We start from the raw sequence: 245454 nt of genomic DNA on the forward strand, positions 1-245454 counted from the left end.
GGTATAGTGCTGTACACCAACGTGTCCATCCCTGAGACTGATACTGCTGGAAAACATGACAAGCTGCCTGGCTTTGTGTCTGTGTAAAAGGCAAGATGAGATTGGAATACTCTGAGCCTGAAAGCTTTGAAAGAAGCAGCAAATTGCAACAGGAACGGGAAGGATACTGTCAGCGTTGAAGTCAGCGAAATGAGTGCGTATCAAGATAGCAAGTGAACAGCATTGAAGTGCAGGAGATGAGGCCCTGATAGCAGCATCACAATGCAGGCTCCAATTGACAGTCATCAAATAGTGAACTCTCTGATTAGTAAGTCTGTGGTGAGGTAGCACTGTGCCAATGTTGAACCCATGAGCAGTGAGAGTAGGTGGCATTGCCTATACAGTGTGCTCTGGGATGGTGGAGAAAACTGGTCAAAGTGCCTGCCCTGGGAAGACGCTGGTGATCTGCAGCCACTAGGTTACCTGCTCTGGCCTTTCAGTCAGGAATTGGCATCATCCAGTAGCTCCCTCCTGGGTACCCAGAACAAAGCAAGCTGCATGGGAATGAGGGGCAATGAGATAATAATGAGATGTCTATGCACACAAATAGGGCCCTCACTGCTCCATTGTGACTCAGTGAAACCTCTGAGACATTTTCATCGTCTTTCCCCAGGTAACTGTTCACGTTGTCCAGGCAAAATTTCGCCTACAGTTTCCTGTTGTAGCGAGGAGCAGAACTAAAGGCCGTTGACGTAAAATAATTGGCAAAAGATCCAACCAGGAATTCAGCAGAAATATCTTCATCTAGAGAGAGTGTGAGAATGTGGAACCTGCAGGCCCAGGGACTGGATGGAGTAAATAATATTTTAGCATTGAAGAGAAAGACAGATATCAAATGAGAGAAAGGGAGCGGAGGGTTACAATGGGATGAGAAAAGATGGAAGGTGGATGGAGTAGAGATAAACACCAACATTTAAAAGTTTGGTTGGGTATATGAAAAGGAAGTGATTAAGTTAGGATATCTAGTTGACATAGATGAGTTGGACCAAAGGATCAGTTTCCATTTTTTATATCTCTCTGACTCTATGACCAACGTAGAACTATTGGGCCAAATGACCAGTCTCTGGGCTGTAAATCTTCTGGTACTTGGTGATTTAAGGTGGCACATTGCAACATGGTACATTTCTCAAGCCGGCCTATGTATACAATTCTAAAATATAAAAACCTAATACACTGAGCACAAAGGAATTTTATATTTACTTCCAATGTAAACTAATTCTCTTAATCTATGATGAACAAACGATGCTGAAAACAAAAACGCTGGAAATCACAGCATATCAGGCATCAACTATGGATATAGAGTAGAGACAGCAATCTAATATTTCAGAGCTCTGAAGAGTCATCTTGAGTAGAAACATTAGCTTGCTCTCTGTCCTTGGTTGCTGCCTGATCCGTTGTAATCTCCAGCATTTTTTGTTTCAGTACGGATGCCAGCATGCGCAGTAATTTGTTCCTCTGTTGAATAAACAATGCCGTTTTCATTTTGTATGAGAGCAATTATTCTAAGTCATCCTTTCAATTCATTCCAGCCACCACATAATATTTTCAAAATCAGCCTATCTGCTGTTAAATTCCAATTTCCTCAAAGATGGAATGTTGGACATAATAAAATTGCGATGGAAATAATTCTCTCCAAAGTCTGGGGTATCATAAACAATTGCACAGATCCTGAGGCAATTTTAAAGGAGCTTGTTAAAGCTTCAATTGTAATATTTCCCACAAGATCTACTGCAAATCTTTCCTTCATCTCTTGAAGGAGAACATTTTCTGAAAAAAAATGTTTTTTAAATTGACATCTTATTCATGCTAGAGGTCACTCCTCTGCGAATGACTTTATAATGATCTTTGTTTCAGAAATACTGTTCCTTAACCATACTGAATGAAATTGTTGATGTGGTCCCTTACCATGTTTTACATTTTTAAAAAGGAATGCAATTATTGTGCAAGAGAATATTCCTGGCCATTTAGACTTTTGTGAAGGGACAGTGATTCTTAATCATAAAATAGCAGCATAACTTAGCAGCAGGGAAAAAAAAACTTTATGCAATTTGAAAAGAAATCAAACATCTTCCTCCTAATTGCACAAAGATAAAGATTTGATTATTTCCACGTGTGCTTCCAGTTTAAAACTCAGTAATTTCACGGCCATGAATCAAGAAAATAAAGAATTTTTGATGAGACAGACATCCTGAAGAAGATCTGAGAGTAGTGACAAATCAGAGAATACCTATCACTCCTCCATCTTGTATAATCAGACAATGCAGCTGTACAAGACACTGGTAAGGCCGCACCTGGAGTATTGCGTACAGTTCTGGCCACCATATTATAGGAAGGATGTGGAAGCTTTGGAAAGGGTTCAGAGGAGATTTACTAGGATGTTGCCTGGTATGGAAGGAAGGTCTTACAAGGAAAGGCTGAGGGAACTGAGGCTGGTTTTGTTGGAGAGAAGAAGGTTGAGAGGTGACTTAATCGAGACATATAAGGTATTCAGAGGATTATAGGGTGGACAGTGGGAACCTTTTTCCTTGGATGGTGAAGGCTAACATGAGGGGAGATACCTTTAAATTGAGGGGTGATAGATTTAGGACAGATATCGGGAGTAGTTTCTTTTCTCAGAGAGTAGTAGGGGCCTGCCTGCAACAGAAGTAGACTCACTCATGGTAAGGGAATTTAAGTGGGTATTGGACATAACATATGGATAATAATGGAATGGTGTAGGTTAGATGGGCAACAGACTAATTTCGCAGGTCTGCGCAACATCAAGGGACGAAGGGCCTGTACTGTGCTTAACGTTCTATGTTCTATCCAAATTCTGCTGTATTCTCTGACAGTCCCCTTCACTATCTGCTACTCCACCAATCTTAGTGTCATCTGAAACCTTGCTAATGAAGCAACCTACAACTTCCTCCAAATCATTTAAGTATATCACAAACAAAAGTAGCCCCCGCATGGGACACCAATGGTCACAGGTTTCCATTTCGAGAAGCTCCCTTCCACTACTACTCTGCCTCCTGTTGCTTAACCATTTATCTATCCATCTAGCTCATAAACCCTGAACCCCATGTGACTTTACCTTCTTCATCAGCCTACTATGGGGAACCTTATCAAATATCTTACTAAAGACCATGTGTATGTGGAATCAAGGGTTATGGGGATAAGGCAGGAACAGGATACTGATTCATTATGATCATGGCTGATCATCCTCAATGGTGGTGCTGGCTCGAAGGGCAGAATGGCCTACTCCTGCACCTATTGTCTATTGTCTATTGACATCCACACTTCTTCTCTCATCAATCAATTTTGTCAACTCTTCAGAGAATTCTATTACGTTTGTAAGACATAACCTTCCCTGCACAAAACCATGCTGTCTATCACTGATAAGCCCATTTCCTTCCAACTGGGTATATATCCTGTCCCTCAGTATCTTCTCCCGTAGCTTCCCTACCATTGACGTCAGGCTCACAGGTGTATAATTACCTGGATTATCCCTGCTACCCTTCTTAAACAAGGAGACAATATTAGCAATTCAAAGTGATCCCCTACCTCCTCACCTTCCTGGGAAACCTGTGCTCCCTGCAGCAAATCACGTGTGGTCTTACTCTCCGCTGAGTTGGCAGTACAGTCTGTTAATAGTGACATTAGTGTCATATCTCATCAATTGCAGATTGTGCCTTTATGTTATCAGTCTCCTCCAGTGCTCCCCAGCATCACAGATACCAGTCTTCAGCCAATTCAATTCACTCCATGTGATATCAAGAAACAGCTGGGGGTACTGGACATTGCAAAGGCTATGGGCCCTGACAAATTTCCAGCAATAGCACTGAAGACTTGTGCTCCAGGACTTGTGGCTCCTCGAGCCAAGCTGTTCCAGAACAGTTACAACACTAGCATCTACCCAGCAATGTGGAAAATTGCCCAGGGTATATCCTGTACAGAAAGGCAGGATACATCCAACCCAGCCAATTAGCAGCCCCTCAGTCTATTCTCAATCATCAGTAAAATGATGGACGGTGTCATCATCAGGCTATCAAGCAGCACCTGCTCACAATAACCTGTTCAGTGACCCCCAGTTTGGGTTCCGCCAGGACCATTCAGTGCCTGACCTCATTACAGCCTTGGTTCAAACATGGATGAAAGATTAGATTAGATTAGCTTTCCTACAGTGTGGAAACAGGCCCTTCGGCCCAACAAGTCCACACTGACCCTCCGAAGAGCAACCCACCCAGACCCATTTCCCTACATTTACCCTGACAAATACACAAAAGAGCTGAATTGCAGAGGGGAGGTGAGAGTGACAGTCCTTGCCATCAAGAGCTGCATTTGACCAAGTAGCCCTTGCAAAATTGGAAACAATGGGTTGCAGGCAGCAAATTCTTCAGTGGTTGGAGTCATGCCTGGCACATAAAACGATGGTTGGGTTGTTGTAGATCAGTCATCTCAGCTCCAGGACATCTCTGCAGGAGTTCTTCACAGTAGTGTCATAGGCCAAACCATATGCAGGTTAGGTTAATTTGCCATGCTAAATTGCCCCATAGTGATGAGGGATGTGTACGTTAGGTGCATTAGTCAGGGGTAAATATAGGGTAGGGGAATGGTTCCGGGTGGGTTACTCTTCGGAGGGTCAGTGTGGACTTGTTGGGCCAAAGGGGCTGTTTCCACACTGTAGGGATTCTATTTAGCTTCTTCATCAATAACCTTCCCTCTATCATGAGTTCAGAGGTTGGGATGTTTGCTGATGATTACACGATATTCAGCACCATTTGTGACTCCTCAGATACTGAAGCAGCCTACGTTTAAATATAGCAAGGTCCGGACAATGCCCAGGTATGGGCTGACAAATGGCAAATTTACACCACACAAATACCAGGCTATGACCATCACCAATAAGAGACAATCTAACCACTACCCCTTGAAGTTCAATGGTGTTCCCATCACTATCAACATTTTGGGGGTTATCGTAGACTGAACTCACCACATAAGCACAGTTTTTACGAGAGCAGATTACAGGTTAGGAAACCTGCAGTGAGTAACTCACCTCCTGACTCCCCAAAGTCTGTCCACCATCCCATTGACCTGTCCCACCTGCCAATTTTCCTTCCCACCTATCCGCTCCACCCTCCTTTCTGACTTATCACCTTCATCCCCACCCCCATCCATCCATTGTACTCTTTGCTACCTTCTCCCCAGCCCCACCCCCTCCCATTTATCTCTCTACCCTGGAGGCTCCCTGCCTTCATTCCTGATGAAGGACTTTTGCTCGAAACATCGATTCTCCTGCTCCTCTGGCTGCTCCCTGACCTGCTGTGCTTTCCCAGCACCACTCTAATCTAGACTCTGATTTCCAGCCAAAAGAGAAAATGCTGGAAAATCTCAGCAGGTCTGGCAGCATCTGTAAGGAGAGAAAAGAGCTGACGTTTCAAGTCTAACTGACCCTTGGTCAAAGCCCAAAGTCTGATTTCCAGCATCTGCAGTCCTCACTTTTGCCACCATCTACAAGGCAAAGGCAGCAGTGTGATGGAATACTCCCCACTTGCCTGGATGGGTGAAGCTCCAACAATACTCAAGGAGTTTGACAACATCCAAGACAAAGCAGCCCACCAACACCTATTCCCTCCACCATTGACGCTCAGTAGCAGTAGTGTGTGCTATCTACAAGATTCACTGTAGAAATTCATTAAAGATGCTTAGACAGCACTTTCCAAACCTTAAACCACTTCCATCTAGAAAGACAAGGGCAGCAGATACATGGGAACACCATCCCCTGCAAGTTCCCCTCCAAGCCACTCACCATCCTGACTTGGAAATATATCACCATTCCTTCAGTGTCATTGGGTCAGAATCCTGGAATTCCCTCCCTAATGGGATTGTGGGGTCAACCCACAGCAGATGGACTGCAGCGGTTCAAGAAGGGTGGCACGGTGGCACAGTGGTTAGCACTGCTGCCTCACAGCGCCAGAGACCCGGGTTCAATTCCCAACTCAGGCGACTGTGTGGAGTTTGCACATTCTCCCCGTGTCTGCGTGGATTTCCTCCGGGTGCTCCCACAATCCAAAAATGTGCGGGTCAGGTGAATTGACCACGCTAAATTGCCCGCAATGTTAGGTAAGGAGTAAATGTAGTGGTATGGGTGGGTTGCGCTTCGGCGGGTCGGTGTGGACTTGTTGGGCCGAAGGGCCTGTTTCCGCACTGTAAGTGATCTAATCTAATCTAATCTAATCTAATCAAAGGTTGCTCACCCCCACCTTCTCAAGGGGCAACTAGGGGCAGGAAATAAATGCTGCGCCAGTCAGTGACACCTACAACCCACAAATGAATAAATGAGTGAGCTTCCAAAAGTTCAATTATTCCTTTCTGGTCTTTCAAGGTTGGGTTTCTTATTGAATCAGTAATCTCCCTATTTACATGATGTTGATATTATTTAAGAGGAGCTCTAAATTATGTGGCAGGTTTAATTTGTACAAATGGCACAAACTCAGCGATTTCTAACACAGGGAGACTGACAATAATTTTATTTCTGTGAGATTATCAGCAGATTAATCATCTGGTAATTTGTAGTCAATCACAGCTCATGAGACAATTCTTTCTTGCCATAAACTGCTGGAATCTGTATCCAATGATGACATTGTGCTCCATTACTGCACTTTTACTATGCAGCAAATCCTGAACCCTTGACCTCTCACCTTTGCTGAGAGTCAAATGGATTGCTATTGGGTGCTGAGGCTCTTCAAAGGATCATCAATGTTCCCTGCCGCTCACAGGTTATCCTTTCCTCTTTGTCCTTCAGCACAAAGGAGACCAAAGAGGTCAACCATTTGTGTTGAGACCACTACAAGGTCTCCCCCCTACAAGGTAGGCTGCCGCTGCTCTGCTATTTATTTGGTTAGCAGCTGGAGCTTTGTTAGATCAGGATGAAAGGAGCTGACAGCCTGTCCACTGAGATTTACAAATAGATGAAACCAATCAGCCCAGCTAATTGTGAATGCTTGCCTGGACAGGACAGCAATCAGCTTTGAAGAGCTTGGGTTTTCCCACTGATAAAGACTGACAATCTGTCAAGGGACACCAGCCTGAGCACAATTAGAATCTGCAAGACACTAGCTCGGTTTCACTTTCATACCTTCAAAGTGATGCCACTGTGAATATATCAGAAAGTTCACTAAGACCATTTAATCTTCTAAATTAAAGCTACATCTCTTTTAGCTTTGTAGAAAACTGAAGATTTATTGAACAAATATTTTGAAGGGTCGAAATGAAAAAGCAAGGAAATCGATGTACTGTGCCTACTTTACAGGCATTAAGTAGATCTCTGTGTTACAACTGGAGTGTGTCACTGACTACACACAAAGACACTTACAGCAGAGGGAGAACATCCAGCAAACCAAGCACCACAATACGTACAATCACATTTCTCCAAAACACCTTTCCCATGAAAATAACTCATTTGCTATCATTTGTGGTTTCAACTGACACAAGGTACCCAATGTACATGATTGCAGAGAGTGTTATGAAAGCAGTGCACAGTCAGACTATGCTGGAGTGAGACAAGAAAAGTGAGGTGGAGGAAGAAGTACAGAAATTGCTCTGCAAGTCTGGCTGCATCTATGAAGAGAAACTAGAGTTAACGTTTCAGATCTGAGGAAGGGTCACCAGGCCTGAAATGTTAACTCTGATTTCTCTTTACAGATGCTGCCAGACATGCTGAGCTTTTCCAGCAATTTTTGTTTTTGTTTCTAATTTACAGCATTTACTGTTCTTTCAATTTTCATTGAGTACTTAAGGGATTTGAATCAAAGTGGGAACTTGGTGCATAGGGAGAAAGGAGTGCTTAAAGTTTGGTTTGTAGTAAGGAGTTAAACTTGCTGAGTGGAGAGTCAGTGAAGGAGGGCAGAGAGGATGTTCCATTATGAGCAGCTGTTTTTATGGACTGTGTCTTGATTTTGGGAAATTCCGAAAAATTTTGAAAATAAACCTAGCACAAGAAAAGTAAGTTTATAATAAATAGTATCAAAGTGAGGTTAAGGTATGGCAGGACAGCTCAGTCAAGTGGAAAGGCTATCCCATCTATCCCATGACATGTAGGGAGGTGTAACCACTTCATTTGACCTGGACAAGTATATGTGCAGGTTTCAGAGCTTGAGTCACTGTGGTGGATCCATGAGGCATTGGGCCAAGTGGACAGCCCTCTCAGAGTGGAGCTCACACTACAGGGTAGAGGTATGTGGGCAGATGGGGAATGGGTGACGACCAGGCAGAGAGAGCCTGTCAGGTAGTGCAGGAACCTGGAGTACGGTGTACAGCTTTGGTCTCCTTACTTGAGAAAGGATAAAAGTTAAAAATCACACAACACCAGGTTATAGTCCAACAGGTTTATTTGGAAGCATTAGCTTTCAGAGACTGTTCAGACTGTTCACTGCTCATGCTTCCAAATAAACCTGTTGGACTGTAACCTGGTGTTGTGTGATTTTTAACTCTGTCCACCCCAGTCCAACACCAGCTCCTCCACATCATGAGAAAGGATGTACTGGCACTGGAGTGGATACAGATGAGGTTCACTAGGTAGATTCCAGATTTGAGAGGGTTGGCTTATGTGAAGAAAGTAAGTAGACTGGACTATAGTCACCGGAATTTAGAAGAATAACGGGGGAATCGTACGGAAACATATAAAGTTATGAAGGAAATAGATAAGATAGAAGTTGTTTCCATTAGTGGATGAAACTAGAACTAGCCTCAAAATTAGGAGGAGCTGAAAATGTGTTGCTGGAAAAGTGCAGCAGGTCAGGCATCATTCAAGGAGCAGGGGAATCAACGTTTCAGGCATGAGCCATTCTTCATGCCCGAAACGTCGAATCTCCTGCTCCTTGGATGCTGCCTGACCTGCTGCACTTTTCCAGCAACACATTTTCAGCTCCAATCTCCAGCATCTGCAGTCCTCACTTACTCCTCAGAATTAGGAAGAGCAAACTTAGGACTAAGTTAAAACATAGAACATAGAACAGTACAACATAGTACATGGTGACCACTGATCCTCATGTATGCCCCCTCAAATTTCTGTCACCATATGTATGTCCAGGAGTCTCTTAAATGTCCCCAATGACCTCGCTTCCACAACTGCTGCTGGCAACGCATTCCACGCTCTCACAACTCTCTGTGTAAAGAACCCGCCTCTGACATCCCCTCTATACTTTCCCCCAAACAGCATAAAACTATGACCCCCTAGTGTTAGTCATTTCTGCCCTGGGAAATAGTCTCTGGCTATCGACTCTATCTATACCTCTCATTATCTTGTATACCTCAATTAGGTCCCCTCTCCTCCTCCTTTTCTCCAATGAAAAAGGTCCAAGCTCAGTTAATCTGTCTTCATAAGACAACCCTTTCATACCAGCATCTACTGAGTGAACTTTCTCTGGACTGCTTCCAATGCCAGGACAACTTTCCTTAAATAAAAGAACCAAAGCTGCTCACAGTGTTCCAGCTGGACTCTGACTAGTTTTAATTGCTGGTTAACTTTTGAATGATTTTTAAATTATTTGTTGTGTTCAATGGCTTAATTCTCACTTCAACTAACAACATTTTGTTGGCACTGTTTTGGAGGAACCTACGTCCAGGGCAGTTTTATTGTAGTCACGGTCTGATCAATGTGTCTTTGTGGTTAGAATAGGGGGGAGATGATAAAAATCTAGAGGCAGCTGCAACAAGGAAAGGGAGGGGTCCCACAGTGAGAGCTCGCAATGCAACTAAGCAGCAATCTGTCAGGATCCACAGTGAGACTGAGCAGCAATCTGTCAGGATCCACAGTGAGACTGAGCAGCAATTGGTGTTAGGGACTGGGAGAACAGAGACTGCATTTCCTCGGTAGGAACAGAAGTACTGGAGAGCTCCTTAAAGTGGCACTTCCACTCATTCACAGCAAATTAAAAACAACAACTTGCATTGATATAGCACCTTTACTGTGGAACCTCTATAATCACTGTAGGGGAAAGTTAACAATTAACTTTGGGGCCAAAACACAAAAGAAACATGAGGACAGCTGCTAAAAGCCTGGTCAAAGAGGGAAGGGTGTTTTAAAGGCAAAAGAGAGCCAGGTAGGCTTAAGGAGGGAAGGTTCAGGAGCAGCAGGTACAACACCTCATATTTGTAACTGGATTTTATTTTTGCTGCAGTTTGCTGAAATGAGATGGGAGACGGATGGAGCCTGGGAGGGAGTCAGGACAATACACACCAAGCATAGGATCCAGCATTTTTATGATGCAATAAACCCAAAATGAACATACAATTCAAAACAAGCTGTGGTTTAACATCACAAAGTCAAAAACAGCAAATAAAAGTCAAATATAATTTCATTAAAGAGTCAGTCAGGCATGTGCGAAATAATTTCTGTTTGTTGTGGATTTCCAAACATGGGCTTTACTAAAGGATGCAGCAACTGCCTACAGTGAAATTCTTAGACAGCACAAACCAGCCCAACATGTCCGAACTAAATACACCATGGAGCAGCAGAAATCCCCTGAATTCTCTGTGCAGGCCTGTCCAAAACTGAATCAGGAGAAAGTGAGGACTACAGATGTTGGAGATCAGAGTTAAGGGTGTGGTGCTGGAAAAGCTCATCCCGTCAAGCAGCATCCGAGGAGCAGGAGAATCGATGTTTCGAGCATAAGCACTTACACTTCCAAACACTAAAGCAATCTGACAACAATCCCGGTTTTCTGTTGTTCCTGCACTCAATGCCAACTCACACTATGAGAATTACAGGGCTATTATTTTGTATCCCTTTGTTATTAGCTAGATCTGTCAATTGGCTGCCATGCTGCTTTCTGCTTCAAAATGTGGCAAGTTTAGAAATTACAAGAGTGCTATTGAAGGGAGATAGGGAAATACCAGGGCTGAAAAATAAACGGTCCAGTTAATATTGCAATATTTTGGATGTATCTCAGTGCAGATAGAGTAATGGGAATCACAGATGCTTTATTACAAAGTAAGGAGAAAATGTGCACATAATTTATGAGTAAAATGTATCACAAGTGGAACATATAGTAGCCATATTATCACATTAAGCCAGAGAGCTGCCTGCACACAGCTGCCAGGTCAGACACTCTGTGCTGGAGGATTGGATAGAGATGTCTCCTCCCTCCACTGGATCCTGGAGGTTTAAAAAGATCACACACATTGATTGTGTTGACCATTGGCATGTGTTGCTCTCTCAATTCCTATTTCAACAATTTTAGCACAACTGTTAAAATTTCAGTGTGTAACACAAACGTAAGAGAACTGTGAAAACCAAAGTACCCAATTGCATCTATTTGGTCAATTAACTGAAACCAATTGCATTCCACATGCGACTGTACCATTACTTTGGAATTCGATCCCATCAAAAATGTATCATTGCTGATGGTTTAAGTTAATTGAATTCTTGGCACACAGTATATCAAATTCGATATAAATTCTTCTGGAGAGGTAGTTTTCAAAAAAACTGCCATTACCTTGTCACGAGTTAATGTAACAATTTGATGACATCTGCTCCGCTTCCCCTTCCAACTAAAAAATTAAACATTTTATCAACACCCGCAGGCACCAAAACAATCATTATGTTGAGAAATGTCACAGTCTCCATATCAGAAGCTCTAATGCTTACTACTACGTGGTTTTTTTTGTTGCTCAAGTAATTTCATACATAATTCACCTATGTGAATTCTTTAAATGGATTTGCACAGTTGTATGGAGCTTGGCTCATTGATAGGCTGTGGGGAGGTTCAGTCAACTCAGCTGAACTCTACTATTGCATTATAATGCCAGAAGTGTACAGATTCTTCTGCAAAATTGTTAAGTACCATTTATGTTACAGTGCTTCTAAGTTAAGGTTATATTGTATTCTGACAGTAATGAATGGTTTCATTAGCGCGTTGGTTAAAACATTCCATAGGGAAATATAAAACACTCTTTAATCAATGCCCATTTTTAAGCCATGGTAGCATAAAATCAATTTATTTTTTAAAAATCCTTTCATATCTTTTTCATTATTTCACTGTCAAACAAAAAATGCATTAAGGCTTTTAAATTATACTGGTCTAATTAACTACATTGGAACTGGAACATGGTCATTTCATTTGATCTGCAAAGCTTGTTGTTGAGCTTAATCAATATTTATTTATTTTTCTTTTAGACCAGAGTAAGGTTAAATTCTTTTAGCTTTTACTTTGCACTGATTCTCTGCCTTGAGCTAAAATGACTCTGTTCCAATATCCAACAACATTAATATTTTAAAGGTATGATGAATTGTGCACATTTCTCCTCATGTTGGGAATATTGCATGCGAATTTCAAATTTGCAGGAACACACTGTAAAATTTCTCTGAAAGGAGCCCATGTCTCAGCAGATGTATATATTGCTGCATATTAATATAAATACTGTCTACCACACAGACTGACCAGTGACATGTTAACGGGTGGATCAGACAGGATTGGAGCAGGTGAGATGTCAGACTTGGGGGAAGTTGACTGTGGCTCAGGAGAACAGCTTCAACCCTCAATTTCTGGATTTTAATCCAGTACATAATCACTTAAACCATTCAATAGCTTCCTGGTTACATGTCAAGAAAGACACCAGCAGTAAGGTACAGCTCTCAGGAAAGACCGTAACCCACAGTGAAGCAGGATCTAAAGTAGACTATTTCTGAAGCAGGGTCACTGGACTCAAAACCTCAACTCTGCTTCCCTTCACAAATGCAGCCAGACCTTCTGAGTTTCTGCAGCAATTTCAGTTTTTGTTTCAGATGTCCAGTATACACATTCCTCTGTTTTATTACACTAAAGTAGAGCCAACGTTTCCATGGCCTGTGTGAACAGCAAGAGGTGCAATGTCTCCAGTCAATATGGATCCATCTAACTGAAAGTAGCTTCCTGCTAGGCCTGGGTGACCATAGTTTCCCACCAATTGTCAGGCTCAACACCTCACTCAGTGTTTCTGCCTCCACATGCTTGCAGGGCTGTGTCACAGAAGTGAGGCACAGCTTAATGCAGCAGCCACCGACAGATCTTCACGCTCATGTGTAGAGAATTCCCAGGAAGCTGACATGATCCTGTAGTCCTTCAGCATTTTACATACTCCATCATCATTCTCCATCAGGGACATTGGAACTGTCTCAGATTCCCACCTTCTGCAGCAGTAGCACACCTACCCTGCACACTGCCATTTTTACCCTCTGGCATATTGTATTTAAAAAGTACATTTCTATTAAATTAATTCATAGCTAACTAGATAGTCACTAATGCTAGATTCTCATGACAGAATAGTAAACACACTCTTCTGTAAACAACTGTCTCTGTATTACTCTAAATCCCAGGACTGTACTGTTCTGCCAATCACATAAATCCTATTACTCTAAAGCTAATGTTAACTAAAAGTTATCTACAAGTTACAACAAATGTAAATTGAAGGTAAGGAAAGAAAGAATCACCTGACCACTACTTACTAATTGGGTAGTCAAAGGACTATTCCCTTTCACTGAATATGAGTGAACTTTATTAATAGTGTAGTTAAAAGACACGAGCCATGATTTGATATCTTACAACTGGAGCTGCAGCCAGCTGTCATTTCCTATCACAGCTCGTCCTGGCCGAACAGAGAAATATTCTTACTTTATTATCGCCCAGTGGAGAGCAACTTCATTTAGGCTGAAATGAAGGGATTTGGGAAATGCAATTGGGTTTTAATTTGTGAGGGGCAGAGAGGTTCTCTGTGAAGCATCTATCATGTTCATTATTGCACTGCCAAACAGCTGGCCCCTCTCATCGAATCAGGGCATGGCAGACAATGCTGTTTCCAATTCAACATCTCTCAAACCCGGGTCCTGTCGGGGGAATACACACAAATGTCTTGATGCTTCTTGCTGTATGTTTTATTGTGGAACAGCAGTCATTGCTGAGCTTGACAGAAGTGTATTGAAAATGAAATTACTGTTTCTAATTTTCAGACATGAAGTAACAAAAGGCCTAAGTTCACACCTCAGAAGTTTCTATTTCAAAAACACATTTAAATATATTTCATCTTCTCTTGCCTTTGAAATAAATAGAAAATTATTTGCTTAGAAATGATTTCATTTTATTGGGGACAAGCTAAATGGAATCGTGCTGGATCATTACTAATGGGTTTGGAAGTACAAAGGTGTTACGGGAGAGAAAGGTTCCCAATGTGTCCCTGCACCTTGCCGTGTCCCAGTAAAAGGATGGCAAAGAAACTAGCAGCTACATGGTCCAGGTCACTGACTTGAGCTCAGTTCAGAAGGTTGTCCTCCAGCGTTTTACTCCTGGGGCCCTTTCTTTCTGAGAATTTCATGGCCCATGTAAGACCATCCGACCCCCCCCGACAACAATGACCAATCGACCCAGCAACAGTGTCACCTCTCCTCAGGTTGGGTCTGACTTGCTGCTCCTTGCACCACCAGAGATCCTGTAGTCCTTCAGCATTTTACATACTCCATTATCATTCTCCATCAGGGACACTGGAACTGTCTCAGATTCCCACCTTCTGCAGCAGTAGCACACCTACCCTGCACACTGCCATTTTTACCCTCTGGCATATTGTATTTACACTTATCCTGTATTGAGGGAACAGGTCTGTCCATGACTGGCAGATAAGAATGGAAGTTCTCAGGGCCAGTTCACTGTCCTTAGCTAGAACAACAGCCACAATGACACCAGCAAGTTGTGGTCCCAGCTTCGTACACTCATCAAGTCAGGATTGTCTCCCCCTGCACTCCTCCCACCACCACCTTCAGCTCTATAACTAGGTACCTGCCACTTCTGACAAATTCTTTTTGGAATTTCAGCTCTTGTTTCCAACTCCCATGCAGAGATACTGGGTCAGTTAGGACTTGGTTCACTGGAGTTTAGAAGAATGGGGGTGGCGGGGTGGACACTCATAAACTTATAAAATTCTAACAGGTGAAGGCAGTGTAAACACAGAAAGGATGTTCCCAATGACCCGGGTGCCCACAATCAGGGGTCACAGTTCAGGAATACAGGGTAGGCCATCTAGGTCCAAGGTGAAGAGATATGTCTTCACCCAGAGTGTGCCATAGAAAGTGGCTGAGGACAAAACTTGAATGTTGTTCCAGAAGGAGTTAGATATTGGATTAAAGGGAGGAAATAGAATCAGGGGATGGAGTTGGATGATCAGCCCTGATCTGAGTAAATGGTAGAGCAGGCATGAAGGGCTGAATGGCTTACTGCTCCTAGTGTCTCTATTTAAATAATTTACCCATAGGTCAGCACCGTAACTTATAAATGTACATATTATGTATATATTAGAAATCAGATAAAATAGTTAAAAGAGCCATGATGCTATGCAATGATCGATGGGGACATAATGGCCTAATCATATTATTTCAGCAAATGTTCTGGGGACCCAGGTTCAAATCCCACCCAGCAGATGGTGGAATTTGATTTCAATAAAATAATCTAGAATTAAGAATCTACCAACGATCATGAAACAATTGTTGTTTGTTGGAAAAATCCATCTGGTTCATTAATGTCCTTTAGGGAAGGAAACTGTCATCCTTACCTGGTCTGGCCTACACGTGACTTCAGACCCATAGCAATGTGGTTGATTCTTAACTGCTCTCAATGGCCTAGCAAGCCACTCAGTTGTATCAATCACTATGAAGTCTTAAAGAAAAGAAAAGGATCACCTGGCATCAGAAAAGACAATGTCGATGCTGCAAAGTCCTCCTTACTGACAGCTGGAGGCTAGATCCAAAATTAGGAGAGCTGTCTCATAGACTAGTCAGGCAATAGACTGATATAGTAATACTCACAGAATCATCTCTTGCACACGATGTCCCAGACATCACCATCACCATGCCTGGATATGTCCTGTCCCACTGGTACAGCAGAGTGGAGTGGTGCAGTGGGATTCTGTTGGGAGGGAGTTGCTGTGGGAGTCCCTAACATTAACTCCAGACCTCATGAAGTCTCATGGCTCCAGGTTAAACATGGGGGGCAAGGAAACCTCCTGCTGATTACCACATACTGATCTCCCTCAGCAGATGAATCAGTACTCCTCCCTGTTATACAATATCTACAGGAAGCATTGAGGATGGCAAGGACACAAATGTACTCTGGGTGGGGGATTTCAATGTCCACCACCAAGAATGACTCAGCAGCAGAATGACTGATCGAGCTGGTCGGGTCCTAAAGGACATAGCTGCTAGACTGGGTCTGCGGCAGGTGGTGAGGGAACCAACAAGAGGCAAAACCATACCAGACCTCATCCTTACCAATCTGCCAGCTGCAGATGCATCTGTACATGACAGTATCAGTAAGAGTGACCACCAAACAGTCCTTGTGGAGACAAAGTCCCACCTTCACATTGAGAATACCCTTCATCATGTTGTGCGTCACTATCACCGTGCTAAATGGGACAGACTTCAAACAGATCTAGCAACTCCAGACTGGGCAACCAATAATAGGATGGTTATTAGATTAGATTCCCTCTGTTATGGTAGGGGATTTTAACTTTCCAAACATAGACTGGGACTACCACAGAGTTAAGAGTTTAGCTGGAGAGGAATTTGTTAAGTGTGCACAAGAAAATTTTCTGATTCAGTATGTGGATGTACCTGCAGGGCAGGTGACTGAGCTGTCAGTGAGTGAGCACTTTGGGGCCAGCATCCATAATGCTATTAGTTTTAAAATAGCGATGGAAAAGGATAGACCAGAAGTTGAAGTTCTAAATTGGAGAAAGACTAATTTTGACGGTATTCGGTAAGAACTTTCAAAAACTGATTGAGGGCAAATGTTCACAGGTAAAGGATATCTGGAAAATGGGAAGCCTTCAGAAATGAGGTAACAAAAGTACAGAGAAAGTATATTCCTGTTAGGGAAAAAGGAAAGGTTGGTAGGTGTAGAGAATGCTGGATGACTAAAGAAATTGATGGTTTGGATAAGAAAAAGAACAAAGCATATGTGAGGTATAGACAGGACCAATTGAGTAAATTCTTAGAAGAGTATAAAGGCAATAGGAGTAAACTTAATAGGGAAATCAGGAGCGCAAAAAGGGGACATGAGATAGATTTGGCAAATAGGGTTAAGGACAATCCAAAGGATTTTTACAAATACATTGAGGACAAAAGGATAACTGGGGAGATAATAGGGCCCATCAAAGATCAGCAAGGTGGCCTTTGTGTGGAGCTGCAGGAGATGGGGGAGATACTAAACGAGTATTTTTCATCATTGTTTACTGTGGAGCAGGACATGGAAGATATCGACTGTAGGGAAATAGACAGTGACAACTTGAAAAATGTGCATATTACAGAGGAAGAAGTGCTGGATGTCTTGAAACACATCAAAATGGATAAATCCCTAGGACCTGATCAGGTGTACCCTAGCACTCTATTGGAAGCTAAGGAAAGGATTTCTGGGCCCCTTGTTGAGATATTTACATAGAACATAGAAAAGTACAGCACAGAACAAGCCCTTAGGCCCACAATGTTGTGCCGAGACTTAATCCTAATGTAAAGTATAGTAACTTAACCTACGCATGCCTCAACTCACTGCTATCCATGTGCATGTCCAGCAGTTGCTTAAATGTCCCCAGTGACTTCGCTTCCACCACCAACACTGGCAACACATTCCATGCATTCACAACTCTCTGCATAAAGAACCTGCCTCTGATGTCTCCTTTATACCTTCCTCCTAATATCTTCAAACTATGATTTCTCGTACCAGTCAATCCTGCCCTGGGGAAAAGTCTCTGGCTATTGACTCTATCTATTCCTCTCATTACCTTATACACCTCGATCAGGTCTCCTCTCTTCCTCATTCTCTCCAGAGAGAAAAGTTCAAGCTTATTCAACCTTTCTTCATAAGGCAAGCCGTCCAGTCCAGGCAGCATCCTGGTAAACCTTCTTTGCACCCTCTCCAAAGCCTCTGTATCTTTCTTATATTAGGGCGACCAGAACTGGACACAATATTCCAAGTGTGATCTCACCAGGGACTTGTAGAGCTGCAGCAAAACCTCGCGGCTCTTAAACTCAATCCCTCTGTTAATGAAAGCCAAAACACCATATGCTTTCTTAACAACCCTATCTACTTGGGTGGCAACTTTGAGGGATCTATGTACTTGCACACCCAGATCCCTCTGTTCTTCCACACTGCCAAGAATCCTGTCTTTAATCCTATATTCAGCATTCGAGTTTGCACTTCCAAAATGCATCACTTCGCATTTTTTCCAGGTTGAACTCCATCTGCCATTTCTCAGCCCAGCTCTGCACCCTGTCTGTGTCAAGCTGCAGCCTGCAGTAGCCCTTTATACTATCGACAATACCTCCAATTTTGTGTCATCTGCAAATTTACTAACCCACCCCACAACACAACCTCCTCATCCAAGTCATTATAAAAACTACAAAGAGCAGAGACCCAAGAACAGAGCCCTGCGGGACCCCACTCAACACTGTCCTCCAGGCAGAATACTTTCCATCTACAACCACTCTCTGCCTCTGTCAGCCAGCCAATTCTGAATCCAGATAGCCAAATCTCCCTGTATCCCATACTTCCTGACTTTAGAAATGAGCCTACCATGGGGAACCTTATCAAATGCCTTGCTGAAATCCATATACACCACATCCACTGCTTGACCGTCATTGAACTGTCTTGTCACCTCCTCAAGGAACTCAATAAGATTTGTGAGGCAGGACCTGCCCCTCACAAAGCCATGCTGACTGCCTTTAATCACACTTTGCTTTGCCAAATAGTCATAAATCCTATCCCTCAGAATTCTTTCCAAAACTTTGCTGACCACAGACGTGAGACTGACTGGTCTGTAATTGCCAGGGATTTCCCTATTACCCTTCTTGAAAAGAGGAACAACATTCGCCTCCTTCCAATCTATCAGTACGACTCTCGTGGAGAGTGAGGAGACAGATATCCTCGCCAGTGGTCAGCCTGCAGTCAGAGTTTTGTACATGAACAGGTTTCCATGGAGGCATGGTGTACAGGGAATGAGGCAAGTTTGGCAAGGTAGTGTGAGAAAAACTGGTGAGAAAAAGCTAGGCCTCTGTAAAATTCACCAAATCTGATACATTACTGATTTAATAAAATGCAGCTCTCGTTCTACTCCCTTCTGTGGAGACAGATCTCAAGGTGGTATTTTTAATTTGTTCAGGAGATTTGGATGTCACTGGCTTGCCCAGTATTTGTTGTCCATCCCGAAATGCCATTGAACTGAGTGCCTTACTCAATCCTTTCAGAGGGCAGTTAAGAGTCAACCATATTGCTCTGGATCTGGAGTCACTTGTAGGCCAGACCAGGTGAAGTTAGTAGATTTCCTTCCTTAAGGACAATAGTGAACCAAGATTGGTGACCAATGCTATTTGGATACATGGTCACCATTAGACTAGCTTTTAATTCCAGATTTTCATTGAATTCAAATTCCACCATCTGCTATATTGGGATTCGCAGCCACGGTCCCAGGATTTTAAACCGGAACTCTGGATTACTATAACCACTCTGTCATTTTTTGTGTTTTCCAATATCAATTCTACTATTTCTGACAGTAACGCCAACATATGCAAATAAAAGCAAAACACTACAGATGCCGAAATTCTGAAACAAACACAGAACTGGACTCAAAATTCATTAACTCTGTTTCCCTATCTACAGATGCTGACAAACATGCTGAGTTTCTCCTGTATGCACAGTATAGAGACCTAATCTTATTCTTCTCATACCCTTATAGAAGCTCTTAAAGTCTGTATTTATGTTACACTGGTACTCTGCTAATCTCAACTTAATCAATTTCTTGATCCTCCCTTGCTGAATTGTAAATTGCTCTCAATTGCAGATTTGCTACATTTTTGAGCAACTCTATAGGATTCCCCTTTGGATCTAATACAATCGTTAATTGATTTTATTTGCCATACTCAGTCAACTTTTTCCACTATGTTTTTGCACTAAAAAGGGATTTCTAATGCTTGCAATGCATGTACTTGCAAAATTTCAGCCAAAGGTTATTCACAGTGAAGTTGAGAATGTGGAGATTCTACTGAACCTGAGAAAGAATTCACAGCCAGGACTGTCAGATGGTCAAGAGGTGATGGGGATGACATGTGTGTGAATATTGTGACAATATTGTACATGGTCTGCTTCACCATCTTGTCTTGGCTCTATCTGGGAGAAAGTGAGGACTACAGAATCTGGAGATCAGAGTCAAAAGGTGTGGTGCTAGAAAAGCAAAGTCGGTCAGGCAGTATCTGAGGAGCAGGAGAGTAAATATTTCAAGCATAAGCCCTTCATCAGAAATGTTAAAGAGCTTGTGCCTGAAACGTTAATTCTCCTGCTCCTCAGATGCTGCCTGACCGGCTGGGACTTTTCCAGCACTACATTTTTTGACCCAGTAGTAGGATGCGTCTGGACAGCTGAAGACAAAAAGGTGATGATATTCTCTGTCTTGCCATGTTCAACAACATGGTGCTGACCTGCTTCAAGAACATTGAACCTTAGATTAGCCCCATTTCCTCAATCTACAGGAAGTTCTGCTGTGGTGTATATTTATTAAATGTGATTTAGTTGTAACACAATTTGTGAATTGTGGACCTTCTTTTAGAGATTGAACCCCTGCTCTCTGTTACACAATTCCATCCTGGGTGCTAGCTGAAAAGGGCTCCTGAAGAAGGGCTCATGCCCAAAACGTCGATTCTCCTGCTCCTTGGATGCTGCCTGACCTGCTGCACTTTTCCAGCAACACATTGTCAGCTGCTGGCTGGAAAGCAGAACCCAGCCTCAGGAACCTCTGTCCACAAAATGTGTTCAGCTAAAACAGGAATTCAATCAGTTCTGCAAGCCTTGAACCTTAGCCCGAATCTGGGCATTGTAGTCTATATTTGGAAGGAACTTCATTTCAAACCGGAGTGGTGAGGGGAAGAATCTTGGGGAGAACTGGCATTCCGTGTCGGCATCATGTGGTCAGTCAGTTTGTGCACTTTCTGGAGAAGAGCTTGGTGAAAGGTACAGTGCTGTAGTCAGTGATTGTAGTGTTAAAGTACGACATTTACTATACTATTTAATTAAAATATATAATTTAAAGATTTACTTAGACTGTGCTATCGTTTATGTTAGGCTAACTCCTATTTTTGTTTCAATATTTACTGAAGGTTTTGGCCGTTTAGTCCAATCCTGTTTTTTCCATCGGCCCATTTATTTACATTGCATGATTTTCTATAACACGGTATTGCACAGGAACACAGCTACTGTGTGATAGGAGAACAGCCTGTGCTGAAACCAGTTCAATTTCAGACTCGACAAATCCCCGCCAACATTAGGAAACCAGACATCTCCCCTCACCAGGGTCACCTTGCTGTCTAGCAGTTTTTGGGGTATGGCTACCGTGCCATGCAGCAGATGGTGAGGACCAATAAGGGACAGTTTGCTGTATAGAGTGTAGTGAGCCTGCCCTTGAGAGTTACAAGACCGCCCACCCACCACCACTTAGGAACATAGGAACACGAATAGGCCATTCAGATTCTCAAGCCCGTTCCATCATTCAATGAGTTTATTTCTCATCTGTGGCTTAACTCCACACACCTACTTTTGGCCCATATCCCATATTATCTTTACTTAACAAAAATGTATCAATCTCAGATTCCAAATTAATTAATTCTGTATTCACTGCCGTTTGTGGAGGAGAGTTCCAAACCTCTCCCACCCTTTGTGTGTCAAGTGCTTTCTGACATCTCTCCTGAATGCTCTAACCCTAATTCCCAGACTGTGCCCCTAATTCTAGAATGCTAAACCAGTAGGAATAGTGTATTTTTATCTACCCTATCTTTTCCTGTTCCTATCTTGAAGATTTTGATCAGATCACCCCTTAACCTTTTAAATTCTAGAGGGAGCAGTTCTAACTGATATGACCTCTCCTCAGTTGGGATGGTACAGTGACTCAGGGATTAGCACTGCTGCCTCACAGCACCAGGGACATGGGTTCGATTCCACTCTTCAGTGACTGTCTGTGTGGCATTTGCACGTTCACCCTGTGTCTGTGTGGGTTTCCTCTGGGTGCTCCAGTTTCCTTCCACAGTTCAAGGTAGAGGTCAGGTGGGTTGGCCATGCTAAATTGGGCTGAATAGCTTGCACCGTTGTATCCCATCCATATAACACTGGATGAGACCTTCTGTTCTTTGGATAGTTGGAGAGTGGACACTTTTCAAAATGTATAGCTGGGATCCTTCACACACATATTTCTTTGGGTTTTAACCTAGGAAATATCAGACAGATACAAATTTTATGTAACCCCTGGGAAACTACACAGCTGAAGTAGAATGGAGAGTGCGGGAGGGCATGCCAGGAGCAGCATCAGGCATAACTAAGAAAACAATGAGGTGTCAACCTGGTGAAGTTACCAAACAGGACTACTTGTGTGTGAAGCAGCAAGTGATAGGCTGAGCTGAGCGAACCCACAACCAATGGATCAGATCTAAGCTCTGCAGTCCTGCCACATTGAATCATGAATGGCAGTGGACAGTTAAACAACTCACCGGAGGAGGAGACTCCACAAATACACCCATCCTCAATGATGGACAAAACCCAGCGTATCAGTGTGAGAGATAAGGCTGAAGTGCCAAGTGGATGATCCATCTTGGCTCCTCCAGTGCTCCTCAGCATTACATACACCAGTCTCCAGCCAATTCGATTCACTCCACGTGATATCAAGAAATGGTTGGACACTGGAAACTGCAAAGGCTATGGGCCCTGACAACATTCCAGTAATAATACTGAAGGCTTGTGCTCCAGAACTTGTCACTCCCCTAATCAAGCTGTTCCAGTACAGTTACAACACTGGCATCTACCTGACAATGTGGAAAATTGCCCAGGTATATCCTGTACATACAAAGCAGGCCAAATCCAACCCAGCCAATACTGCCCCAGGAGTCTACTCTCAGTCATCAGGAAAGTGATGGAAGGTGTCATCAACAGAGCTATCAAGCAGCTCCTGCTCAGCAATAACCTGCTCAGTGACGCCCATTTTGGGTTCCGCCAGAGTCACTCAGCTCCTGACCTCTTTACAGCCCTGGTTCAAACATGGACAAAAAAGCTGAATTCCAGAGGGGGCCCATTACCATTAAGTGTGGTGTGGTGAGTGAGTGTGGTGTCAAGGAGCCCTAGCAATGGGTATCGGGGGGGCAAATTCTCCATTGGTTAGAGTCATAGCTGACACATAGGTAGATAGTTGTGGTTGTTGCAGGGTCAGTCATCTCCGCTCCAGGACATCTCTGCAGAAGTCCCTCAGAATAGTGTCCTAGGCCCAAACAACTTCAGCTGCTTCATCAATGACCTTCCCTCCATCAGAAGGTCAGAAGTGGGAATGTCGCTGATGATTGCACAATGTTCAGCATCATTCGCGACCCCTCAGATACTGAATTATTCCATGTTCAAATTATTTTTAATCATTCATGGGGTGACAGTTTGACTGGCGAGGCAGCATTTGTTGCCCAGCCCTAATTACCCAGAGGGCAGTTAAGAGTCAACCACATTACTGTGGGTCTGGAGTCACTTGTAAGCCAGACCAGGTAAGAATAGCAGTTCATTTCCTAAAGGATACTTGTGGACCAGCTGGGTTTTTCTGACAATCAGCAATGGATTCATGGTCATGATTAGGCTCATAATTCCAGATTTTTATTGAAGTCAAATTCCACCATCTGAAATGGTGGGATTTGAACTTGAGTCCCCAGGATATAATGTAGATCTCTGGATTTATACTCGAGCGATAATACTCCTCAGCCATCGCTTCCCTCAAATGCAACAAATCTGGACAACATCCAGGCTTGGGCTAAAATAGGCAAGTAATATTTCTGCCACACAAATGGCAGGCTATGACCATTACCAATAAAAGATAATCTAATCATCACACTTTCACATTCAATGGTGTGACGATCACTGAATCTCCCCACTATCAACACCCTGGGAGTTATCACTGATCAGAAACTCAACTGGACTCGCCACACCACCACAGTGTCTGCAAGAGCAGGTCAAAGGCTAGGAGTATTGTGGCGAGTGACTCACCTCCTGACTCCCCAAAGCCTGTCCACCGTCTACAGGCACAAGTCAGGAGTGTGATGGAATACTCCCCACTTGCCTGGATGGGTGAAGCTCCAACAACACTCAAGAAGCTGGACACCATCCAGGACAAAGCAGCTGCTTGATAGGTGCCACACCCACAAACATCCACTCCCTCCACCAACGACGCTCAGTAGCAGCAGTGTGTACTATCTACAATATGCACTGCAGAAATTCACCAAAGATCCTCAGACAGCACCTTCCAAACCCACAATCACTTCCATCTGCAAGGACAAGGGCAGCAGATACATGGGAGCAGCATCACCTGCAAGTTCCTCTCCAATCCCCTCACCATCCTAACTTGGAAATATACTGCTGTTCCTTCACTGTCGCTGGATCAGAATCCTGGAATTCCCTCCCTCAGGGCATTGTGGGGTCAACCCACAGCACATGGACTGCAGCGGTTCAAGAAGGCAGCTCACCCCCACCTTCTCAAGGGGCAACTAGGCACGGGTAATAAATACTTGGTCCAGGCAGTGACACCATGTTCCATGGGTGAATTTTTAAGAAGTACTCACCCTCAGTGCATTTAACACCGTTCCACATTGCCCTGAGAACACTCCTGACCCAAATTAATCAAATTGGGCAGTGCAGTGTTTAATTGTAACCAGAGGAAGGAAAACTGTTTGTCAAACCAAACACTGTTTTAAATTGTTTGATTGACATATTCTATTGTTATTACACACAGTTTTTCAAATTGACACCCTCGAGCCTGAGATAATGTTGGATTTGGGTTATTTGTGGAGTTTGTGTCAATTGAGAGTTTCTGGTCAAGCCAGGATCGGGGGGAATGGGGGAAATGGGGGGAGTGCGCAATGCTCAGTGCAAAACGGTTAATCCAGTAACTAACCTGGAGCTGTATCAATGCAGAATCTGACTGAATTGTTCAGGTACGCTTTCTTCTATTTGACTTTAATAAAAATTGATGTGTGGATGGTAAGTGAAATGTCCATGTTTTATTGGTTTGGAGAATGCTATATTGTGGTCATTCTACCTGTATTTTATTACAATATCAGCTTTAAAGTCTGTGATCACTATAACTCATTGCCACAAAGAACTATGGAGACCAAGTCATTGCATGTATTTAAGACAGAGGTAGATAGCTTCTTGAGTAGTAAGGGGATCAAGGGTTACAGGGAAAATGGGAGTGAGAAATATATCAGCCATGATCGAATGGGGGAGCAGACTCGATGGGCTGAATGGTCTAATACTGCTCCTCTGTCTTATGGTTTTATGGAGATACAAAGGTACACTGTGCAATCCATGAGTAAAGTAAGTATATTACTTAAAAACCAATTCATGAAGAAAATGCAATACTGCAAAACTGGTTTAATTCTTGGTGTTAACATGTTAAACTTTCTCGTCAAAATTAATATCTCTTAGTGCTCTATCCTAATGTTATGGTGTGATCTTCAAACAATAAAATTGAGGACACTATCTTAGATGATAAATCAACAGAGCTTGGAGTCACCTTAGCAACATAATCTAGGCTGCACATTTCACACATTTTGTTTAATGACATAATGAATTTATTAAACTGGGGTAACTGGAGCACAGTGTACAACCCCTGCACATATTAATTTGTAATGGTGACATACTGCTGACATGTGTGCTTAACAACTTCTCTATTTTAAGTTAAAGACCCTGCTCTCTCTCTCTCTCTCCTCCCTCACCCACTCCTCATCATTCATTCAGTATAAAGCAATAATTACCATCTTCTAATGAAGTGTATATTCTTCAAATTTCACATGAAATGTACAAATCACAGATTCCATGTGACAATTAAACTGGAATCAATCATATTTCAAAAAGGAAAAGAGGAGCCTAACAAAAAGCACGGGCTGATTATTTTTTTTAAATTGCCTCTATTTGCTTGTGGACAGCCTGGACATAAAAGTGAAATTAATTTGCTGGAGAATACAGAATGTAATTCAATAGATTGGCAGGATAGCAACAATTACTAGAAATAGTTAATCCTTTGCCAGTATTTTGAAATGCTGACGAAACTGTGTGTAATTTATATAAGCCAAAAACACTAACCCTTTAAAATACTGCTACTTCCCTCATTAGTAAAGGTGGCATCTTAAAGAACTTTATAGAATAAACAGTAGCCTTAAGATAATTTCCTGACATCGTATCGGCGCAATATTTTTCTTAAATTAGAGATGGAATCACAGGATAATTACCTGAACATTGACACTAGCTGATGACACGTGAGCTACCAACTGCTGTAGGTCCCTTTTTATGTTTGTGCATGACCCTGGCAGTAAAAGCCAAGGTAAAGGACTGTTGTATTACTGAACCAAGAGGGTACTCTCAGAGACAGACACAGAGAGAGAGACCACAGATGGTGGTTTAACCCCTGAGGGTCAGCATAGCTCAAGGCCATCGGTAACTTGAAAAGGAGAGTCCTTCATGGTAACCGCAGTCAGCGCAGGAATTGAATCCATGCTGTTGGTGTCACTGCATCACAAACCAGTCGTCCAGCCAACTGAGCTAACTGACCACTTTTGTGGAGCCATTAGTGCTACATTTGTAGCTGCAATGAAGTGACAGATATTAATGCACATGAGGTACCTAATGGAGATGCCTGGAGCAGATGTGAATGGTCTGGTAAGATGGCAGCAGAGAAGGATCCTCCAGCCAGATCTCCTCTGCTCCACCTGTTCTTTTTCTTTTTGTCTTCCCTCGCTCCTCCCTTCTCCTCCTACTCTTGGCCTTGGACCCCCAGCCCCAGCCTCTGAAGTGGGGTTGACAGTTCAGCAGAGACACCAGGGCCAGCTACTCAGTGCAGAATGAGAGTGAGAGCCTGGTGTGAGAGCAGCGGCCAATGGTCCAGTGCACAGCGTGTCAGCAGCCAGTGGTCAAACCACATGGAGGCCCCTGCACTAATCTGCTGCAGGGACACCTTGGACAGAGACTGTTTTTCTGACCTACTGTCACACTGTGTGTATCACTGTCACACTGATTGCGCATTGCTGTCACACTGTGTATCGCTGTCACACTGTGTAATATTGTGTTATACTATATCGCTGTCATGCTGTGTGTATTGCTATCACACTGTGTATCGCTGTCATACTGTAATACTGTTGTACTGTTTATCACTGTAATGTAACTATAAGTAAGATTGTACCTAGGTACCTTTGTATCTAAGATGGCACTACAAGATGCAACTTACAAACTTTTCAGTTTCACCAAGTACATGTGACAACAAATTGTGAGGGGTAGGTCTTGCCTTACAAGTCTTATTGAATTCTTTGAGGAGGTGACCAAGCATGTGGATGAGGGTAGAGCAGTGGATGTGGTGTACATGGATTTTAGTAAGGCATTTGATAAGGTTCCCCATGGTAGGCTTATGCGGAAAGTCAGGAGGCATGGGATAGAGGGACATTTGGCCAATTGGATAGAAAACTGGCTAACCGGTCGAAGTCAGAGAGTGGTGGTAGATGGTAAATATTCAGCCTGGAGCCCAGTTACAAGTGGAGTTCCGCAGGGATCAGTTCTGGGTCCTCTGCTGTTTGTAATTTTTATTAATGACTTGGATGAGGGAGTCAAAGGGTGGGTCAGTAAATTTGCAGATGATACGAAGATTGGTGGAGTTGTGGACAGTGAGGAGGGCTGTTGTCGGCTGCAAAGGGACTTAGATATGATGCAGAGCTGGGCTGAGGAGTGGCAGATGGAGTTCAACCCTGCCAAGTGTGAGGTTGTCCATTTTGGAAGAACAAATAAGAATGCGGAATACAGGGTTAACGGTAGGGTTCTTAGTCAGGTGGAGGAACAGAGGGATCTTGGAGTCTATGTACATAGATCTTTGAAAGTTGCCACTCAGGTGGATAGAGCTTGTAAGAAGGCCTATGGTGTATTAGCGTTCATTAGCAGAGGGATTGAATTCAAGAGTCGTGAAGTGATGTTGCAGCTGTACAGGACTTTGGTTAGCCCACATTTGGAGTACTGTGTGCAGTTCTGGTCGCCTCACTTTAGGAAAGATGTGGAAGCTTTGGAGAGGGTGCAGAGAAGATTTACCAGGATGTTGCCTGGAATGGAGAATAGGTCGTACGAGGATAGGTTGAGAGTTCTTGGCCTTTTCTCGTTGGAACGGCGAAGATGATCAGAGGAATAGACAGAGTAGACAGTCAGAAACTTTTTCCCCGGGTACAACAGAGTATTACAAGGGGACATAAATTTAAGGTGAAGGGTGGAAGGTATGGGGAGATATCAGGGGTGGGTTCTTTACCCAGAGAGTGGTGGGGGCATGGAATGCGCTGCCCGTGGGAGTGGTAGAGTCAGAATCATTGGGGACCTTTAAGCGGCAATTGGATAGGTACATGGATGGGTGCTTAATCTAGGATAGATGTTCGGCACAACATCGTGGGCCGAAGGGCCTGTTCTGTGCTGTATTGTTCTATGTTCTATGTTTAATAAAACTAATTCAATTCAATCCAACCTCCTGTGGAACTGCCCCCTTCCTGTGGTAACCTTACAGTGCTGTTGCATACTGAGGGAGGCATGGTGCACTGAGCAGACTGTGGGACACACCCTGATAGAGCTCAGGAGATTATTTATTCTTTTGTGGCACAGGAGCCATGTTCTTTAAGTGCCCCATTGAGGCACTGACCCACTGCTGCCAGATCTGTCCAGGAGCACGTCAGGATAGCCTCTTGTCACCATTTTCCTACTAGTAAAAAGAGAGGTCTGCAGATGCTGGAGATCAGAGCTGAAAATGTGTTGTTGGTTAAAGCACAGCAGGTCAGGCAGCATCCAAGGAACAGGAAATTCGACGTTTCAGGCCAGAGCCCTTCATCAGGAATGAGGAGAGGGTGCCAGGCAGGCTAAGATAAAAGGTAGGGAGGAGGGACTTGGGGGACGGACGATGGAGATGTGATAGGTGGAAGGAGGTCAAGGTGAGGGTGATAGGCCGGAGTGGGGTGGGGGCGGAGAGGTCAGGAAGAGGATTACAGGTTAGGAGGGCGGTGCTGAACGTGGCTGAAGAGCTTCTGTGCAGCGGAGATGACCTGGGGGGTGCAGTGAGAGAGAGACTCACTGAAATCCTTGTAGAGGGAGGAAGAGAGCTTCTTCAAGGAAGGCATCCTTGCAAGAGGATTCGCAGTAGGTTAAAATCTTCTAGGAGAAAGTGAGGTCTGCAGATGCTAGAGATCAGAGCTGAAAATGTGTTGCTGGTTAAAGCGCAGCAGGTCAGGCAGCATCCAAGGAGCAGGAAATTCGACGTTTCGGGCCAGGATAGACTTCCGAAGTATGCCCGAGCAAAGCTCAGCTACAGCATAGCACTGCTCTTAGCCTGGTCTGACATATCTCCAGGGACAGTGTAGTGGCGAGAGGGGGGGGACAGTGTAGTGATGGGGGGCGGGGAACAGTGTAGTGACGAGGGGGGGACAGTGTAGTGACGGGGGAAAACAGTGTAGTGACGGGGGGGAACAGTGTAGTGATGGGGGGGAAACAGTGTACTGACGAGGGGGGGACAATGTAGTGATGGGGGGGTCAGTGTAGCGACAAGGGAGGGGGACAGTGTAGTGATGGGGGAGTACAATGTAGTGACAAGGAGGGGGTGACTGTGGTGGGGGGGTGAGTGTAGTGACGGGGGGAGACACTGTAGTGACAAGGGGGGGACAGTGAAGTGACGGGGGGGACAGTGTAGTGATGGGGGGGTACAGTGTAGTGACGGGGGGGACAGTGAGTGATGGGGGGGCAGTGTAGTGACAAGTGGGGACAGTGAAGTGACGGGGGGACAGTGAGTGATGGGGGGGGCAGTGTAGTGATGTGGGGGTACAGTGTAGTGACGGGGGGGACAGTGAGTGATGGGGGGGCAGTGTAGTGACGGGGGGACAGTGAAGTGACGGGGGACAGTGAGTGATGGGGGGGCAGTGTAGTGATGTGGGGGTACAATGTAGTGACGGGGGGACAGTGAGTGATGGGGGGGCAGTGTAGTGATGTGGGGGTACAATGTAGTGACGAGGAGGGGGTGACTGTGGTGAGGGGGGGTGAGTGTAGTGACAGGGGGGAGACACTGTAGTGACAAGGGGGGGACAGTGAAGTGATGGGGGGGACAGTGTAGTGATGGGGGGGTACAGTGTAGTGACGGGGGGGGACAGTGAGTGATGGGGGGGCAGTGTAGTGATGTGGGGGTACAATGTAGTGACGGGGGGACAGTGAGTGATGGGGGGGCAGTGTAGTGACAAGTGGGGACAGTGAAGTGACGGGGGGACAGTGAGTGATGGGGGGGCAGTGTAGTGATGTGGGGGTACAGTGTAGTGACGGGGGGGACAGTGTAGTGATGGGGGGGCAGTGTAGTGATGGGGGAGTACAATGTAGTGACGAGGAGGGGGTGACTGTGGTGAGGGGGGGTGAGTGTAGTGACAGGGGGGAGACACTGTAGTGACAAGGGGGGGACAGTGAAGTGATGGGGGGGACGGTGTAGTGATGGGGGGACAGTGAGTGATGGGGGGCAGTGTAGTGACGGGGGGGACAGTGTAGTGATGGGGGGGAGACAGTGAAGTGACGGGGGGAGACAGTGTAGTGACAAGGGGGGGCAGTTTAGTGACGGGGGGACAGTGTAGTGATGGGGGGGAGACAGTGAAGTGACGGGGGGGTGACAGTGTAGTGACGAGGAGCGGGGTGACTGTGGTGATGGGGGGATAGTGTAGTGACGAGGAGGGGGTACAGTGTAGCAACAAGGGGACTGAGTGTAGTGATAAGGAGGGGGTGAGTGTATTGATGAGGCGGTTGAGTGTAGTGACGAGGGGGGTGTGAGTTTAGTGATGGGGGGAACAGTGCAGTGAAGGGGGGCGGCTGAGTGTAGTGATGGGGTGGGGGTGAGTGTAGTGATGAGCAGGGAGTGAATGTTATTCTGGGAGTGAAGTGCATGAAGTGCTCTCACGGTACGTTTTAAAACCCCAATTCTGGATCTTGGAGCCCAGTAGGTCCCAGCATGGGACAGAACTTCCTGCCCCTAAGATTTGGCATCTGTCTACCCCCTCCCCCCTCCCGCTGCCCTTCCACAAACCTTCTCCAGCAGCAATATGCCCTGAGCTGAGAGTAACATAATTGCACAGGGAAATTTGACCAGCCCTCAATCAGAAGGCTGGAAGAACACAACAAGCCAGTCAGCAGGAAGTGGACAATTCGACATTTCAGGTACAATCCTTCACTCCTGACGAAGGGTTACACCCAAAATGTTGACTTCTCCAACTCCTGCTGCTGCCTGTCTTGCTGTGTTCTTTCAGTTTCCTGTTGATCTAGTTTGGATGGCAGCATCTGCAGTTATTCTTGTGTTTAAGTTTTTTCCACACTCATTTTTAAAAAACACAAAGTTCTGCCTCAACATCAGTAGTGCATTTATTAAGTGAGTCATTAGGAGATCTCTTTATGTATCAATTAACATGAGCTGCAGTCAATGACAAAAAATATAACATATTTAAAATCCATAGGGCCCACTCACCCCGACCATCATTAAACTCACTCACCTTTTCCTTAAATTTGAAAAGTGATACAATCAGTTTTGGAGCTAATCCAGGACTGGAGCCCATGGTGAGAATCAGATCTCATTGAAATCCTGCTACTATCTATTATTTCCAAAGCTTATGGCAACGCTACCTCTCCTAATAAATCTATTTATAGAACATCATCTCATCCTAATGAGATCTGTTACATCCATCAGCCCAGGTTGATTGCCAGCACTGGAGAAACTAAATGAGCTTCAAAACAGAATAAAGTAATTGAAATCAAAGCCTTGTGATTTCTCATATAGATAGTAATCATGTAAAAATGGGTTTATAAACAATTAGCTCGGTCTGTACTGTGGGAAATCCTGGAACAGAGACCTTCAGAACCCATACTAACTTCAAATATGTATCAAATCATTTGACTTCATTGTGCAAACAAGGATAAGAAAGCACAGCCACTCATTCGCCAGCAATGGATTCTATACTTTCTAAATGACAATAGGTGCTCATCTTTTTTTTTATATCTGCACAATTCAGAAATAGAGAGGTTGGAAGAATGAGTAAATAAAGTAACCTTAAAAATCACACAACAACAGGTTATATCCAAAAGGTTTAATTTGGAAATAAACCTGTTGGACTTGTGATTTTTTAACTTTGTCCACCCCAGTCCAACACCAGCACCTCCACATCATAAATAAAGTTATAACATTTTTACCAGTTTGGCTACAGTCTACAGATTTCACTCTATGCATCTTTGTTGCCTGTTAGAAATTTGAACTTCAGTGAAAAAGAGATACTTACTTCCAGACTATTAATCTTTTTCACTGTAATACATCTGGGCCAGCAGGCAGGAGTTCAAACCTGCTGGGCCAGCAGGCAGGAGTTCGAACCTGCTGGGCCAGCAGGCAGGAGTTCGAACCTGCTGGGCCAGCAGGCAGGAGTTCGAACCTGCTGGGCCAGCAGGCAGGAGTTCGAACCTGCTGGGCCAGCAGGCAGGAGTTCGAACCTGCTGGGCCAGCAGGCAGGAGTTCGAACCTGTTGGGTCAGCAGGCAGGAGTTCGAACCTGCTGGGTCAGCAGGCAGGAGTTCGAACCTGCTGAGCCAGCAGGCAGGAGTTCGAACCTGCTGGGCTGAATTCAGCAAAACAGAATTTCTACCAAAGTCACATCACTTTTCTTGTCTCGTGATAACTTTCCTGAACTCCATTTTCCTTTTGTGAAATCTCTTCTTTCTTCTCATGACCATTTTCCTTTTATTTTTATTTTCTCCTTCACATTTATCCTAAATCTTTTTGCCAACAGTTTACACTATTGAAGTGGAGTGCCACAGGGATCGGTGCTGGGTCCACTACTTTTCATCATTTACATAAATGATTTGTATGTGAGCATAAGAGGTACAGTTAGTAAGTTTGCAGATGACACCAAAACTGGAGGTATAGTGGAAAGTGAAGAAGGTTACCTCAGATTACAACAAGATCGTGATCAGATGGGCCAATGGGCTGAGAAGTGGCAGATGGAGTTTAATTCAGATAAATGGGAAAGCAAATCTTAATGGTAAGGTCCTAGGGAGAGTTGCTGAACAAAGAGTCCTTGGAGTGCAGGTTCATAGCTCCTGGAAGCGGAGTTGCAGGTAGATAGGATAGTGAAGAAGGTGTTTGGTATGCTGTCCTTTATTGGTCAGAGTATTGAATATAGGAGTTGGGAGGTTATGTTGCAGCTGTACAGGACATTGGTTAGGCCACTGTTGGAATATTGCATGTAATTCTGGTCTCCTTCCAATTGGAAAGATGTTGTGAAATTGAAAGGGTTCAGAAAAGATTTACAAGGATGTTGCCAGGGTTGGAGGGTTTGAGCTATGGGGAGAGATTGAACAGGCTGGGGCTGTTTTCCCTGGAGCATCGGAGGCTGAGGGGTGAGCTTATAGAGGTTTACAAATTCATGAGGGGCATGGATAGGATAAATAGACAAAGTCTTTTTCTGGGGTGGGGAGTCCAGAACTAGAGGGCATAGGTTTGGGGTGAGAGAGGAAAGATATAAAAGAGACCCAAGGGGCAACTTTTCACATAGAGGGTGTTGCGTGTATGGAATGAGCTGCCAGAGGAAATGGTGGAGGCTGGTACAATTGCAACATTTAAAAGGCATTTAGATGGGTATATGAATAGGAAGGGTTTGGAGGGATATAGGCCTGGGTGCTGGTAGGTGGGACTAGATTGGGCTGGGATATCTGTTCAGCATGGATGGGTGGACCGAAGGGTCTGTTTCCATGCTGTACATCTCTATGACTCTATTTCATAAATTTTGTACAGTTCATCTGCTACAGGCCTTTGCTCCAGTGGCACCATGTGCAAACACTGTATGACAAACATCTCCAATCTGTATTCTAGGCTGTTAAAAGGTACACAAATTAATGCATTTTAATGTAATAACGTAATCAACATTAGCTAGTTTGATTATATTTAAAATGTATAAAGCTAGAAAAGTAGTGGACTCTCCCTCTTTATGGGCATTTAAACGGGCATTGGAAAGGCATATGGAGGAAAGTGGGCTAGTGTAGGTTAGGTGGGCTTGGATCGGCGCAACATCGAGGGCCGAAGGGCCTGTAGTGCGCTGTATTTTTCTATGTTCTATGTTCTATGTAATGATTGATCAGATCGCCACAATGTAAATGCTGTACCATCAGCAGGTAGCTACAGTGAACATTTCAACTATTTGTAAATATGTGGTTGCCATTTATATTAAATATTTGAAGCAAATCCAGAACTTGAGAAACTGTTTAAAAGCAAAATTGTTTTGGAAAATTGCATTGGCTTAATTGAAAATATTACAAAAGCAAATTACTTTAAATTCCTTTAAATAATTTCTAAACATAATCTTTGTATTTTAAAGCATATTTAATGGCTGTTTGAAAAGTATTTAAGATGTCAGACACTTAAATGAAGAAATGTTATAAATTATTTCAGTGCCACCTATTCTTCAAAGAGTTTCACTTTTGCACCAAACTGTATGGAGTGTGTATGACACACAACAGTGTATGACACACAACAGTGTATGACACACAACAGTGTATGACACACAACAGTGCTGTTACACTGAGATACACAACAGTGTATGACACACAACAGTGCTGTTACACTGAGATACACAACAGTGTATGACACACAACAGTGTATGACACACAACAGTGTATGACACACAACAGTGCTGTTACACTGAGATACACAACAGTGTATGACACACAACAGTGTATGACACACAACAGTGCTGTTACACTGAGATACACAACAGTGTATGACACACAACAGTGCTGTTGCACTGAGATACACAACAGTGTATGACACACAACAGTGTATGACACACAACAGTGCTGTTACACTGAGATACACAACACTATATGACACACAACAGTGCTGTTACACTGAGATACACAACAGTGTATGACACACAACAGTGCTGTTACACTGAGATACACAACAGTGTATGACACACGACAGTGCTGTTACACTGAGATACACAACAGTGTATGACACACAACAGTGCTGTTACACTGAGATACACAACACTGTATGACACACGACAGTGCTGTTACACTGAGATACACAACAGTGTATGGCACACGACAGTGCTGTTACACTGAGATACACAACAGTGTATGACACACGACAGTGCTGTTACACTGAGATACACAACACTGTATGACACACGACAGTGCTGTTACACTGAGATACACAACAGTGTATGACACACGACAGTGCTGTTACACTGAGATACACAACAGTGTATGGCACACGACAGTGCTGTTACACTGAGATACACAACAGTGTATGACACACGACAGTGCTGTTACACTGAGATACACAACACTGTATGACACACGACAGTGCTGTTACACTGAGATACACAACAGTGTATGACACACAACTGTGCTGTTACACTGAGCTAATGAAATCGTTGTTATGAATGTGACATTTTGTGAGCTGTTTATATTTTAAGCTGTTGGTTAATTTGAGTTAAAATGGAGCAGTAAATGGGGGTGCAGGCACTGGGGGTTACCGGGTACAAGGATTGCCCTGATTTCTGCCCAGCAGCAAGTCTGAACTGCTTGTCAAGAGATTTTTTGGGCAAAGTGCCAAATTCTCACACCTGGAAACAAGGTAAGGGGAAGCTGTACTGACAACAAGTAGGCTTTCAGTCTACTCACTTCCAGGCAGAGTAAAGATAGTGTGGGGAAGTACTGTAGTCAATGTGGTCAGCAGACAGATGAATCTGCGAAGTCTCTGAGCTACCAAAGCAGGATGCAGGAGAGAGACAGTCTCCAGGTTGAAGAAGCATGTCTCATAACAATCAAAGAAATTGGGAAGACTCAATTATTCCATGACCAGGGATTAGGGGGTGTTTCAGAGCCATGGGCGACAGAAAAATCATTGAAATTGTCTACTGCTTGCAGTACATTTGAAAACTCTTCAAAAACCCTCAGGAATTGTGTTTTGATGTTAGCACTCGGGGAAGTATGAATGCTTTGGAACCTGTGAATGATTGTGGATTATTAACCCACAGCACTGAAATCTATGAAGATTAATGTATAAGAAAGGCACAGGATTATCAGGTCCATTAAAGCATGAACAAAAGTTAGATTTTTCTAAACTTTAAACTACAAGCTGTCTACAAAATATTTAATCAATGTTGCTTTTGTGTTTTTTTTTATTGCAGTGAAAGTCTTAAATTGAAATCATGGAATTCCTTGAAGTTAGTTACCAGGAAATAAAATATCTGATTTTCAAGTTATTCCTCTCTGTCAGGTTTGTAACATTTTAATTTAATAATCAGAAACATATTTCATATGAATATTAATTATCTTTGATGATGGTAATAGAGCCCATCTCCTTGAGATGACATTGCTGCCACAATCAGACTAGACTGGGAATCACAGGACTTTACTGACCAACAGTGAAGGAACAATGGTATACGTTTAGATCAGAGTAGTGCTGGAAAAGCACAGCAGGTCAGGAGATGAAGGGCTTTTGCCCTAAACGTCGATTTTCCTGCTCCTTGGATGCTGCCTGACCTGCTGTGCTTTTCCAGCACCACTCTGATCTAAACTCTAGTTTCCAGCATCTGCAGTCCTCATTTTGCCTAACAATGGTATATGTCCAACTTAGAATTGGAGGAGAATATGGAGGTAAAGGTGCTCAAACAACATTTGTTTTTTTTTTACCTTCTTGGTAACAAGGTCTTCAAAGAGTAAATAATAAATTCAGAAGATTGAGCTGTCACCAGAATACGTTTTTGTCACTGAGCTGCAGTTTTTAAAATTCTTTTAGGGAAAAGATTGCTTTTTAAAATTGAACTAGACTGGACCCATTGCTTCCTGCTTCAAAATGTGCAATATTTATTTGTAATAAGGCATAACAAAGTGAGCTTAATATGTAAACAATTTAGTTAATTTTATTTCATACACATGTGCAATCTTATCAAATATGTAAAAAAAAATTAACTCACCATCCCTGGAGAAGCGAGTCATGTTACCCTTAATAACTGCATTAAGGTAAATTCACTTTTATCTTCTGAGGTTTGTTGCTGCCTTTGAAAACCACTTTTACAAATCCGAGACATTCAGAACATAAGTGGTTAAAGTAAATGACTAATAGGATCATCTCATAGTTCTGCTCCATCAATTCTGATGCTGTGAGATTTTGATCTTAATGTTATCACTGTCCTATCTAATACTCAGCTGAACTTTGAAGCCCACATCAAAGCCAGCAGAAAAATTGAATGTTTATTCCACCACATCAGCACCACCTTCCTGCAATTTTCCTGAGGAGTGCAATTGAAACATTAATCCAAATCTTTACCATTTCAAGACTATCAATGACTCCAATGGTCTTATCTTTCTGGCCTCCATGTAATTCTGTTGTCAGGTCCTGCCTCACGCTAACCCTATTTCCCCAACAAGTCTTCTCTTCATCATCTTTCATTGACACTATCCCCAAAACATTGATCCAAATTCCATAATTTTAGAACTTAATCCCCGACCCTTCCCTTTGATATTATGTTGTTGTGTGCACTCCCTCTTCCTCAGCTTCAGTGGTCTGTGTACTTCACCATCTCTATCACCCACTACCCATCCTGCACACACTCATTCCCCCCTCCTCCATCATCCACATCCACCTCCCCTTGCTGTGCCTTTTGCTGTGATGTATAGTTTCTTCTGCGATATCATTGAGGTGTTACTGACAGCAGTGTGTAGTAACCACAGTTACTCTGCAAAAATTCACCAAGCCTCCTTAGGTATCAGAACTCCAAACTCACAACTACTCCCATCTAGAAGGATAAGGGCAGTAGTTACGTGGGAACACAACCCCCTGCAAGTTCCCCTCCAAAACACTCACTGACTTGGAAATATATCACTGTTCTTTCACTGTCACTGGGTCAAAATCCTAGAATTCTCTCCCTGAGGGCATCTACCTTCAGCGCATGGACTGCAGCAGTTCAAGAGGGCCGTTCACCCCACCTTCTCAAGGGGGCAATTATGGGTAGACAATAAATACTGGCCCAGCCAGTGACATCCACATCACCTGATTATTTCAAAAAAATATTTTTATGCATCACACTGCTAGTTACAGAAAAATGTTTTGTGCTTTTTTATTCTTTCATGGAACATGGGTGTCACTGGCAAGGTCTGCACTTGCTGGCTGTCCCTAATTGCTTTTAGAATGAGTGGTTTGCCAGTTACGATTCAAAGGGACTTAAGATTCAACCACTTTGCTGTAGGTCTGGAATCACATGTAGGTCAGACTAGGTTAGGATGGCAGATTTCCCAGAGTTAATTGGTTATAAGAATGCTCCAGGTTATGCTGAGGTCTTGATGTAGACACAGTGGGCTGAAGGGCCTCCTTTACACCATGCCACTTCTGTAGAAAGTCCCATAAATGCAAATCTTCCTTTCTTTCTCAAAAAAGGGTTCTCTCAATACCACAGTATACTGTCAGTATGCAACTTCCCTTCCTCCCATTTTCCAATAACCTTGTTGAATGGGGTAGCAGCCTTAATGGGCCAAATAGCCTGCTTCTGCTCCTACATCTCATGCACAGAATGTGTCAACCCTGAGTGAAGGTCAGCACATGAACAGACACCTCAGCTACCCTATCACCTCACCCTTACCATGGATCACTCTACAAATCTTTTACATCTTTCCTCATTCCCGAGAGTGAAGACTAGCTCAATGGTCATGACCGTGACTGGGTCACATCTTCAGCTGGAGACTGGTATTGTTTGAAAGCATTCCATGGGAAAAACTTTAATTGGGAGACCCTCAAGTGTTTCTATGGTTGAGGTAGCTCAAAGGTGTAGGTTTGGGGCTTCAAGGTGCTTGTGAAACTGGTATATTGGCAGCCCTAGGTCTCTTACAGGCAGAGACCCCTTCAGACAGACTGCAGTCCTGGGGCAACAAGAGGAGAAGTGGGGGGGACATTGTTGGATGGGCCGATGACCCTTGCAGAGCTGTGATGGTTCTGACAGGACTTTGATCACAGTGACATGGAGGTTGGTCACCAATCTGCAGGAGGTTTGGTGCCAATTAGGATCTGTTCTTGTCTCCTTTGAACTGTTGGATTTCCCAAAGCCTGGGAAACCTGATCTGAATTTGTTAAACATGAAGCATTGCAGTTTCATTATGATATTGAAGAGAAAATCTAGAAGTAAGAGTCTTATGATGACCAGGAATCCATTGCCGATTGTTAATGAAGCTGATGGGTTTTTCCAAGACCTTTTAGGGAAGAACATTGCCAGCATTACCTGGTCTGGCCTATATGTGACTCCAGACCCACAGCAATGTCCTCTAGGCAATTAGGGATGGATAATAAATGCTGATCCAACAACAGGGGGTATATCCTATGAACAAATAAAAACATGGCCAACCCTCCATCTGCATGTGGGTCACTTTGTCCAGTGCAGATCTAGAAATCAATCAGTGGAGGTTGGGTTTGGGACATATTTAAATGATAACATCCAACACAAACCTTATCCCACACTGCTTGTGTAATAAAGTGATTCCTTCCATTACCAAATTGAATGATTCTTCAATGACATAGAATGAAATTCCATTGGAGATTCAATCGCCATTGTTCCTTTTAAACTCTCTGCCCTCTCCTGAGCCCCACCTAGCTCCTGCCCCCTCAAAAACTTCTCAGGTTTAATCGTTAATAAAACACATGAAAATTAAATCAATCTATAACTAAATAACATTTCTTGGATCAAGTGAATGAATTAAAAAATGCAACAACGTTTAGAAAGGTAATAGGCATACAGGAAACAATTATGTCATTTCCAAGAATATAGAAAGCAAATTTAAAGCTTCAATTTTAAAAGATTTCTCCCAGCAAATTGCAATCTTTCTGCAATTGCCTGTTTGCAGGCACAGCCAATTGTGTTCGCTGGTCCTAGACAATATAATTAACATTCAAATGGAACAACACATACAATCAAGCATGTCAGCCTTGTTCAATCTGCAGTAATGAGCTTTCAGTTTCCATGGTTTTCAGAGATTTCAATATTAAACAGAGGCAGAACAATATAAGCAGGTAAGTGATGACATGCTCCTATTAGTGATACTTTCTTTCCAGTTCAACATTTCACAGCATCCTGGAAAGTTCAAACACTGCTATTGTGGCATTGCAATTGAAACCAGTTTCCAGGAGTATCCAGAGTTTATGCCAGCACTAGTGCCACAATAATTCCCAGGTTTCCGAACAGAGAATTATTCTATTAGTGCACAATCTACTTTTTGTTTTTAAAGCAATGACAAAGCAATAGTGATAGATACCTAAATTAAACTGGAAGGGAATATGGAGGTGATGAAGTACTCAAATCACTGACGCTCTCCTCCACCACAGACTGAGATGTGCGATCACAGGGAGTTTGACATTCTGCAAGACATGCTGTAAATCTAGTTCAACTAGAAAGGTGGCACGACTAGATTGAATTCTTAGAAATGAGGTGAGTGAATTGGATCAAGTGTTAGTGAAGGAACATTTGAAGAGGAGATAAGTGATCATTGAATCATAAGGTTTATAATCACAATAGTAAAGAACAGAGAACAATCCAAAACAAGACTTGTTACCAGGAGAGAGCCAACTTCAATCGGGCAAGAACTGAGCTGAGCTGAATGGACCGGAGTCAAAATGTTGGTGAAAGGTTTCTTCCGCTGCCTCCATCTCCGCGCTTACTTTGTCCATCAGGACTCCTACCCACCCTCCAAAGACCCCTTCTCCCAACTCCAACACACCCCATCCACCTGGACACCCCATTCCGGTCTATTACCCATCTTCGATCTCCTTATTTCCAACTGCCGGCGTGACACTGACTGCCTCAACCTGTCCACCCTCCTCCCCCAGTCCAACTTCTTACCCTCGCAATGCGCAGCCCACCACGCCTCTGCTCTAACCCCAAACTCACCATTAAATCAATGGACAAAGGTGGGGGGGGGTAGTTTGACACATCGACCTCTACTGCCCCCTCAACCATGACCTCACCTCCCATCACCAGACCCCCATAACCTCATCACCTCAGGGATCTCCCATTACAGCCTCCAACCTCATAGTCCAGGAACCCTGCACCACCCAATTCTACTTCCTACCCAAAATTCATAAATCTGACTGCCTGATCGACCCATTGTCTCAACTGCAAATGTGTTGCTGGTCAAAGCACAGCAGGCCATTGTCTCAGCCTGCTCCTGCCCCACTAAACTTATCTCCGCATACCTTGACACCTTCCTCTTCCTCCTTAGTCCAGGAACTGTCCATATTCAATCGGAATACTACCCACACCCTCCTCTCCTCCATAACTTTTGGTTCCCTGGCCTCCAAGTCCATTGTTTCATCCTCTCTCACCAACCTAACCAGTCCCTTCAACTGACACACTCATTCAATTGTTGAACTGGTTCTCACCCTCAACAATTTCTCAATCGAATCCTTCCACTTCCTTCAGACCAAAAGGGTAGCCATGGGCACCCGCATGGGACCCAGTTATGTCTGCCTCTTTGTCGAGTATGTGGAACAGTCCATCTTCCACAGCTACATCGACACCATTCCCCACCATTTCCTTTGTTACATCGATGACTGTATCAGTGCTACCTCATGCTCCCACAAGGAGGTTGAACAGTTCATCAACTTCACTAACACCTTCCACCTTGACCTCAAGTTCACCTGGACCATTTCAGACACTTTGTTCCCCTTCCTGGACCTCTCCATCTCCACTTCCAGCAACTGACTCAACATGGGCATCTATTTCAAACCCAACAAATCCCACAGCTACCTGGACTACACCTCCACTCCTATAAAAACATATTCCTTTCTCCCAATTCCTCCACCTCCACCGTATCTGCTCCCAGGAGGACCAATTCCACTCCAGAACATCCCCAATGGCCTGCTACTTCAAGGACCGCAATTTCCCTTTCCATGTGATCCACAATACCCTCCAGGCACATCTCTTCTACTTCCCATACCTCTGCCCTTGAACCCAAACCCTCCAACTGCAACAAGGACAGAACTCCCCTGGTCCTCACCTTCTACCCCACCAACCTCCAGATATAGCATATCATCCTGTGCCATTTCTGCCACCTACAGTCAGACCCCACCACCAGAGATATATTTCCCTCCCCACCCCTATCTGTGTTCTGCAGAGACCATTCTCTCTGCGATTCCGTTGTTAGGTCCATACACCCCACCAACCCACCCTCCAGTCCTGGCACCTTCCCCTTCCACTGCAAGACGTGCAAAACCTGTGCACACACCTCCCTGTTCACCTCTGTCCAAGGCCCCAAAGGATCCTTCCACATCCGTCAAAGATTTACCTGCACATCCACACACCTTATCTACAGTATTCGTTGCTCTCGACGTGGTCTCCTCTACATTGGGAAGTCAGGATGCCAACTTGCAGAATGTTTCAGAGAACATCTCTGGGACACATGCACTAAACAACCCCACACCCCTGTGGCCAAACACTTTAACTCCCCAACCATTCTGCCAAGGACATGCAAGTCTTTGGCCACTTCTTCTGCCAAACCTTATCTACCCAATGCCTGGAGGAAGAACGCCTCATCTTCTGCCTTGCGATCCTCCCAACAAGGGATCAATGTCAATTGCACCAGTTTCCTCATCTCCCCTCCTCCCACCTTATCCAAGCCTCCAACTCGGCACCACCATCTTGAACTGTTCTGCCTGTCCATCTTCCTTTCCACCTACATGCTCCTCCCTCCTCTCCAACCTATCAGCATCACCAAACCGCCCCCCTAACCTTCATCTACCTATCGCATTCCCAGCCACCCCAAACCCCTCCCATTTATCCCTCAGCCCCCTTGGGTCTCTCCCACATTCCTGTTGAAGAGCTTATGCTCGAAACGTCAACTCTCCTGCTCCTTGGATGCTGCCTGACTGGCTGTGCTGTTCCAGCAACACACTTTTTGACTCTGATCTCCAACATCTGCAGTCCTCACTTTCTCTGAAATAAACTGCAAATGAGCAATGAGCTACCTTCACAGAAGAAATGGATCAGGCACAGTCACAGTACAGTCCCTCAAAAGGGAAAGGTATGGTCAAACAAACACAGAGGCCCCTGGAAGAAAAAAGGTCAAAGAAATGAAGACAAGGAAGAAAAATATGATTATGGCATACCAGGTAGAAAATACAATTGAAAACCTGACCGAATACGAAAGATCCAGAAAATGATTTTAGAAGAAAATGAGAAGCAAAGACCGATAATGAAAAGAATGGGCTGCTGAAATAAACAGGAATGCCAAAGATTTCTCCAGGTGCAGGAACTGTAAAATAGGGATGAGGAGTAGGGTCAATTAGGGACCAAAAAGTGTCCTCACACATGGAGTCTGGCTGAGCTATTAAATGAATACTTTGCATCTGTCTTTACCAAAGAGAAGATACAGTCAAGTCTATGGAGACCAAGAAAGCAATTCAGGTATTAGACTGGTTCAAAACATGGTAAGGAGGAAGGTCTTCGATAAATTGCTGGTATTGAACATGGACTCGGCCCCAGACCCAGATGAGATATAAATGAGGATATTGAAGGAAGTGAGAATGGAAACTGCAGAGGCATTGACCAGAACCTTTCAGTGTTTTTTTTATTGCAAACATTACTCCTTTGTTCAAAAAAGATTACAAGGATATGTCCAGATTACAAACCAGTCAATTTAATCTTGATAGTGGGGAAATTTCTTGAAACAATAATTTGGGACAAAATATGCAGTCATGGACAAATTCAAAGCCAAATTAATTAAGGGAAAATTGTGTAGAATTAATTTGCTGGAATGTTTTAAGAAATAAGAGAGGGGTTTGTGGAGGGTAATCCAGGAGTTGTTTAATACATTGCTCCACAACAGACTTGGGGAAAACTATAGGTCATAGGGGAAAAAAAAAGAGACAGTAGCAACATGGATCCAAAATTAGCTGAATGATCAGAAATAGACAGCAATAGATAATTTTAGACTGGAAGATTTGTGGTGGAATTGCTGGGCTCAGTCTTGGGATCCTTACTATTCTGGATAGATATTAACAACCTGGATTCTGGTGCACAGGGATCAATTTCTAGGTTAATGAATGACACAAGACTCTGTAGCATTGCAAACTGTGAAGAGATCTGTGTAGAATTTCAAAAGACAGACAAATTAATGAAGTGGGTGGCTAGGTGACAGATGTGAGATAATACATTTTGGTACAAAGAGCAAGGACAGTGTGTGTGGCAACTGAGAGCCCAAGGTGGACAAGACAATAAAAAGGTGGCAGGACAGGTAATGAGATTTGTTAAGAAATCCGCAAAAGGATGAGGGGTGACCTGATTGAGATGTCTAAGGTTCTGAGGGGTACAGGCATGGGAGCTTGATAAGGAAAAATGATTCTATCAATGGGACTTTGGGACCAGTTCTGGGGGAGGTGGGACTATTACAAATTGGACAGTGTACACCTGGGCTGGACTGGAACCAATGCCCTTGGGGGTGCTTTTTGCTAATGCTGTTGGGAGCGTTTAAATTAAGGTTAGGGGTCAGTAATGAGGTTAATGAGGTTAGGGGTCAGGAAGGAAGCAGAAATTAAAGCCTGTAAGGAACTGGATAATGAAGTCAACATGATTAAGGGGAAGAGTAGGCAGGGAGCAGATGATGGATGCAAAGAGACAGGTGGTCTGAGGTGCATTTGTTTTAATGCAAGAACTATAATAGGTAAGGCAGATGAATTTAGGTCTTGGGTTGCCTGGGAGAATGATGTTATTGCTATTATGAGACTTGGTTGAGGGAAGGGCCTGATTAGCAATTGAATATCCCAGGATAATGATGCTTCAGGCAGGATAGAGAGGGAGGTAAAAAGGTTGGAAGAGTTGCATTACTGGTCAGAGAGAATATCACAGCGGTGCTGAAGGAGGGCAATATGGGCAAAGCTCAGAAATAGGAAGGGTGCGGTAACAATGTTGGGGCTGTACTACAGGACTCCCAACAGCGAGTGTGAGATAGAGGTACAAATAACGAGTTTTGAGAAGATTTGTAGCTCAGGTTGAGGTTCTGGATGTAGGTTTGCTCGCTGAGCTAGAAGGTTCATTTCCAGACATTTTATCCCCTACTAGGTTACATCTTCAGTCAGTCACTTCATCTGGGACAACATATCCATCCTGGATAAGCCAAACAGAGCCATGCAAGAAAATTCCTGGGAGCATGGCATTCCAACCAGAACTCTATCAACAAACACATCAAGTTAGACCCCATCTACCACCGCCTGAGAAAAAGTACAGGAAATGACATCACCAACCCAAATAAACCTAAACATAAAGATAGAAAACAGGAATCATCAGCAGTGCTTCACCTGGAGGCCCACTGAAAATGCTACCAAGTAGGGTGACGAAACGTCTGAAAATGAACCTTCCAGCTCAGAGAGCAAATTTATATCAAGAGGTACAAATATGTAGAGAGATCAAAGAAAGATGCAGGAACAAGGTGGTGGTGATAGGAGATTTTAATTTCCCCAAAATTGACTTGGATTCACTTAGTGTAGAAGGTCTAGATGGAGCAGAAATTATAAGGAGCATCCAGGAGGGTTTTTTTGAGCAGTATGTAAATAGTCCAACTCGGGAAGGGGCCACACTGGACTTGTGTTGGGGAGTGAGCCCGGCCAGGTGGGTGAAGTTTCAGTAGGGGATTACTTTGGGAATAGTGATCACAATTCCATAAGTTTTAGAACACTCATGGACAAAGACGAGAGTGGTCCTGAAGGAAGTGTGCTAAACTGGGGGAAGGCCAACTATAGCAAAATTTGGCAGGAGCTGGGGAATGTGGATTGGGAGCAGCTGTTCGAAGGGAAATCCACATTTGATATGTGGGTGGCTTTTAAAGAGAGGTTGATTAGAGTGCAAGACAGATATGTCCCTGTAAAAATGAGGGATTGAAATGGCAAGGTGAGGGGAGCGGCTGGAGAAGATACTGAGGGATAAGATTTATTCCCATTTGGAAGAAAATGAGCTTATCCATGATAGACAGCATGGTTTTGTGTGGGGAAGGTCATGTCTTACAAACTTAATGTTTGAGGAGATGACTAAGTTGATTGATGGGGGAAGGGCTATAGATGTCATATACATGAACTTTAGTAAGGCGTTTGATAAAGTTCCCAATGGTAGGCTGATGGCGAACGGGAAGTCGCATGGATAGCTAGCTAGCTGGATAGAGAACTGACTGGGCAACAGGATAGAAACATAGAAGGTATGACCAAGAGGAGGCCATTTGGCCCTTCAAGCCTGCTCCACCATTCATCACAATCATGGCTGATTGTCAAACTCAATAGCTAATCCTGCTCTCTCCCCATAACCTTTGATCCCATTCACCCCAAGTGCTATTTCTAGCCGTCTCTTGAATATACTCAATGCTTTGGCATCAACTACTTCCTATTCATGAATTCCTCTCTTTAGGTGAGAAAATGTCCCCTCATCTCCATCTTAAATGGTCCACTCTGAATGAGAAACTTCAAGGATGAAGATAGATTGGAGAAATTGGGACTGTTTCATGGACAGAAAAAGACTAAGAGGGGATTTAATTGAGATTTCAAAATCATGCAGAGTCTTGTGGGACAGGGAAGAGAATGAAGTGACACGGATTCAAAATAATTTGTAAAAGAAACAAATGCAACATGAAAAAAGAATTCCCCACAGAAGGTGATCAGGCCCTGGAATGTATTTCCTGGAAATGTGGTGGAGATAGGTTCAATTGAGGTGTTCACACGAGGCATTGGATGGTTATTAAATAGAAACTGTAGCCAGTGTTACAGAAAGCAGGTCGGAGATTGGCTCCAACTTAAATGCTGGGAGAGCCAGTTGGGCTACAATGGGGCAAATGGTCTCCGTGTGCACCATAAATATTCTGTGATCCTGTGATGTTGTACAGATGGTGCAGTCAATGTGAAGGGGGTGGGTATTGGGCTATGTGGCTACATCAGCAATTAATTCTTCAGAGAGGAGAGGGGAAGGAGAGGAGCCTGAGACAGTCAGTCTGTCAGAGACAGAGTTCATTCCAGTTGTTTGGAATTCTTTCTTGCTATACTCCAGAGCTCACGGTTTTGATGAGTCTCTAACAAGTAATTAAGGTATTAAAGCTCTATTCTTAACACTTTAAGATTGTTTACAATTTCATGGGAATACCCAAGTGGTTGGTGCACAGGAGGTCTCCATTCAATGGCAACAAACTGCAGGAGTTTGTCCCTGAGTATTGAACAGAACAGTTTCCTATCCGTAAATATCATTGATTTCCTCTCTGGTCCAAAAGAGTAAACTCAAGGCTGGGGGATCCCCACTCTGGGCAGTGTTATCCTGGAACTAACACTAAGAACCACCAGTACCGACCAATCAGAAAGTGTTGGCCAGTGTGATACCACGAAATGAGAAGGTATGACTTATTCCCAGAATTTTGTAACTTTTTATCCATGCTGATTAACACATTAGAGGGAAAAAACTTTACCTTTAAATGCCGCAAGGAACTAGTTGGCAGTATTCTGCTGTCATCCTGTCCTTTTTGATTGCAATGAAGATACTGCCCTCAAATGGTGACAAAGCTCACCTCCTCCTAAAACAGGTTAACCATCAAACACCATAAAACGACCAACTCAGCCCCTACCCCGAGCCCTGCACCAATGACAAATGGAAGGAGGATGGAGTGACGTGACAGAACTGTTAAAACAGTTTTAAACATGAACCACAGCCCAAACTGAAGGGGGTGTGCATCAGGTAGCAGACAGGCAATCTTAATGGGTCTGATTTTGGAACATTCACAGTGGGACATATTATTTACCCAATCTAACCGGGGCACAGCGCAATCAGAACCAGACTTGAATTTATCTACCAGAAAGACCAGGAGGAGGTATTCATCTGCCCCTCAAATGAAGCCTTCAGCCTCCCTTCTCCTGCTCATGAACTCCCTGAGGTCCAGGCTGTTCTCGATCACCTGCAGCTCTCTCAGACCTGACCTACCGCCTGTCATTAGTTTTCTCAACAGTGTCTGGCTAAGCCCATCATTTTGACCAGATTTTCCCTCCTTCTCTCAAAATCACTCCAACTTTCCCAAATTATCAGGATCTAATTTTCAATTGTTGAAAAACTTTGATGTGGTGATTTCTAAAAAATACAAAGTCCAAGCCATAGAGTCCTACAGCATGGAGAGGCCCTTTGGCCCAAACCAATCCATACCAACCAAAATGTCCATCCACACCAACCCCATTTCCCTGCACTTGACCCATATCTTTCTAATCCTTTCCTAATCATGTATTTTTTCCAAATGCCTTTTAAATGTTGTTAATGTAGCCGCCTCAACCACTTCTGTTGGCAGCTCATTCCATATGTGTACCACCCTCTGTGTAAAACAGTTGCCCCTCAGGTTCCCTTTTATTTTTTCCCCTCTAACCTTAAACTGGTTCCCTCTAGTCCTCGATTCCCCAACCCTGGGATAGGGCTGAGTGGATTCACCCAATCCATGCCTCTCATGATCATATACATCTCAATAAGGACCCCCCTCAGTCTCCTACTGTCTAAAGAAAAAGTCCTCTTTTGTCCAACCTCTCCCTATAACTCAGACCATTGAGTCCTAGCAACATCCTTGTAAATTTCTTCTGCATCTTTCCAGTTTAATAACATTTTTCCTATAACAAGGTGACCCAAATGGAACACAATACTCCAAGTGAGCCTCACCAACATCCTGTACAACTGCAATGTAACTTCCCAACTTGTATACACAGTGCACTGACTGATGAAGGTCAGTGTGCCCCAAAAGCCTTCTTCACTGCCCTCACTACCTGGGACTACACTTTCATAGAACATAGAACATAGAAAAATACAGCGCAGTACAGGCCCTTTGCCCCTCAATGTTGTGCCGACCCAAGCCCACCTAACCTACACTAACCCACTATCCTCCATATGCCTATCCAATGCCCGTTTAAATGCCCATAAAGAGGGAGAATCCACCACTGCTACTGGCAGGGCATTCCATGAACTCACGACTCGCTGAGTAAAGAATCTACCCCTAACATCTGTCCTATACCTACCACCCCTTAATTTAAAGCAATGCCCCCTCATAATAGCTGACTCCATATGTGGAAAAAAGGTTCTCATTGTCAACCCTATCTAAACCCCTAATCATCTTGTACACCTCTATCAAATCTCCCCTAAACCTCCTTTTCTCCAATGAGAACAGCCCCAAGTGCCTCAGCCTTTCCTCATACGATCTTCCTACCATACCAGGCAACATCCGGGTAAACCTCCTCTGCACCCGTTCCACTGCCTCCACATCCTTCCTATAGTATGGCGACCAAAACTGCACACAATACTCCAGATGCGGCCGCACCAGAGTCTTATACAACTGCAACATGACCTCAGGACTCCGGAACTCAATTCCTCTACCAATAAAAGTCAATATGCCATATGCCTTCTTCACAGCACTATTTACCTGGGTGGCAACTTTCAGAGATCTGTGTACATGGACACCAAGATCCCTCTGCTCATCCACACCACCAAGTATCCGACCATTAGCCCAGTGCTCCATCTTCTTGTTACTCTTACCAAAGTGAATCACTTCACACTTAGCTACATTGACCTCCATTTGCCACCTTTCTGCCCAGCTCTGCAGCTTATCTATATTCCACTGTAACCTGCCACATCCTTCCTCACTGTCAACAACTACACCGACTTTTGTATCATCCGCAAACTTGCTCACCCAACCTTTTAGCCCCTCCTCCAGGTCATTTATAAAAATGACAAACAGCAATGGTCCCAAAACAGATCCTTGCGGAACACCGCTAGTAACTGCACTCCAAGATGAATCTTTACCATCAACTACTACCCTCTGTCTCCTTCCAGCCAGCCAATTCCTAATCCAAACCTCCAACTCACCCCCAATGCCATACCTCCATATTTTTTGCAGTAGCCTACCATGGGGAACCTTATCAAATGCCTTACTAAAATCCATATACACCACATCTACCGCTTTACCCTCGTCCACCTCCTTAGTCACCTTCTCAAAGAATTCAATAAGGTTTGTGAGGCACGACCTGCCGTTCACAAAACCATGCTGACTATCCTTGATCACATTATTCCTATCCAGATGTTCATAAATCCTATCCCTTACAATTCTCTAAGACTTTGCTCACAACAGAGGTAAGACTCACCAGCCTATAGTTACTAAGGTTATCCCTACTCCCCTTCTTGAACAAGGAAACCACATTTGCTATCCTCCAGTCTTCTGGCACTAGTCCTGTAGACAACGAGGACATAAAAATCAAGGCCAATGGCTCTGCAATCTCCTCCCTTGTTTCCCAGAGAATCCTAGGATAAATGCCATCAGGCCCAGGGGACTTATCTATTTTCGCCCTTTCCAGAATTTCCAACACCTCTTCCCTACATACCTCAAAGCCATCCATTCTAATTAATTGTGACTCAATATTCACATTGGCAACAATGTCCTGTTCCTGAGTGAATACTGACAAAAAGTATTCATTCAGTGTCTCTCCAATCTCTTCAGCCTCCACGTACAACTTCCCACTACTATCCTTGACTGGATCTATTCCTACCCTAGTCATTCTTTTATTCCTGAGAACTTTCAGAGAACTGTGCACCTGAACTCCAAGGTTCCTCTGTTCTATTATACTCCTTAAGGCCCTACCATTCACCGTGAAACCTCTGCCTTGATTTGACTTTCCAATATGCAAGACCTCACACGTGTCTATATTAAACTCCATTTGCCATTTTTTGGCCTACTTCCCCAGCTAATCAAGGTCCTGATGCAATTTCCAAAACCTTCCTTACTGTCCACGATACTGCCTATTTTAGTGCCATCAGCAAACTTACTAATCATGTCTTGGACATTCTCATCCAAAACAGTAATGGGCCCAGCACCAACCCCTGAGGCGCTCCACTCGACACAGGCCTCCAGTCTGACAAGTATCCTTCCACTCTCGTCCTTTTCTTCTTACCATCAAATCAATTTTGTATCCAATTTGCCAGCTCGCCCTGGATTCCATGCGGCCTAACCTTCAGAGCTGCCTACCATGTGCAACCTTATCAAAGGCCTTACTGAAATCTATATAGATATGTCTATCACCCTGCCCTCATCAACCTTCTTGGTCACTTCATCAAAGAACGCTAACAAATTTGTGAGGCATGATCTTTCTCTCACAAAGCCATGTTTACTATTTCTAATCAAACCAGGTCTTTCCAAATGCATGTGTATCTTATCTCACTACCATCTCAAGTTATTTACCCACCACAGAATGTTAAATGTACTGGTCTATAGTTCCCAGGATTTTCTTTGCAGCCCTTCTTGAATAAGGTTACAACATTCACTACCATCCAGCCTTCCAAGACCTCACCCATGGCTAACCATGAAGCAAAAATATCAGCCAACAACCTTGCATATTCTTCTGTAGCCTCTTGCAGTTTTCTTGGATAGATCTGGTCATGACCAGGAGATTGATCCACCTTTATACATTCTAATGCATCCAACACCTCTTCTACTGTGATATGGACTGTCCCCAAGTATGACCACTAACTTTCCCCAAGTTTCCAGTATTTATGTGTCTCCCACAGTAAACACAGGAGAAATATTCATTGAGAACCTCACCCATCTCCTGCAGGTCTACGCACACATGTCCACTTTGATCCTTGAGAGGCCCTAAGTATATTAAAGGAAAAAGAATAACTAAAGAACCTCTTTGGATTCACCCTAATCTTCTCAGCCAAGGCTATCTCGTACCCCCTTTTTATCTCCCCTATTTCCTTCTTCAGTAAACTCCTGTATTCACTGTGTACCTCCAGGGATTACCTTGATCCCAGCTGCCTATACCTGAGCCATGTCTCTTTTTTTTCTGCTGAAAGCCTTAATATCTCTTGTCATCCAGGGTTCCCTTTTCCAGGCCAACCTTGCCCTTCACCCTCTGAGGAATATATAGACCCTGGACTCTAGCTATCTCACTTTTGAAGACTCATCAGATATCCCTTTGCCTGTGTCCTCACTATAACCAGGTTGTGAAGGTTGCTGGAGAGGATACTGGGAGATAGGATCTATTTATATTTGGAAAGGAATGAGCTTATCGGTGATGGGCAACATGGTTTTGTGTGGGGGAGATCGTGCCTTACCAACTTAATAGAGTTCTTTGAGGAAGTGACCAAGTTGATAGATGAAAGAAGGGCTGTTGAGGTCATATACATGGACCTTAGTAAGGCGTTTGATAAGATCCCCCATGGTAGACTAATGGAGAAAGTGAGGTCACATGGTGTGCAGGATGTTCCAGCACATTGGGTAAAGAACTGGTTGAGCAACAGGAGACAGAGAGTAGTAGTTGAAGGAAGTTTCTCGAAATGGAGAAAGGTGACCAGTGGTGTTCCATAGGGGTCAGTATTGGGGCCACTGTTGTTTGTAATATACATAAATGATCTGGAAGAGGGCACTGTTGGTATGATCAGCAAGTTTGCAGATGACACGAAGATTGGTGGAGTAGCAGAAAGCATAAGGGACTGTCAGAGAATACAGGAGGATATAGATAGGCTGGAGAGTTGGATGGAAAAGTGGCAGATGGCTTTCAATCCAGACAAATGTGAGGTGATGCATTTAGGCAAGTCTAATTCTAGAGCGAATTATACAATGAATAGAAGAGCCTTGGGAAAAATTGATGGACAGAGAGATCTGGGAGTGTAGGTCCATTGTATCCTGAAGGTTGCTGCACAGGTGGATAGAGTGGTCAAGAAGGCATATATACAGGGTATTGAGTATAAGAGCTGGCAGGTCATGTTAAAATTGTACAAGACATTGGTTCGGCCGCATTTAGAATACTGTGTACAGTTCTGGTCGCCACATTACCAAAAGGATGTGGATGCTTTGGAGAGGGTGCAGAGAAGGTTTACGAGGATGTTACCTGGTATGGAGGGTGCTAGCTATGAAGAGAGGTTGAGAAGATTAGATTTATTTTCATTAGAAAAAAGGAGATTATGGGGGACCTGATTGAGGTTTACAAAATCATGAAGGGTATAGACAGGGTGGATAGAGACAAGCTTTTTCCCAGGGTGAAGGATTCAATAACGAGAGGTCACGCTTTCAAGGTGAGAGGTGGAAAGTTTAAGGGGGATACACATGGTAAGTACTTCCCACAGAGGGTGATGGGCGTTTGGAACACGTTGCCAGCAGAGGTAGTAGAGGCAGGCACGGTAGATTCATTTAAGATTCATCAGGACAGATGCATGAGTAGGTGGGGAGCAGAGGGATACAGATGCTTAGGAATTGACCGACAGGTGTAGACAGTACATTTGGATCAGCTCAGGCTTGGAGGGCTGAAGGGCCTGTTCCTGGGCTGTAAATTTTCTTTGTTCTTTGACATAGCAGACTCTGTCCAGTACTGAAGGATGGTTCTCATCAGCTGTCATTCCGGAAGTCTATCGGCCCACGATGGAGATTACCTTCCAGGTCTGAAAATGTGTTGCTGGTTAAAGCGCAGCAGGTCAGGCAGCATCCAAGGAACAGGAAATTCAACGTTTCGGGCCAGAGCCCTTCATCAGGTGTAGAGTGTACAGCCCGAGTCGCCAAGTATCTACTTTAACAAAGTGGCCAAAATGTTGATGCAACAACAGACTGGTGCAGAGTAAATGCATCATTGCCCATAACCCTGGCAGAAGCTTTCACCAACATGACTGAAGATGGCCACACACCAACTGAACTGCAGGTTTTATAAGAGCAACTCAGAGACTAGGAATACTGCAGCAAGTAACCCACCTCCTGACTCCCCAAAGCCTGTCCACCATCTACAAGGCACAAGTCAGGAGTGTGATGGAATACTCCCCACTTGCCTGGATGGGTGCAGCTCTAACAACACTCAAGAAGCCTCACACCATATAGGATATAGCAACTGCTAGATTGCCATTACATCCATAAGCATCCACTCCCTCCACCACTGACACTCAGTAGCAGCCGTGTACACTATCTACAAGATGCACTGCAGAAATTCACCAAAATCCTCAGACAGCACCTTCCAAGCCCACGTCTACTTCCATCTAGAAGGATACAAGTAGAAGATACATGGGAATGCCACCCCCTGCATTCCTCCAAGTTACTCACCATTCTGACATGGAAATACATTGCCATTTCATCACTGTCTCTGGGTAACAATCCTGGGATTCCCTCCTTAAGGACATTGTAGGTCTAACCTACAGCACATGGACAGCAGTGGTTCAAAAAGACAGTTCACCCCCACCTTCTCAAGGACAGCAAGAACAGACAATAAATGCTGACCCAGCCAGTGATGTCCACATCCCCCGAGTGAATTGGAATAAAAAAGATTTTACCAAAACCAGAGAAGGTCCTTTGTCTGTGTTCAAATGCCGTGAGAGCAAGCCATAGCTATCTCTGTGGGGGTCGCACTATTCTGGCAGAATTATATAACTGTTACGTCTGCTTTGCCCATTCAGGAAGGGAGATTATAAAGGCCCTCTCCTTCCATAAAGTACCTCCATCACAACAAACTGGAGCTGCTTCAGGTAGAAACTTTCTGATTTGAGAATACATGTAATTCAGGGTCGCAGTCAGTTTCACAATCTTGTATGTTCTTCCAAAGAGCAGAAAGAATGGGATTTCCCAAGAGCCTTCGCGTTCCCCCCCCCCCCCCACCCCCCCACCCCCTTCTCTGCAGGCAGCTGGTCTCCCCCTTCATGCCTCTGTGCTATCTCCCTTGCAGTGTGCAGCCCTGTGCTGCTCCCAGGATCTGCCAACAACAACCAAGACCCTCCCAGATGCCGCCCCAGTTACTGCAGAGTTAATCAATTACAGACAGCTCCTCAAACCACTCAAATGTTTCCACAAACTCCAGTCAGGGAAATCCTGTGAGTTACTGATCACCTTTTTAAACAGAACTCGAACTCAGAGCTCATGTGCAGCGACATGAAGATAGAACATAGAACATTACAGCGCAGTACAGGCCCTTTGGTGCTCGATTTTACACCGACCTGTGGAACCAAACTGAAGCCAATCTATCCTACAGTATTCCATTTTCATCCATATGTCTATTAATGACCATTTAAATGTTCTTAAAGTTGACGAGTCTACTACTGTTACAGGCAGTGAATTCCAATGCCTTTACTACTTAGAGTAAAGCAGCTACCTCGGACGTTGTCCTATTTCTATTAGCCCCTAATTTAAAGCTATGTCCTCTCGTGCTAGCCATCCAAGGAAAAAGGCTCTCACTGTCCAACCAATCTAACCCTCTGATTATCTTATATGTCTCAATTTACTCACCTCTCAACCTTCTTCTTTCTAACGAAAACAGCGTCCAGTCCCTTAGCCTTTCCTCATAAGACCCTCCCTCCATACCAAGCAACATTTGAGTAAATCTCCTCGGAACCCTGTCCAAAGCTTTCACAAATTTCCCATATGCGGTGACCAGAACTGTACACAATAACCCAAGTGCGGCCACACCAGAGTTCTGGACAGCTGCAGCATGACCTCATGGCTCTGAAACTCAATTCCTCTACTAATAAAAGCTAACACAGTATGCCTTCTTAACAAACCTATCAACCTGGGTGGCAACTTTCAGGGATCTATGTACATGGACACCAAGATCCCTCTGCTCATCTACAATGCCAAAAACCTTACCATTAGCCCAGCCCTCTATTCCTGTTGCTCCTTCCAAAATGAATCACCTCACACTTTTCCACATTAACCTCCATTTTCCACCTCTCAGCCCAGATCTGCAGCTTATCTATCTCCCTCTATAACCTGCAACATCCTTCAGCACGATCCACAACTCCACCGACGGTAGTGTCATCCGCAAATTTACTAACCCATCTTTCTACACCCTAATCAAGATCATTTATAAAAATGACAAACAGCAGTGACTCCAAAACAGATCTTTGCAGTACACTACTCGTAACTGAACTCCAGGTTGAACATTTCCCATCAACCACCACTGTCTTCTTTCAACTCGTCAATTTCTGATCCAAACCGCTAAATCACCCTCAATCCCATGCCTCTGTATTTTGTGCAATAGCCTACCATGGGGAACTTTATCAAACACTTTACTGAAATCCACATACACCACATCAACCACTTTACCCTCATTAAAAAACCTCTCCTTGTGAATATCAATCCTGTCTAGTCTAGTAGCCTGTATCTCAGTATTCTCCTCGATAACATTGTCTTTTTTCAGTGTGAATACTGAAGAAAAATATTCATTTAGCACTTATCTCCTTGGACTCCACGCACAACTTCCGGCTTCTATCCTTGATTGGCCCTAAATCTTACTCTAGGAGAAAGTGAGGACTGCAGATGCTGGAGATCAGAGCTGAAAATGTGTTGCTGGAAAGGTGCAGCAGGTCAGGCAGCATCCAAGGAGCAGGAGAATCGACGTTTCGGGCATGAGCCCTTCTCCTGAAGAAGGGCTCATGCCCAAAACGTCGATTCTCCTGCTCTTTGGATGCTGCCTGACCTGCTGCACTTTTCCAGCAACACATTTTCAGCCCTAATCTTACTCTAGTCATTCTTTATTCCTGATATACCTATAGAAAGCTTTAGGGTTTTCCTTGATCCTATCTGCCAATGACTTTTCATGTTCCCTTCTGGCTCTTCTTAGCTCTCTCTTTGGGTCTTTCCTGGCTAACTTGTAACTCTCAAGCCTCCTAACTGAGCCAACACGTCTCATCCTAACATAAGCCTTCTTCTTACTCTTGACAAGAGATTCAACTTCCTTAGAAAGCCATGGCTTCCTCACTCGACCACTTCCTCCCTGCCTGACAGGTATGTACTTATCAAGGACACTCAGCAGCTGTTCCTTGAATGTGCTCCACATTTCATTTGTGCCCGTCCCCTCCAGTTTCCTTCCCCATCCTATGCATCCTAAACCCTGCCTAATCGCATCATGATTCTCTTTGCACCAATAATTCTTGCCCTGTGCCTACCCCTATATACCTACCCCTTTCCATCACTAAAATTAACAGAAGTTAGGGCAGGAATCATCATAAAACAATGCTTCAAACTGCAAATACTCAATCTCCAATTCTCACCCACTTCTGGTTTTAATGGAGGGACAAAGAGGGACTGAAGAAATCAGCAGGGGCCAGGTTAACAACTCATTATTATAATAAAGGAAGGGCCCGACCTGAAACAGTGACTCTCCTGCTCGACCTGTGTGTTTTTTCCAGCTCCACACTTTATTGCATCTGACTTTCCAACATCTGCAGTCCTCACTATCTCCAAAGAGCGTATTTGCCTCATGTTTCTCCATGTTCAGAATGTGACACTGTCTAGCTGGAAGCCCCTTGGCCTTGGGAAAGCTGATTCTGATGAATGGGGAGGACACTGCATTCAGAAAGTGACTATCCATCCTCTTCAATGGTTGATTGAGTGAGCACCTTCCAAGAGAACTTTAGGACTGTGCATCTGCACAGAGTGAGGGATGGCACACACACACACTGGTCACCAAGGAGGATTGCTCATCCAAAACATGGTCAAGAAATGCTGGTGCCATGGGCAACACTGCACAAGGGTAACACTCTCAGCTTTTACGTTTCAATCCATCGCTTTCCTGTTCCATTTCCTCTTCCAAGTTTCATCTTAAATGTGACCTCAAAGCAGCAACAATTTACTGTGCGATGTGCGAGAGGACAGGAAGAAAAGCAGTGCTAATCTTCCAGCCTCTTGGAACAGTACCCTCTGATACAATACCCAACATCCATCATTTGTTCTTAGTTGGAAAAACCATATGGACAAGATGTGACCATCTCATAGTACTGCCCACTCCCTACTCCTGTGTAGGAGCCCAGTCGACATTTTGTCTTGCTGCATTAACACAGATATTCAGAGTATTCATATCACGGTCAAATAGTGCAGCTGTGTGAAAAATGACCTCAGTTAAAATACCTGAAGGTATGCAATGTTATCATTAACATGCAAACAGACAGACATTATCCAAGTGCTCCTTCAACCCTTTGGGTCCACTGAAGAGACCAGTGTGGTTTCTGTAATTCAGTTACCGAGGCTATCCAGGGATTGAGAGGAAAAATGTTCACTCGACAGCTTTTCTGACCTGACCTCTCCGCCCCCACCCCACTCCGGCCTATCACCCTCACCTTGACCTCCTTCCACCTATCACATCTCCATCGCCCCTCCCCCAAGTCCCTCCTCCCTACCTTTTATCTTAGCCTGCCTGGCACCCTCTCCTCATTCCTGATGAAGGGCTCATGCCCGAAACGTCGAATTTCCTGTTCCTTGGATGCTGCCTGACCTGCTGTGCTTTAACCAGCAACACATTTTCAGCTTTTCTGACCCTCCCAGTATGGGACTGTTGTAATAACATGCTGCTGCCATGAGAGGACCTCACTCAACTGTGGAAAAGCAAAGTTGCTCCTTCCAGGAAAGGAACTAAACAGAACCCAGCGAGAAGGAGTCTGAAAGAATTGGAGTCTGATTGCAATAATGTCCAGACTGGAATTGTACATGAGATTCACAATTAGCTGTACACTCTCATTGCCTCACTATCGATGAGGAGAATGGGACACATTGGGAATCCCTGTCCAATCAGACTCCTTCCAACTCTGTCCTGTTATGCCTTTCTAATTCAATATCTGTCCTAATACCTCATTCTGAAGTGTCGATAACTTTATTCAGATTCTTTTCTTTCAATACTCTTTGAACATTTTGCTTAATTAAATATATTATTAAAATACAAGTAATTGTTTTGATAGATCTAAACAAATTATCTTTCTTGAAACCTTTCCAATGTATTTAATTTCCATGTTACTGGGAAATACATGTTTCTGGGATTTACACAAGACCGTTTCTCAAACTCAGGATCAATAACATGACTGAGGTACAAATTCCTGGTAGAGAATTTAACAAAAAAAACTTTCCACTTGATTCTAAAACGTTGGAATTCACAGGGTCATCCTTCTGGGATGTGATCTTTCCAACACTGAAACATACCCCTTTTGGTAAACCATTTTGGACTGAAACAAGAAATATCGTCACCCAGAGGAGGGGCAAGCCCCGTGCGATTCACTGCCACAGAACGGAGTCAAGGTCAAAAACAGTGCATGATTTCAACAGGGAGTTGGATATAGAACAAGGAACTACAGGGATCAAATGATCTGGGGAATAAACAGGGACAGGGTATTGAGTTGGATATCTATGGTGTTACCATTACTGAGCCCCACACTAACAATATCCTGGATGTTACCTTTGAACAGAAACTTAACTCGACATGCCACATAAACAAAGTGGATTCAAAAGCAGTTCAGAGGTTAGGAAGACTGCAACGAGTAACTCACCTCCCGAGTCCCCAAAGCCTGTCCACCATCTACAAGGCGCAAGTCAGGAGTGTGATGGAGTACTGCTAAATTGAATTGATAGACCAGCCCCAATACCACTCAAGAAGCTTGACACCATCCAGGACAAAGCAGCTCACTTAATTAGCACCATATCCACAAATCTCCACTCTCTGCATCACTGTACACTCTGCTACTGAGTGTCAATCTACAAGATGCACTGCAGAAACTCAAAGATCCTCACATAGTACCTTCCAAACCCACAACCACTTCTATCTAGGAGGACTAGGATAGCAGATACATAGGTACACCATCACCTGCAAGTTCCCGTCCAAGCCACTCACCATCCTGACTTGGAAATATATCACCGTTCCTTCAGTGTTGTTGGGTCAGAATCCTGGAATTCCCTCCCCCAGGGCATAGTGGGTCAACCCACAGCACATGAACTGCAGCGGTTCAAGAAGGCAGCTCACCCCCATCTTCTCAAGGGTAATTAGGGACAGGGAATAAATGCTGATTCAGCCAATGTCTATATCCCATGAGTGAATAAAAACAGCCCTGATCATACTGAATGATGGAACAGGCTCAAAGGGCTGAATAGCCTGCTCCTATTTTCAGCATTTCTGCGGGCAGTAGTTGCACAAACTGAAAATTGACTCCAAAATGGAGATGGGTGTCAGTGGGCAGGCAGCTTTTATTATAAATGCCATCTGCCTGGCAAAACCAACAGCGATGTCTATGTCAGCAATTTTCATCCACTTTGACAAAACTGGAATTAAATAGAAGGAGAGATTCACAAGTTATTTCAGCCAGCAGCAATGTTGACACAAACTGAATAGTTCACTGAAAGCAGTGAGTGATTCTCCGCAATGGTACTGGTGTATTCCCAGTCAACGTAAAACATGCACATTTAGACCGAGAAATTAACTGACCTGGTGTCACCAGTGGGGCTGTGTCTTGAAAGCAATTAAATCAGTTTGCTCTCAAAGCTATAAACCAGACTATAAACCACACCACAGGTCACTAACACATACCTCTAACTGTGTCCTAACTTGGTCAGAAGTCTCATGACACCGGATTATAGTCCAGATTTATTTGAAAATACAAGCTTTCAGAGCCTGCTGCTTTGTCAGGTAACAAGTGTAGCAGGATACATGGGGCACAGAACTTGCAAGAAAAAGATCAAACCACTGATGGGATGTATTAAACAAACCCAGATAGCTGTTAAGTCTGTAATCACCTAGAATGGTGATACAGGTTTTGATTGATTAATATGTAAATCCCAGAATTTACTGCCCCAAGATAATCAGGTATTATCAGTAAATGTTTTTTTTAAAAAAGGTGACATCTCAGCTCAGCCATTGCATTAAAGGTGTGACGTTAGAGACTGTCTTGTCCCAATCTGGAGTCAGATTGGTGGTACAGTATATCCAAAGTAGGAATTTTTAAAAATGTTACATTGGGGGTTGTATATCAGAGAGCATTTCTATGAATGTGCATGTGTGCGAGAGACAGAGTGACAGAGAGAGCATAGTGGGGTCACCTGTAGTGTGACATGAACCCAAAGTCCTGGTTGAGGCCACCCTCATGGGTACCAAACTTAGCTATCAGCATCTGCTTGACCACTTTGCGTTGTTGCATATCCCAAAGTCCACCTTGGAGAATGGTCACCCAAAGATCAGAGGCTGAATGTTTTAGACTGCTGAAGTGTTCCCCAACTGGGAGGGAACATTCCTGTCAGTTGATTGTTGCGTGGTACCCATTCATCTATTGTTGTAGCATCAGCTTGATCTCACCAATGTACCATGCCTCAGGCCATCCTTGCCTGCAGCGTAGAAGATCGATAACATTAACGAGTTTTAATAAGTTTTATAGCTCAGGCTGAGGTTCTGGATGTAGGTTTGCTCACTGAACTGGAAGGTTCATTTCCAGACATTTTGTCACCCTACTAGGTAAGATCTTCAGTGGGCCTCAGGTAAAGCACTGCTGATAATTCCTGCTGCTTTTTAGGTTTAGGTTTGCTTGGAAGTTTGTGAAAAGACTTGTAGCATGGGTGCTCGTTGTTGTGATTCTGTTCGCCGAGCTGGGAATTTGTATTTCAGACGTTTCGCCCCCTGTCTAGGTGACATCCTCAGTGCTTGGGAGCCTCCTGTGAAGCCCTTCTGTGATCTTTCCTCCAGCATTTATAGTGGTTTGAATCTGCCGCTTCCGGTTGTCAGTTCCAGCTGTCCGTTGCAGTGGTCAGTATATTGGGTCCAGGTCGATGTGCTTATTGATTGAGCTGGAAGTTTTTGTTGCAAACGTTTCGTCCCCTGGCTAGGCGACATCATCAGTGCTGTGGAGCCTCCTGCGAAGCGCTTCTTTGATGTTTCTTCCGGTATTTATAGTGGTCTGTCCTTGCCGCTTCCGGGTGTCAGTTTCAGCTGTCCGCTGTAGTGGTTGGTATATTGGGTCCAGGTCGATGTGTCTGTTGATGGAATTTGTGGATGAATGCCATGCCTCTAGGAATTCCCTGGCTGTTCTCTGTCTGGCTTGCCCTATGATAGTAGTGTTTTCCCAGTCGAATTCATGTTGCTTGTTGTCTGAGTGTGTGGCTACTAGGGATAGCTGGTCGTGTCGTTTCGTGGCTAGTTGGTGTTCATGTATGCGGATTGTTAGTTGTCTTCCTGTTTGTCCTATGTAGTGTTTTGTGCAGTCCTTGCATGGGATTTGTACACTACATTGGTTTTGCTCATGCTGGGTATCGGGTCCTTTGTCCTGGTGAGTTGTTGTCTGAGAGTGGCTGTTGGTTTGTGTGCTGTTATGAGTCCTAGTGGTCGCAGCAGTCTGGCTGTCAGTTTGGAAATGCTCCTGATGTATGGGAGTGTGGCCAGTCCTTTGGGTTGCAGCATGTCCTCGTTCCGTTGTCTTTCCCTTAGGCATCTGTTGACGAAATTGCATGGGTATCCGTTTTTGACGAATACATTGTATAGGTGTTCTTCTTCCTCTTTTTGCAGTTCTGGTGTACTTCAGTGTGTTGTGGCCCTTTTGAATAGTGTCTTGATGCAACTTCTTTTGTGTGTGTTGGGGTGGTTGCTTTCATAGTTCAGGACTTGGTCTGTGTGTGTGTGTGTGGCTTTCCTGTAAATCTTTGTGGTGAATTCTCCATTCGGTGTTCTCTGTGCCATCACGTCTAGGAATGGGAGTTGGTTGTCCTTTTCTTCCTCTCTAGTGAATCGGATTCCTGTGAGTGTGGCGTTGATGATCCGGTGTGTGTTCTCTATTTCTGTGTTTTTAATGATTACAAAGATGTCGTCCACATATCTGACCCAGAGTTTGGGTTGAACTTGCGGTAAGACTGTTTGTTCTAATCTTTGCATTACCGCTTCTGCTATGAGTCCAGAGATGGGTGAGCCCATGGGTGTGCCATTGATTTGTTCATATATTTGGTTGTTGAATGTGAAGTGTGTTGTGAGGCACAGGTCCAGTAGTTTGAGTATGTTGTCTTTGTTGATAGGTTCAAATGTCCTGTTGTCTGTTCTGTATGTCCAGCAGGTTGGATATTGTTTCTCTGGCTAGGGTTTTGTCGACAGAGGTGAACAGTGCCGTTACATCGAATGAGACCATAGTTTCTTCCTTGTCTATGTGTATATTTATGATGATGTCCAAGAATTCCTGTGTTGATTGTATAGAATGTCTGGATCCGCTGATCAGGTGTTTCAGTTTCTGTGTAGTTCTTTAGTCAGTTTGTGTGATGGTGTCCCTGGTAGTGATACTATGGGTCTGAGGGAGATGTCTGGTTTGTGCACTTTAGGTAGTCCATAGAATCTGGGGGTGGTGTTGCTTTCAAGTTTCATTCTTTGTAGGTCAAACTTGGTTATCTGTCCGTTTTTGTAGGTTCCTCAGTGTGTTGTTTATCCTATTGGTGAGCTGAGGGGTGGGGTCAAACTCCCTCTTGTTGGTATCGGCAAGTAGTTGTTGTTCTTTTTGAATGTAGTCTGCTTTGTCCAGGATGACCATCATTCTGCCTTTGTCTGCTGGTAGTATGATTATGTTCTTATCGTTTTAGTGATTTTAGTGCTTCCCTCTCCTTGGTGTTGAGGTTATGTGTTTGTCTTTTCCTTGTTATCAGGGATACAATACTTTGTCTCACTGTTTGTTGTGTCTCTTTGGTCAGTCCATTGTTCCTGAGTGTGCATTCTAGTGCTGCTGGGAAGTCTGCTGTCTTGGCGTCCCTGTGGTTGTAGTGGAGTCCCTTGGCCAGTATTGTTCCTTCCGTGTCTGTGAGCTGTCTGTGGGAGAGGTTTCTAACCCAGGTGTGTATTGAGGCGTCCTCTCAGTTTGTGTTAGTTCACCTGTCGCCAAAACCCTAGCCATATAAATGACATTATATACAAACACCAAGCAAAACTGATGTAATTTACAAAATACTGTGCAAGGACTGTAACAGACACTACATTGGACAAATAGGTAGAAAACTAGCCACCAGGATACATGAACACCAACTAGCCACAAAAAGACATGTCCCACTCTCACTAGCATCCTCACGCACAGATGAAGAAGGACACCACTTTGACTGGGGCAGCACATCCATCCTAGGACAGGCCAAACAAAGATGTGCACGAGAATTCCTAGAAGCATGGCATTCCAACCGGAACGCTATCAACAAACACATTGAGTTAGACCCCTTCTACAGCCCCTGAGAAAAAGAACAGAAAATGACTTCACCATAGGAAATGACATCACCAACCCAAAGAAACCCATACATAAATAGATAGCAGGAATCATCAGCAATGCTTCACCTGAGGCCCACTGAAGATGTTACCTAGTAGGGTGATGAAACGTCTGGGAATGAACCTTCCAGCTAAGTGAGTGAACCCACATCCATGGATAACATTGGCCAAGTCACATGTAAAGGTGGTATACATGTCAATACTCTGACACGTCTTGCAGTGGTTGCCATGATCGGGATACGACACTCGACTGATTGATCACCAATTCTGACATGCCACAGGAGAGACATGGGGTACAAGCAATAGAGCACCCTTTGTTGTCCTTCCCAGGAACAGAAATGATGCCATGTGTTTGCAGCCTGAGAAAGATTATCGATGGGATGAGCATCTCACCAAGACCTCCCTCACACCTCCACTTCTCGCCTTTAAACAACCACCAAACCTCAAACACACCATTGTTCACAGCAAACTGCCCAGCCTTCAGGACAATATGGACCCCAACACGTACTACTCTGTCATAGCAACTGCTGCAAAATAGGTCAGATCATAATAAGGAACATAGGAATAGAAGTAGGACATTCAGACCCTGAAGATATCTCCATAGAGCTCTGCTACTTTCTCCCCACCCCACCCTCCTCTCATTTATCTCTCCACCCTGCAGACACTCTTCCTCTATTCCTGATGAAGGGTTTTTGCCCGAAATGTTGATTTTCCTGCTCCTTGGATGCTGTCTGACCTGCTGTGCTTTTCCAACACCACTCTAATCCAGAACCTTAATTAAAAAAAATGCCTATCTCAAACTTAATGGGGAGAATGTGGGGAAGTGGAGTTGAAATGCCCATCAGCCACGATTGAATGGCAGAGTGGACTCGATGGGCCAAATGGCCTTACTTCCACTCCTATATCTTATGGTCTTAAATTTAACAACTAAATTAACACTGACCATTTGAGAGAAAGAGTTCCAAACCTCCACTACTCTCTGTGTGTAGCAGTGCTTCCTAATATCTCTCCTGAACGACCTAGCCCTAATTCTTAGACTATGCCCCTGGTGCGGATGGTTTATATTTATTTACCCTATCTTTCCCCATTAATATCTTGACATGCTCAATTAGATCACCCTTAACCTTCTGAATTGCAGAGAATAAAGGCCTAATATGTCTCATCTCTCCTCATAATTGAGTCCAGGTGTCGTCCTTAAGATCTCCCTCCAAGTGGGATCTGCCCAGGGTTTTGTATAACTGTTGTAAAATATCTGTATTCTTATACACCAATGCTCTAGATATGAAGGCTAGCATTCTGTTAGCCTTATCGACTATTCAATTAATGTCTATGATTTAAACCTGAACTTCTTTAAACATAGCCCCCAATCTCACACAGAGACAGATATCGTAAAGAGATAAATTATAACAAAAATATAAACAGATGGAACTGACCAGCTTACTTGAGCAGTTTCCATGAAGCATGCTATCACAAGCACATGGAATTTTATCTTGCTTGGTTTCTGAAGTCACCAGTCAATGCAAATAGCTTCCATTAGGCTGAGGAATATTCTCCTCATTCCTGATGAAGGGGTCCTGCCTGAAACATCAATTTTCCTGCTCCTTGGATGCTGCCTGACCTGGTGAGCATTTCCAGCACCACTCTAGTCTCAGCATCTACAGTCCTCACTCTCACCACCTGAGGAATATTGACTTAATCCTTATAATTGGTATTCTCTAAACTTTCAACAAGTCAAAATGGGAGGAGAACTGCAGGGAGTGGGTATAATTGAAATTTGGAGTTTACTCAAGGAACAGCTACTGCGTGTCCTTGAAAAGTGAGATTTGGAGGTGCTGGGGTTGGACTGGGGTGTACAAAGTTAAAAATCACACAACACCAGGTTATAGTCCAACAGGTTTAATTGGAAGCACTAGCTTTCGGAGCACTGCTCCTCCACAACCATCTGATGAAGGTGTGGTGCTCCAAAAGCTGGTGCTTCTAAATAAACCTGTTGGACTCTAACCTGGCGTTGTGTGATTTTTAACTTGATAAGTATGTACCTGTCAGACAGGGAGGAAGTGGTCGAGCGAGGGAGCTGTAGTTTACTAAAGAAGTTGAATCTCTTGTCAAGAGGAAAAAGAAGGCTTATGTGAGGATGAGACTTGAAGGCTCAGTTACGGGGCTTGAGAGTTACAGGTTAGCCAGGAAAGATCTAAAGAAAGAGCTAAGAAGAGCCAGGAGGGAACATGAGAAGTCATTGGCAGATAGGATCAAGGAAAACCCTAAAGCTATCAATGGTATATCAGGAATAAAAGAATGACTAGAGAAACATTAGGTCCAATCAAGGATTGTAGTGGGAAGTTGTGCATGGTGTCTGGGGAAAAAGGGGAAGAGCTAAATGAATATTTCTCTTCAGTATTCACACAGAAAAAAGACAATGTTGTCGAGGAGAATACTCGGATACAGGTTACTAGACGAGACAGGATTGATATTCACAAGGAGGTGTTAGCAATTCTGGAAATTGTGAAAATAGGGAAACCTCCTGGGCCTGATGGGATTTATCCTACGATTCTCTGGGAAGCCAGGGAGAAGACTGCAAAGCCTTTGGCTTTGATCTTTATGTCGTCATCGTCTACAGGAATAATGCCAGAAGTCTGGAGGATAGAAAAAATGTTGTTCCCTTGTTCAAGAAGAGGAGTAGAGACAACCCTGGAAATTAGAGACCAGTGAGCCTTACCTTGGTTGTGGGTAAAGTGGTGGAAAAGGTTATAAGAGACTAGGGATAGTCAATATGGTTTTGTGAAGGGTAGGTCGTGCCTCACAAACCTTATTGAGTTCTTTGAGAAGGTGACCAAAAGGGTGGATGAGGGTAATGCGGTTGATGTGGTGTATGTGGATTATCAGTAAAGTGTTTGATAAGGTTCCTTATGGAAGGCTATTGCACAAAATACAGAGGAATGAGATTGAGGGTGATTTGGTGATTGGATCAGAAATTGGGTAGCTAAAAGAAGACAGAGGGTGGTGGTTGATGGGAAATGTTCATCCTGGAGTTCAGTTACTCGTGGTGTTCTGCAAGAATCTGTTTTGGGGCCATTGCTATTTGTCATTTTTATGAATGACCTGGATGAGGGTGTAGAAGGATGGGTTAATACATTTGGGGATGACACTAAGGTCAGTGGAGTTGTGGAGAGTGCGGAAGGATGTTGCAGGTTACTGAGCGACATAAATAAGCTGCAGAGCTGGGCTGAGAGGTGGCAAATGGAGTTTAATGTGGAAAGTGTAAGGTGTGAGGTTGGAATGCAGAGTACTGGGTAATGGTAAGATTCTCGGTAGGTAGATGAGCAGAGAGATCACAGTGTCCATGGGCATAGGTCCCTGAAAGTTGCCACCCAGGTTGATAGGGTCATTAAAAAGGCATATGGTGTGTTAGATTTTATTGGTAGAAGGATTGAGTTTCGGAGCCATGAGGTCATGCTGCAGCTGTACAAAACTCTAGTGCGGCTGCACTTGGAGTATTGCATACAGTTCTGGTCACTGTATTATGGGGACAATGTGGAAGCTTTGGAAAGGACTCAGAGGAGATTTACAATGATGTTACCTGGTACGCAGGGATAGTCTTATGAGGAACGGATGAGGGACATGACGCTGTTTTCATTAGAGAGAAGAAAATTGTGAGGTGACTTAATTGAGATGTATAAGATAATCAGAAGGTTAAATATGGTAGACAGTGAGAGCCTTTTTCCTCAGATGGCGATGGTGAGCACGAGGGGACTTAGCTGTAAATTGAGGAGTGATAGATATAGGACAGATGTCAGAGGTAGTTTCTTTACTCAGAGAGTAATAGAGGTGTGGAATGCACTGCCTGCAACAGTAGTAGACTCACCAACTTTAAGGTCATTGGATAAACATATGGATGAAAATGGAATAGTGTAGGATAGATAGGCTTCTGAATGGTTCCACAGGTCGATGCAACATCGAGGGCCGAAGGGGCTGTACAGTGCTATAATGTTCTATGTTTTATGTTCTAACTGGAGAAACCTCTCCCAGCAGCTTTCACAGCCACAGCCTCTGTCTAAAAACACAGTTCAAACTTTGGGTTCTCTGTGTTTTTCCCCCCAACATTCTCTTTGTAGCAGCCTCCCTGTATTGCCCCTCTTAACATCCAAATAGCTGCCAGACTTTGAGCACAATGTATCTCTGGAGCCGAAAATTCTACAGTGTTCTTTGAACAAGTATCACCCTGCAAGTAATCCCCAGGCCAGATCCCAGTAACAAATATCAGATTAGATTAGATTACTTACAGTGTGGAAACAGGCCCTTCAGCCCAACAAGCCCACACCGACGGGCAACCCACCCAGACCCTACATCTGCTCCTTTTACGAACACTTCGGGCAATTTAGCATGGCCAATTCACCTGACCCGCACATCTTTGTGACTGTGGGAGGAAACCGGAGCACCTGGAGGAAACCCACGCAGACATGGGAAGAATGTGCAAACTCCACACAGACAGTTGCCCGAGACGGGAATTGAACCCGGGTCTCTGGCGCTGTGAGGCAGCAGTGCTAACCACTGTGCCACCGTGCCGCCCCCATTGTGCCACCGTGCTGCCCGGGTCAGTTTGGTTGTTTTTTTGTAAGAAGAAAAGCTGCTTCTCACAGGCCAAAGGTCACTTTAATGCACAGCTCATACACTGCCAATGCACAGCTCATACACTGCCAATCAAAAATGTGGAAGAAAAATGTGAGATAATGAAGGTCTCAATTGCACACATGCATAAGTCATTAAAGCTGGCAGCATAATTGGGGAGAATGTATTTAAAACATTGATTCAGCCTAAGGTGGAATCTTGCATCCAGTTGTGGGCTCCATACTTTCAGAAGGATGCAAAGGTTTACAAGAATAGTTCCAGGGATGAGAAATTTCTGTGATGATTATAGATCAGGATTGTTGACATTGGATGGGAGAAGTCAGAGATCAGACTGAAATATTCAAAATCATGAGGGATCTGAACAGACTAAGTTATAAGAAATGTTTTCAATTGTGTGAGGATCGAGTTCAGTACATCATAGATTTATAGTATTTCACAAAATAAGAAAAAGTGACATGAGTAGAAGCTTTTTTATGCAGCGAGTAGTTGGGATTGAGCCTGGGAATGGAGATTGGTTCAATTGAAGCATTCTAAAGGAAATGAGACATTTATTTAAAATGAATAGATGTGCAGGCTTACAGAGAGACAGCTGGGTTTTGGCACGATGTGAGGTGCTCATTTGGAGAGCTAGTCCACATATGATGGTCCAAATGACCTCTTTCTGGATATAACAATTCTATGATTCTGTGATGCCTAGGGATCCCCATCAATGATGTTGCCATAGTCCTCATAGACCATTGAGCCACTGTCACATTAAAGAGAGAGAACTGATGGGCATTTAACCCAAGGGTCATCATGCCTCAGATAAGGGGAGAGTTTGAGACAGGGAGTCCTTCATGGTAATTGGAGCCAGTGCAGGAATTGAATCCTCACTGTTGGCATTACTCTTCATCACAAACCAGCCATCCTGCCAACTGAGCTAACTGTTGCCATCCCCATCAAAACGCTGAGGCGAAATGGAGAAGTCTAATCCATCTCGTTTCACAACATTAACACGGTTCTTAATGAACCAGCCTTGTGGGAGCAGCACTCATTAAAATCAAACATGCAGTATCTATGGCAACTAAAATGTGGCTCTCTGTATTGGCTGAAAGTAAATATATTGTGACTCCCAATTTGGATTCAACTGCTTTAAATATTTTCTGTACTGCCAGGATGCAAATATCTAGAAGGAGAATTCTGACATAATTATTTTTGGCATCAAAATGGGTCAGAGGCCTTCACATTCAATTTTCTGGTTTGAAACATTCTTCCCAAGTGTACTCCTGTCCCTCTGGCCCTGATGACCTTATTTATATTCATTTATAGCTTGCTTCAGAGGGAGTTTAAAGCAATGTTTTCCCACTCATACACAAAGCTGCCCTTACACTGATGGTGACCACAATGCAGCCTTATTGGAATTGGTGGTTTATGATAATATTGTTGATTACAAGTCATACAAACCGAGTACAGCCCAGAACTGTTTTAAAAAACACCATTTATATCCCTTTTACTGTTTTCATAAAAATATTATCAAATTCATCCCAGGCTTCCTCGTGATTTTAATTTTTAAATTGTCTTCCTGAGTTTTGCTCTGCTCGTTCTCAGCCCAGTCTGAGCACTGCCCGCATTCTCGATGTGCAGACTCTGTGCTTCTTGTCTTATGGAAGTAATACCTACTCCCAGGACAGGAAGCTGGAGTTGACCATTCAACATCCTAGAGGATTCAGGTTAATATTTTGTGTGAGCATCATCACAAGGATGGCAGGAAACAGCATGATATTGAGAATGATATGAACATAATGGCCTGAATATGACATTTCATCCCAATAAAATGCACATGTCCAGCTGGTGCAGCAGGCACTGAAGGTAGCAAATGATATGTTGCCCTTCAAAGTAAGGGGATTTGAGAACAGGAGCAAGGATATCTTGATGCAATTGTACAGGGTTGAGAGTGTGGTGCTGGAAAAGCACAGCAGGTCAGGCAGCATCTGAGGAGCAGGAGAATCAATGTTTCGGGCATATGCCCTTCATCAGGACTGAAATGTCAACTCGCCTGCTCCTCAGATGCTGCCTGACCTGCTGACCTTTTCCAGCACCACACTCTCGACTCTGATCTCCAGCATCTGCAGTCCTCACTTTCTCTTTGCAATTGGACAGGGGCATGGTGAGACCACACCTGGAATATTGTGGGTAGGTTTGGTCTCCTTATATGAGGAAAGACATTCTTGCTATAGAGGGAATGCAACAAAGGTTTCGCAAATTGATTCTTGGGGGTGGCAGGACTGACCTTTGAGGAGAAGTTAAACCAGTTATGATTATATTTTGTGGAATTCAGAAGAATAAGGTGGGATCTCATAGAAACCTAAAATTCTACAGGACTAGATAGGGTAAATACAGGAGGCATGTTCCTGATCCATAACCAAGGATCAAAGTTTAAGGTTAGAGAATAAACCTTTTATGGCTGAGATAGGGAGAAATGTCTTGACTAGGTAAAAACAATGACTGCAGATGCTGGAAACCAGCTTCTAGATTAGTGTGATGCTGGAAAAGCACAGCAGGTCAGGCAGCATCCGAGGAGCAGGAAAATAAACATTTCGGGCAAAAGCCCTTCATCAGGAATAGAGGCAGGGTGCCTGCAGAGTGGAGAGATAAATGAGAGGAGGGTGGTGATGGAGTGGTGCCTGAAACATCGATTCTCCTGCTCCTCGGATGCTGCCTGACCTACTGTGCTTTTCCACCACCACTCTCAGCTAGACTCTGGTCTCCAGCATCGGCAGTCCTTGTTTTTATCTCATTGATTTTAACCCTACTGCGAATCCTCTTGAAGGATGCCTGCCTTGAAGAAGTTTTCCTCCTCTCTCTACAAAAATCTCAGTGAGTCTCTCTCTCACTGCAACTCCCAAGTCATCTCCTCTGCCCTGAAGCTCTTCAACCATGCCCTGAAACAGACTCGACTCTATGCTACTTTCTTCCCACCCCCACCCCCCTCTCACTTATCTCTCCACCCTGCAAGCACCCTGCCTCTATTCCTGATGAAGGGTTTTTGCCCGAAACGTCGACTCTACTGCTCCTCAGATGCTGCCTGACCTGCTGTACTTTTCCAACACCACTCTAATCTAGAAATGTCTTGACCCAGAGAGTGGTGAGCCAATGGAATTCAGTCGCACAGAAAGCCGTCGAGGCCAAAACATGGTATGATTTCTGGAAGGAGTGGATATACCACTTCAAGCTGAAGAAATCAATGGATTGGGTGGGTTGGGGGGGGTGGGGGGGAGCAGGGCAGGGAGGAGGGGAATGGTGGATGGGGGGAAGCAGGAACAGGTTTTTGAGTTAGATGATCCATGTCTTATGGTTTTTCTGAACTTGGATTTCCAGAATGCAGTTGATAATATCGCTGGGTCAAAAATCTTGAAATTCCCTCCCTAACAGTAATGTGGGTATCCCTGCAGCAGCTCACTACCACTTTCAAGGGCAATAAATGCTGGCCCAGCCAGTAACATCCACATCAAGAGTAAAGTAAAACAAAATCTGTTTGATAAAAGCTGAAGAATATTTGGAGGATTCAAAACTGAAGAAGTACAAAGAGTTTCCAACAACAGCAACAACATTCAGGTATCATCATTAACACTACTCCCAACGTTACTTACTTGAAAGGCACAGGGTCATGGGGTTAATGAGAAAAAGGGGAATAGATGTTGGGGAAGGGAAGAGAAAAGTGAGGGACAGAAGAAGTTGAGAAATTTAAGAAAGGGGAGAGGGAGATCATATAAAGGAGATTATATCCAATTTGTGGGCGGCACGGTGGCACAGTGTTTAGCACTGCTGTCTCACAAGCGCCAGAGACCCGGGTTCAATTCCCGACTCAGGCGACTGACTGTGTGGAGTTTGCACATTCTCCCCGTGTCTGCATGGATTTCCTCCGGGTGCTCCGGTTTCCTCCCCCAGTCCAAAGACGTGCGGGTCAGGTGAATTGACCATGCTAAATTGCCCGTAGTGTTAGGTAAAGGGGTAAATGTAGGGGTATGGGTGGGTTGCACTTCGGAGGGTCGGTGTGGACTTGTTGGGCCGAAGGGCCTGTTTCCACACTGTAAGTAATCTAATCTAATCTAATCAATTAGTTACAAATCTTTAAAATTGTATTGATTATCAAATTATTGATTACAATTAATGGGATCACATGACAATTAAATCATGTAATATATATTCTAAATGATAAATAATATTCCAATTAATCTTCTTACTAAGTTTACAATTTATAAAGATATCAAATGAACAAAGTGTCAAATCACAGCCCAAATTATTTAATCAGGAGATAATTGATAGTGAACCCAAACATTGAGGACTGAAAAAGGAGCCCAGGATTTCCACCTTCAAGTCAGAGCAGAATCACAACCCCACTCTAGGGTTTTTAAATAAATATTTAGATTGCCACCCACCGTTGTACTGAGGTAAGCTGTGCTGTCATTCAGGATGAGCTGCTAAAGCCTTTCATGTGAATGGAAAAGATCCCATTTCCACTGTTTTGAAGCCCAGGGGAGCTTTACAAACACAAAAACACAAGATTTTCTGTTAATTTATTGCATTTCTGTTTGTTGGACTTTGGTACGAATGTGTTTCTGACACTGCAACCTCATTGACTGTAAAGCACTGTGGGATGTCACAAGGAATTAAGGGCTACGGGGAGAATGCTGGTAAGTGGAGTTGAAATGCCCATCAGCCATGATTGAATGGCAGAGTGGACTCAATGGGCCGAATGGCCTTACTTCCACTCCTATGTCTTATGGTCTTATGTCCTGTGGTCTTAAAAGGCTCATTACAACTGAAAATCTTCCGTTTTATTACTCTATACGTGTATTTTTTCCAATTTTAGATTAGATTAGACTTACAGTGTGGAAACAGGCCCTTCGGCCCAACAAGTCCACACCGACCCGCCGAAGCGCAACCCACCCATACCCCCACATTTACCTCTACCTAACACTACGGGCAATTTAGCACGGCCAATTCACCTGGCCCGCACATCTTTGGACTGTGGGAGGAAACCGGAGCACCCAGAGGAAACCCACGCTGACACGGGGAGAACGTGCAAACTCCACACAGTCAGTCGCCTGAGTCGGGAACTGAACCCAGGTCTCTGGCGCTGTGAGACAGCAGTGCTAAACACTGTGCCACCGTGCCGCCCACGATCAATACCTGTCTTAAAGTTCCTCTCTAGAATTAAGATCAAGTCTGTGACATCAAGGCCACATTCAACCAAGTGTGGCATCAAGGGTATCTCATAAAACTGGGATCGATGAGTATTGGGAAACCTGTCCACTGGTTGCAGTCATACCCGGCACATGGGAAGATGGTCTTGGGTGCTGGAGGTCAGTCATCTCAGCTCCAGGACATCTCTGCAGGAGTTCCTCAGGGTACTATCCTTGGCCCAACCATCTTCAGCAACTTTCTCTCCACCATAAGATTAGAAACATCAACATCAATCACCACTCCTTAGTTGGTCACTTAAAAATAAAAGGAAAAGCAGGAATTCTTCACTTTGTCTTGAAAGAAGCCCCCCATCCATTTCCCACCACCACCAAATGCTCAACATAAACACAGTCGCAGAATAACAGAGATAATCAGGTGGCACCATGAAACCATCTCTGGATTCATTTTAATCTCAGAGTGATGAGATAAGAATCTGTCCTTAATGGGTAATTTGGAGATGCCAGTCTTGGACATGATGAAGGAGTGATGCTCCGAAAGCTAGTGCTTCCCAATAAACCTGTTGGACTATAACCTGGTGTTATGTGATTTTTCCTTAATGCGTGTAAGTATTTATCTGAAAATAAGACTCTGACATTTCCCGCTCTCCAGCAGCTCCTGAAAAGTGAGAGGAACATATGTTGTGCAGTAACATAGTGAGAGCTCTCACTCACAGTGTCCTTCACCAGGGGGCGGCTGTGCTGAACTGGAAACTCTCCCCCAGTTACTGTGTTACGATTTACAAGTAGATAATTAATGTGTTTGGCTGCACCACCAGCACACTTCACTGACTATCGACTCCTGCAGTGTAACTCAGATCAAAGCTCAGAGATAGGGACACTACCCACTGCACAACATGAACTCTTTCATTCTGAAGTTTAAAAGAATAAGGTGATCTCATTAAAACATTTACAACTCAGAGAGAACTTGACAGATTGGATATTGAGAGAGCGGTCTTCAGAATGGCCTTGGGTTTAAAGGGTTAATCATTTAGACCGGAGAAAGAAGATCTATCTCTTCACCTGAAGGTTAGGGACCTTGGGAATCCTCCAATAGATTTTGGACACTAAGGTAATGAAGGATTTGGTGATAGGTTGGGAACTGGGAACAGGGAAAGAGACAAAATCTGCCACAATCTTATTGGATGGTAGGACAGGCTTTGGGAGAGAGATAAAGACTGCAGATGCTGGAGTCGAAGGTAGACAGGCAGGAGGCTGGAAGAAAACAGAAAGCCAGGCAGCATCAGGAGGTGGAAAAACTAACGTTTTGAGCATAACCTTTCTTCAGGATTGGAGGGTTATAACCGAAACGGCGAATTCTCCACTTCCTGGCTAACTGTGTTCTTCCAGAACAGGCTTTAAGGGCAGAATGACCTCTTCCTGATGTTCGTCGGTCATTCCGGCTGCAAGTCCGAGTAGATAAGAACTGATAGTTTCAATTTCACTTTGATATTGGTCTCCAGGGGAAACACGTTGAAGAAAAACTCTACAGTTTCAAACAGACATCGTTCCCTGGATCTGTTCCCACGGGAGTCACCCAGTTAACCCCCACTACACTCCAACTACCACAAGTTCAAAACCATCAAAAGGCGAGATCTCTCTCTTTGCTATTACAGTCTCACATTTGGAGAGAGAGAGAGAGAGAGAGTGTGTGTGTGTGTGTGTGTGGAACAAATTGGTGTCTAGAACCAAGAGGAGTCTGATATTGGATTTAACTCCTGCAGGTATAACAGGAATTGCTGGAGGTTCTGGCCTTTCCATCCAAGCTGCTGAAACACGAACTGAAATGCTACATACTAAATGTCTAAAAATAAGAAACATTTCCAAAACATCAGAAAACGAGAGAAAAACAAATTGCTGGAAAAGCTCAGCAGGTCTGGCAGCATCTGTACAGAGAAATCACGAAACGTTAACTCTGATTTCTCTGCACAGATGCTATCAGACCCGCTGAGCTTTTCCAGCAATTTGTTTTTGATCTCCAGTATCTGCAGTTATTTCCGTTTTTGAGAGAAGATTTGTTGGAAGTTTCCCAGTTTAGAAAGCCTGTTGTGTGACACTGAGCAGGCTCTGGTTATCCAACAAACAAACTGCACGGAATTCGCTTCATTCGGCCTGATGCACATTGTCCAACCATCTCCTGAAAACCTCCCTCGTTCCTTACACCATCCCCGTGGGTTGTGCAGAGTTCCTGAGACCGGTCAAATCTGCAAGTTATACATCAGGCTCTAACCGATTTGTCTGATAAACTCCATCTTTCGAAGGCGTTGTGCATACTTTTTTTAAAGTTAAAAACAAACTTTAATTTTAATAAAAATTGCCCAGACTATCCGGTTGGAACTGGCATGTACCCACAGGACCAATACAAACCGAAATATTCCTCACGTTTTTATTTTAAATCAGTCTCTTAAATTTCTGGTATTCTCTTTATTTTGTTTTCTTTTCAAAGTTTTGCAAGGATTTCCTTCATCGTTAAAGAGTTGAAACATTAGAATTTAAACATTAAGCTCAGCAGATCCACATTGATTCTGGAAGTTGCATGAATTTATTGTCCTGGCTCTGATCATGTAAACCGTTCTCTACCATGTGTACCGTTACCAAGTCTCGTTAACGTTTTTTTAAGCAAAGGGCCGTGAATTATCTGAGTTCCTTTCCAATTCCCTGATTAAATGCATGTGAAGGTTGTGAACGTGATCAGAAAGTTGAGTGAATTCATTGAAACAATCTCAAGCTAACAGCTTTCATATGTAGCTTAGGAAAAACTCCCTTAAAATCAAAGTGCCGCTGTAAAAATAAAATATAGCAGCAATGTGGAAATGTTTAATTACGGTCATCTTCACATCTGCTCTGAGCAGTTGTTAAAATTAACTGATCCTACAGATGAAAGATCGGGCATTTACATAACATCATATTCCAAATCACTCTGAGAGATGAATTGTTTTTGCAGTGTGAACGTTTTGTTATTTTGTAAAAACCAAATCTCGGGAATATCACGTGAAAAATAGCGAGGGGAATGGGGGCCTGAACAACCTGCCTCCAGATTCGTTCAAGGGCTGGCCTTATCGGCTGGTGTAGCTCGGTGTGAGGTTTCTGACAGGGAGGGAGGGTGATTGCCTCCAGCCAAGCTGAGCTCGCAGTCAGAGTTTCCCCACATCACGGTCCCTGTGATTTATTTCATTAAATAAGAACCTTCTGGAAATCGAGCTTTAATTGTTGGAATGAAAGATACTCATTTAAGGAACAGCGGATGTTGTAAATCAGACACAAGTTGTTGAGAAAGCTCAGCGGGGCCGGCAGTGGCTGTGGGGAGAGTGTGACTGGATCCGCTTTCTCTCCCCAGACCTGCTGAGCTTTTTCAGCAAGGAATACACCGAGTTATATTCTCCAAGCCCAGCGATGTTGGGGTGACCTTCCAGAGGACAATGTTTAAAAGGCATTTGGATACGCGGGTGAATAGGAGAGGTTTGGAGGGATCTGGTTGAATTTGGGATTATGGTCGGTACAGGCTGGCTCCACCTCGGCGCTGCTGAAATGCAGTAACTTTTTGCCGCTGCGTGAGAATTAAAGGGACAGTTTCAGTCAAAGCGCGCTCACGGGTTGACTGCTGCGGTTTCAGTGAAAGTACAATCCGAGCCCCTTCAGCTCAGAAACAGGCCGGGGCGGAGGCAGCAGGAGATGTCCTCACACCGGCAACATGTAGGGACTGACAGGGATCAATGTCAGTGTGATACACCGCGGGACACGGGAGCGAGCTGTCCCGGTCAAACACTGCAATGGGGGATTGGTCTTATTTCTGTGCAGTAACTTGTCTTCCCCCCCCTCTCCCCCTCCTCTCTCCCCCCCTCTCCCCCTCCTCTCTCCCCCCCTCTCCCCCTCCTCTCTCCCCCTCCTCTCTCCCCCTCCTCTCTCCCCCCCTCTCCCCCTCCCCCTCCCCCTCCCCTCCTCTCTCCCCCCCTCTCCCCCTCCCCCTCCCCCCCTCTCCCCCTCCCCCTCCCCCCCTCTCCCCCTCCCCCTCCCCCTCCCCCTCCCCTCCTCTCTCCCCCTCCCCCTCCCCCTCCCCCCCCCTCTCCCCCCCCTCTCCCCCTCCCCCCCTCCCCCTCCCCCCCTCTCCCCCCTCCCCCTTCCCCCCCCTCTCCCCCCTCCCCCTCCCCCCCCTCCCCCTCCCCCCCCTCCCCCTCCCCCTCCCCCCCTCCCCCTCCCCCCCCTCCCCTGTCTGTGTCGGGGGCAGGAGGAAACTAATGGAATGAGTTGGATTTTGAAATTCAAATAAACATCTTCTGTCGGACGGTGCACCATCCCAAATGTAACCAGTTTGTAACATCAATGATCCGGGGGATGGGGGGGGGGGGTGCAGTGCTGTTGGTGCAGTGCGGGGTTTACACACAATCTCCCCTCCCCACTCGAAGGAGTTCGGCCTGTGGACCCCCTCCTTCAGAGAAACTTACCGCCGGTTTTCACCCGCCACTACACCCCTCCCCCCCCCCCCTCCCATCCCCTCCCTCCCCCATCCCTCCCCCCTTCCTCCCCGTCCCCCTCCCCCGTCCCCTCCCCCCCTCCCCCCCCCACCCCCACACCCCCTCCCCCCCCCCCCACACCCCCTCCCCCCACACCCCTCCCCCCCACCCCACACCCCCTTCCCCCCCACACCTCCTCCCTCCCACACCTCCTCCCTCCCACACTCCCCCTCCCACACACCCCCACCCCCCCACATCCCCACCCCCTCCCACCCCCATCCCACCCCCCCACCGCCCCATCCCACTCCCCCTCCCACAACCCCCTCCCCACCCACCCTCACCCCTCCCCACCCTCACCCCTCCCCACCCACTCTCCCTCCCGACCACCCCCCTCCCCCCTCTCCCCCACACCCCCCACACACACCCCCTCCCACACCCCCCTACCCCCTCCCACACCCCCTACCCCCTCCCACACCCCCCTACCCCCTCCCACACCCCCTTCTCCCACACACACCCTCCCACCCCCCCCTCCCACCCCCCCACACCCCCCTCCCACCCCCACACACCCCCCTCACACACCCCCTCCCACACCCCCCTACCCCCTCCCACACCCCCTTCTCCCACACACACCTCCTCCCACACCCTCACCCCTCCCACCCCCCCACACCCCTCCCCCCTCCCTCCCCCCCCCACACCCCTCACCCCTCCCACACCCCTCACCCCCTCCCACACCCCTCACCCCTCCCACACCCCTCACCCCTCCCTCTCCCCCCTCTCACCCCCTCCCCCCCACCCACACCCCACACCCCCCCACCCACTCCCCCCACCCCCTCCCCCGGCCCCGTCCCCTCCCCCTCCCCGTCTCCCCCCCTCCCCGTCTCCCCCCCTCCCCCTCCCCGTCTCCCCCCCTCCCCCTCCCCCGTCTCCCCCCCCCCCTCCCCCGTCTCCCCCCCCTCCCCCGTCTCCCCCCCTCCCCCCCCCTCCCCCGTCTCCCCCCCTCCCCCTCCCCCGTCTCCCCCCCTCCCCCTCCCCCCCGTCTCCCCCCCTCCCCCTCCCCCGTCTCCCCCCTCCCCGTCTCCCCCCTCCCCGTCTCCCCCCTCCCCCCCCCCCGCCTCCCCCCTCCACCTCCCCCCCTCCCCCTCCCCCGTCTCCCCCCTCCCCCTCCCCCCTCCCCCTCCCCCCCCCTCCCCCTCCCCCTCCCCCCCTCCCCCTCCCCCCCTCCCCCGTCTCCCCCCTCCCCCGTCTCCCCCCCTCCGTCTCCCCCCTCCCCGTCTCCCCCCTCCCCCTCCCCCGCCTCCCCCCTCCACCTCCCCCCCTCCCCCCTCCCCCGTCTCCCCCCTCCCCCTCCCCCCTCCCCCTCCCCCCCCCCCCCCCCCCTCCCCCTCCCCCCCCTCCCCCCTCCCCCCCTCCCCCTCCCCCCCTCCCCCGTCTCCCCCCTCCCCCGTCTCCCCCCTCCCCCTCCCCCGTCTCCCCCCTCCCCCGTCTCCCCCCCCCCGTCTCCCCTCCCCCTCCCCCGTCTCCCCTCCCCCTCCCCCGTCTCCCCCCCCCCCCCCCCCCGTCTCCCCCCTCCCCCGTCTCCCCCCGTCCCCCCCCCGTCCCCCCCCCGTCCCCTCCCCCGTCTCCCCCGTCCCCTCCCCCGTCTCCCCACGTCTCCCCCCGTCCCCTCCCCCTCCTCCCCACCCCCCCCCCTCCCCCCTCACCCCCTCCCCCCACCCCCTCCCCCCACCCCCCTTCCCCCCACCCCCCTTCCCCCCTTCCCCCCACCCCCCTTCCCCCCTCTCCCCCACCCCCCCCCCCCCCCCACCCCTTCCCCCCTCTCCCACACCCCCTCCCCCCTCCCCCACACCCCCCTCCCCCACACCCCCCCCTCCCCCACACCCCCCCTCCCCCCTCCCCCACACACCCCTCCCCAACACCCCCCTCCCCCTCCCCTCGCCCACCCTCCCCCCACCACCCCCTCCCTCCCCCCTCCCTCCCCCCCTCACTCCCCCCCCCCTCCCTCCCCCCACCCTCCCCCCCTCACTCCCCTCCCTCCCCCCCCTCCCCCCCTCCCCCCCCCTCCCTCCCCCCTCCCCCCCTCCCTCCCCCTCCCTCCCCCCCCCTCCCCCCCTCCCTCCCCCCCACCCACCCCCTCCCCCCCCACCCCCCTCCCCCCCCCACCCCCTCCCCCCCCCACCCCCTCCCCCCCCCTCCCCCCCCCCCCCCCTCCCTCCTCCCCCCCACCCTCCCCCCACTTCTTCCCCCCACTTCTTCCCCCCACTTCTTCCCCCCACTTCTTCCCCCCCCACTTCTTCCCCCCACTTCTTCCCCCCACTTCTTCCCCCCACTTTCTTCCCCCCCACCTCTTTCCTCCCCCCCACCTCTTTCCTCCCCCCCACTTCTTTCCTCCCCCCCACTTCTTTCTCCCCTCCCCACTTCTTTCTCCCCTCCCCACTTCTTTCTCCCCTCCCCACTTCTTTCTCCCCTCCCCACTTCTTTCTTTCTTCCCCCCGTCCCACCTGTCCCCCCCTCCACTCTGCCTCACCCTGTCCCCTCTCTCCTCCCCCCCCCCCCCCCCCCCAGTATCCACAGTATTTGCTTTGAGGCCCCTCGTGATTATAACTTGCTGATAAATGACTATACTCCAAAGAAAATTAGTGCTGCCTTTGAAAGTTAGAGACCACAAAGTGTACAGAACCAGTAAAGCTAGGGTTGGTTACAGGCTCAAACCGTTTAGTCCAGCCCTCCCCAAACTCGCTGCTGTAAAGTTGGATTTTGGAGGATGTTTTGGGGCACAGACATTCCTGACAGGTGAACAGATTCTGATTCTGCTTTTCTACAATACTGTGCATACTGTTAGCTGTAAAAGAACTTGAGGTTCCATGTCATCAACTGTTTCCTCATTGCTCAGCAAATAAAGCAGCTGTTATCCAGAATGACACAAACAAAACTGTGAACACAGCATTAGCTAAATGGTGACAGAAAATAACAATTCTATTCAATTGCAGAGTAAAGTGGAGGAACTGGGGGATGAAAGTGTAGTGGATCTGCTTTTCCGTCTACAGTGCTTTTAGTCAGATATAATAATCTATTCTGTTCAGTAGTCTTTGTGACTCAAGGTGCTCCCCGAGGTGAGACTTCAGATCCATTGGTACTATTGCCTTTAATAGCTTCTTGGCTATGACCTTCTCAGCCTCTGTTTGGGATAACTCTAAAATGTTTCCTAGATGGGAACATCAGTGCTTAGGCCAACATTTAGAGCTCACTCCTTGTTCTCCTTGAGACTGCGATGGCGAGTTACCGTCTCGAACAGTTGCTATCCATATGCAACAGCTCACTTGCACTCGAAGAGACACAAATAGTACAAAGAGTACATAACCTTTTGGCTGAGAGTTTGAACACACAGAGTACAGTATTCATCAGAATATGCTACATTTCATATTTGTCCTGGATATTAGCAGCTTGCATTTTATATCTTTAGTTCTGTTATAATGTCTCTCAGTGCTTTAATTACAGAATCAAAGACAATTGACACTGAGACAAAGAAAGTGACATTAAGGGCCTGGAGGCTGGAGAGGGATGGTCCAGATTTTAACCCAGTAACACTGAAGGAACAGGAATTTATGTCCAAATCAGGAAAGTGTCTGAATTAGATGATGCTGTCTATTTTAATCTGCTCTCCAGTAGCTAATGGAAGTTCACAGATAAGTGAACTGCTGTCATCCTTGTACCTATATCTCCAGTCTCTGTGAAGCCAGATATCTGCAGGAAAAAGGTTAGACATGGACTGCTGTGGTTCAAGAAGGCAGTTCATTTTCACCTTCCCCAGGCCATCCAGAGATTGGTAATAAATGATGCCCCAACCAGCAGTGCCTGTGGCCCATAAATAAATAAATTTTTTGGAAAGAAAAATACCCAATTTGCCCTATTTGTGTCATTCAATATGATCAGGGATGGTTTATGACTTGACTTCATATCTTCAATTTGCTCATGTCCCTTATTCCTACAGACACCAATCTGTCATTATCCGATCAACTGGTTGTAGTTTAAATCTAGAATCAATTACTATTTGTAGAATACAATTTCAAACTTCTGCTATCCTTCTGTGTGGAGAATTGTTCCAAATTTTACACCTGTCTGACTCTAATTTTAGACTGTGCTCTAATCTCTCCCCTTCCTTGGGAAATAAGTTCTGAGCTTAATATTTAAATTTCAAATCTCCCTTTACCATCAAAATTCCCAAGACATAAAAATTAATCATTCTTTTGAATTCCAGCCTTATTAAAAGAAGGACCAGCTTTTCATTTTATATTTTTTACATCTTTCTACATGCCACGTGACTTTTGTTAGCTGGATAGTTCCGTACTGCCCTCAATGTCAAGATAAAGGGGTTTAAAAACTTTTCTCAACACCAAAATGTTTCAAGTTCTTCTTTTTAAAGGGTTTCAATATAGCGCTAATTCTAGATTAGACCTTTTTATTGTGTATTAGGTTTTTTTCTTCAAAAGGCTATAAATATTCAGAGCATACCTAAATGCAGGTTTGGAAAACTGAATACCATGGTTTGGACAATATAGAATTATAGTACATTGAAAAATTGCATTGATGTTGGAACGGGAAATAAAGCTACAGACTGGATAAAATAACTCCAGTACAAATAGATCTGGTTTTGTGTGGATGCACAGATGTGTGCAGCCATCTAGTTACCTGTCCATGAAGTATACCGTTCACAATCAATTTCAAGTGTTGCATCATTCTATTTCCCTTACAAACATTTATAAATTTGGGCTGAAAATTACTAAGTAACAACACCACAACAGCACCAGGCAATGATCATTTCCGCTGAAAACGTGTTGCTGGAAAAGCGCAGCAGGTCAGGCAGCATCCAAGGAGCAGGAGAATCGACATTTCGGGCATTAGCCCTTCTTGCGGAATGAGGAAAGTGTGTCCAGCAGACTAAGATAAAAGGTAGGGAGGATGGGCGTTGGAAATGCGATAGGTGGAAGGAGGTCAATGTGAGGGTGATAGGTTGGAGATGTCAGGAAGAAGACCTGGTTAGGAGCAGAAGAAGAAGCAGGTTAGGAAAGTGGTGCTGAGTTCGAGGATTTGACTGAGACAAGGTGGGGGGAGGGGAAATGAGGAAGCTGGAGAAATCTGAGTTCATCCCTTGTGGTTGGAGGGTTTCTAGGCCGAAGATGAGGCGCTCCTCCTCCAGCTGTTGTGTTGCTATGGTCTGGCGATGGAGGAGGCCAAGGATCTGCCTAGATTTGGCATATATGATAGGCGCAAGACCAAGTCAGAGGCTGGGGACAAAAAACAGAAATTTCTGTAAAAGTTCAGCAGGTCTGGCAGCATCTGTGGAGAGAAATCAAAATGAATGCTTCAGGTCAGGTGATCCTTACTGTTCTGAGGTTCAAGAAGACACCTCAAAGGGGCAACTAGGGACGGACAACACATGCCAGTGGCGCCGAGTGAGTAAACAAACTCAAAGGTTAGAGATTTCATGAAGTGTTTATGATTGAATTACTCATCTTGGAACGGCGTTTGTGTGATGTTAATTATAGACTTCCAGCTTCAGTGTGACATTGCTGTCGGGGCTTTTGTAGTCACTGCATTTTCAAAACCAACCCCTTGGTAAGCCGGTTCTCGGCGGCTGTAGTTGTTTTTCAAATATAAGATCTCTTCTCCAGTGAAGTAATTTCATGTGAGCTATCCGGCTGTCACGTCCTGCTCTGTTAATGTCCTTTAAATCCCTGCCCTGCCTACAATCTGACGCAGAGAGTCAATCCGAGAGCAGTTTCTGTGTAAGTCCCTCCCTCTCCTCACATCATCCCGTGTTTCTCGGTTAAAGCATCTCCCGGTCACCGCGACTCACAGCTGCACCAAGACACTCCTTCAGCTCCAACAGATTTTTAAAAAACTATTTTCAAATAGTTAGAATTGACTTTATAAAGACTATTTTGTACAGTAAAACATTACAAGACTGACACATTTTGCAACTAAATAGCAACGTTATTATTAAATGTTTGATTTATTCTCCGTGTATTTTTAATGTAAGTATAATAAGTTGGTAATCACTGTTTGCTGGTTTAATTGATGGCCTTATCACTTTCTGATGAAGCTGCTCACTGTGAAGAATTGCACCGGCCGGTCCCGGCGCCTGTCGGAGTTTAGTTTCTGATTCTGGTTGCTGAATGTTTTTGGAATGTTGAGATAAATACTTTTCCGGTTGGAACTGTAGATATCAAAATGAAATGTGGTTCTGAATGTGGGGGAGATGTTTGTTCCTGTTGGGTTTGGAAGGATTGTTGAGGGGGAAATGTTGGGTAACCGGTTCTCACGTGGTGATAGGAGCTGACAGTGTGGAGTGAGTGGGAGTCTGGGTAGATTTCCGACTGGTCTATGAGACCCCCGCATCAAGGGCAAGTCTCCCTCGTTGAGAATTTGTTTTTCTTTTGATCAACTGGAAATAGCAACGACGACATCGTTTTGTGTGTGAGATCTAGGTTCTGTACTTTGGTAGAATGGTGATCAATTACAAACTTCTGCCTCGAATTGGGGGAAAAATTATCACCTTTTTGCTCCGATTCCTTTATTTTTAAAAATTGACTGTTGCAAAATGTGACTAGGAAATTAAAACAAAACTCTGCTCGTGCACGAGCAATCAGTGCAATTGTTTATTGCGTTCCTATGAAATGACCGAAGGAAGGTTGTGTTGTCCCTTCCTCTGAGGCAGGAGGTCTAGATTCAAGTCGCACCTGCTGCAGAGGGTTGTAATAAGATCTCTGAACAGGTTGGTTAGAAAATGAGAGATGAAGGAGGGTGAGAGCTGTTTATAGGAATCGGTTTGAATAACACTGGCAGCTCGGTCTCATTCAAACCTTAGTCTTTTGACAAAGTGAAGCTTCCAAAGCAGCGAGACCCTCCCAGCTGCTGCTTCGCCCTGTAATGCTGTACAGTGCAGTCATAACTGGAGCTAACGTGTACCTTTCTCATTTTCCCCCCCCCCCACGCAGCTTCTCTTCGGGCACCATGAGACCGTTTCCAGCTGCATCCTTGGTCCTTCTCTCGGTGATTAGTTACAGCTCCTCTGAAAACACCAGTAACCCGGTTCCACACCGAGGCTGTGGGTTACAGCTGCTGCCTCACTATGTGAACCTGTGCAGCCTGGATGTTATCTGGGGTATCGTTGTAGAGGCAGTGGCCGGCGCTGGAGTACTGACTGCATTCCTCCTGATGCTGATTCTGTTGGTGAAGCTGCCGTTCATTAAAGACAAGGAGAAGAAGAATCCTCTGGGAATCCAGTTCCTGTTCTTATTTGGCACGCTCGGCCTGTTTGGACTGTCGTTTGCATTTATTATCCCGGAGGATGGGAGAACGTGCCCCACCAGGAGGTTTTTGTGGGGAGTTCTGTTCGCCCTGTGCTTTTCCTGTCTCCTGGCCCAGGCCTGGAGGCTGCGCCAGTTGGTTTCCCATGGCCAGGGGCCATCAGGTTGGCTGTTGGCTGGGATTGCGGTCTGCCTGATGTTGGTCCAGGTGATCATTGCAGTGGAGTGGCTGATCCTGACTATAGTCCGGGACCGTCAGGCTGCCTGTCAATATCAGCAGATGGACTTTGTAATGGCATCGATTTACGTGATGTTCCTGATGGCTGTAACTCTGCTACTCTCCTCCTTTAGCTTGTGTGGAAAATACAAGAAATGGAAGAAGAATGGAGCCTGTGTGCTGGTCACTGTCAGCTTGTCCATCCTGATCTGGGTAGCGTGGATTGTCATGTATCTGTACGGTAACAAGGAACTGAAGAAGCAGCCCCTGTGGGATGACCCGTCCCTCTCCATCGCCCTGGTCTCTAATGGCTGGGTATTTCTCCTGTTCCACGCTATCCCCGAGCTCTATTGCTCCATTGTCCCAACCAAACAAGCCCCTCCTGACTACTTTGATGCAGTTCAGCCAAGAATCCGGGAGACTAACTTCGAAGAAGAATTGCAACTTCCTCGCAGTTACATGGAAAATAAAGCTTTCTCTTTGGATGAGTCTGGGGCAGGTAAAAAAAAACACTTCTGTTCTGCGTTGGTACTTTTGCCAAAGTTTTCATTCTTGATGAACATTTAACCTTTTGTTGTCCTTTTTTTTCCTCCAAAAAATAAACACATCTAACCCATAGACTCGCAATGGGAGGACACTATTCTTACCCAGGAATTAATTCATTCCATTTTTACTGTAAGCTGTTGGAGTGTCTGTCAGCTGTACTGAGGGAGGATGTATCAGAGGACTCGTGCAGTGAGGCAGTATGGGTGGAACTCAGGAATGGGAAGGATGAAATCACAATGCTGGGGTATAGTACAGGCCTCCCAACTACCACAGGGAGATAGAAGTGAGGATATGTAGACCGATTTTGGAAAGATGTAAAAACAGCAGAATTGTTTTGGTGGGTGACTTAACTTTCCCTATAATTGACCGAGACTCACTTTGTACTAGGAACTTTTGAGGCAGAATTTGTACAGGCCATTCAGGAGAGTTTCTTAACACGGTATGTAAAACATTAACCCCTCCCCTGGTTGGATACTGGACCTGGTTTTGGGGAATGTGCTCAGCCAGGTGAGTGAGGTGTCAGTGGGGGAGCATTTTGGGAGTAGTGACCATAATACAGTGAGTTTTAAGATACCCATGGATAGGGATAACAGGAGTCCATGGGTGAAGGTGTTTTAACTGGGGGGAAGGCACACTATGTAACAATATTAGGCAGGAACTGGAGAATGTTGATTGGAGGCAGCTGTTTGAGGGACATTTGGGAGTGTTTCAAACGGCAGTTAATACAAGTTCAGGAGTGGCACATTCCTGAGAGAATGAAGGATCGGGGAGGCAAGTTACGTGAACCTTGGATATCCAGGGATGTTAGGACATTGGTCAAAAATAAGGTAACATACATAAGGTCTAGGAGGATGGGAACTGATGAAGCCGCTGAAGTATATAAGGAAAGTAGGAAGGAGCTTAGACAAGGAATAAGAAGGGTTAAAAGGAGTCATGAGAGTCAATAGCAAACAGGATAAAGAATCCCAAGGCTTTTTCATAATATATAAAAAGCAAGAGGGTAGTCAGGGAAAGGATTGGCCCACACAAGGACAAAGGAGGGAATCTGTGTGGAGCCAGAAGATGTAGATGAAATCCTAAATGAATACTTTGTGTTGGCATTCACCAAAGAGAAGGAATTGGTGAAGGATGACCTCAGGGAAGGGAGGGTTGAATCTCTAAACCAAGTTGTTATTAAAAAAGGAAGAGGTGTTGTGTGTCTTTCAAAATATTAAAGTAGATAAGTCCCTGGACCTTGATGGGATCTATCCCAGAAAATCGAGGGCGACAAGAGAACAAATTGCTGGAGCATTGACGGACATCTTTGTCTCCTCTTTTGCCACAGATGGGGTCCCAGAGGATTGGAAAATAGCCAATGTAGTCCCATTATCACTGTTACCCTTCTTAAATAATCCAGGAAAGTACAGGCCTGCGAGTCTCTCATTGGTAGGGAAATTATTGGAATAGATTCTCAGGGACAAGATCTATACGCAATCAGAAGCAAATAGACTTATTAGCGATAGACAGTGCGGGGGGAGGTAGAGTTTTTTTGAGGAGGTAATGAAGATGATTGAGGGAAAAGTGGTTGATGTTGCCTACATTAACTTCAGTAAAGCCTTTGACAAGGTTCCTCATGGCAGACTGGTACAAAAGGTGAAGTCACATGGTATCGGGGTGAGCTGGCAAGATGAATACAGAGCTGGCTTAGTCATAGACCAAGGGTGGTAGTGGAATAATTTTTTTTGAAATGGAGGATTGTGATGAGTGGTGTTCCACAGGGATCAGTGCTGGGACCTCTGCTGTTCGTAGTCTATATAAATGATTTGGAGAAAAACAGTTAGTCTAACAAGTAAGTTTTTGTGGACGATACAAAGATTGGTGGATTTGTGGATATTGAGGATTGTCAGAGAATACAGCAGGATACAGATCAGTTGGATGCTCGGGCAGACAAATGGCAGATAGTTTATTCTAGACAAACGTGAGGTGATTCATTTTGAAAGGTCAAATACAGGTGGAAATTATACAGTGAATGGCAGAACCCTTAGGAATATTGATGTGCAGAGGGATCATGGTGTGCAGGTCCACAGATCACTGAAGGTGGCAGCACAGGTAGATAAAGAAGTTTTTTTAAAAAAAAAGGCCTATGGCATGCTTGGCTTCATGGCAAGTGGCATTGAGTATAGGGATAGATAAGTTATGTTGCAGCTTATAGAACTTTAGTTAGGCCACACTTGGAATATTAGCTGCAGTTCTGGTCACCACACTACCTGAAGGATGTGGATGCTTTGGAGAGAGTAGAGAAAAGGTTTACCAGGATGTTGCCTGGTATGGGGGATTTTAGATGTTGGAGTGAGGACAGGGAGAAGTGGGCAGGAAAATTTGAGAGATTTGCAAGGCAGGTCTTTCACACAAAGGGTGATATGTGACTGGAACATGCTGCTAGAGGAGGTGGTGGAGGCAGATACAATAGCAGCATTTGAGAAACACCTGGATGAATACATGAATAGGAAGGGAATAGAAGGATACAGATTCTGTAAGGGAAGACCGTTTTAGTATGAAAATATAAAATGTGGGCCAAAGGTTCTGTTCCTGAGCTGAACTTGTTTTTTGTTCTTTGATATTGCTGAATGTTTCTAAAAAATGATAGCCACTAGAAGGGCTACACAGACACATTAACCCGAAAATGTTTACTGTATTGTGTAGTTCAGATATTGTAAGCCATTATATTTGGTTTCTATTGATTATTGGAATTACTTTTTCACCATGTCAAGCAGTGAAGTAGTGGAATAAAGTATTAGATTTTTAAAAGTTTGAGGTTTTGTTGTATTGTTTTGGTTTTATACCACTATACAAATTTTTCTCTTATCCCATGACAGCTTTTAAATCAGGATTTCGCAATGGTAGTCTGGGTCATAGACCCAATATTCAACTTCGCAGTAATGTCTATCAACCCACTGAAATGGCAGTTGTTCTTAATGGTGGAAACGTAAGTTTTTTTTAAAAATCCATTATTGACCCATGAATTTAACTCCTGTTAGTAAACCTACATTTTAATTTTATCTGAAAGTGGAAAACTTATAAATTAGTACAAGCTGATCTTAAAATATCAACAAATCATGTTTGAAACTAAACAGCTTGGAATTATGAAAACATCTGCATTGTTGGATAATTATATAGTCAAGTATTAACTTAATTCCAATGTATTTCATCTAAAACATTTCAGCCCTCACACTCATAGATGGAGTTAAAATGAGCAACTATTTTACATGCTCACTATTTATATATAAAGTTGCTGACCTTAACAGTGCCATCTTCCCCAGCTGCCAACAGAAGCTGAATCAGCATGGGTAAAATCTCCAGCTTTTTGTTCCAATTTTGAGATCAGCTTCCCATCTCTTATCTATTTTTCTCAAAGAAAGTTGACTATTTAATTTTGTGTACTTTTAAATTTCTGAAGCACAGAATAAGTGTCTGATTTCTAAAACTTGTGGCTGCCTTACTCAATCAAGCTGAGCATCCCCACTATTTTAAAGAGGTTACCCTCTTTTTTAAAAAAGTTATTTTAATTAAACCTTAACAACATTTTTAGGCAGTATTAAGAAGTTTGTTTGTTTCTCTGAACTCACTTGCAAGTGGAGGTAGACTGTACAGGACACGCGGGAAGATCTTATACATTCCTCACACACCAGCTGAGCACCAAACTCTGGCTAAAAGTTCCATAGGAATGTTGAGGACAAGGTGGGTGTGCCCAATATCCCAAATGGCTGCCACACACCAATTTATGCTGGGTTCAATGGATTGTTGTGTTAAGGCATGACTTCTCCTTTTATCTGGAGGAGATTGGATTGGCTAACAGCTTTGTAGTGCCAGAAGTAGTACAGGCAATTTCCAAAGCTGAGGGACCCAACAAATCATGATGCCCAGAACTGGGAGTCTGATGAAGTGAGGAGAATTCACTGAGCTGCCGGGTTCAAGAGGTTGGGAGGGCGGGGATGCCTTTTAAAATTAATCTCAGGATGTGATCTTGGTCAGCTGGGGAAGTGGGCTGATAAATGGCAAATGGAGTTTTAATATAGATAGGTGTGAGGTGTTGCATTTTGGAAAGTTAAATCATAGGGTCTTAAGGAGCGTAGTGGAACAGAGGGCCTTGGAGTTCAAGTGCATGGTTTTCTGAAAATGGAGTCACAGGTAGACCGAACAAGGAAGAAAGCTTTTGGCACACTGGCTTTCATCAGTCAGGGCACTGAGAATAGAAGTTGGGAAGTTACATTACAGTTGTACAGGACATTGGTGAGGCTGCACTTGGAGTGTTATGTTCAGTTTTGCTCATCTTTTTAGTAGAAAGGAGGTTATTAAACTGGAAAGGGTGCAGAAATATTTGCAAGCATGTTGTCAGGACTCAAGGGTCTGAGTTCAGGGAGAGGTTGGACAAGTTAGGATTTTCTTCTTCATTGTGTGGGAGACTTGGGCGGGGGAGCAGGGGGACTCTTTATAGGAGTCTATAAGACCATGAGAGACATGGATAGGGTGAATGCACTCAGTTGTTTTCCCAGGGTTGGAAAATTAAGGGTTAGAGGGGAAAGAATAAAAGGGAACCTGAGGGGCAATTATTTTACACAAAGGGTGATACACATATAGAGGAGCTGGCAGCAGAAGTGGTTGAGGCAGGTACATTAACAATGTTTAAAAGGCATTTGGACATACATGGATAGGAAGGGTTTAGAAGGATATGGGCCGAGTGCAGTGAAATGGAGTTAGTGATGGACGCTTTGGTCGTCATGGACCAGTTTGGGCCAAAGGCCCTGTCTCCATGCTGTAGGATTCTGTGGGTGTTACTGACTCAGCAGTATTTCTTGTTCATTCCTAACTACCCATGAGGATCTTGGTGAGCCACTGCAGTCCACATTTTGTAGGTTGACCCGCAATGCCTTTACAGGGAGGGAGTTTTAGGATTTTTGACCCAGAGACATTGATGGAATGGTGATATATCTCCAATGTTGAATGGCTTAGAAGTGAACTTATGGATCATGACGTTGCTATGTATATGCAGCCCTTCCTTCTAGATGGAAGTGGCTGTGGTTTGGAAAGTGCTGTCATATAAACCTTGATGAAGTTCTGCAGTGTATCTTGTAGATTGTGCAGCAGGAATAGTGTGCACTTTGATGTGGAGAGTGAATGTTTAAGACTATGGATGAGTTGGCAATTAAGCAAGTGCTCTTGGAGCTGTATCCATCCAGGCAAGTGAAGAATAATCCATTAAACTCTGATTTGTGCATCTAGATGCTTTGGGGAGCCAGGTGAGTTACTTGCTACATAATTTTCAGCCTTTAACCTGCTCTCATAGTCACAGTATTTAAATTGCTGGTCCAGTTCAGTTTTTTTTTTAAATCAGTGACAGTGGGGGATTCAGCAAAGGAAATGTTATTGAATGTCAAGCAGACATGGTTGGATTCTCTTGTTAGAGACCATCATAACCCACAAGCTGTGTGGCACGAATGTTACTTGCCACTGAGGGAAGGTCATTCAAGCAGCTGAAGATGGTTGGGCTCAGGATAGTATCCTGGAGAATTCCTGCAGAGATGCTCCAGAGCTGAGGTACCAGGTATGACTGCAGTAAATGGAGATTATCCCATGGTTCCTATTGGTTCCAGTTTTGCAAGGGCTCCTTGATGCCATGCTCAGTCAACTGCTGTCTTGATGTCAAGGGCTTCCACTTGCCAACCATGTTATCAAAATTTAAAGTACGCTTCTGCATGTAATTATTTGCTTTCAACATATCCAGTAAGTTTAGCTCTTGCCTACTGTGAAAATATATCAACTTCATGACATTTTAATGCAGTAACTGGTGACAACAAAATGTAACTGTCACAAAGCTAAAAGAGTAATGGCACAAATTAAAGGTATTTTCACTTAATTGCATAGTTGTTCCTTGAAGTACATGAATTGCTCCTTTAAGAGGGCCAGCACAGACATGGAGCAAAACCCCCCTCCTATGCTGTAATAATTAAGCATAAAAATAAATTTTAACGTTTAAATTTCAGCTTTTGAACTACTTACTTTAAGGCTGAGGGAGACTGATTATAAATCAGTAAGGGAATCGCAGCGTTATAGAGAAAAGGCAGGAAAGTATGGTTGAGGATTATCAGATCAGCCATGATCTGGCTGAATGGCCTACTTCTCCTGTGTTCTGTTACTAAGGTATTGCACATTGTAGGTGAAAGTGAGGACTGCAGATGCTGGAGATCAGAGTCGAATGTGTGGTGCTGGAAAAGCACAGCAGGTCAGGCAGCATCAAAGGAGCAGGAAAATCGACGTATTGGACTAAAGCCATTAATCAGGAATGAGTCCATGTTGATTTTCTGCTCCTCAGATGCAGCCTGACCTGCTATGCTTTTCTAGCACCACACACTCAACTCTATTGCACATTGTAACCTATTTGGCTAAGGTACAACTTTTTAAAAATAGTTTTGGCAAAAGATATCAGTTTTAATTTCTAGCCAGTAACTATAAGTTTTCACTACTTTTTCAGATACCATCAGCCCCTCCAAGCTATGCAGGAAGACACCTTTGGTGAAAGCTAAACCATTTAAGTTATGAGCAAACTCCATCAATTCAGATGGTGAAGACGGTGGTAGCAACACAAGTAGGAGCAGATGGAAGCCCAGGCAATTGGGAATTTATTCTAATGTGATCTTTTATAGGATGTACAGCAAAGCTTATATCTTTACATGAAATCAGCCTCCAAATGAAGAGGAGAACCTTTGCAGCTCTGGAGTATTTTTGTGTTGATGTGTGTATATATATAGGGATTATATTACATTAATAAACTGGCTGTGTGTAACTTTCAATATTGCTTCATTTCTGCAAAACCAGTATCTACTAGATATTACATTGAAACACCCTGCAGGAGATGGGGATGATTTTTCTATCTTGTGATTTTATTGCAGCACTAGTAATGTATGTCATTAGTCGGACCGGTTAATTGAAGTTGAGCAGTAATTTTAATATAGTTGTTCAGCTATTTCATAATATCCTATAGAAAAGCTGTAATGTAAATTGTGGCAATTGACCATTCTTTCAAGTGTAGTTTATTCTAAACCTTCAGCAACGTTTTACTTTGGCAATAGAGATTCAGTCTGGTGGGTGTGTACTTTATACAGGAAGAGAGAGAGAGAGAGAGATGGAAGTTTTGATCATTAGTGTTTTAAATTTGCTTTGTATGCAATAAGTTTGTTTTGTTAATGGCATACTTATAGTAAAAATAGTGGAACAGAAGATTAGTCAAATACAGACTTTTAAAGCTTGTATATACCTCATTCTTAATTATCCACTTTTTAAAAATAATAGCTTCAATTTTAAAATGTCAACTCGCCAAACTTCTTGTAGCTACAGGAAGAAATTTCCATTTGGCTCATCAAAATATAAAGCCACTTCATTGACTTTTTTCAAAACGTAGAATACACTAAAGACAGAATTACAGACATTGGCAGAAAACAAGATTTTAAAAAAAAAATGCTGTTTCACCTACTACAAAGCCAAATATCTCGGTTCACAGCCTGTCTTTGGCACAACAGAATTTACAACCAAACTACTGCTCAAACAATTGACAAGTGTATTAAACGTTGTGCTTTTTATAACAGGATCGTGAAAGATTTGCACAGTTTTTACAAACTAATGAAGACTATCTAATGAAGACAATCAGTTTGTGCATACCTGTCTGTTCACATATGCGGGAGTGCATAAGTATAATTATAGATATGTCACATGTTGATAATATAAAGCATGTGCAAAAGTTTTATTTTCAAGATGCTACTAAAATAAATGAGATTATATTTACTTAGTGTCAAATGTCTTTGCTTTTGAAATGCAGAACAACATTCAATACAGTCAAATACAAATTGGAGAACAAAAAACAATTTGCATCAATTAATCACAAGCTTCTCTGATGCTCAGCATTATTTCATACTGGGTAGGTGAAGGTACTTTAACAGGCACTTCCTCAGAAGAGTGAGGAATAGACTCTTCAGGGTCCTCCATTTTCTGTCCAACTATATACAAAGTAAAACAATTCATCAGTCAAACTATGAAATATGAATTTTTAACAATGGTTTATAGAATCATTACTAACCAGTTAATAATATTTAATGTCTGCACTGAATATCTTTCATTAAGAACAGGAATAAAGCAAAGGAAATGTTCATTTCAGCTGTAAGCTTCAAATCCTGAAACTGGCCGTTACTGCACTTTTTTTGACTTCTGAACTACTTTTGTCCATCTCTTTCTTTGGAAAAGGCTATAGCAATGTTTTTGAACAAACTGAAACATCACTCAAAGATGCAAGGTGTAGGGCAGGCCTCTGCAAATGGTGAGAAAGAAGGGATGTGTTCTACCATGAGAGCTAGCTTTCAGCCTGAGAGCATTGTTTGAGCTGAAATCACTACATTGATGGTAATGTACTTTTTAAATGTTGAAAGCTCAAAAAAATGGACTTTGTATCTGTTTAGGTTCCATTGCTCAGACCTTTTTGAGGATAGAAATTGGGAAGCCATCTTGACATTGTACAGGTAATTGGTGACTGCGAGTGTGTTGCTGGAAAAGCACAGCAGGTCAGGCAGCATCTAAGGAGCAGGACAATCGATGTTTTGGGCAAAAGCCCTTCGTTAGGTCATTGGTGAGATCTCTTCTGGAGTACTGTGTCCATTTCTGGTTGTCCTGTTATAGAAAGGATATTACTAAAACTGGAGAAAGTTCAGAAAATATTTACCAGGAAGTTGCTGGGGATGGAGGGTTTGAGTTATAAGGAGAGGTTAGATAGGCTGGGAATTTTCACTGGAGTGTAGGAGGTTGAGGGTCACCTTTCTAGAGGTTTAAAAATCGTATGGATAAAGTAAAAAAAAAATGTGGGGGTGGCAACTTTGTTACAGAATGGTTTCTGTGGGATGAACTTCCAGAATTAGAGGCCATAGGGTGAGAGGGGAAAGTTAATAAAAGAGACCTATGGGGCAACTTTTTCACGCAGAGAGTGGTACATGTATGAAATGAGCTGCCAGAGGATGTGGTGGAGGCTGGTACAATTGCAACATTTAAGAGGCATTTGGATGGGTATATGAATAGGTAGGGTTTGGAGGGCTATGGACCGGGTGCTGGCCGGTGGGACTAGTTTGGGTTGGGATATCTGGTCGGCATAGATGGGTTGGACAAACGGTCTGTTTCTGTGCTGAACGTTGCTATGACTCTATAAGTGGTATGGGTACAGTTACAACTTTTAAAAGACACTTGGATAAGTACATGAATAAGAAATGTTTGGAGGGGTGTGGGCCAAGTGCAGGCAGGTGGGAGTAGTTTAGCTGGGATTAAGGATGGCATAAACTGGTTAGACCGAAGGGTTTTTTCCATGCTGTACGACCCTATGAGAAGGTAATTTTTTTGGAAGCACATAACTATTTTTAAACTTGGGGGTGAAGATATGAACAATGCCATTTATTAGCCAAAATATTTAGTTAAATATTTGAATATGCCAGATCCAGTTATATAGGTTTTACTTTAAATTTATGGGTTGTGGGTGTCACTGACTTGGCCACAATTATTGCTCATGGTAGTGAGATGCTGCAGTCCTTGGAGTGTGGGGACCCGCACACACGCACGTCACCTAATTGAGACCTGGTGACAGGGGAGTTAGGTCATTTGCTTTATTGTGGGGAAAACACATTTTTTGTTCATTCTTTTTGAATATCCGTATTGGTGGAATATGGCTGATATGCAGACTCAGCTGGTCCTCCCTTCCCTGCATTGCAAAGGATATTGTCTGAGATCACTCTCAGCAGGAACAAATACAATGTCTTATGAGTGAACCCAAAGTCCTGTTAGGACTTTTAGCCACCACTGAGAGATTGATTGATTGATTCATCTGAATGATACAGACCTTTGGGTCTGTCATTGTCTTAACTGCCCCCAGGATGCCTGGCTCTTCTGACTTCACTCCTCCGTATTCCTGACCTCATCCTGTTCTTCCCCAGATCCCTCACGCCCGAGCCCACTCCAAAACACTTCCATTGTCACTGACATACTATTGCCAGCCTTGAGTTTCCATGCCAGAATCCATTCTCCTGAACCTGCCATTATGTGGTAGGCTAACCGCTGACTTTGTACACAGTCACTCAAAGCCAATTGGCTTTGGCTTGAGATTCAAGTCTGTAGCTCCCTGATAGTGGCCATACATGTAGATCGGATGGTAAAGAAGGCATATGGCATGGTTGGCTTTATTGGTCAAGGCAGTGAGTGCAACATTCAGGATGTTATATTGCAGCTTTATAAGATTTTGGTTAGGTCACGCTTAGAGTACCATGTTCAATTTTGTCAGCTCATGTACAAGAAGGATGTGAAGGCTTTGGAGAGGGTGCAGAAGAGGTTTACCAGGATGCTGCCCAGATTAGAGGGCATGAGCTTTAAGGAGAGGCTAGAAAAGCTTAGGGTTGTTTTCTCTCGAATGGTAGAGGCTGAGGGGACACTCAATAGAAGTTTAGAAACATTATGAGATGCATAGATAGGGTTAACAGTCAGGATCTTTTTTCCCAGAGCTGAAATATCTAATACTGGGGCATACATTAAAAGTGAGAGGGGGAAAGTTCAAAGATGTGAGGGGCAAGTTTTTTACATAGAGTGGCAGGTTTCTGGAACACAGTGCCAAGGGTGGTGGTGAAGGCAGATATGATAGGGATGTTTAAGGGAGTTTTGGAAAAGCACATGAATGTGTAAGGAATGGAGCGATACAGACCAAGGGCAGGCAGAAGGGAATCAGTATAATTTGGTGTCATGTTCAGCACACCATTATGGGCTGAAGGGCCCATTCCTGTGCCATACTGTTCTATGTTCTACGATGTTGTACACAACCCTTGAATGATCGCATACACTCTCTCTCACACACACTCTCTCAGGGACTATGGTGACTTTTACATAAATGAGATCATTTGACTGGATTAAGCGTTACTCAGGGAACATTGTATCATGACGTTTTGGTTGTTTCTGTCAGTTACTTTTCTGAAGGTTTATCTTTTTAAAACCAGGTCAGTGATCATTCTGGAATAGTCACCTAATCCCGTATTGTGTTAGTGTAGGTGACTGTAAACTCCTGTGGTGTTAATAGAAATAATGTTTTGACGATATTTTGTGAAAGAGATGGTAAACAATGTAAGGCCAGTAGCTTTGATTTCAGTTCAGAAGAATCTTGCATGAGTAAGTTTTTCAATTCATTTCATATGAAATTGGCTGAGGTACAGGAAACAGTAATGGTTAATGGATGCTTCTCAGGCTGGAGGGAAGTTTGTCATGGAGTTTCCTGGGGTCACTGTTCAGATCCTTGTTTTTCCTGAAAAATAGTTAAGATCTAGACCTAGTGAACAAATGAAAGCATTATGAATTGTGAGGACTATAGTGTAGAACTGTATCACTCCTTCCATGGAAAGTATATATTTCCTTTGGATTCAGGGCAGGAATACATTATCTCAGTAAAAGGGTTAAGCTGGTGCAGTTTCAAAACCAGCAGAGTGTGATTAGAACTGAGAACGTTTCGGCTCTCATATTCGTGAAAAAGTTCATGTTGGCAGGTTTGGAAAGGCTCACTGAAAAAGGCTGTATCTGTAGTTAGATTGTTGGCAGCAGTTTATTAAACCGTATTGTAGGTGGATAATCCATGTCCCCTACTTTAATGTCAGTCCCAGCTCTTCCAATCTGCAATGGATTACACTTGCTAAGGACCAGCATAGATATTCATATCATGCCCTGACTCTACAGGAACATTCTGCACACACACATTTAAAACAGCTTCACTATTTTGCTGTTATTCTGCTCCTAAAATAGTATCACTTGAATGTGTGCCTGTTACACACTTTATTTACCCACGCTACCCGTGGTTTACTCTTCTAATGATTTCATCACAGGATGTGGAAGATTCCAGTTCAATTTCTGAGTAATGGTAATATCCAGAATGTTAATAATGGGAGATGCCATTGAATGTTAAGGGATTGGATTCACTTTTGTGGAGATGGTCATTTTGTGGCACTTGTGTGATTGCTAATTCTCAGTTGTTAGCCCAAGCCTGGAGATTGTCCAGGTCTTGCTGCTTTTGGACATGGTCTGCTTCAGTATCTGAAAAGTCATGAATGATGCTGAACATTGTGCAATCATCAACAAACAACCCCACTTCTGACCTTATAATGGAGGGAAGATCATTGAAGCAGTTCAAGATGATGGGGCCAGGGACAATGGTTTGAGGAATTCCTGCCGAGTGCAAAAATCTGAGAAACTCATCATTGAGCATATTCAATGACCCTTCTTTCTGGGAGAGAGAATTGCAAAGACTAATGACCATTTGAGAGAATAAATTCTTCCTCATCTTCAAAGGGGGAGCTGTTTACTTTGAAACTATGCCCTAGTTCTACATTTGTCCACAGTTGCTCAGAATCTATCCTGCACCCCACCCCATCGTCAGAATTTCATGTTTCAATCAGATCAACTCTTGTTCTTCAAAGCTCCCATGTGTACAGGGGCCCAACCTGTTCAACCTTTATTCATCGGCCCTCTTCATCCCAGGAATAAGCCTAATGAATCTTCTCTGAACTGCCTACAATGCAAGTATATTCAACCTTTAAAACCGAAACTGTACACAAATTCAGATACAGTCTCACCAACCTCTAGCAAGACATTTGCTCCATCCCTAACATTCTTATACCTTCCTAATTATTATTGTACCAGTGGTATCATTACAAAGATATCTAACAGACACTATACTTTTAAGTCAGCTAGTTGATATAACTATTGACACTCTAATATAAATGTTCCCTTTTTTTTCTCTGTACATTCATTTAGTTAGTTGGTCAGCAGCACAAGTTAGTCAGCCAGTCATCCATATATAGTATGTAATTTCAACATCAGTAAGCAAAGAACCCTGATTATATGGAAGGCTAATATGTCATCTTAGAGCATATTGTTAATTGTTAATAAACTTTCAGATACAGATAGCCCCTGCTATCTATAGTCTATAGTCTATCTTTAATTTTCCCACCCCGTCTCTCTGACTTGACTTGTCGATATTAATAGAGTCATACATCATGGAAATAGGCCCTTTGGCCCAACTTGTCCATGCTGGCCAGGTTTACTAACCTGAACTACTTGGATTTGTCTGCACTTGGCCTATATCCCTCTAAACATATTCTATCCATGTATCTTGATTAGATTACTTACAGGGTGGAAACAGGCCCTTTGGCCCAACAAGTCCACACCAACCTGCCGAAGCGCAACCCACCCATACCCCTATATTTACCCCTTACCTAACACTACGGGCAATTTAGCATGGCCAAATCACCTGACCCTCACATCTTTGGACTGTGGGAGGAAACCAGAGCACCCGGAGGAAACCCACGCAGACACAGGGAGAACGTGGAAAATTCCACACAGTCAGTCGCCTGCCTTTTAAATGTTGTAATTGTACTTGCCTCTACCACTTCCTCTGGTAATTCATTCCATATATGCACCACCCTCTGTGTTCAAATGTTGCCCCTTCATGTGCCTTTTAAATCTTTCCCTCTCACCTTAAAAATATAGTTTTGGACTCCTCTACCCTGAGGAAAAGATCTTTGCTATTAACTTAAAATTTTACAAACCTCTATAAGGTCACCCTTCAAGTCTCCTATGCTCCAGGGAAAATAGTCCCAGCCTATCCGACCTCCTCTTATAGCTCAAACCTTCCAGTCTCAGTAACATCCTTGTAAATATTTTTGCATCCTTTCCAGCTTAATAACATCCTTCCTATTGTAGGGTGACCAGAATTGTGCACAGCGTGTTGTATGTGAGGGACTGAGTGTGTTTGTGGGAACGTGTGGTTGTGTGAGAGTGTGTGTATGTGCAAGAGTCTGTGCATATTTGAAAGAGGGAGTGTGTGACTGTGTCAGAGAGAGAGTGTGTTTCAGAGAGAGAGAGAGAGAGATAGTTAGTGTGCCTTTGCAGATGCTTTGTAATTTAAAATTAACAGCTGTTAGCAGCTGTCATCAAATGGAATCTGAAGTGATCCACTCCATGATGGCAGGGCTGTGAATGCGAGATTTTATCCACTTGAAATGAGACAGCATAAAAGAACATACAATGCTAATATGACTTCACATGATGGCTGTAAGTTATTAATGTAAAGAATGAGCAAAGCTCCATTAGACACAAGGGCTGTCAGTAGGCTACCCTGCTGGGAAACTGCATTCTAGGTTTCCACTAAGCATGTATGGAAAAAATTGTTTCCTAAATAATCTAACTCTAAGTTTAAATTACTAGCTTTTACAAATAATCATTTAGTAATATACAACTCGAGTATCGCTGAGAAGTGACACATTTTGTGGAAAGTTTTTGTCTTGCTTTGACCAGAACAATTTATACAATACCAATTTCCGGGGAAAACCAACATTTATACTGCACTGACAGCAGAATATTCACTGGTTCGTAAGTGAAGTCTGATTGGTAGCCTGCACTGCCATGGCCAAGCAGCCAGTAATGATGAGTAACTGTTATGTCAAGCTTCATGGAAATTTTGAATCAGTTGGTTGATTTTGTTTAAGCCATTGCCCTAAGAAATGAACCAGAGAAAAGCTCTCACTTACTTTGTTGAATTGATACAGGCACAGTCGGTGTGCATGTTCTTTCTATCTGAAAGAACAGAGCCCTCTATATTAATATATGTAGCTGCCAGCAGCATTGCACTATGAACTCCAAACTGGGTTGTCAGTGTAATCTTTGGCTCACAGGATCATCCAGCAAATGTTGCCCAATTATGGAACTGTATCTCATGTTGGACACTATTGCGAGTTTTGTAAGTGCGGGCTGGCTGGGTACAATACCTTGCTGGTTGTGAACAGCTGAAGGGATCAATTTTGCATCTTCTTCAGTAATTCTATATCATTTTTATGACATACCTTTCAAGCCAGTTCATAGAACTCTAAATGTGTTCTGACCAAGACATTTTTGCTTTTCAATTCTATCCCTCAAGAAATAAATTCTAGTGATTATTTTTTGCATAGCTTTACTAACCTTATCACTACTCTCTGTAATTTGTATGCCTGTCCAGAATCCACTGCACTCAACCCCATTTTAATACTTATATTGAATACGTGATCAAATTGTTTCAAAACATATCATGTCACCCTTACCTACATGGAAGTTAATTTGCCAATTACATGCCCATTCTAAAATTTTATTAAGTTATTAATGCTCTACATTAACTGGATCCTTAACTTTGTGGCATCCACAAATATAGAAACTGTACTTTCAGTTCAAGTCCAAATCACTCCCATAATTCATTAACAATGGGGATCCCACAACTAATCCTTCCCATGTTTTGCCAGTCTGAAAAACCTTTGCTCTCTATTTCCCGTTTACCAACTTGTCTGACATTTCACTTCTGATTCCGAATGCTGACCTTTTCCATGAGACTAATGAGCAAAACCCCTTTGAGGATCCACCATATCTTTGAATTGTTACTTCTGTAAACATTGAAATAAGGTTTAAATAAATTCCATCGTGATCTTCTCTGAAATTCCTGTTGACTAAATGTATTATTGTTTTGGTTTCTATAAGTTTGTCTGACACATCTTCAAATGAAAATTCCATTGCCTGTCCTAGCGCCAAAGCTAAACTAATCGATTTATGTTTTTTTGGACTTTTTATATTAAATATCAAAACTCATTGACTTTTCCTATTTAATATGTGTACACCATATTTGTAATCAAGCCCTTATATCTCTGCCCTAATTTCTTTAATTATCTTTAATTCTTTGAGGAATGAGTGATGTCATTGCTAGACTATTAATTCGGTAACTTAGTGAATGTTCTGTTTGAATCCCACTACGTCAGATGGTTGAATTTGAGTTCAATATACAATATCCAGAATTAAGACTCTAAAGGTTACCATGAAACCATTGTTATTGTTGGAAAAACTCATCTGGATTCACTAATATCCCGCAGGGAAGGAAATCTGTAAACCTGACCTGGTCTGGCCTACATGTCACTCCAGAGCTACAGCAATGTCCTTTGAAATGGCCTAGTAAGCCATTCAGTTGTATCATTTATTACAACGTCTCAATGAAGAAATTAAAATGAATGCAATACCTCACATCAATGGCAGAAACAATCCTGTCGACCCTGCAAAGACCACCCTTCCAACGTCAGGAGGCTAGTGCCAAAATTTGGAGAGCTGTCTCACAGAGTAGTCATGCAACAACCTGACACAGTCATCCTCACAGAATCATACTTTTCAGACAATGTCCCAGACACAACCATCACCATCCCTGAATATGTTCTGTCCCACTAGCAGGACAGATGAAGGAGAGGTGGCAGCACAGTGTGATACTGTCAGGAGGGAGCTGCCTGGGAGTCCTCAACATTGACTCTGGACCCCATGAAGTCTCATGGTTCCAGGTTAAACATGGGGGGGCAAGGAAACCTCCTGCTGATACTGATCTCCCTCAGCAGATGAATCAGTACTCCTTCCTGTTGAATAATATCTACAGGAAGCATTGAGGATGGCAAGGACACAAATGTACTCTGGGTGGGGGATTTCAATGTCCACCACCAAGAATGACTCAGCAGCAGAATGACTGATCGAGCTGGTCGGGTCCTAAAGGACATAGCTGCTAGACTGGGTCTGCGGCAGGTGGTGAGGGAACCAACAAGAGGCAAAACCATACCAGACCTCATCCTTACCAATCTGCCAGCTGCAGATGCATCAGTACATGACAGTATCAGTATCACCAATAGAATAAACAACACACTAAGGAATCTACAAAAAAACGGACAGATAACCAAAGCGGACCAGCAAAGAATGAAACCTGAAAGCAACAACACCCCCAGATTCTATGGACTACCCAAAGTACACAAACCAGACATCCCACTCAGACCCATAGTATCACTACCAGGGACACCAGCATACAAACTGGCCAAAGAACTACAACAAAAACTGAAACACCTAGTCAGCGGATCCAAACACTCCATACAATCAACACAGGAATTCTTGGACGTCATCAGGAATACACACATAGACAAAGAAGAAACCATGGTATCATTCGACGTGACGGCACTGTTCACTTCAATTGACAAAACCCTAGCCAGAGAAACAATAGCCAACCTACTGGACATACATAACAGAACACAGGAGGCCGAACCTATCAACAAGGACGGCATACTTAAACTGCTGGACCTGTGCCTCACCACACACTTTACATTCAACAATCAGATATACGAACAAATCAACAGAACACCCATGGGATCACCAATCTCGGGACTCATAGCAGAGGCAGTTATGCAAAGGTTAGAACATACAGCCATACCACAAATCCAACCCAAACTCTGGATCAGATATGTTGATGACACCTTTGTAATCATCAAAAACACAGATATAGAAAAAACACACCGAATCATCAACGCCACACTCACAGGAATCCGATTCACACGAGAAGAGGAAAAGGATAGCCAACTCCCATTCCTAGACGTGTTAGTAGAGAGAACACCCAACGGAGAATTCACCACAAGGGTACACAGGAAACCAACACACACAGACCAAGTCTTAAACTATGAAAGTAACCACCCCAACACACACAAACGAAGCTGCATCAGGACACTATTCAAAAGGGCCACAACACACTGCAGTACACCAGAACTGCGAAAAGAGGAAGAGGAACATCTATACAAGGTATTCGCCAAAAACGGATACCCACGCAACTTTATCACCAGATGCCTAAGAGATAGACCGAGGAACGAGGACATGCCACAACCAAAAGGACTAGCCACTCTACCATACGTCAGGAGCGTCTCAGAACTGACAGCCAGACTACTGCGACCCTTAGGACTCATAACAGCACACAAGCCAACATCCACACTCAGACAACAACTCACTAGAACAAAGGACCCAATACCCAGCATGAGCCAAACTAACGTAGTTTACAAAATACCATTCAAGGACTGCACAAAACACTATATAGGACAAACAGGAAGACAGCTAACAATCCGCATCCATGAACATCAGCTAGCCACAAAACGACACGACCAGCTATCTCTAGTAGCCATACACTCAGACAACCAGCAACATGAATTTGACTGGGAAAACACCACTATCATAGGACAAGCCAGACAGAGAACAGCCAGAGAATTCCTAGAAGCATGGCATTCATCCCCAAACTCCATCAACAGACACATTGACCTGGACACCATATACAAACCACTACAGCTGAAACTGACACCCAGAAACGGCAAGAACATCCATCAACAGACACATCGACCTGGACCCCACATACAAATCACTGCAGCTGAAACTGACACCCGGAAGCGGCAAGAACAAACCACTATAAATACCGGAAGAAACATCAAAGCAGCGCTTCACACGAGGCTCCAACAGCACTGATGATGTTCCCTTGCCAGGGAACGAAACGTTTGCAGCAAAAACTTCCAGCTCGGCGAGCAGAACCACAACAACAGTATCAGTAAGAGTGACCACCGAACAAAGTCCCACCTTCACAATGTGAATACCCTTCATCGTTCTAGATGTAGATTGCTCACTGAGCTGGAAGGTTCATTTCCAGATGTTTCATCACCCTATTAGGTAACATCTTTGGTGGGCCTCAGGTGAAGCACTGTACATGATTCCTGCTTTCTAGTTATATATTTGGGTTTCTTTGGGCTGGTGATGTAATTTCCTCTGGTGATGTCATTTCCTGTTCTTTTTCTCAGAGGGTGGTAGATGGGGTCTAACTCAATGTGTTTATTGATAGAGTTCTGGTTGGAATGCCATGCTTCTAGGAATTCTCATGTGTGTCTCTGTTTGGTTTGTCCTAAGGTGGATGTGTTGTCCCAGTCGAAGTGGTGTCCTTCCTCATCAGTATGTAAGGATACTAGTGCGCGAGGGTCATGTCATTTTGTGGCTAGTTGGTGTTCATGGATCCTGGTGGCTAGTTTTCTGCCTGTTTGTCCAATGTAGTGTCTGTTACAGTTCTTGCAAGGTATTTTGTAAATGACATTGCTTTTGCGAGTTGTATGTCACCGTGCTAAATGGGACAGACTTCGAACAGATCTAGTAACTCAAGACTGGGCATCCATGAGGCACTGTGGATCATCAACAGCAGCAGAATTGTACTCCATCACAATCTGTAACGTCATGGCCAGGCAATGGTTTGGATGTGAGCATAAGAGGTACAGTTAGCAAGTTTGCAGATGACACCAAAATTGGAGGTGTAATGGATAGCGAAGATGGTTACCTCAGATTACAAGAGGATCTTGACCAGACAGGCCAATGGGCTGAGAAGTGGCAGATGGAGTTTAATTTAGATAAATGCGAGGTGCTGCATTTTGGGAAAGCAAATCTTAGCAGGACTTATACACTTAATGTAAGGTCCTAGGGAGTGTTGCTGAACAAAGTGACCTTGGCGTACAGGTTCATAGCTCCTTGAAAGTGGAATCGCTGGTAGATAGGATAGTCGAGAAGGTGTTTGGTATGCTTTCCTTTATTGGTCAGAGTATTGAGTACAGGAGTTGGGAGGTCATGTTGCGGCTATACAGGATATTGGTTAGGCCACTGTTGGAATATTGCCTGCAATTCTGGTCTCCTTCCTATCGGAAAGATGTTGTGAAACTTGAAAGGGTTCAGAAAAGATGTATAAGGATGTTGCCAGGGTTGGAGGATTTGAGCTGTAGGGAGAAGCTGAACAGGCTGGGGCTGTTTTCCCTGGCGCGTCAGAGGCTGAGGGGTGACCTTATAGAGGTTTACAAAATTATGAGAGGCATGGATAGGGTAAATAGGCAAAGTCTTTTCTCTGGGGTTAGGGAGTCCATAACTAGAGGGCATAGGTTTCGGCTGAGAGGGGAAAGATATAAAAGAGACCTAAGGGGCAACTTTTTCATGCAGAGGGTGGTACGTATATGGAATGAGCTGCCAGAGGAAATGGTGGAGGCTGGTACAATTGTAACATTTAAGAGGCATTTGGATGGGTATATGAATAGGAAGAGTTTGGAGGGATATGGGCCAGGCGCTGGCAGGTGGGACTAGATTGGGTTGGGATACCTGGTCAGCATGGACGGGTTGGACCGAAGGGTCTGTTTCCATGCTGTATATCTCTATGACTCTATATCCCCCTCTCAACCATTACCATCAAGCCAGGGATCAAAGGACAGTGCAGGAGGGTATGTCAGGAACAGCACCAGGTATATCTGAAAATGAGGTGCTAACCTGGTGAAGCTACCAAAGAGGGCTACTTGCATGCCAAACAGCATGCTAAGCGATCTCAACCAACAGATCACATCTAAGTTCTGTAGTCCTGCTAGTTGTAGTATCTGCGTGAGTTTCCTCCAGGTGCTCTGGTTTCCTCCCACAGTCCAAAGATGAGCAGGTTAGGTGAATTTGGCCATGCTAAACTGACCATAGTGTTAGATGTGTTAGTCAGGGGTTAAAATAAAACGTAGGATAGGGGAATGGGTCTGGGTGGGTTGCTCTTTGGAGGGTCGGTGTGGACTTGTTGGGCCGAAGGACCTGTTTCCACAGATGTTTTTATATCAATCTACAATAGCAGCACTAAAAGCTCAACTATCTTCACAGATACCCATTAATGATTAAAAACTCAACTGGACCAGTCACAAATATACCATGAGTACTTCCACTGCACAGACAAAGACACATCAAAATTATGTGAGAGACTGAGACACATCACACAATTTTTTCAAGGATACTCTAATCTATATGTGTCTCTTTTTAATTTCAATGTTGACCTGATTTCATTATTTATCTTGGTAGTTGTTCTTATTTACAAACATGAAGTCATTCTCTGGACTCTAGACAACATTTCCTAGATTGTTCACTGCAGTTTGTAATTCTTTATTAGTTTTTTTCCTATTTCTTTCCCTGGATCCATTATGGTCTTCTTAAATTCAGTGTTTTCCCCGATTTATCACTTTGGTCATTGTTTTATATATTCCTTTCAAATCTTTGTCTTAAACTTTATTATGCTGTGATTGCTATCACTCTCTGCTTAATATTCTTCCCTATTCTGTTCATTTCCTATTACTATATGCAGCAGTGCTCCATCTTATGTTAGCTTTTATTCATATTCAATAAGAAGCATCCTGGAAACGGTATAAATACTCCATTCTCTATCTCCTTTTCTTTACCACTTTTTTCCAGTCTTTGGAGAAGCTTGGGCATGACTATAAGTTATTTGATGTCTTTCACTCATGCCATAAATTTTGTTTCATATTTCTTCCCCCACCTTCTTTCAACTATTTGATTGTCTCCTGTAAAAGCTGTACAATCTGCTGTTTTGTTGTGCATATCCACTAGTCCCTTCAAGTACAAGGACAGATAGATAAAGTGGTTGTCCATAAAGCATGGAGCTGGAAAAAGCACAGCAAGTCAAGCAGCATCTGAGGAGCAGGGGAGTTGATGTCTCAACACATGGGATACTTGCCTTCATTAGCTAAGACATAAAGTTCAAGAGCAGGGAGGTTATATTGTAACAGTATAAAATGTTGCTTCAGCTACAGCTAAGTACTGTGTGCAGTTCTGGAATCCACATTATAGGAGGGTGCAGAGGAGATTTACCAGGATGATTCCTGGGCTAAGGAATTTTAGTTATGAAGAGCGATTGGGGTTGTTTTCCCTGGACTAATGGAGATTTAGCTGTGGGGGGAGGGAAGTGAAATGCATAAAATTATGACGGACATAGGGTAGTCTGGAAGAAACGTTGCCCCTTAGTGGAGTGACCAATGACCGTGGGACATAGATTTAAGGGGTAGGAGGTTTACAGGAAGTGTAAAGGATTTGGTATGAGTCAGGAACATGATGCCAATGAAAGTGTGTGTGTGTGTGTGTTTTTGGGGGGGGGGGGCAGAATTCCTTACACCATTTAAGCTGTACTTAGATGTGCACTTGTGATGATTTGATGAACCATTTTCTGTGCTGTATATCTCTTTGACTCTGTTAGCATGATCAATCCGTTCTCACAGAATCATCAAACCTCCACAGTGTGGGAAAAGGCCATTCAGCCCAACAAGTCCACACCGAATCTCCAAACAGCATCCCACTCAGACCCCCCCCCCCTCCTACCCTATCCCGGTAATCTTGCATTTCCTGTGGCTATTGCACCTAGCCTACACATCTCTGAACACTATGGGCAATTTAGCATAACCAATCCACCTAACTTGCATATCGTTGGACTGTGGGAGGAAACTGAAGCACCCGGAGGAAACCCCACAGACACAGGGGAATGTGCAAATTCCATACAGACGTATTTTATATCAATCCACAATAGTAGCACTGAAAGCTCAACTACCTTCACAGATGCCCTTTAATGATTAAAAACTCAACTGGACCAGTTACAAATATACCATAAGTACTTCCACTGCACAGACTAAGACACATCAAAAGTATGTGAGAGACTGAGACACACCACACCACTTTTTCAAGGATAACACAGAGAATAAGTAGGGGTCTAGAGAATCATGCCCAGATTCCAATACATATTTTTAAACAAACCTTATCAGGGCACTTCTGTAGCTTTAATAGTTAAATGAATGCAGCCATGGCAACTCAAACCCATGTTCTGTCCTTGAAGAATTATTTCTACATGGATTTGAATAGAGTCTGACTCAGTGAAATCTGAACTCTGACTTTCATTAGACATTTAACACAACAGCTGAAAATAGCAGCGTACACATTCCTCATTGACATTGCAGCAACGTCTTGCAGCTACACAACATACACACACTATTAAAATGTTACAAAGTCAAACAGTAGGTATTCCATTGTCAGAGTAAAGCACATTATAAAACATGAAAGCCATGGGAACTAGGTTTTATTCATCAGTCAAGATCAACACAGAAATATTTGAAATTCACTATATTGCTCAAACTGTATTTTATAATGAACAAATCACTACGCACGGGGAAAGATGTTTTATAAAAGCCAGCTAAAATGTGTTTGTGCCCATGTTTACTATTAAATCCATTATCATAAAATTTCTACATTTTTGAAGGGGTGAGATTTCCACTGTTCACGTGGTGGTATTATTAATACATTTTTTATTTTGTTTAATATTGCAAACTGAAAAGAGCAGAAATTTTCTCTCTAGGTCACTATATAATCAAATTAAGCCTGATTTCTGCCCATAGAGTAGTGAATAATTCACAAATGTCTAACCACTAATGGATTTGATAATTATCCCAAATTTTTATTTTTGCGTAGGTTCCAGTAGAAATAACAACAGTTAATGATGATGTACCTTCATGAAGAAGAATAAGAGAAAACAACGTAAAATTACATTTTTAAGATCTTCCTGAAAAACCAAAAAGCTGAAATAATGACCCTCTGTTCATACACTAGTTATTTATTGGTGCCAGATAAGTTGCTTGTCATTTGTTAACACATATCAAGTAAAAAAGATATTCTTGCTTGTAATGATTAAAGAACAGAGTAGCAGATAAAGATGAGATTTCAGTTTTGCAAATCAATGGCAGAGGACACTGCTCCAAAACAGAAGCAGTGTACTATATTTGCTTTGTCCATAAATAATGCCCATGTGACAAGAAAGTAACTCACATCAGGCCAAATCAGAGAAGTGACAGAGCCAGAAAAGCACATCAAGGAAACACCAGTTTGGGCTATCGATCATATGAGGAGAAAGTGAGGACTGCAGATGCTGGAGAGATCCGAGTCGAGAGTGTGGTGCTGGAAAAGCACAGCATGTCAGCAGCATCCAAGGAGCAGCAGAGTTAATGTTTCAGGCATAAGCCCTTCATCAGGAATACCTGATGAAGACATTGCTGATTAAGGGTTTATGCTCAAAATGCCAACTCCCCTGTTGCTTAGATGCTGTCTGACCTGCTGTGCTTTTCCAGTGCCACACTTTTCGACCACAGATCACATGAGTCTGTGCTATCACGAAAGAGAAACAACATGGTGCAAAACAGTGGTAATATGCATGCATAATCACATTTCATAGTTTAGGGAACAAAACTCGTAACAAGCTAGTCTGCTGTTCAGAGAATGATTTCACATGATTTTTGATGATATAATCAGTAGATGATAGTACAGGCACACATTCTTTTATCAGAAACGTTTGGGAACAGCTGGTTTTTGGAATTCAAAACTTTTCGAATTTTGGAATAAGTGACAGTTCAACAGTAAAATTTTTAAAAATCTTACCGAACAGCAAACTCACTATGACTACTACGGGCCCTGAGACAGAATTGAGGCCTGCCAGTGCTGGGCTGCATCCACCCATGTCACATCTGAGTGACATGCATCGGGTGGGTGTGAAATTGGGTTAACCGTTTGCACGCCAAACAACCTTCTTGATGAGAAAGAAAACTTCACGAGAAAACCTTCGGATTTCAGAGCTTTTCGGATTTTGGAATTTTGGATAAAGGGTTGTCTATCCGTATATTGGCTTTTTCATAGTATGTCAAGGCAACATCATAAAAGAATCCTTCTTGAAAGCATGAAGAAGATCTGAGAGAATGGTTTATGCAGTGGGTGGATGAGAGAAGCATTTATCAATGAGAGTCTCATTCGCTATACTAACAGCCTGAAAGTGTGCATCTTCAGCTTCTATAATCACCCCTTTATGAGTTCAGCTCATTGTTTCCTCCTCCCGATACTTCATATTGATACATTATAGAATATCACAGTTAGATTACATTCGGCAAATGATGAACAAGCCCCACTACAGAATAATCCCAAACTATTCAGGCCCTGTCAATTCTGCTTTAACTCAGCTCTGTTGTATTTATCACAACTGGTAGATGATTTATCTCATATGACTCTCAACAGCCATTATACATGTGGATTTATAACTGTGTGTTTCAGTTTTCTTAATCAAATGATGGCCTGAATTTTGCAGTCAGTGGTAGAGCAAGGAGTTCAGAAGAAATCATACTGGACTTGAAACATTAACTCTGGCTCTTTCTCCACAGATGCTGTAAGTCCTGTTGAGTTTCTTCATCATTTTCTGTTTTTGTATTTCAAACCTCCAGCGTCCATGGTATTGCTTTTAGTTGGCAAAGCAATAATACTTACCGCTGACCCTGAATAAAACTGTGCTGAGAGTTCTGTGGCAAGGAAGTTTCCTCTCAATGTGCAACTGTCTGTAGATGGTGTTTGAAGAACTGGCAATGATCTCATTTTAAACGTATCGAATTTTGAATGGCCTCAAGAGGGTTGAGACTAGGTAATCTAAAACATGGAGCAACAGTCTCAGGACAAGGGGACAATCAAGACGAGGAAACATTACTCAATTCAAGGGTTGTGAATGCTTGGAATTCTCAATACTGGAGGGATATGGATGCTCCATTGTTGAATATTTAAAGCTGGGAAATTTGGTTTATCAGGGAATTAAGGAGTGGACAGGAAAGTGGAGTTAATGCAGGCCTAATGGTGTGTAGAATTTACTCCGGCTCCTATTCCCTTTCCTTTTTATTAGATTAGATTAGATTCCCTACAGTGTGGAAACAAGTCCACACCGACCCTCCGAAGCGTAACCCACCCAGACACATTTCCCTCAGACTAATGCACCTAATGCTATGGACAATTTAGCATGGCCAATTCACCTAACCTGCACATCTTTGGACTGTGGGAGGAAACCGGAGCATCCGGAGGAAACCCACGCACACACAGGGAGAATGTACAAACTCCAAACAGACAGTTGCCCGAGGCTGTAATCCCACCTGGGACCCTGGCACTGTGAGGCAGCAGTGCTAATCACTGAGCCACTGTGCCACCCCAAATTATTGTTTAATTCTTTATTGGGAATTCCCAAAGATGAACTGTAATGATGTTACAGAATGTCCAAGCAGCTAATCATATTCAATAATTCTCATAGAACCAGGAAATGAAATGCACTAACAATAAAATCACTTTTTAAACATTTCATAGTGTGCAAGACAAAGACTGGGACATGCACAAGATTTTATTGTAAGAGCTGAAATATCATGAACAAATACTAAAACTTTTAAAACTACTTAAAAACCTACTTTAAAAATCTAGGAACTAATTATTAGGAAAACATTTCGCAACATTTCACAAAGATGAAACTAAATTAAACATTTAGGGTTTAGATCAGTTGCTCAGCAATAGTTATCACTCAGACCATCATTAAAGACCACTTACATGAGGTTTAATAGCTTCTGGGGTTTCTAACAATTATGTGAGAATGTCCTGAGTGGGACATTTGCTAGAGCACTTTGGGAGTTTTTAAACTAGTTTGGTAGGGGGATGGGAATCAGAGCTACAGATGAGAGGAGAAGGTAGTTGTCGAAAGGGCAGAAATGGAATGCAGAAAGTCTGTCAGGAAAGATACACAGTTGATAGGGCAAAGTGATGGGTTAAAGTGTGTCAGTTTCAATGCAAGGAGTGTTAGGAATAAGAGTGATGAACTTAGGGCATGGATCAGAGCTTGGAACTATGATATTGTGGCCATAACGGAGACATGGATTTCACAGGGGCAGGAATGGTTGCTGGATGCTCCAGGGTTTAGATCTTTTACAAAGAACAGTGAGGGTAGTAAAAGAGGAGGGGGAGTCGCATTGTTAATTAAAGAATGCATCACAGCTACAGGAAAGAAGGTTGTTGAGGAGGGTTTGTCTACTGAGTCAGTATGGGCGGAAGTCAGTCACAGGAAAGGTGCAGTCACTTTATTGGGTGTTTTCTCTCGACCTCTTGATAGCAGCAGAGAGATGGAAGAACAGATTGCACAGCAAATCTTGGAAAGGTGCAGATGCAACAGAGTTGTTGTTAAGGGTGACTTCAACTTCCCCAATATTGATTGGAACCTCCTTAGTGCAGATGGTCTAGATGGAGCCAATTTTGTTAGGTGTGTCCAGGAAGGATTCCTGGCTCAATATGTAGATAGGCCAACTAGGGGGAGGAGGCCATATTGGATTTGGTGCTCAGAAACTAGCCAGGCCAGGAGACAGATTGGTGACAATGACCACAACCGCCTCACCTTTACCATTGCCATGGAGAGGGATAGGAACAGACAGTATGGGAAGGTATTTAATTGGGGGAGGGGAAATTATACGCTATAACAGAGGAACTGTGGAGTATAAATTGGGAACAAGTGTTCTATAAGAAATGTGCAACAGAAAGTGGAGGCTGTTTAAGGAGCACTTGTTGCGAGTGTTGGATAACTTTGTACCACTGAGACAGGCAAGAAATGGGAAGGTGAAGGAGCCTTGGATGACAAGAGAAGAGGAGCTTCTTGTCAAGACCAAGAAAGAAGCTTACTTAAGGTTGAGGAAGGAAGGATCTGGCACAGCTTCAGAGGATTATAGAGTAACTAGGAAATAATTCAAAAATGGACTGAGGACAGCTAGGAGGGGGCACGAAAAAGCTTTGATGGGAAGGATCAGGGAAAACCCAAAGGCGTTCTACACTTATGTGAGGAATAAAAGAATGATCAGAGAGAGGATAGGGCTGATCAGGGATAGTAGAGGGAACTTGTGCCTGGAGTCTGAAGAGATGCAGGAGGCTCTAAATGACTTTTTTGCTTTGGTATTCACTAGGGAGAGGGATCTTGTTGATAGTGAGAACACTGTGGACCAAGTTAATAGGTTTGAACAGATTGATATTAAGAAAGTGGATGTGTTGGAAATTGTGGGAAGCATCAAGAAAGGTCTGGACCATATATATCCAAGGTTACTATGGGAAGCAAGGAATGAGATTGCTGCGCCTCTGGCGATGATCTTTGCATCTTCACTCTCCACGGGAGTAGTACTGGATGATTGGAGGGAGTCGAATGTTGTTCCTCTGTTCAAGAAATAGGGAAATCCCTGGGAATTACAGACCAGTCAGTCTTGCATCTTTGGTAAGCAAGGTCCTGGAAAGGATTCTAAGGGATAGGATTTATGACAATTTGGAAAATCATAGTTTGATTAAAGATAGTCAGCATGACTTTGAGAGGGGCAGGTCATGTCTCACAAGCCTTATTCAGGTCTTTCAGGATGTGACAAGACGTTTTGATGAAGGTTGAGCAGTGGATGTGGTGTATATGGATTTCAGCAAGGCATTTGATAAGGTTCCCTATGGTAGGCTCATTCAGAAAGTTAGGAGGTATGGGATACAGGGACATTTGGCTGTCTGGACACAGTATTGTCTGGCTGAAAGAAGACAGTGGGTGGTAGTGGATGTAAAGTATCCTGCCTGGAGGTCAGTGACCAGTGGTGTCCCACAGGGATCTGTTCTCGGGCCTCTACTCTTTGTAGTTTTTACAAATGACTGGGATGAAGAAGTGGAAGGGTGGGTTTGTAAGTTTGCCAATGACACAAAGGTCGGTGGTGTTGTAAATAGTGTCGAGGGCTGTTGCAGGCTACAACCAGACATTGACAGGATACAGAGCTGGCTGAAAAGTGATAGATAGAGTTCAACCTCGATAAATGCGAGGTGATTCATTTTGGAAGGTCGAATTTGAATGCTGAATTTGGGGTTAAAGACAGGATTCTTGGCAGTGTGAAGGAACAGCAGGATCTTGGGGTCCATGTACATAGACCACTCAAAGTTGCCATCCATGTTGATAGGGTTGTTAAGAAGGCGTATGGTGTTCTGGCTTTCATTGACTTTAAGAGCTGTGAGGTTTTGCTGCAGCTCTATAAATCCCTGGTTAGATCACACTTGGAATATTGTGTCCAGTTCTGGGTTGCCTCATTATAAGAAGGATGTAAATGCTTTAGAGAGGGTGCTAAGGAGGTTTACCAGAATTCTGCCTGGATTGGAGGGCTTGTCTTATGAGGGTTGAGTGAGCTTGGGCTTTTCACAGTGGAGAGAGGAAGGAAGAGAGGTGACTTGATAGAGGTGTACAAGGTAATGACAGGCATACGTAGAGTAGATAGCCAGAGGCATTTCCCCAGGGCAGAAATGGCTGTCACAAGGGGGCATAATTTTAAGGTGACTGGAGAAAGGTACAGAGGATATGTCAGAGGAAGGTTCTTTTACGCAGAGAGTGGTGGGTGCGTGGAATGCACTGCCAGTGGTAGTAGTAGAGTCAGAGACAATAGGGACATTGAAGTGACTGCTGGACAAGCACGTGGATAGCAGTAAGTTGAGGAATGTGTAGGTTATGTAGATCTTAGATTAAGACAAATGCTCGGCACAGCATTGTGGGCCAAAGGGCTGTACTGTGCAGTACTGCTCAATGTTCTATGAAAAGGGAAAGTTTACAACAGATGAATTGGTTTTGCTGATTGCTACCTGTGAGGGAGCAATGAACCACAGTTGAAGGAAGGAAGGAAGGTACTGAAGAAGGACAGACATTCCTGCTGCCTGATCTTTTTAAAGAGGTGGCTGCAGAGATTGAGGATGCATGAGACTGCATCGCTTGGAATTCTCTAAATCCTCTAGTAGATTATTGTTATGGATTGGATTGTAATAAATGAAAACTGCTATTTGAGAAAGGATGAAGAAAGCAGGGAGCACCATACAGACCTACAGACCATATAGCCTGACATCAATAGTAAGGAAAATATGACAATATTAGGAATGAGCTAATAGGGCATTTAGAAAGTCATACTCTGTTTTGGCAGAATCAACGTAGACTTGTGAAATGGAATTCCTGTTCTCATCCTTACTCCTGGTTTCAAAGCAGGAACCAAGATTCTCTCATCGTTTGTGCTCCTGGTATTTGTTTCACTGCAGCATAATCTCAAGGGTTAATTTGGGTAGAGTCATTGTCTGTCCATTTTGAAAGCTGCCATATTTTCAGACCATTTTTTTCTTTATAATTTATTTTTGAAACATGAGCAGTATACTAATAGCCATTCCTTACATGCTCTCGAACAGGTGATACCATTCTGAACCACTGCAGTCCTAGTGGTATAAGTACACTCACAAAGGGTGATCAGTCTGATTTAATTCTTATTCAATCCCCCTTTATTAGATGTTTAATACAACTGAATGACCTTTTAGACCACTTGAGATGGTAGTTATGAGCTTATCACATTTCTTTGAGTATGGAGTCACATGTAGGCCAGACCTGGTAAAGGTTGCAGATTTTCTCCACTGAAGGACATTCATTAAACAGATGGGTATTTACCAAATAAATGTAATTTCATGATCACTATTATGAAGATTAGCTCTTTATTCCAGTTTTATTTAGAATAATGCTCAGCCACTGATGTGGAGAATTTCAAATATATCTGGATTAGGGCAGGTCTGGATTACAATGCGAGTTATTTTCAATTGAAAGGAACTATGCGACAGTGACTAAATGATCTTGCTGGACTGGAACAAATTAGTGCTGACAGAAAAAGGAGAAATGGTAACTTAATGTCACATTTACCTTAGAATATTATTACTCTCTAGAAATCTGTTGAATTATCTTATACAATACACTGAAGTTCAAGTTTTGATACAAACTTATCTTACCTTTAGATTCCTGATCAGCCCAAAATTTAATTATTTTTTCCTTAAAACCTCTGTTCTCTTCCCTTAGTTCTTTCTGCCATTGCCGCAGTTCTTGTATTTCTGAATCACAGCGAACCTGTGAGAGCACAATCAGACACATTCAAAAACATGAAAAATTTGTTCAAGTTTTTAAAAAATTTTGGTAACCTGTCTTGTTTGGGCCACTTTGAAAGGAATTGATTTAAACAGTTCTGATGTTTTGTTGCTCTGTTTTCTTCTGCTATTTCAATTTAGAACTCATGCTTCAATAGCATAACTTCAAGCATATTACATGAACAGGAGTTGGGCAACTCCTGAAGCCTCTTTCAGCATTTACAGCAGACTCACAACTTAACTCCACGTAACTCTGAAGAAGAATCAAATCAGACTCGAAATTTTAGTTCAGTTTCTCTTTCTAAAGATGCTTCCAGACTTGCTGAGTTTCTCCAACATATGTGTTTGATTCAGATTTGCAGAAGAAAGTTCTAAACCTATATTGCCTTTTGCATGTGAAGATACTGGCGAACCTCACTCCTGAAAAGTCTGTCTCTAATTTGTGGATTCTTCATAATCATAGATGTTCCAACTAGTTGAACTAGCTTCTCTGTAACTCTCCCATTTGTATAGTCTCTCTTAATCTAGAAGACTGGAGTATAAGGATGCAGTTGCTTTGCTGCAGTTACACAAACCCTGGTTACAGCCCACTCAAAGTACTGTGAGCAGGTCTGGTACCACACCTTAGACAGGATACAGGCCTTGAAGAGTGTACATCGTAGGTTACTAGAATAATAAACTGGAATTAAGGGGTTATGTTATGAGGAAAGCCTGTATAAAAAAGGTCTGTATTCTCTAGAAATCGAAAGGTTAACAACAATCTGAAATCTTAGGATACATAAAGATAACCTATTTCCAATGATTCTAGAATCGGGGGCACAGTCTGAGAATTAGGGCCAAACCATTCAGGAGAGATCTTCGAGTAAAAAATGAGGTCTGCAGATGCTGGAGATCACAGCTGCAAATGTGTTGCTGGTCAAAGCACAGCAGGTTAGGCAGCATCTCAGGAATAGAGAATTCGACGTTTCGAGCATAAGCCCTTCATCAGGATGTTAGGAAGCATTTCCACACACAAAGAGTGGTTGATATTTGGAACACTCTTCTACAAATGACAGTGAATGCAGGATCAGTCGCTAAATTTAAATCTAAAATAAATACATTTTGGTTAAGCAAAGCTATTATAGGATATGGACCAAAGGCAGGTATGTGGCTTTAGGCCACACATCAGCCATGATCTCATTGAGAGATGGAATAGCTGAATGGCCTATTTGTTCCTATGTTCCTGTTTTCCCATGTAGATTGCAGAAGCATTGACCAGTGGGACATGGAGTGTAAAGCATGAAGTTTTTTCTGTTCAGGAATCTTGGTGATCATGTAAGTACACAGATAATTTCCTTCGTGGAAGTCATACTCATTAGTGAGTGATTACAGATGGGGGAAGGGTGGGGAGTCATGTTGGCGGTGATGACACAGAAAAATCCTTTCAAATGAGTGAATTTATTAATGGGGAGGTCTGTGTCTGCACTGGCACATCCAATTTCTGATGCACAAGTGATGCCAATAGCCATTAGAGAGGAATGTCGAGAGGTGGACCCTGTTACAAGGCAGTCCTAACGGAGTGATAAATCACAGACTGATAAACCTAATGAGGTCCTTTGGAGGAAGCATTCTGGAAGGTGTTTGAGATAGTTTGTAGGAGCAATATGTTGAACACCTAACATTATTCTAGATAGAGTATAGTAATATACAATGAGGAAGAGCTAACTTATAATCTTGTTGTAAATTAACCTTTCAGTAATAATGACCATAGTATGACAGAATTTTTCATTAAGTCTGGAAAAGATACAGTTCAACCTGAAATGAAGGTTTTTAATTTTGCTTGCGCCGAGCCTCACTGGAGCACTACAACAGCCTGATCAGACATGTTGGTGGTATGTTGAAGTGGCAGGTAAATGGAAGCTCGGGGTCATTTTTATGGACAGGTTCAATGCAAACTGGAAGAAAAGCACCTCACTTCCTGTTTGGAGGCTCTGCAGTCTTCAGTCCTCAACATCAAGTTCAATAATTTTAAAACCTGAACACCTCCTTCCATGTTCTTTACCCACCTCCACACCCCAGGCCCTGTCATGACATGGGCTGTATTCAGCTCAGTCAACCCATTTTCACCTACTCATGGTCCCCATTGTCAGCTTTTCTCCTTCCCCGGCTTATTTCTATTTGTCTGCCTAATTTTCTTTCTCTCCCTCTGGATTTTGTCTCCATCCATCCACTCAGCCCTTCCTCTATCCCCATCCGCAGTCATCAGCATATACTGTACACTGCCTTTTCCTAACTCCTGTCAGTTCTGAAGAAGGATAACTGGACCCAAATGTTAAATCTGTTTTCTCTCCACAGATGATGTTAAACTTGCTGAATTTCTCCAGCAACTTCTGTTTTCATTTCAGATCTTCAGCATCCACAGTTCTTTGTTTTATTTGAAGATTTGATAGCAGATAGGCAATGGCTACTTTTAAAGAATTAATGATTGTTTTCAAATCTATATATATTCCTTTAATGCAAAAATACCCAACAAACAAAAAAGAGACAGCCAAGGCTAACAAGGGAAATTATAGATAGTATTAGATAAAATGAGGAGGCTTATAAAGTTGCCAAAAACATTAGCTTTCGGAGCACTGCTCCTTCAATCACCTGATGAAGGGGTGTCGCTCTGAAAGCTACTGCTTCCAATTAAACCTGTTGGACTATAACCTGATGTTGTGTAATTTTTAACTTTGTACACCCCAGTCCAACACCGGCATCTCCAAATCATGGCCAAAAACATTGTAGGCCTGAGGATTGGTGAATATTAGGATTCGGAAAAATTTGACCAAGAAATTATAAAGAAAAAAAAGAGAAAGAATGTAAAATAGTAAGAAATATTAAAAAACAGATTGTGGCAACTTCTCTAGGTATGTAAAAAGGACAAGATTAACAAAGACAAATGTAGGTTCAAACAGATCAGAGATAATAGGAAATAGAAAATTGACAGAGAAGTTAAGTAGTACTTTGTGACTATCATCACAGAGGAAAACAAAATCTCCCTGAAATAATTAAGATCCAGGGGTCAAGTGTAATTGTGGAATGAAAGAGATTAGTATTAATAGCATTGCAGCACTGGAGAAATTAATGGGACTGAAAGTGTACAAATACTTAGAATCCATTGATTTTCACAAGTGAGAGTTGAAAGAGAAGGATATAGAGATATTGGATGCTGTGGTAATCACTTTCAAAACCTGATTAATTCTGCAATGATGCAAACACATTGGAAGGTTGCAGAAGTATCCTCATTGTTTAAGAATAGAGGAGGGAGAATCAGGGACCTAAAGACATCAATAGTCGGGAAAAATACAATAATTGGTTATAAAGGACATGATTACTGGATGTTTAGAAAATGCTTGTCTGATTGGATAGTCAACTTGAATGTTTGAAGGAGAAATCATGTTTGACAAATTTAAAAAGAATTTTTGATGATTCCATCTGCATATTTGAGAAGGAGGAACTAGTGGGTGCTGCGTGTTTGGATCTTTAGAAGATTTTTGATAAAGTCCCACTTTTTCAAATTAAATTAAATTGCTTGGGGTTGGGGGTAACATACTATCATAGACTGAGGATTGGTGAACAGACAGAAAGCCGAAAGGAATAATAAATGATCATTTGCAGTTGGCAAGTTGTGACCAGTGAATAATCAAAGAAGAGTGTTTGGGCCCAGTTGTTCACAATATATATCAATAACTTGGATGTGCAAGCCAATTGTAATTTTTCCAAGGTTGCAGATAATATGAAACTTGATGGGAATCAGACCATTGCAGGTGAAATGTAATGTTTGAGTAGTGTCAGCTTATTCACGCTGGTAGGAGGAACAAGGGTGCAGAATACTTCTTAAGTAATAAGGAAATTGTTGATGTCCAAGGTCACCTTGTTCCTAAGTCACTAAAGCAAGTGCAGCAAGCAATTCAAAAGGTAGCCTTTTAAAGGTTAACCTTTTTCTCAGGGAAATTTGAGTAGCAGAGAAATTTGTTTCAACTGAATAGAGCACTGATGTGACCATGCCATGAGTATGTGTGCAGTTCTGGTCCCCTTGTCTACGGAAGGATATACCTGGCCCACAGATGAAGTACTGCAGAGGTTCACCGGACTGATTCCTGGGATGGAAGGATTGTCCTATGAGGTCAGATTGAGGAGACTGTGTTCTAAAAAATTTAGAAGAATGAGATGTGATCTTGTAAAAACTCACAAAATTCTTAAAGATATAAACAGGGCAGATGCACTCAGGATATGTCCCTGGCTGTGAGGTTCAGAACGAGGGGATGCAATCTCAAAATGAAACATAAACCATTAGGATTGAGATGAGGGTGAACTTCACCAGTAGGGTTGTGGACCCAGAGAATTTTCTACCCAGAGGGCTGTGGAAACTCAGTTACTGAATACGTTCAAGACAGATATTAATATATTTCTCATTACTAATGACATCAATAGATATGAGGCAGTGCTAGAATATAGCATTAAAGTAGAAGATCTGCCATGATTTAGAATGGCATTGGAGGCTAGAGGTGCTGAATGTCCTCCTTTTGTTCCTATGTTCTTATGATACTCCCAGGAACACTACCATTAACTCAATGGGAGTATAGCACAAAAACAGACCCTTCAATCCAATTCATCCATGCCAGCCAAATATCCTAATTTAATCTAATCTCATTTGTCAGCACTTGGCCCATAGCCCTCTAACCCCTTCCTATTCATATACCCATCCAGATGCCCTTTAAATGCTGTAATTGTACCAGCCTCCACCACTCCTTCTGGCATCTTGTTCCATCTACTATACGCACTACCCTCTGTGAAAAAGTTGCCCCCGAGGTCCCTTTTATATCTTTCCCCTCTCACCCTAAATCTACGGTGCCACAGTGGTTAGCACTGCTGCCTCACAGCGCTTGAGACCTGGGTTCAATTCCCGACTCAGGCAACTGACTGTGTGGAGTTTGCACGTTCTCCCCGTGTCTGCGTGGGTTTCCTCTGGGTGCTCCGGTTTCCTCCCACAGTCCAAAGATGTGCGGGTCAGGTGAATTGGCCATGCTAAATTGCCCGTAGTGTTAGGTAAGGGGTAAATGTAGGGGTATGGGTGGGTTGCGCTTCGGCGGGTCGTTGTGGACTTGTTGGGCCGAAGCGCCTGTTTCCACACTGTAAGTAATCTAATCTAATCTAGTTCTGGACTACCTTACCCCAGGGAAAATACCTCGTCTATTTATTTTATCCATGCCCCTCACGATTTTACAGATCTCTATCAGGTCACCCTCCAGCCTCCGACGCTCGAGGGAAAACAGCCCCAGCCTGGTCAGCCTCTCCCTATAGCTCAAATCCTCCAACCTTGGCAACAACCTTGTAAATCTTTTCTGAATCCTTTCAACTTACATGACATTCTTTCGATAGGAAGGAGACCAGAACTGCATGCAATATTCTAAAAGTGGGCTAACCAATGTCCTATGTAGCTGAACATGACCCACCAACTCCTCTACTCAATGCTCTGAACAATAAAGGAAAGCATATCAAGCACCTTCTTCACTATTCTGTCTACCTGCGACTCTACTTTCAAGGAATTATGAACCTGCACTCCAAGGTCTCTTTGTTCAGCAACACTCCCCAGGACCTTACCATTAAGTGTATAAGTTCTACTCTGATTTGATTTTTCAAAGTGCAGCATCTCGCATTTATCTGAATTAAACTCCATCTGCCACTTCTCAGCCCATTGTCCCAACTGATCAAGATCCCGTTGTACTTTGAGGTAACCTTATTCGCTGTCTTTCAGCACTATTATGGCAACTCTGTGACTGGTTGAGCAGTTGAGTAGAAGCCTCCAGTTCTCATATAATATTACCAAATGCATCCATTAGCTATTAGTGTTCAAAACAACTGCAGCCTGGTGTATCTAGACACTGAGTTCTCCCTGCCTTCTGACTGAGGATCTCACTAGGTGAAAGTGAGGACTGCAGATGCTGGAGATCAAGCATAAGTCCTTCATCAGGAATTAGCTCATTCCTGCTCCTCAGATGCTGCCTGACCGGCTGTGCTTTTCCAGCACCACATTCTTCAGTTGAGAATCTCAAGCTGTTGCTTAAAATCCTGGTCAATGAGCTGAATAAGTGTATATAGAACATAGAACATTACAGCGCAGTACAGGCCCTTTGACCCTCGATATTGCACTGACCTGTGGAACCAATTTGAAGCCCATCTAACTTATACTATTCTATTCTCGTCCATATGCCTATCCAATGACCATTTAAATACCCTTAAAGTTGACGAGTCTACTACTGTTGCAAGCAGTGCGTTCCACACCCGTACTAATCTCTGAGTAAAGAAACTAACTCTGACATCTGTTGTCTACCTATCACCCCTCAGTTTAAAGCTATGTCCCCTTGTGCTAGCCATCGCTATCCAAGGAAAAAGGCTCTCACTGTCCAACCTGTCTAACCTTCTAGTTATATTATATGTCTTAATTAAGTCACCTCACAGCCTTCTTCTCTCTAACAAAAATAGCCTCAAGTCCCTAGGCCTTTCCTCGTAAGACCTTCCCTCCATACCAGGCAACATCCTAGTAAATCTCCTCTGAACCCTTTCCAAAGTTTCCACATCCTTCCTGTAATGCAATACTCCAAACGTGGCTGCACCAGAGTTTTGTACAGCTGCAGCATGATCTCATGGTTCCAAAACTCAATCTCTCTACCAATAAAAGTTAACAACCCTATCAAACTGGGTGGCAACTTTCAAGGATTATGTACCTGGAAACCGAGATCTCTCTGCTCATCTACACTACCAAGAGTCTTACCATTAGCACAGTACTCTTTATTCCTGTTGCACCTTCCAAAGTGAATCAACTCACACTTTTCAGCATTAAACTCCATTTGCCCCCTCTCAGCCCAGCTTTACAGATTATCTATGTCCCTCTGTAACCTACAATATCCTTCATCACTATCCACAACTCCACAGACCTTAGTTTCATCCACAAATTTACTAACCCATCCTTCTCTGCCCTCATCTAGGTCATTTATAAAAATGACAAACAACAGTGGGCCAACAGTTCCCGTGGTACCCCATTAATAGGAGAAAGTGAGGACGGCAGATGCTGGAGATCAGAGCTGAAAATGTGTTGCTGGAAAAGCGTAGCAGGTCAGGCAGCATCCAAGGAGCAGGAGAATCGACGTTTTGGGCATGAGCCATTCTTCAGGAACTTCCTGAAGAATGGCTCATGCCCAAAACGTCGATTCTCCTGCTCCTTGGATGCTGCCTGACCTGCTGCACCTTTGGACTCCATTAATAACTGAACTCCAGGATGAACATTTCGCATCAACCACGCCCTCTGTCTTCTTTCAGCTCGCCAATTCTGATCCAAACCGCTAAATCATCCTCAATCCTATGTTTCCGTATTCTGTGCAATAGCCTACCGTGGGAACCGTATCAAATGCTTTACTGAATCCACCTACACCGTATTAACCACTTTCTCCTTATCCACCTGTATGGTCACCTTCTCAAAGAACTCAATAAGGTTTGTGAAACACTACCTCCCCTTCACAAAACTGTGTTGACTATCCCTAATTAACTTATTCCTTTCTAAATGATTATAAATCCTCTTTCTCATAACCATTCCTAACCCTTTACCCATAACTGAGGTACGGCTCACTAGTCTGGTGACACAGTGGTTAGCACTACTGCCTCACAGTGCCGGAGACCCAGGTTCAATTCCTGCCGCAGGTAACTGTGTGTGAAGTTTGCACATTCTTCCCGTGTCTGTGTGGGTTTCCTCCGGGTGCTCCGGTTTCCTCCCACAGTCCAAAAATGTGCAGGTTGGGTGAATTGGCCATGCTAAATTTCCCGTAGCATTAGATGAAGGAGTAAATGTAGGGGAATGGGTCTGGGTGGGTTGCTCTTCGGAGGGTCGGTGTGGACTTGTTGGGCCGAAGGGCCTGTTTCCACACTGTAAGTAATCTAATCTAATCTATAATCACCACGGTTGTCTCTACTCCCCTTCTTGAACAAAGGAACAACATTTGCTATACTCCAGTCTTCTAGCACTATTCCTGTACTCAAGGTTTGTGCGAAGATTTGTAGCTCGGGTGCTCATTGTTGTGGTTCTGTTTGCCGAGCTGGAAGTTTTTGTTGCAAACGTTTCATCAAAAACACGGAAATAGAAAAAACACACCGGATCATCAACACCACACTCACAGGAATCCGATTCACAAGAGAAGTAGAAAAGGATAGCCAACTCCCATTCCTAGACGTGATAGTACAGAGAACACCGAACGGAGAATTCACCACAAGGGTACACAGGAAAACAACACACACAGACCAAGTCCTAAACCATGAAAGTAACCACCCCAATACACACAAACGAAGCTGCATCAGGACACTATTCAAAAGAGCCACAACGCACTGCAGTACACCAGAACTGCAAAAAGAGGAAGAGGAACACCTATACAAGGTATTCGCCAAAAACGGATACCCGCGCAACTTTATCAACAGATGCCTAAGAGATAGACCACGGTACGAGGACATGCCACAACCAAAAGGACTAGCCACACTACCATACATCAGGAGCGTTTCAGAACTGACAGCCAGACTACTGCGATCCTTAGGACTCATAACGGCACACAAACCAACAGCCACGCTCAGACAACAACTTACTAGAACAAAGGAGCCAATACCCAACATGAGCAAAACTAATGTAGTTTACAAAATACCATGCAAGGACTGCACAAAACACTATATAGGACAAACAGGAAGACAGCTAACAATCTGCATACATGAAATCAACTAGCCACGAAACGGCACGACCAGCTATCCCTAGTAGCCACACACTCAGACAACAAGCAACATGAATTCGACTGGGAAAACACTACTATCATAGGGCAAGCCAGACAGAGAACAGCCAGGGAATTCCTAGAGGCATGGCATTCATCCACAAACTCCATCAACAAACACATCGAGCTGGACCCAATATACCAACCACTACAGCGGACAGCTGAAACTGACACCCGGAAGCGGCAAGGACAGACCACTATAAATACCGGAAGAAACATCAAAGAAGCGCTTCGCAGGAGGCTCCAGAGCACTGATGATGTCTCCTAGCCAGGGGACGAAACGTTTGCAACAAAAACTTCCAGCTCGGCGAACAGAACCACAACAACTATTCCTGTACACAGTGATGACATAAAGATCAAAGCAAAAGGCTCTGCTATCTCCTCCTTGGCTCCCCAGAGAATCTAGGATAAATCCCATCCAGCCCAGGTTACTTATCTATTTTTACATTTTCCAGAATTGCTAACACCTCAATCCCATCTAGTCTAGTAGCCTGTATCTCAGAATTCTCCTTGATTACATTGTCTTTTTCTTGTGTGAATGCTGACAAAAAATATTCATTTAGCGCTTCCCTTAACTCCTCTGATTCCACACACAACTTCCCGCTACTATGCTTGATTGGCCCTAATCTTACTCTAGTCATTCTTTTATTCCTGATATATTTGAAAGCCTTAGGGTTTTCCTTGATCCTACCTGCCAATGACTTCTCCTGTCCCCTCCTGACTCTTCTTAGCCCTCTCTTTGGATCTTTTCTGGCTAACTTATAACTCTCAAGCCCTTTAACTAAGCCATCACATCTCATCCTAACATAAGCCACCTTCTTCCTCTTGACAAGAGATTCAACTTCCTTAGTAAACCACGGCTCTCGCGCTGGACAACTACCTCTCTGCCTGACCAGTACATGCTTATCAAGGACTCACAAAAGTTGTTCCTTTCAATTGTCCCCATCCCCTGCAATTTCCTTCCCCATCCCGTGCATCCTAAGTCTTGCCTAATTGCATTGTAATTGCCTTTCCCTCAGCTATAACTTTTGCCCTGCGTTATATGCCTATCCCTTTCCATCACTAAAGTAAACATAATCGAATTGTGGTCACGATCACCAAAGTGCTCACCTACCTCCAATTCTAACATGTGACTGGGTTCATTACCCAGTACCAAATCTAATGTGGCCTCGCCCCCTGTTGGCCTGTCTACACACTGTGTCAGTAAAACCTCTTGCATGCATTGGACAAAAACTGACCCATCTAAAGTACTTGAGCTATAGTATTCCCAGTCAATATTTGGAAAGTTAAAGCCCCCATAACAACTACCCTGTCACTCTTGCTCCTATTGAGTATCGTCGTTGCTATCCTTTCCTCGACATCTCTGGAACTATTTGGAGACCTATAGAAAACTCCCAACAGTGTAACCTCTCCTTTCCTGTTTCCAATCTCAGCCCATACTACCTCAGTAGATAAGTCCTCAAATGGCCTTTCTGCAGCCGTAATACGATCCTTGACTAACAGTGCCATACCATCCCCTCTTTTACCATTTTCTCTATTCTTACTGAAACATCTAATCCCAGAAGCTGCAATAACTATTCCTGTCCCTGCTCTACCCATGTCTCTGAAATGGCCACAACATCAAAATCCCAGGTATCAACCCACGCTGCAAGTTCACCCACCTTATTCCAGATGTTCCTGGCGTTGAAGTACACACATTTCAAACCAACATCCTGATTGCCGGTGCCTTCTTGTGATCTTGAAAGCTTAGTTCTGACTTCACTCCTGTCAACCTCCCGTATACTCAGACTACAGTTTTGGTTCCCATCCCAATGTACATTAGAGACTGCACCCTCACCCACTCTTCCTTTTAAATTTGCACTGAGAGGCAGCAATGCCATCAAAGGCCACAAATTTCAATGTGCAACCACACCTGAACTCGTCCTCACAGACAACTGGAACTCTTGCTCACAACACATATCCTGGCTATTTCAGGACCTTCACAATAACCTGCTGGCTCTGTCTGTTCAGATGCAAATTTTCAAGCTGTTTAGTCACCCTCTGCATGATTCTGCACTTGTAGCAATTTTCCAAAAACAAATGTTAGACTAACTGTTCTTTCATTCTTTAGTTTCCTTCTCTCACCTTCATTGAGCATATTGGAGGCTGAGGGGTGACCTTACAGAAGTTTATAAAATCATGAGGCAAATGCATAGGGTGAATAGCCAAGGTCTTCTTCCCAGGGTAGGGGAGTCCAAAACTAGAGGGCATAGGTTTAAGGAGAGAGGGGTAAGATTTAAAAAGACCTGAGGGGTAACTTTCTCACAATGAGCTGTCCAGAGGAAGTGGGTTCAATTGTAACATTTAAAAGTCATCTGAATGGATACATAAATAGGAAAGATTTAGAGGAATATGGGCCAAATACTGGCAATTGGGACTAGGTCAGATTGGGATATCTAGTTGATGTGGAAGAATTGGACTGGCTTGTCTGTTTCTGTGCAGTGTGACTCTATGATGTTCAATTTTCCAATCTAAATGAACAATTCCCATTCTGTGGAAGATTATAGTTCAAGAATTCACACTGATGTTAACTATTTCGTTCAAATCACTGGGAAGGAAACTATCTGATCCTGGTGACTTGCCACCTTTTATAGCCATAATTTTCCTCAGTACCTTTTTTTGTTATTACGTGACAGAATCCCAGATATCATGGAATGTTGGACTGTATGGTGGTGATGGACGAGACGAAACACATTGAACAATATATTGTAATAATAGACAAATGTTCTGGCAGTCAGTTAGCTTAATTGACTGTACAGCTAGTTTGTGATGCAGAGTATTGCAAAGAGTGTGGGTTCAATTCCCACACCAGCTTAAGTTACTGCCAAGGCCCTTCCTTTCAATCTCTCCGCTCATCCGAGGTGTGGTAATCCTCAGGTTAAACCACTCCTGTGCATCGCTCTCTGAGAGAGCAGCTCTATGTCCTCTGGGACTATGCAACTTTACCTAAATAGTTTTCCAAATATAATGTTCACCAAAAGCTTTTAAAGGTTATAAAAACTAAAAATAAGGTTAGAGGAATGTTGGGCTTTTTTCTCAAGAGGGCGAGAATAAAAAGGGGTGCAAGCTTTAGTCCAATTACATAGAACTCTAGTTAAGCTCATAAAGCTGTGTTCAGTTCTGAACAGCACACCCAGAAACATGATATTGGCTTTGAATAGAGGACAGCACAGGGTCAAAAGAATGAGATAATAATTAAAACGATTAAAATAAAAGAATAGATTAGGTAAGCTAGACTTGCACTCCCTTAAATAAAGGTTAAGTATCAATCTAAATGAGGTGTTGAAGCTATGGTAGATAACTGTAAACTAATTCCTCTGTATTATAGCAAAGTATATCGGGATAATTTCAGCAAGCACTTCTTAATTGAAAAGGTAGTCAAATTGTTTGGCATTACAAAATGCGAGCATTGCTAAAAACTACACAGTTTGTTGGAGCTTTTTGCCTTGCCCTCAGCAGGACAAGTCAACAGGAAAGCCAATATTCATACTGCACGAGAGGAGAGTGCTGAATGATTAGCAAGTGAACTCTGATTGGAATGAAAATCAGACTCAACCTGCCTGGTATAAAACTTAAACAAAGTTTGGTGTTAACTATCAATCAGAATTAATGGGTACATTCTCTATACCAATTACAACTCACTGCCAAACCCCAATCACTGCGATCCTCTCATGCAGTGTAAGCTTTGTTTTTACCCTTGAAGCGGTATTCTTATAAAATGTCCTGATGACAGCCAGATAAACACTTGGGCAAAATATGTCATTTTCAACAATCCTGAAGAATGGTTCAGGACTCTCTGCCCATTAAGCCATTGAAGTGATATTAGTTGAACGATCCAAAACTGAGGTTAATAAGTATTTTGTCCAATAAAGGCATAAGTAGTTACAGAACTAAGGCACGTGGATGGACTTAGGAAATAGGCCAGCTTGTGGTTCCGCAGGTCAGCGCAACATCGAGGGCAAAAGAGTCTGTTCTACACTGTAATGTTCTATGTTCTAGCTTTGACCGAATCTAAACTCAAGGGGCTGAATGTCTCACTCAAGGCGCCTACTCCTGTTTCTGTGCTATTATATTCCCAGTGTGAAAAATTAACTCTGTTGAACATTTAGACTTCTGGTGTAAGAAAAAGATCAACTACCCAAATAATGGCCTAATACTGCAGTAGACAAAAATCAATACTGTTGTCCTGAACCAATCATCTAGTATTCAACCCTTGATCTAATGTGCAAAATTATTTTCAATTACAAAACATGAGGCATTACAATTGTCTGGTGTTCTATGTGAACTCTTTCACAGACTGGCAAAATAATCATGAGGTGTTGAACAGAGAGCAGAGCTTGAGTGCTTCCTCTGAGGAGGGAAATATCATAATTAATCACCCTGGGTCACTTACACATAAACTAGGCCTAAGAATACCCGAGCATCTTCAACTTTTCATGACACTTCCCTTTTCTGAGGATAGCTGGCAAACTGAAGCACAGTAACATTTTGCATAAAATCCCATACAAAGGAAATAAAACTATCTGTGTCAGTTTTCCATTCCTTAGGGACAGTGTGATATGGTAATTTTCCAGGCATGGGACCAAGTATGTGAGAATGTTGCTAGAACATAGATCTTGCAGATCTCTGCCCATGCTTCCATAGACATTTCTGGATCCCTTGAAGTAAGGAAAACTACCCAAATGTTTATTTTTTAACAAAATGTGAATGCTGTACAGCAAATTTTAATGTAAAATAGTTCATGATTTTTAAAACCTTATATTATAAATCCAACCTCTGGCAATTCAAACAGGATAAATCATAAAGACCCTCAGGTGAAGTTCAAATAGAAACCTCAATGGAGAAAGGACATTCAGTACATGACAATTAATCAAAGTCACAGTCCAGTTATGTAATATTCTGAATGGGGAGACTGCCAGCCTTAGGATTGCTTCAAGTTTCCCCAGAGACACAGCCTTGCATTCGGTGTCATACGATTATTCTCTACAGAGCTGAAAATGTGTTGCTGGAAAAGCGCAGCAGGTCAGGCAGCATCCAAGAACCGTCGATTTTCCTGCTCCTTGGATGCTGCTTGACCTGCTGTGCTTTTCCAGCAACACATTTTCAGCTCTGATCTCCAGCATCTGCAGTCCTCACTTTCTCCTATTATTCTCTACATCACATGATTTTCATTCTAAGCTTCTAATGTTTAACTCCTTACATTCCATGACATCTGTATTGCTCAATTTAGTTGTAAAATGCCTAATTACTCTGAGTACATTTCATTTATAATTTCAGCATGTCACATCTCATTTTCTCTATTTTTGTGACAGTCAAGAAGGCAAAGCAACAACTCTTCCTCAGATAACTCATGAAATTTGGCATGTCCATAAGGATGCTCACCAACTTTCACAGGTGCACCACTGAAAGCATATTGTCCACGTGCACAACAACCTGGTATGATAACTGCTCTGCTCAGTAAAAAAAGTACAGAAAGTTGTGTGTGTGCACAGTCCAGACCATTACAGAAGCCAGCTTTCCATCCATGGACTCCATTTACATGGCTTGCTGCCATGGAAAGACTGCCAACACTATCAAAGATCCATCGCACCCCGGTAATGATAGAACATAAAACATTACAGTACAGTCCAGGCCCTTCGGCGCTCAATGTTGCACCGACCTGTGGAACCAATCTGAAACCCATTTATCCTACACTATTCCATTTTCATCCATATGTCTATCCAATGACTATTTAAATGCCCTTAAAGTTGGTGTTGCAGGCAATGCATTCCACTCCCCTACTACTATCTGAATAAAGAAACTACCTCTGATTTCTATCCTATACCTACCTCCCCTCAGTTTAAAGCTATGTCCCCTCGTGCTAGCTATCACCATCTGAAGAAAAAGGCTCTCGCGATCCACCCTATCCAACCCTCTGATTATCTGATATGTCTCAATTAAGTCACCTCACAACCTTCTTCTCTCAAATGAAAATAGCCTCAAGTCCTTCAGCCTTTCCTCGTAAGACCTTCCCTCCATACCAGGCAATATCCTAGTAAATCTCCTCTGAACCCTCTCCAAAGCTTCGACATCCTTCCTATAATATGGTAACCAGAACTGTACGCAATACTCCAAGTGCGGCTGCACCAGAGTTTTGTACAGCTGTAGCATGACATCATGGATTCAAAACTCAATCCCTCTACCAATAAAAGCTAACACACCGTATGCCTTCTTAACAATCCTATCAACCTGGGTGACTACTTTCAGGGATCTATGTACATGGACATCAAGATCTCTCTGCTCATCTACACTAGCAAGAATCTTACCATTAACCCAGTGTTCTTTATTCCCATTGCTCCTTCCAAAGTGAACTGCCTCACACTTTTCCACACTAAACTCCATTTGCCACCTCCCAGCCCAGCTCTGCAGCTTATCTATGTCCCTCTGTAACCTGCAACATTCTTCAGCACTATCCACAACTCCACCAACCTTAGTGTCTTATGCAAATTCACTAACCCATCCTTCTATGCTCTCATCCAGGTCATTTATAAAAATGACAAACAGCAGTGGACCCAAAACAGATCCTTGCGGCACACTACTAATAACTTAGCTCCAGGATGAATATTTCCCATCAACTACCATCAGCTAGCCAAATTCTGATCCAAACACTAAACTACCCGTAATCCCAAGCCTCCGTATTTTGTGCAATAACCTACTGTTGGGGCCCTCATCAAACGCCTTACTGAAATTCATATACACCACATCAACCGCTTTACTCTCATCCACCTGTTTGGTCACCTTCTCGAAGAACTCAATAAGGTAGTGAGGCACGACCTACCCTTCCCAAAACTGTGTTGACTATCCCTGATCAACTTAATTTTTTAAATTATAAATTTGATTATAAATTCTATCTCTTATAACATTTTCCAACATTTTACCCACAACTGATGTAAGGCTTACTGGTCTATAATTACCAGGGTTGTCTCCCCTTCTTGAACAATGATCTCCTAAAACACCTTCTGTCCTGCAGAAGATACTGAAGCCTGAACACACGCACCAGCAGGTTCAGGAACAGCTTCTCCCTGGCCATTACTAGACTGATGAATGGATTCTTTAGCTTCTAATAATGCTGATCTTGCTAAAGTTGATCTTATCTGGCGCACGTCCTGTGCAGTGTTACCCGTATGCCTCTGTCTAAGCTTTTTTGATCTTACATCCTTGCTAACTGTGATCTGCCTGTACTGCTCGTACACAAAGCTTTCCCTTTGGTACTTCGGTACACATGACAATAAATTAATCAATCAATCACTTTTCCTGATACATATATTAATAGGAGTTACTAACATTTCTTTCCTAGTATGATAATTAATTGTATTTATGTATTCCATTTAAAAATTAGTATGTTTTCCATAGATTGTTATTCCGGGAACAGTTTCATAGTTTGTCAGCTTAGGCTATACCTTGATGGGTGCTATTCATCATCAAACATGGCTGACTAGGGGTCTCTCCTGATCCTTCTGCCTGTTATTGTTGCATCGGAAGGGTTTGCAGGTTAGACACATTATGAACACAATGATGACCATCAAGGCCATGGAGTGCAACCCAAACTCACAGTTTTGGGCTGAGAGGAAGGAGCACTACCCACTGTATCACATGACCATGCTACAGAACAATGTTACTATTATGTTAGCATCCACGGTGAGAAAGCAAGCTAACATTTTGAGTCTAGCTGACTCTTCATCTGAGCTGATGACTCAAAATGTTAGCTTGCTTTCTGTCCATGGATGCTGCCTGATCCGCTGCGATCTCCAGCACTTTTCATTTTCAATAGACAATAGACAATAGGTGCAGGAGTAGGCCATTCAGCCCTTCGAGCCTGCACCGCCATTCAATATGATCAAGGCTGATCATTCCTAATTAGTATCCGCTTCCTGCCTTATCTCCATAACCCTTGATTCCACTATCTTTGAGAGCTCTATCCAACTCTTTCTTAAATGAATCCAAAGACTGGGCCTCCACTGCCCTCTGGGGCAGAGCATTCCACACAGCCACCACTCTCTGGGTGAAGAAGTTTCTCCTCATCTCTGTCCTAAATGGTCTATCCCGTATTTTTAAGCTGTGTCCTCTGGTTCGGCACTCACCAATCAGCGGAAACATGTTTCCTGCTGCCAGAGTGTCCAATCCTTTCATAATCTTATATGTCTCAATCAGATCCCCTCTCAGTCTTCTAAACTCAAGGGTATACAAGCCCAGTCGCTTCAGTCTTTCAGTGTAAGGTAATCCCACCATTCCAGGAATTGACCTCGTGAACCTACGCTGCACTCCCTCAATAGCCTGAATGTCTTTCCTCAAATTTGGAGACCAGAACTGCACACAGTACTCCAGGTGTGGTCTCACCAGGGCCCTGTACAGCTGCAGAAGCACCTCTTTGCTTCTATACTCAATCCCTCTTGTTATGAAGGCCAGCATGCTATTAGCCTTCTTCACTACCTGCTGTACCTGCATGCTTGCCTTCATTGACTGGTGTACAAGAACACCCAAATCTCTCTGTACTGCCCCTTTACCTTAATTAATTCCATTGAAGTAGTAATCTGCCTTCCTGTTCTTGCCACCAAAGTGGATAACCATACATTTATCCACATTAAACTGTATCTGCCATGCATCTGCCCACTCACCTAGCTTGCCCAGGTCACTCTGTAATCTCCTAACATCCTCATCACATTTCACCCTGCCACTCAGCTTTGTATCATCAGCAAATTTGCTAATGTTATTGATGATACCATCTTCTATATCATTAACATATATTGTAAAAAGCTGCGGTCCCAGCACGGATCCCTGCGGTACCCCACTGGTCACTGCCTGCCATTCCGAAATGGAGCCGTTTATCACTACCCTTTGTTTCCTATCAGCCAACCAATTTTCAATCCAATCTAGTACTTTGCCCCCAATACCATGCGCCCTAAGTTTACTCACTAACCTCCTGTGTGGGACTTTATCAAAAGCTTTCTGAAAGTCCAGGTACACTACATCTACTGAATCTCCCTCGTCCATCTTCAGAGTTACATCCTCAAAAAATTCAAGAAGATTAGTCAAGCATGATTTCCCCTTCATAAATCCATGCTGACTCTGTCCTATCCTGTTACTACTATCCAGATGTGCCGTAATTTCATCCTTTATAATAGACTCCAACATCTTTCCCACCACTGAGATCTGACTAACTGGTCTATAATTTCCTGCTTTCTCTCTCCCACCTTTCTTAAAAAGTGGTATAACATTAGCCACCCTCCAATCCTCAGGAACCGACCCTGAATCTATCGAACTTTGGAAAATAGTCACCAACGCATCCACGATTTCCCGAGCCATCTCCTTCAGTACCCTGGGATGTAGACCATCAGGCCCTGGAGACTTACCAACCTTCAGACCTAACAGTCTCTCCAACACCAAATCCTGGCAAATATAGATTCCCTTAAGTTCAGGTCCTTCAGCCACTGTTACCTCAGGGAGATTGCTTGGGTCTTCCCCAGTGAATACAGATCTGAAGTACGCATTTAATTCTTCCGTCATTTCTTTGTTCCCCGTAATATATTCCCCTGTTTCTGTCTTCAAGGGCCCAATTTTAGTCCTAACTATTTTTTTGCCTTGCACATACTTAAAAAAGCTTTTACTATCCTCCTTTATATTATTGGCCAGTTTACCTTCGTACCTCATTTTTTTCTCTGCGTATTTCCTTCTTAGTAATCCTCTGTTGTTCTTTAAAAGCTTCCCAGTCCTCTGTTTTCCCACTTATCTTTGCTGTTATACTTTTTCTCTTTTAACTTTATATGTTTCTTAACTTCCCTCGTCAGCCACGGCCGCCCATGCCTCCTCCTGGGATCTTTCTTCCTTTTAGGAATGAACTGATCCTGCAACTTCTGCATTATACACAAAAATATCTGCCACTGTTCCTCCACGGTCATCCCTGCTAAGGTATTGCACCATTAAACTTTGGCCAGCTCCTCCCTCATAGCTCCATAGTTCCCTTTATTCAACAGAAGTACTGTCACTTCCATCTGTACCCTCTCCCTCTCAAATTGCAGATTGAAGCTTAATGTATTATGGTCACTACTTCCCAATGGCTCCTTCACTTCGAGGTCACTGACCAATTCTGGTTTGTTACACAATACTAGATCCACAATTCAGATTCGAGCATCTGCAATAATTTGCTCTTACGATTATTTAGTTCTTTTTTGCAATTAGTGGTTATGTATATTTGAATTTCCCCAGTAAAATAATTTTATTTCATAGTTTGAACTGTATTCATATAATTTCTCTTGACTACCTTCAACAAAATGACTATAGTTGCAGAAAAGTCAAGAAATAACCAATAATAGCAGTGAAAATAACTCAATAAAACAAGCAATGACCATCTAAAATTGATGTGGAGGAGTCGGTATTGGACTGAGGTGGATAAAGTTAAAAATCTTAGATGGCGGTGACCCAGTAGGACTGCCCTGCTGAGCTCTGCACCAAAACCCAGACAAAGTGGTGCACTCACCCTCCCTTTAATACCCAATGTGGTAGAAATAGTTACGTTTTGATCCCTAGAATTGTTCAGTGTTAGTTTAGAACAGTTTGGAAAATGACCAAAGGGAAGGGGCTGCGAGGATCGCAGTAAGCAGGCCACGCCCCCCTGCAACAACTGACACGCTATTGGCCGCAGTGTCGGCCTCCATGATCGCTCTAGGGGACTTATCTATGGAGCAGAGCCTGATGTCAGAGTTTGTGAAACTCTGAGAGAAGAGTGATTTGTTGATGGAGGAAACCTAGACAGGCTTGAACCGGTCATGCTGCAGAAGCATGACCAGAAGATCCAGTGTCTCGGGTAGCACATCGGGGAGGTGGAGCAACGGACCGCAACCTCCAAAACCACAACAGAAACCTCGGCGGGTCTGGTCCAGGCTCTGGAACAGCAGGTATGGGCCCTAGTAGAGCAGGTCAATGATCTCGAACAGCGAGGCTGTCGGAAGTATATCCGCCTGGTCGGGCTGCTGGAGCGGGAGGAGAAAGGCCAGCTCGTCAGCTACTTGGAGCAATGGCTCCCGCAGTTTTTGAAGCTGGAAGTTGGGTTGGGCCGGATGCGAGTCAAGCGGGCCCACCAGGTCGCAGTACGCAGGCCCAGATCGGACCAGCGCCCCCACTCGGTCCTAGTGCGACTCCAGCATTACAGAGATAAGCAAATGACGCTGGAAGCCTCTAGAGCACTGGGGAAGGATCCACAGGCACTGATAGACAAAGGATGACAAATTATGCTTTTCCAAGACTCTTCTGCAATTGTGATTATAAGAGGAAGGCCAATGATGAGGTAAAAAGACGGCTGAGGGACTTGAAGACCCAGGAGAAAGTGAGGACTGCAGATGCTGGAGATCAGAGCTGAAAAATGTGTTGCTGGAAAAGCGCAGCAGGTCAGCACTTGAATATTTAGTATTCCATAAGATATCTGGCAATATTATGTTTCAGCCATGGAGGGTCCATGTTCATTTTGACTCGCCGGAAAAGGCAAGGGACTTCTTGGATGCTTTAAAATAGATTAACTGGCTTGAATTATATGGACGATAATGTTTATTTTGTTTTTATCTGTAATTTACTTCGTTTACCTGGTTATCGGGGGCTATTTTTAAATATATGTGGGGGTCATAATTGTTTTTTATCTTCTTCTCTTTCCCCTCCCGTCATCCTTTGTTCTTTTTTTCTTATCATTTCCTTTTGTTTTTTTCTTCTGGTATGGAATGGGTGGGGGTGGGGAATGGGTGGTTGAGAGGGCCGGGGGGGAGGTCATATATTTCTGTTCTACCAGGAGTGCCTAGGGTTACAGTATGGATGGGTCAGATTGAGTGCCTACTTTAACTTTCTTGTTATAAGATGTTTGTATTTTTTCTTTACTTTGTGTTGTCTGGGGCTGGGGCATGGCTTCAGCTAGATGGAGCTGGAGGGGTTATTGGGTAGTATGAACGCTCCCTGTGGGCAAGGGAAAAAGTCTCCTTTCATTTGTGTTATATGTTGGTTCATTGTAGAAGTAGCTGATAGAAGTTTTGATTTGGTATTTTTGGAAGTTGTATTTTTAAATTTAGACAAACTGCTTATTGTTTTTAACTCGGTCCACTATAAGGGGCGTTCTTCCTCCCGGGGATGTCACAGACTGTTTTGGACAGCTATGGCTAGCCATTCGGTTAAATGGTGCACCTGGAATGTTAAGGGGAGTCATTCATTGATTAAGAGAAAAAAGATACTTTCAAGTCTTAGAAAAGAGGGTCGATGTAGCCTTGCTGCAAGAAACACATGTAACTGATAAGGAGCACTTAAAGTTACAGCAGGGAGGGTTCAGACAGGTGTTTATCTCATCCTCTAATTCGAAAAGTAGAGGAGTTACTATACTCATCCAGAAGAATCTCCCACTTCAGCTATTAGACCAAATTAAGGATGAATATGGGTGGTTTATAATACATAAAGCTTTAATTCATGGAGAAGAATATAGGATTCTGAATGTATAATGTCCCCCCGGTGCAGCCCTTTAAATTTTTAATGGATGTGCTTTCCAGGTTGATGGCCCTTGGAGTGTATCATACAATTTTAGGGGGAGACTTCAACCCACTTATGGATCCCGAGATGGACAGGATGCCTAGGGGTCTTGCGGGTATATCCCTGCAATCCAGGCAGCTGGTGGACCTGAACTGGGAGCTGGGGTTGGTGGATGTGTGGCGATGTCTTCACCCCAAAGGTAGGGATTTCATCTTTTTCTCTATTTCACAAAAGTGCTATATCAGAATTGACATTTTTTTTGTCCCATTGACTTTTTTGAATTCGATGTTATCTTGCAGAATAGGGAACATAGCCATTTCCGATCATGCAGCAGTGCACATGGAGGTCAAGGTCAGTGGTATCGGGATAGGCTCCCGGCACTGGCACATAGACCCTTTCCTATGTTTTATTTTCCTATAAAAATACGTTTATAGAGTATTTTTCATGGGAATTTAAAATATTTTGGGACATTAATTAGGGTACGGCCAGTAATCCATTGGTGCTCTGGGAGACTGCCAAGGCCTGTGCACGGGGTTTGAATATGTCTTACTAAGTGACTCGGAAGCGGCAGAGGGGAGAGCAGCAGCATTTGCTCGAGGCTCACCTCAGGTAGCTGAGTTAACATACTTTGACAGACTGTCTGTAACCAAGTTGCAGCGGATTACAGCCCTCAGGCTCTAAATACTATGCTCACCCAGACAGCAAAGAGGGAAATCTCTTTTGCAAAACAGAGGTTATTTGAGTATGGTGATAAACCAGGTAGATCTAGCGTATCTGGCCAGAAAGAAGAATGCCCCTCAATCTATCACATCCACTAGAGAGTGCTGGTACTCTCACTTGTGATTCCAAAAAGATTAATACAGGATTTAGGAAATTCTACTCTGGAGCTGTACCAGCCGAAGGGCTGTGAGGACAGATTGATGAAGATAGAGCCATTTTTTAAGACCCTGGACCTTCAGGGTGTAAATTCAGAGCAGGCATCCTTACTGAATGCCCCCCTGACAATTCAGGAAATACAGCAGGCGGTGAGGCAGCTCCAGAGTGGTAAAACACCCAGTCCAGATGGATTTCAAAGTGGGTTTTATAAGGAGTGGGTTTTATAAGACATGCTGGCTGGGCCACTCTTGGATATGTACAACTATTCATACAGTCAGGACTGCCTCCCATCCTCTCTGAGAGAAGCAAATATTTTTCTTATTCTTAAGAAAGGGAAAACCCCAAAGGATTGTACTTCGTACAAGCCCATATCGTTACTGAACGTGGATTTTAAAATTCTGTCGAAAATGCTGGCGATAAGGTTGGAGAGGTTTTTGCCCTTCATTGTAAAGGAGGACCAGACATGTTTTATCAAGAGTAGTAGATCTACTAATAATATTAGAAGAGTATTAAACATGGTCCGTGTATGCCAGTAAGGGTCAATTCCGGGCTTGGTAGTCTCCCTGGATGCAGAGAAAGCATTTGAGCGGGTGGAGTGGCTGTACCTCTTTTATGTCCTGGAGTGGTTTGGTCTTGGAGGGTTTTTTCCAGGTGGGTGGCAATTTTATATAGTGACCCGAAAGCAGCAGTCTCACTAATGACATAAGTTTGGATAATTTTAGTATCAGCAGAGGCTGCCGACAAGAGTGCCCTCTCTCACCACTATTATTTACATTGGTGATTGAGCCGCTGGCCGAAGCCATCAGGAGGGATCTCAACATAATTACGCCCCGGAGGTAGGATCAGGCAGGCATAAGATCATCCTTTATGCGGATGATGTTCTTCTCTTTTTAACTGATCTGATGGCATCTGTGCCCCTATTAATCTATTTGGTTTGTTCTCAGGGTATAAAATAAATGTTATGAAGTTGGAGGCCATGCCTGTGGGGGGGCCTTACTAGAATATCTGATTTTGGGGATGGAACCCCTTTCCCTTTCAGGTGGTCACAGGGAGGTTTCCTGTATTTAGTCATTTTTATCACCTCGGTCTTTAATCAATTATATAATTTTGTGCAGTTGCTAGAAAAGATAGGGCAGGACCTTCGGCGTTGGGAGGATCTTCCGATATCGTGGTTGGGTAGTAGGCTCTGGTCAAAATGAATGTTCTTCCTTACTGATTATAGCCCATGTGAATGCTCCCCTTGATGCTGCCTAGGCAAGCACTTCAGAGGCTTTACAGTTGGCTTGGATCTTTCATCTGGCATCATAGGTGGCCTCTTATTAAGCTGGACAAATTGCAGCTTCCACAGGGGATAGGAGGTGTGGATTTCCCGGACTTTAAGAACGATCAGTTGAGTTCCTTATGATCCTCTGTGGCTGACTGGGCCAGCCAGGACCCATGGTCAATCTGGTGGGACATCAAGGCCACCCAGGCACAATGCCCCCTCATCAATTTGTTGTTTATGGACAAGGTGAGGACTGTTATGGACCACTGCAGAAACCCTGATTGTCCTTAACACAGTTAAAGCAGCAAAATGAGGGCAACTTACAAAAACCTTCCCCTTTCACAGCCATGGTGGGAATGTTAGGATTCAGGCTGAGGTCAATGGACACTGGCTTTGCGGTCTGGGAGTCTAGAGGAGCCTCCTGTTTGGGAGATTTATTTGACGGGGAGGTCATGATGTCTTTCGAGCAGCTGAGTCAGAAATATGAGCTATCCAGGAGGGACCTCTTTTATGACTTTCAGATTAGGAACTTTATCCAGAAAAAGACTACATTGATGGTTAGTATATGGAGAGGAGAGTGCTCCGGTCTATGGGCACTCTCTTGGTTAGTACCCGCTATCACTTGTTAGGAAGTAATGTTTCGAAGGACATTGAGCAGCTATGTGGAATCTGGACTCGGGAATTGGGGGTGGAAATCTCGTCAGAGGTGTGGGAGGATATTTGGGAGAGCGTAAGGAAGATTTTGATTTGTAACAGGATGCAGGCTATGCAACTGAAGGTACTCCACAGGGCTCTTTGGCACCGCAGCAGCTTGTGAAATTTAAGACAGGAGTGTCCTCAAAGGGCCCCAAATGTAAAACAGATGTTGGTACACTTACTCATTGCCTGTGGTCATGCCACAGGTTTTGTAGGTACTGGGGCACCATAGCGAGTGTTCTGGAAGGGGTCTTGGGAACTGAGGTTAAGTTGAATGTGGTGTCCTTCCTCTTTAGTTTACCAAATCTCCCCTCTTTGGATGTGCATGGGAAGGAACTGTTTAATATTCTTTCATTCTATACGAGAAAGAATATTCTAATGAGCTGGATGTTGGAGAATCCCCTGGGACTTTCAGGCTGGCATAGATTATGATTAGATTAGATTTACAGTGTGGAAACAGGCCCTTCGGCCCAACAAGTCCACACCGACCCGCCGAAGCGCAACCCACCCATACCCCTACACTTTACCACTTACCTAACACTACGAGCAATTTAGCATGGCCAATTCACCTGACCCGCACATCTTTGGACTGTGGGAGGAAACCGGAGCACCCGGAGGAAACCCACGCAGACACGGGGAGAACGTGCAAACTCCACACAGTCAGTCGCCTGAGTTGGGAATTGAACCCGGGTCTCAGGCGCTGTGAGGCAGCAGTGCTAACCACTGTGCCACCGTGCCACCCACGGAGCACGGAGTTTGGAGCACATCCCCCTGGACTTGCTTACAAGTATGGTGCACCAGAAAACGGAACTGTTTTATAGAACATGGTGGCCCTTTCTGAATTATATAGACACAGACTTGTCAGCTGTAATGATCATGGCCTTTGTGTAGCCATGAGGGCTGTGTGTCCGGTGGGGATTCCTGGGGGGAAGAATCCTGAGCAAATATGGGTTTGCTTACTAATGCTCCTGGTGGTGGGGAGCTTTGGTGGATTGCGCTGACTGTAGTAACTTAACTGAATATAACTTAATTTACCTTAGTTTAACTTTTCTTAGTTATTCATTGAATTGTAGTTTTGTAGATTTTTTTCTTCCTCGGTGGTTTATGGGGTAGAGTAGGAGTTTGTTTTCTGTTATCGACATTATATTATGAGGTTGTTACACTATTTTATAGTGATTTTGTAATTTTGTAAAAAATTTAAAATCGTTTTTTTCAATAAAAATATTTACAAAACAAAATCACACAACACCAGGTTATAGTCCAACAGATATATTTGGAAGCATTTCAGTTGCATGACACTAGTCTTTTGCTATAAATTCTGTATCTTATGATCCTGGTCCACAACCACCTGATGAAGGAGCAACGCTCCTAAAGCTAGTGCTTCCAAATAAACCTGTTGTACTATAACCTGGTGTTGTGTGATCTTTAACTTCACCTAAAATTGTATTGTTTTGTCGAATTGCTAAACATTTGCAGCATTCATGATAATAGGATACATCAGACATTGAAATATAAAAACAAGAATGGACAGATGCTAAGTTAACTGTTAAATCTAGACATTGCTACAAATAGTCACTTAGTGAAACAGAATTTGTGTATTGCTGAAAAGAGAGACATGCTGTCAAAGCTTTCCATCTTGCAGTATCCAGCACTGAATCACAAAAACACAAAATCTATCCTTTCTTTTGTTTACTCATTCAAGGGAGGAAGGCTTCACTGGCTGAGGCAGCATTTATTGTTTATGTCTCCTTGCCCTTGACAAGGTGATGGTGAGCTGCCTTCTTGAACCACTGCAGCCCATCTAGTATGGGTAGACCCACAATGCCTTTAGGTAGGGACTTCCATGATTTTGATGCAGCAACACTGAAGGAACTGAGATATATTTTCCTGTCAGGATGGTGTGTGGTTTGGAGGGGTAGTGCCTCGGTGTCCTGTTGTCTTTGTCCATCTAGATGGAAGTGATCATGAGTTTGAAAGGTACTATCTAAGGACCTTTGGTGAATTTCTGCAGTGCACTGCTGCTACTGAGCTTCAATAGTAGAGGAAACAGATGTTTGTGGATGTGTTGACAATTAAAGGGGCTGCTTTGTCCTTGCTGGTGTCAAAATTCTTGGATGTTTCTGGAGCTGCACTCATCCAGGCAAGTGGGCAATATTCCATCACATCCCATAAAGTATGGAACCAGTTCCCTGAGTATTCTATGGATAGTATTGAAACTGATATTCAGAATGAACGATGTAAGAACTTGTATTTAAAGATTCCCATTTGTGACTTTAGATATTCTAAAGGGCTTTACAGCTAACCACACACTGTTTGAAGTATAGTTGCTATTGGGACATAGGGAATGAGGCAGTCAACATGCACACTGCAAGGTTCCAAATAATTGTGAGATAATGGCCAGATAATAGCGTTTGAATGACGTCAATCAAAAGATGAATATCAGCCAGGAGATGAACATTTCAAACTACAAATATGAACAATATGTCTGTGCATAATGTTAAATTACCCAAAAGGTGAAAACAAATACAAATACCTGTAACTAATTTTTTTAGTTGGATGTAACTAGCTAGGTCAGCAATTGTTGCCCATCCCAACTTACTCAGATGGCAATTAGGAGTCAATCACATTGCTGTGGGTCTGGAGTCACATGTAGGGCCAGACCAGATCAGTAGGCGAGGTTTTGACTCCAGATACTTACTGCATTCAATTTTCACCAAATGTCATGAAGGAATTTGAATCCATGTCCAAAACATTAGTCTGGGGTTTTGGAATTTTCATCCAGTGACATTTCTTTGATGAGGTGGCGGTGGCAATGGTTATCAAATACACGTTTCTTAATCTCAAGATTGAACTAAACAATGATAAGGATATTACCTGGTAACCTCTCCAGAAAGACTGAATTATAAGTGCAGCTTCATCTTCTGACAATAAGAGAGACAGAGGGATTGGCGGTCTAGGACTGAAAGAAAATTAAGATGATTGTTGGTATATGTCTTATGCTTAACTGTTATGTAATTTTTCCCTGACATGGTGGTAACAATTCAGGCAGAACAGATTGAAGAGAACTAGACAGAAACAAAATACTGATACAGACTAATTTAAGAGTTGGCTGCATCAGGACTAATTAAAGAGGAATCACTGATAACAGAAATAAATTATTGTCAAGAATCTAGGAAACCTGCTATTAATTCAATTTTTCCGTGTAACCTAACATTTATGAATTTTTGAAGTAAAGCCATTGAGACATGACGACAGACCAACATAATCTTTTACAATAAAACAAAACAAACAAAGATCACGTGATGGAAGTGTTTGACGGGTCCATTAACTGACACACTTGATTTTCCTCATTATAACAAAAAAATGAAATTATTAAGCAGAGATATATTATCAGGTAAGCAGTAGCATTTTTGGGAGCAGTTCCAAATAAAAAAAACCTCACTCTTCCCTTCATTTAATATCAATTCAGTTTATAAAGGCAGAAATTAAAAACAACTGTTCAACATAATGAGGCCCATGAAACTTTAGTGGTGCAGTGATATATCATAAGAATATAAGAAATAGGAGCAGGAGTAGGCCATCTGGCCTGTTGAGCCTGCTCTGCTACTCAATAAGATCATGGTTGATCTTTTTGTAGACTTAGGTCCATTTATCCGTCCACGCACCATAATCCTTAATTCCCTTACTGTTCAAAAATTAATGTTTGCCTTAAAAGCATTTAACAAGGTAGCCTCAACTACTTCACTGGGGGAAGAAATTCCTCTTCAACTCAGCCCTAAATCTGCTTTCTCTTATTTTGAGGCTATGCCCCCCAGTTCTAGATTTTCTTGCAAGTGGAACCAACCTCCCTGATTCTATCTTGTTTATTTCCTTCATAACTTTATATATTTCTATAAGATTCCGCACTCCACCTCCCCCCCGCCCCATTTCTTCTAAATTCCAATTCGTATAGTCCCTGTCTACTCAATCTCTACCTCACAAGCTACCCCTCTCAATTCTGGAATCAACCCAGCGAACCTCCTCTGCACCTGCTACATTGCTAATATATCCTTTCTCAAATGAGACCAAACTGTACAGAGGACTCCAGGTATGGCCTCACCAGTGCGCTATACAGCTGTAGTATACATCCCTGTTTTTAAACTCCATCACTCTAGCGATGAAGGATAATATTCCATTTGTTTTCATAATTACCTGTTGCATTTGCAAACCAATTTTTTATGTTTCATGCACAAGGACACCCAGGACCCTCTGCACAGGAGTATGCTACAGTTTTTCAGTATTTAAATAATACACCATTTTGCTTGTCATTCCTCATAAAGTGGATAACTTCACATTTACATACATTGTACTCCATCTGCCAGACTCTTGCCCATTCACTTATCTATATCCCTCTATAGACTTTCAGTGCCCTCTGCACACTTTGCTTTACCATTCATCTTAGTGTCATCTGTGAACTTTGATACATTACGCGTGATTTCCAACTCTAGATCATCTATGTAAATTGTAAACAATTGCAGTCCCAACTCTGTCCCTGAGGCACACACACTAGCCACTGATCGCCAACCAGGAAAACACCCATTTATCCCCATTCTTTGTTTTCTGTTAGTCAACCAATCTTCTTTCCATGCTAATACATCACCAGTAACTCCATGCACCTTTATCTTATGCTGAAGCCATTTGTGCGGGATCTTGTCGAATGCCTTCTGGAAATCCAAATTCACCGTATCGGAATTGGTACTGGGTAACAAACTTGGCCAGATATTAGATATGAAGGTAGGTGAGCACTTTGGTGATAGTGACCACTAATCGGTTACGTTTAGTTTAGTGATGGAAAGGGATAGGTATATACCACAGGGCAAGAGTTATAGCTAGGAAAAAGGCAATTGTGATGTGATTAGGCAAGGTTTAGGATGCATAGGCTGGGGAAGGAAACTACAGGTTATGGGCATAATTGAAATGTGGAGCTTATTCAAGGACCAGCGACTGCATTTCCTTGATAAGTATGTACCTATCAGGCAGGGAGGAAATTATCGAATGAGGGTGCCATGGTTTACTAAGGAAGTTGAATTTTTTGTCAAGCAGAAGAAGGAGGATTACATAAGGTTGAGATGAGAAGGCTCAGTTAGGGTGCTTAAGTGTTACAAGGTAGGACCTAAAGAGAGAGCTAAGAAGAGCCGCCAAGAGGGAAGATGAGAAGTCGTTGGCAGGTAGGATCAAGAAAAACCTTAAAGTTTTCTACAGGTTGTCAGGAATAAAAGAATGACAAGATCAAGATTAGGGCCTATCAAGGACAGTAGTGGGAAGTTGTATGTGGAGCCCGGAGAGATAGGAAAGGCGCTAAATGAATATTTTTTGACAGTATTCAGACAGGAAAAAGACAATGTTGTCGAGGAGAATACTGAGATACAGGATATTAGACTAGAGTACAGTAGATTCCCTACAGTGTGGAAACAGGCCCATCAGCCCAAAAGTCCAGACTGACCTTCACTGATGGTACCACACAGGTACAGAAGGCCATGGGATTTAGCTCCATTTTTATCCCTCAGGTGCGGGAATTTTCAACTGCAGCCACCTGGTCATCAAGGCAGTAACTAAGCAACCAGCAGCATTCATAAAAAGGAAGGGATTCCACCCCTTCAATGTTCAGCTAATATATGACTCTAAAAATGCCTCTCACAGTTGCGTGCATGCTATTCTGGGATGTGCCATAACATTTTTATCATCACCAAATAGTAACCTGTTTCTGGCACTGGTGAGAATGCGCAGATGGCTGTTTGGGTACATCGGATCTCCACCACTTCCTCCAGCAGCCATTCCACACATGCACCACCTTCTGTGTGAAAACATTGCCCCTTAGGTCTCTTTTATATCTTTCCCCTCTCACCCTAAACACGTGGCTCAGTGGTTAGCACTGCTGCCTCACAGACCAGGGTCCCAGATTCAATTCCAGCCTCGGGCGACTGTCTGTGTGGAGTTTGTACATTCTCTCCATGTCTGCATGGGTTTCCTTCCACAGACCAAAGGTGTGCAAGTGAGGTGAATTGACCATGATAAATTGCCCATAGTGTTAAGTGCATTAGTCAGAGGGGAAATGGGTCTGGGTGGGTTACTCTTCGGAGGGTCGATGTGGACTGGTTGGGCCGATGGGCCTGTTTCCACACTGTAGAGAATCTAATCTAATCGATGCCGTCTAGTTCTGGACTTCCCCATCCCAGGGAAAAGACCTTGCCTATTTACCCTATGCATGGTCCTCAGGATTTTATAAATCTCTACAAGGTCACCCCTCAGCCTCCAACGCTCCAGGGAAAACAGTCCCAGACTGTTCAACCTCTCCCTATAGCTCAAATCGTCTAACCCTGGCAACATCCTCGTAAGTAAAAAGTGAGGTCTGCGGATGCTGGCGATCAGAGCTGAAAATGTGTTGCTGGTTAAAGCGCAGCAGGTCAGGCAGCATCCAAGGAACAGGAAATTCGACGTTTTGGGCCAGAGCCCTTCATCAGGAATCAGGCTTGTGCCCGAAACGTCGAATTTCCTGTTCCTTGGATGCTGCCTGACCTGCTGCGCTTTAACCAGCAACACATTTTCAGCCAACATCTTTGTAAATCTTTTTTGAACTCTTTCAAGTTTCACAATATCCTTCTGATAGCAAGGATACCTGAATTGCACACAATATTCCAAAAGTGGCCTAACCAATGTTCTGTACAGCCGCAACATGACCTCACGACTCCTGTACTTAATACTCTGACCAATAATGGAAAGCATACTGAATGCCTTCTTCACTATCCTATCTACCTGCGACTCTACTTTCAAGGAGCTATGAACCGCACTCCAAGGTCTTTTTGTTCAGCAACTCTCCGTAGGACCTTACCATTAAGTGTATAAGTCCTACTAAGATTTGCTTTCCCAAAATACAGCACCTTGTATTTATCTAAATTAAACTCTATTTGCCACTTGGTAAATACAAGGATTGCAGCTGCTGAAAACCAAATTCTAGATTAGAGTAGTGCTGGAAAAGCACAGCAGTTCAGGCAGCATCCGAGGAGCAGGAAAATCGACATTTCGGGCAAAAAGCCCTTCATCAGGAATAGAGGCAGAGTGCCTGAAAGGTGGAGAGATAAATGAGAGGAGGGTGGGGGTGGGGAGAAAGTAGCATAGAGTACAATAGCTGAATGCGGGTGGGGATGGAGGTGATAGGTCAGAGAGGAGGGTGGGGGAAGATAGCAAAGAGTACAATGGGTGAATGGGGGTGGGGATGAAGGTGATAGGTCAGAGAGGAGGGTGGAGTGGATAGGTGGAAAGGAATAGAGGCAGGTAGGGACAAGTCATGGGGACAGTGCTGAGCTGGAAGTTTGGAACTCGGGTGAGGTGGGGGAAGGGGAAATGAGGAAACCAGTGAGGGGCTTTGCCCGAAATGTCGATTTTCCTGCTCCTCGGGTGCTGCCTGAACTGCTGTGCTTTTCCAGCACCACTCTAATCCAGAATCTATTTGCCACTTCTCAGCCCATTGGCCCATCTGATCAAGATCCCAATGGAATCTGAGGTAACCTTTATCGCTGTCCACTACACCTCCAATTTTGGTGTCATTTGCAAACTTACTAACTGTACCGCTTATGGTGACATCCAAATCATTTATATAAATGACAAAAAATAATGGACGCAGCACCGATCTTTGTGGCACTCCGCTGGTCACAGGCCTTCAGTCTGAAAAACAACCCTCCACCACCACCCTCTGTCTTCTACCTTTGAGCCAGTTCTGTATCCAACAGCTAGTTCTTCCTGTATTCTATGAGATCTAACCTTGCTAACTAGTCTCTCATGGGGAAACTTGTTGAACGCCTTGCTGAAGTCCATATAGATCACGTCTACTGCTCTGCCCTCATAAATCCTCTTTGTTACTTCTTCAAAAACTCCATCAAGTTTGTGAGACATGATTTCCCACACAGAAAGCCATGTTGACTATCCCTAATTAGTCTTTGCTTTTCCAAATACATGTATATCCTGTCCCTCAGGATTCCTTCCAACAACTTGCCCACCACTGAGGTCAGGCTCACTGGTCTCTTGTTCCCTGGCTTGTCCTTACCACCTTTCTTAAATAGTGGCATCACGTTAGCCAACCTCCAGTCTTGAGGCATCTCACCTATGACTATCGATGATACAAATCAGCAAGAGGCCCAGTAATCACCATTTAGACTCAAAACATTAGCTTGCTATTTATCCATTTAGTTTGTATTGAGCTTCCCTAAATTATTGAAAATGTTTCTCAAAAATCAGATGATGTAAAGAAATAAATAGAATACGTCTATTTATTTTAAAGCACTATTGACCATTAATTCAGAACAAGCAACTTCCAAATCAGAAGAAAGTTAGAATTATACTTGCCAATATTTTAGTTATAAGCTATCTTTCAACGTCTTTCTCGTCATTACGTGACATTTGGACTCATTGAATAAATAAGGCCATGGCATAGCAAATAACCTCAGTGGTCACCTCGTTTCTAAAACAATTAACTAATTAGAGCATTCTGTCTCATTTTGTCTTGAAAATTCATCAATCACATACCCAGCCACTTGTTTGAAAAAAGGCATTCATAGATTTTGATTTGTTTGTAAAGAAGTAAATGTACAATCTATATTCTTCAAGTTTTATTTGTATCACAGCAAATGTTTTGATGTAGCCCTTCTGACAGAACTATCTGTTCGCTTTGAAAGAGTCTGTCATTTACAAATGGAAAGATACCTATTTTTATCAGATTAAGTACTTACTGATCCTTAAGCCATCCTTTAACAAAGGGAATTTCACTGAAGGCAACAAACTTCTTGCCAACCCTCTTTGGATTCTTGCTATGAAATTAACAGACCAAAATTATAATTAGCTTTCTGTCATTTATTGCAAGAATATGCATTCTTTGAAACATGACTTGGGCAAACAAAAGGAGGTAATTTTAAACTCCTGCTCACGTATTAGTGTATAAAATATAGATGACTAGTATATCAAAGCCATTTCCTATCAGTAAAACTAAATAAATTGAAAACTAGTAAAATAGAGAAACTTACTTGTACAACCATTCTGCCAAAAAGTCACAAGCATTGAATTTAGTCTTTTTTCTCTGAAGAGAAAAGCAAATGCAATATTGGAAAATTGATTTGTTACAAAGAAACACATGTTAATTGACACAAAACAGAAATTTCTGGAGAAACTCAGCAGGTCTGGTGGAGAGAAAGCAGAGTTAACATTTCCAGTACCCTTCTTCAGAACATGTTAAATGACTATGGGCATTCAATTCAGTTTAGAAACTATAACTATCTTTGTGAAGGGAAAGTATGTACCATCCATCTGTCTCTTTTAATAAAACCAATTGGTCTTATGCTAACTGCATTTCAGAAGACAGTGAGTTTAGAGCTGAACTAGAAATCGGTGGTATACGTGTGTATATATAATGAAAAGCAATAAAAAACAAAAAAAAACAATCTGAAGGAACACAAAGAGATCTAAGGTTGCTATATTGGTGCAGTTATGCAAAATTCTCTTGAAAGTTACAACTTACAATTATCTGTATACAATGAACAAACTTAGTGATTGTTGTAAATTTTATAAAGAACAGAACCATAACAACGAGCACCCGAGCTACAAATTTTCTCACAAACTTTGAATTTTATAAAGATTTTGGAAACGGTGTAACACCTCTTTCATGATATATGAAATTAATAAACTTGAATATTATAGGACATTTAGGTTTAGTTTGGTTATGTGTAAATTTTAAGCAGTGTATATGTACAGTGTACAATAAAAGACATTGACTGGTAAAGGATCGGAATTGGTAGCATTGTAGTAACAGGACTGGGGCTGTAATCCAGGGGCCTCAACTAGTACTCCAGAGACATGAGTTCAAATCCTGCTATGACAGTTGGTGGTACTTAAATTCAGCTAATTAATTAATCTGGAATAAAATAGTGATTTGATTAAAAATGAATTTATTGGCTTGTCGTATAGACCTGGGGGAAAGTGAGGACTGCAGATGCTGGAGATCAGAGCTGAAAATGTGTTGCTGGAAAAGTGCAGCAGGTCAGGCAGCATCCAAGGAGCAGGAAAGTCAACGTTTCGGGCATGAGCCCTTCTTCAGGAATGTCGTATAGACCTACCTGTTTTTTACCGTCTTTAAGATTAAGAAATCTACTATCCTTGCATTATCTAGCCTAATTGTTGTTTCTTACTGTCCTCTGAAAAAGCATAGCAAGCCACTCAGGTGTCCACAAAAGCACTTTATGAAGACAGCACATCAAGTCATGGCAAGATTTAATTGGATAGAACTTCCCAGAGTTTTTCTTCCATTAATCTGTTTGGAAGTTAATTCTTGAAATTAGTTCTAAATTTCTCTTTTATCAGTTTAAAATATGTGTTTTTTTTAGATTCGATTCCCTACAGTGTGGAAACAGACCCTTTGGCCCATAAGTCCACACCGATCCTCCAAAGAGTAACCCACCCAGACACATTTCCCTCTGACTAATGAACCTAACAACAATGGACAATTTAGCACAGCCAACTCACCTGACCTGCACATCTTTGGACTGTGGGAGGAAACCAGAGCACCCAGAGGAAATCCACACAGAGCTGAAAATGTGTTGCTGGAAAGGCGCAGCAGGTCAGGCAGCATCCAAGGAACAGGAGATTCGACATTTCGGGCATTCCTGAAAAAGGGCTTATGCCCGAATCTCTTGGATGCTGCCTGACCTGCTGCGCTTTTCCAGCAACTCATTTTCAGCTCTGATCTCCAGCATCTGCAGACCTCACTTTCTCCTTGAAGAAATCGACACAGACACAGGGAGAATGTGCAAACTCCACACAGACAGTTGCCCAAGGCTGGAACCGAACCTGGGACCCTGGCGTTGTGAGGCAGCAGTGCTAACCACTGAGCCAGTGTTCTTTAGTCCTATTCTTAAAATTAAGTTGCAAGTAAATTTATGGAGTTATCTTTTTCATATGCTTTACTATTATATATCGTAGAATCACGTCAGATATTACACTCAAGTTGAAAAGCCATGTTTCTCCAGTCTATTCTCAACTAGAACTCTTGGGGACACTGAATACAGAAAAGTGCTAAAGAAAATGTGCTCAACAGCCAAGGGATTGAGGTAATGCTGTGACAAAGCAATGTTGCAGAAATGGAACTAAACATTCCAAATAATAGACAGGATGGGAGATCCACTAATCAGTTCCAGGCCAGATGGATCATGGAGGCTTTGCTTGATTTAATTCAGCAAGATAAAGTGGAGAGGAAGTAGCAGTAGAATCAGTGACAAGGAAGTGAAGTTTACGGGCTGCAAAATTTGCCATTTCCCTTACCAATGTGCAATGCGGATGGAAGGTATACAATGCAGAATAATGATGACTAATAAGTGACTGATATATGTTACCTTTTAGAAATTGTACTTTTTTCTAATAACTGACATTTAGACCTTGAGTTCAGACCAGAGAGTTACATTTGACTTTTGACATAACCGGAAAAGAATGTCAAGAAAGTGCTCCAATAGCACTGATGATGTTCCCTAGCCAGGGAACGAAACGTTTGCAGCAAAAACTTCCAGCTCAGCGAACAGAACCACAACAACGGATACCCAAGCTACAAATCTTCAACCAGACTTTAAATGTCAAGAAAGACGCCAATTCACTGTCATCCCTTATTTGGTCGACAATACAAGTTAAAATTACACACATGTTGAGAGAAAAAAACAACAAAAGGGATTGAACACGAATCCATGAGTTGGAAACTTTTTGGTTCATCTGGGAAAACAAATGGCAATGAAATAATGGTACAGGAAAAACAGGAAATATCTGTTCAATGTGCATTGTTGCTTTCTGATGTCTTACTTAGATTACAGTGATATGGAAATAGTTGCATAAGCATTCAAAGTTTAGAAATGTGACATAACTGCTAGAAATACCATGTAGTTTTTAAATACAATGGTCAATGGGTATGAATATGAAAAATTGCAATTTTTGTAGGTTAGTCATTGTAAAATTTGATTCTATTGGAATTTGTAAAGATTATGGGCGGCACGGTGGCACAGTGGTTAGCACTGCTGCCTCACAGCGCCTGTAGACCCGGGTTCAATTCCCGACTCAGGCGACTGACTGTGTGGAGTTTGCACGTTCTCCCCGTGTCTGCGTGGGTTTCCTCCGGGTGCTCCGGTTTCCTCCCACAGTCCAAAGATGTGCGGGTCAGGTGAATTGGCCAAGCTAAATTGCCCGTAGTGTTAGGTAAAGGGTAATGTAGGGGTATGGGTGGGTTACGCTTCGGCGGGTCGGTGTGGACTTGTTGGGCCGAAGGGCCTGTTTCCACACTGTAAATCTAATCTAATTAACAATTAAATAGTTATCCTTGATACAAAGTTTATTGGAAATACTAATTTCAAATAACTCAATAAATTTGTGCATCCAGGGTGCCCATCACTCTGATGATTTGGAGACACCGGTGTTGGACTGAGGTGTACAAAGTTAACAATCACATAACACCAGGTTATAGTCCAACTGGTTTAAGTGGAAGCACTAGCTTTCAGAGCTCTGCTCCTTTATCAGATTGTTGTGGAGTACACAATTGTAAGACACAGAATTTATAGCAAAAGTTTACAGTGTGATATAACTGAAATTGTACTTTGAAAAATACCTTGATTGTTTGTTGAGTCTCTCATCTGTTAGAATGACCATGTTAGTTTCACTTCTTTCATATGTAATTCACAAAACATTTTTTAAAAGTTACATTCTCAGGTTAACTGTAACAATTGGTGTCAGCCCAGATAAAATGTTGAAGGTGTTAGCCCCCTGTGTTCTGTTGTCTGTGCCATAATGTTTAGACTGATTCTAATCTAAAAAACGAGTTAACAGTCTTACATGAATTCATGCAGTGTTTGAGCAAAGTACAATGCAACTCTGCAAGTACAAATTCACCCCACTAAAGTATATTAGTGCATGTGGGTTTTTGTGTGTGTGTGTGTGTGTGTGTGTGTGTCTGTCTGTCTGGGATGGGAGGTTGTGAGTGTCTATGAGAGAGAGTGTATATGTGTATGTGTGAGTGTAAAGGGGTCTAAGTCTGTGAGAAGGCGCATGTGTGAGTGTAGGAGTGTGTGTGTCTGTAGGATTGTGTGTATGTGTGTGTGTTTTGAGTGGGGGGGTTGTGAGTGTCTGTGAGAGTGTGTGTGTGTGTGTGTGTGTGTGTGTGTGTGTGTGTGTGTGTGTGTGTGTAAAGGGGTCTAAGTCTGTGAGAGAGTGCTTGTGTGAGTTTGGGTGCCTGCATTTCTGTTGAAACTTGATGTCGATATGTGCGATCTTCTTGGAGATCCTCTCCACTATACACACATTGAGACTCCTACACACACACACACACACACACACAAACACACACACACACAAACACACACACACACACACAGGCTCCCTCAGACACACACATTCCCACACTCTCACATGCACCCTCTCACAGACTTAGACCCTTTACACTCGCACACACACATATACTCTCTCTTACAGATACTTACAGCTCCCCACCCCAGACAGACACACACACACACTCCACACTCACACATGTATCCTCTCACAGACTTAGACCACTTTACACTCACACACACATATATACACTCTCTCACAGACACTCTCAAACCCCCACCCCAGACACACACGCACACTCCTAGACACACACACACACACACACACTCACCCTCTTACAAACACACACACATACACTTCCTCATCACACATGCACTATCTCACAGACTTAGAACCCTTTACACTCACACACACATTCTGGATCAGTGGTGCTGGAAGAGCACAGCAGTTCAGGCAGCATCCAAGGAGCAGCGAAATCGATGTTTCGGGCAAAAGCCCTTCATCAGGAATAAAGGCAGTGAGCTGGAAGCATGGAGAGATAAGCTAGAGGAAGGTGGAGGTGGGGAGAGAGTAGCATAGAGTACAGTGGGTGAGGGGGGAGGAGATGAAGGTGATAGGTCAGGGAGGAGAGGGTGGAGTGGATAGGTGGAAAAGGAGCTAGGCAGGTCGGACAAATCCGGACAAGTCATGGGGACAGTGCTGAACTAGAAGTTTGAAACTAGGGTGATGTGGGGGAAGGGGAAATGAGGAAGCTGTTGAAGTCCACATTGATGCCCTGGGGTTTAAGTGTTCTGAGGCAGAAGATGAAGCGTTCTTCCTCCAGGCGTCTGGTGGTGAGGGAGCGGCGGTGAAGGAGGCCCAGGACCTCCATGTCCTCGGCAGAGTGGAAGGGGGAGTTGAAATGTTGGGCCACGGGGTGGTGTGGTTGATTGATGCGGGTGTCTCGGAGATGTTCCCTTAAGTGCTCTGCTAGGAGGCGCCCAGTCTCCCCAATGTAGAGGAGACCACATCGGGAGCAACGGATACAATAAATGATATTAGTGCAGGTAAAACTTTGATTGATGTGGAAGGCTCCTTTAGGGCCTTGGATAGAGGTGAGGGAGGAGGTGTGGGCACAGGTTTTACAGTTCCTGCAGTGGCAGGGGAAAGTGCCAGGGTGGGAGGGTGGGTCGTAGGGGGGGGGTTGTGGACCTGACCAGGTAGTCACGGAGGGAACGGTCTTTGCAGAAGGTGGATAGGGGTGGGGAGGGAAATATATCCTGGTGGTGGGGCCTTTTTGGAGGTGGTGGAAATGTCGGCGGATGATTTGGTTTATGCGAAGGTTGGTAGGGTGGAAGGTGAGCACCGGGGCGTTCTGTCCTTGTTACGGTTGGAGGGGTGGGGTCTGAGGGCACATCCATCAATGTTTTGCCTGCACATCCACTAATATTATTTATTGTATCCGTTGCTCCCAATGTGGTCTCCTCTACATTGGGGAGACTGGGCGCCTCCTAGCAGAGCGCTTTAGGGAACATCTCTGAGACACCCGCATCAATCAACCACACCGCCTCGTGGCCCAACATTTCAACTCCCCCTCCCACTCTGCCGATGACATGGAGGTCCTGGGCCTCCTTCACTGCTGCTCCCTCACCACCAGACGCCTGGAGGAAGAACGCCTCATCTTCCACCTCGGAACACTTCAACCCCAGGGCATCAATGTGGCCTTCAACAGCTTCCTCATTTCCCTTTCCCCCACCTCACTCTAGTTCCAAACTTCCAGCTCAGCACTGTCCCCATGACTTGTCCGGACTTGTCCGACCTGTCTAGCTCCTTTTCCACCTATCCACTCCACCCTCTCCTCCCTGACCTATCACCTTCATCTCCTCCCCCACTCACCCATTGTACTCTGTGCTACTCTCTCCCCACCCCCACCCTCCTCTAGCTTATCTCTCCACGCTTCCAGCTCACTGCCTTTATTCCTGATGAAGGGCTTTTGCCCAAAACATCGACTTCACTGCACTTTGGATGCTGCCTGAACTGCTGTGCTCTTCCAGCACCACAAATCCAGAATCTGGTTTCCAGCATCTGCAGTCATTGTTTTTACCTCACACATACATATACACTCTCTCACACAGACACTCACAACCTCCCATCCCAGACAGACAGACACACACAAAAAAACACATGCACATATATGCTTGTGGGTAAATTTGTACTTGCAGAGTTACATTGTACTTTGCTCAAAAACTGCATGAATCCACGTAAGACTCTGTTAACTCATTTTTTAGATTAGAATCAGTCTAAATATTATGGCACAGACAAAGAATACAGGGGCTAACACTTTCAACATCTTTTATGGGCTGACGCCAATTGTTACAGTTAATCTGAGAATGTAACTTTTAAAAAAAAGTTTTGTGATTTACATATGAAAGAAGTGAAACTATCATGGTCATTCTAAGGGATAAGAGACTTAAACAATCAAGGTATTTTTCAATGCATAATTTCAGTTACAGCACATTGTAAACTTTTGCTATAAATTCTGTGTCTTACAATTGTGTACACCACAATATCCTGATGAAGGAGCAGCACTCCAATAGCTAGTGCTTCCAATTAAACCAGTCGGACTATAACCTGGTGTTGTGCGATTTTTTTTACTTTGTACGTCACTCATGAACATTAACGTACTGTTAATGTTCATGAGTTCTAATTTGGGCCATTGGTGAAATGCGAATAGACATGGTTGAAAAACTTCATGTTTGGAAGCAAGTACCACTTAATCACTTTAATTGTGTCTAAATTGTACTTTAAAAAGGAATTGTTAGGAGTTGAGAATGCTAACTGAACCAACAACAGCATTGGAAAATTAACAAAATGTACTGGAAAGCTGGGAGGTAAGTTGCTGACCCAAAGTTTGGCTATCAGTAAGGAATAATTACAGTGACAAAAATGAAGAAGGTTTATGACAACCATCTGGGATCCTTTCTGGGACCTCTGCTCTCTGACCTCATTTTTATAAATGACTTGGATAAGGAAATTGAAGGGTGAGTTAGTAAGTTTGCTGATGACATGAAGGTTGGTGGAGTTGTGAATAGTGTGAAGAGCTATTGTAGGTTACACTGGGATATTGACAGGTAGCAGAGTTGGGCTGAGAAGTGGCAGATGGAGTTCAACCTAGAAAAGTGTGATGTGATTCATTTTGGAAGGTCAAATTTGTTTGAAGATTACAGGGTTAAAGGCAGGATTCTTGCCAGAGTGTAGGAACAGAGGGATCTTGAGGTCCACATCCATAGATTCTCAAAGTTGCCACCCCGAGTTGATAGGGTTGTTAAGAAGGTGATGGTGTGTTAACTTTCATTAGCAGAGGGATTGAGTTTAAGAGCCACAAGGTTAGGCTGCAGCTCTATAAAGTCCTGGTTAGACCACATTTGGAATACTGTGTTCAGTCCTGGTTGCCTCATTATAGGAAGGATGTGGAAGATTTAGAGAGGGTGCAGAGGAGATTACCAGGATGCTGCCTGGACTGGATGACATGTCTTATGAAGAAAAATTAATGGAGCTAGGGCTTTATTTATTGGAGTGAAGAAGGATGACAGAGATGTACAAGATGATGCAAGGCATAGATAAGGTGGATAGCCAGAGACTTTTTTCCCCGGCTGTGAATGGCTATCATGAGGGTCATGATTTTAAGGTGGTTGAAGGAACGTTTGGGAGAGGTGTCAGAGATTCAAAAGTATTTCATTAACTGTAAAGTACTTTGGGATGTTCTATAGTTGTGAAAGGCTTTTCTTTATAAATACACAGAGAATGGTGGGTTCGTGGAATGCACTGCCAGCAGTAGTAGTAGACAGTAGGGACATTTAAGCAATTCTTGGATAGACACATGGATGATAGTAAAATGTAGGGTACGTAGGTTAGTCTGATCGTGGAGTAGGATAAAAGGTCAGCACAGCATGGAGGGCTGAAGGGACTGTACTGTACTGTTCTATGGTCTATGTTCTAACCATTAGACATAAGAACAGGTGAAGGCCATTCAGCCTCTTGAGTCTGCTTTGCCATTGAACAAAATCACAGCTGATCTGATAAACCTCAATTCCACACTCGTGCTTTTTCTCCAAAGCCATTGATTCCCTTACAGATCTGATTATCTCAGCATTAAACATACTTCATGACGCAGCCTTGATAGTCATCCAGGGTAAAGAATTCTGCAAACTCACTACATTTAAGACAAGATATTCCTCCTAATCTCTGTTTTAAAAGAGCAACCCTTATTCTTTGATTATGCCCTCTGGTCATAGACTGTCATAAGAAGAAACAATCTTCTGTATCTAATCTGTTCAAGTCCACTAAGTGTCTTGTATGTTTCAATAAGGTTCACCTTTCAATCTAAATGTCAATGAGTATAAGATTTGAAGATGCCGGTGTTGGACTGGGGTTTACTCCACAACCACCTGATGAAGGAGCAGCAGTCTAAAAGCTAGTGCTTCCAATTAAACCTGTTGGACTATAACCTGGTGTTGTGTGATTTTTAACTTAAATGAGTACAGGCCTGGCCTACTCAATTCTTCTCATGAAACAGTGCCTCCAAACCCAAGATCAGCCCAGTGAATCTTCTCTGGACTGCCTCCAATGCAATCAATCAGTGAATCAAAGTAGAAACAGAGAAGCAGAGAGCTAGAACGTAAGCTGATAAATGTAAACTGATGTTAGTATCTGAATATTAACGGATGATATTGTCATGTTTTTCTTTTAATTTTTTCATGAAATTTGGGCGTTGCTGGCTTGCTTGCAAGGGCATTTCAGACTACATTAACAAAGGTCTGGACAAATGGAGACCAGAGCAGGTAAGGCTGGTGAGTAATAAAAACAGAAATTGCTGGAAAAGCTCAGCAGGTCTGGCAACACTGTGGAAAGAAGTCAGAGTTAATGTTTTGGGCCCAGTGACCCTTCCTCAGAATTGAAAAGAGGTAGAAGTGACCTGTGTGGGGTTGGGCGACTCTGAACTTGGAGGCAGTGAGGTGGATGGGGGGGTGGGGAGCAGGAATCACCAGATGAAGTTTCTAGAAACATAGAAACATAGAAAAATACAGCGCAGTACAGGCCCTTTGGCCCTCGATGTTGCGCCGACCCAAGCCCACCTAACCTACACTAGCTCACTATCCTCCATATGCCTATCCAATGCCCGTTTAAATGCCCATAAAGAGGGAGAGTCCACCACTGTTACTGGCAGGGCATTCCATGAACTCACGAATCGCTGTAAAGAATCTACCCCTAACATCTGTCCTATACCTACCTCCCCTTAATTTAAAGCTATGCCCCCTTGTAATAGCTGACTCCATACGTGGAAAAAGGTTCTCATTGTCAACCCTATCTAAACCCCTAATCATCTTGTACACCTCTATCAAGTCACCCCTAAACCTTCTTTTCTCCAATGAAAACAGCCCCAAGTGCCTCAGCCTTTCCTCATACTATCTTCCTACCATAGATTAGATTAGACTTACAGTGTGGAAACAGGCCCTTCAGCCCAACAAGTCCACACCGACCCGCCGAAGCGCAACCCACCCATACCCCTACATTTACCCCTTACCTAACACTACGGGCAATTTAGCATGGCCAATTCACCTGACCCGCACATCTTTGGACTGTGGGAGGAAACCGGAGCACCCGGAGGAAACCCACGCAGACACGGGGAGAACGTGCAAACTCCACACAGTCAGTCGCCTGAGTCGGGAACTGAACCCGGGTCTCAGGCGCTGTGAGGCAGCAGTGCTAACCACTGTGCCACCGTGCCGCCCGACCATACCAGGCAACATCCTGGTAAACCTCCTCTGCACCCGTTCCAGTGCCTCCACCTCCTTCCTATAGTATGGCGACCAAAACTGCACACAATACTCCAGATGCGGGCGCACCAGAGTCTTATACAACTGCAACATGACCTCAGGACTCCTGAATTCAATTCCTCTACGCCATATGCCTTCTTCACAGCACTATTTACCTGGGTGGCAACTTTCAGAGATCTGTGTACATGGACACCAAGATCTCTCTGCTCATCCACACTACCAAGTGACCATTAGCCCAGTACTCCATCTTCTTGTTACTCTTACCAAAGTGAATCACTCACACTTACCTACATGGAACTCCATTTGCCACCTTTCTGCCCAACTCTGCAGCTTATCTATATCCCGCTGTAAGCTGCCACATCCTTCCTCACTGTTAACAACAACACCGACTTTCGTATCATCCGCAAACTTGCTCACCCAGCCTTCTAGCCTCTCCTCCAGGTCATTTATAAAAATGACAAACAGCAATGGTCCCAAAACAGATCCTTGCGGAACACCGCTAGTAACTGCACTCCAAGATGAACCTTTACCATCAACTACTACCCTCTGTCTTCTTCCAGCCAGCCAATTCCTAATCCAAACCTCTAATGCACCCCCAATGCCATACCTCCGTATTTTTTGCAGTAGCCTACCATGGGGAACCTTATCAAACACCTTACTAAAATCCATATACACCACATCTACTGCTTTACCCTCGTCCACCTCCTTAGTCACCTTCTCAAAGAATTCAATAAGGTTTGTGAGGCAAGACCTGCCCTTCACAAAACCATGCTGACTATCCTTGATCACATTATTCCTATACAGATGTTCATAAATCCTATCCCTTACAATTCTCTCTAAGACTTTGCCCACAACAGAAGTGAGACTCACCGGCCTATAGTTACTAGGGTTATCCCTACTCCTCTGCTTGAACAAGGGAACCACATTTGCTATCCTCCAGTCATCTGGCACTATTCCTGTAGACAACGAGGACATAAAAATCAAGGCCAATGGCTCTGCAATCTCCTCCCTATCTTCCCAGAGAATTATAGGATAAAAGCCATCAGGCCCAGGGGACTTATCTATTTTCATCTTTTCCAGAATTTCCAACACCTCTTCCCTACATACCTCAAAGCCATCCATTCTAATTAATTGTGACTCAATATTCACATCGGCAACAATGTCCTGTTCCTGAGTGAGTACTGACAAAAAGTATTCATTCAGTGTCTCTCTAATCTCTTCAGCCTCCACGCACAACTCCCCACTACTATCCTTGACGGGACCTATTCCTACCCTAGTCATTCTTTTATTCCTGACATACCTATAGAAAGCCTTTGGGTTTTCCCTAATCCTACCAACCAAGGACTTTTCATGTCCCCTCCTTGCTGTTCTTAGCTCTCTCTTTAGATCCTCCCTGGCTACCTTATAACTCTCAATCGCCCCAATTGAACCTTCACACCTCACCTTTACATAGGCCGCCCTCTTCCCTTTAACAAGGGATTCCAATTCCTTATTAAACCACGGCTCCCTCACACGACCCTTTCCTCCCTGCCTGACCAGTACATACTTATCAAGGACACTCAATAGCTGCTCCTTGAACAAGCTCCACATATCGATTGTGCCCTTCCCTTGAAGCCTACTTTTCCAAGCTATGCATCCTAAGTCATGCCTCACTGCATCATAATTTCCCTGCCCCCAGCCATAATTCTTGCCCTGCAGTGCACACTTATCCCTCTCCATCACGAGCGTAAAAGTCACCGAACTGTGGTCACTGTCCCCAAAGTGCTCACCTACCTCCAATTCTAACACCTGGCCTGGTTCGTTACCCAGAACCAAATCCAGTATGGCCTCACCTCTTGTTGGCCTGTCTACATATTGTGTCAGGAAACCCTCCTGCACACATTGGACAAACACCGACCCATGTAACGTACTCGAGCTATAGCTTTCCCAGTCAATATCTGGAAAGTTAAAGTCCCCCATAACAACCACCCTATTACTTTCACTCTTCTCCTGAATCATCCTCGCAATCCTTTCTTCTACATCTCTAGGACTATTAGGAGGCCTGTAGAAAACTCCTAACAGAGTGACCTCACCTTTCCTATTTCTAACCTCAGCCCAAACTACCTCAGATGGTGAGTCTTCATCATCGTCCTTTCCACTGCTGTAATATTATTTATGACAAGCAATGCCACACCTCTCCCTCTTTTACCCCCACCTCTGACCCTATTAAAACATTTAAACCCTGGAACCTGCAACAGCCAATCCTGTCCCTGTTCTACCCATGTCTCCGTAATAGCCACAACATCGAAATCCCAGGTACCAACCCACGCTTTCCTATTGGACATTAGGGAAGAAGATCATTCAATCATAGTTTCGTGGTCACCAAAGCTGGAACTAATTTTAATTTTATATTCCAGATTTAATGAATTGAATTTGAATTCCACCAGCTGCCATGAACCCAGACCATATGCCTGGTTCTCTGAATTACTAGTCTAGTAATGTTAACACTGCGTCAACTCTCCCATGATGTCCCACACTAACATGTTTCAAAGGAAGATAAAATTGAAATAAGTGTTAGAGACAAGTAATAGTCAGCAAGGACAGCCTGACTTCTTGTGCCATAGTTACAATTTTAATCAGGAGAAAGCGAGGACTGCAGATGCTGGAGATCAGAGTTGAGAGTGTGGTTCTGGAAAAGCACAGCAGGTCAGGCAGCATCGAGGAGCAGAAGAATCTAAATTTTGGGCATAAGCTCTTCAATAGGAATGAGGCTTGAGGGACAGGGGGCTGAGAGATAAATGGGAGGGAGGTGGAGTTGGGGGGGGGGGAAGATAGCTGAGAATGCAATAAATAGATGAACCTGGGGGAGAAGGTGATAAGTTGGAGAGGAGGGTGGAGTGGATACGTGGAAAAGACGATGGACGGTGGTGCTGAGTTGGAGGCTTGGGACTGGGATAAGGTGGGGGGAGAGGAAATGAGAAAACTGGTGAAATCTACATTAATCCGGTGTGATTTCAGGGTCCCAAGGCGGAAAATGAGGCATTCTTTCTCCAGGTGTCGGGTGGTTAGGGTTTGGTGATGGAGGGGGCACAGAACCTGCATGCTCTCGGTGGAGTTGAAGGGGGAGTTGAAGTGTTCAGCCACGAGTTGGTGGGGTTGGTTGGTGCGGGTGTCCCAGAGATGTGCTCTGAAAAGATCCACAAGTCAGCGTCCTGTCTCCCTGATGTAGAGGAGACCACATTGGGTGCAACGGATGCAGTAGGTGACATTTCTGGAAGTACAGGTGAATTTTTGTTGGATGTGAAGGATCCTTTGGGGCCTTGGACAGAGGTGAGGGGGGAGGTGTGGGCATACGTTTTGCATTTCTTGCAGTGGTGGGGGAAGATGCTGGGGGGCTAGTGGAGAGGTGTGGATCTGACAAGGGTGTTCCAGAGGGAATGATCTCTCCGAAACGGTGATAGGGGTGGGGAGAGAATTATATCCCTAGTGATGGGGTCTGTTTGTAGGTGGCGGAAGTGGGGGAGGATGGTGCGATGTTTACCGAGGTTGGTGGGTAGAACATGAGGATCAGGGGCGTTCTGTCCTTGTTGCTTCGGGAGGGGTGAGGTTGAAGGGCGGAGGTGCGGGAAGTGGAGGAAATGTGCTGGAGGGCATCATTGACCATGTGGGATGGGAAATTGCAGTATTTGAAGAAGGAGGCCATCTGGGATTTTCTATGGTGGAATTGGTCATCGTGGAAACAGGTGCAGTGGAGGTGGAGGAATTGAGAATAAGGGATGGCATTTTTACAGGAGGCCAGGTGGGACGAGGTGTAGTCCAATTAGCTGCGGGAATCAGTGGGTTTGTAGTAGATGTCTGTGATTAGTTGGTCGCTGGGTGCTCCAGTTTCCTCCCACAATCCAAAGATATGCAGGTCAGATGAATTGGCCATGCTAAATGGCCCATAGTGTTAGGTGCATTAGTCAGGGGTAAGAATAGGGTAGGGGAACAGGTCTGGGTGGGTTACTCACCAGAGGGTCAATGTGGACTTGTTGGGCCAAATGGCCTGTTTCCATACTGTAGAGAATCTAATCTAATCTGTTCCCAGGATGTCCAATTCCACCATAGAAAATCCCAGTGGGCCCCCTTCTCCAAAGACTGCTATTTCCCCTCCCACGAGGTTGATGATGCCCTCCAGCGTATCTCCTCCACTTCCTGCATCTCCGCCCTTGAACCCCACCACTCCTGAAGCAACAAGGACAGAATCCCGCTGGTCCTTATTTTTCACCCCACCAACCTTGGTATACACTGCAACATCCTCCCCCACTTCTGCCACCTACAAACAGGATATATTTCTCTCCACATCTCTATCATGTTCCAGAGAGACCATTCCCTCTGCATCACCCTTGTCAGATCCACGCACCCCACCCCTGGCACCTTCTGCCACCGCAAGAAGTGCAAAGCTTGCGCCCACTCCTCCCCCCTCACTTTCATCCAAGGCCCCAAAGGGTCCTTTCACATCCAAATTCACCTGTACTTCCAAAAATGATATCTACTGTGATCTCCTCAACATTGGGGAGACGGGACGCCTACTTGCAGATCATTTCAGAGAATATCTCTGGGACATCTGCAAAATGGCTGAACACTTCTACTCCCCCTCCCCCTCCACCAAGGACATGCAGGCCCTGGGCCTCCTCCATTGCCAAACCCTAATCACCCAACGCTTGGAGGAAGAACGCCTCGTCTTCCACCTTGGGACCCTGCAACCACACAGGATTAATGAGGGTTTCACCAGTTTCATCATTTCCTCTCCCCTCACCTTATCCCAGTCCTAAGCCTTCAACTCGGCACTACCCTCTTGACCTGTCCGTCGACTTTCCCAAATATCCGCTCCACCCTCCTCTCTGACCTATCACCTTCCCCCCCACCCCTTCATCTACTTATTGCATTCTCAGCTTTTCCTGGCCCCATCCCCCTCCCATTTATTTCTCAGCCCCCTGGTCCACAAGCCTCAATCCTGATGAAGGGCTTAAACCCCAAAACGTCGATTCTCCTGCTCCTCAGATGCTGCCTGACCTGCTGTACTTTTTCAGCACGACACTCTCAACTTCGGATTTTAACCAGAAATTCAGTATTTGTTGATGTCTGTTACAAAGAGATATTAATTATTGACAAAGAACTTCTATTGTGGAAAAATGACCTGCATTGCTCATACATTCCAATCATTAACAGTACAATTTTAGAAACATATCATTGGCCCCTGTGGTGGAACTGAGAAAATATATGAAAAACAAGACGAAAAAATACTAAAATATTTATCTTAAAAATGAAATTATGTGAAAATATTAAGTAGATAAATGGTACTGACCTCAAAGCATTTCTCAATTTTAGCTTCTTTGAGTGTTTCATACAGGCCTGGGAGAAGTACGGGAAAAATGTGGTGTTCCAAATACTGTCTTGGAGTAGCTTCACAAGTAGAGCAGAAACAGAACAAAAATCACAAGGAGGTACATGATATTAGAATACTGTTAAGAGATTGTGTTGTTAAAAAGGACAGCTAAATATGGACTTTAGCACTTTAGGTGAAAGTGTTAAGAAGTTGTGAGTGTACTGTACCTTTAAGGGAGATGCAATTTCTGGCTAGCACAGTGTTCTGAACAAGGTAACAATGTAACATTTGGTCAAACAACTAGCTAAGAGCTGTGTTGCCTGGATACAAAAACAAATTCAAATTCTGCCAATCTGTTTAAATTATGCCCCAAGATACCAAACGCTAATCAAGTCTGAACTTAGTATTTGGGCAATACTGTATTAAAACCAATGAAACGATCCAATACTTAGAGGTATAAAAATTAGACATTTTGAACAGTTACCCAGATTGGCAAAGAGCACCAACAAAACCAGAACAATACAAACTGCCCGCAGAACTGCCCTCTTAAAGGTACTTTCATCTATCAAAGACCAGTGAAGCAGAATCCCTAACAAGAAGAGAAGAAGACAGAGGAAAACCCACAGAGGACACTTGGCTAAGCTACCTGATTTTGAAACATGATTTTCTTTTGTAAATCGTAAGCTGCATTTTTTATTGTAGAAGTGAAGGCAAAAGATAGGTTTAGGGAAAGGAGTTGTAAATAGTTGTTAGTTAATTATTCTCTGTTAGACTTTTAAAAAAAGTTGTTAATTTTTACTTTATATAGTGACTTTTGGGATAGTTCTTTGCCTCTTGAATTGGAACAGATTACAGCACGGGGTGAATCTTTTCTGTGTTGCTGGTTTAAATTAGCGGAAGGGTTTACCCCATGTCGTAACAAAAGGGTCACAGAAATGGAAGATGTATAGTGGCATTCGGTAATATAAAAGTCACAATATCATTTGAACAATCCAAAGCAAACTAATTTCTCTTGCTGAGTAAAATTTGCATCAGTCCAATTTTAAACAAGTTTGAGGAAGGGTGCAGAGTGGGGAGGAGGAGAAACCACAAAATCCTTTTTCCTCACCACAATTCCGTAACTGTTGCAAGAACATGGTCATGAGTGAACTTTAGATGATGAGGTTGGTTCCATAATGGTGTCTTCAAAGAATGTGCTGTCACTCGCTGTCAGGCCTTTTCCATAGACAATGTATTTGAGATTTTTGGTATCCCAGCAGATGTCAATGTCACAAGGAACACAGAACATAGAAAAGTACAGCACAGAACAGGCCTTTGGCCCATGATGTTGTGCCGAGACTTAATCTTAATATAAAATATAGTAACTTAACCTATGCACCCCTCAACTCACTGCTATCCATGTGCATGTCCAGCAGTCACTTAAATGTCCCCAATGACTTCGCTTCCACCACCACAGCTGGCAACGCATTCCATGCATTCACAACTCTCTGCATAAAGAACCTACCTCTGATGTCTCCTTTATACATTCTTCCTAATATCTTCAAACTATGACTTCTATGACAGGTCAATCCTGCCCTGAGGAAACGTCTCTGCGATTGACTTTATCTATTCCTCTCGTTATTTTGTACACCTTGATCAGGTCTCCTCTCTTCCTCCTTCTCTCAAGAGAGAAAAGTTCGAGCTTATTCAACCGTTCTTCATAAGACAAGCCCTCCAGTCCAGGCAGCATCCTAGTAAACCTTCTTTGCACCCTCTCCAAAGCCTCTGTATCTTTCCTATAGTAGGGGGACCAGAACTGGACACAATATTCCAAGTGTGGTCTCACCAGGGACTTGTAGAGCTGTAGCAAAACCTCGCGGCTCTTAAACTCGATCCTCCTGTTAATGAAAGCCAAAACACCATATGCTTTCTTAACAACTCTATCCACTTCGGTGGCAACTTTAAGGGATCTATGTACTTGCACACCCAGATCCCTCTGTTCCTCCAGACTGCCAAGAATCCTCTCTTTAATCCTATATCCAGCATTCAAGTTTGCATTTCCAAAATGCATCACTTCGCATTTATCCAGGTTAAACTCCATCTGCCATTTCTCAGCCCAGCTCTGCACCCTGTCTGTGTCATGCTGCAGCCTGCAGTAGCCCTCTATACTATCACCAACACCGCTAATCTTTGTGTCATCTGCAAATTTGCTAACTCACCCTAAACCTCCTCATCCGAGTCATTTATAAAAATTACAAAGAGCAGAGGCCCAAGAGCAGAACCCTGTGGGACCCTACTCAACACTGTCTTCCAGGCAGAATACTTTCCATCTACAACCACTCTCTGCCTTCTGTCACAGCCAATTCTAAATCCAGATAGCCAAATCTCCCTGTATCCCATACTTCCTAACTTTATGAATGAGCCTACTGTGGGGAACCCTATCAAATGCCTTGCTGAAATCCATATGCAGCACATCCACTGCTCCTCTGTCATTGACCTGTCTTGACATCTCCTCAAAGAATTCAATAAGATTTGTGAGGCCCCTCACAAAGCCATGCTGACTGCCTTTAATCACACTATGCTTTGTCAAATAGTCATAAATCCTATTCCTCGGAATTCTTTCCACAAATTTGCTGACCACAGACGTGAGACTGACTGGTCTGTAATTGCCAGGGATTTCCCTATTCCCCAACTTGAAAAGTGGAACTGCATTTGCCTCCTTCCAATCCTCCGGTACGACTCTCGTGGAGAGTGAGGAGGTGAATATCCTCGCCAGCGGCTTAGCAAACACCTTTCTCGCTTCCCAGAGCAGCCTAGGATAAATCTGGTCTGGCCTGGGGACTTATCAATCTTAATGTTTTCCAAACTTTCTAGCACATCATCTTCATCAATCCTGATCTGGTCAAGATTGTATCCCAGCTCCTCAAAGTTTTCATTTACAAGCTCCCTTTCCTTGGTGAAAACCGAAGCAAAAAACTCATTTAGGGCTTCCCCTATTTGCTCAGACTCAAATGCACATGTTCCCTCTGCTATGCCTGTTCGGCCCTACCTTTTCCTTGATCATTCTCTTATTCCTCATGTATGAGTAAAAAGCCTTTGGGTTCTCCCAATTCCTTCTTGCCAAGCCTTTTTCGTGCCCCCTCTGGCTCTCCTCAGTCCATTTCTGAGCTCCTTTCTAGCAAGCCTGTAATCCTCTAAAGCTGTGCTAGATCCTTGCTTCCTCTACCTTATGTAAGATGCCTTCTTCCTTTTGACGAGAAACTCCTCTGTTCTCGTCATCCAAGGTTCCTTAATCTTACCCCTTCTCATCTGTCTCAGAGGAACAAATTTGTGCATCACTCGCAACAACTGCTCCTTAATCCATCCACAACTGAGGATGGATTAAGTATTCTTTGGATTAAAGGATTATGGAGCTCATTTCAGTCATATTAGGAATGTCAAATCATGTCTAATTGGAGGAGGAGGAGGAATCTTGATCATTTATGGAGGCAATGATTTGACTTCAAGTGCTATTGTCAAACAGTTAAGTGGTGAATTACATGTACAGTCCAACTCAATTACTAGATTCACATGGAAATGAAGGTGTCAATGAAAGTAAGTACTGCATCAGTAGATTTTGTGCTAACTGACATGCATGTGTAGTAATGCTATCAGGGCTTGAATTGATATCCACTAGTCCAACATCTTCTTTAATGTACATTCTAAATAAACTAAGCAGTATCTATGGACATACTTTAGTGTAGTTAAGTATGCTGAATGTAAGGAGGGGAAACAACTTGGAAATATGAAACAGGAAATGCCTACTAGTTTTGGCTTTATAGCATTCCTCACCTATAGTGGAGCATCGGAAGCTGAGGGATGATCTTGTAGAGGTTTATAAATTCATGAGGGCCATGGATAGGGTAAATAGACAACGTCTTTTCCCTGGTTGGCACTGGGTTCAATTCTCGCCTTGGGCCACTGTCTGTGTAGAGTTTGCACATTTTCCCCATGTCTGCATGGGTTTCCTCTGGGTGCTCTGGTTTCCTCCCACAATCCAAAGATGTGCAGGTCAGGTGAATTGGCCATGCTAAATTATCCATAGAGTTCAGGGTAAATGTAGGGGAATGGGTCTGGGTGGGTTACTCTTTGGAGGGTCAGTGTGGACTTGTTGGACTGAAGGGTTTGTTTCCATACTGTAGGTAATCTAATCTAATCTAATCTAAAAGGCATAGTTAGGGTGAGAGGGGTAAGATATAAAAGAGACCTATCATTTTCATGCAGATAACGGTGCATGTGTGGAATGGGTTGCCAGAGGAAGTGATGGAGGCTAGTACAATTACAACATTTAAAAGGCATCTGGATAGGTATATGAATAGGTAGGGTTTAGAGGGATATGGGCCGGGGTGCTGGCAGGTGGGACAAGATTGGGTTGGGATATCTGGTTGGCATGGATTAGTTAGACCGAAGGGTCTGTTTCTGTGCTGAACATCTCTATGACTCTATAAAATAGTTGACTGTACTTTAGTTTTTGAGTTATACCACAGTCAGCATGGGAAGACGTGTCCTGTGAAAGCACAGAAGGCACAAGTAGGGTAAGGTGGTAACATTCTCATCTCTGAGCTTGAAGTCTGTGGATTCAAGGGTCACTTCAGGAATTAAGCATGCAATTTGGGCTGATATTTCAATTGAGTATTGAGAGAACAATGTATTGTTTAAAGGTGCCTTAAACATAACCATGTTCTGTCTGTCTGTGCAAAAAAAAATCCCATTGCAACACTGAATGAGAATTCAAAGAATGAAGAGCAAAGAACAGGGCTCTCGGCCCATGAAGACTGCACCAACACATGATGTCTTTCTAAACTAAAAAGCTTTTGGCTCTCTGCAGTCCATACCTCTCTATTCCCTGCCTATTCATAAACATATCAAGATGCCTCTTTAATGTAGCTATCGTACCAGCCTCCACCACTTTCTCTAGAGTCACCATGTCCTTCTCCTTTGTGAATACTGAAGCAAAGGATTTGTTAAGTACCTTGCCCACTTCATCCAGTTCCATGCAATTCCCTCTTTTGTCCTTGAGTGGGCCTACTTTTTCCCTAGCTTCTCTCTTGCTCCCTACATATGCATAAATCACTTTAGGATTTTTCCTTAATACTGTTTGCCAAAGACAGTTTATGGCCATTTTTTTCACCCTCCTGATCCTTGTTTAAGTTCTTTCTTGCTATCTTCCTATTCTTCGAGGGCCTGACCAGCAACACATTTGCAGCTGTGATCTCCAGCATCTGCAGACCTCATTTTTTACTCGAAGATTTTAACCTACTGCGAATCCTCTTACAAGGATGCCTTCCTTGAAGAAGCTCTCTTCCTCCCTCTACAAGGATTTCAGTGAGTCCCTCTCTCACTGCCACCTATCCCACCTCCATCGCCCCTCCCCCTAGTCCCTCCTCCCTACCTTTTATCTCAGCCTGCTTGGCTCTCTCTCTTATTCCTGATGAAGGGCTTATGCTCGAAACGTCGAATTCTCTATTCCTGAGATGCTGCCTAACCTGCTGTGCTTTGACCAGCAACACATTTGCAGCTGTGATCTCCAGCATCTGCAGACCTCATTTTTTACTCGAAGATTTTAACCTACTGCGAATCCTCTTACAAGGATGCCTTCCTTGAAGAAGCTCTCTTCCTCCCTCTACAAGGATTTCAGTGAGTCCCTCTCTCACTGCCACCTATCCCACCTCCATCGCCCCTCCCCCTAGTCCCTCCTCCCTACCTTTTATCTCAGCCTGCTTGGCTCTCTCTCTTATTCCTGATGAAGGGCTTATGCTCGAAACGTCGAATTCTCTATTCCTGAGATGCTGCCTAACCTGCTGTGCTTTGACCAGCAACACATTTGCAGCTGTGATCTCCAGCATCTGCAGACCTCATTTTTTACTCGAAGATTTTAACCTACTGCGAATCCTCTTACAAGGATGCCTTCCTTGAAGAAGCTCTCTTCCTCCCTCTACAAGGATTTCAGTGAGTCCCTCTCTCACTGCCACCTATCCCACCTCCATCGCCCCTCCCCCTAGTCCCTCCTCCCTACCTTTTATCTCAGCCTGCTTGGCTCTCTCTCTTATTCCTGATGAAGGGCTTATGCTCGAAACGTCGAATTCTCTATTCCTGAGATGCTGCCTAACCTGCTGTGCTTTGACCAGCAACACATTTGCAGCTGTGATCTCCAGCATCTGCAGACCTCATTTTTTACTCGAAGATTTTAACCTACTGCGAATCCTCTTACAAGGATGCCTTCCTTGAAGAAGCTCTCTTCCTCCCTCTACAAGGATTTCAGTGAGTCCCTCTCTCACTGCCACCTATCCCACCTCCATCGCCCCTCCCCCTAGTCCCTCCTCCCTACCTTTTATCTCAGCCTGCTTGGCTCTCTCTCTTATTCCTGATGAAGGGCTTATGCTCGAAATGTCGAATTCTCTATTCCTGAGATGCTGCCTAACCTGCTGTGCTTTGACCAGCAACACATTTGCAGCTGTGATCTCCAGCATCTGCAGACCTCATTTTTTACTCGAAGATTTTAACCTACTGCGAATCCTCTTACAAGGATGCCTTCCTTGAAGAAGCTCTCTTCCTCCCTCTACAAGGATTTCAGTGAGTCCCTCTCTCACTGCCACCTATCCCACCTCCATCGCCCCTCCCCCTAGTCCCTCCTCCCTACCTTTTATCTCAGCCTGCTTGGCTCTCTCTCTTATTCCTGATGAAGGGCTTATGCTCGAAACGTCGAATTCTCTATTCCTGAGATGCTGCCTAACCTGCTGTGCTTTGACCAGCAACACATTTGCACCTGACTGTCTTCAGCTTCCTAAACCTTACGTATGTCTCGTTTTTCATTTTGACTAAACTTTCAATTTCGTTTGTTGTCCAAGCTTCTGAATCTGGGCATGCTTATCCTTCATTTTCAGAGGTACATGCTGATCCTGAGCTCTAATCAACTAACATGGCAGATGTGGATTTACCCTCAAATAGCTGCCACTTACCTACATCCTCCCAATTTCTGTGAGAGTGAGTCTTCCCCCAATTCAGTATTTTCACCTGAGGACTACTTTTATCCATAAGAAAATTAAAATTTAACAAAATTTTGGTCACTGTTTCCAAAATGCTCCCCAATGATACGTTGATCATCTGGCTGGCGTTTCTATTGTTTCAAAAATTCTTCCTGGACATACCTAACAAATTCCACTCTATCCAAGCCCCTGGCACTAAGCAAGTCCCAGTCATATTACTGATTTGAGGAACTATACTGAGTGAACATTGGTCACCCTGTTCATTGACATAACCATACTTAAAACTTCAAAAGTAATTAAAACAAAGAACTGCGGATCCTAGATGTCTGAAACAAAAACAGAAGTTGCTGGAGAAACTCAGCAGGTCTGGCAGCATGTGTGAAGCATCTGGCCGTTCTGAAGAAGAATCACTGAACCTGAATGTTAACTCTGCTTTTTCTCTACAGTCACTGGCAGATATGCTGTTTTTCAGAAATTTCTGTTTTCACTTCAGAAGTAATTATTTGACTGGGACATGCAGTGAAATGTCCTAATAATGTAAAAGAAGCTACAAATGAAAAAGGACTAAATCAAGTTGGCAATGCATTTTTGCTTGCCACCCAATTTTCTTTTTCACTGCTTTGCATCAATGCCAAAGATTAGCCTTCCACCCACTTGTACTTTATTTCAACCTGGTTTACGTTCCAGTTGTTTCCCAGCATTCAGCTGAATGATAAATGACTGCTTCCATAATAAACAACTAATTTAAGACATACTCCATTTTAGGTGCACATTCAGTGCACTTTTTCAGCTGCTCCTGAAAGTGCCTTTTAAAGCAATTTACACACTGTTCCTACATCATCTGTGATTTTCGCTCCAGTGGTGGGAAGATCTTTATACAACATTCTACCAATAATATGGTCTCTGTTCCATTTTACCTATTACCTTCTGAGTAGAAGTACTAATGTATCCATTGTGTTTACAACTAATGTCATTGACCCACAATCATTACCTATCCCCAATCCCTAATAATATCCAGGTATTCCCCATCACTTCTGAAGGCAATGGTTTAAAATGAAGTATAGTACAGGGGCAAAAGAGTCCTTTGTACTTTTACAGATATGTGAAGGTTATATGCCTAGGTCATTACACTGCATTATGAGAGAAACAGTCACTCGGTAATTTCTTTTCCAGGATTAGCCAATTTGTGCCTGAATGTGGCAGCTGAGGGCAGAAGTACTCCCACTGGCCCATTGGGGTAGGCAGGTGGGTGAAAAGGTGGTACGTAGATGGTGAGTGGGCTTTCGAACATATAACTATACACATTAGGAGCAAAAATAGGCCATTCAGCCACTTGAAAGGAAACAACCTTTCATCACTCTTTCTGTCACAATCTTACAGCTCTCATTTTTATTCCTGAGTCAAATGTAAATTCAGGAAGATTTCATTGTTCTGCAAACTCACTTTTAAAAATTGGCCATTTTCTTTCCACTTTCAATTGGTGACATTTTTGGGCTAAACTGGAAATCAGGACAGAAAACTCTGGAAGAAATGAGGTAGCTGCTGGGTTCCAAGAACACTCGTCTCCAAAATTAAAATAAAAAAAAAACAATATTCTTCCAACTTCACCCTTCCCAACTCTCCCTCACCACGACTATCTATGACAACTTATGCCATCTAAGGCCCTCTGCACATCCTCATGGCCCCTCTTATCCTCTATGCCAACTTAGTGCCTTCTTAAACCTATAACCCTTTCCCCTTTCACTTACTATGCCAACACACCTCATACCCACCAGTACCTACCCATACACACAAATAAATGAGTACCCACCCAAAAGTAAGGTTCTACAACTTAAAATTCTACTTTGCATACTAGACATTATTGAGACCAACACACAGGAAGGCAGAGGTGTGATGGTAATGTCATCAGATAAGGAATGCAGATACATTGACTAATGCTCTGGATTTTGATTTCCTGGATTGGAATCACAACATGGAAAATGATGAAATTAGAATTCAATAAAGATCTGGAATTTAAAGATGGCCTAATGGCACCATGTAGCCTCTGTCAATTGTTGTAAAAACCAATCTGATTTAATAATGTCACTTAGGGAAGGTGATCTGCCCTCCAGCCCTGGTCCAGCCTACTTGTGGCTCCAGACTCACAGCAATTTGTTTGACAGTTTATGGCCAACCATTCAGTTCAAGCAGTAATTTGGGATGTGCAGCAATAATGACTCAGCCATCAATGCCTACATTCCTAGAATAAATAAAAGTAACCTTCAATCCATAAAATCAAATTTTGACAGGTCTTTGACAGTTTTGATATTTCTTGACAGGTTTGACATTCCCTCGATCAGTCTTGACAGTCCTTTACAGATTTTAAGATATTTTACAGGCTTGACCATAATGTACATTTTATAGATAATCTCCTGTACAGGTAAGAATTGCAGTGTATCTGATATCCCACAAAAGTATACTTAACTCCATCAGTGTCCTGCCTGGGACTACATACACAGGAGTGCCTCAGTTCTCTAAAGGGGTATCTCGGTTATCCAAAACAAATTCACTAAGAATAAACCTGGTGTAATCTCTGCACACTGAGTTCCTGACATCACAAATTCCAAAATCTGATTTGAATGCAGCCAGTTAATTATTTAAATGGACAGTTGTCTCCAAAAACTGCATACGAACGAGGCACAGCCTACACTCCCCTCCCTTCTCTCCTATCCCACCTGGCAATAATAGGAAATGTCAGGTTTGAGAGGGGACTTAGTATTTCAAATGTCTTTCACTGTGATGTGCTGACTGCCCATAGTGGTGAAAATCTCCACACGTTACATCTTGCTAAACCTTAAATGATCTATTTATCACTTCTACTTGTTTCCTGTTAGCTAACCAATCTTTTATCCTTTCTAATATGATACCTTCAACACCATGGGTTCTTATTCTGATGTGGCAACTTCTGAACTGCCATTAAACTTCATAGAATTGAATCGATTTTGCCTCCTTATCCTTAATCATGGGAATGCATCTTTGCTGAGTGTTATCCAGTATCACCTTAAGTGTCTGCCCTTGTATTACTACTGACCTATTCCTTCACCTCCCCTCTCAAAGCTGGGTTTTAATAGAAGGTCCTTGAATCGAGAGGGAGTGGGAGACTGTTTTTCAACAGGAAACATCTACCCTGAGGTGCCTATTCTGCAACTTACAAACATTTTCAATTAAAAGATGGAATTCATAGTTGAGCTATCAGTGTGAAGACAAACCACTCTGGCAGTCAACACTACAGCTGAGCAAGTAAAGAAGGCCTCAAAGTAAAGAAGGCCTGGAGCACTGATTCTCTAGCCTACTGCCTTCATTACAGGTGGATAGCCTAGATGCTAATGCCTTGTACAGACTTGAAAATTCCAGTAAGCCTCTGATAATAGGCATTAACTCAGTTAATTGGCTACCCACCACTTATAAATGATCCTGATCCTACCTCTGGACAATTTGTTGATGCTGACAAACTAGTATCCCAGCTAGTGACCCTCACTGGGAGAAAATCCTGCCAATGATTTTCCAATTCTGAAATGTTAACCAGTTTATACTATATTTTCCCCTGTTAATAAGACCGATGGAGGGAGTTTTGAATGTTGATCATAAAAATAGTGTTACAGAGAAGATTAGTACAAACGACAACTACAGGTCATATACAAGACTTTAAATGTACAGATTGATAGATATGGTAATCAAAATTTCAGAATCATGTCTTGTAAATTCTTTATTCTTTCATGGGATGTTGAGGTCACTGGCAAAGCTAGCATTTGTTCTCCCTATCTGATTGCGCCTGGCCTGGGTAGCTTGCTATGCCACTGCAATTGGCACTTAACAGTCAACCTTATTGCTGTGGATTTGGAGTTACATGTAGGTCAGACTAGGCAAGCTCAACAGATTTCCTTCCCCAAAGGACATTTATGAATCAGTTTTTAATTATAGTAATATTTATAAACAGTCTAACTACTGCCCCTTGACATTCAATGGTGTTACTGTCACTGAATCCATCACAATCAACATCCTTGGCGTTATTATTGACCAGAAATTCAACTGAGCTCACCATATAAACACAGTGGCTACAACAGCAGGGCAAAGGCTAGGAATACTGTGGCAAGTAAGTCACCTTCTGACTTCCTAAAACCTGTCCACAAGGCCTGAGTCAGGAGTGGGATGAAATATTCTCCACTCGTCTGGAACAACATTCAAGAAACTTGACACCATCCAGGACAAAGCAGCCTACTTAACTGGCACCACATTCAAAAACATCCACTCCCTCCACCACAGTTGCTCAGTAGCAGCAGAGTGTACTATCTACAAGATGCACTGCAAAAATTCACCAAAGATGCTCAGCTAGCACTTTCCAAACCCACGACCACTCTCACTTAGAAGGATAAGGACAGCAATAGATGAGAACATCTTCCTGGACCTCTGCATCACCCTCTCCGGCGACTGACTAACCACAGACATCTTCTACAAGCCCACCGACTCCCACAGCTACCTAGACTACACCTCCTCCCACCCTACCCCCTGTAAAACACCACCCCTTATTCCCAATTCCTCTGCCTCTGCCACATCTGTTCCCAGGATGACCAACTCCACCTCAGAAAGTCCTAGATGGCCTTCATCCTCCATGATTGCAATTCCCTTCCCACGTGGTTGATGATGCCCACCAGCGCACCTCCTCCACTTCACGCGCCATCGCCCTTGAACCCCACTCCTCGCAATGCAACAAGGACAGAACTCCCCTGGGTCCTCACCTTCCAACCAACCAACATCTGTATACATTGCATCATTCTCCACCACTTCTGCCACAACCAAACAGACCCCACCAGCAAAGATATATTTTCCTCCCTAACCCTATCAGCGTTCCAGAGAGACTATTCCCTTCGCAACTCCCTTGTCAGGTCCACACCCCCCACCAGCCCACACCCCACTCCTGGCACCTTCCCCTGCCACCGCAGGAAGTGCAAAACCTGCGCCCACACCACTCCCCTCACCTCTATTCAAGGAATCCTTCCACATCTGTCAGAAATTTATTTGTTCCTCTACCAATGTTATTTACTGCATCTGTTACACCCGATGTGGTCTCTTCTACAATGGGGAGACAGGATGCCTTCTTGCAGATTGTTTCAGAGAACATCACTGGGACACCCGCACTCACCAACCCCATTGCCTCGTGGTTGAATAATTCAACTCTCCCTCCCATTCAGTCAAGGACATGCAGGTCCTGGGCCTCTTCCACCGCCAAACCATTATCACCCAATGCTTGGAGGAAGAACGCCTCATCTTCCACTATGGAACTCTGCAACCACACAGGATAAATGTGGATTTCAACAGTTTCCTCATTTCCCCTCCCTCCACATTATCCCAGTCCCAAGCTTCCAACATGGCATCACTCACCCTTCTGTCCTACCACCTTCTCCCTCACCTTCATCCACCTATCGCTTTCGCAGCTACCTTCTCCCCAACCCTATCTGCCTCCCATTTATCTCTCAGCCCCAGTCCACAAGCCTCATTCCTGATGAAGGGCTTATGCCCGAAATGTCGATTCTCCTGCTCCTCGGATGCCTCTTGACCTGCTGTGCTTTCCCAGCAACACACTCTCGACTCTGATCTCCAGCATCTGCAGTCCTCAATTTCTCCCATGAGAACACCACCACCTCCAAGCCATCCACCATCCTGGCATGGAATGTATTGCAATTCCTTCACTGTTGCTGGGTCGTAATCCAAGAATTCCTTCCCAAATGGCATTGTGGGTCAACCTACAGCAGGTATACTGCAACGGTTCAAGAAAGCAGCTCACCGGCACTCTCTTAAAGGCAATAAGGGACATGCAATAAATGCTGACTCAGCTAGCGACACACATATCGCACAAATGAATAAAAAAAGTTTAATGTTATTATCGCAATGTCAATGTCTCCCAAATGCTTCAGTGAAAAAATTTTAAATGAAGCATAAGATATTCATTACAGCATTATTAGTTACAATACTTTCCTCAAAACCTTGAAAAAGCAATATTTCTGAACAGTTAAACAAGAAAATCAAAATAAAACTTGTTACTTTTTTTGGATATTGACCAAAGTACAAAGTCCTGTACGTAGCTTATTTATTCTTCCCATTAAGGGAAATGAGTGTAGCTTAAAAATATCTATTATGCACTTATGCTCAATAAGGCTTCTTTAAGGATCAGTTAAAGAGGAACAATACTTCCTTGAAATAACTGCATGAAAGACTCAGATCATGATTAATAATTTGAACTAAGTATTTTAAACAACATCTTCCCCTGATTAAAGAACTCTCTAAGTTAGAGATAAATATTATCCTACATGTTATACTTACATTTATTTTGATCAGGTGGTGGGACAGGTGGAGTAGGTGGCGGACTTGGTGGAGGAGGAGGTTTCTGAACGATTGCATGACCTAAAAATGCCGGATGTGAATATTCAGCACTGAAGTTTTCTAACACTGATGTATCCACTGAAACCTGGAGGAAACAAAGCAGTTACTTAGCATCTTGTCATTAATGTTTACTTTATGGAGTCCATAAACACCAGAAGGCAAAGGACAGGGAAGGCAATAAAAAAGAGATGAGAAGGATATATGCAAAAGGGACCATGGAGAGATACAAAGGATAAAACACTACACACAAGAGAGATAGAAATTGTTTAGAAGAAAAAGCTGTAAAGATCTTTCACACTATAAATAGAGGCAGAAAGTATTACAGCAAGGAAATTATAATAAATCTTTTTAAAATCACTGCTTGGGTCTCAGCTGAAGTATTGTGTCTACTTCTGGGCACTGCAATTTGGGAAAATGGTCATGATCTTAAGAGTGGAGGTTCAGAGAAGACCCACCAGGAAGTTATAATAAACTTCAGTTTTGACAAGAGACTAGAGAGTCTGTGTTCCTCCATGGAACAGCGACTGCTAAAGTGAGCTTATGAAGTGCCCTCATAACAGCACTATTTTATTTCCTTCAAGATGCTCCTCAAACACTGCATTCTGACTGAACAAAAAAAAAGCCTAAGAACTGCAGATGCTGGAAATCTGTATCAAAAAACTGTAACTGCTGCAGAAACTCATTTGGTCTGGCAGGATCTATAGACAGAAAGCAGAGTTATCATTTCAGGTCTAGTGAATTGCCAATCTATACCATTGCTAATACTTGCTAAGCATTTCTTTTCACACATCAACCAAAGCTTTTAGAATGAAAAGCCAAAGAACTGTGGATGCTGAAAATCAGAAAGAGACAAACAAAAATCGCTTGAAAAACTCAGTGAACCTGGCAACATCTGCGGAAAGAAAGCAGAGTTAACGTTTTCAGAACTGATTGTAGCTGGGAAATGGGACCTAAGGGACAACTTTTTCACACAGAGAGTGGTGTGTGTATGGAGTGAGCTGCCAGAGGAAGTGGTGAAGGCTGGTACAATTACAATATTTAAAAGGCATCTAGAAAGTGAGGACTGCAGATATGAATAGGAAGGGTTTAGAAGGATATGGGTCAAATGAGACTAGATTAATTTAGGATACCTGGTCAACGTGGATGAGTTGATCGAAGGGTCTGTTTCTGTGCTGTATATCCCTATGGCACTATTTCCTTCCCTGATGGACATTCATATGATCCACATGGGTTTTTGAACAATTCATGGTCAGCAGTAATTCTTAATTCCAGAATTTTCTTCCTAATTGAATTCAGGATTTGAACCTTGGCTCCCAGAACATTAGCTGAATTTCAGGATTAATGGTCCAATGATGATCCCATTAGGCAGTCGCCTCTCCTTGCTTGCATTCATCTTCACTTTTCCCTTTCTTTATCAGTTTCTAGTTCCTCTTTTCCTGAGTCCTAATAATCCCAATACTTAGGCTTACCACTTTTTTGGGATTCTTAAAATCTACTTCCTTTGATCCACTGCAATCTTTAATTTATTTTGCTAACCTCTTTCATGACTATTATTGATTTACCCTTCCCTTTGGGTATTTGTGCTTTAGAGGAAGATGACTGCAAGATGTAAAGCTTTTACAAAATATGTTTTTTTCAATCATATACAATTTTTAACATTTGTACATTGCCTCTACCAATCAGGATTCACTTTCCAACCATTCAGTACATTCCTCTTATGCAGTACTAACATGTGATTTCCCTCTGAATTGATATTCTTGTGATATATCTTCATCCCTGCCTTTTTTCAGCAATACTCAAATGCCGTACTACCAAATGACTACTTATAAATACACAAATATTAAAAGTTGTACTTTTGCAAAACTTCAGAAGACCAACTCATTTATTTTAAGTTCAAAACCAGTATATAGATCAGGCAACAAATACTGAGAAAAATAATACTTGTGAACATCATGTATTATTGTCTTAATAATTTCATTAATTTTAGTGAAGGCTTTGAAAAATATCCCAATTCTACATGTTGCGGAGAAAAGCCGTAAGAATAAATAACATTACAAGAAACATGCAGTTCATTTTGGTTTTGATGAATAAGTTGAATTCCTACTACATAATGTTCATTGCAATTTTATTTTAGATATTCAAATGTTCCTTCATTATTTCTGCAATGAAATAATTATGACCAAGGAAATTGGTCTCAAGCAATTTGAGACCAATAATAAACAAGCTTTCAATGTACAATTAGATTGTACAGATAAATAAAACAGACATTACCTTTGCTACCATATGACCATAAAAAACTGGGGAATGTTTGCTGGGGTCATACTGAGATATTTCAGTAGACACAGATGCTGTATCTGGAGTTGAATCCTCTAAAAAATGAGAACTGATTGCTTCAAATTCTGTAAAAGCACAGGAAGGGAGCATTTATTAAACATTCTGCATTTCCTGAATGCTTTGACTTTATTTACAAAAATAATTCTGAAGCATATTTCAAGAATTTAATAATTGCATTCTATTTGAAATAGTTAGGTTTTCTTACGTCAGTTCATGGTAACATAATCACATTAGTTGCAATAATTATGATCATAAAGAGTAATCAAAAATTTAAAATAGAAAAAGCAAATAACACAGACAATAGACAATAGGTGCAGGAGTAGGCCATTTGGCCCTTATGATCACGGCTGATCATCCACAATCAGTATCCTGTTCCTGTCTTATCCCCATAATCCTTGATTCCACTTTAAGAGCTTTATCCATCTCTTTCTTGAAAGTATCTAGAGACTTGGCCTCCACTGTCTTCTGGGGCAGAGCATTCCATATATCCACCACTCTCTGGGTGAAGAAGTGTCTCCCCAACTCTCCTCAACAGAACAGCTACAAAGATATATTCGTCTTAACATTTTGCTTGAACTAAAAGAATTCAGCAGCCTGCAACATCCGACTGGAAAAGCTGTAGTTCCTTCTCTCTTTTGTTTTCATAACTTCATCGAACTCGTCTTGCAAATTTCCATTTGAGGATAAGTTACACCAGTTAACATGAGCCGTCTTTTCACTGACGACCAGAGAATATATTGCTATCATTTTCTAATTTTACTCTAACCATCCAGATTTTAAAAATGTTATAAAATCATGAGTTTAGGTTTTACAACCAGCACTTTATATTGCATTTATATATAGTGATGATTTACAATTTCAGGAATAGTACACATATTAAGTTTATTGTAAATGTGGCTCAGCCCTCTCACATGCAGAAGGAGTTTAATTTAGGTAAATGTGAGGTGCTGCATTTTGGAAAGGCAAATCAAAGCAGGACTTATACACTTAATGGTAAGGTCTTAGGGAATGTTGCTGAACAAAGAGACCTTGGAGTGCAGGTTCATAGCTCCTTGAAAGTGGAATCTCAGGTAGATAGGATAGGGAAGACGGCATTTGGTATGCTTTCCTTGATTGGTCAGACCATTGAGGAGAGGAGTTGGAGGTCATGTTGTTGTAGGCCCTTTTGGAATATTGTTTGCAATTCTGGTCTCCCTCCTATTGGAAGGCTGTTGTGAAACTTAAAAGGGTTCAGAAAAGATTTACAAGGATGTTGCCTGGGTTGGAGGATTGGAGTTACAGTGAGAGGCTGAATAGGCTGGGGCTGTTTTCCTTGGAGCATCAGAGGCTAAGGGGTAACCTTATAAGAGGTTTATAAAATCATGAGACAAGGTCTTTTCCCAGGAGTGGAGAAGTCCAGAATTAGAGGGCATAGGTTTAAGGTGAGAGGGAAAGCATTTAAAAGAGACCCAAACGGTGATGCATGTATGGAATGAGCTGCCAGAGGAAGTAGTGGAGGCTGGTACAATTACAGCATTTAATAGGCATCTGGATGGGTATATGAATAGGAAGGGTTTGGACTGATATGAGCCAAATGCTGACAAATGGGACTAGATTAGTTTAGACTGAAAGGTCTGTTTCCATGCTGTACATCTCTATGACTGTAAGACTAAGTCTTTTCTGCTGCCTGTAAGGCACAAACAGAAATGCGATGGAACACACTCCAATTGTCTGGATGAGTGCAGCTGCAACTGCACTTAAGGAACTCAACGTCATTCGGGACAAAACAGTAGCAAAAAATTCAGCCTCCGCCACTATGGGCATGTAATGATAACGTATATAATATCAACAGGAGGTACTTCCGAAATGTGCAAGACTTCTATTATACTATGAATGCCTAAAAAGACCAAAAGCAGCCAGATGCATAAGAACTTCCCAAAACCAACCAATATCTTGACTTGGACATAAATCAGCATCCTTTTGTTGTTGCTCACTCAAAAGATTTTGATTTAGAGGTAGGTGAGCACTTTGGTGACAGTGACCAAAATTAGGTTTTGTTTACAATAGCAATGGGCAGGGAGAGGTATATACTACAGAGAAAGAGGTATAATTGGGGGAAAGGCAACCATGATGCAATTAGGTGAGATTTAGGATGCACAGCATGGGGAAGGAAACTGCAGGGGATGGACATACTTGAAATGTGGAGCTTATTCAAGGAACAGCTGCTGCGGGTCCTTAAAAAGTATATATCTATCAGGCAGGGAGGTAGTTGTCGAGAGAGGGAGCCATGGTTTACTAAAGAAGTTGAAGCACTTGTCAAGAAGAAGAAGGTTTATGTGAGGATGAGGTGTGAGGGCTCAGTTAGGGGGCCTGAGTTATAAGTTAGCCAGAAAAGATCTAAAGAGAGGGCTCAGAAGAGCCAGGAGGGGACATGAGAAGTTGTTGATGGATAGGATCAAGGAAAAACCTTCTATAGGTATATCAGGAATAAAAGATTGATTAGAATAAGATTAGAGCCAATCAAAGAAGGTAGTGGGAAGTTGTGTGTGGAATCTGAGGACATGGGGAAGTGCTTGAAGAATACTTTTCGTCTGTATTCACACTGGAAAAGGGCAATGTTAGTGAGAATACGGAAATACAGACTACAAATTTAGATGATGTTGAGGTTGACAAAGAGGAGGTTTTAGCAATTTTGGAAGATCTGAAAGTAGATGAGATCTGGTGGGCTGGTTGGGATTTATCCTCTGATTCTTTGGGAAGCCAGGGAGAAGATTACAAAACCTTTGGCTTCGATTTTCATGTCATCATTGTTGACAGAAGCAGTGCAAGAAGATTGAAGGATAGTAAATGTTGTTCCATAGTTTAAGAAGGGGAGTCGGGACAACTCCGATAATTATAGGCCATGGAGCCTTCCTTCGGTTGTGGGTAAGGTATTGGAAAAGGTTATGAGATAGGATTTATAATTATCTGGAAAGGAATAATTTGATTAGGGATAGTCAACACGGTTTTGTGAAGGGTAGGTAATGCCTCATTAACCTTATTAAATTCTTTGAAAAGGTGACAAAACAGGTGGATGAAGGTAAAGCAGTTAATGTGGTGTATATGGACCTCAGTAAGGTGTTTGATAAGGTTCCATGTGGTAGGCTATTGCACAAAATACAGAGTTTCAGGATTGAGGGTGATTTAGCGATTTGGATCAGAAATTGGCGAGCTGAAAGAAAACAGAGGTTGATGGTTGATGGGAAATGTTCATCCTGGAGCTCAGTTACCAGTGGTGTGCTGCAAGGATTTGTATTGGGTCACTGCTGTTTGTAATTTTTTTAAATGGTCTGGGTTTGGGCGTAGAAGGATGGGTTACTAAATTTGCAGATGACACTAATGTAGGCAAAGTTGTGGATAATGTTGAAGGATGTTATGGGTTACAGAGGGACATAGATAAGATGTAGAGCTGGGCTGAGAAGTGGCAAATGCAGTTTAATGCGTAAAGGTACGAGGTAGTTCACTTCAGAACAAGTAACAGGAATGCAAAGCACTGAGCTAAAGGTAAAATTCTTGGCAGTGTAAATGAACAGAGATGTCGGTGATTAGGTGCATAAATCCCTGAAAGTTTTCATTCAGTTTGATAGGGCGGTTAAGAAGCCATACGGTGTGTTGACATTTATTGGTTGGGGAATTGAGTTTTGGAGTCACGAAGTCATGCTTCAGCTGTACAAGACACTGGTAAGGCCGCACCCGGAGTATGCATGCAGTTTTGGTCACCACATGATAGGAAGGATGTGGAAGCTTTGGAAAGGGTTCAGGGGAGATTTACTAGGTTGTTGCCTGGAATGGAAGGATTAGATTAGATTACTTAGATTAGATTAGATTACTTACAGTGTGGAAACAGGCCCTTCGGCCCAACAAGTCCACACTGACCCGCCAAAGCGCAACCCACCCATACCCCTACATTTACCCCTTACCTAACACTACGGGCAATTTTAGCATGGCCAATTCACCTGACCCGCACATCTTTGGACTGTGGGAGGAAACCGGAGCACCCGGAGGAAACCCACGCAGACACGGGGAGAATGTGCAAACTCCACACAGTCAGTCGCCTGAGTCGGGAACTGAACCCGGGTCTCAGGTGCTGTGAGGCAGCAGTGCTAACCACTGTGCCACCGTGCCGCCAAGGAAGGATTTACAAGGAAAGGCTGAGGGAACTGAGACTGTTTTCATTGGAGAGAAAGTTGAGAGGTGACTTAATTGAGACGTATAAGATAATTAGAGGGTTAGACAGAGTGAACAGTGACAGCTTTTTTCCTCAGATGGTGAAGGCTAGCACACAGGGACATAGCTTTAAATAGAGGGGTGATAGATTTAGGACAGATATCAGGGGAGTTTCTTTACTCGGAGAGTAGTAGGGCTGTGGAGTGGCCTGCCTGGAACAGTAGAAGACTCGTTGACGTTAAGGGCATTTAAATGGGCACTGGACATACATATGGATTATAATGGAACTGTGTAGGTTAGATGGGTATCGGATTAATTTCACAGGTCGGTATAACATCGAGATAAGGGCCTATACTGGACTTTAATGTTCTATGTTCAAAGTCCTGGAACTCAGGCTCAAGCAGCATTCTGGGAATAGTATCAGAGGTCTCACTACTTATGTGCATTTTGTTTCTATTCATTCACAGCATGAGGGTGTTGTTGGCTGGGCAGCATTTATTGCCCATCCCTAATTGTCCAGAGGGCAGTTTAAGAGTCAACCACATTAGATGAGATTCCCTATAGTATGGGAACAGGCTCTTCGGCTCAACAAGTCCACTCCGACCCTCCAGTTAGTAACCCATACAGTCCCATTCCCCTACCCTATATTTACCTCTGACTAATGCACCTAACACTATAGGCAATTTAGCATGGCTAATTCACCTGGCCTGCACATCTTTGGATTGTGGGAGGAAACCCACGCAGACATAGGGAGAATGTGCAAGCTCCACATAGCCAGCCGCTCGAGGGGGAATCAAATCCAGGTCCTTGGCACTGTGAGGCAGCAGTGCTAACCACTGAGCCACCGTTCCACCCCAAGTGCTATGGGTCTGGAGTCATGTGGAGGTCAGTCCAGATAAAGATGGTAGTTTCCTTCCCTCAATGATGTTAATGAACAAGATGGGTTTTTTTCTGACAATCCACAATGAATTCATTGCCATCATTAGATCCATAATTCCAGATTTTTACTGAATTCAAATTCCACCATGTGTTGTGGTCAGGTCACCCGGGTCTCTGGATTAACAGTCCAGTGCAAATACCACTTGGCTGTTACCTCCCCACATCTAATGTATTAAAATATACATGGATTTTTTTCTTAGTTTTAGGAATGAAACTTAACTGTTCAGTTGAAAATGGGATAAATGCATTTGTCGCACCTTGAAATCTAAAGCACTTAAAAGTTAAACAATATACCTGATAAAAGACAAGATTCAGCTGTTATCCACTATAGCTAAAGAATGTTGGCTCAACAGTTTGTTTCAAATTTCACATTATCAAAATCATGGTGGGGTTTATCATTACCTTTCCTGCGCCAGTGACCAACTCACGGTTTGTAATCTTCTGGCTTCCAACCCACTTTGGAGACTTGATTTTTTTACCTGTTCAGTAACATCATTGCACACCTCTGAAGCAGATGGGGCCTGAACCCAGGCCTCCTGGTCCAGAGGTAAGGACATTTCTACTGCACCATAAGAGAACACCCCCACTCCATGTTGGAGTCTTGATTTTCAAAAAATATTTACAATGGTGGCATTTGAACCTATTTCCCCAGAATGTCAGCTTTATGTTCTAGTTTAGTGACTTAGCCACTATGCTACCACCTCCCCCTGCTGATGTTTTCCAAATGACCTGGTCAGAGATGTTATTGCACACTCTGGAGCAGGTACAGCTTGAACCCAGGTGCCCTGGGCCAGAGGTGGGGACATTATCACTGCGCTAAAAGAGTTCAACACCTTCAGAACATTGATTAGAACAAAGAACACAGAAAATTACAGCACAAGAACAGGTCTTTTGGTCCTCCAAGCCTCCGCCGATCCAGATCCTCTATCTTCAACCGTCACCTATTTTCTAAGGACCTGTATCCCTCTGTTCCCTGTCCCATTCAAGTATCTGTCTCAATACATCTTAAATGACATGATCGTGCCTGCCTCTATCACCTCCGCTGACAACATGTTCCAGGCCCCACCACCCTCTGAGTAAAGAGCGTTCCACGCATGTCTCTCTTAAACATTTTCCCTCTCACCTTCATTACCTGCTACTCCACCAATCTTAGTGTCACCTGCAAATTTGCTAATCAGACCACATATACCTTTCTCCAAATCATTTATGCATGTCACAAACAACAGTGGTCCCAGCATGGATCCCTGTGGAGCACTACTAGTCACAGGTCTCCATTTTGAGAAACTCCCTTCCACTACTACTCTTTGTCTCCTACTGTACAGCCAGTTCTCTATCCATCTAGCTCGTACACCCTGCATGCCATGCAACTTCACTCCTTCCATCAGCCTACTATGGGGAACCTCATTAAACATCATACTGAAGTCCATGTGTTTGATGTCAACAGCCCTTCCCTCATCAATCAGCTTTGTCACTTCCTGAAAGGGTTCCATTAAGTTGGTAAGGCTTGATCTTCCCTGCACAAAACCATGGTGCCTATCACTGATAAGCCTATTTTCTTCCAAATGTAAACAGATCCTATCCCTCAGTATCTTTTCCAGCAGCTTCCCTACCACTGATGTCAAGCTTACCGGTCTATAATTACCTGGATTATCCCTGCTACCCTTCTTAAACAAGGGGACAACATTAACAATTAACCACTCCTTGGGACCTCACCCGTGTTCAAGGATCCTGCAAAGATATCTGTTAATTCCTAGCTATTTCCTCTCTCGCCTCCCTCAAAACCTGGGATAGATCCCATCCGGACCTGGGGACTTGTCCACCTTAATGCCTTTTAGAATATCCAACACTTCCTCCCTCCTTATGCCGACTTGATCTAGAGTAATCAACGTCTATCCCTAACCTCAACATTGATCATGTCCCTCTCCTCGGTGAATACTGATACAAAGTATTCATTAAGAATCTCACCCATTTTCTCTGACTGCATGCATAACTTTCTTCCTTTGCTCCTGAGTGGGCTAAACCTTCCTTTAATTACCCTCTTGCTACTTATATACAAATAAAAGGCTTTGGGATTTGCCTTAACCCTGTTTGCTAAAGGTATTTCATGACCCCTTTTAGCCCTCTTAATTCCTCGTTTCAGACTGGTCTGACTTTCCCGATATTCTTCCAAAGTGTCGCCTGTTTTCAGTTGTCTGGACCTTATGTATGCTTCTTTTTTCCTCTTCGCTAGTCTCATAATTTCACCTGTCATCCATGGTTCCCTAATCTTGTCATTTCTATCCCTTATTTTCACAGACAGTCTGTCCCATACCGTAATCAACCTCTCTTTAAAAGCCTCCCACATTTCAAATGTGGATTTACCCTCAAACAGCTGCTCCCAATCCACATTCTCCAGCTCCTGCCAAATTTTGCTATAGTTGGTCTTCCCCCAGTTTAGCACACTTCCCTTAGGACCACTCTTGTCTTTGTCCATGTGTATTCTAAAATTATGGAATTGTGATCACTATTCCCAAAGTAATCCCCTACTGAAACTTCACCCACCTGGCCGGGCTCACTCCCCAACACCAGGCCCAGTGTGGCCCCTTCCCAAGTTGGACTATTTACATGCTGCTCAAAAAAACCCTCCTGGATGCTCCGTTCAAATTCTGCTCCATCTAAACCTCTGACACTAAGTGAATCCCAGTTAATGTTGGGAAAGTTAAAATCTCCTATCACCACCCTGTTGCTCCAACATCTCTCCATAATCTGTTTACATATTTGTACCTCTGTCTCACGCTCCCTGTTGGGAGGCCTGTAGTACAGCCCCAACATTGTTACCACACCCTTCCTATTTCTGAGCCCTGCCCATATTGCCTCACCGTTCAAGCCCTCCTTAGTGCCCTCCTTCAGCACAGCTGGGATATCCTCTCTGACCAGTATTGCAACTCCTCCACCCCTTTTACCTCCCTCTCCATCCTGCCTGAAGCATGTATATCCTGGGATATTCAGTTGCCAATCAGGCCCTTCAACCAAATCTCAGTAATAGCAATAACATCATACTCCCAGGTACTAATCCAAGCCCTAAGTTCATCAGCCTTACACTTCTCATATTAAAATAAATGCACCTGAAACCACCTGTCCCTTTGCGTTCCATCATCTGCTCCTTGCTTAATCTTACCCTTAGTCACACTGACTTGGAACATAGATAGAGAACATAGAAACATACAGCACTGAACAGGCCCTTTGGCCCATGATGTTGCACCGAGATTTAATCCTCATGTAAAATTTAGTATCTTAACCTATGCACCCCTCAACTCACTGCTATCCATGTGCATGTCCAGCAGTCACTTAAATGTCCCCAGAGACACTGCTTCCACCACCACCGCTGGCAATGCATTCCAAGCATTCACAACTCTCTGTGTAAAGAACCTACCCCTGACGTCTCCTTTTACATTCCTCCTAATATCTTCAAACTATGATTTCTCGTACCATTCAATCCTGCCCTGGGGAAAAGTCTCTGGCTATTGACTCTACCTATTCCTCTCATTATTTTGTACACCTCAATCAGGTCTCCTCTCTTTCTCCTTCTCTCCAGAGAGAAAAGTCTGAGCTTATTCAACCTTTCTTCATAAGGCAAGCCCTCCAATCTAGGCAACATCTTGGTAAACCTTCTTTGCACCCTCTCCAAAGCCTCTGTATATTTCTTATAGTAGGGCGACCAGAACTGGACACAATACTCCAAGTGTGATCTCACCAGGGACTTGTAGAGCTGCAGCAAAACCTCGCGGCTCTTAAACTCGATCCCCCGTTAATGAAAGCCAAAGCGCCATATGCTTTCTTAACAACCCTATCCACTTCGATGGCAACTTTGAAGGATCCATGTACTTGCGCACACAGATCCCTCTGTTCCTCCACACTGCCAAGAATCCTGTCTTTAATCCTATATTCAGCATTCAAGTTCGACCTTCCAAAATGCATCACTTTGCATTTATCCAGGTTAAACTCTATCTGCCATTTCTTAGCCCAGCTCTGCATCCTGTCTGTGTCACACTGAAGCCTGCAGTAGCCCTCCACACTATTGACGACACCTCCAACCTTTGTGTCATCTGCAAATTTACGAACCACCCCTCAACCTCCTTATCCAAGTCATTATAAAAACTACAAAGAGCAGAGGTCCAAGAGCAGAGCCCTGTGGTATCCCACTCAACACTGTCCTCCAGGCAGAATACTTTCCATCTACAACCACTCTTTGCCTTCTGTCAGCCAGCCAATTCTGAATCCAGATAGCCAAATCTCCCTGTATCCCATACTTCCTGACTTTATCAATGAGCCTACTGTGGGACACCCTATCAAATGCCTCATTGAAGTCCATATACACCACATCCACTGCTTGACCGTCATTGAACTGTCTTGACACCTCCTCGAAGAACTCAATAAGATTTGTGAGGCATGACCTGCCCCTCACAAGGCCATGCTGACTGCCTTTAATCATACTATGCTTTGCCAAATAGTCATAAATCCTATCCCTCAGAATTCTTTCCAAAACTTTGCTGACCACAGATGTGAGACTGACTGGTCTGTAATTGCCAGGGATTTCCCTATTACCCTTCTTGAAAAGAGGAACAACATTCACCTCCTTCCAATCCTTCATTATCCAGTCCCTACAGACTTTAGTTACTACCTCCTTACTGTCCACTAACCTCCTCATTTGGTTCCCATCCCCCTGCCACATTAGATTAAACTCTCCCAACAGTGTTAGCAAAAGCACCCCATAGGACATTTGTTCTAGTCCAGCCCAGGTGTAGACCATCCAATTTGTAATAGTCCCACCTCCCCCAGAACTGGTTCCAATGTCCCAAAATTCTGAACCCCTCCCTCCTGCACCATCTCTCAAGACACACATTCACCCTGCCTACCCTTTCATTTCTACTCTGACTAGCACATGGCACTGGGAGCAATCCTGAGATGACTAATTCGGAGGTCCTACTTTTTAACTTGGTTCCTAACTTCCCAAATTCTGCTTGTAGGACCTGTTGGGGAGAATCTGCTATCGGGGTACCTACATTGGGGCTAGGGAGGGGAGCACCATTATTAAAGCAGACACTGTCAGATACCAGCTAAAACACAGCCATGTAAACCCAGCCACTGCAGGACTGTCTGCCTGGGGCCACATTCCTGGGGGATTAGAACATGTCCGTCAGTTTCAGATCATCCTATTACACTCTCATTGTTAATAAAGGAAACCGGTAACTATCGGATAGTGTAAATCGCACCGATACCACACTTGATTGATAAAGTACTTGCTAATGCCTCCGCTGACGTCAAACTCATTCGGGTCCTATGTTAAATGATAATATCTGTATATTCAACTATGGAGAACTATTGTGAACGCCCAGACAGCCAGACGCATGGCAATGAGGAAACCCTTCCAACAATAAACTTTTAATTTACAAGATCGGAAACTGCCGAACCCAGGATGTCTACCCATTGTTCGGCACAGCAGGAGTGGGACAGGTATCTCGGGGCAGCCAATAGAGACACTAATCCCTTCACAGACAGGTGAACCGACCAATGAAAGAGCCGAACAAGGGGAACCTGACCGGGAACTCGAGGAAGCGCGAAGTATAACTGCACCAGATCCGAAGGGAGAGACAGAACGCCTTCTCCAACGAATTTGCATGCTTTTGAATTCGTTGTATAGTGTACCAGTTTTGATTCTGTAATAAACGGTGTTTTTGCTCCAAACTCTAGCCGGTTTGATCTCTCCTTCCAACGAACACGTAGAGACGAGACCATTCGGTTTCCGTCTCAACAGATGGTGAGCCTGAACGTGGGAAGGGTAAGAGACGACCGCAAGTTGGCCACGTTGGCGGACCGGAGGGCAGACAAACTTTCGGCCGAACTTTTAAAAGGTGAGGAAGCGCCTGTTAAAGCAAAGACTTCCAGTAGGTAAATTTTTTCAGTTAGTCAGTCTTTGTCTGCTCCCTGATCCTCACCAACACAAACAGTACTTTTAAATCAGTTTGGCAGCAACGTTGCAGAGTCCATACTGGTAAGCTATTTTCTCACTTCTTCACTAATACCTGCCTGTTATCGCGGTACTGAAGTGACTAATTGATCCATGGCTAGCCTTAAGTTAATGCGCGCTTTTTGAGTTGAGTTAATGCGTGGATTTCGGATCCTGGACGCAGCTTTTTGAGTTTGAGTTTTACGCGTGGATTTCGGATCCTGGACGCGGTTTTTGAGTTAAGTTAATGCGTGGATTTCGGATCCTGGACGCAGCTTTTTGAGTTTGAGTTTTACGCGTGGATTTCGGATCCTGGACGCGGTTTTTGAGTTAAGTTAATGCGTGGATTTCGGATCCTGGACGCAGCTTTTTGAGTTTGAGTTTTACGCGTGGATTTCGGATCCTGGACGCAGTTTTTGAGTTAAGTTAATGCGTGGATTTCGGATCCTGGACGCAGTTTTTGAGTTGAGTTAAAGTGTGTTCTTCCCGGAGGTCACAAGTGGTTCCGGCAGCCCAATTTTCAGAGGTGACAAAGTGCTCTGACGGCCAATTTTCGAAGGTAACAAGGTGCCCTGATGGACTGTCTTCAGAGGTAACGAAGGCTCTGACACGCGAGACGTCCAGTACTGCCCAATTTTCAGAGGTGACGAGGTGCTCTGACGGACAATTTTCGAAGGTAACAAGGTGCCCTGATGGACTGTCTTCAGAGGTAACGAAGGCTCTGACACGCGAGACGTCCAGTGCTGCAGTAATTTTCTTCTGAATGGGGGATTTTGTCGGGCCCGACGCGCTAGTGGGGAAAAAAAAACTCTGGGTCTGAGTTAAGGTACAGCGTGGCTTACGGAGCCTGGACGCTTTTTGAAATTAATTAATACAGCGCTGACCGCACTTCACTGATTGGATCCTTTCTCTTTTTAATAAGCACTTTAACTCTGACAACTATCGATAGACACACTTGCTGCTAGCATCCTAAGGGGACAGAGGACGGATCTCATCTCCTGGTTAGGGTTTACCTGCACAGGCGTTTGCCTTAGACCGGTTGTTAAGAGCAGAAATCTGCCACGCGAAGGTCAGGCTTTTGAAAAACGCACTGGGTTTAAAGCAGTACCCACCAGGTGAGATCCGTCATGGGGGACTTGAACTTTGGACCACCAAAAATGACCCACTTTCGACCATTACGCCCCGGAGTGCCCTGGTGGCACCTCACGGTTGGCACAGACGTAACTTGGCATGCCCATTTATTACTGGACAGTGTAACAGTGCACAAGACAGCACTGGATCAAGTGTTTAACCAAGCGCCCGCCCAAAAAGACCTGATATTGACGAGACTAAAAGAGACCTTCACAGATACGGCGCTAATGACCAAAATTTTAAACGGTCTCCTACTCTTGCCGCAGTATTCAGTGCAGCAAACAATAGCCCTAGGGAAACCCCCTACTGATTGGGCACCACCGACCGCCGATAAATCCCTGGGGTGGAAGACGAAACTGTTAGTCACATTCAACCCGCAGTGGCAAGGGGGCCACTGTACCTCCACCACAGCCCCAGTCATTTCGGACGCCCCTGCCAAACATGTCACTAAAACTGGGGACAAGGGACTGCGACAGGCTGAGACGAGAGTACGGACACACCGACAGTATGCGTGGATTGGCATGTATGTGGATGAAAACCAGTGTGGGGCCGGCCCAGTGAGAGAGGGAGTGAGTGAGTGCAGTGATTTTAACAGACGTGGCGAACGGAGGTGTCGCAGCAAATGTTTCATCCCAGGTCTCGGTGTACAGTGAACCGGCGCCGACAGCCTGACTGACGGAGACGGCCCGTGGGAAGCCGCCCGGCAGCCGAAAACAGTTTTACTGCTGTCGGAGTGCGTGAGTGTTGTTCTCTACACTTAGCGGTTTGGGATTGATCACTTAACGGTCTGGGATTTTTCTCCATAGTCGCGTCTTGATTTTTAGGATTAAATACCGCTTGCCCCCACTATCACTTTTAATTACTCTTATACTTGGGAAGGAATACCTAGATGTAGGGAGGGGGCGCAGGAAGGGATGGTGGAGCTTTTTATTTTAATAACACTACGGTTGTGGAATCCTAAGACGGTAAATCCCGGGGTGTCCCGTGCTCACCCTAGTTTTAGCGGGTCACCCTTCTCTGGGCGGGTCACCTTAGTTCTTGGCGGGCTTTCTTGCTTTTGGCGCGAAGGCTCAGGTTGGGCGGGGCCAGCTGACTTTTGGCGCGAATGCTCAGTTGGGGCGGAGCCCGTTCGCTTTTGGCGCGAATGCTCACTCTTGGCAGGATTGCACAGTCTAGAAGGGGCTGCTCGCCTGCGGACGTTCCGCGACCCTATTAGCTCAACTACCGCGCCACCACTACACCGATGGGTCTCTCAAGCGTCATTGCCCTACTCCATGGGATTGCTCGATGAACAGGTCCTCTTCAGTTACTGGGATGTCGATATGAATCATGCCTCTAACCACATTTTGTTTGACAGGTTGTACCTTTCACTATTAACTATAACGTCCCGACCAACAACATGCGCATTGCCGTATCGCCATACTGTGCGTTTTCATTTACAATGTTTTATAGGTCCAGTGTTTGGCCGTCCCACTGCCCAAATATCCCCCAACCCACTTATTTTTGTCTCTCTCTCTCTTTTTCCCCCGCTGGTCACAGGCCTCAGGCCTCCAACTAGGACGTGCTACTCAGCACACAGCAGGGTGCTTGGCCCATCTCTCTTCCTCGCGGCTGCTCACTCATCTTTTTGTCCGCCGACATGGGTGTTTAGGCCATCCCTTTCCCCTCGTGTTCACAAAGTGCCAAGAACGAGGGGGGGCCCACCTACTCCTTCTTCCGTCTATGCCCTCCAAATTTTTCTGCCCCCTCTCACGAACCCATTTTTATCTTTTCTCCCAAGTCCACACATTTTTTCTTTCGCTAAAGCATTATGGACGCTCATTTAAAGCAATTTCCTCCTGCTACTTGCCCCCCCCCTCCTCAACTTTGCGGCTAGGGAGGGTTGAGCTACTGCTGCCACAGACACTGCCATTTCCAGTCCCTAAAGCGGGTATTGGCAACCATGCGGGGTGAAGATGCCAGCCAGTCTACCTGTCTGAGGCTACACTCTCCAATGCTTTGAACATGCAACCTGTAACTGCCAGTCAGTGCCAAACCTTCCCATTGAAATCTCGTACAGACTCCTCTTGCCGATTGTACTGCCTTATCCTACAACCCCGCTCCCCATTCCCCACGCCATAGTCACGCCCCTTCATCGTTTTCTCCCAAACCCACACACTTTATGTTCACCGCCGGATCTGAGGTCGTCTTAGTTCTGTCTTTCATTCAGCTTGCATGAATTCAACTGGGTCTTGCTGAATAGAAGATCCGCGGATCCTTACCCTCCATCTCTTTTAAGGTTTTCAGCTCCCTGAGGTTTTCTACCAGGACACAGTAACTCATCTTCTGGCCTCATCTCTCCATTAGGGCATTTCACTCACTATGCTTCCACTGCCGTGCTCTGCGCCCCATCTTCTTTCCAAAGTCTTATGCTCCCTGAGGTTTCCTACCAGGGTTCGTCACGTCGTCTCCAAAACCTAAATAGCTTCTTTCCCCAATCTCACGCTCCCTGAGGTTTTGCTACCAGGACTTTCCCCACTCTCATGCTCCCTGAGGTTTGCTACCAGGATTCGTCACGTCATCTCCAATTAATAAATGGTGCCACCGCCACTGCAAACTTAAAGGTTCCCGACCCCTCTGTTGCACTGTGGGCGCTCACGCCTGCCTTTCATTTTTCTCTGTTACACTCCTGGCCAACGCTCTCTTTTGTCCTCCACCGCACCTACAGTATCGGCAGCACTTTGTCATCGCCTTTTGCTTGAAGGCATTATACATACAATCGCCTCCCACAGGGATCAATACTCAGCTCCTGCCCAAATCCTTCAGTCTCTTCAACTGCGAGTAGTCCTCTCCAACTCATCTGTTTGTATCTTTTGCAAGGCGCTGGTTCGCGCTGAGAACAGCAGGGTCACCAGGTTCCTTTATGATTCTTTTCCCGGGGTATCTTTTAAAGGCTGTTACTTCCCTCAAACTGATCAAATCCTCAAGTGTCAAACGGAGGAAAGTGCTACACAGACAATTTCTGTCCAGACCTGTCTGACCATCCTTTTATGATTCTCTCTCTCTCCCTCTCCTTTACACAGGGATGAAGTCCGATATGCCTGCAGCACCTGCGCATTCTCTTTTGTCTATGCCACACGGCCCTTCACACACACAGATTCTTGCATACACAAGGATTATACTTGCACCTCTCGTTCTGTATCTCGTTTGGGGGGGCAAGTCCCCTCAGGCAAACAGTCCAATTTCGTCCCACCACAAATCTCCTACTTGCCCAGAGTTTTACATTGTCCCCCCTCTCCATAATCATCATCATCATATCTTATACTGAGCTGGCTGGAAACACATAGGCCACCGCACGCACCACTTCTCTCATTGCTCCAGGTCAGCAGAACCTAATCCCTCAATGGCTTTGTTTCGAATTCGTCTGATCCTGTTGTACTCATGACTAACTTTTCATCTTCATGTACGCTAAATGAAGCCTGGTTGTCCAAAGAGCCCCCACTTATTTATTTTGCCCATTTAAATTGGGGATATGTGAATTGATCCTTCCATAACAGCGGGTGGGTGAGATGTACTGTGTGCCTTAGCAATTGAGACACTGCTGTTCTCGCAAGCGGCCCTTGCGGACTGTCCAGTATTCCTGACTGGCCTCAGCCACCCTCGGAGGCCACTGACCATGCTACTGAGCTGCCCATGCCTGTCCTTGGGGTGGTGAAACGGATGTCGGCGTCGATTACTCAATGCAGCACGACTGGTTAGCCAATGACGGGTAAGATCCCTCGGGCGAGGGACAACCTAAGACAGGCACAGTCGCGCATTGACATCGGAACGCGTCGCCTCCGTTCGTCTCCATTTGATGAGATTTCTGCCTGCTTGCATCCGTGTCGGACGGTTGAACAGCACTGCTGCTCTCTGGAGCATACTGATCTATGGGACCACCGGGGCACAGTACAGTTTCACACTGGGTTTCACATCTCTAGCGGGTACCTAGCTGCTGGTACCAGGCTGTTCCTACTCCCTTTCCAAACTTACAACACCTACTTACAATTGCCGGCTCTTTGGACTACAGACTTGCGTTCACTAAATGGCTTACTCATTCTAACCCACTCGCGTACATTTCGCCAGCTCTGAATGACTTATTGCAATGCTTGTCTAATCCTGTGCTTTTCGTTATTTCTGCAGACACTGCCTCAATTACTTCAACTATTAGTTTAGCTTAGCATGCAGCTGTGACTATCTATTGCTTAATTGTGTAGCGGCGCGTTTTTCAGGGCACCCTTCATCCCCATATGACTGTCTCCCTAGAACCGGTGAGTCTGGTCGATACAACACCGGACACCGGTCGCCTCGTGGGGTTGCGTTCCTTACGAGATAAGGGGGTGTGGCCTCTTTCGAGGCCAAGGGAGGGAATGTTGGGGAGAATCTGCTATCGGGGTACCTACATTGGGGCTAGGGAGGGGAGCACCATTATTAAAGCAGACACTGTCAGATACCAGCTAAAACACAGCCATGTAAAGTAAACCCAGCCACTGCAGGACTGTCTGCCTGGGGCCACATTCCTGGGGGATTAGAACATGTCCGTCAGTTTCAGATCATCCTATTACACTCTCATTGTTAATAAAGGAAACCGGTAACTATCGGATAGTGTAAATCGCACCGATACCACACTTGATTGATAAAGTACTTGCTAATGCCTCCGCTGACGTCAAACTCATTCGGGTCCTATGTTAAATGATAATATCTGTATATTCAACTATGGAGAACTATTGTGAACGCCCAGACAGCCAGACGCATGGCAATGAGGAAACCCTTCCAACAATAAACTTTTAATTTACAAGATCGGAAACTGCCGAACCCAGGATGTCTACCCATTGTTCGGCACAGCAGGAGTGGGACAGGTATCTCGGGGCAGCCAATAGAGACACTAATCCCTTCACAGACAGGTGAACCGACCAATGAAAGAGCCGAACAAGGGGAACCTGACCGGGAACTCGAGGAAGCGCGAAGTATAACTGCACCAGATCCGAAGGGAGAGACAGAACACCTTCTCCAACGAATTTGCATGCTTTTGAATTCGTTGTATAGTGTACCAGTTTTGATTCTGTAATAAACGGTGTTTTTGCTCCAAACTCTAGCCGGTTTGATCTCTCTTTCCAACGAACACGTAGAGACGAGACCATTCGGTTTCCGTCTCAACAGACCTCATCATTTTTTTCACCCACCACATTCAGAATGTCCTGCAGCCGATCTGAGACATCCCTAACTTGTGCATCTGGGAGGCAATATACCATTCAGGAGTCTTGTTTGCGATAACAGAAATGCCTATCTACTCCCTTTAAGTTTGAAACCCCATGACTATAGCCCTTCGGCTCTTTTTCCTGCCTTCTATACAGCAGAGCCAGCCACGGTGCCATGAATCTGCTATTGCTGCCTTCCCCTGGTGAGCTATCTCCCCCAACAGTATCCAAAATGGTGTGCCTGTTTTGGAGGGAGATGACCACAGGAAACACCTGCACTACCTTCCTGCTCTTACTCTGCCATTTGGTCACTCATTCCCTTTCAGCAATCCTAATCTGCGGTGTGACCAATTCACTAAACATGCTATCCACGACCTCCTCAGCATCGCTGATGCTCCAAAGTGAATCCACCCGCAGCTCCAGAGGCGTCATGCGGTCTAACAAGAGCTCCAGCTGGACACACTTCCTGCACACGAAGGAACATCAGCTGGATCCGGAGCTCCCACATTGAGCAAGAGGAGCATAACATGGGTCTGAGATCTCCGGCCATTTTTAACCTTAAGCTTAACTTAGTCCACCTATAATATCAAATGATAAATTAAAAAAAGAATTTGTTTTTTGCCAATCACACAATAAAAAAGAAATGAAAATCCTTACTTTATCAACACACCAAAGACTTTTTCTTTGGTTGGAGGAGGAGGGTGGATGGGAGCCACCACAAGTGTAGTGTCTCGGGTTCAGACGCTGAATATATCAGTTCACTCACCTTCCCAGAGCGCATCTCGACCACTCCCACTCAGCTCCTCACTCTCATAGCTGCCGTTGTTACTGAAAATGGAGGCCACTGACTCTTGAGGCAAGTCCTCTTTGTGGGATATTTACCTTCCCAGCAGCCCCCTGTTCCTCACTTTCACTGCTCCCGCTGCTGCTGCGAATGGAGGCCGCTGCCTTTTGAGATAAGTTCTTGTAGAGACAAATCTACCTTCCCACCAGCCTCCCTGCACAAGATTAGACTCAGTGCATGATAATCCACAATTTCTTAAAGTGTTTGAAACAGTAACCAATGCTAGAAAGCTTTAACAATTTCCCCAAATGTTCTGATGCTGTGAAAATATGCAAAGACTGTTTGATTAGATATAAAAGAAGTACAAATAGGTCTGTAATTTAATGCATGACTTTTTTCAGACAGACGCTGTAACATTTCTGGAGACTATTCCAATACCTGAGGATATTTTGCATGTCATTTTCATCAGACACTCTAGTTTGATTAAAAATGGATAGAATGATTAAAACACAGAACTTATAAATAACTGCATCATACGAGCATTTTAACTCAAATTGTTGCTAACAATTACCGATCAGGGATGCTGCTGCACACTTTCCAATGTTGCTTGCTTTATTCAAAAAGGATAGGATTAATTATAGCATAGGTCATACTACTTTCTATTCTAATAAAACCAGGACCATATAATTCCAATATGACTAGAACACATGTCAATGGAATGATTCATGACAAAGGGAGGCTTGTAATGAAAGGGTCCACTGAGGGACGTGGTGGGGCAGTATTAATTAATCTGAAAACTTAATATCAAAAATTAAGACCTTTCTGAAATAAGAGAAGCCTTATTAGTTTTATACAGCTTAGGAAGGGTGGGGGGATTGAGTAGTAACGTAAACACTCCCTATATGCAATTAAGCTTGTCTGAGAATTTCTCTGATAGAACCAACTTTAGAATAATCTAACATCTGTATGGTGGGAATCGTTTTCAAAAACTGTTTCCACTGATTGAAAAAAATTAAACTTCTTTCTTATCCAATCTTCTCCCTTAAGATCTCCTAAAACTATAAGATCTTCTCTCAGACCACTAACAAAAAGCTCACCATAATTTCTCAGATTATGCCTGTTGCCTTCTTAAATAAAGGAACAACATTGACTACTTTCCAGGCCTCAAGACCTCTCCTGTGGCTAAAGAGAATATAGAGGTTTTGTACAAGGCCCCAGCAATTTCCTCATCTACCTCCCTCAGTATCCTGGGATAGATCCCATCAGGTCTTGGGAACTTGCCTACCCTAATAGTATTGAAAATACCCAACACCGCTTCCTTTTTCACATCGACGATCCTAGAATACCTTTTGTAGACTTACTGTCCATCATGTCCTTCCCCGTTGTGAATGCCAACACAAAGTATTCATTAACCACCTCACCCATTTCCTCCAGCTCCACACATAAATTCCCTCCTTTGTCCTTGAGTGGACCTATCCTTTCCCTAGCTACCCTCGAGCTCCTTATATATGATTAAAACACCTTGGGATTTTCCTTAATCCTGTTTGCCAAGGGCATTACGTGGCCCCTTTTAGCTTTCCCAACTCCTTATTTAAGTTGTTTCCTGCTTACTTTATATTCTTCAAGGGATATGATTCTTTAACCTTATGTATGCCTCCTTTTTCTTTTTGACAAAGCTCAAAATTTCATTTGTCATCCAAGGTTATTGAATTTTGTCATCTTTATTCTTAATTTCCACAGGCACACGCTGGTCCTGACCTCAATCAATTGCCATTTAAAAGATTCCCATATGACAGATAAGGATTTATCCTCAAACAACCACCTTGATCTACATTCTCCAAATCTATTGTCGTTCGCTTTGCTCAATTTCATACTTTCACCCGAAGACTACTGTTGTCCTTAGCCATAAGTCACTTAAAACTTACTGAATTATGGTCAATGTTCCTAAAATGCTCCCCCACTGAATCTTCGATCACCTGGTCGGGCTCATTCCTCAATATCAGGTTGACTATGGCCCCTTCCTTCACACTCTAGTTTGTAGGTTATCAGGGCCTGGGGTCTCATTGTCTCATAATCCCTTCAATTTCCCCCAACATCATTTCCCTACAAATATTGATTTTCTTCTGTGGAACCTAATTTGTTCAACAAAATTTGATATTTGACAGAAAAGTTCAGTTTTTGAGAAACAAGCATCTGCTGAGTTGAACAAATGAGCGTATGTAAATATACTGAAGATTACAGAATACAGAAGTACCTTTTACTGTGTAGTATTTTGTCTTTCATAGAGTTTGATGACTTTACTCTTATAATTCTACTCTTCATTCACGTGTATGTATATATTTATTATACATAAGAAATCAAATATTAGGCATTGGCATATATTTACAAAGTGCAAGTTATATAAGTTACTTGTCTAGGTTTCTGCCTTATAGCAAATCTGCATCTGTTGAACAGCATTCTTTACAATTAACCAGTCATGTTATCAGCTTGAAGAAACATTGTACTGACATGTATAATAAATCTTGAGTCTGTCTGCAAAAAAAACTGTGTTCCCCAATATTTCTGGCATGTTACTTATGTCCTCCTTTGTGAACACTGACCAAAGTATGAATTTAGTCCCTGCAAGCTTGCTCTCATACTCTACTTTCCCTTTCATAATCAATCCTTTTGTCCTCCTTTGCTGAATTCTAAACTGCTCCCACTCCTCTGATGTTACTTTTTTCATACCATTCTTCCTTGGTCCCAATGATATCTCTAATTTTCTTTGTAAGCCATGGTTTGGCTACCTTTCCTGTTTTAATTTTGTGCCAAATAGGAATGAACAAATATTGCAGTTCACCCAGGAGCTCTTTGAATGTTTGCTATTGTCATTTCTTTAAGTAACATTCCAGAATCTATTACAGCCAACGCACATCTCATATTTCCTCTATTTATATTCAGAACTCAGTCGCAGAATCAACTGTCATTCTTCATCTTGATGAGGAAGTCTATCACATTATGATCGCTCATCCCCAAAGGGTCTTGCACAACTAGAATGCCCAGTTTTCCTTTCTCATTACACAATTCCCAGACTAGGATGACTCTTGTTCTCTGAAATACAACAAAAAAGTCCAGATGCTGCAGATCTGAAACAAAAACAGAAAATTTCTGGAGAAACTGAGCAGGTCTGGCACTGTCTGTGGAGAGAAAGCAAAATTAATGTTCCAAGCACAATGACCTTTCTTCAGAACTCAGTGTGATCCAGTTATTTCTGCTTTTTCTCCACGGATGCTCCCTGGCCTGTTCTCTAGTTAGTTTCTCAATGTATAGATATAGAAAACCATTCCATATACACTTCAAGAGTTCCTCCTCCATGTTGTTGCTATTCATTTGATTTTCCCAATTTAGATGCAGAATTCAATCACCCATAATTTCAGAGTTTAAAAAAATCACACACTGCTGACGAAGCAGCAGTGCTCCGAAAGCTAGTGCTTTCAATTAAACCTGGTCTTGTGTGATTTTTAACTTTATACACCCAGTCCAATACTGGCACCTCCAAATCATAATTTCAGATGTTCCTTTATTGTTTGTATCTCAAATTTCCTATTTAATGCCATTGCCAACATTATCCCTATAGGTTGGAGGTCTATTGCCTCTCGGTGTTTTTCAGTGCAACCCAATATAGATTTCACATCATCAGAGCTAATATTCTTTCTGAATGTTGCGTTAATTTTATTCTTTCACAAGCAATGTAACTCTATTGCCATTTCCTTTTTGTCTGTCATTCCTGAATAATGAAGAAAACCCAGAATAGACTGAAATCACTCTGAGGCATCCTTGACCTTAACACCAAGGAGGCAACGTACTGTCCTAGAGTCTTGCTTGTGGCTACAGAAATGTCTGTCTAATCCCCTTACAATTGATGTGGATGTCACTGGCTAGGCCAGCATTTATTTTCATCCCTATTTGCCCAGAGGGCAGTTAAGAGTCAACCACCTTGCTCTGGATCTGAAATTACATGTAGGCCAGACCAGATAAGGGTGGCAGATTTTCTTCCCTGAAGGACATTCGTGAGCCAGGTGGTATTTTTCCTGACAATTGGCAGTGGTTTCACACAACAAACAAATAAGAACAAAGAACAATACAGCTCAAGAACAGGCCCTTCGGCCCTCAAAGCCTGCACCAACACATTTTGTCCTTCCATATTAAAACTGTTTTTACTTGCAGGATGTGAAACCCACTATTCCGTTTCTATACATTTGGTCTTACACCTAATCTTCCCTCCCTCAAACCTGAAGTAAAATTCAGTTACGTTATGGTTGCTGATACCTGGGAGTACATTCACTATGAGATCATTAATTAACAATATTTCATTGTACATTACCGGATCTAGAATAGATGCTCTCTGGCTGGCACTGGACTTCTAATCTATAAATCTAGACTAATGCTCCAGGTACATAAGTTGAAATCCCTCAGCAACATGTGGAATTTCAATTCAATGAATAAATCTGGAATATAAAGTTGGTCTCAATAACAGTGTCCAGACAACTATCATCAATCGATGTAAAAACCCATCTTGTTCACTAATGTCCTCCAGGGAAGGAAATCTGCCCACATGTGTCTCCAGACCTCCAATAATGTGGTTGACTCTTAACTGCTCCCTGTAACAGTCAAGCAAGTCACTCACTTCAAATGCAATTAGGAATGGGCAACAAATGCTGGTCTTACCAGTGAAAGAATAAAGAAAACAATTAGCCATGTTTTTCTACTTTATAAGTGAAGAAGTAGAGGAAACATTTTTTCCATTCTTATGCATGAGGAGAACGATTATGATGAATTAATCACTCACAATTCGCTTCACAGTAGAGTGCCTCTTACATTTGTTGGTTAAGTCAAGAGAGGAGGGGATGGTGGTGCAGAATTTATGTTAAGGACATTATAAGAATTAGAGTTATGAAACTGCATAACCACCCAAAAACATTATAGATTTTGTTTTTCTTAACAGCATCAGTGGAGAAAAGAGGGTAAAGTTGTGTCTTATCAATGCAGCCATTTTATGTCAAATATTATACTTAGTGGACACTAGTTGATTGAAAAAGCGCAGCAGGTCAGGCAGCGTCCAAGGAGCAGGAGAATCGACGTTTCGGGCATGAGCCCTTCTTCAGGAAGAAGCCCTGAAGAAGGGCTCATGCCCGAAACGTCGATTCTCCTGCTCCTTGGATGCTGCCTGACCGGCTGTGCTTCTCCAGCAACACATTTTCAGCTCTGATCTCCAGCATCTGCAGTCCTCACTTTCTCCTCGCCACTAGTTGATTGCCAAGTTCGTTTTTTTATCTCCATTAAAACTTTCTTCCTTTGAAAATTCTGAGTAGTGGGAAACAGGTCAGAACCCTAGATAGCTGAAATGGTTAAGTGAAAAAAAAGCTATTTCAAATTTTGAGTTTGAGAAGTCTGACAGAAGAAAAAAAACTGGGAGATTTAAAATAAATTGTTTTGATATGCTGGGAGAGAATGAATCAGAGTAGGAGACAGTCTAATGTACCTGCATTTGAACATGATGCAAGTATAAGGAGACAGACATCCCATCGATCATATTTGGACACTCTAATAACAACAATGCTGATTCTTCGTTTTGACATCCTTCAGGGCAATTACTTTTCTCAAAGCTATAATCTATTGTCAACAGCTCACAAGGGTTTATGTAAGACAAACCATTCTTTCACTGAGCCAAATTAAATGGCATAATTCCTTCCATTCCACCCTCTCACACCATCAAAAAATTAAAACTATTGATTTGATTTGATTGATTTGATTGATTGTACCGTGTATTTATTACAAATGCAGTGAAAAATATTGATTAGTGCCACCACTCTCTGATCAGATTCCCTACAGTGTGGAAACAGGCCCTTCGGCCCAACATACCACACCAACCCTCCAAAGAGCATCCCACCCAGACCCATTCCCCTACATTTACCCCGACTAATTCACCTAACACTACGGGCAATTTAGCTTGGCCTATTCACTTAACCTGCACATCTTTGGACTGTGGGAGGAAACCGGAGCATCCAGAGGAAACCCACACAGACACGGGGAGAATGTGCAGCAGTGCCAACCACTGAGTCAGCGTGCTACCCCACCTGGTGCCATCTTAAAACACAGAAAATAAACGAAAATACAGAATATAAAGCTAGAAAAATAAAACAGTAAAGTTCATCTCAATAAAGTTAGGTGGTCTTTGGAACAGCTCTTGCTTCTAGCTCAGCTACAGGCTAGGATCGGGCTCCTCCACCCTAATGCCTCAAGTCCCTGTAGCTAAACCAACTACACTAGTGCAACCGCGCTTTGCCACATTGCTTCTGCCACTGGAACTTCCAGTGCTGCAGGGTCCTACACTGGGACCAAACTTGCCTCCTTTGTTGTCTCCACTGATAGGTGTCCAGCTAGCCATGGACCTGGAGTTTTAGCTCAGCCTGCAAGTCTAGACCAGGGGATTAAGCCGTTGCTCGTTGGGAGACCTTGTGCTGACGTAAAACTGTATCCACCTCATTTGGGCATTGCTGCCACTGTTACCGGGCACTTTCATTTTTGTAATTTACTTGGGCTCACCACTTCGCAGGCCTGTGCTTCCATCTTCATCCGCCATTCCATTTGGGGCTCATTCTCGCCAATGCTGCTGCAACCGAGGCAGAAAGGTATAAAACTTTGGAACATCTGTTGGTGAGGCACATGATCCATTTTATGTCAGATGGTTAAACGTGGATGTGGTGATCTTGTCCAAGTTTAAGACAAGTGTGCTCATCATACAGTCCCATCTTTTGTCCTGAAGATGAAGTTTCAGCCAATAGTGTGAAACTGGCAGCAAAGCATGTTGAAAAATCCAGCAGCGCAACCAGCCACATTTATTTAATGAATACGTTTAAATGACCAAAAGTTGAAAACTTACATGACCATGTAATAACTTTGTGTATTTTAATTTCCCATCACGGCAGCACTATACTTGGTAAAGGAAATCTTCAGAATTGCTGCTTTTGTTTCAAGAACAGTAAAAATATCAATTATTTTGACAAGAAGTTACAGAGTCATATGGTTGTGTGGCACGGAAACAGACCCTTTGAACCAACTCATGCAAGCCGACCAGATATCGTTACTTAATCTAGTATCATCTGTCAGCATTTGGCCCATACCCCTCTAAACCCTTCCTGTTCATGTACCCATCCAGATGCCTTTTAAATGTTGTAATTGTTCCAGACTCCAACACTTCCTCTGGCAGCTCACTCCATACAGGTACCACTTTCTGTGTGAAAGAGTTGCCTCTAAGGTCCCTTTTAAATCTTTCCCCTCTCATCTTAAACATATTTCCTCTAGTTTTGGACTCCCCTACCCTGGGGAAAATACCTTGGTTATTTACCCGGTCTATGCCCCTCATGATTTTGTAACCTCAACCTCTGACATTATAGGGAAAATATCCCTAGCCTATTCAGCTTCTCCCTATAACTTAAACTCTCCAACCTCAGTGACATCCTTGCAAATCTCTTCTGAACCCTTCAATTTTTCACATCTTTCCTATAGCAGAGAGACCAGAACTGAATGCAGTATTCCAAAAGTGGCCTAACCAATGTCCTGTACAGCACGCAATATGACCTTCCAAATCCTATACTCAATGCACTGACCAATAAAAGCAAGCATACCAAACACCTTCTTCACTACCCTGTCTATCTGCAGCTCCACTTTCAAGTAAGGTCTCTTGGCATGGCAACACTCCCCCATACTCTACCACTAAGTGTATTAGCCCTGCCTGATTTGCCTTCCCAAAATGCAGCATCTCGCATTTACTGAATTAAACTCCATCTGCCACTCCTCGGCCCATTGGCCCATCTGATCAAGATCCTATTGTATTCCGAGGAAACCTTCTTCGCTGTCTACTAAACCTCTAATTTTGGTGCCATCTGCCATACTTACTTACTGTACTTCCTAATATTCACACCTAAATCCTTTACATAATGAAAAAAGCAGTGGACTCAGCACTGATCTTTGTGGCCCACTGCTGGTCATAGGTCCCCAATCTGAAAAACAATCCTCTACCACCACCCTCTGTCTCCAATCTTCAAGCCAATTTTGAAACCAGTTGGCTAGCTCTCCCTGGATTCTATGTGATCTAAACTTGGTAACCAGTCTACCATGCAAAAACTTGTTGGATGTCTTACTGGAGTCCATATAGACAACGTTCACTGTCTTCATCAATCTTCTTTGTCATTTCTTCATCTTGGTGAGACACGATTTCCGATGTTGACTATCTCTAATCAGTCTTGCCTTTCCAAATACATGTTAATCCTGTCCCTCATGATTCCCTCCAACAACTTACCCACTACTGACATCAGGCTCACCAGTCTATAGTGCCCTAACTGTTCTTTATCACTTTTCTTAAATAGTGGCCCCATATTAGCCACCCTCTGGCCTTCCAGCACTTCACCACTGATGATACAAATATCTGAGCAAGGGGCCCAGCAATCACTTCCTTAGGTTCCCACAAGGTTCTGGGATACACCTAATCAGGTCCTGGGGATTTATCCATTTTATGTGTTTTAAGACCTTCATCACCTCCTCCTCTGTAATATGGACACTTTTCAATTTTTAACTAATTATTTCTCCAAGCTCCATATCGTTCTCCACAGTAAATGCTGAAGCAAAATATTTATTTAGTATCTTACTCATCTCCTGCGATTCCACACATAGATGACCTTGTTGATTTTTATGGGGCTTTATTCTTTCCCTGGTTAATGTTTTGTATTTCATGTATTTATAGAATCTCTTTGGAGTCTCCTTAATCCTATTTGTCAAAACTATCTCATAACCCCTTTTTGTACTCCTGGTTTCCCTTGAGTATTCTCCTACTGCCTTTATACTCTTCTAAGGATCACTCGATCTCTGCTGTCTATTCTTGACATGTGCCCTCTTCTTTTTCTTGACCAGAACCTCAAAGTTCTCCAGTCATCCAGCATTCCCTACACCTATTAGACTTGTTCTTCACACTAACAGAAATATACTACCTCTGGACCCCCGTTATCTTATTTTTTGTAAGCCTCCCACTTTCCAACTGTCCTTTTACCTAATAGATTAAAGGTAAATGAATCCCCTCAATATTCTACATCCCAGAATACTATAAGAAATGCCCCAAAAAATTGCTGGAAAAGCTTAGCAGATCTGTGGATGGTCATCTTTCAAGATTCTATAGACTCTGGAGCAGTTCCAATGCATTAGAAGGTAGTTAATGTAACCCCACTATTTTTAATTCACTCATGGGAAGTGAGGGTTGCTGGCTTTCCAGCATCTTTTAATCAGCATTTATCTATTCTCAAGATGCCCTTGACAAGATGGTGGTGAGTTGCCTTCTTGAACTGCTGCAGTCCATGTACTGTAGGTAGACCTCAGGCAAGCAATTCCAGGAATTTGACCCAGTGACGTGATACTCAACCACGTTCAACAGGTCACCAGCAGAAGATGCTGGTGGAGGCTGGGTAGGAAAACTCACTGGAAGATTTATTCATTAATCTCAACCACCCACATGAGATTGTGAGACTTTATTTTTGCGGCATTCCTATAAGGTCATTGGTCCAGGTTTGGAAAGTCGACTTCCATGGCCACTGCTCCAATTCCTTTCTGAGGGTAATCCTTAAGGATCTCCTGTCCTCATCTGCATGATCATCAGGCTCTCCTCTTGCTCAGCTGTAGAACCAATGCCTCCAGTGTCATGATCATTAACTTGCATCGTTCTTATGCTTACTTTTACAAGAGCCTTCCACTGTAGTAACAATTTGGTTTTGTACTTTCCCTTTGAGAGGCAGTCTGCTGTTCAGAAGAAGTAGATTATCTTCAGTTTGTGTTCAGCGAACAAATGTTGCTGATGCCCCCTGTTATAGGCAATGCTTGCTAGTAGCAGTGAGAGATGATTCTGCTCGCCGAGCTGGAAGTTTTTGCTGCAAACGTTTCGTTCCCTGGCTAGGGAACATCATCAGTGCTGTTGGAGCCTCCTGTGAAGCGCTGCTTTGATGTTTCTTCCGGTATTTATATTGGCTTGTTCTTGCCGCTTCCGGGTGTCAGTTTCAGCTGTAGTGGTTTGTATATGGTGTCCAGGTCAATGTGTCTGTTGATGGAGTTTGGGGATGAATGCCATGCTTCTAAGAATTCTCTGGCTGTTCTCTGTCTGGCTTGTCCTATGATAGTGGTGTTTTCCCAGTCAAATTCATGTTGCTGGTTGTCTGAGTGTATGGCTACTAGAGATAGCTGGTCGTGTCGTTTTGTGGCTAGCTGATGTTCATGGATGCGGATTGTTAGCTGTCTTCCTGTTTGTCCTATATAGTGTTTTGTGCAGTCCTTGCATGGTATTTTGTAAACTACGTTAGTTTGGCTCATGCTGGGTATTGGGTCCTTTGTTCTAGTGAGTTGTTGTCTGAGCGTGGATGTTGGCTTGTGTGCTGTTATGAGTCCTAAGGGTCGCAGTAGTCTGGCTGTCAGTTCTGAGACGCTCCTGACGTATGGTAGAGTGGCTAGTCCTTTTGGTTGTGGCATGTCCTCGTTCCTCGGTCTAAGAGATAGACCGAGGAACGAGGACATGCCACAACCAAAAGGACTAGTCACTCTACCATACGTCAGGAGCGTCTCAGAACTGACAGCCAGACTACTGCGACCCTTAGGACTCATAACAGCACACAAGCCAACATCCACGCTCAGACAACAACTCACTAGAACAAAGGACCCAATACCCAGCATGAGCCAAACTAACGTAGTTTACAAAATACCATGCAAGGACTGCACAAAACACTATATAGGACAAACAGGAAGAAAGCTAACAATCCGCATCCATGAACATCAGCTAGCCACAAAACGACACGACCAGCTATCTCTAGTAGCCATACACTCAGACAACCAACAACATGAATTTGACTGGGAAAACACCACTATCATAGGACAAGCCAGACAGAGAACAGCCAGAGAATTCCTAGAAGCATGGCATTCATCCCCAAACTCCATCAACAGACACATTGACCTGGACACCATATACAAACCACTACAGCTGAAACTGACACCCAGAAACGGCAAGAACATCCATCAACAGACACATCGACCTGGACCCCACATACAAATCACTGCAGCTGAAACTGACACCCGGAAGCGGCAAGAACAAACCAATATAAATACCGGAAGAAACATCAAAGCAGCGCTTCACACGAGGCTCCAACAGCACTGATGATGTTCCCTAGCCAGGGAACGAAATGTTTGCAGCAAAAACTTCCAGCTCGGCGAGCAGAACCACAACAACGGATACCCGAGCTACAAATCTTCAATCAGATTTTAAAGTGAGAGATGAGGCTCTTCTTTCATATTCTTTTCCTGAAAACGTGTCAATGATGTGGCCATTCCTTACCAAACTTGATCTGACAGGAATGGGCAAGTAACAACTCTCTGTCTAAGAGTCAGGACACTCAAATTTCATACTCACAAGGTGTATTGTACGTTCTGTCCCATCCCACCCACCACTGGATGTATTTTCATTGGACTTTTAAAAATACAACATATTATAAACCAGTTAGCCTGACATCAGTTGGACAAAATGCTACACACCATTATAAAAGATTTAATTGCAGAGCATTTGGAAAACAGTGACATGATTGGTCAAAACCAACATGCATTTACAAAATCAAAACCATTCTTGATAAATCTACTGCAATATTTTGAGGATACAGCTGGTAGAGTTGATAGGTGAGCCAGTGATTTACTTGGATTTTCAGAAGGCTTTTGATAAAGTCCCAATTAACAGTCAAGTTAAAGTACATGAGATTGGAGCAATGTGCTTACATGATAGAGAACTGTCTAGTTGACAGGAAAGAAAGAATAGCAATAAATGTCTCATTTTCTGACAGCCAGTGATTAGTGGCGCATCACAAGGAATAATGTTAGGATCCCACCATTCACAATATAGACTAATGATTTAAACAATGAACTAAAAGTAATATCTTGAGGTTTGCAGATGACACAAAGCTGGATGGGAGGGTGAACAATGAAGAGGATGCAAAGATGCTTCAGAGCGATTTCGACAAGCTGAATGGGTGAGAAAATGGCAGATGCAGTAATATGTGGATAAATATTCACTTTGGTAGCAAAAACAGAATACAGATTTTTATCTGAATGGTAATTGATTGGGAAAGGGAAAGGTGCAATGAAACCAGGGTACCCTGATCACCATTTGCTGAAAGTAAGCATGTAGATGGAGCTGCTCTTGAAGAAGGCAAATAGTATGTTGGCCTTCAGAGCAAGAAGACTTGAGTACAGGAGTAGAGATGGCTTGCTACAATTGTATAGGACCTTTATTACACCGTGCCTTAAGTGTTATGTGCAGTTTTGGTCTCCTGTACAGAGGCAGGATGTTCTGTGGAGGGAATGCAACAAAGGTTTATCATATTGATTCCTGGGATGGCTGGTCTGATGTATGAAGAAATACTGGATTGGTTAGGACAATATTCACTGGAGTTTAGAAGGATGAGGGGGGATCTTATTGAAGTCTATAAAATTTTAACAGGACTAGACAGGGTAAATGCAGGAAGGATGTTCCAGATGCTTAGGGAGTCCAATACTGTGAGCAAAATTTAATGGTACTAGCTAAGACTAAGAAGAGGAGAAACTCCTACATCCAGAGTTCTGAGCCTGTGGAATTTTCTGCCAAAACATTTAGTACCCATTATTGACCATCACTGACCACCAGTGTCCAAAGCTGACCACTGCTGACTGCCAGTGACCACCACTGATTATCACTGACTATTACTGACCCTCATGGACCCTCACTGACCATTACAGATCCTCACTGACCTTCACTAACCATTACTGACCCCCACTGACAATTACAGACACTCTGACAATTACTGACCCTTACTAACCATTACAGACCCTTACTGAACAGCACTGATCATTACAGACCCTTACTGACCATTACAGACCGTCACTGACCATCACAGACCTTCATTGACCATCACTCCTCTCACTGACCATTACAGACCCTCACTGAACAGCACTGACTATTACAGACCCTTACTGACCATTACAAACCATCACTCCTCTCGCTGACCATCACAGACCTTCACTGACCACCACAGACCATCAATCAATCTCACTGACCATTACTGACCATCACTGACTCTCACTCTCACTGACCATTACAGACTCAGTGACCATTACTGACTCCCACCCTCACTGACCATTTCAGACCCTCACTGACCATTTCAGACCCTCACTGACCATTACAGACTCTCACTGACCATTACTGACCATCACTGACTCTCACTCTCACTGACCATTACAGACTCTCACTGACCATTACTGACCATCAGTGACCATTACCTGCACAGATCTCCTCCCAAAGGTTTCCCTGCACTCGCTGGCCGATCAGCTTGGCCATTGTTACTAGGAGACAGGCAGGAAGTGAGGGGTGAAGGGTGAAAGGGTGATTCCGGAGTCGGGGTCAGAAGGCCCAGGCTCCGAGCGGGAAGCGGGAGTTTTCCTCACGCTGTGGCGGCTCGCTCAGAGATAGGGGCTCGGAGAGAGTGAGGTGAGAGGCCCGGGGAAAGGCCGCTGGCGGCTCCCCCTGAGCTCGGGGTTTATTGTGAGAAGCAGGAGGCCGCGTGTGACGGAAGGGGAAGGCCCGGAGAGCGGGAGCGCTGTCTCGGTGTGTGCTCTACTCACTGTCACCCTGGCTCCCACAGCGGGGATGGGCAGGCTCACCTGCATTTACAAAGCACCTGTCCCAGCCATTGGAGGGCTCTGTTAATGAACCAGGAGGTTTATTCTAGGGCATGCAGATATGAAGAAGGAGGTGGTGCTAGGTGTCTTGATAAACATTGAGGCGGATTAGTCCGTGGGGCCTGATCTAAGGTCCAGCTGCATGTGGAGAGATTCCAGTTTGTTGTAGAAATTTCTGTTCTTGTTCCTGATGGGACCCATCCTGGGATACAGACTGCGGGGGGAGGTTGCTGGGGCCTCGGCACAGATCTTTAATACCAAATTTAAAGTTTCGTTGAAGATTTCATAGATTAATAGAAAGCAACAATATCTTTCATTCTTGGACTGGTTGTTCGTCATTATGAAGATAATTATCAGATCCACTCACCCCCCCATCCCTGACCAATCCAACAGTTTAAATTAATCATTTCTGTTTTGAACTTGATTTCATGTGAAACAAAAGACCTGTACACTAACATAATAGTTATGTTCTTATATGTAATAGTTTGTGACCTCTTGTACAAACTGCCAAGGCTCATTTTATTTTTATATGTAACTTTATTCTTTGTGATGCAAAACCACTCTGATGTGAAATTGAGGGTGTGGAAATTATTCTGAGTTGGTGTTTTACATGGTGGCAGAATTCAGGTTTATCTGTAAAATGTATTTGTAAACTATGCAAAGATGGGTTAAATTATTTTGTTACCTCTATCATTTGCATATCATGATGACTTTTTAATATTGTCACTAAACGAATAATCCTGACACCCAGTTAATAAGGAGAAAGTAAGGACTGCAGATGCTGGAGATCAGAGCTGAAAATGTGTTGCTGGAAAAGTGCAGCAGGTCAGGCAGCATCCAAGGAACAGGAGATTTGACGTTTCGGGCATGAGCCCTTCTTCAGGAATGAGGAGAGTGTGCCAAGCAGGCTAAGATAAAAGGTAGAGAGGAGGGATTTGGGGGAGGGGCATTGGAAATGCGATAGGTGGAAGGAGGTTAAGGTAAGGGTGATACGCCGGAGTGGGGTGGGGAGGAGAGGTCAGGAAGAAGATTGCAGGTTAGGAAGGTGGTGCTGAGTTCGAGGGTTGGGACTGAGACAAGGTGGGGAGAGGGGAAATGAAGAAACTGGAGAAATCTGAGTTCATCCCTTGTGGTTGGAGGGTTCCTTGGTGGAAGATGAGGCGCTCTTCCTTCAGCCGTCGTGTTGCTATGGTCTGGCGATGGAGGAGTCCAAGGACCTGCATGTCCTTGGTGGAGTGGGAGGGGGAGTTGAAGTGTTGAGCCACGGGGTAGTTGGGTTGGTTGGTCCGGGTATCCCAGAGGTGTTCTCTGAAATGTTCCGCAAGTAGGCAGCTTGTCTCCCCAATATAGAGGAGGCCCCAGATGTGATTGACGATGCTCTCCACCGCATCTCCTCCACTTCCCGCTCCTCCGCCCTTGAGCCCCGCCCCTCCAATCGCCACCAGGACAGAACCCCACTGGTCCTCACCTACCATCCCACCAACCTCCATATACATCACATCATCCGTCGTCATTTCCGCCACCTCCAAACGGACCCCACCACCAGGGATATATTTTCCTCCCCTCCCTATCAGCGTTTCGAAAAGACCACTCCCTCCGTGACTCCCTTGTCAGGCCCACACCCCCCAACAACCCAACCTCCACTCCCGGCACCTTCCCCTGCAACCGCAAGAAATGCAAAACTTGCGCCCACACCTCCCCCCTTACTTCCCTCCAAGGCCCCAAGGGATCCTTCCACATCCGCCACAAATTCACCTGCACCTCCACACACACCATTTACTGCATCCGCTACACCCGATGTGGCCTCCTCTATATTGGGGAGACAGGCCGCCTACTTGTGGAATGTTTCAGAGAACACCTCTGGGACACCCGGACCAATCACCCCAACCATCCCGTGGTTCAACACTTCAACTCCCCCCTCTCACTCCACCAAGGACATGCAGGTCCTTGGACTCCTCCATCGCCAGACCATAGCAACACGACAGCTGGAGGAAGAGCGCCTCATCTTCCGCCTGGGGACCCTCCAACCACAAGGGATGAACTCAGATTTCTCCAGTTTCCTCATTTCCCCTTCCCACCGCCCCCCCCACCTTGTCTCAGTCCCAACCCTCGAACTCAACACCAGCTTCCTAATCTGCAATCTTCTTCCTGACTTCTTCGCCCCTACCTCCACTCGGCCTATCACCCTCACCTTAACCTCCTTCCACCTATCGCATTCCCAACGCCCCTCCCCCAAATCCCTCCTCCCTACCTTTTATCTTAGCCTGCTTGGCACACTCTCCTCATTCCTGAAGAAGGGCTCATGCCCGAAACATCGATTCTCCTGCTCCTTGGATGCTGCCTGACCTGCTGTGCTTTTCCAGCAACACATTTTCAACCCAGGTAATAAGTCCAATAAGACTTGGGAGCAGAGGTACATAGTTCAGCTCATTGAGTCTGCTTGCCATTCCAGAAGATTACGGCTGATCTGATAAGATTCAACTCCCTCTTGCAGAGGGTTTTGATGAATAATCACTAGACTCAACATTAGCTCCCCAGACCTGCTGAGTTTCACCAACAATTTCTGTTTTTGTTTCAGAACCCCAATGTCTGTGGTTGTTTGTTTTATGATAGTTGAAGACTAGTATTTGGGGAGGAAGAGGTAAATTTTCACTCAGCATTTCTGGCCGAAGGTGGATGCAAATATTTAATCCTTGTTTTTTGCACTGATGTGGAAAAATGTTGGAACAGAAGCATGTCATTCAGGACATTGAGTCTGCCATTCAATGAGATCAAAGCTGATCTCATAACCTCGAACTCCACTTTCCTGCCATTTCTCCATATACCTTGATTCCCTCACTGATTAAAAACTGTCTATCTCAGCCTTGAATATACTTAATGACCCAGACTCGACAACCCTCTGTGATAAAAAGTGCCATTGATTTACTACCCATGAGAGAAGATATTCCTCCTCATCTCTGTCTTAAATGGGTGATCCCTTATTCTGAATAATGCTCTCTGGTTCTAGACTTTAGCAACCTTTCCACATCTACCCTGCCAAGTCCTCTAAGACTCTTGTATATTTCAATAAGGCCTTCTCTCATTTTTCTAAATTCTAAAACTTACAGGTTCAATCTACTTAACCTCCACCTCATAAGACATTCCCTCCATATCTTGTATCAGCCTAGTGAATGTACATCGCCACAGGGAATGATGTCACCAACTCAAGGAAACCCAAACACATAAATAAAACGCGGGGCATACTACCAGTGCTTCACCAGAGGCTCACTGATGATGTTACCTAGTATGGTGATGAACCATCTGAAAACAAACCTTCCAGCTCAGCGAGCAAACTTGCATCCAGGACCTCAACCTGAGCTACAAATCTTCTCAAAACTCACTAACCATTCAACCTGTTCTTCAGTTTTTGTTCGATTTGCATTCTGTTGTGATTGTTGCCCAATCTTTCACTTGCTTGAATTTATACTTTGTGTGCTAAACACTGACTCTCAGTTTGAAATTCTTTGGCATATTTGAAAGCTTTAAACTCATTTTCTCTGCATTTGAACAGAGCCCAAAATTTCCCTAACTTCCAGATTTTGAGATCAAGCACCAATTTCTTCACTGTTATTTTATTTGTTAGACTATGTTGCAAAAGCCAAATCACAATTAATTCTCTCAGATACTCATCATTTTTTTTTCTTTAACCATTAATATGGAACACTTTTTTGTTATTAACATTTCCTTGAGTGAAAATGCAATAATTGGATAACATTCAGGAAAATCTGATTACCCACACTCTGCTTCCAAACCAACCAGTGATTTGTTTAACTGAAATTGGACTGGATTGGATTATTTTAAATATGTGCGCTCTCAGGAACAGGAAAAACAAGGAAAATTCTTTTAATATATAATTTTATTTTAAATAATATCCATAGCTTTTCTAGCCCTCAGCTGGAACCAATATGACTGGCTGTCTACTGACTCATTACCTGCTCAGCATCAAATCACCTTTCTTTTCACAGAATGCTGAGTTGATGCTTCAGAGCAAAGTGCTTAGCTGCGTACAGGATTGTCAGTCATAACATATGTAGAAAAACTTCTGTGTAAAGAATAGAATTGATGCAAAGGGGAGATGGGAAAATTAGGACCATAAATGTTTAATAAAAAATATAATACTGTGGATTCCAGAGAAATTAACTCTCGAAAGATGCTGGAGAATGCAGTTTTGAAGCAGAGTCATATCGGACCAGAAATATTGAGCTCACTTTCTCCCTTCACAGAAGCTGCCAGATCTGTAAATGCTTCTTCAGTACTTCATTTCCATTCCACATTCATGTTTCCTTATTGTATTTTTATTTGCTATCTCCATCCAGATTTGTATGATGTTTCATAGCATGTGTAAAATTGATAATTTGATACTGTAATAACTTGGCAGCTGGCATCTGTTGTGGACAAAAATTATCTAAACTTGGTATGCCAGGTATGTACGGTAATTACAGTAAATTGTTGTGTATCATTTTGTGTGAAAATGTAAAAATGTTTGTGCTATAAAGTACAAATATTAGATGCTTAGTAAAGTATATTGAACTGAATGAGCACAGCAATATAGCTTAACCATCGATTTAGTTTGGAAAGGTCTGTTATTACTTGATGGATATTGCATTTTTATGGTTGAAAATGCGTTGCTGGTTAAAGCACAACAGGTCAGGCAGCATCCAAGGAATAGGAAATTCGACGTTTCGGGCATAAGCCCTTCATCAGGAATGAGGAGAGGGTGGCAGGCAGGTTAAGATAAAAGGTAGGGAGGAGGGACTTGGGAGAGGGGCGATGGAGATGCTGTGCAGAGGAGATGACCTGGGGGGTGCAGTGAGAGAGAGACTCACTGAAATCCTTGTAGAGGGAGGAAGAGAGCTTCTTCAAGGAAGGCATCCTTGCAAGAGGATTCGCAATAGGTTAAAATCTTCGGGTAAAAAATGAGGTCTGCAGATGCTGGAGATCTGCTGTGCTTTAACCAGCAACGCATTTTCAACTGTGATCTCCAGCATCTGCAGACCTCATTTTTTACCCATTGCATTTTTATGGATATGTAGAAATATGCAACACAAGGCATTCGGCCCCTAGGTCTGTGTTGGTTCTTTAAGTGCCATGGAATTATTTTTGCTCACCTACTCTTTCCCTACGAGCCTTTTTCACTTTCAACTTCATATTTAAATCAGCTTTCACAGTTAGTTTTTGTGTCGGCTTTGTTCATTTTCAGGTGGTATATCCATTTGTTTAACTTGTTTTAATTTATTGTCACATAAATGATTTGGATGTGAGCATAAGAGGTACGGTTAGTAAGTTTGCAGATGACACCAAAATTGGAGGTATGGTAGACAATGAAGAGGGTAACTTCAGATTGCAACAGGATCTGGACCAGATGGGCCAATGGGTTGAGAAGTGGCAGATGGAGTTTAATTCAGATAAATGTGAGATGCTGCATTTTGGGAAAGCAAATCTTAGCAGGACTTATACACTTAATGGTAAGGGCCTAGGGGGTGTGGGTGAACAAAGAGACCTTGGAGTGCAGGTTCATAACGCCTTGAAAGTGGAGTTGCAGGTAGATAGGATAATGAAGAAGGCGTTTGGTATGCTTTCTTTTATTCGTCAGAGTATTGAGTACAGGAGTTGGGATGTTATGTTGTGGCTTTACAGGACATTGATTAGGCCACTGTTGAAATACTGCATGCAATTCTGGTCTCCTTCCTATCAGAAAGATGTTGTGAAACTTGAAAGGCTTCAGAAAAGATTTACAAGGATGTTGCCAGGGTTGGAGGGTTTGAGCTATAGGAAGACGCTGAACAGGCTGGGATGTCGGAGGCTGAGGGGTGACCTTATAGAGGGGCATAAATAATGTAAATAGGCAAAGTCTTTTCCCTGGGGTTGAGGAGTCCAGAACTAGAGGGCATAGGTTTAGGGTGAGAGAGGAAAGACATAAAAGAGACCTAAGGGGCAACCTTTTAACACCAAGGGTGGTGTGGGTATGGAATGAGCTGCCAGAGGAAGTGGTGGAGACTGGTACAATTGCACTATTTAAGAGGCATTTGGATGGATATATGAATAGGAAGGGTTTGGAGGGATGATATGGGCCAGGTGTTGGCAAGTGGGACTAGATTGGGTTGGGATATCTGGTTGGTATGGACAGGTTGGACTGAAGGGTCTGTTTCCATGCTGTACATCTCTATGACTCTATAACTAAGTATAGTGGAAAGCTTTGTTTGCGAGCAGTACAGACAGGTCATAGTAAGCAAGGACATATCATAGGATATAAAAGATTTGGGCAGACTGAGGTGCACAGGACATGCACAATGCAAGATCAACATTATTTGAAGTTAGATAGTCCATTCGTCAGGAAGATGGACAGGTCAAGAGGGTGCTGCCGAGTTGGAGGGTTGGACCTGGAATGAGATGGAGAAGGGGAGGTTTGGAAACTAGTGAAGTCAATGTTTATGCTGTGTGTTTAAAGGGTCCCAGGGTGGAAGATAAGCTATTTTTCCTCCAGTAGTCAGGTGACTTCGATTTGGGAGTGCAAGAGGCCCAGAACTTGCATGTCCTTGGTGGAGTGGGAAGGGGAGTTGAAGTGGTTGGCTGAAGGGCAGTGGGGTTGTTTGGTGTGCCTGTCCAACAGATGTTTCCTAAAATGCTCTGCAAGTTGACGTTCTGCCTACCTGATGTAGAGGAGACCACATCAGAGCAATGGACACAGTAGATGAGGTGGGTGGATGTGCAAGGAAATCTCCGTCAGATGTGAAAAGATCCTGTGGAGCCTTGGGCGGATGTGAGGGGGGAGGTGTGGGTGCATGATCTGTTTTGTCCGCTTTCTTGCTTTGTTTCATTTTGTATTCCATTACATTGTTTAAGCCTTGCAGTAGGCGGCAAATGTCTGTATGGTTGGTTTGGGCCTTTAACTTGGTCTGGTACTGCCTCTTGACATCTCTGATGGCTTTGCGGATGTTGTATCTGAATTTTCTGTATAGGTCTGTGTTGTCTGACTTGAATACTGTGTGTCTGCTCCTTGGTGAGGAGTGGATTTCCTGGCTCATCCAAGGTTTCCGGTTGGGGAACACCTGGATTGCCACCTTTGGTCCTCCATGCATTTGCTAATGAAGTCCATAACGGTGTGGCATACTTGACTAGGTTTTACGCTGAATATTTGAGTATGGTCCAGTCCACTAATTCCAAGCAGTTCCGGAGACCGTCTTCCATTGTCTTGGACCACCATTGCATTTCTTTCTCTGAAGGATCCTCTCATTTCAGCCTATGCTTTTATGTTGGGGTTCCACTGGACCTTAAGACTAGGCGTATAAGTAGGCCATTCTATCCATTGAGTCTATATCATTCAATAAGATCATCACAGATCTGATGATCTTCAACTCTACTTTCCTGCCTTTTCCCCACAATCTTTAATTCCCTTTCTGATTAAAATCTGTCTATCTCAGCTTTGAATATACTTAATGACCCAGTCTCTTCAACCCTTATAGGTAAAAGTTCCCACCGATTCACTGTCCTCTGAGAGAAGAGATTTCCCTCAGTCTTAAATGTGCAGCTCGTTATTCTGCAATATGCCTTCTGTTCCTCCATACCTGGTATCAGTCTAGTGAACCTTTCATTGGATACCCATAACTTTTCCAGTGTTTATTATGCATTACAGGGATGCGGATGACACTGACTTGACCAGCATTTATTGCCCATCCCTAATTGACCAGAGGGCAGTTAAGAATCAACTACATTACTGTGGGTTTGTAGTGACATGTAGGTCTGATCAGGTAAAGATGGCAAATTTCCTTCCCTAAAGGACATTGAGGCAGATGGGCTTTTCCAACAATCGATAGTGGTTTCATGGTAATCATTAGACACTTAATTCCCAACTTCTGTTGAATTTAAATTCCACCATTTGCCATGGCTGGATTCAAATCTGGGTCTTCAAATCATTACCTAGTCACTGAATGACTTGTCTCGTGATAATATCAGTAGGCTATCACCTCCCTTGGAGATTAATCATGGTTAGCTATCCCCTTCCTGAAATCCTCCTTCCTCACTGGAAGTTTTCTTTGCTGTAAGCCCTGAACTGTTTACTTAAATATCTGCCATTTGTCCTCAACTGTCATTGCAGCTAACCTCCTTTTCAAGTCTACTCCAGGCAGCTCTGTCCTCATTCATTTCTAATTACCCTTATTTAAGCTTAACAATTGTTTCCAACTCCATTTCTTCCCTCAAAACAGAATGCTAATTTCTATCACATTAAGGTTACTGTTTCCTAAGGGATCTTTTACTCTGACATCATTTATTAAACCTGCCTCATCGCATATCACCAGATTCTAAATAGCCTGATCCCTTGTTAGATGCACTTGTGAGTTCTTCCTCACGGCTTCCCCTGCCAATCTGACTATCTCAATCTATGTGAAAGTTCAAGTCACGCATGATTAATGTAATTCATTAACTTTTTAAAAAGATGTGCTTTATTTTTCCTCTGCATTATTTACCAGTCACTTTCAATGTGTGACGTCTGGTTACCACCCCCATCCTCCCCGTCAAGGGACAGTTTTTTCCTACTCTATCAAAGCTCCTTTTGAGCACCTGTAGTAAATCTCTTTTATACCTCTGCTGTACCAGCAGCAACGCCAGTTTCATTTGTTGCTCCATTTAAACGAGATCCTTCATAGGAACAGGAGTAGACCATCAAGGCCTTCGAGCCAATTCTGCCACTTAGTGAGGTCATAGCTGATCTGTGGCCTGTCTCCATATATTGCCTTTAGCCTATATCCCTTAATATCTTTGCTCACCAAAAATATCTATATCTCAGATTTAAAATTAACAACTGATCCAGCATCCACTACCGTTTAGAGTCATAGAGATGTACAGCATGGAAATAGACCCTTCAGTCCAACCCGTCGATGCTGACCAGATATCCCAACCCAATCTAGTCCCACCTGCCAGCACCTGGTCCATATCCCTCCAAACCCTTCCTATTACTATACCCATCCAAATGCCTTTTAAATGGTGCAATTGTATGGTTCCCTCAACTCATCACCGCCCTCCTAACCTGCAATCTTCTTCCTAACCTCTCCGCCCCCACCCCACTCTGGCCTATCACCCTCACCTTGACCTCCTTCCACCTATCACATCTCCATCGCCCCTCCCCCAAGTCCCTCCTCCCTACCTTTTATCTTAACCTGCCTGCCACCCTCTCCTCATTCCTGATGAAGGGCTTATGCCCGAAACGTCAAATTTCCTATTCCTTGGATGCTGCCTGACCTGCTGTGCTTTAACCAACAACGCATTTTCAACTGTGATCTCCAGACCTCATTTTTTACCCTTTTGCAATTGTATCAGCCTCCACCACTTCCTCTGGCAGCTCTTTACATATACGTACCACCCTCTGTGTGAAAAAGTTGCCCCTTAGGTCTCTTTTATATCTTTCCCTTCTCACCCTAAACCTATGCCCTCTAGTTCTGACTCCCCAACCCCGGGGAAAAGAGGAAAAGAGTTCCAAATATCTATTAGCCTTTGTGTAGAAGTGCTTCCTAACATCACTACTATCATTCTGTCAAATTTTCTCTAAACCTTTTCTGAAATTTTTACATCCATCTTGCAATGTGATTTCCAAATTTGCACGTCACTGCAATGAGGTTGAACCATTGCTTTATAAACTGTAATCGATGTGTCTGCTTCCAAAGCATAATCCTGTAAACATTTTTTAAACCAGCTGCCTTGTTCTGTGTATGCGAGCCCTCCAGTTTCTGTCCGTTTTTAACATTGTGCCTTTGATTTTTCAGTTGGTGCCTATCCAATACTTCACAATTATTTTACTGTGATTTAAACAAAGAAAATGTGGGGTTTGTCAACTGAATGTTTTTAATTTCCTTGAACAGCCAATAATGTAAGGCAGTATTCATTAAGTAAAAAGTGTATCCAAAGCATGAAGTGATATTAACTTGCTGTTGCTTTGATCAAATCTATTGAAGTTGTTTTAGTTAATAATTCATGCATTTCCTATAAGTGCAAAACATTATGAAGGCAGCCTAGAGAAACTTATGATCAGTCTTTTCTGGAAAATTATGAAATTAAATATTTTAATAAAGCGAGTATTACTAATGAAATGAAACCTGTTGTGTTCTTTATAATGCATGTTGAGATCAAAGGGCACGTGCGATCTTGGAAACCACGATGGTCTATGAAATATACATCCCTATACCTGAAACAATTGAGTTACTCTTGAACATAATACTGAATTTACAAATTACATATTTATTCAATATGCACCATAAATTAAATAATGTGATAGAAATATGTTTCCTACTCTTTTTAGAATGTTCAAAAATGGCATTGAAACAACTGAATCAAAATCTATAAAGAGTAAAAAGCAAATTGAAGTAAACATCACTGTCGAGCAAAACAAAAAATATGAGGGAAAGTGCAAATTTAAAAGCAAAAAAAAGAAAACTAAGAAGTCTGAAATGGAACAGATTCTGCTGGAAATAAATGATGTTGAAGTCTGCAGGAAACAAAAAATGAAGAAAAAGAAAATAAAATCTACAAGGTCAAGTATTAGTGACGAGGAACAAGGTGCCAAGATTGACAGAAACATAGTAAAAGGTAATTCACAAGAGAGTGAAATTGATGAGGCCTCGTATCATTTAAAAAAGAAAAAGAAAAAGAAAAAAAAAATCAAAACAAATGAACATTCTGACCCTCAAAGTACATGTGAGAAAGGAACAAGTAATATCAGTGAGAATGACCAAAGCAGAGTTCAAGTTGAAAATGACTGCAACATTAAGAAAAAGAGAAAAAAAATTTTTGAAAATTCTGATGTGGAAGAGGGACTCACTAAAAGTAAGATGTCAAACAATACAGCAGATAAATTAGACAACACAGCAGAAGTGTCTTGTGTTGTTGAAGCCAAAAGTGTGAAGAGGAAGAAGAAAAAGAAACGCTCTCATTCTGAGGATTTTGACACATCTGAAAATGAAAAATCAACGAAGAAAAGGCAAAGAGATATTAATGATCAGCTTAAAGCTGGGAATGACAGATCCAATCAAGAAGACAGAAAGAAACAAAAGAATGAACAAATTCTGGATACACTAGAGACAAAATGCACGAAAAAGAAAAAGAAACGAAAGCTACATGCTGAGGAACCAGAAGGAGTGCACAAAGGAGGAACGGTTAAGAGAAGAAAAGAAGTGGAACAAATAGAAAATAACATAGAATATATCTCAAAATCTCACAGAAAGAGAAAAATATCCACTGAAACTGAAGGAGAAGGAATTGAGACCAATCTGGACAAAACTAACAACATTTGTAAATTACAGCACTCCTCTGAGACTGCAAAAGGGAAAAAACAAGAAATAACACTTAATGTTCTTGAAGACTCTGTAAAAATTAAAACAAAAACTAAAAGGAAGAAGAAAGATGTCTCATCTGTGATGCAGGTTTGTAAAGTAAGTCATAACTTCTGTGTTTACTCGATAAATGTAAAATATTGTAGCATAAATTTATTTTAAATATGTTGTTGAGCCATGAAATTGTGACCAACCTGAGCTTTGCCTCTTCTGGCTGGAAACATGCACAGTAATTTGTTTACCTTTATTATAGAAATATTTTGCACATAATTATATTTGTAGATAATCAACGTAACTGCATTTTCTTTTCTCAGATAAAAGAGGAATTATGCGACAATGATGATTTACAGATTATGTCTGAAAAGAAAGGAAATGTGTTTGAAGTGACGATAGACAAGGTACAGAGATACATTGAACATCTGGTTTATAATAAACAGGTACTAAGTTGACAAGGACACAGACAGTCTGGTGGACTATATAGTCCTTTCTAAACTATACTAACCTAACAATAAGACTGTAAGGGCAGAAATTAGGCCCATTGAGTCTGCACAGCCATTGAATCATGGCTGTTGGTTTTTCAACTCCATTTTCCTGTTTTCTCCCTGTAATGTTAGATCACCTTAAATCAAGAATTTATCTTCTCTGTCTTAAATATACTCAATGACCTGGCCTCCACAGCCCTCTGTGGCAATAAATTCCACAGATTCACCACTCTCTGGCTAAAGAAGTTTATCCTTATCTCTGTCCTGAATGGTCTTGCCTTTACTCAGCCTGTTCCCTTGGGCCCTCATCCCAAAGTCTGCTCTGTGCAGGCTGTTCAGTATGCTGTCAGTTTCATTCAGATTCTCCCCTCATCTTTCTAAATTCCATTCAGTATAGTCCTAGAGTTCTCAAACATTCCTCATCCTTGAGATTAAGTTTTGCTGTATCTTTTGAATTACTCCCAGAAACTCCTGCCATTGCTAATCATTACCAGGATTGGATCTAAATTTGTTGAATCATAGCAACTGAGTTTAGGATGAAAAGTTCATATAAAACGCCCAAGACTGACACCCTCATGTCACCTTTAGGACTTAAGTAGCTACCCTAACCAGGATTAGCAAATACAGCAGACAAAATGAAACAAGCTGAGTCCTTCCAAATCACGTTTGACCTGTTAAGCAGTATCTAAGCTGTTGTGGGAGCTGGAGTAATTTTATGGATGAGCCTATTTTGGAAATGCGTTTATATGAAATCATTTACAGCACAAATAGAGGCTGTTTAGCCCATTGCTCAGTGGAAGTCAGCATGGACTCAATCAGGTTACTTCCAGTCATCTGCTGCGTCCCCGTAGCCCTGTACCTTCTTCCCTTTAAGCATCCACCCAATTTCCTTTCAAAATCAATGTTTCCACTTCCAGCACCTTAATGGATAGTTCCATATTTTTATAACTCACTGCTTTAAAACATTCTTCCTTCATTATCCCCTGTATCTCTTGTTACAATCTTAACTCTGTGACTCCTTATTCTTTGTTCCATCAGCTAATGAATTTTTTTTCCCCTTTTATGTGCTATCAAATCTCCCCATTGCTCCAATCAGGTTTGTCCCAGCTGTTCCAACCTAATCTAATGTCTCAAATTCCTTTCCAAATTGAACCTTTTCTGTCACTTAAATAACTAAACTGAAAGAAAATAGCAATGTGACTATCTGAAAATCTGTAGGGGATGGATTGTGTGATTTTTAACTGATGCTGATCAATAGGCAGTGGATAACTGCACAATTAAAATTGCCTTCAAATTTACTGTCCCAGATTCACAGCCAGCATTGTAGCCACTTTTACTTTTAAACAACTGTTCCTTACCATCTGAGACAGTCAGTTACTTTATAAATACATTCAAATCGAAATTCAATGATGCAATTAATTTAGATTCCGGCCTAGTGGAAATACATTTGAAAAGCTACGAGAAATGTATTTAAAAGATTACCCTAGTGAGGATGCAGCAATCATTCTCCACCTGAAGAAGCTTATAAATATTTAAGAAGTGCCATTCTTGCTTTATTGTTTTGGATAAAATCAGAGGAGGAAAAGAACCCCAACCTCCACAGGCTGGGGCTGTAGCTTACTGTGGACAGCAAGCTGTTTGCAGAAGTCTCTCTATTCAGCTCACAGTCAAGGGCAAAATATTTGCCCTAGAGTAAATAGGTGCCAGTTAATGTAAGTTCATAGCAAATTAAGTCCTCTGTCAGAAGCCTGGGATGGTGGTATGATTGACACACCAAGCTGATTTTGAGACCACTCATTCCTGACCCCGATTGTAGGAGAAGACAGCTCAACAAAGAGGCTCCTCCAACATGCTGATCTGTGCAGCTATGGTGATTTTTAATGTTAATTTTTAAAATTACTGATTGGGACCGAGATGGAGAGAGAGTACTTCCCAATGAGATCTCTAAAGGACCAGTGCTTCTCCAGAAAGGCTATAGCTGACCTCTACAGCCTTCTGCTTCGAGACTTGGTGAACCAAAGTGCCATCCTTTTTCAGTTGCCTGTATCTTATTTATTTTCCTTTCTTTGCTGAAATGTTTTTGTTTCCCACTTTTTAAAATGTATTCACAAGACTTGGGTGTCACTGGCTAGACCATCATTTATTGCCCATCCCTAGTTACCCAGAGGGCAGTTAAAAATCCACAACATTGTTGAGAGTCTGAAGTCACATAAACGCCAGATTGAGTAAGGATGGCAGTTTCCTTCACTAAAGGACATTAGTGAACCAAACAGAGTCGCAGAGATGTACAGCATGGATCAGACCCTTCGGTCCAACTTGTCCATGCTGACCAGTTATCCCAACCCAATCCAGTCCCACCTGCCAGCACCTGGCCCATATCCCGTCAAAACTTTTTTTTCTGACAATCGACAACCCTAATCCTATCACCTAGCCATCATTAGATTCTAAATTTTGGATTTTTGTTGAATTCAAAGTTCACCATCTATCACGGTGGGATTGTAACCTGGATCGCCACAGCATTACCCGAGTCTTTGTATTAATAGCGATAATGGCATTAAACATTTATCTCCAGCTTTTGCATCACCATTTTTTCATTCAGGGCGTAGGAAAACTTAAGTCCTTCTATTTGTTACAGGTTCTGTTAGAATTTTGTATTTCATTTGGAAAAGATAGCTATATGTTTTACTTACTCTGCATGGAGATGTTTAAGTAAAGCTATACTTGTGTCTTAATGATTTCCAAAAAGGAATATGCGATTTGTCACCCTGATGTCTGGTAGTTTTGCATTGTAACTTCATAAACAAACTTTAAACATAAATGTTGTAGCCCGAGTTTATTATCACAGAATTATTATGATGTGGAATGAAGTCATTCTATCAATCAAGTCTGCTCCACTTCTGTTACCTAGAGCCAGTCTCCTGCTTTTTAACCATATTCCTGCACATCATTTCTTTCCAAATTGTTATCCAGTGCCCCTTTTGAATGCCTCTGTCTCCTCCACATTTCCAGGTAGTATTCCAAATCCTAACTACTTGCTGAGTGAGTTTTCTTCTTCTTTTTGAATGCTACACTTAAAATCTGTGCTCTCTCCCTGTTTTCTCTTCTCTTTTACAAGTGGGAGTAGCACTTCTCCATCTATCCAGCCCACTGATGATTATGAAAATGTCTGTTATCATTCTCTTTCCTGATGAAGGGCTTATGCCCGAAACGTCGAATTTCCTGTTCCTTGGATGCTGCCTGACCTGCTGCGCTTTTCCAGCAACACATTTTCAGCAGTTATCATTCTCTGCAAGGAAAACTGTCCTACATTCTTCAAAGTATTCTTACTTTTCATTTCTGGAATCATTCTTGTAAGTTGCTTCTGCATTCTCCTGAGCTGAGATCTATAAAATGTCATGTACAAATTCAATGTCGGGGTCTTGCTCTTGTCTTCTTTTCCCCTGTTAATACCAAGAGCACAGTATGTTTTGTTAACTGTTCTCTCCACCTGTCCTTCACCTTCAACAATCTGCACATATGCACCTAGGTCCCTCTGCTCCAGCATCCCTTGAGCATTGTACCTTTATTTTATATTGTATTTCAATGCTGTTCTGGCCAAAGTGCATCTCCTCACACTTGTCTGCATTGAATCTCATTTCTCACCTATCCACCCACTCCACCAACTTGTCAGTATTCTGAGGTGCATCATCTGCAAACTTTGAAATTGTCCCCTGCACACCAAGATCTAGATTATTAATATACATCAGGAAAATCAAGAGTTCTAATAGTGACCCTTGGGGAAGTCCACTATAAAACTTTCTGCAGCCAAAAGAAATCCACTGACCGTTACTGTCTGTTTCTTATCACCCAGCCAGTTTTGTATACAAGTTGCTGTTGTCCATTTTGTACCATGACTAATTTTCCTCTAAGTCTGCATGGCACGATATCAAATGCGTTTTTGAAATCCACGTACAGCACATCAACAGCTTTACTCTCGTCAGCCCTTTCTGTTAGGAAGGCAGATTATTATTTGAATGGCTGTAAATTGAGATGGGAAAATGTTCAATGAGACCTGGGTGTTCTTGTGCAGCAGCCATTGAAAGTACAGGAGATGCTAAAGGGTGTACTAGAGCAGAGGGACCTGGGTGTGTATGTGCATGGATGCAACAAGCAATAAAGAGGAAAATTCTATGGTGGTCTTACCTTTATAATTCTAACAGGACTAGAGATTAGACAGCAGGAAGGATGTTATGGTGTTGGTAGTGGGGGAGATGAAGGGATATGGGGGGGTAGGGTGGGGTTAGTGTATTGAACTTAATGATTATGGATGTAGGTTTGCTCGCTGAGCTGGAAGGTTCACTTTCAGATGTTTTGTCACCATACTGGGTAACATCCTCAGTGAGCTTCTGAACGAAGCCTTTTAGAAGCGTGGTGTGTTGGATCCGTCTGGTTTCATTTTTTGGAAGTTGGCCTTATTTATTTCTCCAGATTTCAGAGGTATTTTGAGTAGAACTGTGATTTGGTTCTCTAGTTGTGGGATTGGGTCTATCGCCACTTGTTGGTAAGTGTTGGTACCTGCAAGTAGTGTGTTTGGCTTCATCCGGAGGCTCACTGAAAATGTTACCCAGTATGGTGACAAAACGGGTGAAAATGAACCTTCCAGCTCAGTGAGCAAACCTACATCCAGAACCTCAACCTGAGCTGCAAATCTTCTCAAAACCTAATGATCATGTATGATTATGTTGAATGGTGGAGTATGCTGGTGGCCTTCTCCTGCTTCTATCTTCTATGTTTTATAATACCACCTTCAAAAACCTCCAGCCATATATTCACATCTTTCTAACATGTCAATTAGTCAAACATGATTTTCTCTTTAGAAGGGAGTTTTTTAAACTGATTTAGCAGGGGGATGGGACACAGTAGATGGAAAGTTGGAAGCAAGGCCCATTCAATGTCAGGATAGTCCAGTAGGTAGAGAAGACATGGACAGAATAAGGCACATGGGAGGGAGATCCAGAAATCCAAATTGTAATAATTTCAATGCAAGGAGATTGACTAACTGGAAAGGCAGCTGAACTGACACATTGATCAACACATGGAAAAATGATATTGCTATAATTGCTGAGGTGTGGCTGAAGGAAGGACAGGACTGGCAGCTCAATATTTCAAGGTGTGGAAGTTCGAGGCGGCATGGGGTTAGGGAGTGGTGGTGGAAATAAGACAGGTGGGAGCATCGATCAAGGAAACCGACACTGCAGTAATGAGAAAGGAAAGTCCACACAGTTTTATTAGAGGGCGATCTTGTCTGACTAATTGAGTCTTTTTTCCTAAAAGGTAACGATATATTGATGAGGGTAGTGCAGTTGATGTGGTTTACATGGACTTCAATAAGGCCTTTGACAAGGTCCCACATGGAAGGCTGGCTCATAAGGTAAGAGCCCATGGGATTCAAGGCAAGTTGGCAAATTCACTTCAAAACTGTGTTACATATAGGAGGCAAAGAGTGATAAAGTTTGAGGGTTGTTTTGTAATTGAAAGCTTGTGACCACAGGGTACAGTGCTAGGACCCTGGCAGTTTGTTATTTACATTAACTAGATATGAATGTAGAAGGTATATTCAATATGTTTGCAGATGATATGAAAATTGCTGTTGATAGTGAGGAGGATGGTCTTGAGAGTGCAGTTTGATGTTGATCAGCTGGTAAATTGGGCAGAGCAATGGCAGATTGTAATCCTGGTGAGTGCAAGGTGATGCACTTTGGGAGGTCTAATGAGGGAAGGATATACAGAATGAATGGTAGGATTCTGGGGAGGAACAAAGGAATCTTGGTGTAAAAGTTCACAGATCCCTGAAGGTGTCAGTACGGGTAGACAGAGTGGGGAAGAAGGCATATGGGTTGCTTGCCTTCATTAGCTGGGGCATGGACTGTAGGACCATGGAAATCTTGCTGCAACTTTATAAAAGATTGGTTAGCCACAGGAAGTTCTGGTTACTACATTATTGGAAGGATGTGATTGCACTGGAGAGTGTGCAGAGGAGATGCACCAGAATGTTGCCTAGGATGGAAAGTCTCAGTTTTGAGGATAATCTTGGTTTGTTTAACTCAGAGCAGAACAGGCTGGGGGTTGTGAGGGGTTCTGATTGAGCTGTCTGAAGTTATGAGAGGCAGAGACAGGGTAGATGTGAGAATGTCTTCCCCATGACAGACATGTTTAAGACCAGACGGCATAAGTTTAAGGTGAGGAGCAAGTGGTTTAGAGGAAATCTGAGGAAAGACATTTTCACCCATAGGGTAGTAGAAATAGGGAATGTGCTGCCTGGGATGGTGGTGGAGGCAGGTATTCTCACAACCTAAGAAGCATTTGGTGAGTATTTAAAATGTCAGGGTATAGTAGGCTATGGGCCCAGTGCAGGTCAATGGGCTCAGTGTAGTTTGGTAAGGTGGGCTGAAAGGACTGTTTCGAAATTCTGTATGACTATGACTAAATCTGTGCCTAATAAACCCACATGTTTCCGTGTGGTTACCAATTTGATCCTGAGTAATTGTTTCTATTATCACACTAAATCGACACAGGCAGCACACTTCAGAACTGTGTGAATAATAAATACTGTATATTATAAAACTTTGTAAGATTTTGTTTTAAATTTTATTTATTTAGGCTAGGCGACAAGCTTTGCAAGAAGAGATTGACAAATTATCTGGCAAAACTGGCACTTCAGAAACTAAAGCTTCTCCAGAAATCAAACCAAGAGTAAGACTTTTTATGACTAACATTTATGTCTAGTATATGAGATCCTTATGGAAATCAGTATCACTGGGTGTTTATGCAAGGCGTATGATAGGCTGTGCAATCCAGTTTTAAAGTGCAAGTTAGATAAGTAAGTTGATTCAAGGAGCTTACAAAAGGCACTGAAATCTGCACCTTTGCTTTTAAAGGTTTATACTAAACTCGTATTGCCTGGTATTTCTTACCTGTAATAATGAATTGAGTATGCTGATGTATAAGAACTGAAGCAGTTTGTTTTTTATTTATTCTTTCATGGGATGTGGGGGTCTCGAGAAAGGCCAATATTTACTGCCCATCCATCCCTAACTGACCTTGAACTGATTGGCTTGCTAATTGTTTGGCTCTTTCAGAGGGCAGTTAAGAGTCAATTACATCAGTATGGGTCTAGAGTCTTTCAAGAAATGTAGTCATGGAGAATGCATCTGTTCCAACTCGACACAGTAGGTGACTGGTATTCACTAGTTCATTTTTCAGGGGAATGCCTTAACCAATAAGAATCAACCTGCCTGGTTTAAAGTTTAAACAGTTAACTGTCAATCATCTTTAACTGACAACACCTCTACCAATCAGAGTCTGCTTAGCAACCAATCCGTACCCTTCTCTCATAGTATAAATGGCATTCTTGCAAATTGTCTTGATGTGTGCAAGATGAAAAACATCTAACAAAATGTCTTTTATGATCAATACTCAAATCCTGATTAATTGTTACTTTGCAAAATAGAAAATGTTCATGACTCTAACCTGTGAATTTAAAACAGATAATATCAACTCCCTGATCTTTTAAAAAGGGCCAATAAATCCACTATGATGTTGGCCACGAAGTGACAATCGCACAATGCTTGTGGAGACAAAGTTCCAGTCTCCACATCAGGGATCCCTTCTATTTGATTCTGCAAGGCACTAATACTGACCTCAATAGTTTAGACTTTGAACAAACTCAGCAACTCAAAACTGGGCATCCATGAAGTGCTTTGGGTCATCAACCACAGAATTATATTCAACCGCAACCTGTAACCTCTTGATCTGGCCCCTGTTGTACCATTAACATCAAGCAAGGGGATCAACATTGGTTTGATGAATGGTGCATTCCAGGAGCGGGTCCAGGTAAAATTGAGGTGTAAACCTGGTAAAGCTACAGCTACAGCATACAACTACAAGCATGCAATAGTCAGCACTATGTGCACAGCTAGAGATTGAGTACGTTGAATGTAGAAATGAAACCAATGTTCATGCAGGAGCAGCAGGCGATACTACAGGGTCTTCAATGAATGAAAACGAGGTGAGGGAGAGGCTCCCATAGGAATGGAATAATGAATGTTCCACATATCCTATCCAGAGCCAGACACAACTAGTTGCCATATGGGTGCCCATAGTAACAGCTCTAACTTGGAGGGAGTAGACTTAAGGGAGGAATTGTCTGAGTGAGGGGGAAAAGGTTCAGCCAGGTAGAGGAGGGTGGTGAAGCTTGGAGATGATTTGACAGAGAGAGGAGAACACTGGGAGTGTCCAGCTGGGAGACGGAGGACTAGAGAGGTTGAATATTCATAATGAAGTAGTAGTAGTTATGGCCTAGAAGCTACAAACTGAAACAATGATGGAGAGCATCGGAAGAGTCATCAAGTAAACAAAATGCTGGAGAAACTTAGCAGCTAGGCGATGTATGTGGAGAGAGAAACAGAGTTAACATTTGAAGCCTTGTGACAGTAGGAGGTCCCATTTCACATTCCAGTATCAACAGCGATTTTCTTTCAGGAGAATTGTGTATGGAGTCAAGAAGAAACTGAGCATATGGAGAATCAGGAGAAATAAGTTCATTAGGGCAAGAACGGTCTGAAATTAAGGTTGTATTTCCTGGGTTAGAAAATGAAGGAGTGATTTAATTGAGGTTTTCAGATTGTTCAGGAGAGCAGAGTTCCCCTCTCTTCACTCTATTTCTCCTGGTTTGAGAGTCTAGGACCAGGCCATAGTCTAAAATAAAAAATAGCTGGATTTTTCAGGAGTGAAATTAGGAAAGACTTCTACCACCCCGTGTGTATAGAAGTTTAGAAAGCTCTTCTGAAAATTGTAATGGATGTTGAATCGGTTTGGGGGACGGCATGTTGGCGCAGTGGTTAGCACTGCTGCCTCATATGCCAAGGACCCTGGTTTAATTCCAGCCTCGGGCGACTGTGTGGAGTTTGCACATTCTCCCCGTGTCTGCTTGGGTTTCCTCCCACAATTCATAGATGTACAGGTTAGGTGCATTAGCCATGCTAAGTTGCCCATAGTGTTCAGGAATGTGTAGGTTAGGTGTATTAGTCCTGGGTAAATATAGGATAATAGGGTAGGGGAAAGGGTCTGGGTGTGTTGCTCTTTGCAGGGTTGGTGTGGATTTGCTAGGCTGAAGGGCCTATTTCCACACTGTAGGCACTTTATGTAGTGTCCAGTATCTTCAGCTGTGACTTGATATCACACAGTAAATTAAATTAGTTGAAGACTAGAAACAAAAACAGAAGTTGATGGAGAAACTCAGCAGATCTGGCAGCATCTGTGGAAAGAATGCAAAGTGAACATTTTGAGTCCAGTGATTCTTCTGAAGTTGTCGGAGCTACTGAGTTTTGCCAATAATTTCTGTTTTAGTTTCAGATCTCCAGCATCTGAGGTTCTTTGATTTGTTATGGTTGAAGATGAGTATCTGTGTTACTGGATCTCTACAGGAGGCAGGAGTAAGTCTTCACTCAGCACTTCTGGCTGAAGGTGTATGCAAATATTTTAGCTTTGTCTTTTGCACTGATGTGGAAAAACGTAGGAGCAGAAGTATGCTATTCATCGAGATCATAGTTAATCTGAAAGCCCTCAACTCCACTTTCCTGTCTTTTCACCATGCACCTTGAATCCCTAACTGATTAAAAATTTGTCTCATACTTGGATATACTTAATGGCCCAGTCTCATAAAGAATTCCACAAATTCACTATCCTTAGAAGAAATCCTTCCTCATTCCTGTCTTAAATGAGCACATCTTTATTCTGCAGTTATGCCTGCTGATCCTAGACTGTTCCACCAGCGGCAACAACTTTTCTGCTTCTACCCTGTCAAACCCTGAAAAATCTTGTGTTTTGATAAGATCACTCTTAATTCTTCTAAACTCTAATGATACAAGCCCAACCAACTCAACCACTTTTCATTAGAAAATCCTTTCACACCTGGTCCCCCTTCTCTGGATTGCCTCCAATGCCAGTACATCTTTCCCTAGTGGAGTGAAACTGCTCACAGTATTCCAGGTGTGGCCAAGCTAGTGACCAGGATAGGGAAATTTGTGGAGCTTCTATCTCCAGTGAGTTGTGTAATTGTTTTCTACTACTCATGACTAGATGAGACAAGACTGCAAACCTTCAATATGATCCACTGGGTATGGGATTACTTAGCCTTGTTTATTACATGCAGAATCCTCTATTTGCCATGCAAGTAGTCCTTTGTGGCTTCACTGAGGTGACACCTCATTTTTAGCTATGTCTACTCCAGGCATGACCTCCTACACTCTCCTTTGAACCAGGGTTAATCCCTGCCTTTATGGCCGTGGTACAGTATGGTATTTTCTGGGCAATATGTTGCATATAATTCTGCTGCTGGTGGCCCTCAGCACCTCGTGGAGCCCAGTTTTTAATTGCTAGATCTGTTCAAAATCTATGCTTTCAGGCTACCTTGTCATGGTTGTATCCAGCATTGTGTGTTATGGAGTTGCATTCATCCATGCAAGAGGAGAGTATTACATCACTCACCTGATTGGTGTTTTATTCAAAGTCACACAACGCCAGGTTATAGTCCAACAGGTTTGTTTAAAATCACAAGCTTTTGGAGAGCTGCCCCCTCGTCAGGTGAAGGTGATTCAACCAGGCTCTGAAAGCTTGTGATTTCAAATAAACCTATTGGACTATAACCTGGTGTCATATGACTTCTGACCTTGTCTACTCCTGTCCAACACCGGCACCTCCACATCATTTTTTTGTTGATGGACAGGTTTTGGGGAGACAGATGGTGAATTATTTCCAAATGGCTGTATTTACTTCAAAGTGGGATCAGTAAATTACTGCCCTGTTGATGCCTGAGCTGATGCCAATCTGTGGTTAAATCCTCTGCTATATCCAGTGATGGACTGCTTTTAATAACACTATTATAATGTATATAGAACTCTAATTACCATTGAATTGGTTGGTCATGTACCATATGCTCTCTCAGCTTCAATTGCTGATTAGTTGAAAAGACCCTGAAGCAAGAAATTCTCAGTGTGTTTTTCCAAAATCAAAAAAAAATGCTGTCCCAAGACTGGACAGAACTAATTGGAATTCCTGCCAAACTCAACATCCCTACAACATATCGTCTTGTTTCACCTTGCAGTTGTTCTAACATTTCTGTTTTGCGTGGCAAGGATTACTACGTCATTCAAATGAGACTGAAACATTAAAATGTCACCAGTTTCTGTGGCCACAGAATGAGCAGTGTGACTCATTGCACTGTTGACCTTTTCAATAACAACCTCTGTGTGTTTTCTGTGTATTTGTCAATTAATATTGGAGATGATTTCTTAATATGCTCGCGATACCAAATCCTAAAGCCAACATGATTGGTTACTCTGGTATATTGCAGTGTTCAGTCCAATACCTTGAACTTCTTTTTCTCTCTAACTTTTATTTTCATATTTATTTTGCCCACTAGTGTACTGGCACACAATGGGACACAGCCACTTTTGAAAGTACAGAGCAGAAAAACAAGTTTTTGAGACTAATGGGTGGGTTTAAGACGTCAAATCAGCCTCCATCATCTGTAAGTAGCTCCGGAAAGCAAAATGTGGCACTTAATAAGGAAGAGGAAGAAAACTTGAATAGGACTCTGCAGAAGGAATTCGACAAAGCATTGAACCTTCGGCAGCATCAAGGAATTGGCCTCGGGTTCCAGCCTTTTTCAAATCCAGCTAACAAAATCTTTTTTATAGACAAGAATGCCTCAAAATCAACAAAGTTCAATTTCAATTAGACAAAAATGAACCAATATTGGTACGGGATTTACTTCAGGTAATGCGATGCTGTACACAGTGTCCTGCATTCCCTTTGTGTTTTGGAGTTACATGGTTCCTTAAATGGAGCTGAATGAAACCTGCAGAGTTCAGCAGTCTGCTTCGTCCTGATCCAAATCTGTCAGATTGTGATTCTTATCTGAATCAGCAATTATTTCCAAAGTCAATAAAGCAGCAAGAATCCAGGCTCAGTGACATTTTCTGTCAGTTTAGTATTGGATTTCGTGTTGAACAAAGAGCTGGACCTGTCCTGACTGACTGGACCAATTGCAGCTTGGCGCAGATTTATGTATATTTTTCCTGTGACTTTATTTTACCTTTGTTTCTGATCAGTTAGAACTGTTCTGTGCATTCTCCTTAAATTAACAATATTTTTAGGACAATAAATGCAAAACTTTAAAAGCAGATGATCTCATTTATTGGAAACAACTCTGGAAATTTTGCAGTTTTTTTGTGAAAAGAGAAGGAACAAGATCAATGAAATAATGTCATTCAAAGGTAATTTTAAATGGATACCTGTTATCTAAGCTCCAAAGGGATTGAGTTTTAATAATTTAGCTTTTTGAAAACAGAAGTTTCTTCTATCTAGTTGACAGCCTTTTTCTCTGATTATTTTATAAAAAGAAACTTCAGGTAAGTAACTGGGCTCCATTCACCACTTTGCTGAAACAGCACTTGTTCAGTGTTATAAAGGGAGCCTCCATTACCTCCAATGCCTTATTGGTTTCTGAATGTCACTTGTTTCCAATGATAGTTCAGAAATCTTTGTGCATGAGCATATGGTTGACATGTATTGCAGACTATGACGGAGCTGTTGACACTCATTAACAAAATGCTAAGTCTTTCATCCACAACTTGTTTTCTGTGCATCCTGGGGTTTAACAGTGTTCCTTCGGAATCGATGGTATTACCAGCCCAGATTTGGCCCACACCCTGGAATTCAGCTGAAAGCATCGTAGTGGGTCAAAGCTGCTCATGAATTTTCAATTGGATTAACAGCTCGATGTTCAAAATTCCAATCTTGGAGAAACTGCAGGTTCTTGTGCAGACTGGACAGTAACCAATTTTAAACAGAGCATTTTCATCACTGCTGCTTTGTTCCTCCTTTTCTGAAGGTATACATTGCACTGGTTTGTGCCAAATATTGATTAAACATTATTCTCTTCAATCCCACTGCCATTAGTCTCAGCTCCCTACATTGCATTGGTTTCTCAGATACTGTATTTTTGCTATTAATTCTGTCACCCTCAGGATTTGTTAAAATGTTGCCTTTTAGAAGTACATTTGAGCTAGAACTCTGCTTTAAATCCTAGTTTCTGTGATGATGATTGAAACATTTCAGTGGGTCACACAGAGATTTGTTGTTTATATCCTAAAACCGGAAGTGTAATTTAAATCTTCAATTCTAAATTAGTTGTAATTTGCTTCTTAAAAATGAGCAATTCCATTTAGGTAAAAAATCCCATCAAATATTTAAAATTTCCTGTTTCTCGAGACTTAGCCCAGATTTGAATTAGTGCTACTTTTAAAATGCTAATTCAAACATTGAGATGGTTGGTCCAAGGCTTCTTTCTGATCAGACATTCTCTGTGCTCGGAGTCCAGAGGAGGTTTACACGAATGATCCTGGGGATGAAGGCTTGTCATATGAGGAGCAGATGGGGACTCTGGGCTTGTACTCGATGAAGTTTAGAAGGATGAGGGGGATCTGCTCGAAACTTAAAAAGTACTAAGAGGCCTGAATAGAGAGAAAGTGGAAAAGATATTTCCACTCATAGGAGAGCCGAAGACCGGGGAGCACAACCTCTGAGTGAATGGATGACCCTTGAGAACTGAGATGAGAGATTTCCTCAGCCTGAGGATAGTGAATCTCTGCAACTGATAACTACAGAGGACTGTGGAGGCCAAGTGACTGAATATATTGAAGACAAAGATAAGTAGGTTTTTGATTTAGTAGGGGGATCAAAGATTAGCAGGGGAATGGTATTGAGAAAAATATCAGCCATGATCGAACGGTGGAGCAAAGTCAATGCCAAATGGCCTAATTCTGCTCCTTTACGTTATGGTCTTTTTCTAAGGATATAGTTGCAGTTAGTAATGTAAGGTTGCTGAACTATGTAGAAATCATGATGAAACCTAGTACTGTTATCACCAAATGTCACTCTTTGCAGAACAGATTAGTGAGTAGCAGTCAGGTTGAGGAGCCCTGTCTTCAGTTAATAGAACATGGAATGTTACAGCACAGTACAGGCCCTTCAGCCCTCGATGTTGTGCTGACCTGTGAGAATAATCTGCCCATCTAACCGATACCGTTCCATTATTATCCAGATGTATGTCCAAGCCAATTTAAATACCCTAATGTTGGTGAGTCTACTACTGTTGCAGGCAGGCCGTTGCATGCCCCTAAAGAAACTACCCCGATATCTGTCCTAAATCTATCACCCTTCAAGGCTCTGTTCCCTTGTGTTGGACTTCACCATCTGAGGAAAAAGACTCTCACTGTCCACCCTATCTAACCCTCTGACTATGTTAAACGCCTTAATTAAATCACCTCTCAACTTTCTGCAATGAAAACCGCCTCAGTTCCTTCAACCTTTCCTCATAAGACCTTCCCTCCATACCAGATGACATCCTGGTAAATCTCCTCTGAATCCTTTCCAAAGCTTCCACATCCTTCCTATACTATGACCACCAGATTGGATGCAATAGTCCAGGGATTCAGGGATACTTTTTAAGGGATTTATGCACCTGGACACAGAGATCTCTGTTCATCTACACTGCCAAGAACTTTACTATTAGCCCAGTACTTGACATTCCTGTTACTTCTTCCGAAGTGAACGACCTCACACTTTTCCGCATTAAACTCCATTGCCATTTCTCAGTCCAGCTCTGCATCTTATCTGTGTCCCTGTGTAACCCACAACATCCTTCCCTACTATCCACATCTGGCTACTTTAGTGTCATCCACAAATTTACTAACCCATCCTTCTACGCCCGCATCCAGGTCATTTATAAAAATGATAAACAAATAGCAGTGTTCCCAAAACAGATCATTGTGGCACACCTCTGGTAACTGAGCTCCAGGATGAACACTTCCCATCAACCACCACCCACTGTCTTCTTTCAGCTCGCCAATTCCTGATCTAAATTGTAAATCACCTTCAATCCCGAAACTCTGTATTTTGTGCAATAGCCTACCATGTGGAACCTTGTCAAATGCCTTACTGAAGTCCATGTACACCACATCAACCGCTTTACCTTCGTCCACCTGTTTTGTCACCTTCTCTAAGAACTCAATAAGATTGGTGAGGCACAACCTACCCTTCACAAATCCGTGTTGAATATCCCTAATCAAGTTATTCCTTTCTAGATAATTATAAATCCTATCCCTTATAACCCTTTCCAACACCTTACCCATAACTGAAATAAGGCTCACTGTTCTATAATTACTACGGTTGTCCCAACTCACCTGCTTAAACAAGGGAACAACATTTACTATCCTCCAGTTCTCTGGCTCTACTGCTCCCTGGCTTCCCAGAGAATCCGAGGATAAATTCCAACCGGCCCAGGGGTCTTACCTATTTTCAGATCTTCCAAAATTGCTAAAATCTCCTCTTTATCAACCGCAATCCCATCTAATCTTGGAGCCTGCATCTGTGTCTGTATTCTCACTAACATTGCCCTTTTCCATTGTGAACACCGATGAAAAGTATTCATTAAGCACTTCCTCTGTCCTCCGATTCCACACACGACTTCCCACTACTATCTTTTGATTAGCCCGAATCTTATTCTCGTCAATCTTTTATTCCTGCTATATCTATAGAAGGCCTTAGGGTTTTCCTTGATCCTATCTACCAACAACTTCTCATGTCCCTTCCTGGCTCTTCTTAGCACTCTCTTTAGATCTTTTGTGGCTAACTTATAACTCAGGCCCCCTAACTGAGCCTTCATGCCTCATCCTCACATAAGCCGCCTTCTTTCTCTTGACAAGAGCTTCAACTTCTTTCGTAAACCATGGCTCCCTCTCCTGACAACTACCTCCCTGCCTGATAGATATATACTTATCAAGGACCCACAGTAGCTGTTCTTTGAATTAGCTCCAGATTTCAAGTTTGTCCATCCCCTGTAGTTTCCTTCCCCATCCTATGCATCCTAAATCTTGCCTAATTGCATCATAATTGCCTTTCCCCCAGTTATACCTCTTTCCCCGTAGTATATTTCTATCTCTGCCCATTGCCATTGTAAACATAACCGAATTGTTAAAAATCACGCAACACCAGGTTATAGTCCAACAAGTTCAATTGGAAGCACTAGCTTTCGGAGCGCTGCTGAAATTTTGTGATTTTTAACTTTGTACACCCCAGTCCAACACTGGCATCTTCAAATCATGATAACTGAATTGTGGTCACTATCACCAAAGTGTTCATCCATGTCCAAATCTAACAGCTGGCCGGGTTCATTCCCCAGTACCAAGTCCAATATGGCATCAGCCCTTGTTGGCTTGTCTACGTACTGCGTCAGAAAAGCCTCCTGCACACACTGAACAAAAACTGACCCACCTCAACTACTTGAAATACAATATTCCCAGTCGATAGTGGAGAAGTTGAAGTCCCCCATAACAACTACCCTTTTACTCTTGCTCCTGTAGAGAATCACCTTTGCTATCCTTTCCTCTACATCTCTGGAACAAGTCAGAGGTCGACAGAAGAACTCCCAACAGGGTGACCTCCCCTTTCCTGTTTCTAACCTCAGGCCAAACTATCTCAATGGATGAGTCCTCAAACATTATCTCAACTGCTGTAATACTAACAATGCCACACCTCCTTTTCCCATCATCTCTTTTCTTACTGAAATATTTAAATCCTGGAATCTGCAAGAACCATTCCTGTCCCTCCTCTAGCCATGTCTCTGAAATGGCCACCATATCAAAATCCCAGGTTCTTTTCCTTCACTTCATTTGGGATGCCTCTACACTAAAAATGTTTTTTTTTTCTCTGATTAGCACTTGTTGTTTGTTTAATACAGTTGTTTCTTTGTGAATCCAAAGTGTTTTTTACACCAGCCTCTTATTTTCTACAATTTGCATGTATCAATTACAACCTATTTTCATGATTTGGAGATGCCGGTATTGGACTGGGATGTATAAAGTTAAAAATCACACAACACCAGGTTATAGTCCAACAGCTTTAATTGGAAGCTAGTGTGCTTCCAACTAAACCTGTTCGACTATAATCTGGTGTTGTGTGATTTTTAAATCTATTTTCTTGTACTGAACACATTGTGGGTCAGGTAGTGCTGTGGAACCTGATATCATTGTCTCCCATCACGGTGATATGTTGGCAATTATTTGCTGAAAATTGATAATTTTAGGTTACAATCTTATAGAAGAATATGGCACAGGGACATAACATTTGACCAAATGAGTTGCAATCTCATGATTTGTCTCCATGAGTTGAGTCCTTCTGTGCTTCTAACTTTCTGCACTACTAGATATTATTTTCTCAACTTCTAATTCCCTTGCAAAAGAAATTATTTCCTTTAATTCAGAGTTTGTGACAGAATTCCATCATCTAACAACATTGTGGTCTTTCTCAGCAGCATTTAATTCGTTTTCCATTTTTGAACATTGTGACTGATGCTTTTTTAATAAAATATTGTCAATACATATTTATTGTAAGATTCAAAAACCACTGCTTCTCAATCCTTTCTTTCGAACACATGCTTTTTTTTAAGGTGGGGCTGAGGTTGTGACACATGTCCTTTGTTGCTGTGCTAACTCAGGGGTAAATGTGGAGGAATGGGTTCAGATGGGATACTCTTCAGAGGGTCAGTATGGACTTGTTGGTCCGAAAGGCCTGTTTCCATACTATAAGGATTCTATGAACTGTCTGTGTCTAAACTTCAAAGTTTTAAAGCAATATTGGAGTTGCATAAAATTATTGAAATTAACTACTTACAAATATTGACAGTTTTAAAAATTGAGGGTGGTGGTGTTGGGACTAAATTTTCTTTACGAACACATCTTCCAATAATTTTACACGCTGCTCTATGTTGCATTTCTATTTAATACATAGTGCCAGACTATCCATACAAATGCCTGGTCTATAATATGATATAAGCAGAAGTGGGTACTGCAGATGCTGGAGATGAGAGTGAAGATTAGAGTGGTGCTGGAAAAGCACAGTAGGTCAGGCAGCATCCGAGGAGCAGGAAAATCATATGGGCTTTTGACCAAAACGTCAATTTTTCTGCTCCTTCGATACTGCCTGACCTGCTGTGCTTTTCCAGCACCACTCTAATATGATATGTCTAATATACAAAGAGCAGAGGACTGAATAAATGCTGGGATTACTCAATCTGGAAGTTTATTTTTATTTTTCATTCAGTAATGGACTGTGGACTTAGTTCAGTTTGAGCTTGCATCATTGCAAACATGTGGAATTCTAAACATAAAGCCAAATGGCTGAAGTCCCAAGGCACCGACAATAGTTCAACTGAAAATTACTCTGGATTTCCACCCTTTATTTCCTCTTGAATGTCTTTGTTTTAATCTTGCAGGTTGCAGTGGCCAGCTGCAGTTTATGGTGTTTCTTTTGACCATCACCTGGTTAACTGCTTGTAATTCTCAGTATGCTAGTGATGAATATTGTTTTTTAAAAAACAGCAGAAAATTTGGTAATGCAAAACCGGAATTGGCCTTGACATGATGATAGGTGGCATGCTGTCTTCCAGTGAGTTTCCTACTTTAGCAGGTGTCGGGTCACATTTGTACAGTGCCTTTGATATGCAAAATCATGCCAGGCTCTTCTTAAAGGTATCAGAAATACATGAACATCAAGCTGAAGGGTCAGTTGGACCTGGAACGTTAATTAAGCTCTCTCCCCACCAGATCTGGTGAGTTTTTCCAACAATTTCTGATTTTGTTTCTGATTTCCAGCTTCCAGCTTTGAAGAAAACGTGGCAAGCAAGGAAATCACTGTCATCAACAAATGTTTGAATCTCAAACTAACATTGGCATAAATGACAATTTTAGCAGTTGGACTGAAAGAGGGATCCTGGTGAACAATATTAAAGAAGTGAAAAGACATTTTGGTGATGGAGAGGTTACAAGAATAGGTTTGGAATTCCAGCTCAGGATGATATTCAATACTTTACTTATTCACAGGATATAGACATTTATCCCTAGTTGCCCTCGGTAGTGGTGAGCTACATTCTTGAACCACTTCCCTACTAACCAGTTCTGCCACCTTCAGGGATCTGTGGACAAGCACCCCAAGGTCACAGTGTTCGTCTGAGTTTTCTAATGTCCTGTTATCCACTAAATATTTCCTTGTCACTTCTTCCATCACCCCTCATGTGTTATCCCAACTCTGATGCAGAACAATTCTAGGTGGTCAGAAACCTAAAAAAGTTAAACTAGCTTAGCAATCTGCATCCCATCTGAGTGGTACAACCTTCCTGATAGGAGAATTGACATTAATGAATAAATTAGATACTAGTCACTGCCATGTTAGGTTGGTTAGTAGTGGGTTCAAACCCCACTCCAGGTTCATTCAATTATTTCTCATTTTATCTCATCTTGACACCATCCAGGAGCTCCGCACATACATTCAGGACATCAGCCAAGCCTTCCATCTTCTCCATGACTTTTGTTTCCCCAGCCTTCACCATGGAAATCCAGTCCCTATAAGTGTCCATGTGTCATGGCAAAGGCTTCCAAGTCCTCCATTTCTTCCTCTCCCAACGACCCAACTAGTTACCCCTCAATTGACACACTCATTTGATTGGCGAAACCAGTTCTCACTCTGAACTGCTCCTTCTCATCCTCCAACTTCCTTCAGGCCAAAGGGGTAGCCATGGGCACCCACATCGGCCCAGTCTCTTCATCGGATAACTGGAACAGTCCATCTTCCGCAGTTACACTGGCTCCATTCCCCAGCTTTTCCTCGGCTACATTGATGACAGTAACAGTACCACCTCGTACTCTCTCAAGGAAATTGAATACTTCATCAACTTAAACACCTTCTATTGTGACCTCAGGTTTACCTGGACACCCACCATTTCCTCCCCTTCCTGGGCCTTTCTATCTCAATTTCCAGCAACCAACTCAACATGGACATCTATTTCAAACCCACCAACTCCCACAGCTACTTTGGCTACACCTCCTCCTAGGCCCCTTCCTCAACACACACAATCCCTTACTCCCAATTCATCCACCGTATCTGCTCCC

At 43.3% G+C, this 245454-nt stretch overlaps 3 protein-coding genes across 6 annotated transcripts; 2 read left to right on the top strand and 1 right to left on the bottom strand.

Moving 5' to 3' along the window:
• The first annotated feature begins 84256 nt into the window (after nt 1-84256).
• Nucleotides 84257-93320, top strand: LOC132825103 (G-protein coupled receptor family C group 5 member B-like). Of its 4 annotated transcripts, none has more exons than XM_060840085.1 (4): nt 84257-84455; nt 85419-86446; nt 89349-89458; nt 93002-93320. In XM_060840085.1, the coding sequence occupies exons 2-4, from the start codon at nt 85435-85437 to the stop codon at nt 93044-93046; spliced, it is 1167 nt and encodes a 388-aa protein (XP_060696068.1). In that variant the 5' UTR covers nt 84257-84455; nt 85419-85434; the 3' UTR covers nt 93047-93320. The 4 variants fall into 4 exon arrangements, with proteins under 4 accessions (XP_060696068.1, XP_060696070.1, XP_060696069.1 ...); XM_060840087.1 differs by lacking the exon at nt 84257-84455 and adding an exon at nt 84831-84897; XM_060840086.1 differs by lacking the exon at nt 84257-84455 and adding an exon at nt 85146-85195.
• A 1044-nt stretch (nt 93321-94364) lies between these two features.
• iqck (IQ motif containing K) lies at nt 94365-213223 on the bottom strand. Its single transcript, XM_060840089.1, has 9 exons — nt 213166-213223; nt 181494-181621; nt 179163-179307; nt 165781-165878; nt 150315-150367; nt 150024-150101; nt 144136-144220; nt 116896-117010; nt 94365-94520 (listed from the first exon to the last, which is right to left on the bottom strand). Exons 1-9 carry the CDS (start codon nt 213221-213223, stop codon nt 94399-94401), a joined length of 882 nt encoding a protein of 293 aa, XP_060696072.1. The 3' UTR covers nt 94365-94398.
• A 49-nt stretch (nt 213224-213272) lies between these two features.
• LOC132825307 (lysine-rich nucleolar protein 1-like) lies at nt 213273-237627 on the top strand. The gene is made up of 5 exons (XM_060840407.1): nt 213273-213373; nt 223895-225014; nt 225239-225322; nt 232046-232138; nt 236868-237627. The coding sequence occupies exons 2-5, from the start codon at nt 223896-223898 to the stop codon at nt 237183-237185; spliced, it is 1614 nt and encodes a 537-aa protein (XP_060696390.1). The 5' UTR covers nt 213273-213373; nt 223895; the 3' UTR covers nt 237186-237627.
• The last annotated feature ends 7827 nt before the right edge of the window (nt 237628-245454 follow it).

The sequence above is a fragment of the Hemiscyllium ocellatum genome, chromosome 20, assembly GCF_020745735.1.
Source record: "Hemiscyllium ocellatum isolate sHemOce1 chromosome 20, sHemOce1.pat.X.cur, whole genome shotgun sequence".
Classification (NCBI taxonomy): Eukaryota; Metazoa; Chordata; class Chondrichthyes; order Orectolobiformes; family Hemiscylliidae; genus Hemiscyllium; species Hemiscyllium ocellatum.

Bases quoted from the DNA above. Each gene is read 5' to 3' on its own strand.
- LOC132825103 (XM_060840084.1), top strand. From the start codon at position 85,351: ATGCTGTACAGTGCAGTCATAACTGGAGCTAACGTGTACCTTTCTCAT. The intron at 86,447-89,348 runs GTAAAAAAAAAC...ATCCCATGACAG, and splicing joins TTTGGATGAGTCTGGGGCAG to CTTTTAAATCAGGATTTCGC. The intron at 89,459-93,001 runs GTAAGTTTTTTT...CTACTTTTTCAG, and splicing joins TTGTTCTTAATGGTGGAAAC to ATACCATCAGCCCCTCCAAG.
- iqck (XM_060840089.1), bottom strand. From the start codon at position 213,223: ATGGCCAAGCTGATCGGCCAGCGAGTGCAGGGAAACCTTTGGGAGGAG. The intron at 150,102-150,314 runs GTAAGTTTCTCT...TTAATTTCATAG, and splicing joins TTGGCAGAATGGTTGTACAA to CAAGAATCCAAAGAGGGTTG. The intron at 94,521-116,895 runs GTAAGATAAGTT...CTTTGTATATAG, and splicing joins GGCTGATCAGGAATCTAAAG to TTGGACAGAAAATGGAGGAC.
- LOC132825307 (XM_060840407.1), top strand. From the start codon at position 223,896: ATGTTCAAAAATGGCATTGAAACAACTGAATCAAAATCTATAAAGAGT. The intron at 225,323-232,045 runs GTACAGAGATAC...TTATTTATTTAG, and splicing joins TTGAAGTGACGATAGACAAG to GCTAGGCGACAAGCTTTGCA. The intron at 232,139-236,867 runs GTAAGACTTTTT...TTTGCCCACTAG, and splicing joins CTCCAGAAATCAAACCAAGA to TGTACTGGCACACAATGGGA.